The sequence below is a fragment of the Mesoplodon mirus genome (genome assembly GCF_964341445.2).
Source record: "Mesoplodon mirus genome assembly, chromosome: 3".
Taxonomy (NCBI): Eukaryota; Metazoa; Chordata; class Mammalia; order Artiodactyla; family Ziphiidae; genus Mesoplodon; species Mesoplodon mirus.
This window is the reverse complement of record NC_138978.1, coordinates 36,986,528-37,271,737: the sequence shown is the minus strand read 5'-3', so window position 1 is coordinate 37,271,737 and position 285,210 is coordinate 36,986,528. Positions and strand designations below refer to the sequence as shown.

Genomic DNA, 285,210 nt, shown 5'->3' with positions numbered 1-285,210 from the left:
TTGGATTTCTGCCCCCGGCCTGGAGTTCCCCAGACTCCCCTGTGCATCACAACCACTCAGGAAGTTTTGTAAAATGACAGATTCCTAGGCCTCATCCCCAGAGACTCAAGTTCAGCGGGCCGAGGTCAGGAACCTATATTTTATGAAGCTTCCTGGGAATTGTGATGCAGCCTGTCTTCAGTGGGTCTTTGGGAACCACTGACCTGGCCCACTGACGTGTAGAAAGCAATGCATGAGAATGACCCTGGTGGAGAGATGTGTTTGCAGGTTGCCATCCTGTGTTTACTCTCAGCCTGTCTCGAGAGCAGATTTGCTTTCCTACCCATTCCCAGTGGACCCCATATCTAGCACTGTTCCTGCTCTGAATGTCATCCCATCAACCCTCTGGCTCTTAGGGGTCCTCCCTGTTGTCCAAACATCTTATGAAGGTCTTCACTTTAAACATAGTCTCCCTCAGTCCTTGGGAATTGTTCTGGGGCCTCATAAAACCTGTGCATTCTGGTGCAGGCAGACATGGCTGGATGTGGCCCAGTTGTACTAACCCCAGATTTGTCCAGTTTGGACTGCAGGGTTCCACAGAACATTCTACACTTTGTTCGTGATTGTTTACTTTTAAAAAATGTATTTCTTGAACAATACAAAATTGTTATTAAAGAAAAGAAAATACAAATTAGTGAAAGGGGATGTAATTAATTATTTCAAATCCCTCTACTCTTAGATAACCATTATTAATATTTTGTTGATAACTTTCTAGACTTTTCCCATGCAAATGTGTGTGTGTGTGTGTTTTATGTGTTTATTCAACAAATATTTATGGAGTGCCTACTCAATGTCAGGCACTGTACTGGGAGCTAAGAATACTGGTATAAATGATACAGACAAAAATCCCTGCCTTTAAGGAGCTTGCAGTATATACATTTGTTTAAACTTAAAAAAAAAAAAAAGAACTGTAGGCAGCTTTTAAGCAATCTTTTTCCCTTAATAGTATATTGCGAATGTCTTTCCATGTCTATCCATGAATATAGATCTATATCATCATTGTAATGATCGTACACTATTCCATTGGCTATATTTATAATAATCTATTTAACCAATTATGCATAAAGTGGTTTGGTCTAGTTTTTCACTATTATAAACAACTTTGAGATGATCATGTTAATCTAGTGATCTTTGATGCCTTTAGACATTACTAATTTAGATATTACTATTTACTTAGGATAAATTCATAAAAGTGGAATTTTGAGGTCAAGGGGCATGTCCTTCTTTTCTGTTTTCAGGATAGCTCTTTTTTTAAAAGACTTTTTATTTTGAAATAAAAATACAGATTCACAGGAAGTTGCAAAGATAGTACAGAGAGGTCCCATTTCCCATTCACCCAGTTTTCAACCCTATGTTTGCATCTTACATACTATAGTACAATTATCAAAACCAGAAATTTACATTGTGACAATGTGTGCATATAGTTCTATATGATTTTATCACGTGTAGATTCATGTAACCATCACCAAATCAATATACAGAACTATTCCATCACCCAAAAGATCTCCCTCATGCTAACCCTTTATAGTCATTCTCACCCCTCTCCCTCCAACCTTCCCAAATGCCGGCAACCACTAATTCGTTCTCCATCTCTGTAATTCAGCCATTCTGAGAATGGTATGTAAATTGAACCATACATTATATGACCTTTTGAGCATTTTTTTACTCAGCATAGCGCCCTTGAGAGCCATACAGGTTGTTATGTGTATCAATAGTCTCTCCCTTTTTACTGCTGAGTAGTATTCCATGGTATGGATGTACCACTGTTGAACTCATCACCTATTGAAAGGCAGTTGTTGGCTTTTTAAAAATAAGGCTGCTATGCATGTTTGTGCGCAGGTTATGTGGGCAAAAGTTTGCATTTCTCCGAGATAAATGCCCAGGGATACTACTGTGGGATCCTATGCTAAGTGTATGTTTGGTGTTTAGAAACTTCCAAACTTTTTCAGAGTCGGTCTACCATTTTACATTCCTACCAGCAATGTACGAAAGACCAGTTTCTCCACGTCCTTGCCAGCGTTTGGTATTATCACTATTTTTAAAATTTTAGTTGTTTCAGTAGTTGTGTAGGGATATTTCACTGAGGTTTTAGTTTGTTACTGGCTAATGGCTAATGATATTGAGTATCTTTTCATGTGCTTATTTACCTTCTGTATATCCTCTTTGGTGAAATGTTTGTTCATATCTTTTGCCCATTTTCTAATTGGATGTTTATTTATTTTCACTGTTGGGTTTTGAGAGGTTTTTTTTTTTTATGTTCTAGATACTAGTCCTTTGTCAAATATGTGGCTTGCAAATATTTTCTTCCAGTCTGTAGCTTGTCTTTTCATCTTCCTAATAGAGTCTCTTGCAGTGGAAAAGTTTTTCATTTTGATGAGGTCCAATGTATTGATTTTTTTTTCTTTTAGGGATCATGGTTTTGATGTTATGTGTAAGAACTCTTCACTGACCTCTAGGTTTTGAAGATTTTTCTCCTATGTTATCTCTAAAACTTTTGTAGTTTTACATCTTATTTTTAAATCTGTGACCCATTTTGGGTTAAATTTTGTATAAAATGTAAGGTTTGTGTTGAGTTCCACTGTTTTTGCCTATGGCTAGCCAATTGTTCCAGCATCACTTGTTGAAAAGACTCTCCTTTCTTCACTGAATGGCATTTGCTCCTTTGTCAAAGATCTGTTCTCTTGGGACTTCCCTGGTGGTCCAGTGGTTAAGAGTCTGCCTTCCAATGCAGGGGATGCGGGTTCAATCCCTGGTCAGGGAACTAAGATCCCACATGCCACAGGGCAACTAAAGCCTGCACGCTCTAGAGCCTGTGCACCACAACTAGAGAGCCTGCGTGCCGCAACTACTGAGCTCATGTGCTCTGGAGCCCTCACGCCACAACTAGAGAGAAGCCCACACTCCATAACTAGAGAGAAGCCTGCCCGCGCGCCGCAACTAGAGAGCCTGTGCGCTCTGGAGACTGTGTGCCACAACTAGAGAGAAGCCTGCGTGCCGCAACCAGAGAAGCCCAAGCGCCAGAACGAAGGATCCCGCGTGCTGCAGCTAAGACCCGACACAGCCAAATAATAATAAAATGAGATTTGAAAAAGAAAAAAAAAAAGATCTGTTCTCTTGTGGAACTATTTCTGGGTTTGCTACTCTGTTCCAGTGATGTGTATATCTATCCTTCTGCCAATACCACAGTCTTAATTACTGTAATTATATAATAAGCCTTAAAATCAGGTAGAGAGATTTCTCGCACTTTAATTTTTCTTTTTCAAAATTGTTTTAGCTGTTCTAGTCCCTTTGGCGTGTACCTGCGAAAGGCCTTTGGTAACATATTGCCCAAGTGCCCCCAAAAGGTGGTACTAATTTAAACTTCCGCTAGCGGTGTGGGGAAGTGCTTTTTCCATACACCCACACCAGCCCTGGCTGTTACCGTTCTTTTTAAATCTTGGCCTATCTGATAACTGAAAAATTATATCACATCCTTATTTTCAATTGCATTTCTTTGGTTACCTTTGAATCTAGGAAGGCAGCCAGTGCCCCCAGATCTTAGGGTATAAAAGTTTGGTATCCTGGTGACAGGAAGCTTCACATTGAAGATTTCAGAAATGTCCAACAGAGAAAGCAGACAGGTTTGTGTGGCATCCATTGGTGACTCCTTTTCCTCCGATGAAGGCATTTCATACCCTCTTCCTAATGTGTTCTTCTCAGCTTCTAGAGATGAAATCATCTGTTCAGGCAACCGCACATGCCTATCTCCAGGTAGGCATCCCTCTACTGAAAAGCCCAAATGTACCTTCAAACCACATTCAAAAGTTGACCACGTCTCACCTCCTTTGTTACTACCCTGATTTGCATGCTGCCATCTCTAGCTTGGATGATTGCCAGTGGCCTCCTGTGTCCCGACTTCTATACTTGTCCCCTAGCATCTGTTCTCAATACAGAACCAGAGGGTTGTCTAAACACAAGTCACAGTCTCTCCTATGCTCAACCCTCCCTTCTCCCCGAGAGTAAAAGCCAAAGTTCCTGAATGGCCTGCCCAGTCATCATGCCCATGTCCTCACAGCCCCCGGTCAGTCACTCTGCTTTAACCACCACGGTGTCCCTGCTCTTCCTGAAACACCCCAAAATGCTCATACACATTCTTGATTATTTCCTTAGGATTCATTTCTAAAATCCAGTTGCTGGGTCGGGGGATGTACATTTTTAAAAGCTCTTGGCAGTTATTTCTGCAGGAAGGCAGTATCAATTTCCATGCTTACCAGAAATGTGTGCGTGTGCCTTTTCCCCGACACACTCACCAACTCAGGGTGTTGTCATTTTTAGAAAGCCTTTGCCAAGTTGTTCCTTGCCACTGTATTCTCCATGTGAGTTTTATAGAAAGAGCTTTGTATAGCTGGATCAAAAACAACCATTTTACAGCAACAGAGAGATGGTCTTCCTGTGGATGTGTCTTGTAACCATCCTTGATATCAGCCAAGGGCAAGAGCCCAGAGATGTAACCAGTGGAGGCGTGACAAGCTGTCCAGACACAGGGCTTTCCAGGAGTCTGATACATTGTAAAGGGGGCACTGAGGGGTCTAGGGGAGAGAATGGATTTTTCTTTTTTGAATTGTGGCTTTTCCCAGCCAGGCTCTGGAGAGGACCTAGAGAGCTGACAATTCAAGGTTTTGCTGTCTTCCTAAGGCCTGCCCTAGACAAGTGGTTCTCAAACTGAGACAGCCTCAGCATCACCTGTAGGGCTCATGAAAACACAGACTGCCGAGTCAGTAGGTCTGGGATGGGGCCCGAGAATTTGCATTTTTAACAAGTTCCCAGATGATGCTGATGCTGCAAGTCCAGGAACCATACTTTGAGAATTGCTAGCCTAGAGTACTGATGTTTGTTTTGTCTTTTTCCCGCTGGCTCTTTTCCCTTCAGGCAAGAGTAGGCACCAGCCTCTGTGCCCCGTGGAACCTCCATTAGGCATGGACCACATTGTAAGGCTGTGCAATCCTTCCTGGGTCTTTCTCCCCTATTTGGAGGTGGACCCTAGAATGGGGACCACATTTTAGTTCAGTTCCTCCAGTGCCTGTTGAACTTCTCAGCACACAGGACTTCATTGAAAGTTCCCCAGAAGAATGAGGAGGGATGGACTGATCTCCACTGGTGACTGCGTAAGAATCGTGTGTGCTGGCCAGCAGATAGGCAAAGGGTGGAGATCACCCTGTGGTTTGAAAGTTGGAGAATTAACCCAGGATTCAGTCTCACTTCCTCTGCCCATCAGATTCTGATGTCATCAAGAAGACACTCAGAAATGAAACAGAAAACTCAGACAGTGGGCTTGTTTTACAGGTGAGGCAATTCAGACCCCTAGAGGGGAGTGCCTAACTCAAGGTCACAACCCTGGGTGATGACACAGGTGAGACTTGAGCCCCTGGCTTCCTCGACAGCCCCCTGTAGAGGAAGGAGGTGGGGTGAGAAGGGGCGTGTGGTCTGGACACGGAGCACAAACTTGGAAACCGGCCTCGGCTCTTCACCCATCACAGGCTTTGGTCACCTCCCTTCATCCCTTTGGGCCTCTGCTTGGTCACCTGTAGCCTGAGTATGATACCAACCCAGTGATGCTTCTGTGTGAATTGAACTTGGCCAACTGTTGTGTTTGGGCCTAGCATCGTGCCTGGTACCCGGAGGGTGTTTGAGACGTTCCTGCCTCAGGTGACTTCTACTGGGCTTTCCAGCAGCCCCCTCACCCCCTACTCAGTGCCACTGTTCTAAAGGGCACTGTGGTCTCTGGCTGCACTTTGTGAGTCTTCCTCTCCAAGAAGGGGACAGGGGAGAAGCTGAAGAGCCTTTCCAGTTTCTTCCAGGAAGAACACACACCTGAAGGTACAGATGGGACCTCATGTGATGTCAGCCCCCGATCACACTTTGTGAACTTCCCTTCCCTCCTCACCACATCCTCCTGGGGTTTTCAGTGTCAGAGCTCAAGTGGAAGGTGCAGGCAGAAGTTAATTATAGAAAGGCACCTACTCACGGTGAAATGCGTGGGCTGAGCCTCGGGTGAGGGGGCGTAAGCACATGCTAAATTTAGCTGCCTGACTTCCTCTCCTGGCCCCCTACAAGCCATTATGCAAACACGGATGCTTGTCAGTTTCCCTCGGAGGAGGACTTCAAGGGCTGAAGATGAGAACTTGGAAATGAAGCCTGCCGCTTAATCATGGCCCTCCACCCCTCCACGGCCCCATCCGTTATCACTTTTCACCCTCCCAGCAGTTCTGAGACCTGGGCATGGAGGGTGTTGCTGATCTCACTTCACAAATGAAGAGGCCGGGGGACTTGCCCAGCATCCTCGTGGGGTAGAGCCCAGATGTAAGCTCAGGGTTTCACCCTGACTCCCCTCTCAGTTCCTGAGAACCCAGCACAAGAGTGCTCTGGGCTTGGTCGTCCAGCGGCCAATAAATAACACCCAGTCTGCAGATGTTCCCCAGAGTCCTGAGTGGTTTGCTAACTGCAGGTGGAAAGGCTACACACTAAAGAGTATGACCAGGGATGGACCAAAGCCTTGCTACTCAAAGTGTGGTCCGTGGCCCAGAGGCATTGGCCTCACCTAGGAACTCAGAAATGCCGAGGCCCAGCCCGACTCCAGACCTGCCTAACCAGAGTCTGTATTTTAATAAGGTTCCCATGTGACTCATGTACATATTTAAGCTTAGGAAGCTCTGGCCTAGTACTCTGAGTGGTGCCCACTTAGAGAATCAATTTGTGGGATTTTTAGACTCCGGAAATGTGTTCTTTCACTCACTCCCTCATTTATTCAGCTGCCATTTATTGATTAACTTCCACATTTGGGGGCTTGTGCTAGAATCTGAGACAGAAAATAGCTAACACTTATAATTATTTGCTGTGTGCTTAGAGAGCTGTTTTAGATTTATTTGTTTTTAATTGAGATATAATTGACATATAACATTGTATTAGGTTCAGATGTAGGACGTGATTCAATATTTGCATACGTTGCAAAATGATCACCACAGTAAGTCTAGTTAATGTCCATCATCACACACGGTTACACATTTTTTTCTTGTGATGAGAACTTTTTTTTTTTTTTTTGCGGTACGTGCGCCTCTCACTCTTGTGGCCTCTCCCGTTGCGGAGCACAGGCTCCAGACACGCAGGCTCAGCGGCCATAGCTCACGGGCCCAGCCGCTCTGCGGCATGTGGGATCCTCCCAGACCGGGGCACGAACCTGTGTCCCCTCCATCGGCAGGCGGACTCTCAACCACTGCGCCATCAGGGAAGCCCATGTGATGAGAACTTTTAAGAACTACTCTCTTCGCAACTTTCAAATATACAGTGTAGTATTATTAACTGTAGTCACCATGCTGTATATTACATCCCCAGGACTTATTTATTTTGTAACTGGGAGTTTGTACATTTTGACTACCTCCACCTGTTTTGCCTGTCCACATATCCCTTGCCTCTGATAACCACCAATCTTTTCTCTGTATCTATGAGGTCCATTTTGGGTTGCTTTCCAGTTTTTGTCTTTCTGATTCCACATATAAATAAGATCATATGGTATTTGACTTATTTCACTTTGCATAACGCTCTCAAGGTCCATCCATGTTGTCAAAAATGGCAAATTTTCCTTCTTTTTTATGACTGAATCATATTCTTTTGTATATAAATACCACATTTTCTTTATCTGTTCATTCATTGATGTACACTTAGGCTGCTTCCCTGTCTTGGCTATTTTGAATAATGCTGCAATGATCATGGGGGTGCATATATATTTTTGAGTTAGTATTTTTGTTTCCTTTGGATAAATACCCAGAAGTGGAATTACTGGATCACACAGCAGTTCTATTTTTAATTTTTTGAGGAACCTCCATACTGTTCTCCACAGTGGCTGCACCAATTTACATTCCCACCAACAGTGCGCGAGGGTTCCCTTTTCTCCACATCCTCACCAACACTGATTCTCTTGTATCAGTTTATTTAATCATCACAGTGGCCTATGAGGTTGGTATGTGCAGTTCATAGATGGGAAGCAGGAGACTTCAGGCAACATGCTTGAGGTCGTGGTGCTTAGCAAGTGGCAGAGCCAGTATTCGCTCGAGCATCTGGCTCTTAACCAGGAGGCTTGACCTCCTCTAAGGATTAAAGAAGAACCAGAGAAGAAGGACCTGAGCAATCAGCTGTGCGGGGGCGTTGTTTTAATTGTGGCTTTAAGCTACAGGGCCATTTATTCAAGTAGCATCTCATGCAGGTTCTGTGCCCTCTGGAGCTCCCTAGAGCACAGGCTGAAAGCTGCTCACAAGACCAACTTCTTCATTTTGTAGATGCGGGAACAGGGGCCAGAGAGATGAGATGCCTTGTCCAAGATCACGTAGCCAGTGAAGACAAAGTGAGTCAGAGCTGTGTGGGGCAAAGGTGAGCCTGTTCCACACAGGGGCCATTCCATTCCAGAGAGCCCGTTTCTGACTTCTGTTGTAGCATTTCTAAATTGCCTTAGAAATTAAGGAACCCTGATGAGATCACATTGACCGCTACAGGCCATCCCCCCAGAATTATTCTCATTCATCTGTCTGTCTGTCTGTCTGTCTCTCTCTCTCTCTCTCTCTCACACACACACACACGGTATGTCATAAGGTCAGAGAGCCCCTGAAGCCCAGAAGGAACCCGGAACCCGGGGGTCAGGAAGCTTTGTCTGGGTTTCCTGTCTTTGCTGAAAACCTGTGCAGGGGGAGGTGAGAGGAGCTCAGATAGGTGCTGGGTGAAGGGCCAGCTATGGATGCCAGAGGGTGACCCACCGGGACCAGCAGTGCCGAGTGGGAAGTCACACATTTCAAACAAACCTCTTTTTACACCCACACCTCCTAGATGGTGACATTCACTACTTAGAACTTGTTGGAAGTTTGGAAGGAGCCCCTGCTGGGACTGAAAATAGACCCCTCATTCAGTCTCTGGCCTGAGTGGAGGAGGGAAGGGTGGTGTGTGTTGACTGGAGCCTATCACCTTGGCGCCCAATATCAGGTTTTGCTAAAAGCAGGCAGCCCTCTTTATTGCTCCTGTCTGGGGTTCTCTGCCGGGAGAAGAACCACCCGCTCTGCATGGGTTAAGGGCTGAGCAGTACCCCCACCCCACCCCACGCTCCTGTGCGCATCAGTCCACAGAGAGTCCTCACCAGTCAGTGTCCCCAAGTTACAGATAAAGAAACTCAAGTTTCAAAGAGGCTGAATCAGCTACCCAGAGGACCCCACTGGTAGGTGGCAGAGGGCATTTTGCATTTGGATTAGTGACCCTGGCTCAGAATGCAGATACTGGGTTTAGACCCCAGCAATGTAGCAGGCCGGCTGGTGGGCCAGCTGAGTGACCCTTCGCTTAGCATCTCCAGCATCCACGCCACATAATAGCGTCAACGCCAGAGAGCTAGCATGAAGATTAACGTGACCAAAACACTTAGAACAGTACCTGGTGGATAAAAAATACTCAACAAATGTTAACTGCCTTTATTATGGTTGCTGTGATGATGATGATGATGATTGTGTTACTTTAGAGTCTATATAGACGATCCCCGACTTACGATGGTTCAACGTATGATCTTACAATGGTGCAAAAGCAATATTCAGTAGAAACTGTTTTTCTTATTTTGAATTTCAATCTTTTCCCGAGCTAGTGACACGGAGTACGAGATCTCTCCTGATGCCGGGCAGTGGAAGCTGCAGCTTCCAGTTAGCCATGCGATCACCAGAGTAAACAACTAATACGCTTACAGAAAGTGTTGTTCACTTTCAATACAGCATTCAGTAAATTACATGAGATATTCAACATTTTATAATAATGGGCTTTGTGTTAGGTGATTTTGTTCAACTGTAGGCTCATGGAAGTGTTCCGAGCACATTTAATGTAGGCTAGGCTAAGGGATGATGTGCAGTAGAATAGGCTTATTAAATGCATTTCAATTTATGGTACTTTCAATTTTTGATGGGTTTATCGGACATAACCCCATCATAAGTTGAGGAAGATCTGTATTCAAATGTTACCACCCCGATTGCTTTTTGTAGGTGGGTGACCACAGTTTCCCATTCAACAGTTGAAGGAAGTGGGGCAGGGAGAGGGGGAATGGGTTCTCTATGATCAGGGACAAAGCAAGGATACATCTGGTTTTGGTGTGTCATTTTTCCATAAAGCCAGGGCTTCTGGTCACCTGCCTGGCCCTTGGCCTCTTCACTGCTCTCCCTGAGACTGAAGGCCCCTTGGAACCTGAGGCCAGTATGCTGGGGTCCTAGTGTAAAGCCAATCTTTGCAAAGACTCAGACTTTTAACTAGGTTCCCACTTTGCACCTGAGACCAATCTCACGCTTCATTCCACATTTGTAAAGTGCCAACTCCATGCTAGGCACTCAGGACAAAATTACAAGTGATATTTACATAGAAGTCATGTTCCTATCCTGGCCCCAGCCTCAAGAATGTCCTTCCATTGCTGCCTTGGTCCCTGTGTTGATAACACACCTGCTTCTCCAGGCCCTCTGGGTTCTCCATGCCAGCAGCCTTCTCTCATCTGATTACTTTCTAAGGATGAGCAAACACTCCTGAGTGGAATCACTGGGTCAAATGAACTGATATCTTTTTAAGACTTTTGATCCATGTTCTTAATTGGCCCCCAGAAAGACACCATCTTAAAGATGTTCAGGGACTTCCCTGGTGGTGCAGTGGTTAAGAATCCGCCTGCCAATGCAGGAGACACGGGTTCGAGCCCTGGTCTGGGAAGATCCCACATGCCGCGAAGCAACTAAGCCCGTGTGTTCTAGAGCCTTCGAGCCACAACTACTGAAGCCTGCATGCCTAGAGCCTGTGCTCTGCAACAAGAGAAGGCACCGCAATGAGAAGCCCGAGCACCACAATGAAGAGTAGCCCCCACTCGCCGCAACTAGAGAAAGCCCATGCACAGCAACGAAGACCCAGTGCAGACAAAAAAAAAAAAAAAAAAAAAGATGTTCATTCCAGCACTGTTTACTGCACACCCAGCAATAGTCTATCAGTAAGGGATGCTTTGCATTAAATGTGATCAATCTACACAGTACAATACCACACAGCTATTGAAGGGGGTGACATAGGTGGGCATTCAATGACTTGAAAAGGCACTGATATGGATGAATGAAAAACATGGTACATCTAATAGACATAAGAAATAAACCCAAACTGCATCATGCATAGAAAAGGGTATATCAAGAAGGACACCAAGTGTAAACAGTGGTGATCTCTGGGGTGGGATTATAAATCATTTTAATTTTCTTTTTATACTTTCTGAAATACTCACAATATGTCCTATTTTTATAATCAAGAAAAAAATTGATTCCTTCCCCTTTCCTCATCCCCCTGCCAGAAATGTGGGTGGGAGTTGCCAGCGGCCTTGGTGGTGGGCAGCTGCCAGATGAGGTCCTGGGTAACTGGCACCAACATGGGTGCATGGTGGAAGCTGATGGGATCAGGCCCAGCGGGGGGGGGGGGGGTGTACCCTGCACAGCACCCTCTGGGTCCCAACTGGCCCCGTGTGTCCTCAGGATCAAACATCTTGCTGGTCCAGGGTTCCCTTCCCATCTTTGGCCTTGGTTCTCATGAGCGGGGCTGAAGCTTCCTCCTCACTTCATCTTCTCCCCGTCCCCTCCCCTCTCCTCCTCCTAACCCTGAGGTCTGCACATTACAGTTTACTGCTTACCTTACCCCCTTCCTTAACCTTACCTTCCCTTCTCCTGTGGCAAGCATTTGACCTTTAAATCAGGCAGACCTGAGTTCACATCCTATTGCAGTCCTCAGTTTCCTCATCTGCAAAATGGGAGTCATAGTGTCCTCTTTGTAGGGTCGAGGGCTGATTAGTGCTGAGTGCGCTCCCTGGCCCACAGTTCCCCTGGCCTGCGGTTACGCCATTGCACCAGGTTGCATGCTGGCCCTGCCTGACTTTCTCATTACCTGGTCTGAGTGTCTGAGAGGGAGCCAGGGTATTTATACCATGCATCCATCAGCCAATAGTTAGGAGCTGGCCCCTGGGTGGGAGCACACTGACTCCCAGGCCCTTCCAGCCCTCTGCGCAGGCAGGAAAGTGAGTTCCAGTGGCTGAGCGCAGTACTGGCTGCAGAAGTCAGGCTGGTGTACAAGGAAATGACAAGGGGGCCAGGGGGGATGGGCAGAACACTGACAGCATCTGCTCCAGACCTGGCTGGCTGGTGTAGCCCGTGCCATCACCGCCATGGGATGACCCCACACCAGGCCACCTGTGGGTTTCAGCAACCTAGGGAGAGGTGGGTGCCCTGAGTCAGGTGCCATCGCAGCCCAACTGAGACCTGCCACCTTCATGTAAAGCTTCCCTGGACAGAAGCTTTTGTGCCCCATGTTCAGGGGCTTAAAGAATACTGAGTCCCTTAGACCATTTTTATCAGGAGGAGCGTGACCGGGAGGTTGGAATGGGAAGGGGAGTCGGTCCCACTGCCCTTGCTTTCCACAGCCATGCAGAGGACAGACTGAGGACTTCAGAGCCAGTCCCAGGCCCTGTTTCCTCAGCAAATATGCCACCTTGTGAAGTCCCAGGTTTCTAATCTGAAAATGGGGTTGACGACAAGTTGGCGTGAGAAGTAAATGGATAATGGATGGGAGGTGATTAGTAGAAGCCCAGACATTTGGTACCCATTATTACTGCTGTCTTTATGGAAGATAATTTTTGTCTAAATATAATTAGTGGTTTATAATCTATGGCTCTTCTTACTGCATTAGCCACAGAGAGAAACCATGGGGCCAGCAGGCAGTACATCAAATAACTTATTTAGACTGGGGACAGGAGGGGTGGTGTAGCCACCTCAAATATTCTATTCAGGGCCAGAAGGGATTAGCATCATCTAGGCTGAACTAGTGAGCTAGTCACTAGTTCTTTGTGTCGCAGCCATTTATTTATTCATTCACCGTTCATTCATCTATCCATTCAACAGATGTTGATCGAGGATTATTATGTGCCAAGCACTATGCTAGGTCCCAGATCTCCTAGAGGTTACTGGCAGTTGTTGATTCCCAGCTAGGAGGCCTGGGACACAGGTGCCACATCCCCCTTCTTAGGGGGTTTGTTGTATTCCCTCCAGTGGAGAGGGGAGAGCCTCTGGCCAGAACATTCTTCCCATATCCCCACTCTCGCAACCCCAGTCTCATTCAGGCTTTTGGTCCTCCACGTCATGCTGCCGTCTACTGGGGTCCTCCAAGTCATGAGCTGCCTGGAAAGGTGGGACCAAGAGCCACAACAGCCCCTCCCTTTGTTCAAGGAAAGCCACAAGGTGTGTCCATAGCAAGTTATGATTAGAACCCCAGGCCAGGGTTCCTCTGCTTTGTGCTTCTCAATTGTGGGTGCCCATGTCCCTGGGGTCCACACAGGGTGCCAAAGTCCTAGGGAACCACGTGTAAACTTGGCTGATCTTTCAGTTGAAGAATTAAAGGCATGCATATTTCATCACATGGAGAGATACATGCATAGACTGTGGAGCAGAATTGTATATGTGCGTGGATTTTAGGGATAAAACAGGAGACTAAAGGCGTTTTGGCTTGTGGGGCCTGCTTTGGGTTGTATCCCTGGAACTCCCACGGGGAAACATTTCGGTGTCCTCCCCCCTTAGGCTTGCTTTGGTGGAAAGATTCGAGAACTTTACCAGGGTGATATTCAGGTGACGGTGACCTGTGTTCCACCTCCTTGGTGGGGTGAGTATGGAGGGAGGGTGCCAGACTTGTGAGAGGACGGAAGGGAATCACTGTCTAGGGGTCATTTGGGCTGAAAGTCCACAGAGAGGAGAAAATTAGGAAAAGAATCCACCTCCCTTCTTTGGTTGGTGCTGGAGCCCCCAGCTTTTGACCAGAACCCAGCACCTTCCAGAACTAGAATGCATAAGACCTTGGCTGATGTTGAAGCTCTTTTGAGATCTATGCTCCTGGCTCTTTCGCTCCCTTCAGGCCCTGCTCCCGATCAGAGAGAGCCTCTGCAGCCACCCTTCCCCCTTCACCTCGCCATCCACCCTGTTATCTTCAAAAAAGCTGGGCTGCTTCACGGCATTTGGCAAGTTAGATAGGTATGTGTTGGGATGTAAGCTCTGCAAGGGCATGGACTGTCTTCTTGTTCACTCCTTGAATGAACACACCTTATAAAACCAGGCTTAGCCAGGATCTTACTGAGCAATACCATCTACTGAACAGAATTTGCAGAAAACCAAAACCAAGGCAAACAGGAAAATGCAGCTCAACACAAGAACATAAGCTCCTATTAAACATTTAGCCCTAAAACATAGCTTCCGAGGAGTGTCAGGAACTCAGCCCCCTTTGACATAATCTCCTAAAGCTTCTTCATCCTGCCCGTCTGGCCAGCACATTCAGATCATGGCTTTACTTGGTACTTGGCTGTCTCCCCAAAGACTGGGAACCTCCAGTATCAGGGACCTGGTTTGATTCAGCTCTTTCCACTGCATCAATAGGCACTTAGCAAAGGTTCAGTGACATAAATTTCAAAAGGCTGTCTGGCCTCTGAGCTCCACACGATAGGGAAGGGCTCTATTGGTTACCAAGGAGGAGAGGAGACTAAGGATGGGAAAACGTCTGATGAGAGTTTTCTGGTTAATCCATTTCTGCTCAGAATATCCAGAAGGTCCCTCCCCTCTCCCCTTCCCCTTCCGTTTCCCAAGGACTCTGCTTGATCAGGTGCGTTCACATTAATGTGATGGTGCCTGATTGCATCCATGCAGGGAAGGGGAGAAAAATGCAACCGCTCAGATATCTGAGCCTTACTTAGGGTCGGGTCCCCTGTGCCCAGGAACAGAGAGGGAAGTGAGGAGGACCCTACCCTCCATTCTGGTGGGGGAGAAGAGAGAAACCTTTATGAGCAGACAGTATTCACCAGTGAAAGACAGCTACCAGCCCCCAGGGACCATCTCCAGCAGGCTCAGGCCTTGAAGGAAGGGTGGGACTAGTCATGCAGGGTGGGGTAGCTCTTCCTCCACCATCTCCCCTTATCCTGTGGTTTGGAGTTGCTCCTCAAACACTAATTGTGATTGGAATTGACGTGTTTCACCAAATGGCCACACACTGATTATTGATTGAACAGATACCATTCGTTTGTTTGTTTGTTCATCCAGTGCCTGCCATATGTTGGGCCCTGTCCTAAGTGCTGAAGATTTGGCAACACAGAACAAGACAGACAAGGTCCTTTCCTGCTCTTATGAGGCTTCCACAGCAGGGGACAGTAAACATGTCACAGCTCACATTGGGAAGATGTCTACCATGTCAAGGCATTTTTTGTACAGAGTTCCTCAGTGGGGTACAGCTGACGCTTTTAGGGGCAGCTCTTTGTTGTGCAGGCTGGCTAGAATGTTGCAAGATTTAGTCTCTCTAGTTCTGTGCTCCATTGTCAGTGACCCTCTTCCCCATGACCCACTCCAGTCATTGGAACACCCAAGCACCCACCCACAGTTAAATACGCCTTATCAGGATATGGTCCTGCCCCCCAGTAGAAACACGACACAATCTCATTTCATCCTCACAGCTACCTCATGAAATTGGTTCTGTTACTGATCCCCAGTTTTACAGATAGTGAAACTGAGGCACAGAGATGTTCAGCAACTCTTTCAAGGTCACGCAGTCGGAGTGATGGATTTGAACCCCAGGAGCTTGGCTTTGGGACCTGTACTCTTCACTGCTCTATCACATAGCCTCTCAAACAAGCACAGAAACGGGAGAGTCTAGGCTGCGAGGGATACAATGCTAAAAATAAATGAAGATGTTGTGATTATGAGATGAAGTGTATCCTATGTGAAGCATTGTTTTAACCCACCGGGGAGAAACGACAGAGTAATGAAAATCAACCTTGGGCTCCTCCCTATGCTTTGTACACAGGCATTCTGAACACACGACTAAAAGTGTGTGTGGGGGTGGTACGTGTGTGCACATAGTGATCTGTACTTTAGTGGAACCCTCTCCCTTGTAGGGAATATCCTGCTCATTGAGGAATAATTATTCATGTGAAAGTCACTCACCAGGAGACTTACACGTGGAACAGAGGAAAGGCAAGGTTGAGCAAGCCAGGCTCTGGGAAGGGAGGCAGCCCTCTTTCTCTCTCCATATCCAATCAGTGGAAAAGTAATTATTAACTGCCTGTGGTGTGGGTCTGAGCCATCAGTAGTGAGGGAAGCTTTGGAAGCTCATTTTTGTTTAGTGCCCACACTGTGGCTGGCATATAGTAGGTAATCAAACATTGGAAAGATGGATGGATGGATGGATATATGGATGGTTGGACAAACAGATAGAAGAACAGAAGGATGGATAAATGACGGATAGAAGAGTACCGGATGGATGGTTGGATAGATGGATGAATGGGTAGGTGGATGGATGTGTGGGTGGGTAGATAGATTGATGGATGGACAGATGGACAGATGAAATTTGGTGTCAGTACCACATGAAACTTCTGGTTTCAGAGGCCAGATGTGTTCAGGGACCAATTCAAGATGGTATAGAATTAAGGGCTGAATTACAAATCAAGATCAATTCTAAAAAGCATTTGTTTATCTTTCCTCAAATCAAATCAAGAATGAGGAGAACATTTTCTATCGCTTTTCTTGGCTGACCAATGTAAACGAACACCTAGGCCCTCAGTCCTCTTAGTACATCTTAGGCAGTTGAAGGGAACATCTAAGACTTGCTGAGGACCTACTTTATGTCTGTCATTTAACAGACATCATGACTTTTAGTTTTCAAAGTAGCCCTGCATTTGACAAATCAGTAGGTTTAGGCTACTCAGATAACCCAAGCAATGGGCACAAGGTCATATCATCAGTGGCTGAGCTGCAAATCAAACCAGGGTTGCCCGTTTCTACAGCCCCACCTCCTCCCCTGGCATGAACAGGAAAGCAGACAAATAGGGCAATGTTTCTTCAAGCAGCAGACCTGTGTGGTTGCAACCTTGTGTGACTCACCTGTTTTGTGGGTTATCTCCCAATGCAATGCAGCACCTTGCCAGAGACCCAAGGTCAAGGAATTGGGGGTGAGGATTAAAGAGGAAGGAGCTTGGGCTTCCCTGGTGGCACAGTGGTTGAGAGTCCGCCTGCCAATGCAGGGGACACGGGTTCATGCCCCGGTCCGGGAAGATCCCACATGCCGCGGAGCGGCTGGGCCCGTGAGCCATGGCCGCTGAGCCTGCGCGTCCGGAGCCTGTGCTCCGCAACGGGAGAGGCCACAACAGTGAGAGGCCCGCGTACCGCAAAAAAAAAAAAAAAAAAAAAAAAAAAAGAGGAAGGAGCTTGGGTTTATTTCCACTGTGGAGCCCAGAGAGGGCAGCTTCATGAACCCCCAGCGCTAGTTAGTCACTGAGGCGAGGGTGGATGGGGATGTGGGGATGGGTCAGCATTGTGGGAGTGAGCAAACTTCCAACACAGAAAGCCAGCTTGGGACCCAGACTCTGCTTGGAGAGTGCAGGGGTCGGAGAGAGAATAGGGTTGTCCCCTGTGGTTACTCCACTCCTCCTCCAGTTCTGTCTAACATGGTTTAGCTGTGGGGAGGGAAGAGGGGGAGGGCCGGGAGACAAGAAAGAAGGAAAGAGAAGGGGCGGCTTCCCTTCTTCCTTTGAAGGCAAACAGATCTGTGTTCCTACTGCAGCCTCTCCCTGTCCCCGCTGTGTGATCAGGGGCCACGTTCCCTCTCTGAGCCTCAGCTTGGGCCTCCCTGGGTTATCTTAGAAATTAGACAAGATGCCATACGGAAAATGCTTGGCCAGAAATTGGTTCCTCTTCCTCCCCTCCCTTCCCTGGCGAGTCTGATGAAGAGAGAAAAGCACCAGCCTCTGGCTGGGCACAGTGGGGACTGAGCAGTCCCTCCCTCCAGCTGCCCCCGCTCCTTCCTGCCTTCTTGTGGGCCTGGCTGCCCTCACCAAGGATGCTTCTGCCCACCCAAGGGCAGAGACCATGAGTCATGCCAGGTGGCATCTGAGAAGGGACTGCTTCATGGACTCTGCAAGCGGACCCTTCAAAATCCTCAGAGATGACACCATGGCCCCACGAGGGCATGAGGTTCCCGTGGGTCACACAGTGGGGAATGAATGGCAGCGCCAGGCTAGCCCCAGGACCACCAACTCCTCCTGTAATGCTCGCTTCCCGGTTTCTCCTGCCTCTCTGCCCTCTCGGCCTCTGTATGGTTGGAGGCTTCCTGGCTGCTGCTCGCAGGAGGAAATGTGCGCACTCCTAGCCCAGGCCTGTGCGACGAGGGTGTTTATTAATGTTTGTAGAATGAATGAATGAATATAAATGACCCCTCACCTAGAGCCAGTCTTGCTGTTCGTGTTAGTTTTCTCCTTTTTCCCCATTCTTGGCCCCGCAGAATGCTGTTGGGGGTTCACCCTGCCGGGACTGGAGAGAGAAGCAGGCAGTGTCATTCCAGAACCTTGTTGAGCATCCCAAGGTCTGTTCCCTCCTGCAAGTTCTCCAGGTGTAGCTGTGTGTGGGTGACGGCCGAGCTGCAGAGGCCGGGGAGCGACGTCAGTGGTCATGCCCCACCTGAGTGCCCTTGCCGGCTCCCTGGCTGCCCCGCCCCCAGCAGGTCTTGCAATAGCTGCTTTCTGGATGGCCTTGGAGGCAGCAGAAGCTCAGGGCCGTGGGGCCCGAGAGCAGAGGGGAGGTGGGTCACACCGTCACCAGGGCTCATGTCTTCATCCCACCTCCTGGCCAGCAGTACGGTTCGGTGGACAGAGTATAGGGGAACTGGACGATATAGGCTTGAGTCCTAGGTCTACCACTTTTAGCTGTGTGACCTTAGGCAAGTCATTGTTAACTCTCTGATCCCTTTTTGTCATCTTTAATGTGAGAACAGACAATTTCCCACTTACAACAGGGTTGTGGGTTGGAAAGGGCTGTCCGTGACTGGATGTTGGGGTGACTGTGAAGACGCTTTGGAAACACCTGAGTCATGGTCATGTGGGAATGTGGCTTCCCTGCCATTGTGCTGTTGCTGGTGGTCCCTCTTCTGAAGCAATCTGGGGAGCCGAACTAGAGTCTTGGCCATAAGCAACTCACATGGTCTCTGAGAGCCTCAGGTTTTCTCATCTGTAAAGTGGGCGTGATGACCCTGTCTGCCTCTCCAGGGTCATCTGTAAGCATGTGAGATAAGATTGTGAGTCTGTGGTTGAGAAGTACTTTTTAAACAGTAGGTGGATTTGGGTGCAGTTGGGGGAGGGTCTGAAGAAGCCCAGACTTCCTTCCGAGACACAGAGGCAGATGGGGGAGGGGGAACCCTGACTCTTTCTCTCACGAGCTAAGTAACTACTGAGGTTCCATTACTCACACAGCCCGAGCCTCTATGTTCACATCTGACAAGACTTACCGCATGCCCAGGGCTTCAGTGGGCAGTCTCTAGGACAGCCTGTCGTGCTCGCCTCTGCTTCTGGAAGGAGTGGCCCGCTGACCCTGGGCCTCCCTCTCTGGCCACCACCACCCTAGGTCAGCAGAGTCTCTCTGACCTCACTCAGCTCCCGCCAAAGTGCTCCCCCAGCCTGGCTTCCTGGAGTTCCCTGGTCACCACCGAAGCTCTGCTCATGTGATCTCCAGCTCGAGATGTCGAAATCCCACACCAGGCTGCCCGGAAACCCCTAGCCAGTGGGGCCGACGGGGCAGGGTCAGTGAAGGCTCCTCGGGTATTGCCACACGGGGAATCTATGCGGACACTGTTGTCAGAAGTTCCTGTTTCCTCTCCTAGGAGCAGTGGACGGCTGGGAGAATTTGGGCTTCTGGTGGCTCTGAGATTATTCTGAGCACAATATCATCCTAGGGATGCTGTATCTGGAGGCCCTCATGAAATGCTGTGGTGTAACGGTGCCACATTCCATTAGAAGCAGAAGGAAGATGCTGGAATCCACCTCCTTGGGGGTCTGAGTGCTGATACGGGCGTGTTTCTGCTCACAGGTTTCTTTACACTGTTCACAGGAACAACAGAGGGCAGGGAGGCTGGCTGTTTGTGGTGAGCCTATGAATCCTTACAGCGTTAGCTCACGAGCTTCTGAGACTGTTGCCCCATTTTACTGATGAGGAGACTGAGGCATGGGGAAGAGAACTGACCAGCCCCAGGCAGGACAGTTCATAAACAGCATCACCTTAACTGGAATCCAGGGTTGTCCAACCATGGATCCGTTGGGCTCAGCCTGGGTTTGCTAGTTTATGTCCTAGTCCAGGTGCTGGGAGCGAACTGGCTGTGTGACCTTGAGCCAGTCACCTGATATCTCTGAGCTCCAGTTTCTTTCTCTATTCCATGAGAGGGTTGGACTAGCTCAGTATTTCTCAAACCTTTTCACAAAGAAGGTTAAAGGAATTTCTTGTGAGTCTTGTGTTTTCCCTTAAACATTCTGATAACATTTTGTGTTCTCCATGATTTTATCAGGGTTTATTTTAATTTTTTAAAGTGTTGTGTTTGTCTCTCCCCTAAATCTTTAAGTAGACTTGTTGCTCTGAGATGTGTCGTGTGCTCCTGACACAATGCTGAGCTTCCCCCTTGGGTTGACCAGCTCTTCCTTCCTAGAGCGAAAGGCCTGGGGCAGGCCTGCTCCATTGGGCTTCCCTCCCATCAGCAGCACAGGACTCAGGCCTGGGCCAGAGCAGGATGGACGAGGACCCTGCCCTCTGGAGAGGTGGCCAGCACCAAACTTGAGTCTCAATGGTACCAGCTGTGGCCTTTGGCAAATCACATGCCTGAGCTTCCTGGTCCTCTACAGACACAGGCATGGATCCAGATCCTTCTTCACAGGATTACGGTGGCACAGAAGAGAGCAGGGGTGGGAGAGGTCCCAGTACGGGCCTGGCATGAGGGATGTGCCAGGACAGGTTAATGACACCTGCTATATTTTGGGACTGCAGAGCCTCACAAATCTGTAAGCCATTTCCCCATAAAAAGCCCCTTTTCCAAAAATATCTCCCTCCCCAGTTTCGTCACCAGCCTGAGGTCCTCAAATTCACCAAGGCCTTAGGTGAAGGCCTGGGCGGCCCTTGTTAAAATGCAGTTGTTCTGCAGAAATGCTGGCGCAGAGTTCCACACCCCACCTTCCGTGTAATTAGCCATGTGGCCTCGGCAAGTCATTTGCTCCTTTGAACTTCTGTTTCTTCATCTGTGAGCCGAGGGTGCTAGAGCAAACAAGTTGCTGTAAACTAGGCTCTTTTCATGGCGCCCAGAGGTTAGGGAACAACAGATGAGTCAAGGGGCTGATGCAGCCCAAGACAGTAAGTCCAATGACGGGGCACGTCACAGGCCCTTTGGGGACACAGAGACACACCAGCCAGGCTTGGAGAGTCAGAGGCCTTTCAAAGCAGAGGTAGGGGTCTCCTCTGAGATACAAAGGATGGCAGGAGGTAGCCAACCAAAATGGGGCTTTGGGACATCGCAGACAGTGGGAACAGAGGAAGGTAGGCCAAGGCACCACACTAAGCTCCGCCCTGAGCACTCATCGTCTTAATTAAGGTTCCAGACAACACACCAATAGTTGCTGTTCACCCCACTTTGCAGATGAGGAAATCGGGCTGAGATCCATTAAGCAGCTTGCCCGAGGCCACCTAGCTTGTCAGCGGCTCAGATGGGCTTCAGACCCAGACTACACAGATGCCAGAGTCTATGCTCCTAAGTGGGTAGCCCCTTCTAGCTGGAAACAAGGGGCCGTGTTTCTCAGCAGATAAAGGAAAAACTGAAGAAGGCCTCACTTTGTGCTTGGTGCCGGGAGGGTGGGTAGGGGTGGGCACGGGGGTCTGGGAAGTGGAGGGTGGCTGGAGCCTGGAGGGGTCAGCCCTGGCGGGGACAGAGGGCCTTGGGTAGCCACGTTGGCCTCTCTGTGTAGAGGAAGAGCCAGAACTCCTTCTGGTCCTTCAGTGTCTCCCTCAAGGCCTCACTGTCTGATGGGCTGTTATGTCCGAGCTGCTGAAGGACACACATGTGGTCCTCTCTGTGCCTTACCCCTGGGCATCCAGGACAGGGTCTCGGAGTCAATGAATGTTTGCTAAAGGAAGCCACAGATGTGTATGCTGCTTTTCCAGTACTGCCTTTGCCCGTGGTGAATGCTCACAAAATTTGGGGGGCGTGGAAGGTTCAGCCTTCTCATTTCACAGATGAGAAAGCTGGGATCCAGAAAGTGAATGTTTTTAAGACCACTGTTCAGATTACAGTGTTCCCGGGGTCCCCCTGTTTCCCTGGGGGAGAAGGAGCTAGGCGAGCAGTGAGCCCACCTCTCTCCTCTTGAAGCCAGGGTGCCTTGCCATCCCCGGGACCCCACCCCTTCCAGGGGGAGCTGAGCATTTGGCGTTTTGCCCAGGGAACTTGGCCTGATGTCATCCATGGGAGATGCACCTTCTAAGGTTCTGCGGGAAAGCCACCATGGGGTGCCCAGCCCAGAGCTGGACAGTTCTCAGGCATTAAGCCTGGGCTCTCCTTACTTCTAAGCAGGGTGGGATCCGAATTGCAGGCCCCTCAGTTTGCCCCTTATGTGGGAGCATGAAGCTTCCAGACACCCCAGGCGGGTACTGGCTGCGACGCTGCCTCATTAAATGGGGAAAGGAGGCTCCTCTGAGGCAGCATGTCCCCCACACAGCCTACAAATCATTTTTCTAATGAGTTGTCACTTGGACAATGGGGCCGGGTCTTGGCCCTGTTTCCGTGTTGTTGCCTTTTCTCCTGCCTCCCTTCTAGGTTTTTTTTTTTTTTTCCTTCTTCTTCTTCTTCCTTCTCCTGCTTGCTTTCTTCTCTCTCCAGCCTCCACTTACTGGAAATGAAATCTCTCAGTGTGTGAATGGCAGGGAGGGAGGGAGGCACCAGGACAAAGAGAAGGCTTTGTCTGGCGGTGAAGTTAGATAGCACGTGGGTGGCAGGGAGCACGCAGACGTCCTCCATCCGCCTGTCACGGAGCTTGCCTGGTGTTGGCAGAGAATGGGCAGATGGGTTCGATCCTCTGGCAATACCTGGGTCCCAAGGTACAGGGCTGGGAAGAGAGCCCCAGCCGGCAGCCCCTCATGGGAGCAGGGCACAGTAGTAGCAGGCTGCTGGTTGCGGGGAGTGATGCTCCTATTTTAGATCAGTGAGCAAGCCCTGGGGATGATGCTGGACTGTGTGTGTGACCTGGCCTCAGCTCCTCTGACCCACGACCTCTCGCGCCTCTGCTGCTGTTTCCTCATACTTAGGGGACCCTAACCTCCTCACAGGATTAAATCAAAAGAGAGAAGTGAATTCTCAGCCCGACCCCCATCAGCACTGTCATCTTCCTCACCGTCATCACCGCTGTCGTCATCACCATCATAGCAAGCATTTATACATCGCCTACTGTGTTCCATTGTTAAAAGTGCTTATAAAAAGAAAGGATTGCCTATACAGTAAGAGTTCAGTCGAAATCATTTGCAGCTGACTCCAGTTTTCTGCTTGGTCGGTAACTTGTTGGACAAGATGGGCCTCAAGTTTCTCAACCAGTCAAATGGAGACAATAATAGAGCTCTCTGCAAAGGATTGTTGGAGGATTAAATGTGTTGAAGCACACAGAATGCTTGAAAGAGGTCACGGTGCTGGTGAACTATTCACTAGTGTCAGAGCATGTTGGTAGGCAGTCACTTGACACTGGAGAAGGGATGCATCTGGTGTCACAAACTTCGTGCCTCACAGGCCGCAATTCGCCCTTAATGCCCTACAAGCATCCTCTTAACACTCCCAAAGCCAAACATACCATTTCATCATCTTTACTGCCCACAGCCCTGAATTTGCTTTTCTTCTACATTCTACATCTCACCCCGCAGCCTCAGCAGCCACCGTGTCAGAGGATATTTTCCTCTCTTCTCCCCCCCACCTCAACTCCATCCCAGTCCAGGGGGCCCAGGTACCATTGCTTTTGCCCCTAAGTGTCTCTAGTTAGGCTGCCGGCTGTCCACCCTGCCTGCCCAGCCTCCGTCAGGATGCCCTCCTCGCCCTTGGAGCAATGAAGCCACCTCCCCCCTGGTCTCTTGGCCTCTGCCTCCTCTTTCCCAGGCTACCCCCGACCCTGGTAGCCCGCGGGTCTTTCTAAGGCACAGATATGGCCCTTAACTCGCCTGCTGAATGCCCTTCAGTGAAAACAAGTGATCAGTCGTCGACCAGCTGAGTGGCCGTCAGCTGTGTCCCACACCAGCCTGGGCCCCAAGCACAGGAGGGGGTGACTGGAAACAGTTGCCAACAACCCACACTCGTTGAATGAATGTTTATCGTTTGCCTTCTCTGGGCCAAATGCTGTGCCGTGCGCATGCCCGCTGGCTCGCTCATCCTACCTGTCAGGGAGGTGCCATGGCTTCATTTTGCACATGAGAAACTGAAGCCCAGAGAGCTTCATGGGCTGGCCAAGGCCACACAGCTAGTCTGTGGGGTGGAACCTCGATTCCGGCACCCTGGTCTCTGAAGCCAAAGGCGCCACCCACTCATTACTGCAGACAACACAAGTGAGCCATAGAGAGAGCCAGGGGGCCTGGCAGGTGTCACCTCTGCCCCCGTCTGAAAAGGGAAGGAGGACTGCTGTGTGAGCAATAGTGGGATGAGGGCATGAGCTGCGGTCATAGGGGCAAAGCCGTGCCCTGACCAGCTGCAGGGCGGGGAGGAGCGTGGGTGAAGGGCATGAGCTGGGTGGGTGGGTGGGTTCTGCCCCCACTGAGAGCCAGGTGCCCTACCCCAGGCGACAGAGAGGGGGCCGGGGTCGGGACGGAAGGGCAGCCGGAGATGATGAGGGTAAGTTTGCATGCAGGCCACCTGCCTGTTGGCTGCGTAGCATGTTACAAGGACGATAAAGGGACAAAGAGAGTGAGGAGCGACGGAGGCCTGCCCACCCTCCTCCAATTCTGTGTCCTCCGTGAAGTATCCCTTCGCGGCCACTGTCCCGCTGCTCCTTTCATTGGCAGCGCGAGTTCACCTCTTGGGAAGCCTGCCTGAGCCCTCTCTGTGGGCACAACCATGCCATCCTGCGTCACTTACCCTGCAGCACCCAGACTCTTTAGGCACAGGCGTGCCCCCCACAGGGGCTGAGGCCGCGTCATGGGTCCCAGTCCCTGGCACAATCCATGTTTGCTGAGTGATGGACAGGAGACAGGAGCTCCAGCTCCCACGTCTGGCTCCACCACCAGCTCTCGCGTGACCTTTGAGAGGCTCTGCCCTGGCTGGGCCTGAGTTTCCTCTTAGGTACAGGGAGGGCTGGGTGGTAGCCCCCGAGGGCCCTTCCCACCAACGCCGAGGCCTGCAATGTCAAAACGGTGGAGGGGACACAAAGTAAGGCATTCCACTCCACTCTCACTGTCAAGCTCCTTGCTTTTTACAGTAATTACCACTTCGTACCTGGGTGTCGGGCAGCTGGCTGCCAGCACTGGGGTTTCAGAATCCAAGGACATCCCATCCCTTGGCTCTCCCTCGGCTGTGTTCTCATCCTCCATGCTCCCGCCCCCATCACTTGGTCTCAGCACAGCCCGTATGGCCTGCTGCCCGGTGCAGCCAGGAAGATACCAGCCGTCCCTGGGGGAGATGACAGAAGAGACTTGGATGGTCAGGGGCCAACATGAAAATTCATTGCCACGGCCTTTCCTCTGTGTGATTTCCCAGAATGCTCTGAACGCTTTGTGTTTGCAGGATGGAGATTTGCTGCTGCCAGTTCATTCATTCCATGAACACAAATTGGACACCTGCTCTGCACCAGGTCCAGGGCTGGGTCCTGGTAACCCTGGGAACTAGGCAGGCTGGGGTGCTCTCGCCTTCTGTGGGGCTGGAAACCTGGATGCCCTGTGCCCTCCTGCCCACCCCAGGCCCCATCTAACCCCAACAGGAGCTCTCTGGAGAAGACAGAGCTCTGGGCAATGTAACTTGTTGTGCTTGGGGTTCTGTTGAGGGGCAGGTCTGAGCCAAGTGGGCAGAGCCGTAGAAGAAAATTGTTCAGCCCAGGCCTAAAGTTCAGCAGGAACACATGGTGGGCATCCTGCAGAGAGGTAGAGCTCAGGTAGAGCTGAGGCTGCACCTGGGGACAAAGCCACCCAGCCCTCAATTTCCTCACCCATCCACTCAAGGCTGCGAAGCTCACAGGCTCACAGGGGCTCATGGGGCCCTGGGTGGGCTCAGGGCTTCTGGTAGGGGTTTTGCCACTGCGGCAGGCCAGAAAGCTGGCCAGGTTGGTTGCCTGGAATTGCTAGAGGACAAAGAGAACCCTCAGGAATAGGACTCAGGACCTCTGTCTCTCGTGTCAGCCCCTTTATCCAGCTTCCTCGCTCACTCGGCCAGCACTCAGTGGCGCGTGCTCTCTGGACTGATGTGTGCAGCCGCCTCTTTCCACAGTCAGACCTGCTCAGAGACGGGCTGTGTGTCATTCTAGGAGGTAGTGAGTGCCCTGGCCCTAGGGGTATGCAGGCACTGGCTTCAGAGCCGCTGTGCAGAGGGGCCACCGGGGGAGATTCTGACAGGGCTTCTCTCAGCCCTGAATTTCTAAGATTCCCCACTTTCCTTGTGACCCGTGTACAGGGGTTGGGCCCTTGCTTCTCTTCACAGACATGCCCAGCCCCCTGCAGGAAGCCTCAGCTCACCCCCCCTCTGACCTCCTGAACGGAGCTCTGGGCTATGAAAGTTGCTCTCTTATACCTCCACCCCCTCCCCAACCTCCCACCTGTAGGATCTAAGTGCCCGGAATCCTGGCTTCCCGCCCATGCCGCCCACATCCCACTTGGGAGCCTTCCCCACATAATCAGGACCATTAGAGGCCTCCTAATGCCACCTGACCTCAGGTCTCTGATGGGCCCCACGCCGCCTGTCCATGCATTATTAATGTGCAGAGAGCAGAGAGAACCACGCGGATGTATTACACCCTGGCGTCCCCCATGCATTAGTTTGCAGCATTGGTAGCATCCCTCTGGGGGCCCAGTGATGCCCCCTTCCCAGATCGGCCCCAGGAGTGAGTGCAGATGGGGGAGCTGGCTTTCTGGGTACCGGGCACCTGCAGCAGCTGGGAGCCGGCAGCATTGACGGCAGATGGTGACATCACACCAGTGATGCCAGACTGGGCAGGCCTGGCCCGTCCAGGTCGGGGAGGGGAGCAGGTTGAAGGGTCAGCTTGTCTACTTCTCACCTCTGCAGGGAAGGAGGGCAGAGGCTGCAGGAGGGAAGCAGCCTGTTCGAGGTCACATTGAGGTGGGGAAGAGGCCCAGGCTCCTGGTGCTCCCCCCACATTGAGCCCCCCTTGAGCAGAGCCATGTCAGCTTCTGAGCCTTAGACCAGGCCTCGCCAGGTGGACAGAGGGGAATTTCGCGCAGGCGGGGGCCTTCCTCATCTCTTCGTGAGGAGCTAAGATGAAAGCCCCCTACTCCGCCATTGCATTTTGTAAGGTTAAAACCGACTGGCTGTAGGACCTTGGCCTAATCACTCTCCCTCTCTTGGCCTTAGTGTCCTCATCTGGAAAATAGGCACAATAATCCCTGCCTCCCTGCCTCCCTCCTCAGGCTGGTGTGAGGCTCAGCAGTGGTGAGACTGGAGGCTCATGTAACATACGATTACACATCAGAAGCAAGAACACATCTGTTTCCTGGTTTCCAATGCCTTGTACCTTTCAATGAAAAATCAGATGTTGAGCTAGTTGACCTGTAGTTGAATCGAAATAGCAAGAGGAATTGGGACAGGGACTGTGAGTCCCCTAGGACCATAACATTTGGGAGGCCTTGGTCTCAAGTGTAGACCTGCTACTTACAAGGTACAGTCACAGCCTTTCTTCTCCCTTTCTTCTCAATTTCTCCTTCTGTAAAATGGGTATGGAGTCAGGAGGGGGAAGATTAGAATCCTTCTAAAAAGTTTACAACTTAAAAGGCATTGGGGGCTTCCCTGGTGGCGCAGTGGTTGAGAGTCTGCCTGCCAATGCAGGGGACACGGGTTTGTGCCCCGGTCCGGGAAGATCCCACATGCCGCGGAGCGGCTGGGCCCGTGAGCCATGGCCACTGAGCCTGCGCCTCTGGAGCCTGTGCTCCGCAGCGGGAGAGGCCACAACAGTGAGCGGCCCGTGTACCATAAAAAAAAAAAAAAAAAAAAAAAAAAAAAGGCATTGGGAGCTCATTTAGACTGAAAGGTAAATGGCTAACATCAGGTCCTTTTCTAACAGCAAGTTTGGGAAGGGGCTTCAGAGTCCTGGGAGGCACCTGGTTCCTGGAGGCAGAAGGAGGGGATGAGGGGATGAGCTTGTCACCTGCCTCTTTTTGCCTGAGAGCCAGTGCTGCTCAGTTTCTTCCCCACTTTGCAGATGAGTAAGCTGATGTATAGATGGTGGAGTGAGTTGCCTCAAGTCACAGAGCCAGGGTGAGGGAGAGAATAGGCCCAGGTCTGCCCAGTCCCTCCAGTGTGGTGGAAGAAGTAGATGGGTGAGGAAGGGAAGGGGTCCCCCCAGTGACTGATCCCCTCTGTGGGTTCTCTGCAAAGTGCGTTCCCTTCAGGACCTCCTGAGTGGTGGGTCTGGTTATTATCTCCGTCTCACGGATGGAGACCCTGATGCTTGGGCAACTGAGCAGAAGCGCTGAGGGTGATGGAGCCAGTGGACTGATTTCTGGTTGTTGCTGGATGGCTGTGGGGGTGGCCACGTGACCACAGCGGCCTGGGTAACCCCCAGTTGGTGTCGGGGGCTGTGACCAAGAGCGAGAACGCAGCCACACGGAGGCAGGTGCTGAGGCCCTGGAGCAGCAGCTGTCTTCTATGCAAACAAGGCCTTCAGCACCAAGCACGAGCCTGGCCGATAAACCCCCTCCTTCTCCCCACCATGACCCCGGCCTGTGCCTTGTGACACCTTCACCACAGCAGCTGCCCTCGTTCCCGGCCTTGAATCTCAGGCCAGACCAGTTCACAAGCGCCATGCGCGTGCCCTGGGGAATTCCCTGGGCCCATCTGGAGGCAGTCACAGCCCGAGCAAACGTCTGGCTAAAGGAGCCAGCCCTAGAATCCTCTCTGCAGTCAGGGGCTGATCAGAGCACCCCCAGCGGCATGTCTGTTTCAATTCTGGGGCCAGTCTGAGCACTGTTGGTGGAGCCTTGGATTAGAGAGCTTCTTCCCCTGGACATACCCAGCCTCACGCATCACCGCTGTATGCAGACACTTCACCCTCTGCCCTGCTTCCAGGCCTTTGCTCCTGCTGTTCCCTTTGCTGGACCCTTCCTGCCCCGTCCCCTCTCCATCTGTTCTGACACCTTCGCAGAGCCAGCCCCACATCCCTGCCCAGCCCTGAGTGCCCCGGCCCTTGGGGTTACCTGTCATTATGCTGCTGCCCGTGCCCTTATAGAACGCCCAGCTCCCCACCAGCCTGGGCGCTGCCTGGCTGAGGCTGATGGATTTGTTTCTGTCTCTGGACTGAGTGCTTTCTTCACAGTCTCAGTGAATCCTCACAACCAAGGAGGTAGGTATGCTTCTCGTCCTCGCTTTACAGACGAAGAAGGGTGGTCAGAGAGGTCAAGTCACTTGCCCGACAGGGCACAGCTACCAAGTGGAAGAGTCAGGATAAGGAGCTGGGAGTCCCTCCGCAGACCCTGTGTTGGGAATAGACTGGCCCTCGTCAGCCTTGTATTCCCAGGGCCAACAGAGCACAGGGTGATTAAGGACCAACAGACGCCCAATAGATAAATGCTCAAGAATGGGACAGCAGGTGCTCCCCCTCGTGCTCCCCACCAGGAGTGCCGAGTGCGCAACCTGAGCTCCCCTCGCCTCCCACGTGCTCCCCCAGGCCCGGGCAGGGCCCCCCAGGTGCCATTCTCCCTGCGCCGGGCTTTGGCTCAGGAAGTCCTCCTGGCAGTGTTGTGGGCTTGGGTGGTTATACCCATTTTATAGCGAGGAGACAGGCCCAGGGAGGTCTAATCGATGTCCCAGAGCGGCCGGCAGGACACGGTCGGTCCAGCCTCTGGCCTGGGGTTCTGGGCTCTGTGTCGGTGCCCCATCGCCGGACTGGCGGGAGGAGCCCTTCCTTACCAAAGCCGCCCAGCTGCCTCTGGCCCGAGTGATGACCTCATGGCACAGCTGGTCAGCTGGCCCCCACCCCCAGCCTCTGAGAAGAGAGGAAACACCAGGCAGTGGGGGATTCCTCCGGCGGCGACACGCCCCCTGGCCACTTCCTCTGGACACTCTCATTTACTTTGTCGCTTGTTTTAGTTTCTGCTTTTCTTCCCTCGTTCCTTTTTTTCTAGGCCACTTTCATTTCCGTCTGTCAGTGTCTCCCCACACCACTCCCACCCATCCTTTCTGCTCGGCTGGCCACCCCAAACCCTCCTACCACCTTGGGATCCCCAGTGGCCCAGCCTGCCTGCGCCTCTGTTCCCACAGTGGGAACGCTGAGGCAGGGGGACTGTGTCCCCCCAGGCTCTCTGCTTAGCCTCTCTGGGCCCCTCTTCTGTGTAATGAGGGTAAGAGTATCAACCTCAGCGGATGTGAGGAGAAAAGGAGGTGACACATGTAAAGCTCAAATAACTAGTATTTAGCACAACTCAGTAAATACCAGTTCTGTATCTCCAGGGTCTGCCTCTGAGTTCACTTTCCTGTGTCTGTGGTCATCTCTCCCACAGCACGTCTTCACGGGACCCCACATCTGGCCAGAAGCAGAAATTACCATCTGTGCCTTCTGTACAAGCCACCAAGGCCTGCACAGAGGAAGGTCTGGGAGAGGAAGAGAGTATTATCAGTTTTGCCCTCTAGTCAGTACAGCCCTGGATCCAGTGCAGGAATTCCCTCCACCCTGCCCAGCGCACAGGCCTCCTTCCTTGCCAACTGCCTATGGCAAGGAGCTTGGTATTGCCCAGGGCAGCCCATCCACTGCCAGACAGCTCTGCTCATTAGGAAGTTCTTCCATCTAGTGAGCAGAGACCCGCCTGCCTTTACTTCCATTTCCACCTTTGGTCATCCCCAAAGGGCCCACTCTTTGTTCCCCCATTGTTCCAGATGCTTGAATGTTGTCCTTGGGCCACTCCAGTCTAGCCCTCAAATCCCTCTGCCCAAGCCTGAGAGGCAGTGTGGCAGAGTGGTTAAGATCTTGGACTCTAGAGGCAAGCTCTCCCAGTTCAAATCCCAGCATGGCCCCTTGCTACCTATGTGCCATTGTATCTTCTACGCCCCAAAGAGGCAACTGTGGGACTTAGGTGAGAGGAAGTGTAATGTGCTAGCATATTATAAGCACCTGGTAAACATTACCTGCTACCGTTATTCTTGTTCAAGACCAAACATCCACAAATTCTTAACAGCTACACAAAGCTATATCAAAGGATATCATTCCCAGACCCCTTCTAAGCCGTATTGTCTGCTGGGTTCTACTTGGCAATTTCCCTCTTACAATTTGGATAAGGTGCCTTGATTCCCAGAGGGAGCGTTTCATCAAAAATAGATCCCTGGTTTGGAAATGAGACCTGTGTTCATATCCCAAACCCACCCTGGGCCTAAGCGCTAAGACATGAAAAGAAAAAGTTTGGATTACAAAATATAAAAACTGCTGATCAAAATGAATGTTTAGTTAATATATTCAAATGTAATTAATTGTTTGGTTTGGTTTTTTTTTTTTTTTTTAATAAACAGCCCTTCCTTTGGGGGTTCCAAGTGCTTTGCCTTGCCAAGGTTCCTGATTACAGACAGCGATTGCACAGACGTCAGAGCCAATTGTTAATTTTACAAGTTACTCATTGCAAATAATTTCAAAAGAAAAATTATTCCAAAAATTCAGGGGGGTTTTCAGCCAAAGAATACTTTCAGAATGGGGTGTGTTTTATATCATGTGGGAGAGGCCTCCAAAAGCATCAGCACTGAGTCTTAAAATGGCCCTGAGACAGGTCACTTTGCCTCTGAGTCACTAGCTCCTCACCTGCAAGATGGGGACAATACACCTGCCTCCCAGGGTTGTTGATTCTCACCTGGATCTCTGGAGGTAAGTTCCTGTCTTTTGGGAACTGCTGGGGAAGGGGGAAGAGGACTAGTGACCCTGGCTTCGCAGCAGTTTCCATACACACACTGGCTCCTTAGCTTTATTTGCAGTTCTGTGCATCTGGCCCTTTCATCCAGGCTGCCACACATCCTACTTGGAAAGTAGCAGCACCATCAGCAGCGGTTAATAACTTGGGCTTTGGATGGTTCTGGGAGATTCTCAGTTATCCCTGTGCTGCTGCATCAGCCAGTTCCACACAAGCCCTTGAAGGCCGGACATCCCTCCCCAGCCACAGTGGAATTCAGCCAGAAGACTTGTCTCTGCTCCCTCACCTCTCAACAGCCTTTCCTTGTAAGAAACCGTCATCCCTTTGTCTTTGTAACTGGGAGAGGCTCATGGTAGAGGCAGGGAGATGCCGGCTGGATAGGTGGTACCAGGTTAGAGACCCAGCTGCATTTCTGCCTCTCCTGAAACATCCTTGGCCCAGTGTGGCAATTCACTGCCTGAGAGGTGCTTTTATATGTGCCCAGTCTGCCTAGGGTGGGCTATTTCATACAAAGAGGGTAGAAAACGTTGAGTCCTGGGTTTCAGTTCTGCCTTTCTCACCACTTGCTGTGGGACTTTGGACAAGTCACTTGGTCACTCTGAACCTCAGTTTCCTCCTCTGTAAACAGCTGGCCCACCTCTTCCCTGGGTTGATGTGGGATTGTGAGTGGGAAAGGCTCGGTAGACCAGCTTTTTGAGGCTTCAGGGTGCGATGCCGGTCCTCTTCTTTGTCTTGATGTCAGGGCCCAGCTTCCCTGCTTTCTGCTGGCCCCAGCCTGACTCCCACCCAAGGCTGGCCCAGGCCTGGGGGTTGCCCCCACCAAGGAACATGTGTCCCTCCTGGAATGGAGCTTGTGGCCTCAGACAAGACCCAGCAGGTGACCTCAATGCAGACCAGGTGTCAGCACCTCTATTTACAACTCACAGATCCAGCTGCCTCCCCCTTGTCCCCGCAGAGACTGTGTCTTTAAAAGTAGAATATGAATAATCACCAGGAAAAAATACATCTCACAGATCAGATAAAAATAGTCATTTCTACTGTTCCCTTATCACCCCCTGGACATGCCCATAATCAAAGACAGGGATTTGTTAAACCAGAGAAGATCTTTGAAGTGATCCCGTGTAACCCAGCCTTTGTTGCCAGTCTATATATGCCAACTGAAACCAAAGAGGTTAAGTGACTTGCCCAGGTTTGTGCAGGGCGTGTGTGTGAGAGCTGGGGCTGGAGCTCTGACCTCTGATTCTTTACACAGCACCAGATGCCTCCCAGACTGTGACCTCCGCTCAGAGCGGGGTGCCTCCAGCCTCCTCCGTGTCTCAAAGGGCCAGGGAGGGTGGATGTGGCCAGATGTTCAGGAAACTCCTGAGTATGGTCGTCTGGTGCAAGTCTCTGTTCTCTGGTCCTCATTCTCCCATCTGCAGAATGGTGTTCTTCGATGAGCACTTTTTTTCACTTTAGTTGGCAGCAGTTGTACCTCATGAAGAAAAAGCCCAATCCTTTTGTTCATTCAGTCCTCGGCCTTACATGTGAAGGTAGCCCCCTTCTCCTGGGGAAACCAGCCTCCCCCTCCCCAGCAGCTGTTCTCTCTCAGAGGAAGATCATGCAGGCAGTGTTCCGGTGGAGGTGAGAGCATATTGATTTATCTTAAAGCTGCATTTGCAGAGTCAGCACACTTTTTACCTAGATTTTGTGTTTGTTCTTTGTGTGTGTGTGTGTGTGTGTGTGTGTGTTTGTTCTATAGATTGAATGTGTTCCCCCAAACTCATATGTTGAAACCTAATAAATGTAATGGTATTAGGAGGTGGGGCCTTTGGGAGGTGATTAGGTCATGAGAGTGGGGCCCTCATGAGCGGGATTAGTGTCCTTATGAAAGAGAACCAGAGAGCTCCCTTGTCCCTTTCACCATGTGAGGACATAGCGAGAAAACTGCCGTCTGTGGACCAGGAAGTAGGTCCTCACCAGGCACCGAATCTGCAAGCTCCTTGATCTTGGACTTCCCAGTCTCCAGAACTGTGAGAAATAAATTGCTGTTGTTTGTAAGCCACCTGGTCTATGGATTTCTATTACAGCAGTTCAGATGGACTGAGACAGTTTGTTTTCTTGGAGTGGCTTTGGAAGGTGACAGTGGTGGTGGAAGGGAAGCAAAGGTCCACCCCAAGACACTACCTGATGCAAACCTGGAGAGGAAGGTTCATGTTGGGGCTGCCCTGAGGCTGCTGTAATCCCAGGAGAAACTAAAAGCTGTGTTCTCTGGGTGGACAGGCAGATGATGGCCTTCAGAGAAGTGGGGAAAGCTACCTGCTCTCCGTCCCTAAACCAAAATGCTCATACCACCAGGAGGGGTCAGAGTACCCTGCTGGTCATTCATTCTTTAGCATGAACTATTTAATCAGATTGCTCTCCAACCCTGACCAAGAGAAATCTATTGGAGGGCTTCGGCTCATGTTCTGAAACCTGTGCTGAGATGTTCCACAGCTAAACTAAATTGATATCTGTCTCTTCCCAATTTGTATTAGAGAACAAAATTGCTACTTAGAATTATCTCAATTTCACGTTTTTCTCCCATTGAATTTCCTTAAGTTCCTGGCACCTGCTACTGCTTGACTGCTAATGAGTGCTCACAGGCAATAAAATGAAATGTACAAGTTGCCAACAAATGTTAATGAGAATTATCAGAATCAGCCATTCTGCTGAGTTTCGCAGCATGTTTTTTATGATGGATGTGCATGTGTGAGTTATGATTTTACAGTGTGGGTGCATTTTCTGCTAGTAAAACTGTTCCCAGTTCATGGGATGGAGCAGAAGTTTAGTGTTGCATGGAGTGCCCCCAAGAATTCCGTGACTTCCAGTTTTGGCAATGGAATGAGGATGGAGATGGTGGCAAAGAGAAGATGGGGCCCCCAGAAGGGATGGGATGCCCCAAACTCAGGCTTCATCTCTGATACACCCTTCACCCCATCCAAGGTAGTCAGGTCCTGGTGGCTCAAGATCTTTCAGGTGTGTCCCCTCCCTCCCTCCCCCACTGCTAAAAACCTTTTACTGGGATTTCTGTAGCTGCTTCTAACTGCCACCACCGCATCCCTCCATTCTGGTCTCCACAGTGCACCAGGGGGATCTTTCAAAAACACAAATCTGGTTGCATTGTCCCTCGCATAAAATCTTTTAGTAGCTCCCTGTGGCCTCCAGGGTTAAATGCCACATTACTTTAGAGTGAGTTGCAAGGGCCCTTGGGATCTTACCCTACTCTTTTCCATCTCCTTTTCCACCTTCGTGCTATACCCACCCCAGAGCGCAGTTCTGTGCCTCTGGGCTTTTGCAAATGTGGTTCCCTCTTCCTAGAAAGCTCCGGACTTCACCTCCCTCCCCCTACCTGGCAGGCACATGCATATGCACACATGCATGCATGCACACACACACACACACACGAACTCAGGCTGTAGATTCCTACAGATCTCAGTTTAGATGCCACTTCTAGGAAGTGACTTGACTGCCTCTCAACACCTAAGGTTGCCCATCCAATGTGCTCCCATGCCCCCTGGATTCACCCCATGCCAGGACTAGTCACACTGTAATTGTCTTTTTGCTAGTCTCTCCCCCACTGGACTGTGAGTCCCTGGAGGATAGGAACTGTCCTGCCATATCCCAGCTGCTTCATGTAGGGGGTACTCAACAAATACCTGTTGAAAGTGAAAGGAAGGAAGGAAAAAAGAGAGAGGAGGTCAAATTTGTTTTGCCAGTGTCACAGTCCAGTCAGCCCCAGCCTGGGCATCTGCAAGAAATTCATGTCAATTCAACAGATATTTCACAAGCACCAGCTACATCCCGGTCTGTGCTGGGAGCTGGAGAAGGCAGAAGTGGGTGGGACAAGGGCTCTGCTCCAGAGAGAGTTGAGACAAGCCTACAGCTGGGGCAAAGCAGACGGTGTCCACCCTGCAAAGGACACACACAGAGAGCCCTGGGAACTTGCAGCTGGAGGAAGGGGACCCGAATGGGTCAGGGCAGGGAAGGTAGGGATTGCGGGGACAGGGGCTCCTCCTGGGGCTCGTTCTCTACTGACTTCATTAGTCTTCAAGGGTGATGGGGCTTCTTCACCACTGAGAATCCAGGTCAGGCATCACTCCCTCGGATTGAGTCATTCACACCTGCCTCTGTACTGCCCGATGCACAGCTCTGTTTGGGAATATACTTCTGTTGATCAAGATGCTGCCCAGTGTAGGGCTAGGGGCACAGCCTTGGAGCTGACTGCCTGGGTTCTGATCCCAGCTCTGTGCCTGTGAGCAGAGTGGCTGTGATGGTGGGTAAGTTACTCAACCTGTTGGTGCCTCAGTTTCCTCATCTGTATAGTAGAGATGATAATAATCCATCCTTCATAGTATCATTGCCAGTGTTAAATGAGTTAATGCAGGTTAAAAACTCAGAACCATGCCTGACACAGGATACAGATTATATACATCTTTGCCACTAGCATTATTAATTAACCTGTGCACCTGTGAATCTATTGTTCTAGTTTATGAGCTTTTTCTTTTCATTGTCATAAGAACACTTAGCATGTTTAACAAAATTTTAAGTGTGCAATACAGTACCGTTCATTATAAGCATGATGTTATCCAATAGATCTCTAGGACATATTCACCTTGTTTAACTGAAACCTTATACAGCAGCTCCCCATTTCTGCCATCCCCCACCCCCTGGCAACCACCATTCTGCTCTCTGTTTCTGAGTTTGACTATTTTAGTACCGCATGTAAGTGGAATCGTACAGTATTTGTCCATCTGTGACTGGCTTCTTTCACTTAGCATAATGTCCTCCACATTTATCCATGTCGTTGCATATGGCAGGATTTCCTTTCTTTTTAGGGCTGAATAATATTTCATTGTATGTATATACCACATCTTCTTTATCCATTCACCTATCCATGGACATTTAGGTTGTTTCCACATCTTGGCTATTGTGAATAATGCTGCAGTGAACATGGGAGTGAGATCTTGATTTTAACTTCTTTTGGATAAATACCCTGAAGTGGGATCGCTGGATCATATGGTGGTTCTATTTTTATATTTTTTGATGCACTGCCACACTGATTCCATAGTAGCTGTGCCATTTTACACCCCACCACCAGTGCACGAGGGTTCCAATTTCTCTACTTACGAGCTTCTTGACATCAAAGCCTGGTTCTGGTTCCACCTGTGGCTCCTTCAACACCTGGCATAGAATATGTTTTGGAAAAAGTGGAATAATAATAATAGTAATTCAGCGCTTGAATTGGGTGAGCCAGGACTGAATGAACACATTTTTTTTCCTAGAGGGACTCAAAGCTATTCTGAGTGTGTCCAAATGGAATCAACCTATGAATGAACCATCTTATCTGTGGGATGTTTCTGGTGAAGAAAACTACAGCATCTACCTTCTTCTTAGCCTTCAAGAGTGCTGTCTGGAGCCTGGGAGCAGCCCTGAGGGCCTGCAGAGAGGTGGTGTTGCAAGCACATCAGGTTTAGCGAGCTGCTCTGGGAGTGGAATTCCCTGGCTGCTCTGGAGATTTTCCAGTATCTGGGCCATAGAGGAGGTTCTGGGAGGATGTCTGAGGGTGGACAGGGGCAACATAGGAAGGTCCAAGATGGCTTGGAAGGGACACTTGGCTGAAACCAGGGCCAGAGTCGAGGCTGGACCTCTGGCATGGTGGGTGTGGCTGGCCCCCAGCCAGCCTCTAAAGTCTGAGTCCTATGTGACTGGGAATAAATTGCTTCCACCCTTAGCTTCTACTCTAAGGGAGGCTTGGGAATAGATATGGAGGTACTCTGTATGTGGCGGGCGCCCCCAGCCTGGGCAACTTAAGGCAAGAAACAGCTTAGCCTGATGGAAAGGACTTGGGGGCTGGGAGTCACAGTATCCTGGCTTCAGATCCTGGCTCTGCCACTTAACCAGGTGGAAGACTCAAGCAAGACACGGCACTTCTCAAAGGTTCACTTCCCCAGTGTGGTGTGGACGTGAGTTGTCCCACCTGGGGCTGCCATGAGGTTGACGTGAAGCTCAGGAAGGATTCTGTGTGTTCCTCTTCAGAGCCTGGTCACTGCCTCATCCTTTTCTGATACTGTGGCTTTTGCCCCAGAAAGATGGATGTCTCGGGAAGCCCCAGGCTTTCAGATGAGCTAAGCCTTCCTCGTGGGGACTTGGCCACAGGCCTCCTGAGCAGTATGGGCCAGCAAAGCCTGTCCTTTGGTCAGGAACAACTGCTCTGGGGCAGTCTCCCTCCCATGACAGGGATACACCCATTTGGGAGATGGAAACATTGAGGCACAGGAAGGAAAAATGACTTGCTTAGGCTGCCTCAACTTTTTTTAGATAGGCGAGTTATTCCCATGAATGAAGGAATAACTGTTCGCTCAAGGTAAGGTGAAAAGTGGAGGTGAAAGGTCTTCTTGCTCCACCTTCCCCCTCACATCTTACTTCCAACTTAGAAAAAACCTAGGTCATCAATGGAGGCTCACTGTTGTTCTCCGCCTCTGTGCTTTTGTACTTTTGTCTTGTTTCATTTTGCTTTCTGCTTATAATGCTATTTCCCATATTAAACAATGAAGTCTGTTTAGCCAAATCCTCCCCATTCTTCAAAGCTCAAATGAAACCCTCCTCTTTTTCCTCCTCCTCCAGGAAGTCCGCTGGGGTGCCTGGTTGCCCTTGTGCAGGCTCCTCTCCACAGCTGCTGCAGCACACTCTGATCCCTCTGTTGCAGCTGTCTGGCTTTGGTCTCTCACCGTACCAAGGGTGTGTTTCTTATCAGTTCCACTTGGCTATGGGCTTTTCCCCCCGCCAAACTTCGGGTAGGCCCTAGTCCCATCAAGGTTAGTTTCAGCACAGCCAAGAGGGAGGGTTGGAACATGCACCTAGATCCCTGGCTAGAATCCACCGGAAACTTCTTTGCTTCCCTTTGGTCTCAGTTCCCACTGCCCTGAGGTGGGTCAATGTCTTATGGCTATAATTGCAGCACATGCCTCTGTGTGTGTGTATGTGTGTGTGTGTGAGAGAGAGAGAGACAGACAGAGAGACAGAGAGACGACAGAGACGGAGAGAGAGGAGGGAGTAGAAACAAAGGGAGGGGAGGGGCAAGAGCAGGGAGCAGGCTCGTGCCAGGCCACACGCACCATGTTTCTGTTTCGAGGTGACAGCAAAACAATCCTTCTTCTCCATCAGCTGTCATGCCAGGCAGACCCTCTGCAGGATACTAAGCCTGCAAGCTGGGGCAGGCCAGCTATTCTGATTCCAGCAGGGTCCAATCTCTGTCACCTACAAAGGCAGATACCAGTGTCCTTGAAGGTTCACTAATAATTATAACAACTGCAAGCATTTGGGGCATTTACCATGCTAAGCACTTTACATGTGTTATTTTAATTTGTGCAAGAATTACTTGAGGTAGATGCCCTGTTAGTCCCATTTGTCAGATGAGGAAACCAAGGTTCAGAAAGATTCCATGCCACAGCCAGCAAGGAGTGCAGATGCACAACCAGGCTGTCTGGCCCCCAAGCCCATATGCTCATCTCCATTGCCCACAAACATCACGTTGGCCCAGGAACCTGGACTCCTTGGTGTAAAGGTCCTGGCTCTCCCCCTGGTTGCCATCTGTGGGACATTCAATGCACCAGGCCTCAGTTCCTCCCTCCTTAAAATGGACCAAATGCTGCTGAAGGGCCCTGCCAATGTCATATGCTGAGAAGCTGATTCTGAATTCTCTGATGTTAAGATGCAATAATTTTCATTCTGCAATTCCCAGATTCTGACCATAAATTCTAGGATCCTGGAGTCCTGTGATCCCCATATCCTCCAATCTTCACTAGAATGTGGGCTCCATGAGGACATAAGCTTCTGTCCATATATGCCCTGCTAGATGCCAGGGCCCAGCCCAGCCAGCACTTGACGTGTAGGCCATCAGTCAACATTTGTTGGCTGAATGACTGACCCACTCCCCGTTCTGCTCCCCCCCTCACAGTCAGTAGTCCGTGCCCACACCCTGGCTGGAGCCCACATCCTGAAACGTGGCCATTTGCCTGTTCAGTGGAGGACAAGCCCTCAACCAGCAGGCAACAAACTTGCCCTCTGGCCCTGCTTGGCTACTAATCAGCAGCGTGACTCCCGGCAGGTCACTTAACCTCTCTAAGCCTCTCTTTTCCCCAAGACACTAAGATGAGGAGTCAGAGAAACATACCAAGCTCTTTCCTGCCTCATGACCTGTGCATGTACCATTCCCTCTGCCTGAAATACTCTTCCCCATTATCTGTTAATTGTTGTCTGTTTCTCCTATTCGAATTTAAGCTCCAAGAGGGGTTTTGTTTATCTGATTCAATGCCTAGAACACTGTCTGACACATAGTTGGTGCTCAATCATATTTGTTGAAGGAGGGAGAAAAGATAGACTAAGATTTATGGGGTTGCCCCGGCCCTGAGACCTCTGCCCAAGCTCTGGTTCCCAGAATGCTAAGCCACTTGGCATCAGCTCTCTGCCCATGGGCTAATTCAGTCTGAACTCCTAGGAGGCCCAGGTTGAAAACATGCCCATTTTCCATGACGTGCTGCTTGAAGTCTGGTGTCTGTTGCTGGCACTCACACAGCTGGGGAAGAAGGAGCATCCTGCATTTGAGGGTCGGGGAAAGGAGCAAGGAATTCGGTGTCTGACCCAGATTGGCTTCCTGAAACTGCTTTGTTCACATCTCCCCATCCTACCCCAGCCCTTCTCAGCTCCCCACAGGTCTTCACTGCCCATAGGAGAATGCAGACTCAGCCTGGGATTCATGGCTTTCCTTGATCTAACCCTGCCCGCATCTCCAATCTGCTTTCTCCCAACTCTCCTACAGGAGGCCTCAGCTGCAGTGGGTCCTGGAGCGAGCTACTTTCCCCAGTGCACTAGACCAGTCCCCTCGTCAAGCTTTAATTGTACCATACCGTCTGCCCAGAAGGCTCACCACTGCTCCTCCTCCAGGAAGCCCTCCCCAACCACGCCCACCCAAGAGACTTCTTCTTTGTCTGGGCCTCTCCAGCTCTCCTGGACTTGCCTGCTTCTAGAGGATGCTTGGCAATCAATATGTAGCTATTCTCTACATAGTGGGTGACCCCAGCCTATGGGAAGCCCTGTAGGCAGGGATGAGAGAGAGCTTGTCCCCTCTGTCCATCTGGCTTGATCAAATGAGGTAATGGGCATGGGTACACCCTGTAAACTATAAAGCCCTGTCCCACCTTAGCCCAGGGCCTTTTATCTCTGGCCTTAACTCTTGCATCAGCATCCCTGCCTCTGATTCACCTGACCCACCTAGCTTCCCTGCTGAGCTAGACACGGGGTCCTTCTGAAACACAGATCTGATCATTTCGCTTCTCTAACGAGCCCTCCCTGCCAGTAGTAGGTTCTAGCCCAGTGAGCTTGTCCCCTGCTCTCAGACCCTCCTTGTGCTTTCCCTTCTCCCTGCCTTTGTTCAAGGCATCCCTCTGCCTGGAACGTCTTTCCTTCTCCCTCTCCTTCTTATTCTGCTAGACCATCCCCTTCCTTCAGAATCCCCTGACCCCTCCAGGCACATCCGGCCACCTTGGGGGCCTCCTGGCCATCTCTCTGTGATGGCACCTCCCCAACTGTACCTCATTCCTCATTTATTCACACAGGTGCCTCCATGGTCTTCGGGGTTGGCTTGAATAGAGAAGTGCTAAAGTAAAGGTTTCTCCTGGTGGGAGGCGCGATCCACTGAAGATGTTCTGTGTGCTAGGCCCTGCGCTTTATAAACTCCAGTTTATTGAGGCCCAAACACTGTCCTAAAAAAAAAAAAAATCATTGTATTTTTACCTATGGTAGGATTGAGGCCCAGAGATGCTAAGGGCCTTGCTTGAGGTCACACAGCAGTATGTGGCACAGGAACCCTGGTCAGGCCGATTTCACAGCTTCCCTCCAAATTGCCTGACCATGACAAAGGTAAAATAACAGATCTCTTTCCAGATGTGACTGTTATTGAACTGCCCTGAGGATTTTGTTTGTTCGTCTTTTTTGCTGTCTAGTTCTTCCATGTCTCCCATGGGTGCTTCCATCTCAGCCCTGACAAGCAGCTGACTGATGTACAAGGCATCACAGTCCCCATCCACCTTCCTGTCCTTGATCAGGCCTGCTGTGGGTCCCCTGCAGGTCATCTGAGCCCAGGCTCCAGACCAAGGTTAGACCTCGTGCTTCTCTCCAGGGCTCCTGAGAGAGCAGGGGCCACCCCATGCCCATGTCTGCCCAAGCCTGACATCCAGCCCTGACATCCAGGCTTCAGATCAATAAATCTGTCTCCTGCTCTTCTCTCCCGACCATCTGTTTTCCCTGGTGGTCCCCAGGGAGTCTGCCAGGCTGGCTGCAAACTCCCAGGTTGGAGAGAAGAAGCTATTTTGGGGCCATCTGTTTGAGAGGTGCCTCCGGCTGGGGTTCCACAGCTGAGGGAAGCTGCCCAGGCAATGGGGAGCTGCCAGGAGGGGCCAGCAATTAGGGAGTGAGAACCACCTTTATCTTTAGGCTCGGAGCCGGGAAGTGCCAGCTCTCACCGGTAGACCTATGAGATCACAGGCTGGCTACATCTTGGACATGTCACTGGGGCAGCTGGTGCCAGAGGGAGCAGAGAAAACAGTCTGAACGTCGCCACCTCCCTCCTCCCCACACCCCCCTTTTAAAACACATGCACACACCCTTAAAACTGGGTTGCCAGTGACAACCTGGCATATCATCTTCTTTTTATATTATTCTTAGCCCCTCTGTTGCCATAACAACCGAACAATGCTTTTAAATATAGCAGTTAATTTTTTCATCTCCAGAAACAAAGTTCTGATGCTGTCCAGAAGGCCAACAACTAGTTTCTCTCCCTGGGGCAGAGTCCTCCAGACTCATCTCACCAGATGTCAGCCCCAGAGTGTGAGCTGGGGCTGGGTATCCTCAGGCTGGCAGGGATGCACCTTCTGTGTTCCCTCACCTGATTACACTCCAGAGTCAAGGTGTAGCAGACAGAACCTAGGTTCTTTCTATATCCCCTCAACCTTCACTTTTGTTCTCTGAGCCTCAGTTTCTTTATCTGGGTAATGGGGATGATGGTATCTGCTTCACAGATTTCAGTGGGACTTAAAAGGAGCTAAAGGAGGTGAAAGTGGCACCCGGGAGATAGTCAGTAAATACATCTGTGCTTTTTTTCCTTTCTCCTTCCCCTCCCCCATCCCTTTTCTTCCCTTTGCTTTTTCTGTCCTTACCTCCCTCTCTCTTTTGCATTTTTCTCAACCCCTCCTCCCCACTGCTTTGAATTATTGATGTTAAATTCCCAGCCAGTAACATCAGAGGGTTAAAATCCATAACCAGCCTTCCTCTGGCCTCCCCTCAGATCGACCCTCCCTCCATGGGCTGGTGAGCTCATCAGAGTCATTAATCATACATCATGGCTTGAGAACCCAGGGCCCTGTGGTCCAGCCGCTGAGCAACCCTGGGCAGGAGGCAGCCCGGACAGGATGTCTTCCGGAAGGGCTGGGCTGGCTCTAAAGCCTTGGGCAGAATAGACACCATTAGTGGGAGCTTATCTGGGAAGGAGGAGCTGACCACCTGTGGAGGGGCTTACATCAGAGAGCGCTCCCTAGCCCAGTGATTACAGGTGTTATTTCCAGGTCCGCAGCTCTCCCCAGACCCTCCCCCCAGGCTTGCTCACCACCCACTCATCTCTCTGCATTCCAGAGCTCAGCATGGCAGGTCTTCAAACAACAGGCAGCAACGTTTCTAATCCTCCGTAACAGTCAAAACATGGCAGGAAAAAAAAAAAAAAAAAAAGGTCATGAAGAACCTAGGGGTAAGACGGGAATAAAGACACAGAACTACTAGAGAATGAACTTGAGGACATGGGGAGGGGGAAGGGTAAGCTGGGACAAAGTGAGAGAGTGGCATGGACATATATACACTACCAAACGTAAAATAGATAGCTAGTGGGAAGCAGCCGCATAGCACAGGGAGATCAGCTCGGTGGTTTGTGACCACCTAGAGGGGTGGGATAGGGAGGGTGGGAGGGAGGGAGACGCAAGAGGGAAGAGATATGGGAATATATGTATATGTATAACTGATTCACTTTGTTATAAAGCAGAAACTAACACACCATTGTAAAGCAATTATACTCCAATAAAGATGTTAAAAAAAAAAAACATGGCAGGGACTGCCCATCAGGTAGTGAGTTCCCCATCATTGGAGACTTCAACTAGAGAAGAAAGCCTGGGGGCAGGATGTTGTGGAAAGGATTGTAGTACCAGGTTACAAGTGGAATAAACTCTGGTCTCAACCTATAATTCTATAATGCAAACAATAATATTAAAATCACCATATAATTTTGCAGAACCTTGGGCACTGATTATTATCCTCATTTACAAAAAAAAAAAAAAAATTGCCCAGGGTCATTAGGCTGGTAAGGAATCTGACTCTGAATCCACTGTTCTACCTTGCCCATGATTCTTCAAGTTCAGCTTTCCTGGCTGGAAGCTGCATGGTGGGGGGCGTTTATGGAGCAGTGCCTGGAGACATGCAGGAGCCAGCAGCTGCGCCGGGTGCTGGAGACCTTTTTCAGGGACCAACAGCAGACACAGGAAGAGAACATGAGTTCTCTGAGGGCTGTGGGAGCCTTGAGGAGGGAGGGATGCTCTGGGATGCGGGCCAGGCGCAGGGCGGGAGGGAGCCGATGCAGGAAGGGAAGGTGGGTGGCCTCTCCAGCCCACTGTGGGCCATGGACCCTTGTGGACACTTCACACCTTACTTTATTTAATCCCCGCAGGGCTCCATGCTCTGCTGAATTTGTCAAGGTCACACAACTCAGAAGTGGAGCGACCACGTGTGTCTGACACCAAGGCACCACTGACATTGGTGGGAGGTGGCAGGGGGAGGGACAAGCCTGCTGAGTCTGGATGGCCCAGGGTCTGGCTGTCAGTCTTCATTGCCTGAGGCTGGTGTGGGTGACCTGTGAGCCAGGAAGTGGTGGCTGAAGGAGCCAGGCCCGCACCCACCAGAGCCCCTTGGTGCTTTCCCCAACCCCCAGGGAGGACGGAGCAGGGACAGTGGCTGGAGGCACAGAGGGGCTGCCGTGCTGTACGGGGGACCACCTCTGGCCTGTGAGGCAAGAGACCTGGGGCAGTTCCTGAGTCTGTTGCTGGTTCTCTGTGACCCCTGAGGCAGGTCATCTCAGAGCCTTCGTTCCCCTCTTCACTCGGAAGGCAGAACATTCATTGCCCTGCCTATTTCACGTGCTGAAGTTAATTTTTCATTGTTGGCATCCACCTGCCCATCTCTACCTAAAACATCCACCAGCGGCAGGTGCCCACTGTCCCCTTATCATGCAGTAGTTTTCTCTGTAGTACATGCCCTGACATTCTATCACACCCCTCTTCTTTTATCTGTGACTCCCTTTCTCTGCCATGAGACTGTAAACCCCATGAGAGCTGGGATTGGACTTTATTCAGGGCTGTGCCTCCAACACCTAGGCAGTGCCTGGTACAGACGAGCCCTGAGCACATAGTGAATGAATGAATTAATGCATGCACAACCACATGACTAGGGTGGTGTGCCCCCTTCCTGCTTCCGTGGCCCGATCCGTGTCGCCTCCTGGCAGTTGTCACAAGGCACTGGGATTGCATGTGTGCCTTCTGTCTCCCGCACGCTGTCAGGTCCCTGAGGCTGAGCACAGAACCAAGCCTCAAAGAGGTATTTGATGAACCTTTGTGGAAGCAGTGAATCTAAGCCCTCTCCCCGCTGGACCTCAGCTTCCCCATTTGTCAACTGTGAGCGTGTTTACCCCAGAGGCTTTTTAAGTGCCCTCTCTCAGTGACATTCTGGGATTTGTCACCTGTTGGCTGGCGTTTCTGCACCTGCCCCTGGGTGTGTTTGCCACCCCAGTGCTTGTCCTGACCCTCCAGGGTTGGTCACTGGCCAGAGTCTGACTTCCCCTTGATGAGCAATTAAAACCCCAGAATAGCCCATTGTTCAGAAACAGGTGCCTGGACCCTGTATTTATCTCCAGCGTGCATGCCCAGTGTGCTCGGGGCCCTGCCAGCCACATGGTGGGCATCGTTGGGACTGCTCAGGCTTCTCAGCGCCGAGAGGCCATCCCTGGCATCAGGAGACAGCCAATGCCGAGGGGAGCAGGCGCCCCTGAGAGCCAGGCACTTGTTGAAAGCGTTTCACATTCCTCAGAAGGCCTCGCAAGATTGGTATCATTAACCCCATCTCACAGCAGGGGGTCGGATGCTGAAAGAGGCACCATTCCCAAGGGCGTGCCTCAAGCTCGCAGAACTTTAAGGGACAGGACTGGGGTCTGAACACAGGACCGGCAAGCTTTTTCACTGTGCCACTCAGCTTCCCCTGGGTGGTGGGTGCCATCAGCACCCTGAAGCTATAGCCCAGCGACTTCTGGTGAGTGGGTGAGAGGTGGGACCAGCTCATGGATGCGCTTATAGGGTCTATGTTTGCAAGTAACCGGACTTGATTTTTGGCCTCTTCTTGCCCCCCACCCATGCCCTCAGCATGTTCTTCCGGGTCCTGTCAAATCTCACATCCTCTCTGAGGACATGAGAGCAGCCTAAAGTGCTAGGGAGAGAGAGGCTGGGGACTTGAGATCAACCATGCCCACGGGCGTGGGGCAGGCACTCAAGGCTAGCCCAGAGGGTGGCAGTGGGAGAATCCAGTCCAGGCCCACAGCAGAGCAGAGTCCAGAGAAATGGCCAACGTGGGCTGGCAGGGGGACATCCGGGCACTGCCACTTACCAGCCAAGTGACCTTTGGTAAGCTGGCCTTCAGCTCCCTTATCTATAAAATGGGAGTAATGATAGCAACTGCCTGATGTAACCCTCTTTGGGGATTTGATAAAGTAATCCCTGTAAAATTATCAGATGAGCACCTGGCAGGGAGCACGTGCTTCGTAAGCCACCGTTGGCCACCATCATGTCACCACCCTCCTGCACAGTGCCAGCACTGGGCTTGTGGGGCTGCAGCTGGGCGCTGGGCCAAGGCTGAGGAATAAGGTGGGTGTCGGGCCTTGGGAACGAGACCGTGACAGTTTCTAGGAACAGGGCACAGTATTAGGGGAGGGAAGTCTGAGCTGGGGGTTCTTTAGATGATTATAATGATGGGTTTGAGAACCAGAGGTGGAACTAAACTTGCAGGGGACCCAGCTGTTGGAGGAAGAGAGATGGGGGGGAGGAGGGTCAGACCTTCACTCCAACTAAGGCTAATGGCTAAGGTTAAAGCCATCCCATGTGGTTCTGAAGAGTTAAATTACCATTTCACATGTGCTTGACCTTTTGAAGCAGAATCATGGAATGTCCAAGCTGGCAGTGATGTTGACCACCCAGGGTCACACAGCAGGTTAAGAGCACACCCCTGTTCTCTGTGCTTCTGTCTCCCCTTTGGTCACTTCAGATGACGGTTTAGGATCTTTCCAGCCCTGAAAACGGCCCCTAAAGACTGTTCCTGTGGTTTGTTCAGTGCTAGGAAGGGATCGTGGGGACTGTGAAGAGGCAAGGCATGCAGACCAGGATACATCGGGAGGCTGATCCCTTGGCTGACGCACAAAGAACAGGATGGGGGGAGGAGCGCCGTCCAGCTGCTTTCCGTTTGGACTTGAACAGGGCTGTCTCTCTGAGGCATGGGGGTTGCTTGCACCCTATCAGACACAGCTTGGCATAAGCTGGAAATCTCTCTGGGGCTCTCCAGGCTCCTGATGGAAGTTGCTTCCTGAACTAAGCCTCTGTTAGTCCCTGACTTCTCTGCTCCTCTTTAGGTACCATCCCTCAACGTGCCTGTCCAGCACCTGAGCCAAAGCAGGCAGGAGTGCCCAAGGGGTTGGCAAGGCCTAGAATTTGCCTGGTTGCCCTGAACTCTGCATCTGGCATTCCTGTGGGTGGGGGCAGTGGAGGGGGAGTATTTACTGAGCTGCAGCCTCCCCTAAACTCTGCTATGTTGGTGACTCTACATAACTGGGTTTGTTTCTTTCTGCCTCTGTTTCCCTGTCTTAAACTCCAATTCCCTACAAGGGTCAGAGCCCCACATGAACTCCAGACCCTGAGACCCTGACTAGCTATTACCATTTCATCCAAACCCCACTTTGGGCTGGATCTTATTCCCTATACCCTCAAGCTTCTGGCTGGGCTCTTGCCCCCAGCAAAGAAGATGGCCAGGAAATGGCACTGCCATTCGTCTAGCTTCAGAGATTGCCACTGCCAGAGACTACCTGTGTCCACCCATGAGTGGTCCTGCTTGGACCCATCCACCCTCTGGATACTCCCTTCTCCAGGCTTCTTCCTGCCACTGGCCCTTGATGCTACAATCCCAGCCTGCTGGTGGGTACACATTCCCAGGTCTGAAGCTCTAGCTGGGTACAGGGATGCTTTGGGCTGCAGGTAACAGAAACCCAACTACAAGTGGCCTAAACAGTAGGGGTTTATTAACTCCAGAAACCTGGAGGTGGGGGCAGCTTCAGAGCTGAATAACCCTGTGGCCCAATCATGTCAGGGATCCATCACTTTCCAGCTTTCCCTCCTCTGCCCACCTTCCCACCAAGTCAGCATTCTTTCACTCTAAGTCATAAGATGACCCTGGGGGGCCATTTGCAGACATGATGGTAGGCAGTGGAGAAGAGGACCATCTTTTCCAAAATCTCTTTCGTGTCCCAGAAACACTGAGAAAGACTTCTTTTAGCTATAAAATGGGAGTAATAGGTCCCATTAGCCAGAATTGAGTCACATGCCCATGCCTGAACCACTCACTAGAAAGTGAAATAAACTACCCTTACAGAATTGGACTAATCATGGTTTACCCCCGGGCCTGGGGAAGGGCTGGCCCCAATAAAGGCAGGCCTCTGTATTCCACTTGAACTTTCCCTGTTTGCATTTGGTGCCAGAGCACCTGGTCACAACCCTTTGTGGCCAAGGAAGCCATTTTGACTTCTTCCTCTCCTGTACCCAGTAGGTGTAGAATGTAAGTAACAGAAACTGACTTTAGACAACTAAAGTGAAAAAGGATCAAGTTGGAAGGATAATGAATGGAAGGAGAATCTCATAGAATTGTTAGGAAGGTTGGAGAACCAGGCTCAAATGAGGATCCAAGGCCCCTTTAGGGAGCAGAAAACAGGAACTTATTGCTGGCAGTCCTGTCATGGCTGCAGAGATGGAAGATTCAGGGGCATGGAAGGAGCATCAGATATACTTAGCTCAGTCTCATGCCATCCCTCTGGCTGCAGGAAAGCAGGGAGCCTTGCTTTACTGTCCACCAAGAGTGGGAGAACTAATTCCACCAAAATGAAATCAGGGTGCTATTGCAGAAGTAGGGAGTGAGGGGGTAGGCACTGAGTGGCCAAAACCCAGCCAATGCCCACGGTAGCCCATGATGCCTGACCTGAAGACAAAGCAGAGATGGCGTGCTACATGTCCCTCACACGGGGATAAAAGATGACCTTAACTTCACGGGGATGGCCACTCAGAGCAGGAGACACATGAGCACCCTGTCAGGCCCCCAGAAAGGCAGCCCCCCTCTGACATCACCCTGACAAGCAGAGGACTCCATCAAGTCCTTCTAAAGGCAACCTGAGCCACTCACCTGGGGGGTGGCTACTCCTGGCTCCTCCCAGCTGCTCTAGAAATTCTTCTGTTCACCAATTATAGGAAACTGGTGACAGACTCAGAACATTCCTGAGTCTTTCCTCAAGACTGCATGAATCCGAAGCCAATGCCCAGGCTTACCATCCTCCAGGTAGGGCAGGTTTCAGGCTTGCCCAGATCTATTGCAGCAGATAGCAAACCATTATGGAGCACCTTCTCTGGGGCAGGTAAGGGCTAAGCACTTGGTAGGCAGTACTTCATTTAATCCTCCCAACCATCCTATCGTACGGCTACCATTTTCCTTTTCTACAGATGAGGAAACTGAGGCTTGGAAAGAGTCATTGATTTTCCCATGGACAAATAAGAAGCAGAGCCCCCTCTTAATCACTTAATTTGATCAGATCAAATCTGATCCAGAGCCCCCTCTTAATCACTTCACCGTATTGTCCCACACCCCACTGCTATCAATATCTTGTTCTTCCTGCTTCAAAGAGAAATGGGACTGTGACCTTAGTTCACACATTTGTCCTCTAGGCTTATCCACTCACCAAAGACCCTCCTAACCTTGGGCATCAGCCCGCCACCTGTCAGAGCCTCGGATGGCTCCAGAACGCCATCCCAGAATACTACGCTCTTTCTTACCACACCCAAGGCCCTTCATGAAAGCACAGTCACAAGTTGAACTTTTTAATGTCCACAATGAAACTTTGTCTTTGCCCTCGTAGTTGTGTCTTCCAAGGACATGGCTCTGCCTTCTGTTGGCACAGAGCATCCTTTCTGCTGCCCTTGCCAGTGCCCTCAACCTGGCAAAGGACCAGGAGCTCTACAAGTCCCCAGAGGGCTGGTCTAATGGAGCCATTTGCCAGCTGGGCTCCAGGATCCCCCAGAGGTGCCACAGAACCCCTTCAGGAGCAGCCTTGGAGGGAGTTGTGGGGTAACATGAAACATAACCCACTCAGCTTCTACCAGGGCACCCCATCTTTATCTGTTTTCCACACTGGTCTTCAATGTAAGTTTTATTTTCTAAGAAAAAAACTCTCTGCAGAAAATTTATGGGTTCATTGGATGCATTGATGCTTTTCCCCACAAGATTCCACAAGGTTTTCCTTGAACTAAACTCCTGTATCACTCTGGTCACTAGAATTGTCCTATGGAATCATAGTTTATCATTTTGTCTTTGACCTCATTTGAAGGCCAGTACTTCAGGAATAGCCATATATGCAGGAAATACCTCAGCACACTAGTAAAATATAGAGAAAGTTGTCCACTGTGTTTCTTGGGACCCTTGAAATAAAGACCATGGTAACCAAGTTGTCTCAGAAATCTGGGACAGGGGCTTCCCTGATGGCACAGTGGTTAAGAATCCCCTTGCCAAAGCAGAGGACACGGGTTCAAGCCCTGGTCCGGGAAGATCCCACATGCCACAGAGCAACTAAGCCCGCGTGCCACAACTACTGAGCCTGTGCTCTAGAGCCTGCGAGCCACAACTACTGAGCCCACACACCACAACTACTGAAGCCCGCACGCCTAGAGCCCGTGCTCCGAAACAAAGAGAAGCCTCTGCAATGAGAAGCCTGCGCACCACAACGAAGAGTAGCCCCCAATTGCCGCAACTAGAGAAAGCCCGCACGCAGCAACGAAGACCCAACACAGTCAAAAATAAAATAAAATAAAATAAATAAGTTAAAAAAAAATCTGGGAAAGGAGGGTTTGATTTTCCTAGTTTCCTGGCTCCTTCCTACTACTGACAATAGAACCCATCTTGTTTTGCTCCTTACCTTGGCTACTAGAATGCCCAGAGCTGAGATATTCAACTATGCCATCTCTCTTTTTAAAATGTGATTTTTCCCTTATATAGTACTTGTGTATTTCCTAAGAATTAGAAAAAAAAGACAAGTAAAAGGAAGCCAAAACCAAAAATTACTTACTGTGTTTCTACTCCTCAAAAGACTGTTAATATTTTCATCTATTTCTCTGAGTTTTTTTATGTACAGTTTTCATGTGGTTATTTTTGTAGGGTTTTTTCTTTTAACATACGTGAAATCATCCTGTATATAAACTTCATAGCTTGCTTTTCTCAACCTGATATCTAAAGATTATCACATTCTTTCTCTTTAAATTGAAGTATAGTTAATTTACAAGGGTGTGTTAGTTTCAAGTGTATAGCAAAGTGATTCAGTTATGCATACATATATATGTTTATATATATATATATATATATTCTTTTTCAGATTCGTTTCCATTATAGGTTATTAAAAGATACAGAGTATAGTTCTCTGTGCTACACAGAAGGTCCTCGTTGTTTACCTATTTTATATATAGTAGTGTGTATATGTTAATCCCTAACTCCTAATTTATCTTTCCCCCCACCCCTCACTGTCCCCTTTGGTAACCATATATTTACTTTCTACGTCTGTGAGTCTATTTCTGTTTTGAAAATAAGTTCATTTGTATCATTGTTTCGGATTCCACATATAAGTGATATCATATGATATTTGTCTTTGCCTGACTTACTTCATTTAATATGATAATCTCTAGGTCCATCCATGTTGCTGCAAATGGCATTATTTCATTCTTTTTTTTTAAGATGTTGGGGGTAGGAGTTTATTAATTAATTTATTTATTTTTGCTGTGTTGGGTCTTCGTTTCTGTGTGAGGGCTTTCTCTAGTTGTGGCAAGCAGGGGCCACTCTTCATCGCGGTGCACAGGCATCTCACTATCATAGCCTCTCTTGTTGCGGAGCACAGGCTCCAGACGCACAGGCTCAGTAGTTGTGGCTCACGGGCCTAGTTGCTCCACAGCATGTAGGATGCTCCCAGACCAGGGCTCGAACCCATGTCCCCTGCATTAGCAGGCAGACTCTCAACCACTGCACCACCAGGGAAGCCCCATATTTCATTCTTTTTTCATGGCTGAGTAATATCACATTCTTAAAGGATGCAGAGTATTTCATCAGGTAGATCAGTGGCCAGCAAGACTGTTCTGTAAAGGGCCAGATAGTAAATAATTTAGGCTTTTCAGGCCATACTGTTTCTGTCCCTACTGCTCCACTCTGCCTCTGTAGTAGGAAAGCAGCCATAGACAATATGTAAATGAGTGGGTGAGGTTGTGTCTCAATAAAACTTTATTTACAAAAACAAGCTGCCAGTGAGATTTGGCCCGCAGGCTGTAGTTGCCAGCCCCGATATAGATGGAGTCTAGTTTTCATAGACCCGTTATCCATTTCCATATGTTAACATTTAGGTTTGCCTTCAGTTCTTAGAATTTTTGTCCCTCAGACTATATTCCTGGAAATTGAGATGACTGTGCCCCAAAGTATGGATATTAGTGAGGCTAAGCTCTTGGTTCGTGCTGTGGATTGTTTTCCAAAAGCATTCTCCCAAATTCCGCTACCAGCAGTGATGTGAGTGCTCCCATTTCCCCAAACCCTGTGTGCACTGGGCATTGTCCTTCAAGACATTTACCTCCAGCCTCCCGTGCTCCCTTATGTCTGGACTTTGCTTTTGTCTGATGTTTCACGCCTTGGTCTGCACTTTTATTCTTTAATCTTCCTCACTTTCTTTTTGGAAGTAGGTAAGATTTAAGCAAGCAGGGGTCAAGTTCAGGGGTTGGGGGAGCCAGGGAAGCACAGAGTCCTAAAGGTCCAGTGAGGGTGGCACTGGCCAGCAGGGCTGACAGCTGTCCTTCTCTGCTGGGTGAGGGACCCACTCCGGTGGGTGGACACTGACTAGAACTTCCAGGGCCTGCATCACTGTGGGTCAGGTGGGGGAGCGGAGATGAGACTGCCCTGGGGAGAAAGGAGCAACATGGCAGGAGGGGACAAAGTGGATTTGGGGCTCAGATGACGCAGGCTTCCATCAGGCTCTGTGTGTGAGCTTGAGCAAGTTATTTCACCTCTCGAATTTGCCGAGTTTATGTATGTAAAGGGGATAAAACAGTCAACTGCACAGGACTGTCCTGAGGATTCAACAAGAGCCTTAATACCAGACCCTTGCTCAGTGCCTGGCACAGAGAAAAGACCTAATGTGTCTTTGTTAAGTTGAATTGGCTTGAATGCTAGGGTCTTAGGAATGATGGGAAACGGATCATATGAATATTTTTTAAAAGAGAAAGAGTCTGGATCCAGTGCACAGTACAGGGTGGGCCTTCAAAAACAATTGATGATGAATGAATGGGTGGAACTGTGAAGTCAAACAGCACCCACTATGTCACCTGTTAGTTATACGATCTTGGACAGAGCCCCTCCCTCCCTACAGTGCTTCAGCATTCTTCTCTGAAAAATGGGTTTACTGAAGGATATTTACCTAGTGCTCCCAGATGAGAAAATAATCATGGGTGGCTGAGTAGTTGGTTCAGGGTCTCCCAGCTGGTCCACAGAGAGCTCAGGGTGCCCACCTGCCGGCTTGCTATGAGGATTACACGAAGCCAGGATTGTAAAGTTTCTGGCTCAATAAATGTTCATTCCTTCCTTTAAGCAAGCTGGTCTGCCAGCCTGGGGGTCTTGGCCAGGGAAACTGAGCACAGGGTGGGTCTGCAGCCACCGCAGGGACTGGGACTGCCCCAGAGGCTGCTGCACGGTGGCTGTGAGTTGCTGGCACTGGCGCTTGGGAGGAGCGCTCCAGGTGGATTCTCTGGAGGTCACCTCTCCCAGGGGACCACTTCCCGAGAGCTGTCTCGCCTCCACGGAGTCCAGCGTGTGCTGTGGCCAAATAGAGAATTTGCCTTTTCTCAGCAGCCTTTTGGCTGAGAGTGCAGCCTAGGCTTTTCTAACAAGCCATAGCTCTCATAGAGGGATGCAAAGCCCATGTGAGGGAGCATGTGGTAGGAGCAGCCCTTAGCACAGGACGAACTACACCATGGGACGAGCTCCATCACGGTCAGCTGCTGTTGACCTTGTTAGCCTTGTTATGACCACTGCTGTGGACGTGGGCTGGGTATAGGAGGCTTTACCTCCTCCAGATGACATCTGATCAACCCAACTTCCCTTCAAGGAAGGTGTGAGTGTCCCCATTTTACAGATAAGGAAACTGAGGCGGGTATGGGGAGGTAAGTACACAACTAGTAGTAACAGAGTGACACTCTATGGCCTTGAATTTAAGTATCTGACTCTAGAGCCCATATTCTTACCCATTAGTCACATTTACTGCTCTTCATTGGACATAAAAACTCTCGGTGAAGCACAAAGGACTTTTAGTCCTGAAATGACCAATGTCCTTCCTCTGGATTTGTCTGACCCAGGAACTAGGGGACCCTAGATTCTTTGAGGCCAGAACTCCAGCTACTCTTTTGACTGACTCATTCATACTGGAGGCACAGTTATTGACCTCTTTCCAGGGAGTATTTCATCAACCATCCAACAAATGTTTTTTAGGGATCTTCCCTGTGCCAGGCCTTGTTCACGGTGCAGGGAATGCATCACAAGTAATAATAATTACAACTAATCCTTACTATGTGCCAGGTACTGTTCTAGACACTGCACATAGATTAGCTCACTTAATCCTCATGATCCCACAGATAGCTGGTATTAGCCTTTCCTTATAGATGAAGAAATCCGGGCACAGAGAGGTTAAGTGATCTGCCCAATGTTCCACAGCTAATGAGTATCAGAGTCAGGATTTGAACCCAGGCAGTCTGGGGTCAGCATCCATACATTTAATTGCCCCTGCACTGTTGTGGCTCACATAGTCCCTGACTCACAGAACTTCTAGTCTTTCCTTTCCAACAAGCATGTTCAAATAGGACCAAACTAGCTTAATTCAGTTTTGTTTGCTAAGAAGCAGACTGGGCAGTGAGAATGAATCATCCTGGATTTGTAAAGTCCTTGACATCATGGGGACAGTGGGAAAGAGTCAAGGTCATGAATGGGACCCTGGTCTATTTTCCACCATGACCTTGACTGCCATGTGCCCTTTGGCAAGTCTCCTCACCTCTCAGCCTCCGTTTCTTTATTTGCAAAATGGATTGGCAGTACCTGTTCTAACTGCCTCCAGGCATTTTTGTGAAGACCAACTGGTGTGGCAGATGGAAAGAAGATTTCAAATAGAAAAAAACAGGCACTGGGCAAGGATTTGTTATTGAACCAAAGTGAAATTTTGGTCAGCTTGATGAATGAATGAATGAATGAATGGTCCTAGCAGGCCTGCAGATTGGCTCCCTGTGTAACAAATGGCTCTCCTCAGGAGGTCTGTTAGAAGTTTTCAGAGTCTCATCAGGGCTCTCTCCTTGGCCATGTCCCATGCTCCTGTAACTTGAGTTATTTTGAATCTGATTTTGTGTGAGGCTCCAAGACTCTTGTTTTGGCAAACATTCATTAATGTCTGTTGGGAGAAAGGCCTTGTGCTAGACTCTGTGGGGAGACTGAGATGAATTTTGAATGGTCTCTGCTCTCAGGGGCTCAGAGGCTAGGAGGAGAAGTAATAAGAATAAGAATAAGAATGATAATAACGATGACCAGCATTTACCACATCCCAGATATTGTGTTGAGTTTTTATATGCATTATTTCATTTAATCATTGCAACAATTCCATGAGTTACTAAAACTTTTGTCCCATTTTACATGAGGAACCAGATTTAGACAGGTTAAGTAACTTACCCAATTTCACACAACTCTGAAATTATAGAGCTGGGCATGAATTTGAGAAAGAATATGTGCATACAAATAACTCTATTATAAGGTGGAAACTACACCGTATCCTACTAGAGGGGCAAGGACAGCCCTCTTGGCATTCAGAAAGAGAAGGGAAGCAGGGTGATGGTGGTGATGCTGATGGTCTGTTGATGGTAATGATGAGGATATCCATGATGGTGGTGGTAGTGACGGTGGTGGTGATAATGGCAATGATGGTGATGAGGAGGATGGCGATGATGACGATAATCCTCTAGTGCCCATTTGTTGAGCTTTTCCTTCATGCTAGGCCCTGACCTGGGTGCTTCCTACTATCTCATTTCATCCTCATAATGACTTTCCAGTGTCAAGGTCATCATCTCCATTTTACCCATGAGGACTCTGAGCTAGAGACAGGCTGAGTGGCCTGCCAAGGGCACGCATCCAATCTGCGCTGGGCTGGAGCTTAAGCACGCCTCATGGCAGAGCCATGGCTCTTTCCCATACCAGGGTCCCTAACCTGTGGGCCACGGGGCCGGGCATCTTGGAGATACCTACTGAGCAAATATTGAATGAATTGATCCCCAAGGGGTCAAAGCCTTAAACCCAGAAGACAGAAATAACATGTCTCGAGTGAGTATGTGTAACCGTTATTTAAATACATGTAGCAGTGCTGTGATCACTAAAATACAAGTTAATTGTAAAGCATTATGTTCATGTAGCTTTTGTATTGTTCTTTTTTTTTTCAATGAAAAGATACTAAGTGTACAGATAGGAGGAGTTTTGAGAGATATTTTCACACAAAAAGGGGTCCTCGTGCTAAAAATGGTGGGAAGCGTCCTGCAGTTCTGCATGTCATGTGAAGTGCTTTGCCCAGTGTCTGGCACAGAGGTCGCTCAGAGGAGAGATGAAACCCACTAGGCTGGGGATTGGGAGCTGTGGCATTTGTCCTGGGTCTACAAGTGACTTACTAGACCTGAGCTGTCCCTTTCCATGGCTGTCTCTATAAGACCTAACACCAGCATCTAAGAGATTTCCCAAGTGGCTATGGAACGCTGGCATGAATGAATGGATAACGGAAGAAAAAAATGAGTGAATTATGACGAATGGTGCTCAGGGAGCCTGTGAGGGGATGTTTTCCCCAAGGAGTGCTTGATAGTGAGAGTTTTTCAGCCAGAGAGCAGAAATAGAACACAGGGGGTTCAGCGGGGGCTGTTGACTCCAGACTTCCAGCTCTGTGAGTGGGTGGTTAGGCTACGGTGGCATCCCCAGGGGTGTCTGATCTTGACCCTGTGATGACCCTGTTGGAGATGGGGTGGTGGCTGGAGCTTGGCTGTGAGGCTCCTCTCAGCAAGCGTGTGCTCCCTATTTGGGGATACATTTTTCAAACTCAAGTGCAAGTTGACAGATGGCAGTGGTATAATATTCTCACATTCTCTACTTCCCACAGGCCTCCTTCCAACACAGCCCTGCGAGCTCTTAAAAACCTCTGTCATATCTCGACCATGAGACCACGGCTGGCTTTTGGCAGGTAAGCCCCCCATTGCTCCCTCACACCACGGGGCATGGAGCAGTTTCAGCACAGCCCTAAGACCATGGGCATGTTTGTGGCCAAGAGATAGGTGGGGCTGACTCCAGTCTTGGCAGGAGAATGGAGCCTCACACTCTTCCAGGACTTCAGGACAAAGCTGCCAAATGTCCAGAGTCCTGCAGCTGCCATTTCTACCAATGGCGGTATATGGCGCTAGGAACGTGTCCTGGGACAGAAGCCAGGGAACTGGTTCTGACACCGTGTCAGCCTTTACTGCTTAGGAAACTCTCAGGCAAGAACCTGCCTTTCTGGGTTTCTGTTTCCCTATGTGAAAGTGAGGGAGTAGGATTCAGTGAACTGGACTCACAGCCAGCTCTTCTAGCCTCCGGCCAAGGCCATGGGCTGGGAGGAGGGACGGTGGGGACAGCAGCTGCCTGCCACTTCCCTAGGGCTCGTCTCCTGTTTGATTGCTCCATGGACCTCCATGGAGAGCCTGGGCTGGGCTTTGCGTGTGCCGTGCGTGTGCATGTATGCATTTGGGCCCAGGACCTGTGTCCCTTCCAGCAAACTGTGCTTGAAGTCGAACTCAAGCATGGACAGTCACCAGAGCCCTGCACCTGCCCTGTCATGGCTGGACAGCACACCACGGTCACTGTAGGCTGTGGTGCCCAGATGGGAAGGGCAAAGGCTGCCCACATGCTGAGAGCATGGGCAGTCCTGCAGCAGAGTGTGGGTGTGAAGATCAAGCTGGGTGACGGGCAACACAGGGTGGGAGGCTAGGTTACCGTAACAGTGAAGCCTTCATTCGTGTGGGACTGAGTGCAGGGCCAAAGCTCATGGGCAGATCTTCAGGGAAGGCTGGGAGAGCTGCCCAGGAGATGAAACCAGGAGGGCACTGAGGCCTGGAGAGGAATAAAGCACATCATTGCCCTGAAGAAGCTTCCCATCTGAAAGAGGAGATGATGTGCAAGTAGCCACAGTACAGGAAACCTGTGAAGGTAGGAGGGGTCCATTCTGTCTGGGTTTGGTTGTGGGGTGGTTCAGGGAAGACCATTTGAAGATGACACTTGAACTGGGCTTTGAAGGATGAATAGAAGTTCACCAGGTTAAAAAAAAAAAAAAAAGGAAGAAGGGCGTTCTAGGCTGAGGAGACAGGACGTACAAAGGGGGAGTGGCTGGGGTGTAGGCCCAGAGGAGGAGTAAGGAGAAGAGAGGCTGGGAGAAGTGGGTGGGCCTTTGAATGCCAGACCAAGGAGCTCAGGGTGGGCCCTTTATGATCAAGGAAGGAAAGGAGATGGTCAGCTCCGTGGTGCCAAGAGAGGCCTCTGGGACCCGGGGAGAGGCTGAGAGCAAAGAGGAGGAGCTCATGTCAGAATCTACTGAACATCGGCCACAGGACGCCCAGGGCAGGACGCCCCTCACTGAAGGGTCTGCGCCCCACCGGGGCCCTTCAGGTCTCCCGATGAAGAGCAGCCACAGGGGCGCTGGGGTCCCTATCCTGTGCCGGGGGCCTCTTCAGTGGAGGGCTGCTGGCCTGGCCGTTAGAACCCCTCTTCCCGCCCCACGCAGCTCCCCTCCTCCCTGGCCCCTGAAGAACGGTGGGCCGCCTCCCCCAGGGCAGCAGTCATGCAAGGATGCAGTGTTGTTACCGAGGCCCTTCTCAGCCTTCTCCTGTCCTCTCCACTACACAACGAGGAGGCTCCCCCGCTAGAGTCGTTTTCTGTGTGGTGGGTAACACTCCGCAGTCGCGTAGTTTTACAGTTTCCTCTCTTGGCAGAACTCAGAACGCCTTCACATCTGTTGTCTCTCCTGGGACAGAAGAAAGAGTAGGCTCTGGGACCCGAGAGCGCTGGACTCCGGCCCTGCCCTGTCACTCCCCTGGGGAGCAGTGTAGCCGCCTGTGCCTCAGGGTCTTCATCTCCTAAATACCCACCTCCTCGGGTGGTTCCAGAATCAGGTGCCAGAGCTCGTGTGAAAGGCCAGCTCGGTGCCCGTCACATGGGGAACTTATATTCTGTGCTGCTCTACCAGCTCATGTCCCAGTGATGGAGCAGGTGGCCTGGAAAGCCCTGTGGGTTTTTTGGTTCAAGGGTGGCATGAACAGAGCGTACCTGTGCCTTAACAGGCAGGCAGGCCCATGGACTTAATTTTCCCTTGAAAAGTTCATTCAGCAGAACTTTCCTGACACCTCCTCTGTTCCAGGCACTGGCAGACACTGGGGGCCCCGACAGGAATAAGATGGTCCCTTCTGCAGAAGGGATGTGTAAACAAATAGCAACACACTGTAAGAAAGGAACAGAGTTGTGGAAGAGGGAGAATGGAAGGATCAGTAGAGATTCGTCAGATCAGGAGAACCGTGGAAGGCAGCAAGGGCATTCCAGGCAAAGGGGCCAGCAGGTACGCAGGCATCACCGTGGGAAACCTCCTGCTTGGTGGGGCATCTGTGTTAGTGTTTATGATGACCTGCTCTGCAGAGCTCCCCACCACAGAGAAGCATCCAAGGAAGCCTGAACCTGCCCCCTTGTCAGTTCAGGAGGGTCAGATCCAGGCCAGGCTTCACAGTTTAAGAGGAACATCGGTGAGCTCTGAGATACGGCCAGATGTGCAACTTCTAGTGCCCAGGCAGCAAGGAGCTTCTGATGCTTTTCTTGCTTTGAGTTGAGGGCACGTGTTACCCACAAACTCAGAATTAGTCAGGGAAACGTTATTGCTGTGTTTGTGCTGGGGCCTGGGTTAGAGATGAATAAACATGGATCCTGCCCCAAGTACAGAGAAAGCGGTGGACAGACCTTAAAGGCCCATATCACATATCTACAGATGCTCTAACGGGGTGGGGAGGGCATTCAAAGTGCTAAGGGGCCGTAGAGGAGGGGCAGTCAGAAGGCAGGAGCAGGGCGCTGTCATAAGGAGGGAATCTGAGCCAGATGATAATAATAATAAGAATACTTATAATAACTAAAGATTATTGAGCACTTACTATGTGCCAGGCACTGCTCTAAGAGTTTTATATGGATTTATGTTTCTCCTACACAACAGTGCTATGAGGCAAGTGCTGTTATCATCCTCTTTTACAGATGAGGAAAACTGATGCACAGAGAGACTGAGTGACTGTCCAAGGCACACACAGCTGGGAAGTGGCCTAGCCAGGCCTAACCTGGGCAGTCTGGCCTTAGAGCCCACTCTTGAATGACCTGGCATAGCCTAAAACACTAAGCACTCTCTAAGAACTAGAGGCCCCAACAGGACTGGGACCATGTCTGTCTTGCTCTAGCACATAGTTGGCACTCAATAAAAATGCGTTCACTAACTAGAATGCACAGATGCATGGATACATTGATCCCTGAAAGAGCAGGGACAGAAAATGGGCACAGGGACAGGCACTGCAGACAGAGGTTACAGCTGAAGCAAAGGCCTCAGGTACCAGCACGTGGAGTTGCTTCGAGGCTCTGCCAGGTCTGGAGCACTGGAAGGCTGGAGGGGACCAGATAAGGAAGGCAGAGTTTGAAAGGGAGCTTCCTTGGCCAACCCTTCCTGTTCCAAAGACCTGGCACCTGCCCACCTTCCCCTGCAAGCCTTCCCCACCCAACCTGTCCCACATTGAGAAAGGGAGGATGCCTTGACCTTTGTGTCCCCACACCTCTCTGTCACCCATTCCTTCAAAGGCTCCCAGAGGCAGGGGAAGCCTGCACCACCCAAGAGGGGCTTAGGAAACACAGTTTAAAACGTGCTCCTGTACGGGATGGCTTTCTGGATATTTGAGGCTTCAGGGAGCCGGTATTTTTCAAAGATCCTTCCTTCCTTCCTTCCAGCTCTGTGGGCTATGCATGGGAAACTAAGGCTGGGGCTTAGCTCTGTGGCTTCCTAGCTGGGCGCCGTTGGGTAAATCAATTCTGTGCCTCAGTTTCCATCTCCATAAAGTGGGAATAAAAACAACAGAATTAAAATGAGCAAGGTTTGGGGAAACTCCCATTCAGATCGAGGCTCAGTGAAACGTAGTTTCTCGGCTTCCTGCTTTGCTTCTGGGGCCTCAGTTTCCTCCATAAAAGGAAGACTTAGAGAATGTTGATCTTTCCAGCTTGACATTCTAGGATTCAAAGCTGTCCACGCTGGTGGACTAGATATACAGACACATTTACACACACATATGTGCTATATGACTGTAAGTATATACAATTTAATCACTTTTATAAATTTAAAATGTATACTAAATTATATTTAATATAAACATATAATTGACAGCCTCTTTGTTGTGTTTTCTTCTGATTGAAAAAGTAATACATATTTACTGAGAACATTTCGGAAAGTACAGAAAAAGAAAAAAATTCAGCCACTATTCCGCATTTGACACTGCCTCTTAGATATTCAGGGAATTCCTCTCCCACCTTTCTTCCTATGCACATACACAGATTTTTCAAAAACATATTTGGGATTGTACTCTGCATCCTATTTTTTAACTCAAGCTGAGCTATGGAGCCAGGTCTCTGGGCAGGGCTGTCGTCCCCACGCCCGAGAGGAACCAGAGGCAGCTGCTACCACAGCTGTTCTGTGCCCGCTTCCCTGCTCTTGCCTGGGCGGCCGGCTGGCTGCAGGCATCTGACCTTCGGATGTTCTGTGTCTCTGGCGGGTGCACATTTTACACTAATTTTAGCCTAGCCTCTCAGGCCCGCTGGCCTTGGGGGCTGCACACAATGGACGGCTTATGTAGACAGCTGCCAACAGTGCAGGAAGAACCGTCCCACCTTAAAATGTTCCTCATCACCGGCCAGTCCTCTGCTCTCAGAGAACAAGCCGGCTCCCTGTTCCTTCTCTCACCAGGAAGGGGCCAATGTTGATGTTCCCAGCCCAGCAGGCTGGACCTGGCGGGCAGGTGGCCCACCAAACACATGGGCGATTGCTTCTCTGGATGGGGCCGTGTTTTTACAGGACAGGCTTGAATTTGAGCTGGAACAGCTGAGAGAGATTTCCCAAGAAATTGCTGGGTGGTGAGTTTGCAGCAGGGCAGCTGGGTGTCTGAAATGTCCCTGGGTGTGTATAGAGAGCCTTCCAGAGCCTCACCTTAATGCTTTACCTTTGTCAAGTGTGTACAAACGTACAATGTTCTTTGACATCCGGTTTTGTCCCGATGACAGCCCTGTGTATTGGGTGACAGAATTCCCATTTTACAGGCAAGGGAACTGAGGTCAAGATGGGGAAGTAATTTGTTCAAGGTCACCCAGCAAGTCAGTGGCAGGGACTTGAACATGAACGTGGGTCTCTCACCCCAAGTCCAGGGCTCTTTCCATTCACTGGCATCATACAGGTAAGGGGTTCAACCAGGTCCATATGCATCTGCTCTGTGTTTCCTTAGGTTTGGTATTGTTTTTGTGAAATGGAGATACTTTAATTTTCACCTTAAAAGTCATACGTGTTTATTGAAAATAAATATACCTAGTTGGTCTGCTTCTAAAGCACAAATCTGATCATGGGAGACTCTTGCTTCAAAATGTGTGATGGCTCCCTTTGTCCACAGAGTGAAGTCCACGTGCCTTAGCCTGACATCGAATCTTCACAGCTTGCTACCTGCTCAACCCCTTCCCCACTCTCTCCCAGTCTGGGCTCCCCCAGCACTTAGATAGCTCTACTATTGTACCAAGGTGGAACTGGAAACTTTCCTTACGATCTGCCTCCTGAGCAGAATAGAGCCATGAGGCAAGAAACCAGTGGGTTACTCATCTCCATGTCCCTGGGGCCCACCCGTGGCCAGACATGGAGCCAAGACCAGTAAATGTATTGGTCCCCAACCCACGGTCCTTCATGAGAAACTGGAGCTTTGATCTATGCTTAGAAGAAAGCTGAGGCCTGCCCGGCAGCTGCCAGCCCCATAAGGAAGTGGCTGCTTGGCCGGACTCCCAGGAGGAGCCTGCAGGGCCAAGTCAAGAAACACCAGCCCTGGGCAGGCTGGGAGGAGGAAAACGGAAGGGCGTCCCCAGATGTGTGCTGGAGACCAACCCCTTACCCCATGGCAAACCTTCCACCTCCACCCCCTCCCCTCCCCAGTCCCTTGGTGACAGTACAGCCTGTGTAATACATCCGCAGCCCAGACAGTGGCTCTTTGACCCAAGTCCGATGCTCTTCAGGAACAATCCATAGGCATCACAGCTGCTCTGGGGGGAGAAAAGTTCTCTAGGGACTATCTTGGCTCAGTGAGGGCAGGACCCTCTCTCTCCGACTCCGTGTGGGGCTCCTCTCTGGGCATGGCCCCTCAGCCTCCCAGATGCTGGGCTCTGGCCATTATTGTGAGAGAGGCAAGGCCTTTAGAGTCCCACAGCCTCAGCTCCTGCCAGTCCTGTCAGTTACTAGCTCAGGGCTCCATCTCTCTGAGCCTCAGTTTCCCCATCTGCAAAATGGGACTAGTGATACCAGCCTTTCAGGGTTTTTGTATCTTGCAGGAAAGTGCTTTTCAAAAAGCCTAGCAGAGCAGCAGACACACAGTGAATGCCTGTGCTCCTTCTTCTGGAGGGTTCTCAAGGCCTCGAGAGCCTCCCTGAGAAGTGCCAAGGCTGCTCAGTGAGGATGGAGGTCTCTGGGGAGAGGTGCTGGGGCAGGTTGTACATGGCCCAGCAATCTAGCAGCTACCACTTCTCTGATTCTGACATGGTCTCAGGGATTTAGCCAAAGACAAACCTTTTGTTTTCTAATGAAAACCCGTGGAAAAGTAGACTTTTACGACAGTCGTTTCACTTCACTTTCAGCTTTCTAGGAAGATGTCTTTCGTTCATTTATTCATTCGTTCTACAAATATCTCCATGGCCTTGACCACCTGCCAGATGTGGCAAGAGATGCACAAACAGGCCATGCAGGGCCCCTGCCTTCCAAGAGCCCACCATCTCACTAATAATTGGCATTCAGGGTAAAAACGCAGGAATGACATGGGAAAGGCACAGTGTTGGGGTAGGGAGTGATCGTTTCCTGAAGGGTTGTTTGGGAAAGGGTCCATGAAGAAGGTGGCACCAAAATGAGCCAGTTAGGAAGCACAGAGGGAAAAGAAATAGAAGCGTAAAATTCCAAGAATAAACTTAGGAAGACATTGTGGATTAGTCTATAAGTTAAATGAAATCCCAATTAAAATCTCAACAAAATTTTATAATAAAATGATGATAAAGTACATCTGGAAAAATAAACATGGATGAATAGCCTAGAAAAATTCAGTGTTGGTAAAGTGTAGCTCAGTGGACCTGAACAGAGCACCCAGAAGTAGATGTAAGTGAGCGTGGTGTTTAAATTAGAGACAAAAAAGCAGATGATTCCTAACATGCTATAAAGACAACCAGTTAGCTCTTTGTAGATGGAAAAAAAAGAATGAAACTAGGTCCACAATTCAGTCCTCACATCAAAATATTTCCTAGGTGAAGAAAAAGCATGAAACCAGAAAAGTACTAGAAGAAAAACAATGAGGGAACATTTATGTCATATTGGGATGGAGAATGCCTCCTTAAGTAGAAAACTAAATCCAGAAATCATGAAAGAAAATAATTAAAGACCCCATGGGCAAAAAACACAATACTCAAGGTTAAAAGATTATAACAAGCTAAGAAAAGTATTTCAATTTGCAAAAGACAAAATACAGGGCATATTAAGCATATGAAGGGTAGTCACCAGTAGTCAAAGAATGTACATTAAAGAATCAAGATGCACGTTTGGGTGCCTATTTCTTTTTTTATAATTTTTTAAAATTTATTTTTATTTTTTTAATTAATTTGTTTATTTTTGGCTAGGTTGGGTCTTCATTGCTGCGTGTGGGCTTTCTCTAGTTACAGTGAGCGGGGGCTACTCTTCGTTGTGATACGCGGGCTTCTCATTGCAGTGGCTTCTCTTGTTGCGGAGCACGGGCTCTAGGTGCACGGCTTCAGTAGCTGTGGCACACAGGCTCAGTAGTTGTAGCTCATGGGCTCTAGAGCACAGACTCAGTAGTTGTGGCGCACAGGCTTACTTGCTCCACGGCATGTGGAATCTTCCCGGACCAGGGCTCGAACCCGTGTCCCCTTTATTGACAGGCAGATTCTTAACCACTGCACCACCAGGGAAGTCCAGGTGCCTATTTCAAAGCATGAGAAAACCTGGGGAAATGAGGAATGGGACACAGGGACACTGGAGCACTGTTAGTGGATTGTGAATTGATACATTTTCTGGAGGGGAGGTTTAACAGTATGTACTAACATTTTCAAATGTGCGTACCCTTCAACTCAGCAGTCCACTTCTAAATAGGTATCCTAAGGAAACAATCAAAAAGTGCCTGGAATTGTATGTATAAGAAGGCAACAGAGCACAGTGGTTAAGAGTGAGGCATCAGAGGTCAGAGAGACCTGGTTTTATGCCATGTGACCCTGGAAGAGTTACTTAACATCTCTAAGCATCAGTGCCCTCAACTGTAAAGGGGGCATAATAATAACACCACTTTCATAGGCTTGTTGTGAGATAATATTCAATGAGATGATACTTATAACATTCATAAATATGATTTATATAAATGTAAACTTATCTGTATACTTGTTTATAAATAAAATTCAGTGAGATAATACTTACAAAACTCTTAGCAGAGGGCTGGGCCCATAGTAAGTACTGAATAAATGTGGCTATTTTATTATTACCAATAAGGCTTTTATCATAGCGTTGTTTATAATAGTGAATAATCGGAAACAACCAAATTGTCCATCAGTAGGTTAATAAGTAAAAGAATGCTCATGGAGATGCAGCCATCTAGAGACCTGTGTTTATGGGTCTGGAAAGGTGTTTTTCACAAAATAGTGTACGTATATTTTTTAAAAGGTGTCAAAAGAATGTGGAAGGTATGTTCTAAATGGTATACATCTGTGTATCTAGAAAAGTACTGTTCATTCTTGTTATTAACAGTAGTTAAGTTCTATAAAGTTCCACAAACACTGAATTTATTTTGTGAGCACTGAACCATTGTTCCTAGGAGAAATACAGCATTGGTGCCTGCGAGCCTCTGGTCACAACTTTCTTGTCAACCTGTCAGTACGTAACCTTGTTGTATGTGTGTTTCTATCAAAACACCTTATTTAATATATACTATTGATTCATTAACATTGCACTGATGGTCAACAGCCCTGTAAGTCTTGCCTGAATGAAGCGTATCTAACACATGCGTTGTCTCTGTAAGGCACATCACAGTGAAATCACTGCCAAAAAGCACAAAAATGCAAACATCATGACACTAAATAGAAAAAGGACACTTGTTGACATAGGGGAGCTGAAACAAGAAGGCAGTGTCGATGGACATTTAGGTGGCTTCCATGTCTTGGCTATTGTAAACAGCACTGCAATGAACATTGGGGTGCATGTATCCTTTCGGACCATGTTTTTCTCCACGTATATGCCCAGGAGTGGGATTGCAGGATCCTGTGGTAGCTCTATTTTTAGTTTCTTAAGGAACCTCCCTACTGTTCTCCATAGTGGCTGCACCAATTTACATTCCCACCAACGGCGTAGGAGGGCTCCCTTCTCTCCACACCCTCTCCAGCATTTGTTGTTCGTGGACTTTTTCATGATAGCCATTCTGACTGGTGTGAGGTGATATCTCATTGTAGTTTTGATTTGCATTTCTCTAATAATTAACAATGTTGAACATCTTTTCATGTGCCTCTTGGTCTTCTGTGTGACTTCTTTGGACAAATGTCTATTTAGGTCTCCACCCATTTTTTGATTGGGTTGTTTATTTTGATGATATTAAGCCACTTGTGGGGAGACTCAAATCTTTTGCTCTGCGTGTGTCTGCAAATGACCACAAAAGCACCATGAGCATTGATTTCAGGACTGCAAACCAACTTAGTGAGTAGGTGAATTTACAAATGCAGAAACCTTGAATAATGACAATCAACTTCATCTAAAAAAAGATGGTCGTGTTAATGATAGTTATCTGATGGTCAGCGTGAAAGGTAATTCCACCTCTTTCTTCCTTGTACTTATAATGCTTTAACTTTTTTATGGTGGACATGTGTAAGTAAAATCAGGCAAAGCAGTAAAGTTATTTTCATTTTGGGAAGAAAAACTTGTCACTGATGGCTTTCCATTGTCAAGATAAAAGCCAAACTCAGTAGAATAATAAAAACAGCTAATAATTTTAGGTAACGCTTACTATGCACCCCACAGATTTCTAAGCCCTTTATGTATATTAATTCATGTACTCCTCACCAAAAGAGATAGGTACTATTATTATATTATCCCATTTTAAGGTGAGAAAACTAAGGCAAAGAGAGGTCAGATAACTTGCCCAAGGTCAGAGCTAGTGAGAAGCAGAGTTCAGATCAGAACCCAGGCAGTCTGGCTCCAGAATCCATTCTTTCAACCAAAATTCTGTGAGCGCGTGCTCAGTGCCTAGCCTGGCTCTGGGTCGCAGAGATGCCCAGGAAAATCTGACCAAGAGACTTGCAGTCTGGATCGAGGGCAGCAACAAGGGTGCACCAGCACTGTAGGCTTGTGGCAGGGCGGTGGGGGGCTTCCCGGCCCAGCCTGAGGGCTCAGAGAAGCTGGCATGCTTTAGCCCAGCACTCCAGGCCCCCCCAGTCTGGCTCCCCTTCCTTTCTCACCTTCTTACAGGCACACCCTCTCTCCCACCAGGGCATCCCACCCCCAGCCACATGCCACCATCCCCCTCTCTGAAGGAGCTCAAAAGTCATCTTCTTGGGGCTTCCCTGGTGGCGCAGTGGTTGAGAGTCTGCCTGCCGATGCAGGGGACATGGGTTCGAGCCCTGGTCTGGGAGGATCCCACATGCCGCAGAGCAGCTAGGCCCGTGAGCCACAACTACTGAGCCTGCGCTCCGTAACAAGAGAGGCCGTGACAGTGAGAGGCCCGCGCACCGCGATGAAGAGTGGCCCCCGCTCGCCGCAACTGGAGAAAGCCCTCACGCAGAAACGAAGACCCAACACAGCCAAAAATAAATAAATAAATAAATAAATTTAAAAGTCATCTTCTTCCTCAACATCAGGAAGAAGCGAGGGCTCCTTCCCCCGATCACCGCTCTATTTTGGAGCCATTCTCTCTACTCACCTGTCCACCTACTCCCTCGAATGAACTTGTCTCATTTCATCTATCAGTAAAAGTGTGTTAAATGAATAAATAAACAAACAAGTGGAAATACCTAAGATTCTGAGCCCCCCCCAACATAGGCCAATAGGACTGTAGCACAGCTGCTGTTGAAGGCTGCCAAGGCTCTGGAGGACTCTGGAGGGCTGCGCTGTCCGCCCTGGAGCCTCTGCGACCACAGGATCGGGGGAGGTGGAGCTGACAGGGCTGCGAGACCAACGTTAGCCAGGGTGTTGTTTCTGTGGCTTCTGAAAAAACCCCCACCCCAGTGGGAGAGACTAAGAAAGGTCCCATTCAGCTTCTCTTGGCATTTCCAAGGGAAAGGATGGGGTTTGGATTGGCTGGGCTAGGGACATCTTTTCTAAAATAGCCTCATGCATATTCAGCTGCTCCCTGAAATAGTCGGGTGGCTATTTTAAGCGGCTTCTACTCAGATGCCCACACATAATGGCATCTACCTTGAGCGTGTAAACCGGCAAGAAGAAAAGAAAAGGGTATGAGAGGACAGTGTTAGGAGGCTTTTGATGGATTCCTACCACTCCTCCCCCACCCCTTGGTGTGTTTTCCTCTCGGGGACTCTCTTGCATTAAATTGAAAGTCATGGTTACTATGACAACTCACTGGAGGAGTTTTCCCATCCAGTGACCTCACCCACCCGGATCTCAGAAGGCACAACTACACCAGGACAGCCATCACTTAAAGCACAATGACGTTAAGTCCATGACAGAAGTTGGTTCGTTTACTCCTGAGAGAGTCCCTTAGTACCCATTTCCTCATGGTCTGTACACAGTCTAACAAGTTCCCAGCAGATTAGAAGTAGAGGCAGTGGGAGGGCAGAGAGACCCTAACAGCAGGAGGTTGAGGTTACAACAGACAACCCAGCTGTTAGAGTAAAGAGACAGCAACTCTATATAAAGGACACATTTATTAACAAATATGTACTGAAGCATCAATGTGTACCCTGTTTGCTGGGGAAATAAAGATAAATAAGACACAGGTCATGGGATGAACAGGTAAATAAACAATTGTAAGTGTATTTATCTAAACTCTAACTTTGTTTCCCCTGAAAAACATTCAAAAAAGAAGATGGAAATACAATGTTATAAGGGCTGAATTCAGAAATACAATGTCATAGGTGCCAGGGTTGAGGTGAGGACACTGGATTTGCAAAGGAAGGAAACAGATCTCTCTGAGGAGGTTGGGAAGGTGAGGCTTGGGCAGAGGGATAAGAGCTCCTGGAGGACAAGCAGGTGGTGGCCTCTGTTCAGGGTGGCAGGCACAGCACATACAAAGGAACAGAGGTGGGAAACAGCAGGTCTGTTTGGGGACTTCCAGCTTAGGGTGGCTAGAGTGTGATGCTGAGTGGGGAGGAAGGGGGGGGGGGAGGAGGGGGGAGGGGAGGAGGAAGAAAGGGAGATGATGAGAGAAGAGGTGGGAGAGGCCTCAGAGCCACGTCTCTGGGGCCTTGGAGGATCTGCTCTATTAGAAGAACTCTCTGGGGCTCTTGTGTGTTTGGGCAGAGATTCCTACCCACTCCAGTCACATCTGAAGGTCTCCCTGTGTCATAATATAGCACGGCGATCGGAAGAAAATGAGATTATGTTAAAAGCTTCACAGGGAGAGGTGTGACTATTAAGAATGAGATGAAAGTTCATTCCAGCTTCTCAGGACATGTATCAGAAAAATAAAATGAACAGGGAGGCTGGAAGCCTGGGCCCCAGCAGGAGGGTAGTGATGAGGAACAACTGACTTGGGGCCCTGGCCCTCAGCCAGCTGAACTGTATGTCAAGAAGAAGAGATGGCTTACCTTTATATGTCTGAATTTAGGTTTACACTGTTGCCCCATAGTTACCCAGAAAAGATTCTGCTTTGTTTAGGGCAGCCTGGGAATGGTGGGAAAGTGTGTGATACTTGTTAGAAAGATGGTCACTCAGAGGGGCTGGACAAGAGCAGTAGATGAAGCTTAAGGAGGGAAGGCATCCTCTCTGGAAGACACCTGTCCATCAAGGCCTGACCACGCGTTACATCTCAGTTGGCTTCTTTGAAGGCTTCAGGAACCATCAGCAAGAGTCCCGGTGCCCAGAGGTGCTGCCTGTCTGTCCTCTTCCTGCCTTGAGTTCCTCCACGTGCATGCAGCTTCTTTATTCTTCCCTTGTTTGTTCGTTGATTTATTCATTCATTCCCTTGGAGCTACCGACTGGGAAACTGCTGGCATAGATAATGGTTGCCTCACTGAATTTTCAAGGATCTGTGAAAGCCCTGAAGCTATAAGAGAATGAGTGCATATTCTGTGTTCATTTTCTGAAGAGATAGTGCATAGCTTTCAGCAGATTCTCAAAGGGGCAGGTGACCCAAAAAAAGGTTAAGAACCACTGATAGAGATGGCTATTGTTTCATTTTAAACAAATGATTTCACCTTTTGGTAGATGAGCATAGCAAGGAAGTGCCAAACGAAATTCCTAGTTCTGTGGCGAGCTGTCTCAGTTGATGAAGTGACACCGGGGACTCTGCCAGTGTCCCCGGCATCGCTGTGCACCCAGTGTGTGTGCTTGCTGCAGCTGATCCAGGCCCAGAGGCCTTCCAAGCACCAAGGGAGGGCAAGATCCCCAACCTAAGACTTCTCTCTGTTTCTCTCTCCACCCAACCACAGTCTCCCTGTAAGGCCCCTTTCCAGCCTGTGCTTGGTAGAAGGTGCAGAGGTCCTCCTGGTTTGGGTAGATTTAGAAAGCTGGAAGAAATCTGAGAAAGGAGAAAGCATATGAGCTGGAGTTGCAGAAGTCTGAGTATTGAATAAGGCTTTGAAGGGAAGGGGCAGCTGAAGGGTATTGATCAGTTATAAAAGTCAGGTTGTGTCAACCTGGAAAGCTTCCAGTGATTTCCTGTCTCTGAGTAAAAGCCAGAGGTTGCATAAATGCCTTCACAGGCTCAGGTGATGCGGCCACCAATAACTTCTCGTACCCCATATCCTCTGGCCTCCATACTGTTCCTCAAACTCTGGCCTTAGGGCTTTTGCACTTGCTGTTTCCTCTGCTGGGAAAAATATGTACAGGGTTCACTCCCTCACTGCCTTCAGGTCTTTACCGAAATGTGTCCTTCTCGGTGAAACCTTCTCTGGCCCCTATTTAAAATGGCCATGCCTCCTACGGCCACCACCCATTTCCCTGCTTTGCTTGTCTTGATAGCATTCACATGCCATTGTCTATATATTATTCCCAGTGCCTGGAACAGTACCTGGCCCATGGCAGATGCTAAATTAATATTTGTGGAATGAATGAATCGATGCTTACCGTGCTCTGAGCCAGTCGCTTTAACATACTATAATCTCATAGGGTCCTGTAGTAACTCAGCAGGGAGGCTTTGAGTCTCCCTCTTCACAGATGACAATGAGAGACTCATAGCAGCTTGGAACCGCTTCCTGGCTCTGGGGTCAAGAAGCTCCTGCTCTCTGTTTGTTCCCCGCCCCCACTCCTGGAAGCCTTTGATACTGCTTTCCCCAGGGCTCCTTGAGCCAGACAAGAGGCCGGATTTGTACATGGCACAGTCAGTTGTTGAAAGTCCACAGCAAACTCTCACGATCCAGCTGTATCCAGGTCAGACGGTGTTTGACATGTCCTGGAAGTGGCCAGTCACTCTTATCAGAAGCAAAGTAAAGGAGAAAAGAAAACAACTTTCTAGGGCTTTTAATGGATTCCTACTCCTTATTGCCATCCTGTAATGTGTCTTAAACATCAGCTCACTTTGCTACAAGAGATTACTTAAACGAGGACTTTGCTCTTTGAAAATATAGCCCAGAACCCAAAAGTAAGCCCAGAAATGTGTCAAGATAGACACAACACGAGGCCACTTCCATATACATAAGCCTGTTCTTTTGCTCGTAGTGGAATCCACTGGTGCCCATTTTCTTCATAATTCTAACACACTCCCAGCCTGTGGGAGTAGGGGGTATGGGAAGATGGTGAAACAGGACCCAGGCTGCATGGATGAAGGGAGAGCCACACCACAAACCCCCATAGGTGCCCTGTGCTGGTTATTGACGTTTACAAATACGACACAGAACATGCCTTTAAGGAACTTACAATCCAGCTAGAGAAACATATGGAAAACAATTAAGTGTATTTATTAATTCAAATCCTCCCCTTGCTCCAACAAGGCTTCTAGGTAGAAATAGGAAATATGATATAGTAATATACTGCTATTGAGGTGGGGATGGGGGCTCACAAAGGAGGGGATGCTCTCTTCTCCCTGAGGAGTCAGGGGGTCTCACAGACAGTGGTGCTCGTCCACTTGGTGACCCAGCACGTGGCCTGTGTCACTGGAGCTTGGGGCAGACAACCCTCCATCCAATGTATGTGCTGTGAGCCGGTCCTGCCCCTTGGGGAACTTCTAGTCCAGTGAAGCAAAGACCTCTGATGTATCTACAGTGCCTCCCTCCTGCTCTCAGAGGCCTGTTCTCAGCGTATGGAAAGCCCCCAGGCTAAAGAGGCTGTGGCATTTCCTGTCGGTGGCCGATGGGCTTGGTCCTCCTGGACCCTCAGCTTCAGGCTGCACTGATCACAGTCCCAGTAGTAGCTCTGGTTGCAGGGGTAACACCTCGCGTTCAGACCGCACAGCGCGGTTTGCAAAGCTCCAGGGCATCTCATTTGTTCCTGCGAGCAGAAGGCCAGGAGACAGCCAATTTCCAGGGAGTGGATGGGACCACAGAGGCTCAGAGATTCCAAGTCTCACTCCCAGGAGTGGCAGAGCCAGGACTGGAATCCTGGGGGAGGGGGAGAAGCCCTGCCCACACAGGCATGTAGCTGGTGGTGCGAACACCAGCAAAGGACCACCTAACAGCTAGGGAAGGTGCCGTAACTGGCGGGGAAACACTTGGGCTCTGGAATCAGATTGAACCAGGTTCAAATCCTGCCTCCACCAGCTGTGAGCTGGGTGCCCTCACCTCCCTGAGCTTTGGCCATCTCACCAGGTAACTGAGAACAATCTTACCTATTATACTTCGCAGGCTTGCCATGAGAGTTAAATGAGATGATGCATGGCCATCCACCTAGCAAAGGCAGCAATGATGAGGGCCACCCTGCATGGCTTAGTTTGTGGCAAGCTTTACATGTATTGTCTCAGCTAATCCTTCCAGCATCCGGCAAAATAGGTAGGATCATCGTTTTTTACAGATTTACAAAGACACTGAGTTAACTATAGCACCCAGAGACAGCAGCTGATGAACCCTGAATACTGGCTCCAGAGCCCCAGTTATTAAACATGAGGCTGTAATTCCTCCTCATCTCATTTCACTCATGAGCCTTTGACCCACACAGGCTCGGCCACTCGCCAAGTCTGTGAAAGTGACCCCCTGACCCAGCAGGAGGGAAGCACCATGGGAGACCCTGGAGAGGTCAAGTGAGCTTGACTGTGGAGGAAATGGTCAGCAGCTGTGGCCTTGGGAAGGAAGGGCTAAAAGGTCACGGGCACCAGGCAGAGCCGCACGGCCAAGGTGGTTGGTGGCTTTGGACTAACAAAGTGGTGACCTGGAATCCAGCGGGCTGGGCTTCCCTTTCCCACTTCCTTCCCGTGCCGACTGTCCCACTGAGTCACCTCCAGGAAGTCGGGACGCTGAGGTGGAGAGAGGGGAGCCCTGGGTCCACCCGCCCCCTCGCCACCACGTCACCGCGTGACCCTCAGGCGCCCACTTCCCCTTGCCTGGGCTCAGTGTCCACACCTGTCACACAGGGGGCCTGACTAGATCTCCCAACTCAGGCAGAGGGCTTTTTCAGAGGGCAGTGCCTCCTGGAAGACAGTTCAGGACCAAGGCCCTCTCTCAGCTGGTAATCAGTTAGGGATTTAACAGCCACTGTCTGAAAAAAATAAATATATATGCATGCATAACTGAATCACTTTGCTGTACACCTGAAACTAACACAACATTGTAAATCAACTATACTTCAATGAGAAAAAAAAAAAGAAGAAAGAAAAAAAAATAGTCATGGGGCCTCCTGAAAACAGCCCTGTGCTCCCATAAAACTTGCTGGGTTCTGCCATGGGTCCTGAGTGTCACCATCAGGTGCTGGGACCAGGAGGGTGGTAGAGGGCAGACCCTCCAAATGCTGGAATGGTGATGGCCGCAAGGGGTAGCAGCCACAAAGCTACTGAAGCCTCTTCTTCCTTAGGTCCATCCTTTGCCAGCCTTCTGTGATTCATGTTTCTGAGTTTTTACTGAGTCCTGGGCCCTGGCAAAGGTCCAAGTAGATCCTTCAGGATTTTAGTGCAGGTACAATCTTGTGGGAAAATGCACGACCAATGTGGGCCTTCTCTCAGCTCCAAGCAGTGTCCCCTTGGAGCCCTGGCCCATGCACTAACCCTTTCACTCACTCAGACCCAAGTGAAGCTGCTTTGGCTAAATAAATTTCCAAACCTGTTGATGAGACTTATCCCTAAAGACACTGTATTCTGAAGTCAACTCACTTCTGCAAGTAGCAATTCTTAGCACAACACACAGCTCCTCCAGCTCTAAGATGCAAGGGCCTTTGAGTTGAGAAGAGCTTGTTCCAGGGCCCTGAGGGACTGCCTGGGTAAATGACAGAGCGGGGTTATGGCAGCTATCTGGGCTTCCTGCTGCTCTGGAGACGGTGGGAAGACAAAGGAAGGAGGATTATGGGGCATTTGGAGTCCAAAGATAAGGTTCTTTACCTGCAAGCTGGTGTCAAGTTGGATTAGCGTGGCTTTTGAGCCCCTCCTGATGTGGCCTCGCCCCCCGCACCAGCCTCCAAGTACAGGTCCCCTCTGTACTGAGGGCTTCAGCCTTACCACTGGGCTTGTGCCATTCCCCATCTTGCTGTATCATTTCATGTTTCTGTGTCTTTGCATATTTCTCTTTTGCTGGACCACCACTTCCTCTCCTCTCCTCCCACATCTCTAACTTAGTCCTCCTTGTAAACTCTCATTTAAGACCCAGTTTGGATGTCACGTCTTCCAAGATGTCTCCCCTGACCTCTCCCATCCCCCTGGGTGGCACCTCTGTAAACATTTCTGTTACTTCCTTTTCACCCCATTTTACAGCTCTTTGGGTATATGTCTGCACAGCTCCTTGAGCACCAGACCGTGTCTTGTGTCCCAGGCTGAGCCCAGGGTAGTGGATTTGTTGCTGAGGAAATGAATACCCCAGAGCCTGTTACCAAGGTTCAGAGGCAGCATGATGGTGGGGAGAGGCCTGGGGAGCTGGGTCGAGTCCCCGGCTTTGCCACTAACAGGTGGCACCCTTAGCCACCACCTATCCTGCGCCGCATTTCAGTTTCCCCCCTTGAAAAGTGGATTAATTTCTCAGTCTTTCTAGAGATGACATTTTGTGATGTTTCTGGGAAATCTGTAAGGCTGCTTTTACAAAGCTCCCCAAGCCACTAACTGTAGGCCGTCCTTTCCTTAATTCACTGACCCCTTTCATCCACTTTCCCAGTGCCCACTCAGGGCCAGGCCGATTCAGGTGCTAGGGGCACAGGGAGGAATCTGACTTGGTCCCTTACCTGGAGAGGTCCTGGCCTAGTTAGGGAGACAGACGCATCCACGGTGAGCGCACGGTGCTATAGGAACGAGGAGAAGGTCAGCCCCAGGCTGGCCTGTGGCAGTGCTCAGAGAGGACTTCCTGTTACAGATGGGCCTGAATGACCCAGGGCTTTGTATTTCACAGCGAGCACAAAGCATGTAAGCCACTGGGCGTGGCTAATGTCATGGACAAGAAGATGTGGTCTCAGCTGCTCCAGGGTGCCTGGGTGTGTGTCTCTGTGTGAGAGAGAGAGAGAGAGACCACAGAGGGGGTTGAGAGGCAGGAAGGCCTGGGCTGGCACAAGTTATAACCCCAACGCCCTTGGGAAAGAGCTTTCCAATTAAAGGCTTGGCGGGTACGGGCTGGGTTCCCTTGATTATGTAATAGCCAGGGAAATATCATCTGGGAGAGCATGAGAGGGAGGACGATGTGTCTGAGCAGGGCTCCACTGTTCCCAGAGGTGAGCTGGGAGCAGATTTGTAAATGAACCGGATTCGCAGATAGTGAAACATCCAAACTGGGGCAACCAGTCCATGTCAAGAAGAGAGGACACATCAGCCACCAGGTTGTGACAATGGGATTTGCATGGAGCAGGGCACAAGGTGTCTCTCCCTGCTCCTCCCTCCCTCAGGTCCCCCCTAGCCAGCTGGAACATCTTCCCATCCCATCAGGGTGGTTTCTGGGAATGGTGGGTGGACAGGCCAGCTCTGCACCATGCTGGCCCGGAAGATGTGTGCTGGGCGAGCTTTGTCCGTGGCAGAATGCAGTGCAAGGGCTCCTCATCTCCTGTGGCTCCTAACCTGACCCAAGGGTCAGGTGGGCAGGAGGCCTGAAGCAGGTGAGTGCCAGCTGAGCACTTCTGCTTTGCTTGCTGGGGAGAGAGCACATCACATTTTAGCATCATCACTTTGAATCGCCCCTGGACTCCCAAGAAACATCCTGAAGCCCGTTGATAAAACACACAGGTCAGTTCTCAGCTTCTGGGGGATGAGAAGGGCTTTAGAGTTAGATGGACTCTGAGCTTCATTTTCCTCACCTGTAAAGTGGGAATAATATTAGTACTACTTCCTGGAATTATTACTGTGAGGGTTCAATACACGTGGAATGTTCAGCTTGGAGGCTGGCACATAGTAAGCGCTCAATAACTGGTGCAGTGATTATTTCCATAAAAGGCAAGCTTCCACGAGGGGTTTGTCCTTTTTGACTTATACTCTGCATACTGTTTTAAAAGATTTGGGGTGCCCTCCATAGGGTAAGTAACCAGCATAAGAATGAGGTGGCACAAAGCCATTTCTGGGCAGAAGGGCAAGTTGTATCTCCAGCACCAGCAGAAAAGACAACCCTTCACCCCAGGCTGGGACTGAGACAGCCCGGCAGTCAGTTCACAGAGAAATAAGATGGAACATGGCCTTGGCCTATAGGCTGGGCCAGGCCAGGTGGGCTCTGTGACTAGGCTGAGACCCTGTACATTACATGCCTGGGTATAGCTCAGTGCCCCAAACCTTCCCACTGTTTTGTCACTCTCAGTGACACCCTGCTGGAGTTGGAGTTTGGAACACAGGAATTAGAGTGAGGGGCCAGGGCCAAGGCCAAGGCCAGACATGGTCAACGCCGAGGAGACCAGGGGTGGGATAGGGGCTCTTAGCAGCTTGGCCTGAGAGGTGTGGCCCAGTCTCCGGCCTGCTCCCCAAGCTGGCCCGCAGAGAAATGCTGTTGTCACAGCTGTGGCTGTCCAGGCCTTCGTGTGTGCTTTGGCTGTGACAGTCAGTGTCTCTTAGAAGGGGGCTCAACAGTCCTGGCCCCTCTCCCTTCAGGGCAGGGCCCAGACCTGGTTGCCAGGAGTATGAAGCACAGGGGCCAGCCCACACAGGAAGGGGCAGTTGCCAGACTCTCAGTGAAGTGAGCTAGACTCAGATTGTGATGAGGGCAGTGGGACAAGCCTCAGGTCAGACCCCCAGAGAGATGCCCTCCCCCTCCTCCCAAAGCAGTAAAATAAGACCATGGCAGGTGTGCAGAGGCAAGCCCAGGACACCCACGGGGCATGTGGCTTATGGTGAGAAAATTAATTCTAGCCTTTGGTGGAACTGGGTTTCCCACATCCTCCTGGGCTCGGGTAGGATGAGCTCAGCAATGGGAGGGGCTGGACCTTCAGGTGCTGAGCCCAGAGCTGAGGGGAACTATGGGAAGGAGGGACACTCCTGGCCTGCACAGCGCCAGCAGAGCCCCAGCTGGACATGGATGCTATGCGGGCTGGTCAGCTGCCTTCCGTTCCAGGGGTGCGGACTCCTCCCCACCCTGCCGCCAGCCCCCTTCCCAAATGCATGCAGCTGGTCTCTGGACCACTAGGAGAGGGTGGGGAGAGACCAGAAACTTTCACTGCAAGCACAGGCACAAGAGTTCCGAGGCACCCAGTTGGGGCGACAGGCTCTGTCTTTTCTGTGTTTGACAGCAGCCATGGCGCCAGGGTGGGAGTCCTAGACTTGGGTTCTGACAAATGAATCCAAATCCAGGTTCTGCCTCTTCCTGCTCTGGGACCCCAGGCATGGCCCTTGGCCTCCGGAAGCTTCAGCTTCCTCACCCACAAAATGGGGTGGGGTTCCAGAAGGTCCACATGGTGGTAACTCTCAGACCCTCCAGAAATGGATGCATGTCAAAGGAATTGGGGAGTGGCTTTGGGGAGGTGAAAAAGCAATGGGAGAAAGAACAATATTTACCCAGCCTCAAGGGTGTGCCTTCTCGACAAGGGTCTTTAACGTTCCAAATGCCTAGTCATGACGTGAGCTCCCTTAACCAGGATCCTCGTGGTCCATCCCTGGTGGAGCATCTTCTCCCCGGGCCCTGGGTCCCGTACTGCAAACACCTAACTTTGTGCCCAGAAACATTACTTCCCCCCATTTTTTGTTGTTTCTCTGTCTTGATTGCCAGACCCAGATCCCACGGGTCCATCTCGCCCCAGAAATCTGGCCATGACGGGAGTAGGGAGCAGACGCTAGGCTGGGCTGGCTCAGAAGCAGGCCTGATGTTCCCACTTTTACCTGCGTCCTCTCTGCAATTAGGAATGACCTCTTGGCTGGAGGGCTCCAGGATCCAAGCGGGCACAAACACTGGGCAGGCAGGGCGGCGGCAGCCCTAGGAACCTGGCCTCTGGGGGGTAGGACAGTCGCCACAATCACTGTAACCAAGGGACATGGTATGCTCTGGCCCTGGGGGATGGGGCTTCTCTCAAGAGGGCTCGGATGGGTGGGGGATGGGTGGGAGAGAGTGGCCTTGCTCAGGCTGCACAGCGCCCGCTGTGTGGTGTGGCTCCAGGGAAGAGGTGAGGGGGTGGAGAGGAGCAGGAGGCCACCCTGGGAAGAGGAAATGGACAAGGCCACATCTCTAGGCCCGCAGGAATTCCAAGCCCCTGGCCTAGAGCAGCTCAGCTAATTACAGTTTCCCCATAGTTGTGGGAACAAGGCTCCTAGGAGAGCGCCAGGCTTGGCCTGCACTGGCGAAGGAGGGCAAGGTTGAGACAGGCAGTGGGGAAGGTCTGGTAGCCGGCTGCCTAGTACATCATCGCAGTCAGACCCCCCAGGAAGGGCCAGCCAGTTCAGCCTCTCTCTAGGGAGAGCGGTCCCAGCAGCCCAGGAGCGCAGCGGATGTTTGCCAGGAACCGGCCGTGGGGATCTCAGGGAGTAAACAACCCAGGAGAATCGACTTGCAAACCACACTCCGTGGAAGTCTCCCCCACGGCCACATCGCAAAAAGCAACCAAAATATTTATTCTGAGCAGCAGTTTTCAGAATTGCTCTTTGGAAGGCGACACAGACTTTCCAACTTCCCAGACAGCCCAGCCCAGAGGGACGCACCCCACCCTCACTCCAATAAAGCCAATGACCCATTAGATGGGGACTTGGGGTCAAGGTCAGCCTTTGCAGAGTCCTGGCCTGTCCTTCCACACTGTCCAGGGAAACTGGAAGCAGCTTAGACACATCTGGAAACCATAAACAGGCCCCTTGCCTTGGTGACCTGTCACCACTCAGCTGGAGCTGCCATCCCTGTGGATGCACCCTACCGCCCAGCATCTGAGGAAGTAGACCCATCAGCCAATCTTGCGTCACCGCACAGTCGGCAACCAGTGGCCAATGTCGGATATTAACTGGATGTTGAACTCTAGCTGGGAGGTTCTCACACATTCCTCTCCTCTTTTACCCATGGCCAACACTAATTCTTAGAAATGAGACATACAGAACTATCCTTCTAGAAAGGACTTCTAGACTTGACAGACTAAGCTAATGTTTATTAAGTCTCTCCTAGTCAGAAACACTGCTTGTTTGTCTTGTCTCACCATTCCCCATGGCAGCTTTTGATGTAGGCATCACTACCTACAGAGGAGGAAAGGTAAGCTCAGAGAAGTTAAGAAACCAGCTCAACATCACACAGCTAGTGCATGCCAGGGCCAAGATTAGAACGGAGGTCTTTAACACCCTATTCTAGAGTTCCTTATCGCCCATCACACCACTGTATTTCTCTATTATTACCTAGGCTAGTCATGAGGATTAGACAGGATGACACATGTGAGGCATGTTAGAGTAGATGAACCTGACACATGCCCCTCTTCACTACTACTGTCCTTCTCAGAGGTTGTTTGGTTAGTACTATGGGATGACTTTGGACCTGGGTGTATTTGGCAACATTCTTTCAAATGCAAGGAACAGAAACAGAATTCCATTTGACTTAAGAAAAGAGAGAGGAGGGGGAGAGGAGGAGAGAGATTGGGTGTTATCTCATGGTCTCATCTTACTGGATGGATGGACCTCAGGCATGGCTAGATCCAGGAAGTGATACAATGTCATCGGGTCATCAGACTCTTATTTTCCCCACGTTTCTCATCTTTATTTCTCATCTTTACTCTCTTTTTTTGTGCTGACCTGTCTCATCTGCTGCCTTTGAGCTTCTTCTTCCACACAGTGTGACACACTGGGAGGCCTGTGAGGGGGAGCCCTGCCAGAATCACGACTGAAGTTGGGGAAGACAGTTCCCTGAGGAACTGTTGCCAGAAGAAAGGGAAGAGGAGATACTGGACAGACACAAAGCAAAGGTGCCCATTACCCTGTGATTGGAAGAAAGAGCTGAGTCGATAATGTGATACAAAAATGGTAGTCATTCTGTACTGGCACACCCTTTCAACCTTGCAGATTAGCAAACTGAGGCTCAGAAGCATTATGTGACCTTGTCACACTCTGACAGTGAATTTCTGAGACACCCGAGGCTGGAATCTGGGTCCCCTGTTCTTCCACCTCACCCGGCTCAGGGAAGAGATTGAGGTCACAGTGACCCTCTCACCATCTTCTGCCTCACTCAGGGCCTCTCAGAGAGTTCTGGGAAAACTTGCGGGCCAGCAGCTACTGTGGCAGTTTCTGGGGATTCAGTGGTGAGCAGAGTACACATGATACCCTAACCATGGCACTTATATTTCAGTGAGGGAGTTGGTTATCAGACAAACAACTTACACGAATAAAAAGGAGTTACAAATGTTGATACTTGTTGGCCTCTAAAGACGAAGCTTTTGGTGCTGAGTGAGTGAGTCCAGGGTATGAGAGTACACAGGTATACAGAGAGTATGCAGAGAAGTTGTACACCAGTACTCAGGGGTCAAGGAGAACTTCCCTGGGGAGTTGATGTGCAAGTTGAAATTGGAAGTTTGGAGAGGAGTTAACTGGTGAGGAAGGGATATACAGGAAGAGCATTTCAGGCAGTGGACACAGCATGTGCAAAGGCCCTGAGGCAGCGGAGACTGAAAGAATACACCTGTGCCTCAAGTGGAGTGAGGAGGAGATGAGGCAGGAGAGGCAGGCAGGGCTGCTGAAGGAGGCCTTGGAGACCACACAAAGAAATTTAGTCTTTGTCTAAAGAGCAGAAGGAAGCCATTGAGAAGATTTAAGCAGGACAGGCCTGGGGCTCATGGTGGGGCGGTGGGGGGGGAGCTGTAGATTAAAGCCTGGAGTAGAGAATATTTGGGGTGTTGGTGGGAGAACAGGGATGCCTGTGGGAGGATGGGTTCTGTAAATAAGCCAGCAGAAGGCCTCAGGGGGGCCTTCTAGGCTACTCACGCCCAGAACTGTAAGAACTCTGTGTGCTTAAAAATTGGATACAGAGGATGGGACCTCTGGTGGAGGGAGGGGAGTCTTTGTTCTTTTCCAATAAGAGCAGATTAAAAATGAGCTGTTTTCTTTACCAGCTCCCTTCTGGGTTTTTCACCTGCCAGTGGGTGTACACTGGGAATCTCCAGGCGATCTGTGTAATAATCAGTGTTTTCCCAACATATTTGACCATAAGAAAGGCTGAGGGCAAAGGCAGTCCCCAAAGTACTTGAAAAGTGACTGATCTGATCCCAATACGAGGACACTGTCCTGGCAGCATGTGGCCAGGTCAGCTTGGGATGAAACCAGATATAAGAGGAGAGGTCCCGGGTACAGGAGAGTGAGGAAGCTCCAGAGCTGAAAGTCACGCCCTCTCTGCTCCATCCTTGTGCCCTTTCTCCTTTTCTCCCTGGTGCCTGCCCTGAGAATTTATTCCACGTCCTCACAATATCCCAAGCTTAAGATCAGCACCCCGAGAGGTCTGAACAGGCTGTTAAGCATGCGTCCCATTGACCAGGATAAAGTGTCACCAGGATAAATACATCAGTGTGAAGGCCTTCACTTGTGTCCACAAAACAATGGTGTGAGTGAGGGATGGAGGAAAGAGAAGGGGCGGGGATGGCTCCTTCCTCTCCGCCCATTGATTTGTTTAATGGTCATTTAACAAACATGAGGCTCGAGACTGGACACAGGGGCCTGGCCATGCATGAGACAGACTCGGTGCCAGCCCTCCTGTCTGGGCTGGGCTTGTGTCTGTGTGGCATTTCATTCTCCTGACAAACCTGCTTCTGGTGAAGCCCTGGCCACTGTTGGGGAGGCTTGACCCCAGCTGGCAGGGTTTAGGACAATAGCACTAGCCTGGTGTCAGAGAGGCCTGGGTTAGGAATGCAGCGGTGTTCTCTTGGGAGCGTTACCTAGGATCTCTGCACCTGTGTGTCCTTCTCTGCAGAAGAAAGGCAACTCTACCTCCTGCATAGGCTGGGTGAAGATCCAGGGAGGTGCCACGCTCTTGGCATCCAGCACGACACCCGGCATGCAGTGGCTTTCCTTCTCATCCTCTCTTCCTGCCCAGGACCAGACCAAGCAATTTCTGATGGTCTAATTTTTCCCCACCTGAGCATTACAGACCCTCTCCTCCCAGCTCAACACCACGTGCAATTTAGAGTCACAACCAAACCTGATTTATTTGTATTTGGGGAGTCCCCCCAAAACACTCTTCAACTTTGAGCAGCTGACACAATCCAGGGTTTGTTAAACTGGACACAGGCTCATGCTTTTGGTTTGCTTCAAGCAGTGAGGTACAGTGGGACCAGCACTGGGTATGTAACGAGGAAATCCAGGCTGCGGTCTGCTTTCCTGCCTGCCAGCTGTGCAGAGCAACCAGCCCTTCCGAGCCTCAGTTTCCCCTCCTGTGAAGTGGGGGTGATCAATCCTTCCTCGCCAGGTGGCTGGGAGAATTGAGGGAGGTACAGAAGCAATTACGAACGGAAAGTGGAGCTGCGTCTCAGAGCGTCTGCCTCCCCAGAGCTTCACAGTGTCTTCTCTGAAAGTACTTACAGTTTCCCTCTTGGGAAGCTGGCATCCCCAGTACCTCCTGCCACCTGTGACCACCCATCTGGTCTCTGGGAGACCCCAGCCGTTCCTGATCCAGCTGTTTGGCTCTAACTGTCCTGTGGTTAGAACATCAGGCTGGCTGTTCTGGGAAGCCTCTTTCTCAGGCTGGGTCTCTAGGGCGGGAGCTGAGCCCTGTTTGGTGGGGAGAAGACAGAGGCTGGGGAGGGGCAGGGCTGGGGGGGGGCCAGCTGGGGTAGAAGTTAGGTGAATGCTGTGTCTTGTTTTTCAAATCACTCCCGGTCCACAAAGCTAAAAATGTGGTTTGGCCTTACATAGTGTGTGTGCGTGTGTGTGTGTGTGTGTGTGTGTGTGTGTGTGTGTGTGTGTTCCCAGTACATTTCCTTCTAATTTTTAAAACCATACGTAACGTCAGGGACATTTAATCCATATGGTTCTGATTCCTTAACACTTAAATCATCCAAATGTTGTTTTGTAGGATATATTTGCAAATCTCTTTACATAAGCTCTTAACTCCTGCTTTCTCAAGGGCATCGAGGTAAGATCTCTGGGACAGCCTTCCTTTAATGCCAGTTTTCCACTCTCCACCCAAGTTGGCCAGAGGTCTTGTGACCTCCTGTGCTCCGGGCCCCAGCTGCCCAGGCCCTGCCCTCAGGGCTGGAGGGAGGCTGGTGGGAGAGGAAGCAGGACAGACTGGGGTCCGTCCACCCCGCTACCACCACTTCCTGGCTGTGTGATCAGCCTCTAGTCCACCACATCAAACCCTTTTTTTCCTCACCTGTAAAAAGGGATCATCACCATCTGAAAGGGTTGTTAAGAGGAATTAGACCAGGACACGTAGAGCGCCTGTAGCCTGGAGGGCAGGGTTTGCCGTCCCCTGTGCCACAGCGCAGGGCTGAGGTGAGAACAGGCCAGGTCGGACTGCAGGGTGCTTCTGGAGCAATCTTAGATGACAGCACCAGGTGGAGAAGCCGAGTCCAGAGAAGCAAAAGGGGATCCTGCCCATGGGAACTGGGGATTGAGGCAAGGATGGAGCAGTGACTGCAGTGGCCCGGGCGCGGGAGGTAAATGGCCTGGTGCGTGGAAATGCGCAGCCCAGCACTCAGGTGGGAGTCTGGGAAGCAAGTGGGCAACCCCAGCGCACCCTCCGTTTGGTGTGCCAAGGGGTAGGGGGGTAAGGCCACGCAGGACCAGGCAGGCCATGGATGGAGGGGACAAGGAAGGCAGCCCTCCCACTTCTAAGGGCCTGGGTTTCACACCTGGAAGCTACCCACACTCATCTGTCGGAGCACAGGCTCCAAAGACCCCCTTCACAGGCTCTATCACCTGCAGCCACCAGCCCAGTTCCTCAGCCTAGAGTTCAGCCCTGTGTCCCCAACACACCTAGAATCCCTACTTTCCCCTCCCTCCCTCCCTTAGGCCATTGCCAAACATTCAGTGCTCTTTCAAGCTTTTGTTTCTTCACCTGTGTCCCCTCTTTGGGTGGCCTTTCCCACTGATAAACACCCACCCCCTCTTCAAAGTCCAACTCAAAAGTCACCTCCTCTGAGAAGCCTTTCTGGGAAGATTTGCCAACAGCGGCACCTTCCTTAGTACTGTCCCTAGTCTTGGCCTTACTGGGCTGTACTTACTTGGGATGAACTCTTCAGGACCCGTGCTGGGAGCTGAGGGTAGAAGGATGGCTAAGAGTCCCCAGGAGGTCCTCCTGTTCAGGTGGAAGCAGAGCCATGCTTCACCCACCCACTGGGAAGAATGGAAATCAAAGATGGCACCTGCAGGAATCCGTGGCTCTGGGCACGAGATGGGAGACCAGGAAGGAGGGCCCAGGTGTCCTGGTGTAGCATAGTTCCTGGGGGGCCTCCCCATGGCAAGGGCCTGTCGGCCAGCTCTGATCTGGACGCCACCAGTGCCTGTACCCATAGAACAGAATTTGTTTCTCTGGCAATTCCAGACGGAGCAAATCCCAGACAGAGCTGAGTCTCTGGGACAGAAGAGCAGATGCTCAGTCTAAAATTAGGCTCCCGAGTGCCACTCCATCTAGGCTGAGGGAATGGATCTGCTTCTTACATCTGTCATTGTGTAGTGGAGGCAAAGCAGAGCCCCTGCCTCCCTGTTGAGGCCGAGTGGCAAAGTGACAGCCAGCCAGGGGGCCAGCACTCTACAGTCTACCTGGAGTGCTTTCCTGCCCCTTATCTGGCTGACTCCTCACAAATCCCCTGAGAGGGGCATGTCCCCAGAGAGCTACCCCCAGCTTCCCCAAACAGCCCTTAGGGGCGGGGTCTGACTTTGGCTTTGAACACATCCCCTAGGAGGTTAGATAACCTGTCCAGTATCCTCTCCACCAGTGGGGGTCCAAGCTGCTCTGGAACCTAACCTCAAATTCCAGCAGCAAGAAGACAGGCCCATAGGAATTATGCAGGTAAAAGCCAGGAGGTGTCTGGCTGAAGCTGAGGAAGATGGTAATCAAGAAACATCTCTTGGGCTTCCCTGGTGGCGCAGTGGTTGAGAGTCCGCCTGCCGATGCAGGGGACACGGGTTCGTGCCCCGGTCCGGGAAGATCCCACATGCTGCGGAGCGGCTGGGCCCGTGAGCCATGGCCACTGAGCCTGCGCGTCCGGAGCCTGTGCTCTGCAGTGGGAGAGGCCACGACAGTGAGAGGCCCGCGTACTGCAAAAAAAAAAAGAAACATCTCTTCCTGCCTCTTCTTTGTCTGTTGTTCCTTCCTCCTTACAGGCATCCTCAGACTCTTTCACTGCCTGCCCAAGCTGGATCTCTGGGAAGAGTGGTAACCATTGGAGGCCTGCTGTGGGGTCCCAGCCCCCAACCGTAGCCTTTATTTCTCCTAAAGCTACAGTTCTCACAATGGCCCACAAGGCCCCAAGTAATATGTCTGACACACTCTCACCTCAGGGCTTTTGCACTGGCTGTTCTCTTTTCCTATGTAGGTCTTCCCCCCAGTATCTACAGGACTCAGTCTTCACCTGCTTCAAGTCATTGCTCAAATGCCACCTTCTCAATGAGGCTTATTCTAACTCTCCTATTTAAATTTGTGACCCACCTCCCACCCCTGCATTCCTGATTTCCCTACTCTGTTCTACCTTGTACTTTACATTGTATATACTTCCTGCTAACATGTTATATAATTCACTTATTTATTCAGTTTCTTTATTGTCTGGCTCTTCCTTCTAGAATGTAAACTCTACAGGGGGATGGCTTTTTGTCCATTTTGCCCACTAAGGTACTTACTCTAGGTCCCCAAAATAAGGCCCAGCCAGTAGTAGGTGTTCACTGAGCATCTGTTAGAGGATGCATGTGTTCAGGGGAGGCGGCGGCACCTGGCCCCAGGGCTGCATCCTTCCTTGGCCCCTCTGCCATCGGGACTGCTTCTAGGTCCTCTTTGGGCCTCCATTTGCTCATCTGGCAACTGGGTCTGACAGTCCCTTTCCTGCCTCTTGCAGAGCCTTGGAGAGGACATGAAGGTACAGGTGTGATTGTGCCCAAATCTACCAAGGGCTACCCAAATAAGTGTGAGGTGTCTATTTTGTTCAGCTAGCACACTGAGCACCCACTGAGTGCTAGGCCCATACTCAGCGCCGGGGTTCCCCAGAGGAGTGACAGCTTCTGTCCATCTGCAAAGAGGCTCTCCCAGGTGAGTGGAGCCAACTCCGCATGTGAGGAGGTAGGAAATGCCCGTTTATTGGAGAGTTGTTGGACAAAAGAGAAGCCAAATAAGGAATGTGGGACCCTCCTGAGATCCAGGGAATTTATACCTTCACCTTCTGTATTAGTTGGGGTTCTAGAGAATCAGAACATAGGACACACACACACACACACACATATCAGAAATAGTATATATATATATATATATATATTGTGCATGCGTGCATGAGAGAGAGAGAGAGACTGAGACTTATTACAAAGCTTGGCTCGTGTAATTATGGATGCTGAGAAGTCCCAAGACCTACCGCTGGCAAGCAGGAGACCCAGGCTTGCCGCTGGTGTAAATTCCAGTCTGAAAGCTAGCAGTCTGGAGACTCAGAAAGGGCTGATGTTTCAGTCCGAGTCCAAAGCCTAGAAGAAGCCAGTGTCCCAGCTCAGTCGGGCTGAGGAGTTCCCGCTTCCTCAGCCTCATTGTTCTATTCAGGTCTTCAGTGGATTGGATGAGGCCCCCCACATTGGGGAGAGCAATCCGCTTCACCCAGTCTAATGATTTGAATGTTAATCTCATCCAGAAACACCCTCACAGACACACCCAGAACACTGTTTGGCCAAATTCTGGGCACCACACGGTGCTGTCAATCTGCCACATAAAATTACCTGTTATCCCCTCCCCCCCACTCCCAGGTTGCTCTTGACTCTTCACCTCCAAGCTCAGAACCAGCCACCAAATCCACGTGCCCACCTTTCCCTCCCCAGGTCTCCGGCTCTTCCAACCTGCCACCCTTGGAGACACTGCCTCTGCTCCCAACCTCCCCTGAGCCAGCCCCTTCTGAGTGGTACACTAGTTGCCCCAGGATGCTTTCTGGGTTTCTCATCCCGTCAGATTCAGGGTGGAGTTGAAGGGGCAGGTTGCACAAAACCAGCAGGAAGCCCTGGGGGAGACAGGCCTCAGAGGGCTGGTTTTCAGGCTGGAAGGAGCATGGCTGTGTTAAGAGCCTGGAGCTCCTGAGGGATCCATGGGGGTTCCGTCTGTATCCCCAGCCAGAGTGGCAGATGCTTCCATGTTCCCCAGCCCTGGGACGTATGGGAGGAAGCCGTCCAGGTGCTCTGTATGTCGAGCACCTACTAGGTGCCAGGCATAGACCCTCAGAGCTCTCCCAACCTAGTGGGGGCATCAGATACAAATATTTTACTATAATGGGATAGATGCTCTGATGATGTATGGAAAGCAAGTTACAGGAAAGTTGTGGGGAGGAGGCTTTTAATTCTACTGCGGCGGCGGGAGGGGGGCTGGTCAGGAAAAAATAACACCAGAGTGTTCGAAGGAGAGGGAAGGGAGGATGGGGGGGATAGGAGGAGAAGGAAGGGCATTCCTGGTAGAGGGAAGCACATGAGGAAAGACACAGAATGTGAACATTCCTGTTGCATTTAGGGAACTAGTGAGTGATACTGCCCAGGCCAGGCCCTCTTTGCAGGAGGACTCCAAGGCCAAAGATGGAGGATTGGGGTTCTTACCACCTGCTCTGAGAGGTCAGTAAATCTGCAGAGGGAGAGAGCCTGAGCAGGGGTGGAGTGAGACCATTTCTAGATTTCTTTGCTGTTGTTAGATGGAGGCTCCAAAAGTTAGCTTTCACACCAGGCTCCACCCCTTCCCATACACATGTCTCTTTGACATCCCTTCTGCATCATCTGTTGCTTTTATTCACTGTTATCGCAGTTATTTTCTGAATGTGCAAGTCCTCTCTGGAGCCAGAATGTCAGATGCACAGGTCCCGTCAGGCCCCATTGGTCTTGCCTGGGGACTCCTTCCTGACCACCCCCTGCCCATCCCCAGTCTCTCGCCCTGGGCTGGCCACATGGGTGGTAGCCATCACTGTTGGATAAAAGTCACGCAAGGGGAGACAGCTTTAAGGCCATCCCAGAACTTCCCTTTTCTTCTTGCTGCTCCCGAAACTTTTTCTTGTCAGACCTTTTACTGTTTTTCTTGTCTTAATGTCTATGGGGTCCGATTAAATTCTCATTTCCTCCCTCCCCTCACTTTATGAGCTACTGTCAAAGACTGAGTCTCGTGTATCAAAGTACTCTCCAAAGACCTTGAGTGGAGGTGGGGGGAGGGGATCCCTTTATTGAGCATCTACTACAGGCCAGCTGTTTGATACTCACAATGCACTGACTCCTTTAATTTTTTTTTTTTTTCGGTACGTGGGCCTCTCACTGTTGCGGCCTCTCCCGTTGCGGAGCACAGGCTCCAGACACGCAGGCTCAGCGGCCATGGCTCACGGGCCCAGCCGCTCCGCGGCATGTGGGATCTTCCCGGACCAGGGCACGAACCCGTGTCCCCTGCATCGGCAGGCGGACTCTCAACCACTGCACCACCAGGGAAGCCCCTGAGTCCTTTAATTTTATCAGCTCTTATTTGATCTTCATCATCCTTCCCTGAGATGTGTTATCCTCCCCATTTTACAGCCGTGAAAACTGAGACTCAGGAGAGTTAAGCAGCTAGTAAGGGTCAGAGCCAGGACCCGCACACAGACTGCCTTAATCCAAGACTTAGAAGCTGATGCTCTCCTGCTGCACCTCCCATTGAAAGGCACGAAGCCATACGCAGAGTAAGTAGTGCTTGTTATTGATGATCTTGCAAGTCGGCCCCTTGGCTTGGGGAAAACCTGTTCTCACAGCTGCCAGGGGGAGTGACTAATCTTCTGATTTCCTGGAACCAAAGGCCCCACCCTCCTCACCTGGGGTTCACTGGGTCCTGTGGGAGTCCCCAGAAACGCTGGTGAAAAGCCAGAATGAGGCAGACATGGTGTTCAGGCTGAGCCAAAGCCTCAGTCTAAAGTGTAGGAAAAAAGGATGCTTTTGTCATTTGGGGAAAACTAGTCAGTGGGCTGGAGGCCATGTGGCCTCTTGTAGTTGTTTACTGGCCAGAGGCACAGAAGTCTGTCCTTAGTATGCTCTGAATATCTGTGACGTTCCTGGCAATGAGGAAGACGTGGCTGTGCATGGAGTTGCAGAAACTAAAGGGGCAACAGATAGATGAATGAAGTGACTGCACATAGTGGGGCACAAGCCAGGACATCTGTACCAAACGCTGGAGGTTCACAGAGAAGGAAGCAGCCAATGCCACCCAGGGGACCAGGGAGGCTTTCACAGGGGAAGTGGCCTCTGAGCTCACCTGGAAGGCTGAATGGGAGCCGGCCAAGCAATATGAGTAAGGGGAACAGTACAGGGGACTAAATATGCAAAATGCACTGAGCAGGTTCGGAAACAGTGAGCACTTCTGCATGGTGGGAGAATGGGGTGGTGCAGAGAGAGGGAGGCTTGGGCAGGTGAACTGAGGCTGTTAAAAGAGGCACTAATAGGGTGATTTAGCTGGGCAGGCACCCACGTGAATTTGTCTTAGGGAGTTTTGCTTACATGGGGAATGGATGGGAGGGGGAGATGGGCAGGGGGATCAGGGAAGAAGGCTGTTGTAACTGGGTGATGATGGTGGCCTAGACTGGGGCAGCAGGAATGGAGAAGGGATTCTGGCTCAGGCTTGGGATGATGGGCGCCTGCATTAATGAAGATAAACAATAGGAGGAGCAGTATTCTGGATCACAATATGGCAACAAAGTAACAGTTGCTACCATTTATTGAGCACCTACTAGGTGCCGGGTGCTCCATCAAGGGCTCTATTTCAGTTTCTTGTCAAACTTCATAGCAGCCCTTTAAGATGAGGAAGTCAAGGTCACCAACATCATGTAAACATGCCCAAGGTCACACAGTAAGTGGGGCAGGGAACTGAAGTCAGGTCCCTGTGGCTCCGAGGCCCATGATGTTACCCACAGCATCAGATGAAGGATGAGTGAGTGCCTGACTGAGTCAGGAAGCTGGAAACACAGCCCTCAGGCTGGGGAGAGAGGTTGGGACTGAGTCCACCGGCAGCCCAGGAGGTGTTCTCCATAAACTGTAAGAGTCCCTAGTTCTCTGTCCCAGGAGAGGGATGACTACCTCTGTGAGAAGTGAGGACCGATGTAACAGATCTGTCAAGAGAGCACAAACCACACACACACACACACACACACACACACACACCGACAAACAGTAAAACACCACAAAGCATCTGAATCCAGGAAATCATAGCCACGGGGTCAGGAGGGTGGAGAGAGGGTGGCTGGTAAGTAAGTGCAAGACCCAAACATAAATTACCTGGAGAGCCTACTGGGTGAGTTGCTCAGCCCCACCTTGAAAGCTCTCCCAAGGCCACTATGGCAGTCCCCAGCCCTTAGAAACCATGATGTATTCCAAAGCTGTATCTGTAATTTGGTTGTTAGGAGTTGGAAACAAAATTTCACAGAGAGACAGCATCCTAGATGACAGATCAGATGCCAACCATTTCCCCTGCTCCAGTCTCTTTTAGTCTGTAAATTCTCTACAGCGTGATGTTGGCTTCACAGCAGAACCAAGCCCAGTGCGTGTGTGTGTGTGTGTGTGTGTGCGCGTGTGTGCAGTGTTTCCATGGAAACAAGCATTCAGCAATCTAGCCGGGACACCTGGACCACAATCTCCCTGAATTGTAGCCCCAGAAGTAGAATGAATCTTATCTCTCACCTCATGTGCCCCTGCCCTGCCCCAAGCTTGGCAAACAGCACTGTAGCATTCAGCAAGTTGCACTGGGATGATCTGTTTACCTGCCAGTCTCCATCCTTGGATAGAGCTCCTAGAACACAGGTTTGTGTGTTGCATGTTCCCAGAACAGGGAAAGAGCCTGATTCATGTTTGAAGAATGAAGGAATGTGGGAAAGCCCCCAGGGCCAAGCTCTGGGAATTTCTCAAGACCTGGCCCAGTTATATGCAGGGAAAGGGCTGATAGGAAGGAAATGGCACCTGGCACCACCTGCCTTCTCACCTGGGGCCCATCCAGCTGCAGGGTGGGAAAGGTGCCTGGGGCCCCAGGGTAGGGGTGGTGGCTCACGGAACAGAGTTGGGCTCAGGCTTCTAGCCTTGAAGCAGGGCTGCCTGCCTCCATACTGTGTCCCTGAGCTCTGAGGCTGGAGTCCTGAAGACCTTCTAGCCTTCAGTGAGAATTGGCACCAGAATTGGGATGGGGGCTGAGTCTCAAGACAGGGGACAAGGAGCTTTGGCTGTAGGAGGAGCTGAGTGAAGGCTTCTGGGCCGACACTCCTGGCCTGGAGGATGGCCACAGCTGGATGGGAAGTGCAGCTTGGGGGGTAAAGAGCAGGATCTTTGCAGGGTTCCGGAAAATCCAGAGTGACTATGTCTGGCACAATGAAGGTGCTTGATAAAACACACTTTCCTCATGCCCTCCCTGCTACTTTGCTATAGAAGGGAAGTATGGACTGTATGTTTGGGGGTTGGGATGGGAATGTCCCAGGCTGCCTAGATGGGGCTGCACAGGAGTTTGCTAAGAGAAAGGAGGGGGAAGACAAATCCCAAGCTGCAGAAAGTTGGAACAAAGGAGCGGTCCAAGGAAAGGGCCTTGGCAGGGCAGCCTCTGCAGGGCTGGCACATTGGCCCAGCTTCCTGAGCATCCAGTCCAGTCTCGCTGAGAACCCACCTTCCACCATAGCCCCTAGCCAGGGCCCCTGGAACCTCAGGTACAGCTCTGAATTGGATCACTCTGCCCCTCCTATGGTTAGCTTGTCTCCTGATTTGCCCCCCCCCAGGATCATTCATTCACTTAACAAACATTTGTAAACTTCTCAGTCTTGGCAGGAGAGAAGAACCAAGATGGAAATATCCTGGCAGCTTCCAATCTGGAAAGAGGGGAGACCTCTCCCAGCTGACTGCAACTTGGGGTGATGGGTACGTCTCTAGAGGCAGGAACCATTGAGTTGCCTGTGGCAACGTAGGAGGATGACTGAATCCATTAGGAGTTTCCAGTGGGGCAGGGCCACCCTTCAAAGCTAGGAGAGGGTCCTCATCCTGGGGCAGGAACAAGGCTGTCATCTAAGCCTTTGTGCAAATCACAAAATGTCACCCCTCTGGGCATATGAATTATAACAAGACACCCACTTGCTCCCACCTGGAGCTGCTCCCAGCCAGGAACAATAAGCAGGGCAGAGAGGGCAGGAGTGGAGTGAGGGGCAGGGTCCTATCCCACGGGGTACCCTGTCTCACTTGCCCTAATTAAGAGAAAGGCTTATGTCAAGGGCAGGCTTGATTCAGGGTGTGAAGGACGCAGGAAGGGTAGAGAGGGCATTTCAGACCGAGGAAAGTCTGTGCAGAGACCCCCAAAAAGTGAAAGCTGGTGGAAGGTTGCAGAGAGTGCTGGCAAAGGACGCAGAGGGTTGAGCTGCAGGAGATGCAGCTGGTCGATGGGGCCTTTGTCAGAAAGGGGATGACCCAATTAGAGCTGGGATTGAGCTCTGGGAGCTGATGGAAGATGGGGGGGACTGGGCTGGTGGTGATCAACAGAACAGCTGGGGGCCTTGGCAACCAGCCAGCGGGTGTGCAATTGTGTACGTGAGTGTGCAGGCCCAGTGAGTGTCCAGCTGCGATCACACCTCCCTCCACCCCCTGCAGGCCCTGGAAGTGTGGTTTCCTCCCCAGGGCACCTAGGAGTGCAGTGCCCCTTCGGAAGTCCGGGTTTCTCCGTTAAAGCTGGTGGTCTGGGAGGGGTTTGTTTGCTCTAACCTGGCTTTGGAGGGAAGGTGGAGGCTCTGCCGGAAGCTGTTGTATGGAGAAGTACAGAAATCCCCGGGGCCATTAGCCCCGGCCTAGATGGCCTCTGGCCAGAGGGAGTCTAGATGGCCTCTGGCCAGAGGGAGCCTATTCCTGTGACTGGCAGGGCCTTGAATTTGAGGCCATCACTTTGGAGCCAGAGGAAGCCTGGGGCCTCCGAGGCCTTTGTGGAAGCCCTGGTCAGCTTAGTAGTCAGTCACCCTGTGGGTACTTGAACTTCTGTGACCTGGAGAGGGAGTGCCTCCTTCAGCTGGCACCCTGGGCACTCAGCTTGCCTCACTCTTGTCCTGACTTTGGCCCCAGGCCCCAGAACCTCCTGAGGTTGTTCCCAGCCAGCAGAGGCCAGGCCTGGCGTCAGCCAGCGTCAGCCGCCGTCCAGCAGCGAGTTGACCTCGGGTGAATCATCTGACAAGTCCGAACCTCAGGGTGCCGCATCTGTAAAATACAGATCCTGGTGAGGTCTCCAGGCCCTGGCCGTTTTTGCTTCCTCGGGAAGCAGCCCCGTCGGGGGCCCGGCTGGGGGCTGGCCAAAGCGGGGACCAATGTGCTCAGGTCCCAAACCTGGGATCCCGTAGCTTCTGGCAAAGTGAGGCCGTTGGGGAGCCCCGGGGTGGCCCCACCCTCACCCTGAGGCTGGAGCCCAGGGAGCCCGGCCAGGCCTGCCCCGCCCAGCGCTCCTGAAGGTATATTCCCGCCTTGGGAGGCGCGGGCTTCCCGGAGCGGGGCTGGCACACGAGAGCAAGGCGGGGACCGCGCACTCTGGGGACGACGATGGACGCCCGCCGGGCGGGCTGCTGCAGAGTAGGGGCCCCGCGCGGCGGCGGCGGCAGCGACCGGGGCTTCCCTGACTGCCCTTCCCGGAGGGCCCGGGAGGAAATGACAGCGCGGGAGCCAGGGCGGGCGCGGAGGGAGGGGCGGCGCCCGGAGTGACACGGCCTGTCACCGCGGAGGCCGCCTCGCAGACCCTCCCTGCGGCCTCCGGGAGCCGGGGATTCCCCAGACGCAGACCCTCGCCGGCGGCCGCCCGCCCGCCCGCCGGGACACGGCCGCCCGGGGACCCCAAGCGGCGGGCAGCGAAGCCGGGTACGCCGGGGCCGAGACGGCCGGAGAGGCGCCCCGTGCGGGCGCCGGGGTCCCCCGGGCTCGGCGACAGGAAACTCTGGGGAGTGAATGGAAAGAAGTGGGTGGTCCTGCCCCTGCGACTTCCCCTGACATCACTGCCCAAATAAGGAGCTTCCAAGCGGCCGCGGGGCGGCCCAGAGCCGCGCCCGCCGCCGGCGCCCGCCCGCCAGCCCGCCCCGCGCCCACCCCGCGCCGCGTGGGCCGCCAGCGAGCGCCCCGGGCACCGCCGGGCGGAGCCGAGCCGGGCGGAGCCGAGCGAGCGGGCGCTGCTGAGCCGCGCGGAGGCAGGGCGCGCAGCCCAGACCAGCCCGCCGCAGCCCAGCCCGGAGCCGCGGAGCCGCGGCCGTCCGCAGGTAAGCAGGGAGCGCCCGCGCCCCGCGCCCCGCCGCGGCCTGGCAGCTGGGAGCCGGCACCGCCAAGCGCGCCAGCAGCCCTGCCGGCCGGCAGCGGGAGCACCCTTCGGAGCGCGGCGGGTGGGAGAGGGCTGGGCGCGGGCGCGCGTGCAGGAGCGCGTCGGGCCAACTCCCCGGACCTCCGGGACTCCTCCGCAGCCTGGGGTTGCCTGGTACATGCGCTCTCCGCCTGCGTTTCCCAGACGCTACTTCTGTCACCGCCCCGGGGTGACACCAGCGTTCCCGCGTTCACACTTCTCTCGCACACTCGTGCCTGGTACAGCCTCACTCGGCTCCTGTGCCCCGAGCAGACCCGCACCCCGCCGCGCCTCCTGGGCCTCGCACTGCCGGACAAGGCGGGACAAAGCACCCCGGTGGGAACTGCCAAATGACTTTGGCAGCCCTAGCCACGCTTCCCCCTGGAGGCGGTGGCAGTTTCAGACTGTCATAGCAGACCGGCCTTGGGCTCCTCCCCGGGCTTACTGGGAGTGAGTTAAAACTAGCAGTGATCTGGCTCCTCTTGCCCCCTTGCAGAGTGGCACCTGGCACCGGGGATATAGCCGAGGGGGATGTACCTGGCATGGTCAGGAGGGTGTGGCGACTGGCAGGGAGCTAGTCCCGGCCTCCCAGCCTGGGTGTTTCCAGAGCGGCTCTCACTCCATGGGCATTTCTCTGAGCACCCTCCCCTCCCCTCTCAACCAGTGCAGGCTGCTTGGGATCCCGGACAGCAGTGGTGGCTGCTGCAGAACAGGTGCAGGTGTGTCCACCTCGACATCTGGCAGGGGGTTCTGTGAAGTGGCTACAGTTGCTTCTCTGTAAAATATAGTATGTGGTTATTGACGACTTGATCAAGGTCATAGGGAAAAATGATAAAGGCAAGTAATGGGTCCATCATTTCGTGGCTCTGGGCAGATTCCTTAATATCTTTCGGGCTGCATTTTATCATCTGGAAAATGGGGATGAGGGTCCTCAGAGGAATGTTGTCAGGGAAAATTGAGATCATATAAGTGAAAATGTTCTGTAGATATAGAGCCCTGTGCACATGCCAGTTACTGTGGTTTGGATGGTTCTGGGCTGGTGTTTGCCATGGCTCTGCTCTGGGATTTAGGGAGACTGAACACCACTTCTGTTCTGTCATCTGCAAGAAAGGGGGCATTAATCAGTGTCCCGTGTGCCTGCTAGCAGATTCCCCAAAGTATGTTCTGTGAAACATTACTTCTGAAAGCTGTGCCACGAGTAAGATTTCCCTATCCTAGTAAGTCTGGCAAATTCTGCAAGCTCTCTATAACCCTTCTGGCCAATCATAATCCATATTGGCAAATTAAAGGCTTTGAGAGGTACTGCAATAAAAAAAAAAGTTTAACATTGTTAAACCCAGCATTTCCCTGGTTGACCCTGTATCCCTTTTCGGGTTACACATGCTTGTTCTCCCAGGAAACAGTGCTTCTGGAGCTACCAATAGACATGATGTGATGTCGTCCAGTTGCTAAGTTCTACTTGCCTTCTTGAATGAAGAGTAAGCAGAGGCCCAGAGGAGTTGAGTTCCTTATCTGAGATCACAGCTAAACAGTGGCCCAAGATCACCTGGTAGTTAGTGGTAAAGCAGGGACCAGAACCCAGACTCCTCATCCAGTGCTCTCATCCCATTCGGTTACATCCAGAAGTTGACAGGTCTCTTCTGCTGCTTTATGTGGACACTCTGCAGAATACAGTTGGCAAACATAAAGATTTAAATGGATTCAATGATGATCAGGTACCTACTATGTGTCATTTGTTGGGGGCGGAGGGAGACTTTAGTATGTAAAGTTCTACCAGATGTGGAGGTTGTGGTGAAGAGTAATGGCACCAGAGTCCACACACACACACACACACGCACGCACTCCTACACACTCACACATCCACTTCGAAACACAAATCCCTATCTCCCTACGCTCTCAACCATGCTCACACACTCGACCCCATATACTCATTCACACCTGTGCCCCTACACCCACACACACACTCCTACACATGCACACACCTGTCTCTGTACATGCACATAGCCACTCCTGTACACACTCATGCACATAGCCATCCTGTGTGCTCTAGGCTGCAACCAGGAGGCACTAGTGGCAATGGGCACGTCCCCTTTTTCTCATGTCCCTAGAGCTGGGGGCGTGTGCCTGGCACCAGCTCCCCAAGATGAGTATCGAGCACGTCGGAGGCCCTGGCAGGGCCAGTCTGATGTTTGCATTTCCCCAGTGTTTTCCCATTTCTCCCATTTTCTGCCATACTTATCCCCCCACCTTTTTTCCATCAGCTATTGTCTGGTCACACATGATATGACTGAAACAGCTCTGGCTTCTATTGTGTCGTTTGTTTTAATCAACTCTCAAAGCTCGGTTAGGGAAAGGGCTTGGTCTCATTAGTTGGATTGGAATCCCCAGCTCCTAGGAGTACGCCTGGCACAGAGGAGACGTTCAATAAGCATTTATTGAATGAGTGAGTGAGTGAGTGAGCGAGGGACTGCTGGCCACTAGGTTGCCCGTGACCCAGGCAGACATCCAGGTGGATTCGCTGAGCATGTTTGCTGAGGGCCTACTGGGACCTAGGCACCTTTTTAAGGCAATGCTTGCATTCTAGTGGGAAGAGAGAACGAATCGTAATGGACAAGGTAATGCTCACTGGTGTTACACACCATGAAGAAACTCCAACAAGGCAGTGAGATGGAGAGTGTCAGGGAGGAACGGGGGAAGCCGAAGACGGCCCTAGGGCATCCTCTTGGAGGAGCTGACATTTATCCTGAGACCTGAACCGTAAAAAAAGTGATAGCCCTGCCAAGATCTGGGAAAGGAGTATTCCAAGCAGAAGAACAGCAGGTACAAAGGCCCCACCGCATGAAGGAGCAGGGCTGAGGGTCCGTGGAGAGGCCACACGTGCGGCCACTGCTGATTCCCTTACCAGCACCTTTGAAGGGGGCATTGGCTGGTGTCTGGTCTGGGACCTGATTGTCTTCATGGTACAATCACAAAACCAAACTTGGTGCATCCTGGGCTTTGGGGTGTAGGGCTGCCTCGGCTATCTAAGAGGGCTGCCTTCCCATCTTGTCCACCCCCCACCCCTATAAATGAGGAAAGGGTTGGGCTCCTAAGACCCCTCCCAGCTCTGCCATAATAGAATCTGATGCTCTGTGTGCAGGAGGATCACAACAGTTCAGGTGGTCCATCTGGAGGGACTGTGAATTAGTTGTGCCGCTTCCATTAGTAATAACCATGATGTCATACATCTGTGTGGTTCCTGATGGGCTGCAGAGCAGTCTCTCCTGTGGACTCATCTGCCACGTGGGGGAGGGTTAAGAAGGGGGGATGGTGGCGGTGGGCAGAGAGACCTCAGATACCGCCACATGCTGCTGCAGGCTCACCCCAAGCCGCTTCACCCCCGAATCCCTGCTTCCTCAGCTGCAGAGCAGTACACAGGAGAGCCTACTTCCTGAAACCCTGGGGCTGTGAAGTGAGAATCAGCATGTCAGGGCCTGGCATGCCGTCGTCGTAGGCACTTGGTAGCTGTTGGTTCCCATTTTACAGATGAGGAACCCAGAGCTAAGAGCCCTGTGGCTTTTCTGGTCCACTCCTATATCTTCATTCTTCCCAGCCCAGAGCTTTGAAGAACTATGCTGTTGAATTGATTTGCCTAAGGTTGCACAGCTAGTAAAGGACTAACCCAGGACTTTGGGCTCCCAAGTCCTTTTCATAAACATCACGCTGTTTGGGAATAACTGTCATGGTTAATAAAGACAGACCTTCACACCTCATCTGTAGATGATCAGAATTATTGTTGTTTTGTGGAGAATCCTAAAATTGTAAGGTCTTGGGTTCTGAGGCATGATATCCTTTGTAAAGCATTCAACGAATATCTTAAACATGTTGGAACCTTCTGGAAGAGCGTGTAGATTGAAAGAATGACCTCCTGAGGAGAGTTGAGAGCAGTGGTTTAACCAAGAGTGTCCTTTCCTGTCACCTGAGGGCTTGTAACGGAAGAGTTCCTAGTTCTACCCCCACTGTCTGATTCAGAGCTTCTAGGGGTGGCATCTAGGCATGTGGAGAAGCCCCCTGGTGCTAGAAGTTCAGCCTGTGGATGAGAAGCCTGGCCAGCTGGATGCCTGGGAAGTCTGGCAGGCCCTCCATCTGCCTCCTTAGCTGTGGCTCTAACCCCTTTGTCCCCAGCTCACATCGGCCACGTGGGAGGAGCATGAGCTGTGGAGCCCCACAAACCTGAGTTTGCATCTCCTGCTTTCTAGCATGTACCTTGGCCCAGTTCCTTTACCTCTCCCAAGCCTCAGTTTCCTCATCTGTAATATGGAATGCTCACTCTTCCCTACAGGGTGGCTGGGTGGATTATAGGAGACCATCTATGTCAGATACCTTATGAGATATCTGTGCCTGGCACATAGTAGGTGAACAGGAAACAATAGTTTCAGTTATTATTATGAAAAATGAATTATAATAATAAAAACAACTGCAGTATTTGTGAACTGGTTGCTACTAAAGGGTTCAATAAAAACAGACCAATTTGCTCCAAACACCAGACTTCTGAGAAGAGAGTCCACTCCATATTGTAAACACCAGTCCTTGGGTCAAAGAATTACCAGCTCCGCCATCTTCCCACACCTCTTCGTTGCTCAGCTCCGGCTCTGGTGGGGAGCCGCGGGCTGAGTGGGAACCAGGGCCGGCCTCACTCTCCACACCTCCGGCAGATCCATGGGCTCAGAGTGGGGGACATGGAGTTTGAAGGTCAGTGTTGAGTTCGGGCTGTGCTCACCTATGTCAGCCTGTCTCCCGTTCCTGAGGTCACTGTGTGGAGGCAGCTGAGACGCAAGCACGTGGGCTTGTGGGAGTCACAGGACGTTGCACTTCTAACCTACGCTGTCATTCATTCACTTATTCTTCGGCTGTGGGTGGAGTCCTTCCGTGGGCTCAGCGTGGGGCTAAGCACTAGGAGTGCGCCTGCGTCCTCGCGAAACTCAGAATCTAGCTGATCCAACCGCTCACTAGCCATGTGGCGTAGACACGTTGCATTTCCTCTCCCGATGTCAGTTTCATCATCTCTAGAATGGGATCGTTCTGGCTACTTCACCAGAGGCAGATCTTGGTGTTTTGAGGCCCCACCCCTCTCTGGAGTGCTGTCGAGGTTTTAGAGTCTCTACTAGAGCAGGCGGGCAGAGGACAGGGCTTCGGAACCGGCAGGAACTCCACTCTGCTGCTGGCTCTGCCAGGTACTTGCTGTGTGAGTCGCTGCATTTTTCAACTTCTCTGCGTTTCCTTTTCCTCGCTTATCGAATGTGGTTATGGCACCTTTGTTGTAGGGCACTGTGAGTGTGAGGTGAGATGATGATAAAGGGTACCTGGCTGTCAGTAAATGAGACCCCCATTTCCTTTCTGTCTGGCTCTTTACTGTCCTGCGCTTGGCTGCTTTTGGAACGTGACCTCTACCCACTGCTGCCCAAGATCATCAGGTCCCCGGGAATGGGCAGGGGCAGGCAGACAGCCCGCCCGGAGCTCAAGGAAATAAGCACATGTCCCTTGGTGAAAAGTGGGCCTGGGGAGGTGGTTCCAGCCCAAGAGGAGTCAGGGCCAGGATGCAGAGCCAGGAGTCCTGGGTTCTGTCCAGGACCTGCCACCAGGTCACTGTGTGTCAGTTGCCAGTTCCCTCTCCTCTCTGAATCTCAGTGTCCTCACTGAGGCCAGTCTTCCAGATCCCCTGGCATCTTCCTGCCCTGAGAAGCCCATGGGCCTTTGATGTGCACACTGAGTAGCCTCAATAATGGAGTGGGCTGGTGGGGTATGGGGGTTTCACCAGTTTTTTCTAGCCTGGGCTCTACTGGAATTGATCGTGTGGAGAAGCCAGCAGACAGACTCTGGTTTCTAATTGGCAGAGCTGCTCATGGGAGGGGAGGCAGATGAAGGGACATTAATAGCATGAAATTAAATTAAAAGAAGGACATCACTCCATTTTTCTCCCTTAAAGAAGACCCAGAAGGCTCAAAGCCACCTGCTTGACAAATAGCTTTTCTCTCATTTGAATTCAATAGTGTGTTTGGATGGGAAGAGTTTGTTTTCAGATGATCAGGATGGAGGCAAGAGGTTGCAGAGTGACCCTGGGAATCCAGTCATTTACCGAACGTCTGTTGAATACTTCCCAAGTTCTAGGCGCAGGGATGCAGCAGTGAACAAAACAGACAACAGTCAGTGCTCTCCTGGAGCTTATAGACTAGCAGAGGGAGGCATACCGGGAACAAAGGAGCTCATAAATGTGTAATACGTCAAATGGGTTAAGTGCCATGGAGGAGAAGCAAGTAGGGTAAGAAGTTCAGAGAATGCCAGGGGAAGGATACGGGGGCTCTTGTATGTAGGATGGTCGGAGAAGTTATCACTAAGGTGACGTTTGAGCAGAGCCTTGAAGGAAGTATAGAAATGAATACACAAATTTAAGCAGAGTTGTCTTTCTCTACGGTGTACCTGAGAGCCTATGGAAAGATCTCATTTGAGGCTGAAATGGTCAGCTCAGTCAGGCAGCTCAGTCTCTGGGCCATCCTGCTTTAGATACAGGATGCCAAGTCTAATTCATGATCGTCGTTACACCTGCCTTAATGATAATAACAGTGAGCTGGATACGACTCTAAGTGAATGGGTCCTTAAACCTTCAAAACGCCTGTCCACATAGACTGGCTTATTCAGTCCTCTAACAAGGTAAAGGTATCATCTCCATGTTGTAGATGTGGAACCTGAGAACTCTATATATGGAGTGACAAGCCCAGGACCATATCCCAAGTGAGGGACAAAGTGAACATTCAAACCCAGACTCTGCCACCCATCAGATCTGTGTTTCTCCCTGCGGGGCAGCTGGGCACCCAGCCTACCACCTTGCATGAAGCAGAGGATGATACTTATTTTTTTTGAAAACAAAAGTAAAACCATAGACTAAGAGGATATGATGACTAAATGCAATATGGAATCCCGAATGGGATCCTGGAACAGAAAATGGACGTTAGTGGAAAAACTGGTGAAAATATGAATAAAGTCTGTAGTTGGGTTAATAGTAATGTATGAGTGTCAATTTCCACTTGACAGAAGTACCTTGGATATGGAAGGTGTTAACGTTAAAGGAAGTTGGGTGAAGGGTGTACGGGAGCTCTCTTCTATCTTTGCAATTTTTCTGTCAATATAGGATTGTTCCAAAGTGAAAAATTTATCCAAAAATAAGTGAATAAATCCACATACACTCCGACTTGCCGGCCTCCTCAGGTTAATGAGGAGAGCCATAATGGGTCATCAAGTAATTGAATCCTTGCTGCTATGAGTCATCCCTAGAGTTGCCTGTGTGAGAAGGAGCAAAATTATAAACCAATGCCTGTAACCACGCTGGAAGAGGAATGGAGGAGGTATCTCCCCCGGAGGCTGCCCCTAGGTGAACTTCTCGTATACCGTATAACCTATATTTTAGGCTATACCAAGTTTGCCCTTTATATGTGATGAAAGGTCACCAACTCATTCTCACTTGATGCTGTAGCAGACAGATGGAAACCTAGTTTTATTTGTAGGGCTGCCTCGTGTGACTCTGTGAATCGGGGTGACTAATGGCAGTGAAAGAGTGGCAGGAGGTGGTGAGAACAGAATCGTAGAGGGAAGGTGTAACGCCGGTTTTCTCTTATGGTAGAAAACATCAGGGCCAGGGAACGGTGTCTCCTGGAATGAAGGAAAGAGAGCAGGGTCAAGGGCTTCCTTGCCGTGATTTCCTACTCACAAAGCAAGCGGGCTGGGGATCAGTCCCTCCAGCTGAAAACCACTGAGTCCAGAGCAAGTGATTGGTCCAACCTCGCTGTGCAACTGCCCGGGAGACACAGCTTAGCCCGTCTGGGTGACCTGGCCTCCTAACGGTTTCCAGAGGGCTTGTTCCTTGGCATGTGGGCATTTGGTTGGTGTAGCCCTGAAATGTAGGACAGGCAGAAGTTGCTCAAATGGACAGGAAACCATCACCACGAGTCTGTTAGAAAGCATCTAATGTTTAAAAGAGTAGGGCAGCCTCTCCAAGATAGACTTTATTTTAAGCAGGCTCTGATCTTGTGAAATAAAGAAGTCCGGCATTTCCCATAGTGTGTTTTCTAGAACACAAGTGCCATGGATGGAAAGATGTGTTACAGGGAGAAAATAAAAGTGCTCTGTGTGCAGTTTTCCAAGCTTGATTGATCAGAGCACTCATATATATACACATACGGTTTTATATATATACTTATATATGTGCATATAAGGAATAGATTTTATATACGTGTGTGTGTGTCTGTATAAGGAAGATGTATACATATATAAGATCGCTGAACTAGAGTGCTATACAGAAACATTTTGGGAAACACTAAAGTTATCTGAGGTCAAAGCTGAAAAAAAACACCCCAAAATGAATGCTAAATTGTGACTCTAAAACTTGTTTCTGCATGTTCGTTTTAGCAAGTCAGTTTCCCACATTTTTTTTCCTGTTTTGTTAACTTGACTGCCCTTTTCTCAGAAGAAAAACGGCAAATGGCATGCAGATGATCCTTCCCCCTCCGTTGTGTACTGTGTCCAAGGGAGACTGAAGTACTGCGTGTGTTCCCTGAGATGAGGGTAGCCAAGCCATGTGACAGCTCGGTGGTGGGTCTCTAACCCAGAAACCCACGTGTGACATTGGTATTTGGGGAGCTAAAAAAGAACCTCATTAAAAATGCCACTGGAGCCCCAAATTCCGCCTCTGTCAGGTGTGGTTTTCACACAAGGGATCCCCGGCACTTCCACATACACAGGTGTGTTTGTCATCCTGTAAGACGAGCATCTTTACTGCTCCCAGTGCCAGGTCACTGGACATGCCAGGCTAGGTGAGATCACTCCTTGACTACATGACGATTTCTAGCTAAGCTAATCCTCACCCCACTCCCTGGTACCAGACTTTCTCACCCCATGTTGCCCCCAGGGGAGAGTCCTCAAAACTGCCGACCTGACCTTTGGAAACTGCCTGCCAGCCCCTTCCCAGCCGGGGTCCCACCTCAGCTTCCACGTCCCCTGACTCTTTACCCCCATGTGTAAATTCTGCCCCCACCCAAATCCTGCTTCTCACTCCTCCAGGCATGTTCCCAACACGTCCGTGTCCCGTCTAAGGTACAGGGTCCAGTTCCATTTTGTGATTGCCTCTGTTAGAAGCTGACCTTCAGTTTCCTACCTGGCATATTATATCAATATGTACTTAGACTCCACAAGTAAAGTAAAGGATAAGTAACAGAAAGAGGGACAATTTAAGGAAGGAATTTTCTTTCTCTGTAGGTTAGATGTCGGGGAGAGGGAGCCTTTCAGATATCTCATTTGAGGATGAAACGGTTGGTTCAGCGAGGCCCTCAGACTCTGGCCTGTCCCTCATCAGACATGTGTGACCTCAGACGTCATTTGAAGTCTCCGAGCCTCTCTTTCCTCGGCCATAAACATGGATTGACGCTCCCACTTCCCTCTTGGGGTTTTGATTCAATGCTGTGAAACTTGCGGGGAGCCTAGAGCAGTGCCTCCTGCATAGAAAGCTACGAGTTGTTATTCTTAGGATGAGAATTCCATCAACCAACTAAAAAAACAACCAAGTTGAAAAAAGTGTGCGAAGATGTAAACAGGTAGTTGAGAGAAGTGAAAAATGGCTCATAAGCATATGACTAATGCTCTAGGTACTAAAAAAACAAAGGATGATAAATAAAAATGCATATAGATGGCAAAAATGTGAAAAAATAGAGACAATCTAGTGCTGGCAAGGGTCAAGGGGACTTGTGAGCCTAAATTGGTATCAATGAAAATGATAAAGGCACATACCTGCCCTGATCCTGAAATTCACCAGCTATGGAAACACACATGTACACAAAGATACACACACACACACACACACACATATAAGGGTGTTCCCTTGCAGTGTTGTTTGCAGTTGAGAGAGCTTAAAAATGACCTCAATGTACAGCAGGGACGGCGCTTTAGAAAATTATGGTGAATTTGTACTGTGGAATACTTTACGGCCATTTAAAAAGGAAGAAGTGAATCTATAGGTCCTGACATGGGAGGACATTTACAACATGCTTTTAACTGGAAAAAGGTTTCTGTGCGATATGTTTACTCTGATCCCATTTTTATACAGAAACAAACAGTTATATATGTGTGTGCACATGTAGATGTGTTTCTGTGTTCATGGAAAGAGCATGGGAAAATACCAGGGAACTGTTAGTGGTAGCTTCATCTGGGGAGTAGAAATTGGGAGGGTGAAGGGGGACTGGTCCACATTTTCCTTTAAATACTTCTGTAGTTTTTAAAAAATATAGTTTTAAACAAAGAAAACAGAAAAGAAAGCCCAAGAAAATGAAGAGCAAAGACTAATCTTTATAGCGCAGGATTATTGAGAAGATGAAATGAGATCATGCTTGGCAAACATCTAACACAGTGCCTGATGCTTACTAAGTACCCAATAAATGCTTCTGTCCTCTTGGCCCTCCCTCCATAGACTCTGGGCCACCCTGCCCCTCTGAGTCCATCCGGTGTTTTCCCCAGACCGCGAGCTCAATAAACACGCAATGGTGATCACAAGCTGGACAGCACACCAGGCGCTGTGTGCACCACCCCAGTGCCTGCCCTCATGGAGCCCCTGGTCTGGGGAACCCACCCTGTTTCATTTCCCAGCCGTTCCCTGGGTTCTTTCTTCTTGGTCTCCTTGTAAAAGGCTGCCTTCCTTCACTGGTTGCTGCTGGCCACACCTCCTGTCTCCCAGAAGGAGCCTCTCACCACCTCCCAGCGTGGGGCTGGCTTTGTCACCAAGCACATTCCAAGGGTGAATCTTATCATTTGGGTCAGGTCTGCTCACTGCTTTGTTTCTTTTCTGTTTCCGCTCATGGCCAGGCTTTCCCACTCCCGGGCGGGTGTGTGGGCTTTCCTGGGTCCCTTCCCCCACTAGCTTCCACCTGGCTTTGATGAATTCCATCATGTCTGCTTAAAATCATTTCACTTCCAATTTGCTAATTTAATTCTAGTCTTACAGAATTTTGGCAACCCTGCCAAATTGGGTGCCAGATGCAGATTTAATGAGCATATTTTCAGTTCTTTTTTTTCTTGTCTGCATGGAGATGCCGAAGAGAACGGGTTCTGGAACTAGTCCCCAGGGGGCTCCCTGGAACACCCCACCCAACGTTTGACCTTGAGGCCCCAGGCATGACCTTCCAGCCAGGTCTCTCCCAGTCTGACAGGTAGAGTTCATGTCTGCACCGCTGGGAAGGGAGCTGTTATTGCATCATCCTCCCAGTCCTAGAAGCCTCAACCCAGTTCCCATCGTTTGGGCTTCACAGGAAGTGTATTTGGAGAAAATTACTTATTTCCTTCAGCCCATGTCTTCCAGCAGCCATGTGCAGCTCAACAGATGTTCACGGATTCATCTCTTTTACAAACACATACTGAGCGTTTTCTAGAGTGATTTCTCAAAGTGTGGTCTGTTGACAACCTGCAGTGGAATTCGGCGGTGGGGGGGGGGCGGATAATGCATATTCCTGGGCCCTGCCCACAGCTGTAGCATCAGCCTGGGTTCCACCCCTGAGGGGATGCTAATGCCTCCTGCAATTCCAAGTGTTACCTCATTTCAAACTCATATGGACCCATTACAGGGACATTTTAATCTCCAAGGGAAAGACTCAGAGAAGTCAAAGGGGTGGCTCAGGATCCACAGTGGCGAGTATCAAAGCTGGGACTTGGCGTGAGCCTTTCGGTTCTCAGTGTAGGGCTCTTGCCGTCTCTGGCCACAGTGGCTCAGGGCTGAGAGCTGTTGTTCTCGATCCCAGCGGATTCACAGCAGGCCTGTGCCTGCCCTTGTGCATCCACACACACCCTGCTTCACAGACGAGGACACGGAGACCACGTTCCCACCGCCAAGCCGGCAAGTCTGCAGCGCTGTCAAAGCAGGGGCCACGACTCATACCACATCTGGTTCTAAATTCTGTGCCAAGAGACGCAAAGGGCTGAATGGTGGAAAATGGTTGTTCCCTCGAGGACCAGAAGAAATGGGCAGAGCTCTCCAGTTCTGGCACGGAGGCCTGCCCTGCTGCTGGGCGAGTCACATCTATTCCTGAGCCTCGGGCTTGTTGTCAGTACAGGATAGGGTTGGCTACGGTCGGTGATTTCCAAACTTCTTTGGAAAGTTCTCACTTTGTGGCCCCAATAAAATCTTGTACAGTATGTACAGAGAGACAAAACTGGAGATGCCTGGAGTGGCTCAGAGCTTTCCAGGAGGCAATTTGGAACATCTCCTGTAGCATCAGCATGGGTCATCTGTGTGCGTCCTCCAGCCACCCCGCCCCCCAACATGACAGGTGGCTACAGCCTAGCCTTGGGGTCTGGCACCTCGGGCTCCCGTCCAGGCCCTACCACTTTCTGGCTGTGTGACCCTGGCAAGTTGTTTCCCTTCTTTGAGACTCAGTTTCTTCCCTGTGAAATGGAGACCATAGCAGTTGAGGTGAGGATGAAATGAACTAGTGCATGCAAAATACTTAGCACAGTGCCTTGCATGTATCAATAGAAGGTATGGTGACTCTTGTTTTCCTTTGATGAGATAGGATGTAAAACATGAGAAGTTAACAGTCATGGCAGAGATTTCCCAGGGCCCTAGAAACACCATGTCGTATGAGTGAGTGCTGTGGACGGTGAGGCCCGGATATTTGTGGGTCTATATATTTCAACACATATTTTAGCCCCTGCAGGGGGTGAGATCTTTTTTTTTTTTAATTTATGGCTGTGTTGGGTCTTCGTTTCTGTGCGAGGGCTTTCTCTAGTTGTGGCAAGTGGGGGCCACTCCTCATCGCGGTGCGCGGGCCTCTCACTATCGCGGCCTCTCTTGTTGCGGAGCACAGGCTCCAGACGCGCAGGCTCAGTAATTGTGGCTCACGGGGCCAGCTGCTCCGTGGCATGTGGGATCATCCCAGACCAGGGCTCGAACCCATGTGTCCGGCATTGGCAGGCGGACCCTCAAGCACTGCGCCACCAGGGAAGCCCCAGGGGGTGAGATCTTTTAAGAGAGAAACTCCCTGGTGGAGTGAGAGGATGGTTTCGACCGAGATTCCCAGGTGGGAGTCCCAGAATGGGAATGCGGAACAGGCTGGCAGGGCTCACCGGGAGCAGAGGCAGGGCGGGGAAGCGCTGAGCTGCTGTGAGTGGGCCTCTGGCGGCCTCCTTGTGTGGGACCTGCTGCCTCAGGGCAGGGCCCAGTCACATCCCAGAGGCCCAAGGACGGGGCAAGATCAGAGCATCATGGGCTTCAAGCCCACGGGGGTGCCCAGTGGATCCCAGGGCTGGTGGCGAGAGGTCAGAGAAGGAAAGGTTGGGACACTGTAGGGACCTGCTGGAACCTCCCGTGCCCACAGTGCCACAGGGTTGGGGACAGTGAGAGTGAGAGAGTGAGTGGCACCGAGGGGGGGATGTGTTCCATCTCAGTGGGACTATTTCTGGCTCTGCTCCTGCAGTCACTGTGGAAACTGCACGTGCCCAGTTCAGTGTGGAAACATGACGAGTTTTTCAAGAGTGATGTACACTAAGCAGCCAGCCAGGAAGCTGCCGCCCCTGCTGCTGGCAGGGTGAGAGTGTGTGTCTGCCCGCCCCACCTCCCCACCCCACCCACCCCCATCTCCTTCTCTCTCTGCCTGGGCTGCCTTTCTCCTGGAGCTGTATTTGGGAGAGATGTGTTCTGTGCAGCGTGGTAGGTAGGCAGAAAAACGGCCTTCAGCAGACGTCCCCATCCTCATTCCTAGAACCTGTGAATACATTACATAGCAAAGAGGAATTAAGATTGCAGACGGAATTATGGTTGCTAATTAGCTGAATTTTTTTTAATAAATTTATTTATTTAGTTAGTTTTGGCTGTGTTGAGTCTTCATTGCTGCACTCAGGCTTTCTCTAGTTGCGGTGAGCAGGGGCTACTCTTCATTGTGGTGCGCGGGCTTCTCATTGCGGTGGCTTCTCTTGTCGCAGGGCATGGGCTCCAGGCATGCGGGCTTCAGTAGTTGTGGCATGCGGGCTCAGTAGTTGTGGTTCGCGGGCTCTAGAGTGCAGGCTCAGTAGTTGTGGTGCACGGGCTTAGTTGCTCCGTGGCATGTGGGATCTTCCCGGACCAGGGCTCGAACCCATGTCCCCTGCATTGGCAGGCAGATTCTTAACCGCTGTGCCAGCAGGGAAGTCCCTAGCTGACTTTTAAATAGGGAGATTATCCTGGATTGTCCACTTGAACCCCGTGCAGTCACAAAGAGCTTTAGATGTGGGAGGGGAAGGAGACTCAGTGTCAGGGATGTGATGTGAGGGAGGCTCCACTGCCATGGCTGGCTTTGAGGATGGAGGAGGGGGCCGTGAGCCCAGGAATGCAGGCAGCTTCAAGACGCTGGAAATGGTGAGGAAATGGACTCTCCCTAGAACCTCCAGAAGAAACAGAGCCCTGCCAGCACCTTGATTATTGCCCAGTGACCCGTTTCAGACTTGTGACCTCCAGAACTGTAAGAGAACGCATTTGCGTTGTCTTAAGCCATTGCGTTTGATGGTTGTATGTTACAACAGCAACAGCAGGCAGTGACCGGGGAGGCTGAGGCTATCATGGGGAGAGGTCCGCAGAGAGGAAAGCTGCAGCCACCATCTTTTGTTTTCCTGAGGTCTGATCATAGCCTGTTGCCTCACTCTGGACATGGGTCCCCTCTGGCCAGCTTGCTCTCTGAGTGGGCAAGTGACTGTCCCCTCTTTTTCCTCCAGGCTCCCCGTCCTGTCCCTTCTAAGTGACTTCTCATTCCTCTGACACTTGGCGCCACTCCTGGGACTTGTCACTTGGGGACCTTGCATTGTCTGCTTTAGCCACCAGCACGCTGCTGCCCCTACTCCCACACCCCTCCCCCCCACCAGCCACTCGCTGGGCATTGCCAGAACTTAGGGGAAGAGTCAGTGACTTCTGCCTGTTGAAGCCGGTTGTGCTCCCAACTGGTCGGAGCCACGCTCTGTGCTGTGTGCTGAAAGGGCCAGGACTTGAACACAGGGTGCCTGGGGTTCAGTCCTGGCTGTGGCACCCAGTAACTCCAGCCCTTGGCTGATCACGTCCCTCCTTCCTCATGGAGAGGCTGGAGGGAAACAGGATTGGTGTGAAAGCCTTTGACAACACTGCTGTCCCGGTGAGCGTGGCTGTCAGTGTTACTTTTCTCTCCCAGAGCTGAGTCCAGAAGTAAGAGCTCCTCTTCCCACTGTGGCATATGTCACCACCCTGCCTGGAGCCCTTCTCCCCTTGCTTTAGACACTTCCCGCATGCCTAGACCTGGGGAAGCCTAGAGAAAATGTGGAGAACCAGGGCTGGGATGTGGGTGAGGCGAGTGAGGTGCCCAGGGTGCAAAATTTCAGGAGGTCCTCACCCTCAGCGTCATGCAAATGTGGTAGGGAAGTCTAACCCCACACTCCCTTAATAGACGAGGAAACTGAGACCTAGAGAGTGGAATGCCTTGCTCCAGGGCACATCGGGGGCTGGCGGTAGAGCTGGGACCAGAACCCAGGTCTCTCCCCTTCAGCTCCAGGGCAGGTCTGCTCTTCTTCCAATTAAATGCATGAGTGAGTGGCTGAATGACTTTATTACTCCAGCATGTATTTATGGAGTGCTTATTCTGTGTTAGTAGTGTGCTAGGGACTGGGCTTCAGTTTGGGAACAAGGCAAGCAGGGTGTGGTCCTCCCCTGAGAATTTATATTCTGTGAGGGAAGAATAAGTAATGAGGCAGTTAGTTCTTTAATTACAGCGATGATGAATGCTAGCCAGGGGTTGGAAGTCATGGGCTGTGAATGGTTGTGTAGGTTGTGCACTGCACAAGTGCATGTAGCGGTCCTACCGTGGGGCCTCCATTAAGGAGGTTACAGTGTAATTTGGAAGACAGGACTAGTATATCCTTAAAGTACCAGTACAAAATCATGAGTACTGGTTTTAAGCACCATCATTGTGTTTAAAACAACAGGCTGGAAGGAGGGCCCAGAATTGCAGCCCTCGTTCCTTCTTCTCCAGGGCTCTGGGCCCTCACCTTCTTTCCCTCCCTGTTTGATAGTCAGATCACATGCAGTCAGCCCTCACTGGGAGTCTCAGAGGAGGAGCCCTGCAGCCAGAAGGGCCTGGGAGACCAGGAGGAATGAGGCATTGCCCTCTCTTTGGGGGCAGAGCTCCTGTTGTCCTGGATAGGGTTCAAAGGCAAGGAGTCCTGTGATGGCAGAATAGGCTGGAATCTTCAGAAATAAAAGCTTCTCTGCCTGGACAAAGTCCAGCTCTCAGCATCACCTGTTTTCTAGAATGGTGGGCCTGGAAGGAGTCTGGCTTCTAGGAATTAGGTGTCTCCCTGCCACCAGCGCATTGCATGGTTTTGCACCCCGCGCATCTCCGGATGTTTCCACAGGCATGGAGAAAGCGCATGGAAAAGCATGGGGAGGTGGGTGTTGCTTTACTAAAGTATCTTGCCTGTCTGTCAGGCAAGGCCAGCTCCTGGGCAGCCGTGGTGTGATGTCCTGTGGGCCAGCAGCACCCCTCCCACACACTAGTTGGGGGACTTTAACAAGCCCCTCACCTCCCTGAGCCTCACTTTATCTGTAAGACAAGAGTGAGAAAGACCTGTCTCATCCAACTGTTAAATTTGAAAAGAAGGTCCAATGTGTTCAAGGGCGTTTTAAGTCTCTGGTTTATAAGGACACAGAAATTGCCACCAAATGAGGGCATTCCTTCAAGAATCAAAAGGCCATCTAACTGAATAGATAAAGAAGATGTGGCATTATATATACAATGGAATATTACTCAGCCATAAAAAGAAATGGAATTGAGTTATTTGTAGTGAGGTGGATGGATCTAGAGTCTGTCATACAGAGTGAAGTAAGTCAGAAAGAGAAGAACAAATACCATATGCTAAAGCATATATATGGAATCTAAAAAAAAAAAAAAAGGGTTCTGAAGAACCTAGGGTCAGGACAGGAATAAAGACGCAGACGTAGAGAATGGACTTGAGGACACGGGGAGCGGGAAGGGTAAGCTGGGACGAAGTGAGAGAGTGGCACTGACATATATACACTACCAAGTGTAAAATAGATAGATAGTGGGAAGCAGCCGCATAGCACAGGGAGATCAGGTCGGTGCTTTGTGACCACCTAGAGGGGTGGGATAGGGAGGGTGGGAGGGAGATGCAAGAGGGAGGAGATATGGGGATATATGTATACGTATAGCTGATTCACTTTGTTACAAAGCAGAAACTAACACAACATTGTAAAGCAATTATACCCCAATAAAGATGTTTTTAAAAAAAACAATGCATTGTAGAGTTGCAGTAAGTTGAAAACTTAATTATAAAGATTTAAATTTTTCTTGAAAAAAAAAAAAGAAAAAAGGCCATCTAACATATTTCCTGAGTGAGAGATCCATCCTGGGTTTCAGGAGGAGCAGAGAAAGACACGTGGTACTCTGTTTTTTTTTAAATAAGGAAGAATTATTCTGACTGGTAAATAAATCAACTCCTTGGCAGGGAGTTAAAAGAGAAGGGGTCCTTAGAGATGGGCTTGTTCTAGTCTCTGGTTTGACAGAAACTGAGGGCTAGAGGAGAACATGATTTGTCTTCGGTCACATGGCTGGTTAATGGCAGAGCTGGGGTCCTGCCCACCTCCTGTGCCACCCCACACCCTGCCCCATATTCTGGGAATTTAGCTATTTAAAGAACAGTAGGTAGAGACAACCTGTCAGGGAAACAGGAGGGTGACCCCGGTGAGAGTAGAAGGATAGGAAGGTGGGCACAGTCCGGACAGGGGGTGAGCAGGATGGGCAGGAGGGAGGCAAGAGCATGGAAGGTCTTGGTTCCAGAGGCGGAACGCCCTTCAGATTCCCCTCCTCCTGGAACCGCCCGAAGCCTCAGCCCATCTCCGGGTTCCCAGGATGTACAGCCGCCACAGAGGTAAGCCTCAGGCTGTTTGGGGTCCTAGGCTGCTGCACAAAGGGCGATGCTGGGGACCATGGACCTGCTGGTTTGGCAGAGTGACATGTTGCTTGTCCTGGAAAGTGAGTTCCTGAATGTGGTGATGTCAGGGACAACACCCTGGAAGGCAGGCCAGCGGGGGTGTGTTTACTGGCTGTTACTCATCACTCATTCGCTCCGCACGCCAAGCGCTGTGCTAACAAGCACCGGAGGTACACAGACGGTACACGTTGTTCTTGCCCCAAAGGCGCTCGCCGTCTGTGGGGAAGACGGACACACAGGAAGATCACTATCACAGTGTGGTGGGGCCGGTGTCGCAGCAGAGCTCTGGCTGGAGGGTCAGGAGCAAGAGAGAGGGGGGTTCCAGCCCGGTCCCTGGATGGTGGAGGGGCTGGGGGAGAAGGAGGAACTACCAGGGCCAAGCTTTCAAAGGGTGGGTGGGAGTTCGCCTGGCAGAGAGGGGAGGGAGGATCTTCCTGAAGAAGGGTTTGGAACCTGGGAAGAAGGTGGCGTGTCCAGGTATTAGGTAGCTGAAGAGCAAGGAGTAAGGAAGAGTGTCAGGTGATGGGTGAATCTGGAAGGTCACGGTGGCCGTATGGGGAAGAGGCTCTGTCACCCACTTAAGGAACCTGGATTTCTAAGGGCGGTCAGCAAGCTCTGGAAGTGGTTATGGCGCACCGTGATACTTGCTTACTCTGAGATGCAGAAACATCGCTCTGCGTGGCGGGTAGAGTGGGCCCAGTGGCAGTGGGTGGACAGGAGTCCAGGGGCTTGAGAGACTCTTACGGAGCCAATTCACTGAGAACCTGGGGACACGTGGAATGTAGGGGGTGCAGGAAAGGGAGCAGTCAGCCACAGCTCCTGGACTTCTCAGGATGCCTCGGATGCTTTGCAAGGCCCCTAGGCTGAGGTTCAGGGTTCCACCCTGGGCGGTGGGCTGCTTACCTGGGACAGCAGTAGAGCCAGGGCTGGTCTGGGGCTGTGAGCCCCTTGAGGTCCTGACTGACACCCCATCTGCTGGTTCCCTCAAGGTGAGCTGAGAACATGTGGATGCTCTGGGGCTGTTGACTCATCTTCACCAACACACCTACACTCAGGGGTGGTCAACTGAGAGAACTCGGAGTTTATCCCCTCGTTCATTGTCATGAATTATGCTCAAAGCTCTGTGAGTGATACAGAGATGTATCACACACATCCTAGTCCTGTCCTCAAAGGTCATGTGGTTTGACTGTGATGCTGACAAACATTTGTATAAGTCTTATGTTCCACATATACAGGGGAGAAAATGGAAAGGCCACAATAAAGAGACCACGTGCTGTAAATGAGAGATCATTTCTGGCCAGAGAGGGGAGGGCATGGAGGGCTTCATGGAGGGGGTGGCATATGAGCTGGGCTCACATGGGTGGATGTGGTTGGATGTGGCCACAGTGAAATGGAGAAGAGCATTCCAGACAGGCAAAACTGCACAGAAGCAGGCCAACTGTGAACATGGTAGTTTGACAGGGGCAGGGGTTCTATAGGGGAGCATTGATGTCAGGAGCAGCCTGGCTATTAATAGAGGAGATCTCAAGTGTAGATTTTACTCTCCAGGAAGAACCACTGAAGACTTTGGTACAGGGAGGGGCGTGGTGAGAGCTGAGTGTCAGTTTATCTGGCCTAGTGGAGAGGGTGACCTTTCAGACGCTGCTATTTACTGGTCCGGAGGAGGGGATGACTACTGAGGTCTTAGCCAGGGTGATGGAAAAAGAGGACTCTATCCATATTTATTGACGTTTATTGAGGCTTTAGGCCAGGCACTGTTCTAAGCACTTTATGTGGATGAACTGAGTCTCCCCAAGTCCAGCCATGCGGGTGCTACTGTTATTCCCATTTTACAAATTAGTTTACCGCAACCAGAGATGTTAGGTAAATAGCCTGCCTAGGCAGGTCACACAGCTAGGAAGTGGAAGAGGCAGAGATTCGAACCCAGGGGCCTGTCCTCTTAACTTCCACCCTAGAAATGGCTTCCCAAGGGGCCAGAGCAGATGAAAGGTGGCCGTGCCAAGGTTGGAATGGTTTCTTCCACCTGTCAGACCCCCCCCCCCGGAATGGTGGGGCTGTCTGGCTCTGAGGGCTGACCCTGGTGCTCTTCACCCCAATAAGCTGTGGGGGCCCCTCTGGGCCTGATTGGTTCACCGATTCAAAACAGCCTACATATAGGAGGTGACAATGTAAATAACTGATGCAATGGAAACTTTCTATGGAAAAAGGTACCCACTCAAACAGCTACAAAGTCCAAAAAAAGGAAGAACAGCAGAGCAGACCCAGAGGGCTCTGTAGCAAACAGTTTCCTTTGGCACAGCCTTTTCTGTCTGCCTGAGGCTCTGAGCTGGTGGGGGAGGAAGCCAGCAGTACTGGACAGGTGGCGATCTAGACCAGAAGCTTGGCTGGATCCCTGGAGGGCCCGGGGTCATCAGGCTTCCCCTCTTAGCTAAGGAGGTAGCCATGTGGGTGCAGAAAGCAATTCTTCCTCCAAACACACACCCTGGTTCTCAGTCTCCTCCGAAGGCCTTGATCGGGGCCCCTCCCCTCTGCGGACCAGTGGTTGAGGTTTTGCAGTCCCCAGTGTCTCCCAGGGCTTCAACCTACATTTTTTTACCCCCGTGCCCTCCCTGTCAATAAGTTGCATCAGTCTTGTTATGGGATCTGAAATCTTCTTATTTTAGCACACAAAATCATTGTAAATATAAGTAAAGCTAAAAGATCAGAAATAACCAAAAGAGGAAGAGGAGAAGGCCATTTTTTGGAAAGTTGACTCTGTATTATTTAATTCTTACACCTACCCAAGCTCTGCACTGTTGCTCCCATTTTAGAGATGAGAAGACTGAGGCTTGAAGTGTTAAGTGACTTGCCTGAAGCCACACGGCAACAGAAACCAGTGGTGCCTGGTTTTATCTAACACTGAAGCCTGGCGCTCTCCTTCTGCTGTGCAAGGCTGTCCACATCTCTGTTTCCTCAGCTGTCAGATGGTAGCATCAGTGTGACAATGAGATAATAGAAGGGCAACACTGGCACATGGTAGGCACTCAGCAAATGTGGGTTTCCTTCCCTACCCCTCCCTTCTGCCTCTACAAACTGGGGAGATGTGATGAGCCTTCTTGTGGGGAAATAGCCCGAGTTTGGGGATCCTTGGGAGGAAGGGAGGTAACCATTGATTTTCTGGCCCGTCTCCCCTACTTGATCGAGAGCACCCTGTGGCAGGGGCCAGCCCTTCTTCACCTTTGCACCCTGGGGTCTAGCCCAGTGACAGGGAGTGTCTTGTCCAAGGTGGCTGGATGCAGCTGGACCTCAAAGGTGGACCAGTCCAGTGGGCTGTTTATTGCACCCGGCTGCAGGAGATTTCCGGTGAGAGAGGGCCATCGCTAGGTGTGGCCTGGTATGGCAGGAAACAACTCCTCTACCCTTCTACCCCTGGCAGCTGTCAGCACCTCAACCTCACGTGCAGGCCCTGGGGTTTCATCTGTACTTTCTCTTCCTGCCACTCTTTATTCTCTTAGACTCCTGGGCTAGGTGCCCTCTATGTGCATTCAGGGCCTTCCTCCCCGCTTCCCTGCAGTGTCTTAAAACCGTGGATGTTTCTCCTGCTAATCCCCATATAGAGTTTGTGGGACCGGATATTCTTGCCTATCACTAAATGGAATCCATTACTCTGCACTTGAAGTTCCTCTTTTTCTCTCCTCAATACAAATGGAAATATATCACCATCCCCTATTTTTAAAAACTCTGCTTTTACTGGAAAACATTTCCCAGGTCTTCTCAAAGTATATCCTGTCCATATCAAAGGCTCTGAGCTCCACTGCCTCTCTTTCTGCTCATTTTCCTTGTTTGGGACACCTCACTCACTACTCCACGGGAGAGAGCAGCTTTCTTGTCTGGAGAATGGAGCGAGGAACCAGGAAGGATCCAGAAGCAGCCCGTGAGCTGTCCAGTGCTTGTGGCAGTGTTCTCAGACTGAAATGCAGAAGCGTGAAGCAAAGGAGAGCATCCCAGGAAAGGGAGAACCCGAAGCCTACCACAGGGAAGGAGGCAGGAAACCTTGCAGAGCCAACCCCAAAACAGGATCCAGAAAGAGGAGAAGTGAACAGAGAGAGGACGACTTGGATGGTCCCCCACTGTAACTGAAGAAGAGCACAGGCATTAATTGAGTGCCTTTTGTATGCTGGGTCCACGCTACATCTCTCACGCACTTTGTCTCATCCAGTCCTCACAACAAACCCAGGGAGGGGTGATGTTCTTCACTTTTTACTCATGAGGAAAGAGGCTCAGAGAGGTTAAGTCATTTAGCTGAGGTCACACAGCTATTAATGGGTGAAACCAGGGTCTGAAACCAAGTTCCTGTGGTATCAGGGCTGTCCCTCTGTGCTTTCCTGTGCTGCTTCCCTGGTGTTAGGTACATGAGGCAGTAATTCTCCCCATTTCCCCTCCCAGTTGCTAAGTAGCCCCACATGATCCCCTGAGATTATTCCATGTGATTCTGCCATGTGAGTCCCGGTGTCTTGGATTTTTGTGTTTTCTTATTGGTTTACAGACCACCGTAACAGAAATAAAAATAAAAAGTAGAAAAATCCGTCCCACAATTCCCTGCCCCAAGCAGATCAGACTCAGCTTATCTGTGTGCCAACCCCATCTGCCGATGTCCCATTCACAGTGGAGGGACAGTCTGTGTGTCAGGAGGGCAGCCGTGGCCTCAGAGCAGGCCTTGTCTACTTTCTCTGGGATCAGGGTGTGAGGCCCCTTGCTGGAAACCCAATCCCCCAGGCTCCCCTGCCAGCCCTTAGAAAGCCACTGTGTTGTGACCCAGTGAGGCTGGCCCCTGCAGGCATCCGGGGTTTTTCTTTAACCCTTCATCAGCTGAACTTCCCCTGCACTGATAACCAACCCCCAGTGCCCAGGCCGGATGTGAGGCGCCCTCCACCTGCCAGCGGAGGCCGTGCTGTGATGCTTTGGTTCCACAAGGAGGGTGGGGAGGGGAGAGGACGGGCCTCCCTCCTTGTGGTTTTGGGTGGGGCCTGCAGAGGAGCTGGCCCTGGTCCTTCCTGCCCTGGGTGGATGCCACCTTGCAGATGGGCCCCTCTTGCCCTAGTAGGCCTTCCATGTTCAGCTGCTTTCTAAAAAGAAGACAGTTTTATATCATTTTAAAATTGAAATTTTTAAATTCTAAAAGTGATACATGCTTATTGTTAAAAAAAAAAAAAGAAAAAGAAGAAGAACAGAATAGGAATGTACAAAGAAGAAAATGCATGCTCTGAACCCCACTCACTGCACAGTCCCACCCCTAGGATGTGCTGACTACTTAAACCTGCAGGTCCTTTGTGGCATTAAAAGCTACACAGATATGTGTGTGTCTGTGATGTTGCTTTTCCCCTTTTTTCACACCGTCCCATTGAGGGGAAGTGTGTGTAGCAGCTAAGTGTGTAGGCTCCGGATTCAGACAGGAACCAAGGTTCACCACGTGTCAGGTCTCTTCGCCTCACTAAGTCTCACGTGGAAAATGGGACCAGCAATAGTGCCTTCCATCGAGCAGGCTGTGAAAAGTAAAAGAGGTCACCGTGAGAAGTGTTGAACCCAATATTCAACACATAGATGAAGTCACAACAAATCTCTATTATTGGTAGGAGTATATATTTTTAATTAAGAAAAGCTATTGTCCCATTATTATACCATTGGGTGGATTTATCATCATTTACTTATTAGGCCAGTTCCCTACTGATGGGTATTAAGGGTGTTGCCATATTCACTGATAAAAATAATGCTGCAGCCATTGTGTGTGTGTGCATCTGTGCGTATGTTGTGTAAGATGTGTGTGTATTTGTGTGTGCGCACTTGTGAAGCTGCTGGGTCAACATAAATTTTGGTCAGCCCTTCTCTTCAACACTGGATGGTTAGCAGTCATTTTCTTCTTTGCCAGTCAAATCGGGGAAAAGGTGATATTGACTTTTAACATATGTCCTTTAATTATTAATGAGGTCAAGCATCTTTGCATCTTTATTACACATTTTAATTTCTTGAGTAATGATCTGTTTATTTCCCCTCTCCATTTCATTAGCTGTGCATCTTTTCTTATTGTTTTGTGGGTGCTTTCTACGTATTATAGATGTTGACCCTGTTTTATATACGTTGCAGATATTCCTATCTAGTCTGTCATTTGCTTTGTAACTGTAAATGGGGTCTTTTGTTGTATGTAGTGCTTAATTTTTTTATGTAGTCAGTTTTATTAATCTTCTCCTTTAAGAGCACTGAGATCTACTTCAGGCTTTGAACGTTATTTTCCAACACTAAATTATGTAAATATTCTAATAGTTTTGGTGTTTTCATGGATTTGCTTATATGTTTTGTTTATATCTTTAATTCAAATAAATTTTGTTGTAAGTGTGGTACATGTACTCTATTTAAAATAGAATTCTACACCCTCCCTCACTCCGTATCCCATTTTATTGTCATGCCACTTATTATACCTACATGTTTGTTTCCTGCTCATCTCCCCTGGCTAGACCCTCAGCTCTACAAAGGCAGAGACCCTTTCTGTTTTGTTCATTGCTGCATATCCAGTGCACAGAATAATGTCTAACATATAGTAGGCACTTAGTAAATATTTGTCAAATGAATATACAACCAGCCAGTTGTCACAGCTCTCTTTAAGTAATCCATTCTTTCTCACTAATTTGGAATTCTATCTTTGGTAGCCTTTTCTGTTTCTTCTTTTGTTATTGATCTGTTCAGATTTTCCCCCTCTTCTTTAGTTTTACACTTTATGATTTTCTAGAAAATCATCAATTTTCAAATTCACTGACATCAAGTTATGTATCACATTCTCTTAAATTTAAAACAGTGTCAATATACATGATTACATGCCTTTCTTAATGCTTATTTGTGATTTTGCTATTCACTGCTAGTCAGATTAGCCGGTGGTTTGTCCGTGTTGTTTGTCTCAGAGAACTAATTTCTTTTGTTGTGGTTGCTGTACTTTTCTCATTCATTCATTTTTGTTTTCAGCTTTATTCATTTCTTCCTTCTAGATTTTTCTGGTTTATTTTATTCTTTTTCAGCTTCTTAGGTTAGATGCTTAATTCATTTAGTTTCAATCTTTCTTCTTTTATCATAAAAGCATTTAAGGTTTGTATTTTCCTCTAAATGCAGCTTTGGTTATATTCCACAGGTTTTTAAAGTAGGATTCTCAATGTTGTACATTTATAAATATTCTACAGTTTCAGTTTTGCTGTCCTCTTTGACTCAAGTTTATTTAGAAAAGCATTTTTAAGTTGTCCTGTGCACAGTTTCTTTTTTTTGGGGGGGGGGGTTGGTTGGTTGGTTTCTTTGCTCCCTGTTAGTTTCCAATTCTATTGTATTGAGAACTGAGCCTGTGATATCCATGTTGGAATTTGAGATTTTCTTCTTGTCTACTACAAAGACATTTGACATGAATGTTTTGTTTCTTGAGTATAAATGAAGTTAAGCTTACTATCTTCAAATCCTCTATATTTTTCTTATATAAGGTTACATGTACCATCAAATTTTGAGTAATGAGCTCAAGATCTCAAGATGTTTCCTGGGTTTTTGGTTTGTTTTGCCTTCTTCTTGTGGTCCTAAGAATGTGTTATTTCATATACTTTATGGTTCTGTTGTCCAGGGTGACGGTAAAGGTTCATGATTTTTGTGTCTTCTTGGAGAAACAGACTCATTAGCAATATAAAATGCCCCATTTATTCTAACAGTTTTGCATTTTGACTGATATTAATATTGACTTTCCTGCATCCTTTTTGTTACCATTTTGCCTATTGATGTCTCTTTGCCATTTCTTTGATTTCAACCTTTATCAATTTGTGTGTTACTTCCAAACAGCATATGGCTGGATTTTTTTCCCCAATCTAATCTGTCCTAGAGTAATTTCATTTACTCACATTCTTGTATTTATGATATGTTTGGTCTTACTTTCATCATCTTACTTTATGTCTTTTGTTTGTTATACTTTTTCCTTTCTTGTTTTCTTTTCCCTTTCCTAACTCTTGCTGAATAATTGAATTTCTTTGCTCCCCCCAACAGTGTTTTAAAAGGTCCGTATCTTATTTTTCTTCAGAAATGGTTACCCTTAAATAAAAAATAAAACCCATACTTCTCTGTCAATGTCAAGAATCAAATGGTATCTGATTTCCAACAAGATGAGACCATTATTATCAACATCTGTTTAGATTTGACTGTGCGTTTTTCTACTCTTAGTGTTCATCATTGTTTCCTGTGTATCCTGTCTTGACCTTTCTTGAATTACTTATTCTGATACAGTTTTTATTTTGTTGGAGTAATTCCTGGAGTAATTTTTTTTTAAGAAAAGATAAGTGGGTGGCGTACTATTTTTAGTGCTTCTCTGTTTGGCTTTGAGACTTGGCTGAGTAAGGGATCTGAGGGCTTTAACCGTTTTTCCTCAGAGCTCTGTAGTCTTGGCTTTGTTGCCCTCTAGCAGTTAATGATGCAGATGTCAAGTGCAAAGTCAATTTGATTCTCAAAATTTGTATAGAGACTGTCAGAGAGGAAGCTGAGTTTATTGCTCACTGGGTAAGGGGGAACTTCACCTCCATGGAGCCTTGGCATATCTGGGGGAGCGAGGCAAGGTCAGGATTTGTTGAGGATTGGAAGTCTTTAAAATGGGTATGTCAGCATGGGGGTTGACTAGGACTGTGTAAGAAATACAATACAGCAGTCGCGGACAGGTAGAAACAGTGAGGAGGAATTTTGAGGCAAGACAAGGGATTCAAAAAGCTTATGGAGCCTTCAGCACATTTCAGTAATGAGCAGTCAAGCCATTTGCCAGGGCTAGAGTCTCATGGAAGCACTAAGTAATACTCATGAAGACAGTAAGGTGTGTGGGCAGGTGGTTTCTGTCCCCCCCCACCACCACGCTGGTCTCTCTGGCACCTGAAGGATTCACTCATTATCCTTGGATTTCAGGAATTCCATCCCTCCTGCCCTGCCCCAGCTCTGCTGCCTCTGTGTGAGTTTCCTGGGTGTTTGGCAGGTGGGCCTTTCCCTTGCCGATGTTGGGTGAGGCTGGCTGAGCTCTGATTAGACTCTCTGTCCCTCCCACTTGTCTGCTTTTCCTCAGACTTGCTGGCCAGCTGGTGCTACTATGGATCTGTTCTTACTTGTACATTTCTCTTTTCATTTCAGTGGTGTCTGGGGGAGAAGAGGTAGACAGATGGGCCCAGTTTGCCATATAGAACCTTAAGTGTGTGTAACATTCCTGGTGACCCCAATGCAGGTGTGTCCGCCGGGCTCTCCCACCTGCCACCAGAGGCCGGAGTGGCATTTAGCTTACGCTGAATGAAAGAGAGGAGAGCCGTGGCTCACTCCTCCCACCTCATCCCATCTTCTCCTCTGGCCACACCCCTGGGCCTGACCACATTACCTCACTGATTAAAACGGTTTGGTGACCTCACTCCCCTACGAGATCAAGTCCAGACTATCTCATATACCAAATTCTTTTTTTAATACTTTTTAAAATAGATTTATTTATTTTTATTTATTTATTTTTGGCTGCGTTGGGTCTTCATTGCTGCGCACAGGCTTCCTCTAGTTGCGGCGAGCGGGGGCTACTCTTCGTTGTGGTACGTGGGCTTCTCATTGCGGTGGCTTCTCTTGTTGCAGAGCACGGGCTCTAGGTGCACGGGCTTCAGTAGTTGTGGCACACAGGCTCAGTAGTTGTGGCTCGTGGGCTCTAGAGCTCAGGCTCAGTAGTCGTGGCGCATGAGCTTAGTTGCTCTGCGGCATGTGGGATCTTCCCAGACCAGGGCTCGAACCCGTGTCCCCTGCATTGGCAGGTGGACTCTTCACCACTGTGCCACCAGGGAAGCCCTATACCAAGTTCTTTCCCTGCCCAGCTCTTCCCTCATGAGCTATCACTGCCCGTTACCTCCAGCCATATGGACCGCGTGCAATTTCTCAAACCTTCGGTCAGTTTGGGATCTCCTGTCTATTTACACTGCTTCCTTTGTTTGAGATGCCCTCTCTCTTTCTCACACATTCAGACACCATCAGAATTGACTGCTCTTTTCTTTATGCCTTCACCATGTAGCAGCTTAAAACCAGCGATGCTGTAATGCATTCCTTTGATTTCTTGCCCCTCACCCATCCCCACCCCAACTGTGATCCCCGTGAAGGGAGGGAATAAACCTTTGTTGTCTTCTATCTCCAGGACCTACTACCCAGCCTGGCCCCAAGTAGGCACTGAATGCACATCTGTTAAATGAATGAACGGCCGAATTAGGTTCTAAAGAGAATTGTTCTGTGCTGTGTGTGACACACCATGCCTGGCTCTAGGGGTGGGGGGATGAGTCAGACCAACCTGCCCCAGGTGTAGGCTGTCTACCCAGGCTTTAAGACTCCTGGAGTCTCTGTGCACAGGGGGTACTGTTACTTACCCTAAGAGGCCAGCAGATGTGCTCTGGGCATTCTGGGGAAGCAGGACTTAAGTCCAGTTTGGCAGGAGCTGGGTGAGCCTTCTGAGGAAGGATGGGTAGGATTTGGCCAGGTAGACGTGGTTATGGGGGGGAGGGGAGTAGCATGTGAGCAAAGGCTCAGAGGTGGGAAATTGTAGACTATGTTTATAGAATAACATGTTCTGAGACATTGGTGTTTCTATACTCGGAGGGATAGAGCCAGCTGTTTTTATTAATAATTTGAGATCTGTTGGAGGGCATGAGGTCAGATCTGGAGATGATGGAAAAACATGGAGTGGTGAAAAGTTTGGGTGCCTTGGACGACAGAATTGGGAAATCATAGACAGGAGCCACAGAGCAAGTTCAACCATTCCGCTGTGTGGTGGTGCGATGCTGCCCTGGGGTGTGGGACAGGGCTGGCTGGATTTGAGAGCAGCAGGTATAGCAGGGAGGGGACAGCAGAGGGGCTTCGGTTAGCTGTGCATTTGTAGGAATCAGCCGTAGGATGTAGTTGCCAAAACATTAACTGTTCCAAGGCTGTGTCAATATAAAGCATGGTGCCCAAGAGAAGGAAGGTGACAGTGCCCCAGGCCTGCGTGCAGGTTACCCCAGACCTAGATCACTAGATGCACTGGAATAGTATCCATAGTATGACATGGGCTGAACCACGTGCCAGGCATGGGTCTAGGCCCTTTACATGTACTGAATCGTTAAAACCCTGGGAGGTACTTGCCATTCTTAGCCCCCCTCATCAGGCACAGCAAGGCTCAGCAACTTTCCAAAGCAGAGGTAATGAGGAGAAGGCCCAGGCTGGAACCCAGGTATCCCGGCCTTAGGTGCCCTGTTCTCAGCCACCACTCCACACCACCTCCAGCAGACATGCCAGAGTACAGCTCAAGGCAGCAGCGTGGATGTGACACGCCATGCTAGATTCAACTAGAACAGCTCAGGCTTTCTAGATCATGAAACATGTTCCTCTGTATTTTCTTGTTTGATTCTTACCACAGCCTGATAAGTTGATTATTAAAAACTGGTGCAGTAAACGTTGTTGCCTCCCTTGGCCCTGAATGCTCTGTTTTGTTTCATGGTTTGGGGAATACAATGCACACTTATGTCTATTATTGCATTAATTCTCACCCAGGCCCCAGTACGGGTCACTTTTGCAGGTTGTCTTGGTTTTTCTCTTGCCATGTAACAAATTACTCCCAACACCGCGGCTTGAAACAACCCTCCTTTGTTAGCTCACAGTCCTATAGGTCTGAAGTCGGGCACAGAGTGGCTGGGCTCTCTGCTCAGGGCTGAAATCAAGGTATCTGTAGGCTGAGTTCTCATCTGGAGGCTCGGGGGAAATGCCGCTTTTCCAGGCTCATTCAGTTGCTGGAATCCAGGGCCTAGGGGGTTGCAGGGAGTCAGCAGGGGGTTGCTCTCAGCTCCAAGAGGCTGCTCTCAGGTCCTTTCCACACGGCCCCCTCCACCTGCAAGTCAGCAAGTGCATGTCAAATCCTCCCCTTGATTCTAAGCCCTGTGACTTCCTCTTCTGTGACAAGCAGAGAGAAATCTGCTTTTAAAGGACTTTCTCAATTAGGTCAAGCCAGGGAATAATCTCCCTATTTTAAGGTCGAGTACGCCCTATAACAGAACCTAATTGTGAGAGTAAAATCATTATATTCACAGGCCTAAGGATCATGAGTGATGCATACACCAGGGGGGACAGGAAACCTAAGGGCCGTCTTAGAATTCTGCTTACTTACTGGTGAAAAAATAGCAGCTTATAGAAGTTAGGTGCCAGGTACAAGGTAGAATATGGTAGGTGCCAGGGCCACCACGCCACACCGTCTCCCCAGGGATCATGGGGCTCTGGCCTGGAACCAAGACAAGCAGCCTGGGAGGAGTTGGGGCCTGGGCTCCTGGGACCAGGCAGACACTGTTCTATGTCTGAAGAAGTTGACCAGACAAACTCTTTGACCATGTTTTTCGACCGTCCCCTGCAGGATTCGGGGTACGAACCCGGCAGCCTCAAACTAGTTCATGGAGGAGCCTCAAGCAACACTGGCCAGGAGAGCTCTCCCTTCCAGAGGGAAGAGCAGAGCGTGAGAGGAGGCAGCTGCTGCAGGAGTGGACATGAACGCTGGTTTTCAAAGAGAACAACGTTTTAGTTTTGGTCATCGAAAGTGGTGCCTTCAGCACAGGTAGGAAATGGGCGGTCAATGAATATGCTTGCTGGGGGTTCCATGGGGTCTTTCTTGCCTGAGCTTGCTAGAGTCCTTCCTCTTTAAAATGGATGATGATGGTGAGGATGATTGCCTTCCTTGAGCCTCTGTGAAAGTTGGACGTCCTCGGGACTTCCTTGGTGAGGAGTAGAAACCTTGAGGGCCAACACTCTTTCACTGCCCCACACTGTCTCCCCCAAAATGCAGTCCTGTCTCCCCAGTCCCTCAGTTTCCATTCTGTCCTTGGCAACAACACCGCTTAAGGAACCACGGCCTCCCTACATGCCACCCCCACCATGCCGTCCTGCTGGCCAGCTCCACCCACTGCTCTGTGCCCCACCTCTGCCTCCCAGGATGGCTCTTGCCTAAAGAGGCCCTGCCACCCCCTCCCTAGTTAGAACATCACAGTGGGTATTGAAGACAGAGCAACATCTTTCAGGGCCCTCCCGGCTATGAAGAAATGAAAGGATGTTGGGTTCTCAGCCCAGGCTGCATATTAGAATCACCTGGAGTTTTAAAACATTCCAATAGCAGGGCCCCATCTCCAGAGAGACTGCCTGAATGGCCCTGGGAGAGGGCCCCAGCATGGCTATATATATGCCCATTTAATTTGGTTTTAGCTCTTCAGGTATGAGTTGTGGTTTCAGGTTAGAAGTTCAGGCTGTGAGTCAGGTTAGGTGTGTGGTGGTAGAAGCTCTTTGGGTCAGGAATATGTCTTTGGATGTTTCGTCTGGCTGTGGAGTGCATCAGAATCACCCAGGGAGAAGGAGAGGGAGGAGGAGAGTGCCTCTTTTTAAAAAAAAAAAAATAGACTTCTTGGCCCACCCAGGCATGTTCTCTGAATCAGACTTTCAGGAGGTGGAGACACAGGCATCTGTGTTTTTATTCTGATGCAGCCAAGGTTTGGGTGCTCTGAGGCCTCTTTCTGGGGCCTCTGGAGATGCTTATCCTGTGTTTGGGTCTGTGGGCTCAGCTGTGAGTCCCAGCGGGTGCTTCCCAGCCTGGTGTGCTGTGAGCAGTGCTCATCCCCTTTCTCCAAGCAGAAGTGTTCTCCCTTACAGAGAGGAGGACGGGGACTCAGGCAGCCCTCAGAGACAGCACCTCTGTAGCTGTCTGAACTGTCCGGTGGCTGGGCCTGGGCCTCTGCCCACAGCTCTGCCGTACCACATGGACCCCCCTAGACCCAGGCCATGATCAGGGTTCTCCAGAGGAGGTGGAGGAATCATCCCCTGGACTCTGATGAAGAATGACTGGGCATTTAAGCCTCAGTTTGAGGGCATGTTTGATGTGGTACCTGATAGTGGAGGCTCTGGATCTTCCCAAGTTCAAATTCCAGTTCCAGCCTTTACTGCTTTGGGAGGGAGATTGCTTAGACTCTCTGCCTCATCTTTCTTCCTTGGAAAATGGGAGAGTCATGGCTCTTGCCTTACAGGGCTGCGGGCGAGATACAGGTGAGGCCCTGGGATGTTGCCAGACACCTAGCAAGGGCTCCCCAACATGAGCAGCCCTCTGACTCATGCAGGCAGGTCTACCACCACTCCGCCCTCCTCACTGCAGCCCTGTGACACGTCTGCCATACTGTGCCATCTGGTCCCGGTACATGAGTTCCTAAGAGAGAGGCAGGGTGAAGTTAAGGGCCGCTGCTGTGCGTGGGGCCTGGCGCTTTGCAGACAAGACTGAGTCCTGCAGAAACCACAGTGAGGCTGGTTCTGTTGCCTCTTTTGTACAGGAAACTGAGAACAGAGAGGTCCAGTAATTTAAAGACAGTCACACAGCTAGTAAGGAGCAGAACCTCTGGCTACAAAAGACCCAGTACTTTCTTCTCCACTAAGATGCTTCCGAAAGAAAGGCAGTAACAGCTTCAAGGAGGACTTCTCCCCCAAGAGTATCTACCTTTTAATAGAAATCAGTAGCACCATAATACAAACGAATGGGTCCCCCTTCTTCGGCATCCTGGGATACCTCATTGTACCTCGATTTAGCATTTGTCTCCTGTGCACGTATCACAGTTAGCTGTACATGGTCTCCTCCCCTATAGCAGTCTCAGGGCAGGGTCTGAATTTATTCAGCTAGGTGTGCAGTAGATACTTGAACTATGCTGAAAGTAGAAACTTCTGAGGGTTGCAAGCAGAGAAATTGGGACACTGTCATGGGGAATACAGATGGGGGAATCCTCCCCAGACCTGGCACTTGCCCTTCCCTACTTCACTCTCAAACTCTCTTTTTTATCCACGGGGGCCCTGGCAGCTGCATGGAAGCATCTGTAGGGGATGGGACCGGCCCAGAGGGAAATGAGCTGTCAGTTCCAGTGAGAAATCTGGTCCCCACCCCTTCCCGTGCTCCCTCTGGGGAATACAAGCATACCTGATTAATGGGGTGCTGACTCAGTGCTTCTGGAGTGTCCAGGCACTCAGGGCCCACTGCTGGCACAGCTTCCCCCAGCCACCAGTGGGGAGGCTGGAATATATGGCATCTGAATGAGGTGGAGGGCTCAGGCCCAGGCAGGCAGGGGTGCCAGGTAGGAGCTGGCCGCGTGCCGGTCTTCTGTGGCCTTGCAGAATCCCCCGTGCCAGGGGGGCCCATTAATACCATTTGAGGCTTGGGAACGGGTATATTGGAATTATTTGAGAGCAAGGAGTTGTGGAGTCATGGCCCCTTGCCTTTAGTACAGGCCTGGACTGGGGCTCTCTCCAGAATAAAGGTAATTTTTGAATAAGCGATTGGAGGATGAATCTAATTTGAAGATGGGTGTGAAAGCATTTTCTTAGCAGCAAAGCTTTCTGCTAGTAGTTTTCAAACGTTTATAGTTTTAGAAACCATTTTAAAAAGTCAAATCCTTCATAGAATGCGAAGTTAAAGTGGTAGTTTATTAACACAAATTTATTTTCTAAGTTTAAAATGTTAACATCTATTTATTATGAGAATCCATTAACAGAACAATGACTCAGCTTTGATGCATAAAACATTGAAAGCTCAGGGTCTAGATCAAGTGTCAGCAAACTACAGCCCGTGGGCCTAACCCAGGCTGCCACCTGATTTTTGTAAATGAAATTTTATTGGAACGCCGCTATGCCATTCGTTTAAACATTATTTATGGCCGCTTTCCCACTCTAATGGCAGAGTTGAGTAGTTGTGACAGAGACTGTCTGTCCCACAAAGCCAAAAATATTTACTATTTGGCCCTGTATAGAAAAAGTTTGCTGATCTCTGTTCTAGATGATCATTGTATCGGAATATCAGCTGTAACATCCAGGATTGCTTTGTCATTTTTGTTTTGTTTGGCTTGGTTGCACAATATTAAGAAAATTTTAAATAAGACAATGTGAATTGGTAACAGATTTCTCATAGCTGATCTTGCGGCCCAGGATGGTCTTCAGTTCAATGTTATGTAGACATTTAGGGAGGAGGAGAAGGGAATTCTGGTTTGCATCACTAACAGTGTCAATCATTTTCTTGGATTCCTTCTTATTACAGCACTCAGGAAGCACACAATCATTTATGATATCTTCATGATAATCCATGTAATCCGTTCTCATATCACTGAAAGCTTTAGCATGTACTTGTTTGTGTGGTTTTACAGAAGTGTGTATAGTCCTGAATTTTTAAAACAACAACATAAAGATGCCCAGTTAGAAGCTCCAGTCCTTCTAGTTGAAGACACATCTCAATACTGAAGTTCAAGATCCACCCAGGCCTTAGTCCAAGGTCTGTACAAACCAGGTTCCGCTGGCCGCCCCCGTTGGCTCGACTCCGTGTTACAGTGTGCCGTTGAACATGTTTGGAAGTTCAGGTCCGTTTTCCATAACAGTTTTATTAATAGGAGTCAAACTATATTTTTAGAATAAAATTCTCACATGACATTTGAAGAACCTCTGAAACACCTCTGCAGAACAGAGTTTGTAAACCGCCCCTTCAGCAAATATTAGTGGTTCTTGTTTCTGTGCTGAAGGATAACAGAGGAGCTAAGGATGCTGAGAGTTGGGGTTGGGAGGCAGAGGAGTAGGTAGTGAAAGACGGTGGAGGAGGGAAGTGAGGGGATGCTGTCCACGGTGGAGAGAGTCACGGGGCAGGGAGCGGCGGGTGGTCAGTAGTGGGAAAAGTACTTGGGAAACACAGAGAAGCCCCAGGAGCTCCTGCCAAAGCTGGAGGTGTCTCCTAACCGTTGTTGGTGACTTAAACACAGCCCTCCGGAGCTGCTCTAATAACTTCCAGCCATGGGCTTGGAAGAAGAGGTCCAGAAGATTAAAATATGCTCAAAGACATGGTGGGGGAGAGTGTGGAAGGCTCTTACAAATCGCTTCTAATCATCATGCCGAGGACCTCTGAGGACACTCAGATCCGGGCAGGGGAGGGGCGCAGGGGAGAGGGAGAGGGATGGCCGAGGGGTCCTCTGGGTCAGCATGCCATGCTGGTTTATGCAGGAGGAGGACACATGAGCATGTGCAGTGCTTGTGAGTGACCTGGATGGGGACAGATGTCAAGGCCCCAAGGAGATGGTGACTGGTGTTGGGCAGTGGCTTTGGGCATTCGAGGCAAAGCCCATACAGCCAGGAGTAAAACCCAGGAGTCCCGGCTCCCAGGCCCCCTGCCTTCCCCTCGGAGGGTGCAAGGAAGGGAGGGGCAGGCTGGTGCCTTCGGGAGGCTGTGGGCTGGAGAAGGTCTCTCGGGAATAAAAAAGCACAAGTTCTTTCTGAGGTTTTGCTGCTCACCCCATAGAAAAAGAACAGTGTTAGATTTTAAAAGGGTGACCTCATTTTTTTCTTATTTACATAGCCCTGTTTGTTTATATAGCCCTTTAGAAATAGCAAACGTGTGCTAAGCTTAGTGCTCCCCCCACCACCAGCGGCAGAGCCACTGTGTGGGGAGAAACACCTTTTCATCTAAGAGAGGGGCAGCCTTGTTTCCGAGGACAGATGGGAGCAAAACAGGACAGGTAGGAAGTTTCGCGGTTTTTCGTGTCGCTTTTCCAAAATAGCCACATGCCTGCCTCCCACTTCCTGCCTGGCTCGACTCAGGGTAGGTTTTCTCCTGCAGAGGACTTGTGTTCTGTGAATTCTCAGAGAAGCTTGAAGAGATCCATCAACAAGCAAACAGGCTCGACCCCGGAGACCTTGAGCTTGGCACTTTGTGTCCCGCCTCTGCTGCTTACCAGCTGTGTGACCTTGGGCAAGCTGCTTCACCTCTCTGTGCCTCATCTGTAAAATGGGGATAACAACACTACCTGCGGTGGCTGTGCAGATTAAATCAGGGAGTATGTGTGAAGGGCTTAGCCCAAGGCGGTCACACAGCAACTCTTAATAAATCTCTTAATCCACAACAGCGATTGTGATATGCATCCCCCACCTGGACAGTTAGTTATAGCAGCTTCCCAGCCACCTTCCCTTCCTGCCGGCGTGTCTGCTCCAGCCCATCCCTATGTTGGCCCAAAATAATAGATAAAGCACCAATCTGACCGTACTGTCTCTTCCTTAAAATCCACCCAGAGCTTTCAAAGCCTGTGGCCAGGATCCACGACACTTTCTTTCGAAATGGCCAGGTGTAAATCTTTTAAGCTTTGCCAGCCATACAGTCTCTTGCAGCTACTCACCTCCATCGTTGCTCCGTGAAAGCGACCATGGACAGTGTGTAGAAGAACTGGCATGCCTGTATTCCAGTAAAACTTCATGGACGAAAACAGGCAGCGGGCTGGACTTGCCAACCTCTGACCTAGAGACGAGTCCAACTCCTTAGCTCAGCATTCTTAGTCTAGCCGTTCCCATCATCTCCATCCCTCTTCCTCCTCCTCCCTGGCTCCTGGGGAACTCCTCACACTTTAATCCTTTGCACATTCTTTCTGGACTTTCCTCCCCTGCCTCCTGTGTGCCCCTCCCCCATGGCATTAGGAAGCTTTGCTCTGAGATTCTGTGGTCCCTTATCTTTACTCCTACTCTGTCTTTACAGTTAGAGCACCCCCAGGCAGGAACTCTGCCAACCTCCTATGACACTGCAGTGCATGTTTTGGTCTTTGTAGATGCTCAGTAAGTGTTTGTGATCAAACACAAAGATCTGCGAGAAGACGGTTGCCCTCAGGGAGCTTACCGGCTGGTTAGGAAGCTAGGATGTGAGCTGGTGAAAAGCCAGCCAGCAACCTAGGCAGGAAACGAGAGTGCATGGATGTGTCGGGATACCGATGACAAGTTGGAGGAAGGAGAAGGCATTTGAGTCGGACCTTACAGGATGGAAAAAAGACTCTCAGAGAGAGGGAGGTCAGGAAGGCTTTCTGTGCTGGGGAAATGGCAAGAGAAGAGCAGACTCAGTTCTGGGTTCAGCGTGATGAATGGACAGACCAGTAGGGTGAGGGTCTGATCAGGGGTTGGGTGGGTGGTGAGGGCGTTTGGACTTTATCCTGCAAGCCAGAATTTCTCTACGTGTGATCCACAGCTCCCTCCGCTCCAACAGAATTGCCTGGGGTGTTTCTTTAAAATGCAGTTTCTGGGGCTCTGTCTCAGACTGGAGGCTAGGAGCTGCAGGGGGTTACGGCCACGGTCTATAAGAAGCTGCAACATTGTTGGGGGTGATGATCATGAATATTCTTCAGATTGACGTCACCTGCAGGCATCACAGCCAGGCTGGGGAGAGTTGAGGTAGGGATGCTTGATCTTCTCCCAAAGCAGATGAGGACACCCAAGCTCAGACATGGCAAGTGACTTGCCCAAGGTCACACTGCAAATTACTTGCAGTTATGGGCCTGACTACTTCTGGAACAGGGCCTGGGGTGGTCCTGGAGATTCCACAGAGGGAGGAGGGACAGGCATGGTGTCTGTCCCAGTGCCCAGAACAGCCTGGTGCACACTGGTACTTGGTTAGCAAGTGCTGAACAAATGAGGGAATGGGTGGGGTGGGTGGATGGATGGATAGTATGAGGGCAGAGGAGAGTGGAGGTAGTTTTGAGATAGTTCTGATGTTGCAAGCCGGAAGGTTTAGAAGAATAGTGATACCAGAAGCATAGGAGAAGAAAAGATGAGTTTGGTGCTAAGCATATTGAATTTGAGAGGCCAGCAGGATGGCCAAGCCAAGAGGTTGGCAGCTGGAAAGGCAGAGTTGGGGAGTTCCGGGGACAAGGCGGGTGATGTGTGCAGCTGTGGAAGCTGCTAGTAAGACAAGGTGAGAAATGTAGAGAGAGACAAGTAGGGGATTAAGGACCAAAACCTGAGGAACGAGCGCAGGCATCCAGGAAAAAAAAGGTTCGGGTGAAAGAGTCAGAGAAGTGCTCAGAGGGCCGGGAGCGGAGTCGGGATGGGCCGGGGCAGACGGAGAAAAGAGAGATTTCACCAGCCAGTCACCTGGGTAACTCAGTTTGGGCCCCCTCTTTAGAACAGAACCAGCCAACCTCAAAGAAATTGTGCCATAGGTAAATAAAAATGTCAATCCAAATAAAACCAAAATCACGAGTTTCTGTTTGCTTGGGATTTGTGCTCCCTGCCGGCAGAACTGCAGGTGTGGGAGAGTGGGCGAATCCTGGACCCGCCTGTCCCACCTGTCAGGACAAGCCCTGCTGTTTTGTCTCTGCCCGGTTCTGGTTGGCATGCTTCCTGGGGATCACTCTGCCGCTTGGAGCCTTCGCCTTCCTCTCCTGTGCCTCACTTTCCCCCTTCCCTTCCACCTCTCTCGTTATTCGTCCAACAGATAGATATTTATTATTGGGAATAAAGCTCTGTGCAGAGGAACTCAGCTGAGGCCCCTAAACACAGTGGGGCCTATAAGTCACCCACTGGAGAGATTTTTTAAAAACAGAGAGAGATTCCTGAACTTGCAAATTCAAGTTGCCTAAAAGCAAGAAGGAGCCAGAGATTCCTGGGTCCTCACAGCCCCATCTGGGCCGCTTCTGTGCGGCTGCCTCTGTGAATGAGCCATTCTGGATCAACTCTGCCTGGGCTGGGTCGGGGAGACACTGAGGCCCAGGTGTCAGGGTGTTTCCCCCATAAGGCCCTAAAAATATAGCATCTGGGCCAGCTCTAGCTGGCCTCCCTGGAGCTTTCAGAGTCTCTCCTTTCATTGATTCTGCTTGTGCCACCAAACTTGTCCCCTCCCTCCACCCCTAACACACACACACACACACACACACACACACACACGCACGCTATGTCACAGTGACACCAGGACCTCCGTCACCATCATCCATCCTCAAAGGGGTAGATCACCTTTAAAATCAGCCCTGCCTGGACAGATGGTACCACGCACCGTTTTAAGTGACAAAACACACACATTCCTGCCTCCGAATATATTGTCACCTTATCACATATTGTTTTGTGAGATATTAAAGATATGAACATATTATCCATAAAATAAATATAAAGGTATCTTTTACTTATATAAAGTATGTAGTAGATGACAAGATGACATCAGGAAAGGAAAGGAATCAGGTGGTTAGGGTGGGCCCACCAGAGAAGTGGCATTTGAGCAAAGACCTGAGGGGTGAGAGAGTGAGCCCCGGGGCACCTGGGGAAGAGTGTCCGGGCAGAGGCGGGATCCTGCCAGGTGGGAACAGCAAGGAGGCCAGTGTGGCTGGAGGGGCAGGGGTGGGGGCGGAGGAGGAAGATGGTGGCAGAGGGTGAGTGTGTGCAGATAATTGAGAAGCCGCTGGAGGTCCAAGCCCTGGAGTGGCCTGATCTGCCGAATGTTCTGGAAAGCCCAGCCAGCTGTGTGTGGAGACCACACTGCAGGAAGCCAGGGCAGCATGGGAGGCTGGTGCCGGCATCAGGAAGCGATAATGTCGCAGACCAGGGTGGCAGCTGTGGCAAGTTGTTGGGTTCTGGGTATAGTCTGAAGGCAGAGCCGACATGATCCACGAGCAGACGGGATGTGTAGTGTAAGGGAAAGAGATTAGGGAGGAGAGCCCTGCCGGTACTCACATTTGCTCACTTTGCTCTCAGGCTAGTCAACCTCTCTAAGCCTCAGTTTCCTCATCTGGAAAATGGGGCAGTTGGATCGATAACTTCCCAGATCTCTTCTGGCTTGAAAACTCACCACTTCAGCTTAGGTCACTGGTGGCTGGCTTTAAGGATGTGGGGTGGAACTTGTGCTTTAAAAAGGGGGCTTAGGGCTTCCCTGGTGGCGCAGTGGTTGAGAGTCCGCCTGCCGATGCAGGGGACACGGGTTCGTGCCCCGGTCCGAGAAGATCCCACATGCCGCGGAGCGGCTGGGCCCGTGTGCCATGGCCGCTGAGCCTGCGTGTCCGGAGCCTGTGCTCCGCAACGGGAGAGGCCACAACAGTGAGGGGCCCGTGTACCGCAAAAAAATAAAAATAAAAATAATAAAAAAGGGGGCTTAGACTAGACACAACTGACAGAGAGAAAAGGGAGAGGAGCATTCCAAGCAGAGGGAACAGCAGGAGCACAGACTAGGGGGCAGGGTCAAGAGGCCCAAGAGCGATGCTGAGGAGCAGTGAGCAGACTCCATGGCTGGGGCCGAGGACCTCGGGAGGAGGATGCCGGGGGCTACAGGGATGGTCACACTACGCCCTTTGGAATAAACCAGCAGGTTCAGGGCCCGAGCATTTTTTGCAAATACTGAGGCCCTCAATTTTGAGCCTTTTCAGATGGATACACTCAGGCAGGAAGGAACAAGGCTTGGCTGCTGTCCGGGGAGAGTTAACCTCCTGGCCCGGCATTGCATAACCGCAAAGCCTGCTGAGTGCAAGGAGACTCTTCTGTGTGGCAGCCAGAGTGGCAAGCCTGGTGGCTCTGGGCTCTGGCACCGTCCCGCAGCGGAACAAACAGCCCTCCCTTCCTAGATAATGGCCCTCATTGAGCATTGTGTCCATGGCCAGCACCCAGCGCAGGGCAGCTTAGCCTGGGTAAGTTTCCTCTCTTGGCTGCTTAGCAAAATGTTTACACTAAGCCTTTCTAGTAAGACGGTTCCTACGAACCAGCAGGCGGAGAAGCTAGAGAAAAGTGCTCCCCAGCGACCCTGCTCCCGGCTCAGAGAAATGCTTTTGCACACCCCACGTGTGAACCTGGGTTGGTCATTGCCCTCCAGGACTCTTTTGTAAAATAAGGCATTGAGCTGGAAGATGCGTGAAGGTCTGTCCGGCTCCAAAATTATTGGCATTTTCTCTAAGTGAAGAATGAGTCCATTTTCTCATTGGGTGGGGATAGAATTAGTCTGTCCTTTAATATTTCACAAAGGGCCTTTTTCTCAGGAAGGCATGTGTGTGACTGGGGGGAGCTGAAGATAAGAACTCTGAACCCTACCGACTTGGATCTCTCCTACTACACCGTTGGCACCAGCAAAGACGCTGGCCCTCTGTGTGTGTGTCCTTCAATGGGGAGGAGGTCACCCCAGAGGATGCTGCACTTTAAGAGGTATCTGGACCAGCCGTAGGGGACACCAAACCATGTGGACAGAGGAACATTTGGGGAACCTGGAGTAGAGAGGACTGTCATCAACCATCCTAGGGGTCATCCTGGAGAAGAGGGGTCAGAGGTGCTCTGTGGGGTCCTCGGGACAGAATCAAAACCAGTGAGTGAAAATCGCATGGCTCATCCTTAGGAAGACGCCTGGAACAATAGGCCCCATAATACTCCAGCCCAAAACACACATACCCTTTGACCCATGGTCCCACTTCTGGGAATCCGGCCTATGGAACAATAGCACCAGTCCGTAAAGATATGTGTACAAAGGATGTTTATTGCAAAATTCCAGTGGCAAAAAAATTAGAAAAAAGTATGAAACTCAACAGTAGGGAAGGCTCAAAGGTATTATGTTCAACCCGTGGCCCATCATTCAGCTATTAAAAAAGAATGAGGGAATTCCCTGGCAGTCCAGTAGTTAGGACTCTGTGCTTTCACTGTTTCACTGCTGAGGGCCTGGGTTCAATCCCTGGTTGGGGAACTAAGATCCCGTAAGCCAAGGTGTGCGGCGTGGCCGAAAAAAAAAAAAAGAGAGAGAGAGAGAGACAACCCTGTGTCTGTTTAGAAAGGCAGTGGAGTGCAGTGGTTAGGAACACAGAGGCTGGAGGCAGACTGCCAGGGTTCAGATCCGGATCCCGCAAACTGTGTTACATGACTCTCTGACCATCAGTCTTCTCTTTGGTGAAGGAGGAATCATAACAGTGCCTGCCCTTTAGGCTTGATGCAGGTGCCTGGTATATAGGAACTGCTCAAAAAATGTTGGCCTTTGACCTAGAAAGATTGTCCGTGAGAAAAGCAAGGTATGGAGAAGTGTACACAGGGTGATTCCATTTTTACAAAAACAAAAAAATGCTTCCCCCACCCCACCTTGAAAAAAAAGAAGAGCAATTGCTGCCGCCCCAGGTCTTGAGTGGCCTCCTGAGAGCAGTCCCTAAGGGAGGCTTGCGTCGTGGAGAGGAGAGTGCACCAGTGCTCTGGAAGATCCCTTCCAACCCTGAGACTCTGAGACTTTGTAGGCCCATCTTGTCAATCTCAGTGTACATCCTAGCCTGGCATTTGACCCAACCAAATAGTCTGCTGTTCACAATATATATGCCAGGAAAGACTTGTCATTTTCACAGACAAGGAGCAAGGACTTGTTGGTGGCTTGGTTTTATACAAATGCTCATTGCCCCAGTGTGGTGCTCATTAGTGGGGCCCATGTGGATCCAGCTGGGACTCTCCAAGTGGGGCCCAGACCCCACTTGGCTTGTGTGAGCCACACCAAGGATGCCATGGCCTAGGCTTGAGATGGACTCTGCCTCGGTTGGCCTCAGACACACTCGGATTCAACCCCCCAAGTGCCACAGGCTTCGGGAGTAGAGGGAGAGATGGCAGGCTGAGAAGACCCCCAGCTGGGGTGTACCTGACATGGAAGTCAGAACCATTTCCTCTGCTCCAGTTAGAGCCGCTTGAGATGGGCGTTATATTAGCAGAGGGAAAGCACACTTGTTTAAAGGGCTAGTACTAGATTTATTCATGTATTTAACAAATACATTTAAATTTTTAAAAAATATTTCAACCAAACAACGACAGCAAAATACACAATAATAGAACAAACAGTGGTAAACCCACTAACCCACTTAAAAAAGACTTCAGCAAACACAGCAGAAGCTGCTGCATATCCTTCCATAATCGCACGTCCCTCCCCGCGCCCCCCCAGAGGTGACCATCCTCCAGAACTTGCTGTGAACATCTCAGGGTTGTTCTCTGAACACCTACTATGTGCCAGGCAGAGTGCTGGGTGCCGATTCACCCTGGGGAACAAAACAGACACGGTTCCCACCCTCATGGGACTTGTGGAGTTGGGTGAGACCCCGGTCCCTCTATTAGAGGCCTTCGGTGAGCGCCAGTCTTTGGTTACGTAAATGGTCACCTGTCCATCTGGGGTAATGACAAAGGCAAGCCTGGAAGAAGTCCTGACACCTGCCCTGTCACCGGCCTTGTGACTGGGGGCAAGTCTCCTGAGTGTCGGTCTGTCACACATGAGCTTTGAACTAGACGACATTCAAGGGCCTTCCAGCTCCATGATTATGGGGGGCATGGGGGAGCCTAAACCACATCTGCCCAGGGACCTGCTCCATCACTCTGGCAGGTGGAGGGGGTGAGGGAGAACTTGGCTGTTCATGAAAGGGGGGCGCACCCTTGTGCATCCGAAGTGAAATGGTGGGGGGAGGCTTTTGTGCAGGACACAAACCACTAGTAGAACATGAGGTGGTTTTAGGGGAACATGGGTGAAATCCATTTTTTAAAGAGTAATTTCTTACTATTAAAACAGTTAAATAAAAACCTAGAGTTGAGGGCTTCCCTGGTGGCGCAGGGGATGAGAGTCCACCTGCTGATGCAGGGGACACGGGTTCGTGCCCCGGTCCGGGAAGATCCCACATGCCACGGAGCGGCTGGGCCCGTGAACCATGGCCGCTGAGCCTGCGCGTCCGGAGCCTGTGCTCCCCAACGGGAGAGGCCACAGCAGTGAGAGGCCCGTGTACCACACACACACAAAAAACGCTAAAGTTGGCAGTTACACCCATGATCCCTACTGCTAAGATGAGGCTATGTTTTAACAAGTCGAATTCAAGTCAATGTAAATTAAAGTTTTATATAAATAACTGTACAGATGGTATGTGTTTCTGGCGAAACGTGGCATGGTGGTCACCAAATGGCACAGCATTTCCCAAACAAGAGCTAATGATGTAAAGGGTGGGGCCCACCTGGCATCTTTAGAGGCCGGCAGAGCCAGCCTGGAGCTGGCACGTCACAGCCCAAGAAGTATTGGAGGAATGACTTCATGAATGGCTCCCTCTTTGAAACAGCAGGAGAGAAATTCCCTTCAGATCTTAGTGCCAAGAAGAGCTGCGCTTTTTCTGAGAAACTGCTGTGTTTATCTTCAGGACACTGAGAAGGTACGACTAACTGTGTTGTCCTTCCTTCTTTTACTGCCAGGAAGCCCTACCCTGAACCTAGGGCCCAAACAGAGCCACCACGTGGGGCTCCTAAGCTACTTATCCATGGTCTTTTACCCCTTCTGCTGTAGACCTTATGTCTTCCATTTTTCCTGGGTTGATGCATCATTTTTAACTCAAGCTCCGATTTTGTTTGTGTAAACCACCTCAGGTCCTCTGTGGAATAAAGCAAATTAAAATTGAAAAAAAAGGGGGAATTAATTAATCAATTCCTGTACAAACTGCCTAAGACCAAAGCATTCTTGGAGCTACTTAGCCTGTTGGGATTTCCTGCTAGGAGGTGCTGCTTCCCTACTAATGTCTGGGTTAGACAGAGATGGTGGTCACTGACGGTTCTGCACCCCTAGATCTGAACCAGCCAAGCGCTGGGGACCCACTCCTCCAGGAGTTGAACTTTGAGGCCACCTCAGAAATGGGACTCTCTCTCCAGACTCAGGGCTGGGCATGGCTCTCTCCCTACCAGAGAATCGGGTTCGCAGGCAGCTGTTCCCTTGGGCATTCCTGAGTGCACTGCAAGGCTCTCAGTCCCCCTGTGTGATTGGTTCCTACCAGCTGGTTCTGCTGCTGGCCCTAGACTGCCCAGACTGTGACAACATCTTCTGTCTGACTCCCATACTCCCCAGTCCCGTACATCTGCTGCCAGACCCTATGCTGTCCTGAGGGCTCATAGCGCCCACTCCAAACTGTATGATCTCCCTGGCATTATGGCCTCAGAACCTCTGGGGGCCAGGGTGCTCTCAGAAGCACCATGAAATACTAATATTTTTAAAGCAAATGAGTAAAAACATTATGCTAAGTGAAAGAAGCCAGACACAAAAGACCATGTTCCATTATATGAAATGTCCAGAATAGGCAAATTCATAGAGACAGAAAGTAGATAAATTAACAGCTGCCAGGGGCTTGCGGGGAGGGGAATGTGGATTGACTGCTAAGGGGTATGGGGATTCTTTTTGGAATGATGAAAATGTTCTGGAATTACATAATGATGGTTGCACAATCTTGTGACTATACTAAAAACCACTTAATCATACATTTAAAAGAGTGAAATTTATGGAATGTGAATTATACTAGATACCATCTAATAGAGCAGGTTCCAAAAAGTTATGTTCATGAGAGAGACACTCAAAGTTTAGAAAATTCTATTTATTAATAGATTAATATTGTCACTAGTCTTGAAAATGAATACACCCCCTTTTCCAGAAAGGAATCAAGGTGACTTCTGTAAACTGTCCATTAGCTAAGGTTTTCCACAATTAAAACTTCATTCATTCATTTGTTCTTTCACTCACAGACACCCATGAGTGCCTACCATGGGGCAGGCACAGAGAACGTCAAGGGAGTTAAAAACACAGTTCTGGGGACTTCCCTGGTGGTCCAGTGGTTAAGACTTTGCCTTCCAATGCAGGGGGTGCAGGTTCGATCCCTCGTTGGGGAGCTGGGGTCCCTCATGCCTCGCGGCCAGAAGGCCAAAACACAAAACAGAAAGAATATTGTAACAAGTTCAATAAAGACTTTAAAAATGGTCCACATCAAAAAAAATCTTAAAAAAACAAACAAACAAACAGCTGTGCTCTATAAAATCTGTAGCTGGAGATACGATATGTGAAACCATCAGTACAGTGAGGGGTACGATAGAAACTGTCTTGAGCCCAGCATGTAATAGTAAGCATTCAAAAATTGGCAGCGGTCTTTGCCACAGGAGAGGGGAGCTATGAGTGACCTGGACAGGGAGATGGGTGTGATCCTGTTTGGGAAAGAGAAATCGCTCACTTGGGCCAAAACCCATTAGGAAACCCATTTGGAGAGGTTTGTGGCATGTTAGAAGGACTTGGAGTTCTTGGGAAGGGAGTGGGGAGTCCCTGCAGGCCAGTGAGCAGGGCTGTGCCTTGCCTGGCACCCAGGGAGGTGACTCAGCAGCCAGCAGTCCTGGCTGCCCTCCACCACTCCCTCCCCGGGGCATCCCTGTAGTTCCCCCTTCTAGGTGCCCCAGAGCCTCCAGGTCCGTGCCCTGGAAGGGGGGCACCGTATTAATCCTTCCAGACTCATGGGGACAACAACTAGCAGAGGCCACCCCCTTTCTGCATGACAAACAAGAAACACCATTGGGTCTCCTGAGTTTCTGGGTGAAGGAAAAAGAGACCAGGATTTCAGGGTCTCAAGGTCCCACCCCTGCCCATCTTCCAACCCCTGCCCATGTGTCTTTTTGAATTATGGTTTTCTCTGGGTATATGCCCAGTAGTGGGATTGCTGGGTCACATGGTAGTTCTATTTTTAGTTTTTTAAGGAACCTCCATACTGTTCTCCATAGTGGCTGTATCAATTTAATTCCCACCAACAGTGCAAGAGGTTTCCCTCTTCTCCACACCCTCTCCAGCATCTGTTGTTTGTAGATTTTGTGATGATGGCCATTCTGACAGGTGTGAGGTGATATCTCATTGTAGCTTTGATTTGCATTTCTCAAATAATTAGTGATGAGCATCTTTTCCCGGACAAAACCATAATTCAAAAAGATACATGCACCCCAATGTTCATTGCAGCACTATTTACAACAACCAGGACATGGAAACAGCCTAAATGTCCAGCAGCAGAGGAATGGATAAAGAAGATGTGGTACATATATACAATGGAATATTACTCAGCCATAAAAAGGAACAAAATTGGGTCATTTGTAGAGACGTGGGTAGACATAGAGACTGTCATACAGAGTGAAGTAAGTCAGAAAGAGAAAAACAAATACCGTATATTAATGCATATATGAAGAATCTGAAAAAATTGGTATGGACGATCTTATTTACAAAGCAAAACTAGAGACGCAGACATAGAGAACAAACGTATGGATACCAAGGGGGAAAGGGGTGGGTGGGATGAATTGGGTGATTGGAATGGACATATATACACTATTGATACTGTGTATAAAATAGGTAACTAATGAGAACCTACTGTATAGCACAGGGAACTCTACTCAATGCTCTGTGGTGAATGCTCTGTGGTGACCTAAATGGGAGGGAAATCCAAAAAAGAGGGGATATATGTATACTATATATGTATAGCTGTATATGTATAGCTATACAGCTATACATGTATAGCTGATTCACTTTGCTGTACGGTAGAAACTAACACAACATTGTAAAGCAACTATACTCCAATAAAATTTTTTTTTAAAAAAGGTGAAAGGTGGTGGTGGGGCTGGCCTCGTAGGGCTCTGGATGGGGGCACTTAGGAAGATGATTCTAGGCCCTGATGAATTAATTTTTCACATCAACATACTGCTCCTGGTTCCTGAGTTCAGGATACCATGTTTGTCAGGGCTAAGGATGGGCCAGGAGCACAGAGTCCGATCCTGGGTGCAGATCAGGGAGCAAGATACCCTCGAAGAACATTGGTCTGAGAATGAGAGGCCTGGGCTGTGGATCCCGCCTGGTTACGTTCCAGCCCTGTGTCTGGGGAGTCCTTCAGCCTCACTGATCCTCTGTCTCCTCATGTGCAAAATGAGATGATAAGGCCCTAACCAGAGGGCGGTCTTGAGGAACTTTTCAGTTGGGAAGTGATGTTCAGACCTTGTGATTACAATCTAAGGGGGGAGAGGGAGCATAAACAGTAGGTCATCTCTGCAGGGAAGAACCTGGTAAAATTAGATGAGAGGATGACTATGAAAGCCTTTACTGAGCTGTAATCATGGCACCCATACAAGGTAGCATTATTCATATTATTGTTATTATTTGAAATAGAGGTGTAAGCACAACCCAGAGGAAGGGGGAAATTGGTTCTGTCTGGGACACTGGAGGAGACCCCAGGGAGGGGGCTGGCAGCATTGACAAGTAGGATTTGGCCAGACAAAACAAAAGGGAAGAAGGGGGACCAGGCAGCAGGGCTGAGGGAGGGGTTTGAACCCTGGCCAGGAGGCAAAAGGGGTGGGAGGAGTGGGGCACAGGTGAAAGGGAGTGGAAGTAGGGGGTTGGGAAGCTGGAGAGGTGGAGGGGCCCAGGGTGGAGCATCACAACCAGCCGGAGGGTCAGGTACTGTACAAGAAGCCTGGAATGTCCTGGGCAAGGGGTGGTCTGTATCCACACAGGCCTCATCAGAAGGATTGTTTGAGGGCCAGACTCAGGCCTTCTGGGGGAGTGGGCCTCAGGGCAGCTGGGAAGACCCAGGCCAGGGAGCAGAAGCATCCAGGGCGGTCAAGTCCTTAGAGCCCAACTATGGTCAATACCCTCTTTTTCAAATACGGGAACAGGCAGCACAGATCGGGGACGACTTGCTCAGGGAGCCCAGTGAGGCGGGGCAAAGCCAAGTCTCTAGATCTCCAGGCCTGAGCAAAATTCACGCCTTAAACAAAACTCCATTTTTTCCTGTTTCCTCGATTAAATGTGCCAGTGCCATGCGTGGAGGTTATATGGGGAGGTGGCTGCAAGCACAGCACACTCGGGAGCCACCTGCTTGCCTGGACTCCCAGTCCAGCCTTTATTGAATGTGAGCCCCTGGGCAAGTCATGTGACCTTGTGTGCCTTATTTGCCTCATCTGTCAAATGGACTTAGAGACATTACCTACCTCGTGGGGCTGTGTGTTTCAAATGCGTAGCAGCGTGCCCGGCATGTAGTCAGCGCTCAGTAACATTAGCAGCCCTTGAAGTTATCCCAGTTGATTGCCAGTTTGTCTCTGTCACAAAATCTGATTCATCCTACTTAAACCACCAGTCCCTTTATCAGTCTCCAGCTTATCTTTGCTTCTGGTTCTTTTTCTTTTTCCTGAGTTAAATGCTCTTGGCCTGAGCTTGTTTTATAGAGAGGAACTTGGGGCATGTTATAATCCATTCAATTTAGCATCTGTCTGTTCTATTCAGTCACTCATTCGTTCGTGCCTGATTCCCTGGGCAGCCAGTGACCTGTGCTTAGAGCTTTGGGAAACACAGAGCCCTGATTCCCAAAGCGTTCACCTCCTGCCCTACACCCCCAGCCCATGGCCTTCTGCCAGGTGGAATTCTCAAAATCATCTGGTTTGGATGGAGAAGAGGATGTGTGGATTGCAAGAGCCTCTTTTTGTTTTTTCCCCTGTAATGCAGTCTTAGAAAATTATGCCTGACTATGTCTCCTTGCTTGGTGAGGACAGAGCATGAGAGATTTAGGGGGTGGGGGTTAGAGAAGGCTGAGAGTCGCTCCCCTCAAGGACACAACAGTGCCCCCCAAGTGCTTGCAGAGTTCAGCTGTCATCAAAAAAGGAAGACCCAGATCAGGACCCAAAGTGAGACTTCCTAACAAGAAATTGAGGTTAGAATTCAGTGAGTATTAAATTAAACCCAGCTCCCTGGGGCCCAAGAAGCTGGGCTGGTTGTACACTGGCATACGGGTTAACCTCCCCTAGGTTAAACTCACAGAGGGCCCCCCTCCCCCACTCAGTGACCTGTATTTAGGAGTGGGGCTGTGAGCCTGGTTTTCAGGAACTAGTTATCTTGTCCCTCTCTGGCCTATCTTACAGGGTCTCTTTCAAGAGCCTGACCTGATCCCTTTATACAGTAAGACTCCCCTAGCCCACTTGCCTTGACCCTCTCTTGTTCTCACTAATTTACCCACCCTTTGGCCAACATTAATTATTAAGCACCATTTATTTGTATGCCTGCTACTGTGCTAGGGATATAATGGTGAATGAGCGAAGACCTTGGCCTAGAAGAAGTCTGTCTCTTAGGGGGAGAAAAGCCCATAAAGAAATAAATTACAGCATGGTGTGAGATGTACAGAAGTGTTTGAAGGCAAGAGGGTTGCAGAAAGCTTGCTGGAGGATTTGATGTTTGGGGTGATGTATTAGTCGGGCGTCTCCAGAGAAACAGAACCAACAGGACTTAAATATATAGAGAAAGAGATTTATTTTAAGAAATCAGCTCACACGATTGTGGAGGCTTAGTAAGTCCCAAACCTGCAGGGTGGCTGGGAGGCTGCAGACTCAGGGGACTTGCAGTTGGAGTCCTAAGGCTGTCTGCTGGCAAAGTGCCTTCTCTCTGGGGGAGGTCAGTCTTTGTTCTGTTAGGCCTTCAACTGATTGGATGAGGCTCACCCACATTATAGAGGATAATCTGCTTGACTCAAAGTCTACAGCTTTAAATGTTAATCTCATCTAAAAAATAACTGCATCTAGAACAATGTTTGACCATACATCTGGGTACCATGGCCCAGCCAAGGTGCCATCACAGGTGGGTTTGGAGGACATTGAGACATTTGCCACATGTGTAGGAAGGACAGGGCATTTGGGGCAATGGGAATGGCATGTGTTCTGAGAACTCTTCAGCTCCCTGTGGCTAGAACACACAGATTGGAGGGAGAAGGGAGAGAAGAGGCTGGAGACACAGGCAGGAGCCCACTGAAAAGACCTTTAAAGCCACACCCTAGAGCCAAAACTATGTGGGGAGCCTAGAGGGTTTTGGGAAGGGGAGTAACTATGGACTAGAAATAGCCTCTGGAGCCCCTTCTCCCAGCACACTTAACTTAGACAGCTCCATGGCTCTCAGCTCCTGGGTGACAGTGGGTGACAGGGTACAAGGGTTGGCTAATTAGCTACCTCCAAAGGCTCTCCCCAGAATCTGAGAGAAAGCAAAAGAGCATGCCAGGTGCCCATGCAATGGCTTGCAGGCCTCTGAGACAGTCAGGTCATTGACTACCTGGTGGGCCACCAGGCTGCCCAGGTGAACAGGACCAGCTGTTCCTGCCCTTCATGGAACCTCAGTGGGGAGGCTGGAGTTGGGAGCATTGAATGTGCTCTCTGCAAGACTGGACACTGTGGGACCCTCAGCTGGAAGGGCCCATCTTCCCCTGGTGTGTCAGTCTCCTAGAAGGGCCATGGGCCTCTCTGCCAATGAGTCACAGCCCAAAGATTTCCTAACAGCTGGAGCACAAGTGTTCACCTCCACATGTACCCTGAGAATTATTAGATGGCAGAGAAAGCCACGTTTGAAAGGATGACATCATAATATTGGAAAACAAGATAGAATGCCTTCCATGAACCAAAAATGTTGATAAGTCCTAGGAAGTTAGGAAGCCCATGAGATGGGGTAGATGGAGAAATCAGAGCAGAAGACACTACAGCCAAGACTCTAGAAGCCTGAGTGATTTTTATCCCAGAGAAGCTAAGTATAGGTCAAGCCGAGAGCCAGCAAAACAAAGAACAGGAATGGGCTGCCAGGGTTGCAGAGTCCCTTGAAGAGCTTTTCAGAAGAGGAATTCCAGTGCAACCCCTCTCACTTTCTACATGCAGAGGCAGGCAGCCAACGACAGGCCGAATCCCAAGAAATGCTCTCTAAGGAAAGTAATGGGGCCAGGATCTAAGAGACAAGCCCAGCTGAGGGAGTTCCAGAACTCCCTAGCCAACTCAGTGTTGTGGTCAGGGACAAGCAGGGAAATATGGCAGCTCTGCCTTGGAGTGAAGGATATCACTGTGCCCAGTGTGGAGTAAAACCCTTCTTTTGGCAATTGCAGGAGTCCACTGGCCAGCTTCCCCTCCACAGTCCTTACAGGGAGACTTGCCATCATAATGCTTTACTCTTTTATAAAGAACCCTAAATAGGATGGGTTCATGATTCCATCATCACATTCAAGGGCAAACCTGTCAGAAAAATAGACCAAAGACCTCATAGGAAGCTCTATCCAGTTCATTGTTTCACCGCTATCCTTTTTTGCTTCTTCTGCAGTAATGAAAATTTTATCAGGGTACATGGCCACCCAGCTAAAGACTACATTTCCTAGGCTTCCTTGCAGCTAGGTGTGGCTCTGTGGTGGCTGTGAACCCAAATCACAAGTACAACTCCCAGGCTTGCCCTCTCCTGTCTCTTTCCCTCTGAATAGGGTGTGGACAAAGGAGATGGAAAACAAATGCTGTGGGTTACAGAAGAGATAGATCAAAGAAAGCCGCACTGTGAAGCCACCATATTAGCCCACAGCCACTTACACTCAGACTGTTACACAAGACACAAGTAAACTTCTCTTGTCTAAGCCACTCTTACAGTTGGGTCCTTGTTACAGGGGCTAGAACCTGTATCCTAACATGTATACTATCTTCACAACATAGTTCTTCATTTATAAATATGTATGGACAACCAGGGTCACCAAACATTAGAAGAAAACCAATAGCAGAAAAAGAAGGCCCAAAATGGAAAAAAAGAAGAGCTCACTCCAAAGGAAGGGAGTTCAAACATAAGTGAACCCTAAAATAAATTACCATTAGTATCCTTGGCAATAATTGAGAGATTATCTCATTTAATAGAAAGGAATCAGTAGCTATGAAGATGGAGCAATCAGAGAAAAGGAAATAATTATTGAAAATTTAAAATATGACTCCTAAAATAATGCAGTGGGTGAACTGAATAACACAGTGAATATAGAGGAATACGAAATTGGTAATCTAGAAGTTCAAACTAAGAAAATATCCCAGAATGTAGAGCAAAACATCAAGGAGAAAAAGTTGGTGGATAGATCCAGGAGGTTCAGTATCCATTAAATAGGAGATCTGGAAGCAGTGATGACAGACAGTGGCAGAGGGAGAGGGAGGCATGGAAATAGTCAAAGATGTAACAAAAGAAAATTTCCCTGGGTTGAAGAAACATGCACAGATTTTAAACTTGAAAAACCACACTGATTTCAGGACAGGAATCAGTGAAAAGGAACATTTAGACATTCAATCTTACTGAAACTTCAGAACATCAAGGATAAAAAAATGAAAAGCTTCCAGAGAGAATCAAAACTTAACATCAGAATCTCTCATCAGTAACACAAAATGCCCAAGGACAGTGGACCAGTGCTTTCAAAATTCTGGAGGACAATGATTTTGAACTAAGAATTCTATCTCCTCAAACTTTGAAAGCAAAATAAAGACTTTTTATGTGTAAGAATTTAGAAAGTTCAGAAATTCCCTGGTGGTCATGTGGTTAGGACTTGGCGCTTTCACTGCTGGGGCCCGGGTTCAGTCCCTGGCTGGGGAACTAAGATCCCGCAAGTTGTGTGGACAAAAAAAAGAAAGTTTATCATTCAGTCAGTCGTTCATATTTCTGGAAGAAAAAGAAAAACCCTGGAGTTATTTCTATCAATACAAAAAGGAATCCAAAAAGATGATGACAGAGAATTCAAGAAGTGAAGGAAGCCATATATACTGTGTAGGAGCATTGCTTGGTTCTTAACTTGTGGAAGACTTTTCTTCTTGCGACAAAGTCTTAGTCATGTGGAATTACATTTCTTTCTCTTGGGTCTATTCATACGAAGTGGTTCCCCAGGAAATGATCTCTTTACAATCATATTGTTTATTAGCTTCAATTTTTAGAATTAACCTATAGACTAGACTTAATTATAATATGGAAGAAAATGTAAATGTTATGAAACTTGACAATATATAAGAAGACTGTAATAAATGTGTAACTAACAGGAATTTAAAGGTGGACAGAAGAAGGGAGGTGGAAAGGTGGGAGGGTGCACGAATTTCTTCGTTGTTCATAGAAATGAATAGATCCTGTCTAAAGTTGACAGACCAGGAAATAGCAATTTAAGTATATTATTGGAAGATGTTAAAGGCAACTGCCAGAACAACCAAAAATATATAATGGTGAGATGGTGTGGAAGGAAGTTGGGAGAGAGGGTAAATACAAAAAAAAAAAAAAAAAAAAAAAAAAAACCCTCAGCGTTCATAGAGAGTCAGTACCGAAACTGAGTGAGGATTGTTTCTAATTCTGGGGCCTGGAAGACATAGAACCAAAATTCAAAGGGAAATTAACAATTTTAGAAGAAACGGGCTGCACAGCCACACCGGGGCTGTATCTCATCAGTACGTGTTGCCATGCAAACATGCTGTGCCTGTGACTCCAAACATCAGATACGTCGTGACTGTGGGAAGGCTCATTCATTCCCTCAGCCAGTGCTTATAGGGAGCTCATTTAAATAAACAGATCTGAAGACTGACTTGATTCATATCTTCAGCTTCATGTCCCACCACTAAGCTCTACACCCCCGACCCTCTAACCACACTGACCTACCTTCTCACACACTCAGGGTTTCCCCCAGCATCATCCTGCCTTTGCTCACACTGGTCCCCTTTTCTGGTTGGTGAAATCCCGAGCGTCCTTCGGAGCCCAGTGTACCTTCTCTAAAGCCTCCCCTTCCTCCCCACCCCCAGCCTGTACTCAGAGCAGCCTCTTTCTATCATGGCATCTGCCACACCTTATAATCTATTTTTGTTTGTGTCTCTCTTCTCATAGGCTTTGTATTTTTCAAGTGCAAAGTCCATGTCTTTTTTAAAATTGCGGCATAACATACATATAATTCTGAACACACATCATAAGGTTACAACTCAAATAGTTTTTACATATATACACTCATGTAATATATATGTAACCAAATCAAGATGTAGAACATTTCTATCACCCCAGAAACTCCTACATGCCCCTTCCTAGCCAATACCTACGTGCCCCACCAGAGCTAACCACCATTCTGATTTCTAATACAATAATTAGTTTTGCTAAACTTTAATTAAATGGAATCATACAGTATTTAGCCAATTGTGTCTGAACTCCTTTGCTTATTATTTTACCTGTGAGATCCATCTGTATTTTTGTCTGTAGCAGTACTTTGTTCTTTTTAATTACTGTGTGATAATCCTTGTATGAATATACCTCAACTTATTTATCTATTCTGTTGTTGGCATTTGGGTTGTTTCCAGTTTTTTGCTGTTTCATAACATAAAGCTACTATGAACATTCTTGTCTGCATTTTTTGGCAGACATTTACATGCATTTCTGTAGGAAACATTCTTAACAGTGGAATTCTTAGGTCACGGGATAGGTGTGGGTTTGACTTTGAAGATTTTGCCAATCAATTGTCCAGATGGTTGTGTCTATTTACTTTCCCACCAACAATGTACAAGAAGAGTTCCAGTTGCTCCACATTCTTGCGTTTGGTATCATTTTGTTTGTTTCACCTCAGCCATTCTGGTGAACGTGTGGTGGATTTAATTTGTATTTTCCTAATGAGTAATGGTGTCGAACACCTTCTCATATGCTTGTTGACCATTTAGATAACCTCTTTTTTTTTTTTTTTTTTGCAGTACGTGGGCCTCTCACTGTTGTGGCCTCTCCTGTTGCGGAGCACAGGCTCCGGACATGCAGGCTCAGTGGCCATGGCTCCCGGGCCTAGCCGCTCCACGGCATGTGGGATCTTCCCGGACCGGGGCACGAACCCATGTCCCCTGCATCGGCAGGTGGACTCTCAACCACTGCGCCACCAGGGAAGCCCTAGATAACCTCTTTTTTAAAGTACCAGTTCAAATCTTTTGCCATTTTAACAAAATCATGGTAAAATACACAAAACATAAAATTTACCATCTTAACCCTTTTTAAGTTCAGTAGTATTATTTTCACATGGTTGTGCAATATCTGTGACTCTCCAGAACTCTTTTCATCTCGCAAAACTGAAACTCTATAGTCATTAAACAACAAATCTCCATTCCCCTTTCCCTGCCAGCCCCTGGTAACCACCATTCTTTTCCGTCTCTATGAAGTCAACTCTTCTAGGTACTTTGTATAAGTGGAATCATATAGTATTTGTCTTTTTGTGCCTGGTTTATTTCACTTAGCATAATGTCCTTGGGGTTCAACCACATTGTAGCATGTGTCAAAATTTCCTTCCTTTTTAAGACTGGATAATATTCTATGCATGTATATACCACCTTTTGTTTACTCATTCATCCATCAGTGGACACTTGGATTATTTCTACCTTTGGGCTATTGTGAATAATGCTGCTTTGAACATGGGTGTACAAATAGCTCTTTGAGACTCTGCTTTCAATTCTTTGGAGTATATACCCAGAAGTGGAATTGCTGGATCATATGGTAATTCTATTTTAATTTTTTTTGAGGAACCACCATACTGTTCTCCAAAGAGGCTGAACCATTTTGGATCCCCACCAACAGTGCATAAGGTTTCTCTACATCCTTGCCAATTCATGTCATTTTCTGGGTTTTTTCTTTTTGTTTTTTTAGTAGCCCTTCTAATGTGTGTGAGGTGGTTTCTTGTAGTTTTGATTTGTATTTCCCTAATGATCAGTGACATTAAGCATCTTTACATGTGTTTTCTGGCCATTTGTATATCTTCTTCGGAGAAATTCAAGTCTTTTGCTCATTTTTTAATCTGGTTGTTTGGTTTTTGTTCTTGAGTTGTAGGAGTTCTTTATATATTCTTCATATGACCCCTTATCACATATATGACTTGAAAATATTTTCTCCCATTCTGTAGACTACCTTTTCACTCTGTGGATTGTGTCCTTTGATACACAAAGGTGTTAAATTTTGATGAAGTCCAGTTTATCTATTTTTTTTACATCTTTATTGGAGTATAATTGCTTTACAATGGTGTGTTAGTTTCTGCTCTATAACAAAGTGAATCAGCTGTACATATACATATGTTCCCACACCTCCTCCCTCTTGCGTCTCCCTGCCTCCCACCCTCCCTATCCCACCCCTCCAGGTGGTCACAAAGCACCGAGCTGATCTCCCTGTGCTATGCGGCTGCTTCCCACTAGCTATCCACTTCACGCTCGGTAGTGCATATATGTCCATGCCTCTCCCCTGCTTTGTCACAGCTTACCCTTCCCCCTCCCCATATCCTCAAGTCCATTCTCTAGTAGGTCTGTGTCTTTATTCCTGTCTTACCCCTAGGTCCTTCATGACATTTTTTTTTCTTAAATTCCATATATATGTATATGTTTATCTATTTTTACATTGGTTTCCTGGGCTTTAGTCTCATATCCAAGAAATCATCGCTAAGTCCAATGTCATGAAGCTTTTCCCCTATGTTTCCCTCTAAGAGTTGTATAGTTTAGCTCTTATGTTTAGATCTTTGATTCATTTTAACTTTGGCCATTTTTAATTGGGTTGTGTGCCTTCTTAAAATTTATTTTTAGGAATTTTTTATATTCTGGATGAGTCCTTTGTTGAATATGTATTGAAAATCTCTTCTCCCAGTCTGTGGTTTGTCTTTTTACTCTATTATTGGTATCTTCTGATGAGCAGAAGTTTTTCATTTTAATGAAGCCCCATTTATCAACCCTTTCCTTTATGATTATGTGATTTTTGCTTTTTGTGAATGGTGTAAGAAGTCTTTGCTGACCCCAAGTTTATGAAGATATGTCCTTTTGTTTTTTTCTACAAACTTTATTGTTTAATCTTTTGTATTCAGGCCAATCATCCTTGTCACATTAATTTTTGTGTATGCTGTAGACAAGGTTCATTCTTTTCCATATGGATATCCAATTGCATCAGTACCATTTGTTGAAAAGGCTAACATTTCCCCCACCAAATGCAATCACACCTTCGTTATAAATCGGGTGACTGTATATGTGGGGGTCTGTTTTCTTACTCTGTTGTTTCCACTGATTTTTGTTGTTGTTGTTGTTCTCTCCCTTGTGTTGATGCCACACTACCTTGATTACTGTAGCTTTTTATAGTAAGTTCTATAATTTATGTCTGTTTTCATATAACTGGCCTGGCATTGAGAAGGCCCACGTAATATTTGCAGACTGAGTGAATAAATGAAGAAATGAGTCGCAAAGCAATCATTGTAACTGCTGTATCATGACTAGTATAGTTTATAGCCATCTTGCCACATGGGCAAGAATGATGGAGACCATAGGTATTCCCTACTTTTGTCATTGTCCACTTTGGAATACACTTTGTATGTCACCCAGTCTCTCTGCTCATTTGTCCTTATAGAGTTTATGATGTGTGCATATGTGTGTTATAGTGTGTTCTATATATTACCCTTTAGAGTGGACCAAAACACCTTAACTACCTAGGAAGCTTGTAGGCAGGTGTGACTTTTGTACCATGGGCATTTGTATAGAAACAAAATGACATCAAAGGAACAGCTAGACCTGCTGGACACCCATGAGAGAGCAGGCCATTGGGACAAACGTGGAGTGCAGGTGTTTCTTAGGACTGGCAGAATGCGAATGGCTGGAAGACAAGTCTGCCTGACTGTGCCCAGCTTTCATTTCAGGCCTTGTTCTTCCTTAGGCTCTTTTACCCACAAGTACTTCCTGGCCCATTTAAGATAAGCAGGTCGAGTTAAGTTCAGATGCTCACCAAGTTCTTACAGGTGTCCAGAAGCCTCTTTTAATCCTTACCGGAACAAGGCGGTTATAAATAAATAATGAGATAGGTGGGTGGATAGATAACTAGATTTATAGCACTAGGTAACTTCATAAATTAATCAACTACAAGCATCTGGGTTTCACTGGGCCCTTGTTGAGTTCAGGCTACAGTTCCTGATCTTACTTCATTTTCAGTCTCAGTGGGAACAAGACTTAAACACAGTAGCTACCTTTTTTGGTGAAAGAGGGAAAAAAGTACTCTTCACAAGGCCAGTCCACAGGATGGGAAGGAATGCTGCTAGGAACAGTATTCGGTTACCTGAAGTGTTAGGACTGTGATTCATATCTGAGTCCTGTCTGCAAGGCTGGCATGGCTCCAGCTGCCTTGAGGGTCTCCACGGCAGAAGTTACCTGATGACCCAAGTTTAGGTTCCAGCTCTGCCATTACCAGCTTTGTGATTTTGTGTCTCAGTTTCCTCATCTGTAAAATGCAGATGATAATGGTCCCTGCCTGATAGAATTATTGTGTAAAACACTAAGAATAGCCCTGACACATACTAAGAGTTCAGTTGTTTGGTCTAGACACAAGGCATTGGTGAGGACCATCTTTGCCTTACTTATCACAACCACAAATAATCAGGCTAAGTCTGGGCTTCCGAAGGTCTGGCGGAGTGGAGTTCTGGCTGCATTGTTGTTTGGTCTTGACTATAAAACCTGTTCCTGCTCTCCTGGAGATGTCTCTGGAGATGGCCCCTCCCCTGTGATGTCAATTCCACCTTGATCCCTGGGCTTTCTAACAGGAAGACAAACACCAGCCAGTTATAACTCACCCGGGATTACCTAGATTTCTCTTTGCTATGAATAGAATTTGCTTCTCGACCAGTGTGTACAAATTCCAAGCCTTGTCTGGGTCTTGGGGTTGGAAGGGAGGAGGAGAAGGGAAAGTAGGAACACAGAGACAGTCATCTAAGGGAAATGATTGGGGAGCTGCCCAGACAGTGAATAATCTATCACTCATTGTTGATAGAAAGCATTTACCAGGAAACTCAGCCCTGAGTTGAACAGGGTCATGCAGAGTGATTGCACATAGGGAGGAGAGCGGTGTAAGCGGAGATGGCTGTGGTTAACTGGAAAGACTTCCTGGAGGATCTGGGTGCTGGGAAAACAGGCAGAATCCACTCAGGGCCCTTCTGACCAAGGTCAATGCTCTTGGGGGTTTTCTAGGCAGTGGCCTGAGCTCGGGGTTCACATCCTACCTCTGCCCTTTCTTGTATCATCGGAAGCAATTAGCTTCACCTCTTTGAGCCTCAGTGCTCTCAAAAGGGCATCTGTGTGAGGATCAATATGTTAATGTTTAGTATAGTTTGGGCACACAGTAGATGCTCATTTAAGTAATTTTAAAAAAAATTTTTTTTTCGGTATGCGGGCCTCTCACTGTTGTGGCCTCTCCCATTACGGAGCACAGGCTCTGGATGCACAGGCTCAGTGGCCATGGCTCACGGGCCCAGCCGCTCTGCGGCATGTGGGATCCTCCCGGACCGGGGCACGAACCCGTGTCCCCTGCATTGGCAGGCAAACTCTCAACCACTGCGCCACCAGGGAAGCCCTTAAAGTATTTTTAATATTTTACTCAGTGCTGGGTCCAGTGCCCGGCACTGAAATACAAAGATGAATAAGGCCCAGCCACTGCCCAGTTCAGGGAGAGACACATTTCCCAGGAAGATACTGATGAACTGGTTAAGCCACAGGTCTGACCCAAGGCAGACATCTCAGGCTTCTCAGGGAAGCAGCACTATTTGACCTGTTGGACTAGTGGAAAACTTCTTCTTCCCAGCATAGGCAATCCGTCAGACCCTAGATGCTGCCTGTTTCCAGGACAGAGGGTGTGAGGGTCTGGTCACCCTGGAAACCTGATCCAGCCCAGCAGCACACCCTGGGCCACCCCATAGGACCAGACTGTGCCTTCTACCTGCTTTCTGAGGGTCAGTACTGACCCCAGCTCAGTTGGAAGATCTGTTTGGCAGAACTGAGCCTTCACAGTTTGGGGCTTTTTCTTGTCATTCTAGGACCTAGGAGGGAACTTTTGAAATCTTCTGCCCACACCCTGAACGGCCTGCACACGGGGCTCGGGAGCCCCAAAGCCCTGGAGGGGAGAGAGGCAGCAAACTCACCGTTCCCTGTGACCACATTCCGGCCTCTCGCGCACTGCATGTGTTGAACCTCCCTGCTAGACTACAGCCCTTTTCTTTCAAGTCTAACCATCAGGATTTTTCCCATTTTTCAAGGCCTAGTTCAAGCACATGCGCTTTCAGGAAGCATTCCCTGACTCCTCTGTGAAATCAACCTCCAGACTCCTTTCTCTGTCTGTTCCCTGGGGAACAGCACTGTGTTCAAGCAGAGAGGTCAAGAGCCTATAGGTTAGAGTTAACGCAAAGTGAAAGCGCTGGGTGGAGAGAGGAGGCTGGACAGGCTGGGCGGGGCCTGATTGTGCGGAAGCTGAAACACCATTGGCTGCATCTCCCTGCAGTTGGGAGCTATTGAGAGTTCTTGACAGAGGGAGGGGCCTGGTGAAGTTGGCAATTGAAGAGATTTCACTTTCCACAGTAAATGGTGGGGTGGGGTGGAGGAACACTGGGGGCCTAGAGGTAAGGTGATTAGTTACAGGAGGCAACTAGAGGAGTTTCATCAGTGTCCCCAAATATGGGGCTGTAGAAAAGTTTATGTCAGATTTTTACAAAGAGAGTTTTGTAAAAATATAGATTCTGAGGCTGTTTTCCCAGAGATGCTGTTTCAATGGATCTGGATGGGGCTAGAACCTGTGCTTTTAGAAGATGCCCCAGGACATTTCAATGGAGTGAGGGTGGACTATTCAATAATGGTGTTAGGACAACTGACTAGCTATATTGAAAAGACACTAAGCTTTATCTCTACCTCACTCCTTACACAAAAATAAATGCCAGATGGACACAAGATAGAAATGGAAAGAAAGGGAGGGAGGGAAGGATGGAAGGAGGAACAGAGGGGTGGAGGGACAGAGAGAGGGAAGAAATAAGAAATCATAAAGGGGCTAGAAGAAAAGTGGGCAACATTCTAAAAAATAATCTTGGACACGAAACCTAAAAGTCATAAAAGGAAAGGTTGATGATGCATTTGACGACATAGAAACAAATTTTTTCTGTTCAGCAAAGTTAAAGACTAATAATAAATAGAGAAATATTTGCAGTTCATATAGAAAGGATTAATATCCCCAGTATCGAAAGAGTTTGTATAAACAAATAAATATATAATTCATTAGAAGCATATGCAAAGGATATGAAAAATAATTCCCTGAATGAAATAATTGTTTGGTAAGCTTATGCACAGTTCTAAGCCTTGTCCTAGAGAACGAGAAATACAGATTTAAAAAATATTAAGGTATCTCTGTGGTAAGCAGACTAATGATTACCAAAGATGTCCACATCCTAATCCCTGGAACCTGTGAATTTGTGGCCTTTCATGACAGAAGGAACTTTGTAGATGAGATTACATCAAGGATGTGGAGGTGGGGAGATTATTCTAGATTATCCAGGTGGGGACCAACATAATCACAAGAGCCCTTATAGGTGAAAGAGAGGCAGAACAGTCAGTGTTGGAGTGAGTCGACGTGAGAAAGATGTGGCCAGCCACTGCTGGCTTTGAAGGTGGCAGGGGCCAGGAGCCAAGGAGTGCAGGTGACCTCTAGCAGGTGGACAAAGCAAGAAAATGTTGAGGATCATACAACAGAGCTGTGTCCGGGGCTTCCTGCTACAGGTAACTGGGTCCCATGCAGGCAGAGTGACTCCAGGCCTCTCCCACTGCCCTTGCTGGAGACACACAGAGCCTGAGAAACAGGGTAGCCGACTATGGTGAGGAGTCCAGGTGCTCTGGCCCCTGGCTCTCTTCAGGTGCCCTACCTGCCATCCTACCTGCAGCCCAGATCTGTCTTCTCCTGAGGAGCTCCCAGGGAAGCTGAATCAGAGTCAGGCAGTCCCTGCCATTCAGGGGAAATGGCCCCAAACAGAGAATTGGAGGACTCAGGAATTTCCTTCCATTTGGCCTGAACACCTCCTAGCTGGCTCTCCATGGGCAGGTCATGCTTCTCCTCTGGGCCTCAGTATCCTCCAAGAAGCAAATTATGGTGATGGGTACAAAGTGCTGTGAGTCTGAGGACAGGATATTCTCATGCAGTTCATCCATTTGGCTGTAATGGAGGCCAGGATTCAGGCCCCTCTGAGAGCTGTCCTGCCCTGGGCCTCACTGACCAGTCACCATTTCACAGTAAGCCAGTGACCAAGAGGTACACTGGAGGCTCCAAAATCTCCAGCCTCTGTAGGAGAACCATCTAGTACAGCTTTCATCAAGGCAGTGGGATGGACCAGCCCATCTGGGAAAGCTGTGTGCCAAGATTGCAATGACTTAATCCATGAGTATCTTCAGTTCTAGCTTGAGCCCTGGGTTGGTATGAAACATTCAATCTGAAGAGTGTCCCAGAAAGTCAGGTCCATAAGACCTGTCACCACCTGATCACCTGCCTATGCTTTTGTCCCCACTGCTGTTACCACTTGGCCCCGCCCAGCTTGGGAACCAATACCTCTCTTGTCTGGGGGACTTAGAAAGGCTATACCACTAGCTGAGTGGTTCAGCATTGTGTTGGCTTCTTTGGAGGCCCTGCTTTGACCTACAGATTCAACATCTGCTCTCATTTTTCAAGCACCAGTTGTGTGCCAGACACAGGCAGACCTTGAAGATGTTGTGGGTTTGGTTCCAGACCACCGCAGTAAAGCAAGTCGCACAAATGTACTGGTTTCCTAGTGCATATAAAAGTTATGTTTACACTATACTGTAGTCTACTAAGTATGCAATAGCATTCTGTCTAAAAAAAGCAATGTACATATCTTAATTAAAAAATACTTTATTGCTAAAAAATGCTAACCCTCTTCTGAGCCTTCATTGAGTCATAATCTTTTTGCTGGTGGAGGGTCTTGCCTCAGTGCTGATGGCTGCTGACTGATCAGGGTGGTGATTGCTGAAGGCTGGGGCAGCTGTGGCAGTTTATTAAAATAAGACAACAGTGCAGTTTGCCGCATTAATTGACTGCTTCTTTTCACGAACAGTTTCTCTGTAGCATGCAATGCTGTTTGGTAGCAATTTACCCTCAGTAGAACTTATTTCAAAATTGGAGTCAATCCTCTCAGACCCTGCTGCTGCTTTATCAACTAAGTTTGTGTAATATTTTAAATCTTTTGTCACTGTTTCACAAAATCTTTTTGATTTTTTCTTCACAAAATCTTCACTAAGAGTAGACTCCATCTCAAGAAACCACTTTCTTTACTGATCCCTAGGAAGGGATCATGAGATCCCTTTATCATGAGATTGCAGCAATTCAGTCACATCTTCAGGCTTCACTTTTAATTCTCTGGCTATTTCCACCACATCTGCAGTTACTTCCTCCACTAAAGTCTTAAACCTCTCAAAGCCATCCATGAGGGTTGGAATCAACTTCTTCCAAACTCCTATTAACGTTGATACTTCGACCTCTTCCCATGAAATCACACATGTTCTTAATGGTATTTTAATGGTGAATCCTTTCCAGAAGGTTTTCAATTTACTTTGCCCAGATCCATCAGAGGAATCACTGTCTATGGCAGCTATAGCCTTATGAGATATATTTCTTAAATAATAAGACTTGAAAGTGGAAATTACTCCTTGACCTATGGACTGGAGAATGGATGCTGTGTTACCGGCATGAAAACGACATTAATCTTGAACATCTCCATCAGAGCTCTTGGGTGACCAGGTGCATTGTCAATGAGCAGTAATAGTTTGGAAGGAATCTTTTTTTCTGAGCAGTAGATCTCAACCCTGGGCTTAAAATATTCAGTAAACCATGTTGTAAACAGATGTGCTGTCATCTAGGCTTTGTTGTTCCATTTATAGAGCCCAGGCAGAGTAAGATTCAGCATAATCCTTAAGAACCCTGGGATTTTTCAGAATGGGTAAATGAGCATTGGCTTCAGCTTGAAGTCACCAGCTGCACTGACCCCTAACAAGAGAGTCAGCCTGTCCCTTTGAAGCTTTGCAGCCAGGCACTGACTTCTCCTCTTTACCTATGAAAGTCCTAGATGGCATCTTCTTCCAAATAAGGCTGTTTCATCTACATTGAAAATCTGTTGTTTAGTGTAGCCACCATAATGAATTATCTTAGCTAGATCTTCTGGATAACTTGCTGCAGCTTCTACATCAGCACTCGCTGCTTCACCTTGCACTTTGATGTTATGGAGACGGCTTCTTTCCTTAGACCTCTGCTAACTTCAAAATTTTCTTGTGTAGCTTCCTCACCTCTCTCAGCCTTCATAGAATTGAAGAGAGTTAGGGCCTTGCCTTGGATTAGGCTTCAGTTTAAGGGAACATTATGGCTGGTTTGATCTTCTCTCCAGACCACTCAAACTTTCTCCTTATCAGCAATAGGCTGTTTCGCTTTCTTATTCGTGTTTTCACTGCAGTAGCTCTTTTAATTTCCTTCAAGAACTTTTCCTTTGCAGTCACAGCTTGGCTAACTCTTTGGCACAAGAGGCCTAGCTTTTGACCTATCTCAGCTTTCAACATGCCTTCCTCACTAAGCTTAATCGTTTCTACCTTTTGATTTAAAGTGAGAGACGTGTGACTATTCCTGTCAGTTGAACACTTAAGAGGCCACTGTAGGGCTATTCATTGGCCTAATTTCAACATTGTTGTTGTCTCAGGGAATAAGGAGGCCCAAAAAGAGGGAGAGAGACGGTGAATGGCCTGTTGGGACAGTCAGAAAGAACACACAGAACTTTGATCCATTAAGTCTGCCATCTTATACGGGCATGGTTCATGGAGCCACAAAACAATTGCAGTAGTAACATCGAAGATCACTGATCACAGGGACTTCCCTGGTGGCACAGTGGTTGGGAGTCTGCCTGCTGATGCAGGGGACGTGGGTTCGTGCCCCGGTCCGGGAGGATCCCACGTGCCATGGAGCGGCTGGGCCTGTGAGCTGTGGCCACTGGGCCTGCGTGTCCAGAGCCTGTGCTCCGCAGCGGGAGAGGCCACAGCAGTGAGAGGCCCGCGTACCGCAAAAAAAATAAATAAATAAATAAAAAAGATCACTGATCACAGATCATCATAACAAGTGTAATAATAATAGTAAAAGTTTGAAATATTGTGAGAATTACCAAAATGTGACACAGACAGGAAGTGTTGGAAATGGTGTTGGAAAAATGGCGCTGATAGACTTGCTCGATGCAGGGTTGCCACAAACCTTCAATTTGTAAAAAATGCACTGTCTGCAAAGTGCAGTAAAGCGAAGCACAGTTAAATGAGTTATGCCTGTACTTTCTATACGTGATAATCACATTGAGTGCTCACAACGGTCTGCGGCCTAAAAGCAGCAGAGCCAGGATTGGCATCCAGGCCAGTGCTCTTTCCACAAGGCCAGGGCAGCCCCTCAAACAGAAAGACTTCCCCCGGTAACAGTGATGGCCATTATTTCTTGACTGTTTACTACATTCCAGGAGGTACTATACTAAGCGTTGCTTATGAAATAACTCAATTTAAACCACATGTGGTACTTTTATTGTCCCCATTTTATAGGTAGGGAGACTGAGGCTTAGAGAGGTTCCCAAAATTTCCAGTTAGGAGGTGGAGAAGCCAGGGTTCAAACACAAGCTGAGTTGCAAAGCTGCCTTTGGGGTCTCATGCTGTGTTGCCATGTGTGTGGGCTTGGTGACTGGACACCTGCCCCTTTCCAAGAGCCCATCATGTCCTTTAGGCCTGGACCCCGGTCTGTGTTGCTGCATTTCCCTGTATCCCAATGTTCCCAGGCCTGGGCTCTGTCAAGCTCTTATGAGACTCCCCAGGACTAATATTGCACTGCAACCGTCTGTGTGAGTTAGTGTGTTTGTTTGACTGCTCTAAAAGGGACCGAGTAGATGGGGCTTAAGACGAGCTAGACGGTGTCGTTCTCTCATGGGGGCAGGTGACTTTGCTTCATGCCGTCCCTTGAGGTCAGGTTCCCTTCCATGTGGTCAGAGTTGGCTCACCACCACCACTACTTCCATGTCCCTTCCTGAGAAAATGTGGATGTGGAGGGCAGACACCTTTCTTTCTGGCCATGATCTACAAGATACATCTGTTGGCCAGAACTAGTTGCAAGGGAAGCTGGTAGATACAGTCCAACTGGGTGACCACAGATCCAGCTGATACTCCGGGGCTTCAATTACAAAAAGAAAGGGGAGCGGCTAGTGGGAGACATTTTCAGTCTCTGCCACGTTCCCCATTCCCAGCCAGAGCCCCACCATTGGCCTTGGCCACTCTCTGTCCAGACTTCCTTCGGTGACTCTCTGACAGCCCCTTCCGTTAGTCTCCAGACCCACATCTTCACACTCACCCTCTCTTGCCACCAGCTGAGCCCCCAGCCACTTTTACTTTTCTTTGCAGCAAAAGAATTCTGCCCCGTCTTGTACACACACACACACACACACACATACACAGTGTCACACACAGAGATTCTCAGAAGGGGCACTGGTTTTGGTGTTGGGTCCTTAAATAAAAACACTTACTGTTTGCCTCCTGTCCAGCCTGTGGCCTTCTGTGCTGGGTTTCAGCTTCTGAAAATAAGGGGAAGACTTGCTTTCCTGGTGTTTTTAACATCAGTATGTTTTATTATTTATGGTCAATAAAATTTTGACCAGATTTTGGCATATTGGGGTACATGCATGCATGTATATGTGTAACTAAATTATAAGAACTTTATGCCCCAAGTCTGGGGCAGATTGACCTAATAGCCCCTGGACATCAGGCTCCTGTCCCTGTCTTACATCAGTCTTCTCTAACTTGGCTGGTGACCCAAGCTCCCTGGTCTAGAGCCCGTGCAGATTCAAGTTGGCCCCCTGCCAGGACTGGTGGAATTGACCACCTGACAGAGCCCACCTCCCATCTCCCCTTTGGTAGAGCCCCTGGGAGTCCACTCTGGGCCATGGCCACATTATCCCTGCACCTTGGATACGAAAGTGGTTTCCAGTTTGGTTTCAGAGCTTCAGGCCCCCTTGCCTCGGCCCTGTTGGCTCTTCCCTCACTTCCCACTTCCCTGAGGCCTTTGTGACTCCAGCCCCAGCACCCTGCTCTCTTCCTTGTTGGGCTGTCTTAATAGCTAGACCTATGGAAGCTTCCAGAAGTGGGAGCCAAGTTGTCTGATACGCTAGCCAACTGGATCTTGAAACTCAGGTTCTCTTCATGGTCCTAAGCTGGCTTCTAAGCCAGAGATCTGAAGGCTGTGGCCTCAGTAGCAGACAATGTGGACCCCATAGCCATTCTGCCACCATCAGCAGAGGACATCCATCCTCCCTCTGGCCTGAGGCTCAGGCCCCTGTTGGCCCAGCTTCTGGGCCCTGTCAAGAAAACCCTCTACCTCTGACCTCATGTCACTGGTGACTTTTACAGGTGTGCTCACCAGTTCTCTGCAGAGGCAGCTTTTTCTTCTGTTACTTCAAGTTTATATTAAAACTTGACACATACCTTCAGAAGCACAGAAGATAGAAAAGAGCCATTTTCTTAGTGTCACTTGGTCACAGTGATTGGAAACAGTCCTTCTAAAGGGATTAAAGAGTTAAGTAAGCAAGTGATGATGCCAGTGTGAGCTGGAATCCATTCCAAGGCTGAAGCCTTCTTAGCCCTCATAGGGTTGCCCCAGTCCTGCTGCCGCCTCCCATTGCCTCTCGTATTAAGGACCCCTGGCCTGTCATGAGGTGTGGAGCAGGGCAGCAGAGAGCACTGGCCCAGGAGCCCGAGGACCTGTGTGGCCTGAAATAGCCATTGCCCCCTGCAGCTCAGGTGCCCTCTATGCAGAATGAAGGGGTGGGCCTTTTGGCTCTCGGGCCTCACCGACCCACTCCTTCTGGGTCGCCGATGGTGCTGACATGTCCTGGCTGCTCCTGCCCCAGAGGGTGCTGGCAGGATGGCCCTCTTGGGAAGAGCACTGAGCCCGGCTCACAGGTGCAGCCTGGATGCTGACCCCAGGCAGGTGGTGCTGGCCCAGTGAGTCACCTGAGGACACAATAGTCACCTGTCTCCCTCATCCACCCCACCCCTCCTACCTGGCCTGGGAATCTCCAAACCCCAGCCTCTGGGCACTTCCCCACCTGCCCCTGGAGAGCCTGTGGCTCGGTGAAGGGAGAACCACAGGACTCGACGATGTAGAGTCCTCCTCCTTGGCCAACTGACCCTCACCCAGACTGATCACTCACCACCCAGTCATGTGGAGGGTCACTTCCATTCAATGGAAGAAGCAAAGCTTACCACTAGCTAGTATTTTGGGGGTGCTTTGAGATCCTTGCATGAAAGGGTCACTAGAAATAGTAGGTAGAGTCAACCTTTTATTATCTATACAGAGCACCCAGGGGCCTCCTCCTCCACCCCTCCTACAGGTACAGCCAAGCCCGGGAGTTGCAGACCAGTCCGGAGCACAGTTCTCCATCTACACTGCAGATGCTGGCTGCCTCATCTGACTTTTCTATGACTCAGCACTTCTGCCCACATTAGCTTGGATAAATGAGGCCTGGGGGTAATGCCACCAGGATGGACTCCCCAACCTCGGTCTGCTCCCCATTTCTCCTGTCCAGCAGCCACAGTGAGGTTAGGATGTGCGTTGAAAGGCCCCCTTGATTGTTAAGCCTCTGGACACCCACTGATGCTCATTGCCAGGGATACAGCCACATCCTGTGGGGCCAAGCTGGTGCCTCCATCGAACAGGGAGCCACAGACTGCAGTGCCCATTGTGCCACAGTGGTCCTAGGGGGCATTTATTCACTGAGGTGGAGATGAGCCCTGGCCAGAGGGTGGGAGGCAGACGGTGGTCTGCCTCAGCTACCATCACTGTGCAATTTTTAGGGGAAATCACATCATCCTTCTAGGCTTCAGTTTCCCCATATGTCAAGTGAGGGGATGAGACTAAGCAACCAGTCTCTAGGAATCCACAGGAGACCATGGTGTCATTTCAGTCCTCACAGCAAAGACCAAAAGTTTGTACCAGACCCCCAGAGATGGTACTTTTGCCTGGTTTGGGTCACAAGGTAAATATTGACTGTAAGGGTAACCATTTGTTCTGATTTGCCTGGGACAGCGCTGGTCTTTTGCTTTTGCCCCTCCATAATTATTAATTGTACCTCTTTCACTCTCAAAAGTGTCCTAGTTTGGGGCTTCCCTGGTGGCGCAGTGGTTGAGAGTCCGCTTGCCGATTCGGGGGACACAGGTTCGTGCCCCGGTCCGGGAAGGTCCCACATGCCGCAGAGTGGCTGGGCCTGTGAGCCATGGCCGCTGAGCCTGTGCGTCCGGAGCCTGTGCTGCGCAACGGGAGAGGCCACAACAGTGAGAGGCCCGCGTACCGCAAAAAGAAAAAAAAAAAAGAATAACAAATCAGAACAAAGGAAAATGTAAATAAGGCAGGAGGTCAGGATTGGTGGGATGGAAAGAATATTGGTATAACAATCATAACGGCTTACGGTGCTTCTATAGTTCAGCTATACACTTATATCTGAGCTTCCTGGCAGTCAAGGAGAAAAGAGAAATATGGTCCATTACAAAGTCTTTATATCCAGTCTTTATATTTAGTTTTGTCCACTGGAAAGTAAGGTGGCTGGCGAGACAAAGTTCACAGTGACTTCCATCTTTGAAATTCTCACCATGCTCCTGGGGAGAATGGCTCTGCAATGCCCTTGGAGCCCAGGAAGCCTAGGCTGCCCGACTTTTGGCTGGCCCTGGCAGGGCACACGCACTTGGGGCTCTGCTCTGATCAGCTTTGCCCCTCAGTTTGGCAAGGACCCCCATTCTGAACTACTTCCAGGGTATCCCTGGGGCACTGACTGGACAAGGAAAGCTTGAATACCTGGAGGAAACTTCCAGAATGACCCTCCAGGTATTGCTTGGCAGATCTGGTGGTCATGCTGTGTTAGACTGTGAGCTCCCACAGGCTGGGGCAGTGGTTTTAGCTTTTCTATGAAACGCTGGTTTGGGAGGTGGGTTAGCAAGGGTTAGCAAAGCCATGAATGATGCCCTTCCTGGACACCCTCAGAAGCCAGGGCCAGAGAGAAATACTAACCCGAGAACAGTCCCCCTCTTAGAAAGCTTATCTCCAAATAACCCACCGGCCCCAGCTCTTGCACCAGCCACGGGACTGGCCGGGGTTCATCCTACAGCATCCACATCCATTTTCATGTTGGACCCCACCACAGCCCGAGATGCAGTTGAGGCAGGAATTGCTGTTATCCCATTTCATAGATGAGGCAACTGAGGCTTAGGGAGCTGAAACCCACTTGGAGTCACTCTCTGAGCAGAGACCAGAGCCCAAGCCTCCCATCGCTAAGTGCCCTGAGGTTCCCAGAGCCCACCCTGCCTCCTGCTCCCAGCGCTCCACACAGCCACAGTCCTCAGAACCACAGTGGGCATCCCTGGGAATGCAGACAAGGGAGGTACCAGCAGTGCTTCAATGCACAGAGCCTGGAGCTCTGCATTCGGGTCGGGTCTCCCTGGTTAACCTGTAGGGATCTCACCAGGTCGGAGCTGCCCGAGCTGTGGATAAGTCGCAGTAACGCTCTCTCCTCTTCTCTTCTATTTCTGTGTGTGTGCTCTTGTCAAGTAGGAGAGCGTGAATTCCCCTCCGCGGCCGTTCGTCTCCAACACGGGACAAAAGGGGAGAAGAGGCAGGACGGAGCTGCCCGCGGCGTCCAGCGTGGCTTCTCTCGTGCGGGGACCAGGGATGCCTGGGCCATGCACACAGCCGTCTCCAGCCGTCAACGGTTCACATAGCACACAGGGGACTTGTGGGGGGCCACTTGCCACTGCCAACTGAAACAATACAATGGCAACACTGACATCCTTCATGACGTTTCCACGACAGACATTCAGGCAGAAAGTGCTGGCGCGTTTTCTGTCTGCAAAGTAGAGGGCCATGCCTCACTGACGTGAATAGTCTGGGCCCTGATGACCTGCTCTGAGTCCACTAGCACCCAGTGACACTTGCAAAAAAACTCCCAAAACCATCTTGGGTTTGGCTTCCATAGCTCTTGACCAATGTGGCCCAAGCCAGACGCCTCCTTGGGACGCTTGGATTATTCGTAAATGCGGCCTGCCCCGACCTTCCCTGAATAGCATCTGAAGTCCCGTGGAGGTCATGGATCCTGAACAAAGTGTCAAGGGCACCAAGAAGGCTGAGGGAAGTCCCCAGAAGCGGCTGACCAAAGGAGAGGCCATTCAGACCAGTGTCTCATCCAGCGCCCCGTACCCAGGCAGCATCACGGCTGCCACCCAAGAGGGCCCCTTCCAAGAGCTCCTAGCCCCACAGCCCTTCCCAGGCCCCTCATCGGTTCTTAGGGAAGGCTCTCAGGAGAAAACAGGCCAGCCGCAGAATCCCCCCAAGAGGTCCTCCATCGAAGCCTCGGTCCACATCTCGCAGATTCCGCAGCACCCTCTGACACCAGCATTCATGTCGCCCGGCAAACCCGAGCATCTCCTGGAGGGGTCCACGTGGCAGCTGGTTGACCCCATGAGACCCGGACCCTCAGGCTCTTTCGTGAGCCCTGGGCTCCATCCTCAGAGCCAGCTCCTCCCTTCCCATGCTTCCATCATTCCTCCCGAGGACCTGCCTGGCATCCCCAAAGTCTTTGTGCCCCGTCCCTCGCAGGTCTCCTTGAAGCCCACAGAAGAGTCACACAAGAAGGAGAGGAAACCACAGAAGCCGGGCAAGTACATATGCCAATACTGCAGCCGCCCCTGTGCCAAGCCCAGTGTGCTCCAGAAACACATCCGCTCGCACACAGGTGAGAGGCCCTACCCCTGTGGCCCCTGCGGCTTCTCCTTCAAGACCAAGAGTAACCTCTACAAGCACAGGAAGTCCCATGCCCACCGCATCAAAGCCGGCCTGGCCTCGGGAATGGGCGGAGAGATGTACCCCCCAGGGCTGGAGATGGAGAGGATCCCTGGGGAAGAGTTTGAGGAACCCACTGAGGGGGAAAGCACAGATTCGGAAGAGGAAACAGGCGGCACATCCACTCACCCCGCAGAGCTGTCGCCGAGGCCCAAGCACCCCCTCCTGTCCAGCAGTTTGTACAGCTCTGGGAGCCAGGGTTCCAGCCACGAACGCTGTTCCTTGTCCCAGTCCAGCTCAGCCCCGTCGCTCGAGGACCCTGCTCCCTTCGCAGAAGCCTCATCCGAACACCCCCTGAGCCATAAACCCGAAGACACCCACACGATAAAGCAGAAGCTGGCCCTCCGCTTGAGCGAGAGGAAGAAGGTGATCGACGAGCAGGCGTTCCTGAGCCCGGGCAGCAAAGGGAGCACTGAATCTGGGTATTTCTCACGCTCCGAGAGCGCCGAGCAGCAGGTCAGCCCCCCAAACACCAACGCCAGGTCCTATGCCGAGATCATCTTCGGTAAGTGCGGGCGGATCGGGCAGCGGACCGCCATGCTGACGGCCACCTCCACGCAGCCCCTCTTGCCCCTGCCCACCGAAGACAAGCCCAGCCTGGTGCCTCTGTCTGTGCCCCGGACGCAGGTGATCGAGCACATCACCAAGCTCATCACCATCAACGAGGCCGTGGTGGACACCAGCGAGATAGACAGCGTGAAGCCCAGGAGGAGCTCCCTGTCACGGCGGAGCAGCATGGAGTCGCCCAAATCCAGCCTCTACCGGGAGCCCCTGTCCTCCCACAGCGAGAAAACGAAGCCCGAACAATCACTGCTGAGCCTCCAGCACCCGCCCAGCACCACCCCCCCTGTGCCTCTGCTGAGAAGCCACTCAATGCCTTCTGCCACCTGCACCCTCAGTACCCCCCCACACACCTTCCGAGGCAGCTACTCCTTCGACGACCACGTCGCCGACTCGGAAGCCCTGAGCCGCAGCAGTCAACTGTTTACCTCCCACCCCCGGATGCTCAAGCGTCAGCCGGCCATCGAACTACCTTTGGGCGGGGAGTACAGTTCTGAGGAGGCGGGGCCGAGCAGCAGCAAAGAGGCGGCCTCCAAACCCGCAGATGAACCGGAACCCAGGGAAAGCGACCTCACCAAAAAGACCAAGAAGGGTTTGAAAACAAAAGGGGTGATCTATGAATGTAACATATGTGGTGCTCGGTACAAGAAAAGGGACAACTACGAAGCGCATAAAAAGTACTACTGCTCGGAGCTTCAGATGGCAAAGCCAGTCACCGCAGGTGCTCACGCGTCTCCGGAAGCCGAAAAGAGCCAGGCAGAGCACGAGCCCTGGTCCCAGATGATGCATTACAAACTGGGGACCACCTTGGAGCTCACTCCACTGAGGAAGAGGAGGAAAGAGAAGAGCCTCGGAGACGAGGAGGAGCCTCCCGCCTTTGAGTCCACAGAGAGTCAGTTCAGCAGCCCCGGGCCATCGGAGGCTGCTCGGAACCTTCCCTTGGAATCCACCAAGTCACCAGCAGAGCCAAGTAAGTCAGTGCCCTCCCTGGAGGGATCCGCCAGCTTCCAGCCAAGGACTCCCAAGCCAGGGTCCAGTTCAGAATCAGGGAAGGAGAGGAGAACCACGTCCAAAGAAATTTCTGTCATCCAGCACACCAGCTCCTTTGAGAAATCCGACTCTCTGGAGCAGCCCAGCGGCTTGGAAGGGGAAGACAGGTCTGCGGCCCCGTTCTCATCGCCCCCGCCCACCCCGCATGGACGCTCGGCTCACTCCCTGCAGCCCAGGTTGGTCCGTCAGCCCAACATTCAGGTTCCCGAGATCCTGGTGACCGAGGAGCCCAACCGTCCAGACACAGAGCCGGAGCCGCCCCCTAAGGAGCCCGAGAAGACGGAGGAGTTCCAGTGGCCCCAGCGCAGCCAGACACTTGCCCAGCTCCCAGCAGAGAAGCTGCCACCCAAGAAGAAGAGACTGCGCCTGGCAGAGATGGCCCAGTCATCTGGGGAGTCCAGCTTTGAGTCCTCCATGCCTCTGTCTCGCAGCCCGAGCCAGGAGAGCAGTGTCTCTCTGAGTGGGTCCAGCCGCTCCGCCTCCTTCGAGAGGGACGACCACGGAAAAGCTGAGGCTGCCGGGCCCTCGTCCGACACACGCTCCAAACCCTTGGGCACCCACATGCTAACTGTCCCCAGCCACCACCCGCACACCCGTGAGATGCGGAGGTCAGCCTCAGAGCAGAGCCCCAATGTTTCCCACTCCACCCATATGACCGAGACACGCAGCAAATCCTTCGACTACGGCAGCTTGTCCTTGACAGGCCCTTCTGCACCAGCCCCAACAGCTCCAGCGGCCCCAGCAGCCTCAGCAGCCCCAGCAGAGAGAAGAAAATGCTTTTTGGTGAGACAGGCCTCTCTGAGCAGGCCTCCCGAAACCGAGCCAGAGGCCACCCACAAGGGAAGACAGGAGAGTGAGGAACCAAAGCCCTCATCCAGTAAATCTTCAGCCAAAAGCCCATTGCCCCCGATTTCCTCTGCAGCCACCTCACACAGCGGGCACCCGGGAGGCAAGAGCCAGGTGCAGGACAGACCCGCGCTGGGAGCCGCTCCACCCTACACAGAAGCACTGCAGGTGTTCCCCCACCCCATTGCTCAGCTCCCCTTGCAGGAGAAGCCGTACCTGCCCCCGCCCGTCTCCCTTTTCTCCTTCCAGCACCTCCTACAGCATGAGCCAGGGCAGTCTTCAGAGTTCTTCTCCACCCAGGCCATGTCCAGCCTGCTCTCCATACCGTACTCCATGCCCCCGCTTCCTCCCTCCTTATTTCAAGCCCCCCCACTTCCTCTCCAACCGACTGTTCTGCACCCAGGCCAACTCCACCTCCCCCAGCTCATGCCTCACCCAGCCAACATCCCCTTCCGGCAGCCCCCTTCATTTCTCCCCATGCCTTACCCTGCCTCCTCAGCACTTTCTTCTGGGTTTTTCCTGCCTCTGCAATCCCAGTTCGCCCTTCAGCTCCCTGGTGATGTGGAAAGCCATGTACCCCAGATCAAAACTAGCCTGGCCACACTGGCAACAGGAACCCCTGGCCTCTCCCCCAGCACAGAGTACAGCAGTGACATCCAGCTGCCCCCCGTGGCTCTCCCATCCAGCTGCTCAGCACCCACGTCAGCCCCTCCGCTGGCCCTGCCTGCCTGTCCAGACACCATGGTGTCTCTGGTTGTGCCTGTCCGCATCCAGACCAACATGCCGTCCTATGGGAGCGCCATGTACACCACTCTTTCCCAGATCCTGGTCACCCAGTCCCAGGGCAGCTCAGCAACTGTGGCTCTTCCCAAGTTTGAGGAGCCCTCATGCAAGGGGACGACTGTGTGTGGGGCAGATGTGTACGAGGTTGGGCCCAGACCGGCTGGGGTAAGTGAAGAGCAAAGCAGAGGTTTCCCGACTCCATACCTGAGAGTGCCTGTGACATTACCTGAAAGAAAAGGCACTTCCCTGTCATCAGAGAGTGTCTTGAGCCTGGAGGGGAGTTCATCAACAGTTGGGGGAAGCAAACGTGTCCTTTCACCAGCTGGCAGCCTTGAACTTACCATGGAAACCCAGCAGCAAAAAAGAGTAAAGGAAGAGGAGGCTTCCAAGGCAGATGAAAAACTCGAGCTGGTGAAACCATGCAGTGTGGTGCTTAGCAGCACCGAGGATAGCAGGAGACTAGAGAAGTCCCACTTGGGCAGCCAGGGCCAGGGCAGGAGGGAAGTAGAAACACTGTCCAGCCTGTCCTCAGATCCATCCGACCCAAAGGAAATTCCTCCCCTTCCTCAGCCCTCATTGCCCCGTGTGACAACCCCGGGCTCAGAGGCTTTGAAGGAATATGCCCAGCCGTCTGGTAAACCTCACCGAAGAGGGTTGCTCCCACTGAGTGTGAAGAAAGAAGATTCCAAGGAACAACCTGACCTCCCTCCACTGGCACCTCTCAGCTCACAGCCTCTGTCAGAAACATCCCCCAGGCCAGCCAAGTTGCAAGAAGGTACGGACTCAAAGAAGGTACTGCAGTTCCCCAGCCTCCACACGACCACTAATGTCAGTTGGTGCTATTTAAACTACATTAAGCCAAATCACATCCAGCATGCAGATAGGAGGTCCTCTGTTTACGCTGGTTGGTGCATAAGTTTGTACAACCCCAACCTTCCGGGGGTTTCCACTAAAGCTGCTTTGTCCCTCCTGAGGTCTAAGCAGAAGGTGAGCAAAGAGACATACACCATGGCCACAGCTCCGCATCCTGAGACAGGAAGGCTTGTGCCATCCAGCTCCCGCAAGCCCCGCATGACAGAGGTGAGTTCAGCCTTGTTTTTCTTCTCCCCACTGATGTTAAAAGTCTTTGCTGAGCTTTTAAAGCCACGTTCTCCTCAAGTTCCATTTGCAAAGTGAGAGCCAACTGAGTGGGCAGATTTCCTTTCTATCAGCTGTGACTGATCACCTTATTTATTGGGTTTCTTTGTCAGTGTCCCTTATATCATTGGACTAGATACATTTCAATAAAGTGAGCTTTAAAGTGATCCACTTTCCCATTAGCTTCTGTTGAAAAATCAAAGACACAATCTCAGCCAAAAGACAGATGGAAAACTGCCACTCCAACATACATTTCTCCCTTGTCTGGTTAGTCTTTTCCTATTCTTCACATCTACTATTTCTGTTCTCTGGTGCCACTTGAAATCTTCCCATTGTCAGAGAGTCTAGAATTTGACACAAATGACTCCTGAAATATTCCTTCTTTCTTTTCTGTGAGTAGGAGAGCAAATAGAGCTTGGCTGCAGTATCCCTCTTTACCAGTAGGTGGCAATGTCACAGCTTGACTCATCTATGCTGGTGGTAGTGCACAGCCCCGACTAAGGGCTCATGTTTACTCCTCCATTGCCTCTGACTTGAGGCTGCATCAGGAGGCATAAAATGAACTGATCCCTGCAAGTTCAGGAAGATTGACATTTGATAATTCCAAGTGTGCTTAAGACCGTGACACCTCCATATCCTGACAAGGCCAGCATAAGGATTTAGGCCATGATGTGCTATGCTGACTTGATATTTGTGGAATAACAATTGGTCTTATTGGTTGAGTAGCCTCACTGTGCCAGGCATTGCTCTGTGCCCTTGAATCCTGTTGATACTCATCTCCACCTGTGAGGGAGCAGTATCATCTTCATTCTGTAGATGAGGGAACTGAGTGTCAGAAGGTGAGAGAGGTCCAGGTCACAGGACAAATATTTGGCACACCCAGAATTTGAACCCAAACCTGTCTGACTCCAGAGAGTCTATTTTTCTTCTTTCAATTATTTGAGGAAAGAAAACCTTAAAAGTGACGGCAAGTTTAGAGATGTTCATTAGTGTGTCTTCAGACCAGATTCTTTGACCAAATAAGTCCCCTAAATTCCTATTGTAGATAAATGAACAAAACTATGTTCGATGACTTCTCCTATATTTGTATCCTGCTCTTTTATTGAGTGACTTTTGTGCATTGAATTTATCCTTAGCTCTACTGGATATTCTTCACCAAACTGGTTCCCAAATTTATTCTCTAAATATCCTTGTCAGTCTACAGACATCCTTAAATGAGGTTTCCACTTTTGCCATAAACATCATGACAGATTTTCTCTCCAGTGTCTCTTACTGGCTATGGCTACTCCCAAGATGCTGTTGAAATTATATTCACACTTAGAACTTATAGTGCACTTACTATGTACCAGGTACTGTGCTCAGTGTTACTTTTATCCTCACAACCACCTTGACAGGGTTCTATATCACTATATGATTGATAAAGAGACCAAAGCATAAAGAAGTCAGGTAACTTGCACAAGGCCCCACACACAGTAAATATCCTGGATTCAAAACTAGATCTCACTCCAAATTTCTTTTGAATGCTCAGGACTCCTCCTCTGCTTTAATGATTGAACACTGAAAGGTGGTTTAAGAAAAACAAAGAGTTAATTTGGCTTAACTGGGTTTGACAATCATTTGTTCAAAATGCTGCTTTCCTAAAATGAGCTGAACCATGCACACTTTTTCCTGGAATATTCCATTTGATTCACTGGCATGTTTCCTACCAGAAGCTCACCAGTCTGGTCCATTAGTGTAACTGCATGGCCCACTGATTGATGCCTTTCTATAATTACACTTCTCTCTGGTCTCTACTTGCATATGTCCAGTGACTGGGCACTCACCACCTCTTAGTACAGCCCAGCCCATCTTGGGACAGTGCTTTAAGAAAGTTCCCTATTATACTGAGCTGACATTTGTCATCCCATAGCTTCCATTCCCTGTTAGTAGCTCTGAAAAGGCCCTTTGGGCTATATCAGCATTTCAAAGCTCTTCCTAACCATCTTTGTGCAGGTCTAGGCCACCCAATCAGGTTTGAGTTTGGTCACGTACATTTTTTTTCAATTTTAAGCCCTGGAGAAACCCAAGCTTATACAAGAGTTCACTTTGCAGCCACATTTCATCCCCCAGGTTTCTCCTTCCTTTTTTCTCTTTGGGGATCATTTTGACAACCACATGCACTATTGCAAAGAGATTAAGAGCAAGGGCTTCAGTGCCAAGTTGCCCGAATTTGAATCCCACTATCTCATTTACTAACTGACCTTGAGCCAATTACTTAACCTCTCTGCACCTTGGTTTCCTCATCTATAAAATAGAGACAATAATAATACTTGGCTCATAGGACTGTAGAGGTAGTTAAATGAGTTAAAATATGCAAAGTGTGTTTAAAACAGTGGTTGGCACATTGGCACTTGATCATCATTATCTGCAGTTATTCACATTATTATCATTAAAAGCTAAAGTGGATCCCTGGTCCCCTGCTCAATTCCAACAGTGTTTCCTGGTAGAGTGGCTCCTGCCACCAAAACCAGCCTCCTCTAGCTTGGCCCTGACATCACAGCTGGTTGTGAGACAGAAGTCATTCATCAGCCTGGGGGAAGCCTCTTGGTCCTTCCATGGATGGCCCAGATGGCAGGCTGAGATGGAAGTGAAAACAGCATGCTCTGGAAATCCCTGGGTATTGCATAAAATCACCTGCCTTCTGCCAAAGCAGCAGTCCATAGCTTCACTTGGTTTCCACTCCCCATCTCCAATTCCGAAGAGATTTTTTTTTGGTGGGGGGGTCACTGAGTCATAGAAATTGACCCTGGAATGAATCTCCAAGATGGTCTAATCCCCTCAGACTCTGAGGCCCAGAGAGGTGAAGTAATTCACCCAAGGGTGGCTCAGCATGCAGTGGCCTATGTGGTGCTAGAACTCAGATTCCCTGATTCCCAACCAGCTACCTTTCTGCTCAGCCCCAGCCCATCCTGGTAGGGGCAGGTGTGGTGACTGGCACAGGGACTTCTGTCCTTAGATTGTCCCAGCACCGGGAGACAGGGTTGCTCCTCCTGTCAGCTGTCAGCAGTGCAGTTCCTTGTGACCTTAATGACAGTGGCATGAAGTAGGATAAGAATCTCACTGCTGGCCCCAGCCCCCAGCCCAGCATCGCTGCTCCCTATTAAAGGGTGCACCCACCCCTGCCACCATCAGAGGATCTAGGGGACATGTTATCCAGCCAGCTCTCACCACCGAGGCCCTTATCTCTTGAAGAGAACAGGTTCCCTGAGATGCACGCCCGCCAGGCCCATGCCCATCAGTGGGCCGCACAGCTTCCCTGTGTCTGGCTCGGGAGCGAGGGACTGTGGGGGGTGCTATTGGTCAGGGCCTTCAGGAGACCTGCGTTCTGCTCCCAGCAATGCCCTTAACTTGCTGTGTGACCTTGACTTTCTCATCTATAAAAGAGAATTGGGCTGGTTAATCTCCAAAGGTGGAGCCTTCATTTATGTATTCAGCCTTCCTCAAATGCCTTCTCTGAGGCTGGTGTGACCGAGGACACCAAGATGAGGACCTGTCCCCAGAAGCCCCTAGACTAGTGTGAAAAAGAGAGCAAACGCAGCTCTCATGGGAAGGCCTGGTCTTCCCCTGAAAAAGACCTGGTCAGAGTCCCAGTTCTGACTTCACCTCTCTGAGGATCTGTTTCCCTCCTTCTGTAAAGTGGGGCTAATAGCACCTCTTCACTGGGTAGAGGGAAGATGAAGTGTAGGTGTGTGATGCCATCAAAGGCATCATTCCATGACCACCCGTTAACCAGCCATGATTTTGTCGTTCCTGCGGTGGGCCAGGTTCGCCTCCCTTCGCTGGTTTCCCCGGAAGGCCAGAAAGAGATAGCTAGAGTGGAGAAGGAAGAGGAGAAGCGAGGGAAGCCGGAGGAGGACGCTCCTGCCTCCAAGAGAGGGGAGCCGGCGAGGATCAAAATCTTCGAAGGAGGGTAAGAATCACCTTTGGTTTGCAATGTCTGCTTCCCATGCAGTAAGAGCTCGCACCCGCCCGAGAGCTGGGGGAGGTGTCATCTGTGTTCAGAGGTGGTGAGCATCTCAACGGGCAGGGCTGTGCCCACAGGAGCCCTGGGCTTCCAGCCTTCCAGGAGGTGCCATCTTTGTGGGACTCGCTGACCACCTCTGTTAAGGAGTGCGGGCTCCTTGGTTGGGGGTGGGGTATGCCAGGTATGTGCTGGGGACTGGAGCCGCCTGGGTCTTCCCCCAGCCCCTCTTTCCTCACATGCTGGCTGGGTTCCTAGACCCCGCATTGGGATTGATAGTGATTCTCCCAGGTCCTTTCCGGACTGCTGTTAACCTTGGTGTATGTTCCCCAAAAGTCACCTCTGTCCTGCCTAAGCAGCCACCATGGCAGGCCTGATGTCCCACAGGGAGACTCGGGCTCTGCTGACAAGGCTGTTTACAGGGCTGATAGCGCACTGCACATACCAGCTGTGTACACCGGTCTCTGTTCTGACTGGCCGGAGTCCAGGACTCGTCGGTTGGTAAATATTTAGAATAATACCCCTGGTTTTTCACCGTTGGTGCTTTGTCTTTGTAAACCTAATGATAGAAACATCTCAGAACTCTCAACTGTGGGGCTCCCCGGGCTCCAGCAGGCTGTCTGGTTTCAGACCTGCTTTGTGGAAGTGTTGTGCAAGCTGTGTTCTTTGTGACCACGTGTGTGCTTCTTGGGACGTGGGTGTCTGTACGCAGGTCCCGTGGTGTCTGTCTCAGGGTCCTGTGTCTGTGTCCCCAGTGTGATCAATGCAGCCCTCGTCCTGCCCAGTCCTGAGGGATAACAGCACGGAGGAAAACCTACCTCCCAAGGAGGATGGTCCCCATGAGCCCCAGCCAATGCGGAATGTTATGGGACCTACGATCCTCCAGCACCTGCAGGTGCCTCACTCACAAGGTCAAAGTGGGAGGTGCTGGATTCCTCTGTGGCGCTGGGAGAGCAGACACTACCCAGCTCCCCAAGGCCACCAGTGGGCATCCTCCGGTGGCACTCACCAGCAGGGGCTCTCAGGAGAGGGAGTGTTTGGAAACTGAACTTGGGGGTTTGGGTCGTCATAGTGACAGGGAGGGGGTCAGGGAGGGCAGACATCCTGCAGTGGCAGGGACACGTCCCCCGGGGGGAGAAATATCCTTTTCAGAGTTCCAGGAACTGATCCACTGAGAAACACTAGACCAGAGGTTTTTCGAAATATTTGACCTCTTTCCATCTGAGGACTGACGGGTATCCTCTTCTGCTACTTGGTTAGAGCGCCCCCGTGTGTCTCTGTGTTCTCACATCATTGGGGTCCTCCAAAGGCCACATAAGACTTCATCCTGGGATTGGTGCATGGGTCACAGCCTTCTCCCAGCAGTTTCAAGGACCATCTGTGTGGCCCCAGGGGGTGGCTGAGTGTTAGCGGCCATGAAGGAGGGGGTTTGCTTCTGCCCTGAGAGGCAACTGTCCCCCCCCCAGACTAGAGATCTGGTTCCAGGCGGCTCCCTGCTGCCCTCATTTCCCCCCAGGAAGCCTGAGCCCCCGAAAGGGCAGTTGGCAGGAGCCTCTCCCCACCGCAGTTAGTTTACAGCTTCAGCCACCGGAGTCTCTGCCACACGGTCTACCTTCAGCTGAAAGGTGAAGGCCACACCTGAGTCCCCTTGTCCTCTTCCTACAGCCTAGGCAGGGGTCCTCACTGTAACCTACCCCCACCGTCCCACCCAGGTCATCATTTAATCCTAGCTGCTCTGTTCAGAATCTCCCTCTCTTCCCAGGTCCAGCATCCCTGCCCCCGAGCAGCTCTCCCACTTACCTGTTCCACTCAGACAATCCCCTCACCTCTCCAGCTCTGCTTCCCATCTGTAAAAGAGGATAATTACATACTTCGTGGATTGTCAGGGGATCCTGTTGCTGCCCCGTGTAAAGGCTGCAGTTCATGGTGCTGACAAATGGGCATCGGAGCATTTTTTCACTATTGCGTCCATCGCTTTTATCCCCTCCAGGATAATCTCACTCTGTCTGTCAGCTGCGAAGAACATCATCCTCACTGTCTCTACTTGTCACATCTAATTTGAGCACTTTGGTGGGGGGGGGGGGTTATGTAATGCCGCCGGTCAGGTCATCTTCTCCTGCAGCCCCACTGTCCCATCTGGGCCCCCTCTGTACCTCCCACCTTCCCTTCTGGTGACCCCTCAACATTTACAGCTCCCTTGGGGCTGGTGTCACCCCCAGGAGCATTTGCAAATGTGGGCATGAGAGTTTGGGTTGTCACAGAACTGCGGGCACCTCTGGCATTTCATGGACAGGGCTGGGTATGTGACCATCCTATCACCAACCACAGAACCACTTGTCCCACCCAAAATGCCAAGGGTGCCCCCACCCAGAAACACTGAATAGACCCTTCAGGCAGACCCACCTGAGGTCACCAGGGCTTTGCCTTAGGCCCATTCCTTCCCTCCTTCCTTCCTTCCTTCCTTCTTTCCTCCCTCCCTCCCCTCCCCACTCCCTCCCTCCCCTCCCCACTCCCTCCCTCCCTCCCCTTCCCCTCCCTCCCTCCCTCCCCTCCCCCTCCCTCCCTTCCCTTTTTTTCTTTCTTTCTTTTGTGTTTTTTTTTTAACACAGCAAGTATTTGTACTTCACTCCAATACCTGTTTGACAAGGGTCTGCAATGGGGTTCTGTTCCTGGGAGTCACTCAGAGATCCAGGCCAGCCAAGGCCGAGAGGGTAAGATGGGACAGTGGTGCCTTGTGCACTGACTCTTCAGGCTTCCACCCAGAAGCTTCTGCTCCCATCTCATCTGCCAGAGCAAACCGCAGGCCTCACCCAGGTCCCTGAGAGGGGGGGAAGCACAGCCCTTCCATGCACAGGGGAGGACCAGGGCTCTTTGGTAGATAGCACTGACTACTCCAGAGGATTTACCATACATCTGCAACTTGTTGTTTCTACTCAGTAGTGTTCTGAGATGTAGTCAGGTTGATCCATATAGATCTAATTCATGACCATGAGTCAAGTGACCAGACAGCAAGAATAGATGCTGGATGAGTCCAAGAGGCAGGAGTCTTCTCATCACTAGTCTCCTTACTATTCTTCTTGACGTCCAACCCAGCAGTTGATCAATCACTCAATCCATCCAGGAGGAGCTATTTATTCAGTGCCTTATGGGTGCTCTGTGTCAGAAGATGCCCAGAGCCAAGGGGGTAAACTGTGGTTCTCCTCTCAAGGAGCTTGGTTCAGGTGCAGCACAAGGCCCAGTGCTGAGGTGTGGACCCCCAATATTGAGATGCTCACAGCAGGCAAGGACTCCCAAGGCTGGAGTAGCCAGAGATGGCTTCCTGGAGGGGGAGGGCTAGGCCTGGAGGGTGCATGAGACTGGGACAGGCAGAGAGGAAAGGTGGGTCGGTCGGCAGTCTGGGTATAATGGTGACTCATGCACCTGGTCAGTCGGACTGGTTTCTTCTGACCTTGAGTGGTCTCCCTGGTCGCTGTCATCCACCTCCTTGGCTTCAAACCTCACTGTGCCAAGGACACTAAATCTGAGTCTCCAGCTAGGACCTCACTCCTGAACTATAGACCATTGCTCTGATGCCTCCCAGGCACCTCTGCCTGGGAGACTAGGACGCCTCGAACTCAGCATGAGTTGGACCAAGCCCTCCAATTGCCACCAACGACATCTCCTTCCACATCCAGAGCCCAGATGATGTGCCCAGCCCTTCACACTCAAAACCTTAGTGTCATCTTGGACACCTTCTTCTCCCCCAACCCTCCCCCTTCCAATTAGTCCCCAAAATCTGGTGTCCACACCTAGTGGTCCATGACTCAGAGGTGGTCTCTCTGCACTCCCTGTACCATGGCTCTTACCCCCTCTCTCCAGGCCCCCATGTTGGTGCTATTGGGTGTCCTTGATCATGGTTCTGCCTTTGTCACACCTCTGCTCCAGAGCCTTCTGTGGCCGCCTTACCTGCCTGATCCGGTTGAAACTCAGGCTGGTCTTCCCGGCCCCACAGTCTCACTCACCCCTGTTGTGCTTCACCTTCTGTGCCTGCTGGGCTCTGCCCATTGCCAAATCCTAGCCACCTCCAAAGGGCAGTACTCAGCCCTCTCCTCTAACTAACCTCTCAGATCCCTCCATACTCCCTAGTTCTCTGCGTTACTTCTGGAATAACAGTGGTACTGAAATCCATTCCTGTCTCCCCTGCAAGTCCCCTCTTGGCTTGGGTCCTAGGGCCATGCTTTGTCCACGCTATGCATCCGTTCCTATTTACCGCATTGATTTCCGGCACACAGCCCCCGCCCTGCATTCCCCATCCCTTCCACACCCGAACAGTCTGCATCTTCCAGGCAGCCTCCGGAGGTGCCCATCAAGAGCATGTTGACTTTCTCACCCAGCATCCCTGCATTTGCCTCGGTTGTTTTAGAAGGGCTCCTTTGTTACGAGAACGTTGACTTTACACCTACAAAGTTATACGGTTCATTGAGGGTAATGCCTGTGTTGTCCTAACTCAAGTTCACTTGTTGCAAGGAAAGCTGAGAGCTCAGCCCAAAGGGCTGGTGTGGAAGAAGAGGCTAGAATTGATAGGAACTACCTGGATGCCAAAAGTGGTCATCCAGGCCCAGCTGGGGTGGTGGGGGTCGGTGCTTAGGCCTGAAGGGAATGATGAGATCAGAGGGTGAAACCATGGAGGTCAGGCCCAGCTGGGGTGGGGAGTCCTCAGAAAGGTGGCTGTTGTCAAGGGGTAAGGGGTAGGGTGGGTTTAGAGGGGCAGCCCAGCCTCAGCTTGGAATTGGAATACAGGGCGGGGGACAGAAGCCCAGCTGTGGGCTGAGCCAGTGAGTGTGGGTATGGTGACTCACAGGCATGGGGCTGTCCAGGGCTGCCTCCCAAGCCCTTCAGGCCTTCAGCAGAAGGCATCCACGCCAGACCCTGCCACGGCCAATGGCAGGACTCAGCCACTGAGGGAGGACCATCTGTGCTCCTGTCCAAGGGTACTGACTCCCATCTCTTCCCAGCTCCCCAGTACCGCCCAATATACATCCCTCCAGCCACTGCCTCTCTCCTAGCCCATTCAGTTCAGTACATCCAAACTTAAAGTTTCCCACCTTAAAAACATTCCTTTGACTAAAGGGCTTATTCGCCAGATTTTTCTGTTTTCCTCAAAAGGAAAACTCTAGAAAGTGATGACTGTACTTGCTCATGTCTCATCTCTCCTCCCATCCTCTCTCAGACTCATGCCAGCGGGGCGCTGGACTCATCACACCTCAAAAGCTGCACTTATCAAGGTCAACAGTGACCTCCAGCGCTGAAGAATTCCGTGGTCAGTTTTCATTTCTCTTCATTTCTGACATGCAGCATTTGACACAGGTGACCCCTCCACCCTCCTCGAAACACTTTGTCCCCTGGTTTCCAGGCAGCCATCTTTCTTGACCCTCCTCTTCTTTGCCAGCAGCACTTTCTCGTCATCTTTGGTGATTTCCCACCATCTCCTGATCTCTAAACATTAGGGCCCCCAGGGCTTAGCCCCTGGGCGTCCCCTTTTCTCTGTGTAAACTCACTCCCAAGGTGGCTCTGTGTACCATCTATAGGCTGATGACTCCCAGACTTGCACTTCCCGCCGGACTTCCTGGAGCTCCGTGTCAGGTCTCAGCCATCTGTGTGATGGTCACCTGGGCGTCCAATGAACTCATCCTTAGAACACAGCACAGCAGATGCTGAAGAACCACTGTGACTCCTGGGGCTCTTGGTATATTTGTTAAATAAATTATTTTGAAAGTTTGCTTAATTTGGTACAGTTCCACTTGAAGGAGTTATATTTTTAACAGGTGTGCTTTTCTATCTCACGTATTTTCATTTCTAGTAGCTGAATTTATTTTTATTGAGGTCTAAGAGTTTATGCAGTATATCCACATGTTGTTTATTGTGTACCTATATTTTTAAAAGCAAGCACGCATGCGCACGCATATGTGTGTGTGTATTTATGAAATAGTAGCTTGGAGAGAATCGTTTTAATTTTTAAAAATTTAAAGTTTGTTTGCTAATAATTTTTCACAAACCCATTTCTTCTTGGACTTTGAAACCTAAAAGTACAGCATATTTTCTATCCTAAATTTCTAAATTTCTACGCTGTGTAGCCCCATCTTACTGTGAACTCCAGGTTAAGGATGTTGTTGAATTATGCTTTGGGGAATATTTGTTACCTCTATATTTATTGGGGAACAAATTGATTAAACTATAAATTAAATACATAATAATAAGTTGGAGGTTTTTGGATAGGTGTAAAGAATAAACTCCGCAGGTAAACCACTCTAAAAATCCAAACTGGAACAAAAAAAGCTTGCTGCTGAGGTGTTCATAACGTAAAGGTTGTGAAATGTAAACATAGGCAGAGAAACTGTGTGCATTTGCTCATTTGCTGAATGTCTTTTTGAAAGTTTTTTGAGTGGCCAAAGAAAAAAAGCTTTACTTTGAAAGAAGGAAGCAAAATCACTTGTTCAGACTCTGCACAGGCAGCTTCATTTTTCCTGTCTTCAGGCCCCAAACGCCTCTGTCTCACCTCCATTAACAAATCCTGTCAACTCACCCTGTGAAACCATACCCAGAATCTGCCCATTTTTCCCACCTCCTGGGTCAAACCACTGCCAAGATTCATCTGGTTTGTCCCAGTGTCCTGCTGTAATCTCCTGCTTCCACCCTTACCCACTACGGTGTATTCTTAACCCGGCAACCAGAATGATCCTGTTTAACACCAGCAGACCCTGTCACTCCCACTCTGCACCCTCCACAGCCCACAAGTGGCCTGCGTGTGCTGGCCCCAGGTCCTCCCTGACCTCTGCCTACCCCTCTACCCCTTGCTTCCTGTGCTCCAGCCGAGGATCTCTTTGTCAGACATGCTTCTGCCTCAGGGCCTTTGCACTTGCTGTGCCCTCTGCCTTGAACACTTTTTTTTAATAAATTTATTTATTTTATTTATTTATTTTTGACTGCGTTGGGTCTTCGTTGCTGCACACGGGCTTTCTCTAGTTGGGGCTAGCGGGGGCTACTCTTCGCTGCAGTGTGCGGGCTTCTTATTGTGGTGGCTTCTCTTGTTGTGGAGCACGGGCTCTAGGCACGTGGGCTTCAGTAGTTGTGGCACGTGGGCTCAGTAGTTGTGGCTCGTGGGCTCTAGAGTGCAGGCTCAGTAGCTGTGGCGTACAGGCTTAGTTGCTCCGTGGCATGTGGGATCTACCTGGACCAGGGCTCGAACCTGTGTCCCCTGCATTGGCAGGCGGATTCTTAACCACTGCGCCACCAGGGAAGCCTCTACCTTGAACACTTTTTCCAGGGTCCCGCAGCTCCTTCACTTCCTTCACTCACACTTTGGTGAAGGCTTCCCAGGCCACTCTCCCACACATACCCTCCTCTAGCATTTCTTATCCCCCTTCCCTTCCCTGCTTTATTTTTCCCCGGAAAGCCACTAGTTTGTTTCTGTTTCCTCCACCAGAATGTACACCCTGTGAGAGGACAGGAATTATGCTTTATTCGTTGCTGTATCCCCAGTGCTGAAAATGGTGCCTGGCAGTGCTAGAGAATGTTTATTAAATGAAGGAATCTCCCTTTAACTGAGACCTCAGGTGAGGGGCCGGATCCCTGACCTCAGCAGCTCTCAGAATCCGTGACAGGGTGGACGCTCTGGGTCTCAGGAAGGAGCAAGGACACAGAATCAGGGCCGAACCAGGCCGGACAGGACCAACCCACCAACTTGGAGTCAGGCTTGGTCTGGGAAGGTGAAGTCAGGTGGCCTCGGCTATGGGGCAAGCACCTGGGGCTGGGAGCCAAGGTCGTTTGCTTGCTGACCTGCCTTCAAGTGTTACAGGTAAAAATGAAACATTCCAAAAAGGACCGGCTCATGGGCTGCCAGCTCCTAGGCCAGTGCCTGCTCTGAGCAGATCCCTTTTGTCTTGGGGGCCGGAGAGAAGTGGTCTTGGGCACCCAACTCTGGATAGAGGCTTCCTGGGTGAGTCCAGGCTGCCAGGGCCTTGCCTTCTTCCTGATCCAGTGCCTTGGTTTCTCTTTAATTCTCAGACTTCTCCCTGGAAGTGTAGACATGCAGCTCTGAGTGTGGCCCCAGGGGGCCGGGAGTGAATTGTCCAACCTCCATCACATGCGCCCACACTGTTTTTTTTCTCTTTCTGTTTCCCCCAAATCCTGTTGTTTCATCTCTCCTAGGGAGTGTGACCTGAGCTTTGAGAAGGGGGTGGGGGTAGGGGAGGGTGGGCTATTGCAGAGTCCAGGTGTGACATCCAGTGGCTCAGACCAGGGAGACCACATTGGAACTGGGGGTGGAGCTAGAGGACTTCTGGTGGATTGACTATGAAGGGTGAGGACGAGAAGCTTGGAATGAAGAATGTCTGCCATGTTCCTGGCTCGAGTAACAGCTGGATGGATGGTGCTGCCATTTACCGAGATGGGCAGGGATGGGGAAGACAGTAAGAAAGGGGCTCGGGGAAGGGGAGATCAAAGCTTGGTGGACACGTTCACTTTGAGATACCAGTCAGACACCCAAGTGTTCAGGGAGGCATGTGGCAATTGGATATGTGAGCCTGGGCTTCAGAGGACAGGAAATACACATTTGGGACATGCGTTTGTCAATGCGTAGATGCTGTTTAGGAGGATGGAACTGGATGGGGTCAGTTAGGGAGAGGGGAGGAGAAAAAAGAATAGGGCATCCAGGACTGAGCCGGAATATGCCAGCAGTCAGAGGGCAGGTAGAGATGAAGCTGCAAGAGTCTGAGAAGGAGAAGCCAGAGGAGTGGCGGAGACCTGGCAGAGGGAGAAGTCATGGAAGCCAAGGGCAGAGGGAGTTCAAGGTCATCTGTGCTGAGGGCCGCTTAGAGGCCCAGGACAGGGAAGCCAGGCAAGTGTCCACGGGATGTGGCCACATGTGGGTCACTGATGGGACCTTGATGGGAGCTGTTTTGGGAGATGGAGTCCTGAAGGCAGCACATGTAAGTCAACCTGTCCCAAGAGGCTGGCTATGGAGGGAAGGAGGAAGAAACGAGGGGGTGAGGGGTGGGACCTGGGTGAGTGTGTATGAGGCTGAGCAGGTGGGTGTTTACACAGAGAGATCCTCATTGTGCTTGTGCTGCTGGGGGTGTGGAGGTGGTAGGCGCAGATGGCAGTGCCGGGAGAGAAGGGGCCGAGCGCAGGGCGGAGTTCTGGAAGAGGTGCAAGGGGTGGGGCTGAGCTGATGAGAAGGGGGTGCTTCTCCTAGAGTAACAGGAGGAAAGACAGATGTGGGTGAGCTGCAGGCAGACTGATGGTTTGGGGGGGAGTGGGGAGGGTTCTCTCAGCCCCCATCCAGACCTCTCCTCACTGTTCCTGGACAGCTACATTCCCAGCAATAGATTTGTGAATGGCTGTTTTGAAAACAAAAGCAGGAAACGTCTGTTCCTAGGAAGCCACTTAGATTCTTGGAAAAGTTATTCCTTTGTAAAGATTATCCTCCAAATAAATATCTCAGATGTTAAATTGTCTAGTTAGGTTGATTGTCTATACTGGCGTAGCATCTTTCTCCTGAGCACTCAAAAGACTTCCCAGGGAACACTGGCTCCAGGCATTAGAGAAAGCTGATTATGTCACTATGAAACCCAAGTCACCGACAGTGAAAAAAAAAAAAAAGAAAAAGAAAAGACATATTGATCACAGGGCAGACTGAGTGTCTGAGTATGCTGGGGCCAGAGTCCCCAGAGCCCTGAGGATGGTCAGGGAAGACCTAAATGCATCCTATTAAAATTTAAAGGAGAATCCATTTCTCAAGCAGACACTGCCTCTGGTTGCTGTAAGGGGTCTAAGGCAGCAAGGGGCTCAGCCTGAGGGTTTGGGGGTGTGAGAAGTGGAGTCCCCATGCCAGCAGGTAGTGGCCCCTGGCGGCTACAGCGAGGACCAGGCATCCCCTGGGCCTGGACAGCATCTACCTGAGTCCCAGCCTCCTTCCTGTCCTGGGGAATCAGCCTGGGCGCCCAGGAGGAAGCTGGCTTCTCGCCTTCTCTTCGGTAGGCGAAGCAGCCTCTTAGCCAACAGTGGCACGTACTCTCTCTCTCTCTTTCAGTTTTTACTTTTATCAAAATTGCACAGAGTTGAAAAAGCCAAATACTTCTACAAATTTCGTTATGGAAAGCAGCAGCACCCTTCTTTCCCCCACATTTTCTGCCCGGCCCCCCACCCCCAGAAGCAATAACTTTCATCTCTTTTAGCTGACTATCTTGGTTGACCTCCATATAATAATGTGCCTGGGTTGCTACTACCAGGCGCTTCAGCTTAGGTATTAGCTAGTGACTCAAGAGCCTTTCCTGGTCCACATATGCCCCCTCATCCCCCATCCTCTCATTAGACTGTACCACTTATGCTTCACAGCTATGTCACGTAATGAACTGTAGTTACTTTGGCTTTCCTATACAGCTTTTATTTTCTCTAGGAATAAAAATTGTGTATGTGTTAACTTCATTAGTTTTCTATATATGTATTGCTAATTCAACCCCCCAATTCTCACCTCACCAACTCTCCCCTGCAGATGTTCAGATGCAGCGGGTCCTCTGTAAACTCATCTTGCTGACACAGTCCCTCCCTGAGGGGTCCAGCTGGCTCCTGGCCACACGGGCTGCTCCCTTTGCCTGGGGCACAGCTGCCGTCCCAGGGCTGCCTTCACTCTCGCCCTGGAGATTCTCTTACCTATGTTGGATCTCCTCATCGACTTACGTCTTCCTTTCCCCCAGTTTACTTCCTCATTGTCACAGAGACCATCCTTCAGCATGGTCTTCTTGAGAAATGGCCCATGAGAGGTGAGCCTTTTGATGCATCACATGACTGAGAATACTGGAATATTCAATTCCTCAGTTGATTGAAGTGTCAAATTCCGGGTTGAAAAAGTTTTGAGAGCATTGCTCCCTTGTCCTCAAGCTTCCAGGTTGCTCTCAAGAGTTCCAGATCCATTCTGATTTCTGCTCTGTCTTCTGCAACTGTCTAAGGCTCCTCTCTTCCTCCTTAGAGCAGTGACATTTCACAGGCGTGAATCTTGGTGTGGGGTTGTTTTCATCACTCAGCGACTCTTTTAATCTGGCAAGTCAGGGACTTCTGCTTTAAAAAATCTTCCTGAATGGTTTCCTTGATGATTTCCTCTTCTCCATTTTTCTCTCTCCTCTCTTTGGAACTCCTGTTATTCAGGTGTTGGACCTCCTGGCTTTTTTTTTTTTTTTTTTTTTGGCTGCGTTGGGTCATCGTTGCTGTGCACGGGCTTTCTCTAGTTGAGGCGAGCAGGGGCTACTCTTCATTGCGGTGGGACTTCCTGGCTTGTTCCTCTAATTTTCACACCTCTCCGTCAGAATCCCCATCTCTTCGTATTTCTGCTCTACTTTCTGGGTACTTCTCTCCATTTTGTCTTCCAGCCACTCATGTTTTCATTTTTCAACAGTGCTTTCTTTTCTCTGAACATTCCTTGTAATAATATCCTATTCGTATTGGTTGATTTCAGTAGCTTCTCTCTCAGAGGCTATTAACTTTAGTTAGTTTTGTTTTGTTTTTAGAGTTCTTTTCCATTTGGTTTCTGTTTCCCTCATGTTCCCTTCATCCTTGTGTTTGTTTAATCTCTTCTCTCAGGTGTCTGATAACCTCTGCTGTCTTCCTAAGTTAAGAGTGGGAGGCTCAGAGACGGCTGGGCGCCTGGGTGTGAGAGCGAGGCTTCACTGTGACTGCCCATCTGGGCTTTTCCACTGGGGAGGCTGCAGTGGCAGAGTCTTAGGTCGTTCTTCTTGGGCGAAGACTCCAGTCTCATGCCTAAAGATAGCAGGGTTCATTTCCCATAGCCTGGGAGCCACAGAAAGGAAAAAGGTGGGAGGGGAAAGGGAGAGGAGTCTCAGCCTCCAGTGATTCATTCACTCCATCCCTTCATTTCTTTGTGATTCCCCTGCCCTGCCCTTACCTGGCCTGATGTCCCCTCAGATGCCTTCCATCTCCCCCTTTGCAGAGAATAAACCTCCAGGCTTTCTTAGGGATGGTCTCCTGGCTGCTGGAGTTGAGGAAGGGATGGGGTCTGACTGCTTCTAACAAGAGTTTCCACTAGTCATCCTTATCTTGGTTCCCCCCATCCCCACCTGCAGAGTCCTTGAGGGGCCCTGTGGTGTAAATTCAGTTGGTTCTCATATTCCCTGCTGTCAACTTAGATTCCATTGTCTTGAGTCTGCAAAGTCTTTTTCACCCATCCATCTCTTTCCAGCTTCCACAATTTTATTGTCAGTCTCCTCTCCTGCTCTTTTCTTCTTTGTGGGTTTATTATGCCGAGAGAGAGAGAGAGAGAGAGAGAGAGAGAGGAAGAAAGAAAAGAAAGAAAGAAAGAAAGAAAGAAAGAAAGAAAGAAAGAAAGAAAGAAAGAAAAAGAAAGAAAGAAAGGAGAAGGGAAGAAAGAAAGAAAGAAAGAAAGGAAGGAAGGAAAGAAAGAAAAAGAAAGAAAAAGAAAGGAAAGGAAAGAAGGAAAGGGAAGGGAAGGGAAGGGAAAGGAAAGGTAAATAAAGAATGTTTCCCCACCAGCTTCAATAACAGACTCCTAGTAGGTTTTTTGTTTTTGTTTTTGTTTTTTGCGGTATGCAGGCCTCTCACTGTTGTGGCCTCTCCCGTTCCGTTGCGGAGCACAGGCTCCGGACATGCAGGCTCACTGGCCATGGCTCATGGGCCCAGCCGCTCCACAGCATGTGGGATCTTCCTGGACCGGGGCACGAACCCATGTCCCCTGCATCGGCAGGCGGATTCTCAACCACTGCGCCACCAGGGAAGCCCAGGTTGTTTTTAAATACGTTTTAGGCACAGAACTCATTCTTCCAAAGAAGTCTTCAGGGAAGGTCACCCTCTCAACCTCCCCCACAGGTTCCTGGGGCCCCTGTGGCACCTTCCTGAACTTCTAGGACTCAGAGGAACACAGGGGAAAGGGCCAGTGTTGTAGGAAGTCTGGAAAGTCCTTGGGCATTGGCCTGAGACAGAATCAGATTCTAGGCCCGCCTCCAACAATTACTGGCCAGTCCCTAAAGTAGGACAGTGGTATCTACTTTACAGGCTCCTTGTTAGAATTGAATGGTAAGATACTATGGGCTGTTTTCCCGGGCCTGGCGTAGAGGAAGTACTGAGCAAAGAGACCACTTCCTTCCTTGCTTCCTTTCTTCACTGTCTTTACTTCCTTCCATCTTCCTTTCCCCCCACCCCCTTCCCTCCACCAGCATGATTGTGATCTTCCCCAGGCTCAGGTGGTCTTTCTTCCCAGTCAGTAGAAAGCCACTGAAGGTATAAGCCAGGGTATGTCTCTGATGGCTGTGTGTGCACAGCACATCAGGAGGGCAAGAGTTGGAGTTTGATCTATGGACAATAAAAATGAAATCAGAAAAGAAAAATGACACATGGGTTGGGCAGATGGAGAGTCTGACACTAGGGTCCACCTGAATTTTATTAGCTGCAAATCACAGGAAACTTTACCTTTTCCATCTTTGGGTGTTGTTTGAAATGAGGCCTCACATGGAGGGAGGTAAGTGGGGTGAGTCCTGGAGCTGGAGACTTTGGGCGAATCATGTTTCCTCTCTGGATTGCAGTCTCTCCACTGGTAGTTCGAGGATGTGGGAAAGGGCTTGGATCTTGGAGTCCAGGGCTGGGGACTGTGTCTTGACTCTGCCTTTGCTAGAGCTGAGGCCTTGGGCAGGCCTTTGCTCCTGTGAACCCAGGTTTCTCATCTGTAGCATGAATGATGCCCATGTGGCTTGGGTGAACCATCTCTGGCTCTTGTGATGTGCTGTGTAGGATCTTTCCAGCTCTTGTCAGTCGATGAGCCATTTCAGCTCTGCACTCAATACTTGAGGAAGATGTTGCTCAGAGGCAGCTTACAGGGAAAGGGCTGGGCGAGGGGTCTGTGCAGGCTGGTTGCAAGCCCTTGTCTCTGCCTCAGAGAAGCTGCCTTTTCTAAAGGTCAGAGAATCTAAGCCAAGCTCATCTGCAGGTACCCCTTCCTGGGCAGGAGACCTTGACAGTGTGCCCCGGCCTGAGATAAGACATCTGTTGGGAAGAGTTTCCTTTTGGAGCCCAGAGTTGGGTGTTGGGTATTGCTTGCCTGGACACACACTGGTGAGGAGAGGAGGGGGGCAAGAGACATACCAAATCTCCAGAACCCACTAGAAAAATGAGGAGCTTAAAAAAATGAGGAGAGAGTTGGTCTGGAGTCTCTTGGTCTCTTGGAGGAGGGGTCCCTGCTGTGGTCTATCCCCCCAAGCATCAGCTGCACCTTGCTGCCCAAGGGGTGAAGGCCCAGTCCCAGGAGACACTGATACCCTCCAGTGGCCACATCCCACCTGCGCCTGCCCACCTGGGTGCCTTCAATCGTGCTCTTTGGTGACTCTCTGGAGGTGGAGATACCTCTCGGTGCTGTTGTGAATGTTAAATAGAATCAGACACATGAATCAGCTGTCCAGGGTCTGGCCCTCTCCATCCCACCGCCCTGCCTATTAGAGGGGATGAGTGGCATCCTTCACTCCCACCCTCTGAGCAGAGCTCGTATCTCAGTTCAGCAGCAGAACATGGTAACAAAAGCACGGCTTTGGCATCAGCCAGACCTGGGTTCAAATCCTGGCTGTGCTACTGATTAGAAAGTCACTTAATCTCTCTATGGCTCAGTTTTCTCATCTGAAAAATGGGAATAATAATAGTAACTTATTGATCAAAGTTGTTGAGAAGTAAAGGAAACGAAGATGTTGGTGTATAATGTACCCGACACAGTGTCTTATTCTGCCATGAATGATCAATATTTCCTTACATGATTGCCTCTTCAAGTAAGGGGTCAACTAATGTCTCCCCCTTCTGCAAGCACATTGTGGCAGAGTGTAAACACTGAAGCCAAACCACCCGCGTGGGAATCCTGGCTCTATCACAGTGACCAGCTGATCTTAAGTGAGTTATGTAATTGCTCTGTGCCTCAGTTTCCTCATCTGTAGGATGGAGACGATAATAGTAATTACATCTCAAAGAGTTCATATGAGGCTTAACTCATGTAAAGAATTTACAGTGCGTGATGAATAATAATAAGCACTTAATAAAAGTCCACTGTTATTATTATGAAAGCGTCCCTAGAAATCATTTAATCCAAATTCCTCACCTTGCCAATGAGGAAACCATGGCCCAGGGAGGCGTTAACACAGCATAGGAATGATAGAAGCCAGCCTCTTGGCGTTCACTCAAAACACACCAACAGGAGGAAGGGAGGAAGGCTGCGTGGTGAGTGTGTACGAGGGTACAGGACCTGTGCCATCTCGCCGTGACTGTGGTGATGGGAGGGAGGTGGCACTGTGGTGAATCAGGCTGCGATTCTGAAGCACTTTCAGCTCCCGTGAAAAGAGACGTTCAACTCCAGAGGATTCCTTGGGTTCAAGAGATAACAGGGTGGCCTGGTTGGAGAGCCAAAGCCAAGCAGGTTAAGGAGGGCCTCCCCTCAGGGGCGGACCCTGCACGGGGAGTTAGAGCCTGATCAGGCAGGGAAACCTGGCATGACCTTGGATGGAAGCAACATACCCTGGAGAATTCAGGGGTGATGGTTCATGGGGTTGGCAATTTACGCTTAAACAGTTCAGGAAAAAGAATTTTTTTTTAACTATACTTTCAACTTTTCTGTATGTTTGTGATTGTTTCAAAATAAAAACTTAAAATAAAAAAGAGAGAGAACCAGTTTGGCTCAGAAGAAAGGAGCCCAGGGGAGCCAGGAATTGAGGAGAGTTTAAAAGGGCAGAGGCTGCCAGGGGCCGCCGGGCAGATCTCTGAACAAGTGGAGTCAGCCAAGGCCAAGAGAGGAAGCTAAAGGCATCAGACCAAGGAAGGAGCAGGGCCTGAACTCCAAGCAGAATTTTGGATCTGTGCTGTGAACAGGCGTCATCTGTCACCATGGGTGGCTTGCAGACCAAAGAAGGACAGCCCAGCTGGCGGGAGAGTTTGGGTCCCCAGGAGAGTGTGTCCCAGGGCACAGCAGCCAGCAGAAGGCAGATTGGGCTGGAGCCCGGGCAGCAGGGGGCGGGCGTGCTGGGCAGGCAGGCTCCCGGGAACATAGTGGCAGCAGACAGGGCGGATACAGGAGCCAAAGTGAGCCTAAGGCAGCCAGGGAGAAGCCAGGCTGTGAGCAAGGTCTTATAACCCGCTGGCGAGTGTGGCTGGCAGACTGGGGCCAGGAGGCCGCCAGCCAGGGGCCAGGCTGGGCTTCTGGGGACTGAACCCAGCAGCAGGCAGGACACCTCCCCAGGGAAGACGGCAAGGACTGGAGGCGTCCGGTGGGCCCGAGGGCAGGGAGGCTTGTCCGGAGGCTGTGCTCTTCAGCGGGCGGCCGGACCTTTAGGGGCCAGGGAGGAAAGTGTGCTCGCCCAGGTTGGATGCAGTCTGATTCAGGAGGAAGGGGAGCCATCCCCTAGTAGAGAGGAGGAGACCAGTTCCCGTAGACTTTCAAAGCGTCAGCAGATCTAGCAACTGGGCTGCCTCAAATCCATCTCTCGGAAGTTTCTGGGACTGCTTAGCTCGGGAGCTCAGGTCCAGACTCTATAAACCATGATTTTCCTGAGCTTTGTAACCTCCTAGTGGCTGCCCTCTGGCGGCTCTGGTTTCACCATAAAGCGGTAAACCATTCCCGTAAGGAGGGCAGCTGGGGACTTGTGTCCCCCTCCTTCATGGTCGGGGTGAGGAGGGAGGAGCCTGTGGGGCAGAGTGGAGGTGGGGACTTGAATGGGTTTGGACCAGGGGAACAAAGTGTCCCCAGCCAGCCAGCTACCTCCCAGGGAGGCAGCCACTCCCCAGGGAGTCACTGCCCCTGAGCAGTGACCCAGGGGCTCCAGCTGGAGCTGAAGGAGGCAGCTGTGCCATGGATTCATACTGGGCAGGGGGCCGTCCCCCGCCCGGACTCCAGCGCAGTGCCCGTGGGGTCCGGTTGCTGCAGGAAAGGGCAGAGCAGTGACCACGGCTCTCCGCACGCTGGCCCAGGCTCTCTTCCTTCCTGCTTTGAGGGGCCAGAGTGCCTTTAGTCAGCCAGCCCTTACCTGAGGCGGGGGAGAGGCTACTGTGAACGCAGTGGGGCTTTGCCTGGGGTCTAACAGCACTGGGCATCCATTGTGCTTGCTCAGATCCTCACAAAGTGTCTTCACCTTTCACCCTCTTCCTTGGGTCTCCTCTGCTCAGTGTGCCTGGAAGGGCCCTCCCAGCAGGGCCAACACACTGAGAGTAGCCAGCTGGGCTCCCCCAGATGTCGGGCCAGCCCTGGCAGGAGCCCGGCCTCCTCACTTTTCTACCTAGTACAACCATGAGATGCCCAGATGAGGGTCAAGCACCAGGTCCCCGAAGGAAGGAGTGAGGAGGCGGTCTGGTTTTCAGCAGGCTCTGCACGCAGGCCTGACCGTCCACCGTGGGGCCGGGCACCCTCTCAGCACCCCACCTGCTGGCTGGGCCTGGGTGCTATCCCTCTGCTCGCGAGGAATCAAGGCGATCGCGCCCATATCACGCTGGGAAGGTTGCTTCCGTCCTTGCAGGAATCCCTCATGTGTCTTGTCCCCTCCCTGGACTCCTGGGCCTTTGGCTCCCATCCTCCCTGGCCCACTTCATACCAGGTGCATCGTGCACCTGCTTACCCAGATGAGAACCTCCTTCAGGCTCTGATGCAAACCGTCAGGTTGATTTCAGGCGGCACCTGGATAAATGCTGCTTATTACATTTGTCATGTTTTATTTTAATGTCTGTTAGGAATTTGTAACCTGCGCGTGAACCTGAGATTCTGTGACTGTGAGCCCTTGGGGTGAAGCTTCGCTGGGGCAGGAAGCTCAGGCTTCTGCTCAGGCAAGCCTGTCTCTGAGCTCAGACTCCTGGAAGGCCCGAGATGTGGGTCCCTGGTGTGGGTTTTGAAACATGACTCTGAGGACCATCGCCACAAGCCTTTATGCAGTTCACGGGAAGATCACTTCCTGTGGGTCAGGTGTGGTGATAATCGGGAAGGAGGCTGGGCACGCTGGCCTGGGCTGTCTTCTACGGTCTCAGGGAAGATCACTGCGTCTGGAGTCTGACAGACCTGGGAGCCACCCTGGCTCTGCCCTGATGGGCTGTGTGATGTGGGGCAGACTGTTAGCCCACCTGTGCAGCCGCTCCTCACCTGGAGGGTGACAGGAGCAGTGCCACCTCCAGGGGTTGAGGTGAGCACTAAATGACAATACGGCCTCGAACGCACCGCCCCAGCAGCTTGGAACCAGCATGTGTCTGGAGATGGAGCCTGGCATGCCTGCAAGGAAGCTGGCAGGGCAGGACAGAGGCAGGGATGGGTGGGGGTCAGAAGCGTGGCCTCTGGGGCCGGGCCACCTCAGTTGAGTCCTCGCGCCATCACTGCTGGGTGTGTGACCTGGAGCAGGTTGTTCAGCCCCTCTGTGCCTCCCTTTCTCATCTGCAAAGTGGGGAGAGTACTGATGACACAGCCAAGGGCTGTTCTGGGGACTGAACGCTCAAAAACGGCAGCTTGGCGAGTCCTGCAGCTGCGCTTCTGCACCTCCTGGCTGGCTTTGCACCTGTGTCCGTTGACCAGGAGGGCTGGGCAGTGCCCAGGAAGCACCTCTGAGGACATAGCGGTGAGCTGAGCCTGAGGACGAGGGGCAGTTAACAAAGGCAGAAGGCGGGGGAGGGAAGATTGTTCCAGATGGACGAACTGGCCCAAGGCTGGAGGACCAGGGTGCTGGTGAGGCTGAGGCTGGAGGGGGAAGGGAGTGGCAGTGAGTGGGGGGCGGCCTGAGAGGACGAGAGAGATGGGTAGGCTGGGGAGGGGCCTGGGATGGGGTCACAGGTGTCAGTGGGGGATGGGGAAGGACTACTGTCCCTTTTCCATCAAATAAAAGAAGCTATATCATTCATCTCATGTTTTTTGCTGGGAAAGTGGGAATGCACAAATGAAAATAATTATAAATTGTAAACACTCCACGCATTGGGGGCTATTTTTAAATCCCCAAAGCCTGGTATTCCTATAACTCCACCAGACATTTGGCCTTAAAGCCGGCTCAGAAAGAGCCCTTACTAGCTCCCCGGGTCCTTCCAAAGCACGCTGTGGTCGATTAGGCCCCAGACCGTCTCCCTGGGCTCCTCTCTCGGCCCAGCCTGACCCTCCATACATCCCAGGCTCCTCGGCTCTTGCTGTTCCCTCCACCTGGAGGGACCTCTCCTCCTCTCCAGCTCCAGATCCCCACGGTGGACTGTCCTTAGAGCCCAGGTCAAATGTCCCCATTCCACGGAGTCTCCCAGACCTTTCCCCACCCTGCCACTGCCTGCCAGACATCGCCTCTCCTTCCGAAGCCCCCGGACCTGTTATCTCACCTTATCTTGACATTTATTATTTTCTGTTTGGTTCAGACAAATGGATGTTTCCCCTGATGGCCAACGTTAGAGCCCACGGGCAGGGGAAATCCATTTCATACAATGCGTGTACCGTTTATAACGTGTAAATTTTTTCCATCTATGTATTTTTTTTTTTTTTTTTTTTTTTTTTTTGCGATACGCAGGCCTCTCACTGTTGTGGCCTCTCCCGTTGCCGAGCACAGGCTCCAGGCGCGCAGGCTCAGCGGCCATGGCTCACGGGCCCAGCCGCTCCGCGGCACGTGGGATCTTCCCGGACCGGGGCACGAACCCGTGTCCCCTGCATTGGCAGGCGGACTCTCAACCACTGCGCCACCAGGGAAGCCCCCAACGTGTAAATTTTAAAATGTAGATGGTGGGCCGATCAGAACGATCTGTGGCATGCTGTGGTGCCACTTATGAGCTGTGTGGCTGAGAGCGTCTCTGTGCATCTCTGGGCTCAGTTTCTCCATCTCTGGAGCAGAGGCAGCTGTCTCCGCCTCCCACGCTGTTGTGAGGCTGGAGGACACGTACAGCATCTGCCGCCACTCTCAGCAAACACCGAGGAGATCTGCAGGAAGCCTTAGCAGGCTCTGTTCTCATTCAGCTGCTCCGAGCTGATTCTGCATCTCATCTGAGCTTCATTCTAGCCACGGGGTTGCCTTCTTGCTGACAGTTGCTCTGAAAGGCCCTTCACATGCTGTAGATAGCAGTTGTTAAGTGATGCTCCAGCCAGGCAGGGCCAGCGTTGCTGGAGAGCTGCCCTCGGGCTTTCTGGAGACACGGTGTGCTGACTCAGTTCTCTACTGGCACCGGGCCTGGTGCAGGGAGGTGCGTGGGGATGGAGTGGTCCTTTGTGAGGAGGTCACACCCAGAACCATCAGGCCCGGACCCAGGTTGGGGACAGCAGACTCTGGCCATCGTAGTCCTGGCTCTACTGTCCATGCCTGTGTATATTTGAGGGGGGACCTCAGGCAACTTCCTGACCTCTGGTGACCACTGATTGAGATGCAGCACATGGCCTCCTAGATGGAGCCCTGTCCCACCTGGCAGTCCCCCTGCCCTGCTGCCCCTACCCTTCCACCAACCTCTCCTACCCTCCTTTGTAGTAACAGCAGCCGTTGTCTGTTGAGGGCCTGCTGTGCCCCAGGTACAGAACTCAGCACTAAGCACTTCACAGATATAATTTCTAATCCTCATCATCCCCTGCTGAATAGTACTTATATGTATACACACACACACACACACACACACATTCTCCAGATGAGGGTTGAGGCTCAGAGAAACGAAGGAACTTGACCATGGTCACTCAGGTAGTGAGAAACAGAGCAGGGATTCAAACCCAGACCTCTGTGGCTCCAAATCCTGTGTTCTTTCCTTCACAGCCCCCTGCCACTAACTGGGGACCCTGCTTTCTGCATCCTCTGACTCTCAGCCACCTGCAGGGCAAACCCCAGCTGAACCCTGTTCTTGCCCCTCCATGTGCCCATGGCCAGGCCCTGAGTGGACCCCAGTGAATGCTTATGGATACAGATGATGATGATGGTGGTGCTTCCCCAGGGCCCGTGGTGTAGGACGGAGTTGGCAGGGGGAAGCGTCCTCTCCCCTCCCCAACTATCTTTCCATGCGCTGGAGAACACTCCTCCCGTCAGCAGCATCTTCTACAGACAGAAGAGCCAGAAGGGTGCGTAATCCAAAAAGGAGCCTTGAGAGATTGGTGCTCACTGGCTGTGTGACCTTGGGCAAGTGACTTTACCTCTCTGAGCCTCCGTGTCCTCATTTGAAAAAGAAGAATGCCATTACCCACCTCACCAGTTTCTAGTAAGGGATAAATGAGGTCCTATAATTTGGAAGATGTCCAGTAAGTGCTGAAGGATCACAGATGTTTGGTTTGTATTATTATCACTGCTGCTCTGTCCAGTGCAGAAAAGGGCTGAGTAGTAGTGTCAAGTCCAGTAGCCAGAGGCAAAGGCATCATGGGCAACTCTGTCAGACTGGAGACCTGATCATAAAGGTGACATGGAGCTCTGACCAATGAGAGTGTTGCTTCATACTCAGGCAGACCATAAAGAAGACCCTTTTGAGACTGTGTCAGAAGCTGTAATCTTTTGAGACTTGCAGCCCCAGGGTGAGCACTGGAATTAACAGAAATGAGGAAACTGGCTCCCAGAGGTGAAGGCTGTAAGGGGACTGAGGAGAGCAGAGCGTGACAAAGGCCACACAGGAGACGGCCCACTGTGTGAGGTGTAGTTCCCAGTCCATGAAAAATGTCTTCAAGGAGGTTCAGAAGCTTCTACTTGCCCTGTACATCAGATGATTCCAAAAGGGTCATGTCCCTGATGACCAGCACCTCATTTTCGTACTCTGGGTTTGCTTTCTCATGTCCGGCGCCTGGTCATGTCAGGTTCACTGCTCTGGGGACAGATGAAGTGTTCTCTGCTAAGTGGTCAGCACATCTGCTAACCTCTGACAAGGCTTCATAGACATGGCATTTCTGAAGGCTAACCCAGCCAGCGGTGGCAACAGTCTGATCTCAACGTACGCGCTCTGGAAGCTTTCAACAGCCATGCCTCTCACTCTGTCTCCCGCTGTGCAAAGTATCCAGCCCTTCTGTCATGCTAAGAACTGTCCAAAGCATAGAAAGCTTTTAACTGAAGGGGAGATGAGATATGATCGGTTGGCAGGAGCTCACGTCGTCCATGGACCATTCCTGCTTGTGTCTGTGCCATGACCTCAACCCCACATTCCAGTGGTGAGGACGCTAATTTGGCTGCATTTTTGGTCAGTCATTTAAGGTGAGGGGTTGGTGAAAGGCTACCTGTAAACATAAAGCTCATATGGTCCAGTCTACCAGCCCTCCCTGGGAAGTCTTTTTTCCTGTTTTTCAAATGCAAATAACCAAATCCCTTTATTCTTAAACTTGGAATTTCTTCTAAGGCTGCTCCCCATCTTGCACCTCTATCATCCTGATATAAATCTGACAGTTTGGTTAACTTCACTGAGGCTTTCATGACCCCTGCATTTTCTTTATTGGGTCCTGATCCTTTATCGTACTGATTTCCAGTTCAGTGACTGTGCTGTGTCCACTTAGATTCCAACTAGACCTATTTACCTCAAGTCCAGCCTCCCTCCCAGCATAGGAATCTATTGATATTTTGCCCCAAATCTGAGAGGTCATTTAGTCTGTGCTTGCACACTGTCCATGGCCGGGAGCTCACTACCACTCAAGCTTGCTTTGTTCCAAGTTTGTTGCTCTGGGTTTGGAAAATTCTTTTTTAAAATGAGCCCACATCTTCCTCCCTGTCTTGGTTCTGCTTGTGGACTGAGCTACCTCCCAGGAGGCTGGCAGTGGTTGCACCTGTGACCTAAGGTATCTGTGGGCAGATTTTCCATGAGCCCAGTTTCTCTTCTGTGCCCAGCTGGTGGGGAGCAGATCTACTCAGAGCAAGGGCCAAGAAGGTGCCTGCCGTCATGGGACAATTAGAATGGCCTCTCTTTCCTCCTCCTGTAAGATTTGAGTCTGTAAGTCTGAGGCCTGAACACACAGCCCACTTGTGTGTTCTGCAGGTTGAAGCAGCCATTGATGCCAGCCAGCCCCTTCTTGAGAAGGAGTCTGATGTGCCTCACAGTAGCTACCCCAGTGCCTTCAGATGTTTGGGACAGCCTTGCCACGGTCATTACCTCACAAGTATTCCCCAGCACAGAAATGATACCTTGCATTTATTATGGGAATTTAATACAGTTCACAGCCTTTTCTCATCTTATTTGCTTCTCAAGGCACATGAATCTCTGAGCATTGAGGAAACACTGAGGTTTCCCGGGGTGTGGTGACACAGCAACTCATAGCCATTGGCCCACAGGCATTGATCAGGCACCCAGTGTCTACAAGTATTTCATCAGCTGCTACCACAGATGGCCTCAGTCAGGGTCCCCTCAAGCTGCTGTTGCACATAGCCCCAGAGGGCTGCTTCCAGAGCAGGGCTGTAACTGAACACCTTCCCCATCCCCCTCTGCCCACAAGACACAGGCCAGGCTTTTGCGCCAGCCCCTGAGGTTTTCTAAGCCAGCCTCCATTCTTGCTTCTTGCCATATAGAATCATGCCAAGGCTTCCACAGTATAATTCCTGTAACACACGCCTACCACAGAGTAAACACTCCACAAATGCTAGCTGTTTCTTTTTCCATGACAAAAGAAACACCTCTGACCCTGGCTGACTTTCTTTTTAGTGTTTTTTTAGTAAAGAATAAGACATGCATTCAATCTCCAGGATCTGGTCACTTCCCCATTCTGGGCCTGTTTCCTGTCTGGGGAACAAGGAAGTGAAGCTGGGAAACTAGCTGACCATAGTCCTGCATCAGGCCGGGCTGGCTCCAGCCACAGTGGGTGGGTGGGGGGAGCGGTCTCTGGGTGCTCGAGGCCTTCCCATCTCAAGAAGGACAACCTGGAGAGGTTGGGAAGGTCTGGGGAGGAATCTGGAATCCATCTTGAGCGCGCCTGTTTGAGGCCTCGAGCAGAGAAATCTTGGGTAGAACAGCATCCTTTGGGGACTGTCGTGTGCAAAGAGGGTTTGCACTAAACAGAGCTCAGACTACAGAAGGTCATCAACTTTAGCTTAATTGGGGGAGAGCTGCCCAGAGGTGGAAAGTGCTGCCTGGGACACCGAGGGACCCCAGGTGCCAGAGGTAGATGCGCCTGTGGTGGGGTGTGGATGGGCTGCCCTGAGAATGACCACATCAGAGGATGCACGAGGCCCCTCCCACCCAGGAAGTCAGAGGTTTTAAGGTCCTTCCGAGCATGGTTGTGCTTTAACAGTAATTTCAAATTGATTTTAAATTCACAGAACTCTTTTTTACAAAGTTCAGTTTACATAGATGCCTATTCTGAAAAGCAGCTCAGTGTGGTGGGGCAGGTGAGGGCCCAGAACCCTGCTGCTCGGTCTCCCCCGGCTGTGAATCCTGAGCACAGTGTGAAAGTCATTGTTCTAGACCCTGCAGGTCAGGGCCTGCTGGAGGCTGGGACACCCCTATGTAATGGGCACCTTTAAGAAGTCCACTCCTCCTCGGTAGTTTCATTTCTCTGAACACGACAGCCCCAGTTTCTGGCATCCTGTCTCCCTCCCTAATCTCGCCGTCTGGTCGGAAACGGGGCCTTGGCTGCATTCTTTGGACCTGAGCTGGCTTCAGCGCAGGTTGGCTGCCTGCTCGATGGTTCTTGGGCTTCTGCACTTGGTCATGCACTGCACAGCGTCTCAGCTTATCGTATCCATTTCTTTAGAATAAAAGTCACCTCCTCTCCTTAGACCGGTGCTGGGCATCAGACCCCTGAGCTACTGTCTTCGGGTAGCTGATGCCGATTGCTGATGTCCCCCTAGAATGAAAACTCACACCAGGAAAAGCGAGGAAAGGGCCCAGATGGCACAAATGCAAACCTTCAAAATGGACGAAGGCTGGCCTCCGTGGTGGGAGTCCTGGAAGCTGTAAAAGAAGGCTCCTGACCGGCTCTCCCCTCCTGCCTCTGTCAGACAGCCCCAACTTCTCAAATCTGTGTCCTCTTTCCTCCTGCCCTTGCCTCTGCCCCGGCTGGGGCTCCAGACAACTACACCACCACTCCCCAGCTTCCAGGCCTGTCAGCCCATACCATCCTCCACCCCGCACCAGACGGGGCCTCCCAAAGCAGGAGTCTCACCAGTCAGACCCGACTCACCCAGAAAGACCGGGATGAAAAGCATTTCTTCTGCAAAAGCCACCTAAGACCCACCCTGCTGGTCCTCCTCTGATCCTCCATGGCACTTTGTGCGTTGTCTGGGTTACGGATTCTACCTCTTTGTTTTACAGTCTTTTAAGTACCTGTTATTCACACTCAAGACTGAGGTCAGAGTCTTATTTAGCTTTGCGTTTCTGAGCCAGGCTCAGACCAGGTCTTAGTAAGTATTGTTGAGTAAATACAAAGAATACTGCTTAAAATAGACCCTCCGCTGGTGGGATCGGAGCCCGTGCTTGTGTTACATATGTGCCGTGGAATTCCGGGCACAGCAGGCCTGTCCCTGGACAGCACATTAAATGCCCTCCATCCCGGATGTAGTGATGTGATATGATTTCTGCAGAACCCTGACAAAACCAGAGTCTGGGATGTGCCCAGAACCCGGTGTGAACTTCCCCCATGACCCACAGCTCAGCCTCCCCAGTACATTTGTCACCAAGGGGTGTGTTCCCGACCTCTTGGCAACTGAATATTTTTAGCAAATACACAGCTCAGTGCCAACTGGCACTTGCTCCTCTTCCCACAGACATCCCTTCCTTTTTGAGTTTCACCCGGAGAGCAGTGCGTCACTGCAGACAAGCTGGTGGGCTCGCTGTGACCGGACCTCCTGGGGGCCAGTGACTGCCAGGAGCCGACCCTGAGCCTCACTTCATGGGACACAGGCTGCCCGCAAAAGTGGGCCTCCGAGCAACAGTGTGGACGTTTCTGGTCGCGTCTTCCTCTCGCTTTGCATGATTATATCCAAGCTGTATGCCCCTGGGGGAAAGCATATTTGGCCACAAGATCATAATAAAAACAGAAATTTGACAAGACTTAAAAATATCCAAATTTGGAGAAGAGGTGACAGTTTTATGATAAAATATTGATATATGAAAATGTCAATAATATACATGCAGAACAGCCTCCTAGGAGCTCAGATTAGGAAGGTCACTCGGAGGTCATTGAGTTTCTCCCCTCATTTAAGAGAAAAATGAAGCTTGGTGGAAAGAGAAGTCATGGGTTTGAAGGTCAGACCGGCATCTACTAGCCGCATGACCTTGGGGAAATCTCTTTGAGCCAGAAGTTTAGCTCTGGGCTATTTCTGCCTCTTCTATTTTATTTGCCTTAAACTGTGTTTTTAAAAGAGGAGATTTTTTAAAAATATTTATTTATTTATTTTTGGCTGCGTCAGATCTTAGTTGCGGCATGCGGGATTTTCGTTGCAGCTTGTGGACTCTTCGTTGCAGCGCGTGGGCTTAGTTGTCCCGTGGCATGCAGGATCTTAGTTCCCCAACCAGGGATCGAACCCACGTCCCCCTGCATTGGGAGGCGGATTCTTAACCACTGGACCACCAGAGAAATCCCAAAAGAGGAGATTTTAAGTCTTAGAATTTCATAGCAATTAAGCACCTGAACTTTGTAACACGTGACCTGGTTTCAAATTCTGACTCTGTTAACTTACCGGCTGTGTGACCTTTGGCAGGTTACTTAACCTCTCTGTGACTCCATTTTCTTATGTGTACATTGGGATGATTAGAGTCCCTGCATCATGGGGCTGCCTTGTGGTTTAAATGAGGAAAGGTATGCAAAGCATTTAAAATACTGGTTGGCACCCAGTAAGAGCTATATAAGTGTATGCTAATATTATTAGTTTTTTAAAAATCTGGATTTGTGGTTTTCTTGAAAACCTGGAAGATCTGACAGCCTCATACAACACTTGGCTGGAAAGGTGTATCCACTGTTCCTTTAGAGAGGGACTGTACTCTGCCTTCCAGCTCACTTCAATCCCGACCCCTCCCCCCTCCTTATACCTCCTCTGTTTTGCGCAGTCATGTAGCCAGCTCACACACACCCCCATCTAGTGCCCTGAGCCTCCATTTGGTCAGGAATGAATATATCTATTTATATTTTTTGGATAAATATGGAATATTTGAAGGATAAATATATGCATTTTACAGCATTGTTACAGGAGCAAACAGGCTAATCCACTGAAGGCTGCCTCTATCAGTGAGCTGCCATAACCACTCATTCCCTCCTGCTCTAGGGCCTCCCAGCCTGGCCTCTGGGTGAACAGCACTAGTGATGGGGAGCTCACTACCTCATAGAGCAGCTTCATCGCTGAGTCTTCGTCATATGCAGAGTCCAAGAACAACAACTCACCCATCATCTTGCCTGAAATGCCATTTAATTTCCACCGCATCCCCTCTTCTGGAATCTGGAGCAGAGGGATGTGTCACCTCCTTTGGGAGCTGTGCTCTGAGTTCCCAAGTGTTTGGTGGAAGTTTCAGGTTTCAGAAATGCCTGCCAAGAGTCTAGAGCCACAACCCAAGGGGTCACGTGCTGAATGATCAAGAGTCAGGCAGCTCAGCATCTCCAGTTGCAGCATTGGAAGAGGCGCGGCTGAAGGCAGGAGGGCAGACTGTGTCACGTATAAGAGCGCTGGGGTCAGACCTGGGTTCCAGTCCCTGCTTTGCCACTTTCTAGCTGCCTTGTGACTTTGGGCAAGACACACAACCTCTCTGTTTCTGTTTCCTTCTCCGTTAGATGAAAATAATAAGACCCTGCTGATTAAGGGGTTGTGCAAGATTCTTTTTTATTTTCCTTTGAGTCCGTGAGTCTTAGACCTGCAGCATAAGAATGAAAAGAGACCCAAGGGCTTCCCTGGTGGCGCAGTGGTTGAGAGTCTGCCTGCCGATGCAGGGGACACGGGTTCGTGCCCCGGTCCGGGAAGATCCCACATGCCGCGGAGCGGCTGGGCCCATGAGCCATGACGCTGAGCCTGCACGTCCGGAGCCTGTGCTCCGCAACGGGAGAGGCCACAACAGTGAGAGGCCCGCTTACCGCAAAAAAAAAAAAAAAAAAAAGAGAGACCCAGAAGATTCTGGCAGCTCCACACCCCTCCTGGCAGCCTCACTTACCTCCTGACCCAAGGCAGTGGAACAGAAAGCTGCTTCCATGGGAGGGTCCAGGACCCCTGGTGCTACGTGACCTCAGGCAGTCAAGCTCAAGGCCCCTTTAACTAAGACATTCTGGAATCCACAGAAACAGCTCTTTTTTTTTTTTTTTTTTAAGAACAAAACCAAGCATTTTCCAGACTGGCTGACATCCCTGGCTTGTCAGATCAGCAGAAGACAGGCAGGTGGTGGGGCTCAAAGAGCCATGAGTCAACTGTACCCAGGCGGTGAACTGTCTTGCAGGCTCAGAACAGGCAGGAGGCTGGGCGGGCGCTTCTTCACCGGGTGAAGGGCAACCTGTGGCACAGGCCTCCAAAGGGCAGCCTTGGGTGGAGGCTGGGGGGGCCAGCAGACCTAGGAGACAGGACCATGCCCCTGGGGGCCCCACCATGCTTTTCTGGCTTCCTTCCCTGGCTCTTTGCATGGCATTTTTCTGCAGCTGTCAACACCCTCGGTCCCACCCAGAGCTGGTGGCCTTTCAGGAAGGGCTGCAGGGAAAGTGATGCCGTTCTCATCTGTCTGCGGTGTTACAGGCCCCTGAGAATCTCCATGAAAGAAGGTGCTAAGGAAACTTGGTCAGCATCACCTAAAAGCATTCGTGCAGCATCTGTGTGGGGACAGGGATAAGTGGAAAGATCGCTGATGGTGTGATCTTGGCCATGTCACTTGAACTCTTTGGGCCTTGGTTCACATTTCTATAAAATGGGGACAATGGCAAAGGGCTGATGGGAGGACTGAATGACGTCAGGCATGTGGCGGTGGTTGGTGTATCTAAGGGCAAAGTTTGACTATTCCCAAGGGAGGGGAAGTGACTTACCCAAGGTCACCCAGCAAGTTCACACAGGAGCCAGAACTCAGACCCAGGTCTCATGCTGACTTCTACCTTCTGACTTCTAGCACAGTGGTTCCTACCAGAAAGTGGGGAGTGTTCAGCCAGCCAGTCCACCATGGTTACAGGGGGACTGGCTGTGTGCCGCGTCCATGGGGAGCCCACAGTGTCAGGCTGAACTTGTGCTCAGGGACTCTTGGAGTGGGAGCGTCTCAGCTGAGAGTCTCTAGCAGACACGAGGAAAGAAGGCCTTGGCTTGGCTTTCCTCTGTGCAGCGATGAGTACCGAGCACTTGCTGGGTATCAGGCACTGAGCTAGGCCCTGGGGATGCACTAGGGAATGAGGCAGATGTGCCCTCTGCATGGGGTTAATGGGGACGACATTGTGAGAGGCCACACAGTACACACAGCTTGACAGGCACCGTGAAGGAGGAGTGGCGGGACCCCCAGGCCCAGGGGAGTGGGAAAGGGCTCTGAAGGAAGGGGCCTTTTGGCAAAGCCCTGAAGGAAAGAGGAGCTGGTCAGACAGTAGTGGGAGGTGGGAGGGGTGGGCGGCGGGGAGGGAGAAGGCCAGAGGAAAGGGACTCAGGAGGCACTGGCTGATGTTCAGTGTTGTTGGTGGGGAAGTGCAGTTAAGAGAAGAGCTGGAGAGGTAACTGGGCCAGGCGGTGCCCGGGGCCTTCTGCATCCATTGAGTGAGGGGCAGGGCTTTATCCTGAGAGCAGTGGGAGGAGCATTGAAGGGGCCCCTGGGCTGGGAGGAGTGTATTTTGGGAGAGCCCCCTCTGGATGTTTTGTGAGGAAAGGATGCTGCGGGTTAGGAGAGGGGATGGTGGCCTGGGCTAGTGGTGGCAAGGAGGTGGGCCTCCCTGGAGCATACGAGGGATGCTGCCTTGATGGGCTGTGGTGATGGATTGACAATGAAGACTGAGGGAAGTAGAGGCACTGGGGACGCTGGCCTGGCCACCATGGGACGGGCACGCCGTTTACTGACGCGGGGACCCAGGAGGCGGTCGTACAGGTGGGGGGACATGGAAACATGGTTCAGGGCACGTGAGCTGTGAGGTGCCTAAAGACCACCAGGGAGGTGCCGAGGGGGCAGTTGGATGTAGAGCAGAGGGGTCAGAGCTGGAGAGAGGGACAGGGGAGCCACCAACATCCAGGTGGAAAGTCAGGCGTGTGCGGGGAAGCTCACGTGGGGGAAGGTGTGAGGGGAGAAGAGTGCAGGTTGGTGCCTGGGGAGCACCAGCATGGGAGGCGGGGGTCAAAGAAGGAGCTTGCGGAGGAGACCCGGTCACCAAGCCAACAGGTGTCTCCAGAGGGCGAGCAACAGGGCAATAACGCCTCTGCCACTTGGATTTAGCAGTCTGTGTTGTTGGCAGGAACAGTCAGCAGGGAAGCTGGGCCGGGGCGGTGAGGAGGTGTGACTCTGCCAGCGTGACAGCCCTTTCCAGACTCGGGCTGAGAAGGAAAGCAGACAGAGCGGTCGCTGGAGCGGGCTGAGGTCCAGGGGGAGTTTGGGGTTGGCCGGTACCGAGAGAATTGAGCTTGCGTCCGTGTTGGTGGGATGTGTCTGAAGGCGGAGGCCTGAAGCTGCTGGGGAAGGGGTGGGACCTTATAGAGAGGGGCCTTGCACAGGCTGCAGGGGCTGACCGTGCGCTGGGAAGGGAAAGAGGGTCCAGCTCACACTGGACAGCGGCCCCATACCTGTCCCTGGACTTGGCCCTTTGGGAGCCACACAGCTGTACAACCCCAGTGGCCTTCAAGGAGCAGAGAAGTCAACAGGCTCCAGGCTGGCCAACCAGGACTGCCCTCTTCAAGTCTCAGGATGCCCAGTGGCCACCCTCCTCCAGATATCCACAACCTGGACCCTCCTGGTCGCCTCCTCCTCTAACCTCTTTTCTCTGGCTCCCAAATCACATTCTCTCCTGGTTCTCTACCAGGAGATCTCTGCTTGGGGGTGGCTTTTAGTGCCATCTTTCTCCCCGCCCTTACATTTGGGTGCCTCCTGGGCCCTCTCACTGCCCTCTTCCTGTTTTCATACTCTCTTGATCTGAACCTGCCTGCCCCAAAGCCCGTCCATCCCCCACGAGGGGTGACACGCGCTAAAACAGTCTGCTAGGAGGCCACCCAGACACGCGTGTGAGGGGAGGGACGAGGGCTTCATCATTTCCCAGTCCTCAGAGGCTGGGAACCAGGGGCCCCACACTCTCTCCCCCGTCCCATCTCCAGCCGAGCCGGAAGCTATCAGGACCCAGATTCCAGCCACCTGGCCTCTCACACGGCCTCCAGGGATCACTTGGGGTCATAGCGGGAAGTGCCAATAGCTTTCAGGAGCCTCCTGGGGTGGCTGGACCACCCGCTGGGCCTCAGCACAAATCTACATGTCCCATCCTGAGTTCCATGGATTTCCAGCTGTGTACTGGACATTTCCTCAACTCACACTCAGCAGTTAAGGACAAGGGTCCTGTATCGCTTCTCTCTAAGCCCGCGGATGGTACCACTTGAGCTGGCCAAGTTGAAAACTTTCGATCTTTGTTACTCCTTCATGGTGGCCCCTGCATCATCCAGATGGCCACCAAGGCCTGTAGATTCTACGTCCAGAAGGACTTGAATCTCTGTCCTAGAACACGTGCCTTGTACCCAGATTCTAAGTCTCTCTTCTTCCAGACCATTCCCCATGGTGCCAAGGAAGGATCTTCTCTTTAGACTTTATCTTTAATAAAACTTTCATCAAGTCTCAGCTTCTTAGCATAAAACTTTGATCAAGTCTCAGCTTCTTAGCATGGCATTCAAGACCGATGGTGATCCAGCCTGTCCTGCCCACCAAACACTCCAGTCCTCTTAGCACCCGTGCCTTTGCTTCTGGGGTCCCTGCCTGGGGTCCTGCCTTCCTGCCTCCATCTCTCAGCATCCTCTCTGGCCCCTTCCAGCCCAGGCTCCTCCTTTGTGCTACCCAGCATGTTGTGCACCTTCCATGGAGTGTGACAAAGTGGTATCTGGGGTTACATACATGCCTCCCCACCCCACCCCCAAGTCAGGGCACCACCCATTGAGGGTCAAGCAGAGTCCTTTCTCTGTGTGTGTGTGTGTCTCCATTCAGGCGACCGCAGGTGGTTTAAGCTCGCTATGGAAGGAGAACGAAGGGGCTGAGAACAGCCAAGGTAGACGGCCTTCTTCTGAATTGGCTTAAGCACAGGGGGAATCCCACATGTGGTAGAAGTCAGGCGGCTGTGGGCCTGGGTAGGAGGGGGTGAAGGAAGGGGGACCCCGACGGCGCCATCATCGTTGGAAGTGGGGGGCTGTCATGGACCCGCCAAGCAGAGTCAAATGGAGGCTGGTGTCCAGTGCCAAGGGGAAACCAAGCCATTGTCGCTTCTTTCTTCTCCAGATGGGAAAAGGGCACCCCAGCTCAGACTGGGTCCCGGGGGGAAAAGGGGACCTAGGAATTAAAACCCAGGTAGCTAGGGCTTCCCTGGTGGCACAGTGGTTGAGAGTCCGCCTGCCGATGCAGGGGACACGGGTTCATGCCCCGGTCTGGGAAGATCCCACATGCCGCGGAGCGGCTGGGCCCGTGAGCCATGGCTGCTGAGCCTGCGCATCCGGAGCCTGTGCTCCGCAACGGGAGAGGCCACAACAGTGAGAGGCCTGCGTACCGCAAAAAAAACAAACAAACAAACAAAAAAAACAGGTAGCTGGTTGAGGTTTGGGGGGCGTGCTGCGTGAGGGTGAACTGCTGGCACGGGGAGGCAAGACACCCCCTGCTTGCCCCCAGGGTGCTCTCCCTAAAAGCAAAATGAGTCCCTCTCCCCTTAGCCCCCCATGGCCTTCCACGCCTCCCCTTGAAAGCAAGATGGTGCTTTGCCCTGGATCAGGGCAAGAGTTGGCCCCCTGTCTGAGGACTGGGCGCCTAAAACTGGCCCATCGGGACCCGTAATAGGAAGAAAGGGTGGTTTTAGACAACTTGAGAGGCACCGGTTGGCCAAAGCTGAGGCTTTGTACTTGTACTCTTGTAGACCAGTCTGTGCGTGAGTGCGTGGGCACGCGTGCGCGTGTGTGTGTGTGTGTGTGTGTGTGAGAGAGAGAGATTGTGTGTCACTGTGTGGGTAGGGATGAGTGTGCCAGTGTGTGTGTCAGTGTGTGAGTGTGAGTGCATGTGTTTGCGTGTGAGAGTGGGGAGGTGGTGTGAGTATATGTGTATGTGTGTTGGTGATCGCTGTGCCGCTGCCTGCCAGCTCCCTCCCTCAGAGTTCCCTCCTGCAAGCCCATCCTTGCGGCGTCCTCTCAGCTGTAAGCTGATGGCCCCAGCGGAGCAGGACTGAGTCCCAGCCGCTGTCACGTCCTCACCTCCCCCCGAGCCCCTTCCTGCCTCTCTGCACCACCCCACCCCCGAGTTTGGGTGCCAATTCCTGGCCAGGGGGTGACGTGCAGGGTGAGTGTGGGCACAGGCAGGCCTCCTGCAGGCCAAGAGACCACACCTCTCCCAAGGCACCCGCGCCTTCAGATCCTCAGGCCTCATGAGTCAGAAAGCTCTTCTCCTGGAATTACGCCAGGATCCCCTCCCTGGACCCCGTCGCAGCCTTCCACATCCCCATCGAGACACTCACACATCCACAGCATTAGACCAGCACGGCATTTTGACAAGGGAGGGTATCAAGTGAGCCTGTGAGACTCGTGGGTTCCTTCCAAGTGGAAATAAGAACATTCTGGTTCTGGGCCAAGAGCGCAGTGGCGCTGAGGCCCAGCGGGTGGGCCAGCCGCCCCAGGAGGCTCCTGAAAGCTATTGGCACTTCCCGCTATGACCCCGAGTGATCCCTGGAGGCCGTGTGAGAGGCCAGGTGGCTGGAATCTGGGTCCTGAGAGCTCTGGCTCGGCTGGAGATGAGACAGGGGAGAGAGTGCAGGGCCCCTGGTGTTCAGCCTCTGAGGACCGGGAAATGATGAAGCCCTCGTCCCTCCCCTCTCACACGCGTGTCTGGGTGGCCTCCTAGCAGACTGTTTCCGCACGTGTCGCCCCTCGTGGGGGATGCACAGGCTTTGGGGCAGGCAGGTTCAGCTCAGGTTCTGTCCCCTTCTGGCTGTGGGAGCCTCAGGCTCTTAAGGGCTCTTCGTGGAGACTGTGATTGAATTCGGGCAACGTGCCCAACACAGAGTGAGCACTCTGTCCATGGTGGCTTCCAGAGCTGTGGTCGTTATCTGTTTCACTCTCTTTGTTACACGGTGGCCCAGAGCGGCTGCTCTTTGGAAGCAGAAGCTGGCACCGAGGCCGGGTCTGGACCAGAGGCCTTCTGTGCCCCTGTGGCTTCCCTCCTGGCAGGGAGCACCAGGGTCTGCCGCCTCTGAGGGAGAGAAGGGGGCAGCCCCTCTGTGTGAGGGCCGGGCAGGTGCAGGGCTCCGTGGCGGATCCCCCCACCCGTGGTTCTCTCTGCTCCGCGTCCTCCTCTCCCGATGCCCCTAAGGGCATCCTGGATGCAGCCAGGAAGCGCGCGCATCTTCTGAGGTGGGAACCTGCCTCTTCTCCTACTTTTTTGTTCCTTTACCATGACGCCTGTTGCTCATAGGTACAAATCAAACGAAGAGTATGTATATGTGCGAGGCCGCGGCCGAGGGAAATATGTTTGTGAGGAGTGTGGAATTCGCTGCAAGAAGCCCAGCATGCTGAAGAAACACATCCGCACCCACACTGACGTCCGGCCCTATGTGTGCAAGCACTGTCACTTTGCTTTTAAAACCAAAGGTAAGAGACGGTCAGCGGGGCACTGGCCCTGCCCGCTGCAGGGAGCTCCCCTCTGGGAGCCCCAGCACAGAGCCCGGGGCCCGGACCTCTCTGCCTGGCGCCTGGGCACCCCCGATTCCTGGGCTCCCCAGTGACAGAGCAGCCGCCTTCCAGACTGGGCAGTGGCACCCCTCGGCTGCCCTGCCCGTGCTCTTGGATCCCACGCCGGCCCCTCCACCCTTCACGCGTGCGATTCCCACCACAGCCAGGCAGTGGCACTCTCGCACACAGTTCCTGGTTTCGTATTTGATCTCATCACCCCTTCCTTCTGCATGTCTCCTTAGCCCTTTATCCACCGACCTGATGAGCTCCAGCATCCACACTGGTCACTGCCGCTCTTGAGTTTGGAAATCCATTCCACCCCGAGCCACTTAACACACTCGCATGGTCACCTCTCATGCCAGACTTTGCCCCTGCCTCCACCCCGCCTCACCACTCAGACCACGTTCCTGCTCCGTCCAGCTTCTCTGCACCTCTTGACACAGGGCCGGGCTCTCCCCGACCCCCGAACGGCAGCCCTGTCATTCCTGCCCCCGACACTGCACAGCAGGGTCAGCTCAGGCTCTGGCAGTCACCTGTGAAAGGAAGGAAGACTGGCCGGTGAGGGTACGCAACCAGAGCGCTGTGATGGGTGATGGAGGTGGCCAGGGCCACTGCAGCCACCCAGGACCCGGGTGTGGACCAGTGAGGCTGTGTCCACGAGACTTGGACCGAGCTCTTCTCTGCTCCTTCTGTTGGCTGCTCCCACAGGGCAGGCAGGAAAGGCGTCGCAACCCGCTTCTTCCTTCCTGGTAGCTGAGCAGACTGAGGTGCCTCAGAGGGAAGCCTGGGGCTCTCGAACCCCTGGTGGCTTCAGCCTCTTGTGCTTCGCAGTTTCCTGGCTCAGGGTTGGGCACGAGGGTCCTGCCTTCTCCTCTGGGCAAGTTGGGGGCCTCCACACCATCCCCCACCAGAGCCACGTGGTTTTTCAGTAGATGGAACTGGAGAGCTTTGACGCCTGTTGACCTTCCTTTTGTTGGTAAAGCTGCTCCCAGAAAGAGCAGTGGGCAGTGGCTCTGAGGAGGGCCCCTCCGGGTCTTTGAGCCTCCCTTCCTTCCCCCTCCTCTTGCTGGCCCCTTCCGTTCTCTTGGTGCTAGGTCAGGGGGCAGTTTATCTCATCCCCTCGCTCATGGCCCCCTCTCTGACCGGGTGTCCATCTCTGGTCTCCTGACCCCGTTAGGCTGCCCTCGTCTGTCCTCTCACCATCATTCTCAACTGGAGTTCAAACTTTCCCACCAAGGTTTTGGTTTGAATAGAGGTGATCATCCTCCTTCCTCGCCCTGACCCTCTTCTTTCTTGGTGTCTCATCAGCAGCATTCCAAAAGACATTCAGAGAGAACTGATAGGCCTGGAGCCCTGCCATGTCCAGGACAGCTCACCTAGCATGTCTCGGTCCTGGTCATGGGCTCCGTCCCACACATGCCCCCTACAACCCTACTTTCTCTGGCCTTAGGCGGCCAGTTGGGACTTTATGGTGGAGAGAGATGGGAATAATCCACCAACAGTTCAAATAACGGCCTTTGACTCTGAACACCAAAAACCTTTTTGTCCAAGCCCTACTTGACGGTGCAGAAAATGGGTCCCTCAAAACAGAAATGACTGTTAAAGCCGGAGCTGTAACTATAAGCCAGGACCCCTGCCTCCTGGGCATCACCCCCACCACCTTCCTCTCTGTGAGCAGTTGCCCCCTTGTCTAGAAGGAGTGGCAAAATCAGGTGGCCAACCAGGTGGCCTCCAGAGTGGATCACAACTGCTGGCCCTATTCCCAGGGTGTGTCCAGGGGACCACACCATTCTGTTCTCAGCATGAAGCGCCCAGTCCTGAGAGCGCCTCCCAGCCCAGGGCCATGAAGAGCTGCCCACCACCGTGGAGAACCGTCATCCTGTCACGTGAGACTGGAGAGACCCATGGGGCTGAGTTCCCAGCCAGAGCAGTCTCCCAGAGCAATCCCTATTCAATTCCCTCTGGCTTTATTGAGAGGAAAGGCCTGGTCTTTTTCTGTCAGGTCTGAGAGAGGCCTGGGTCCCTGGCAGGAACACCCCTTTTCCAGGAGATTCCTGCATTGGAAGCTACATGCCAAGCTATCTGCCGTCCCTCCCCGGGTCCCTCTGAGCCGGCACACAGCCCTGGAGGGTCCAGAGCTCCTAACCTGAGGGGAGGGTCTGCAGGCCTTCTGAGTGCCCTGGGGGTGGAGCCTGGGGTGGAGCCCTGAAGGCCCCGCCCAGGAGGGTTTGCTCTCACCCTGTGATGAGGGAAGGGCTAAGCCCTCTGCAAATGCTCCTAGAGGCTTCTGGAAGATGACACCTTCCAGAGCCGGAGCAGTGAACGCACCCGAAATCATGGAATGTCAACCTCTGGGACTTAGAGGGGGGCCGGTAAGGGTGGTGGCAGGTGGAAGCAGAGCCAGCTCCCTCTTGAGGCTCTCTCTGAACAAGGCGGGGAGCGAGGGAAGCCGCAGGACACTGACACTCCTGTTTCTCCCTGGAGTCATGGACCCTTCAGCCACCAGCCCGGGTGCCAAAGGTCCCCTCCTCTCAGGGCTCCTGCCTCCATACAGCTGCTTCCATCTCCTCCCTCCCCTCATCCTCGGGCTCGGGCCCAGCCAGGCTGCACGAGAGATGAGGCTGGGTCAGGTGGTCCTCAGGGCCCTCCGTCACCACCACCTGGCTGCACCCAGCCCGGGAGCCCTTCCTGTCTGTCTCTGTCTGCCTGTCTGTGTCTCCGTCTCTGTGTTAGACATCGTGGCAGCAGCTCCGGCCCCTGGGCGCTAGCAAGGGGTTGTCTCGGTGGGTGCGGCCAGAAAAGACCCACTGGGATGTCCCTGTGGGGGCCTGGGGTCCCATGTCATCTTCTCAGAAGGTTCCCAGAGGCCAGCAGAGTGGCTGTGCTGGGTACAGGCCGTTGCACCGATCGCTTCGGGACAGAGCTGGCAGTTTGGGGCAGGCCTCAGGGACCGAGGGAGGGTGGTTGGTCAAAGCCCAAAGCTGAATGGGGCAGACAGGGTCACTGGCTGATGCCTTCAGTGGAGGGTCCACCTCTGTTCCAGACACCCATCCTTTTCCATCCAATTGCCTTTCCTCCTTCATTCCAGGATTGTCGGGGTTTTGGTGGGGGGCTCTGGGACGACGGTGAGAAGCTGTGAACTCTGCTTGGCAAGCCCAGGCTCTGACCCTTGACAAGGAAATGGTGTCCAGGCCAAAGAAAGACACCTGAGGTCATTTGGTACACCTCCCTCAATTCACAGAGGGGGAGGTAGGCCCACGGAGGGGAAACCAAAAGCGGGCGCCGGATAATGCTCAGGGCTGCACATCCGGTCCTGTAACCCCGTGGCCTATCTGGGCAGCCACTCAGACTCCCACCTCCTCCCTGGGCAGGGGCAGAGGAGAAGCTGGCGTCCAGGGCCTGCCCGGTGCCTTCTCCTGGGGGTTCCTGAGCCCAGACTGACTGGTAAAGCCAGCTACAACACGAGCATCATCTCAGCATCTCTCTCCTCCACACCCCCGTGACTGTGGCAGAGTCCCCTGGGTGCTCAAAAAAGAGTGATTACTTGGTGGGGGGGGGCACACAGTATGGGAAGGAAGGAGGCTCCACGTGGTGGGCATCTGCTGTCTGCCAGGCACACTCCACTGTCACTCTACATGTTTCCTCATCAGCTCCTCCCAGCGTCCCCGAGAGGTAGGTATTACTTTACAGTTGCAGAAACTGGGGCTCAGAAGGTTAAGAAACTTGCCCAAGAGCACGCAGCTAACAGGTGGAAGAGCCCAGACTCAAACCCAAGGCCATCAAGCTCCTACACGTGCTGGTTCTGTTCTGCCAGAGTGGAGCAAGCAAGGTCTCTGGAGTCCTGAGACCTGGTTCCACGCGGGGCTGTGCACTAGCTTGCAGTGTGGCTTTGACTGGTTGGTTTGCCGTGTTGGTGAATGGGAGCATCCCTCCCATGGCATCCCGTCACCTGATAATCTCGTCTAATGGCATCATCAGCACCAGGGCCGGGAGTTAGAACAGAAGCAGGAAGACCCTGGGCCTGGTGGGCGTGGATTACATGGTCTGTGAGGTCCCTTCCAATACTTTGCTTCTGTGATGAGAAGAGCATTTCCCACTCGTGGTTATTACGCGCCCGTTGTGTGCTCGGCATCTAACTTGGTTGAGTAGAGACCCGAACCTTCCAGGCAGAACAGGTACAACAATAATGTCATAGCCAGAATGAGCAGTGTGCATAGTCCCCTGGGGTCTTGGATAGTCAGGGGGTGGCGGGCTGGTCTCAGAACCTCAGAGGATATTCAGTTTCTCTGGCCCTTGGAAGACCCCAGCTGCCTTTCCCACCCCCTTGACGTCCTGCTCAGGCTTTGCCTGCTCACAACAGTGAGGGCAGAGGCCCACGATGTTGGACGGGGAATGTTGGGGACCCTCCGGCCCTGGAATGACTGGAAGTTATGGCTCTGCTCTCCATTTGGCCACAAGTAGAAGATCCAGGTTTCCGTCTAGTTAACGGAAGAAGATCTGACTTGGGAAGGATGGAGTCACAGCCTAGGACCAAGGGAAGGAAAGAAAGAGCTTCTCTCCATCCTTGCCGCCCTAGACCTGCACACCTCAGGCGATCTCAGCTTAAGGTTCTCTTTACCCTCTCAGCAAAACCCTAAGGTCCCTTAAAATTCTCAGAATGATTAAGAAGCACCCTTCGGTTCATCCATGGGCCCTCTCTCCCTATTCACCCATCTATCTACCCATCTATCCTCCTGTTTATCCGTTTCTCCCATCCTCTCATCCGAATAGTTTGTCTTCCTATCCATTTATCTTCCCATTTATTTTCTCATCTGTTCCTCCACCTCTCCCATTTGCCCTCTCACCAATCCATCCTTCCATTCACTTGCCCATTCTTTTATCTTCCTGTCTGTTTGTCCTCCCATGCATTTGTGTGTGCTGCATCCAGCCAGCTATTCTCCCGCTCACCCGTGTCTCCTCCTCTCCCATTCTCCATCCTCTCATATGTTTATTGATCTATTTTCCATCTATCCTTCCATTTATTTTTATCCTCCATCTGTCTATCCATCTGCTTATCTACTCATCCAGTATCCCATCCTTCTGGCCAGCTCCTTCCCGCTCATCCTGTTCATCACTCCATATTTCCTCTTACCCACTTATCCATCCATCCATCCATCCATCCATCCATCCATCTCTCTATGTGTCTCTTCTTGGAGTCCATTCTTCTCTCTTCCATCTATCTGCTCAAACTTGCTAACTGATAAGATTAGTGAGACAGAACACCTGACTCAAGGAATTTACAATTTATTGTATGAACTACCATATGGAAATGCAGCAATCTACAGAGCAACAGCGAGCACATCACAGTTTGGAGGTGATTGCTGAGCCCAAAGGAGCATCCTGAGGCATCTGGCCTGCATCCTTCTGGGGCAGGCTGGAGGCCCTCTGCTGCGCCTTCAAAGAGCAAGCCTGCCCACAGGGCTTCGTGGCCTGTGAAGTGCTGTGCGCACATGGGGGAGAATTGGTGTCGCTATCTTTCCCCTGATTTCCACAGAGCGGCCACCTCTGCTCTTCAGCCCACTGGGGACAGAGTCAGCCACACCCCGAGGGCTTCGTAGGCTTGGGGAGGGGCAGAGCCTTAGTTCGGCCTTCGCTGCACTCACCACCACCCCCGGCTGTGTCTGCACGGCAGTGACCTTGGAGGCCCGGGAAGGGGACATGACTCTCTAAGGAAGTCAGGACTTGGGCCCCAGCCTTGTGGCTCCCAGGTCCGGATCTAGCAGATTTCTCTACGCCCTCTGCCCTCTCTCCATTTCTAACAGTAACTTTGTCCTGGTTCTTCTTCCCAAACCCTAAGATGCTGCCCTGTGGGCTGCCCTAACGGTGTCCTCAGCTGGAAGGGCATCCTCAGTACCCATCCCCCATGCTGGGTTAATGGGAGCCCTGATCTCATCCCGGTATTTGAGATGGCCCGGAATCCTGTTTGATGAGTGTCACCAGCTCCTGGGCCCAGAGTTAAATCAAAGGCAGGAAAAACTTATTACACATGACTTGTCTTTTAATTTCTTTTTGGTTTGTCTTTTTAATCAGCATCTCACTTCTTCATTCTACCCTTTGTCCCCTCACACCCCTCCCCCACCCTCCCCCCAGCTCCTCAGTGCCATCCTGCACGGGGTCTGTGGCTGCACATCCCACCTGAGCACCTGGGCAGAGGGACGTCCCAGCACCTGCCAGCCAGGCGCCGCCCTGGGCCCCTGCCCTCCAGCCGACCCTGAGTCTGTTCTCATTCCTTTCCAGGGAATCTGACTAAGCATATGAAGTCGAAGGCCCACAGCAAAAAGTGCCAAGAGACGGGGGTGCTGGAGGAGCTGGAAGCCGAAGAAGGTAATGAATGGCCAGCTCCCGCCTCCCCCTTCTCCCTCCTCTCCATCCCCCCTTCTCCTCCTGCCCCCCTTGCCCTCCCCTTGCTTTCTGTCCTCCTCTCTGCTCCGCCTCCTCCTCTCCCCCTTCTGTGCCCTCTAGTTTTCCCAACTGCAGGGAGACAGAGGTTAAATTCACAGGAGGACCGCCCCCACCCCTTAGACTTTTACAGTGCGTGCTGGGAGTCGTAGCTGTGGTGCATTAAGGTCTGCCAGGCAGGTGGAGCGCCCGGCAGCCCGTGGGTGCTCAGTGAATGTATGGTGAATATATTAACACATGAGTAATTACAGTCAACATTGATTGAGCACCCACTCTGTGTCAGGCATGCTCTAGACACGTGCCATGATTATCTTGGCAAATTCTCACGATGACGCTGTGAGGTACACACCCACACTCACACTTAAACACACTCTGGGCATGAGCCTGACGCCCGGGCCTTTTAGAGCTAGAGGTTGTCAGACCTGACAGCCCCATGTCACCTCCCAATCCCATCCCCTATCCCAGCACCGCACCCTGACCTCAGTCCCCCGTTAGTAAGATGAGAGCCACATTAGAGCCAGTTTCTGAGAAGACAAGGCAGTGTGTGTGGCTGCGCCCTGTGCAGCCTCAGCATCCAGGGAGGAGGCCAGAGGGGCTTTTTCGGCAGGTAGATGAGCGGCCAGAGGTATTCCTCCTGCACTGGGCAAACCTTTGACCGGATTCCCTAAAATCAGAATCAAGAATTACAGTGTGACAAGGAGACGTGTGTGTGTCTGTGTCTCGTTTGTTTTTGTTTTCTGATTTGGGAATGTATCTACAACCTTACAAAAGAGTTAGGTCACATTTCCTTTTAGGTGAAATAAATCACCTTTATTGAACAGAACACAGTGAACTTGGGGCTGTACCCCCAAAAATGAGGATGTGGGGTTACCATTCTTATCAAAAAAGCACATCAGGCCATTTACAGATGTCTCACTGAGTCCCCGTAACTGTGGTAGAAACTTGTGTTGCCCCGTTTTCAGTTGAAGACATTTAGTAAAGCTCAAACAGGTAAAGGCAGTTGCCCGAAGTCAGACAGAAACGCTGGCTGCAGTGCCTGGTGGGCTGGATGGGGCAGCTGCACCCAAGCCCAGAGCCCTCCCTGGGTGGGAGGTGGGCGTTCCGACGAGCACTGCACCGGGGGTCCACTGAGGGACCCTGAGCTGTCCCTGCCCCTCTCCCAGCTTCATTTTCCCAATGAGGCCAAAAAGGATGACTTTATTTGAGGATGAAATCAATGCATTCATTCCAGAAATAATTACTGAACACCAGACCTGTTCTAAGACCTGTTCTAGGTGCTAGAGATTCTGCAATGAATAAAACATAGTTCCTGTACTCGGGAAGCCTGCATTCTAGAGGGGAGCTGGGCAATGAACAAATGTGGAATAGGGCAAGGGTGATGAGTATGAAGCAAAACATCCGTGAGGGGCTGGGAAGCTTGGGGAGCGGCCTCTCTGTTCGGTGGTGTGAACAGAGAACATGAGGCGAGGTGTCAGAAAGCCAAGTGGCGCCTGGAGAAGGGCTCTCCCTGCAAAGGGAACAGCAGGAGCAGAGCCCCTGAGGGCCAGAGTCGGGCGGGGGTGGGAGGGGGAGATTAAGTCTGAGAGAGCCGTGGCTGTGAAGGCCAAGGGATGGACTTGGCCGCCTGGTGGAGCCACGCCCTCTGCCGTTCCCTGACTCTGTATGCAGAGGATGGCCGGTAGGGGGCGCGGCTGGAGGCAGTGATCCAGGCTGAGCACGTGTTGGACTTGGGTGGGCCGCGGGAGGTGGGAAGACGTGGTCGGATTCTGGATACATTCCGCAAGTAGAGCCGAAGGGGTTTGCTGACGTAGTGGGGCGGGGAAGCATGAGGGAAAAAAACAGCCAAGGATGACTCCGAGGTTTATGGCCTAAGAAACTGGAAGGACGGAGTTGCCACTTCCTGCGATGAGGAAGGCTCGGGGAGGAGCTTGTCTGTTAGTCGCGAAGTGACGGTTGGGAGCACAGCTTAGGAAAGATTGCCTACGGGCGGCCGGGCGGACGCCGCAGCCCCGCCCCTGAGGTTGAGGAGGTTGAGCACCAGCGCCACCGTGTGGCCGGACCCCCTCGGCGCCCCAGCGAGCTTCATTCCTCCGGTCCCAGGCCACAGAAAGGCGGAGCTCTGTGGAGCCTTGACAGTGAGGGGCGTTGGGAATGGGCCGTCCGGCTGGGGCATCCCATAGAGCCCTGAGCGAGTCCAGATGTGGGGGGCTTTGCGAACCCTGTGCTGGGCAAGGGACCCTTGGCTTCCATCACTCCTGCTGGGTGCCTGGGGCAGGCCACCGGCCCTCTCTGCCCCTCAACTTCCTCATCTGTAAAAAGGGACATTAGGATCCTTCCTGGTGAATATCAGGAGCCGCTGGTCCTGACTCTGACTAGTAGCACCACCCCTCTGACCTTGAACTGCAAGATGAGATGCTCTCATTGCTTCCTGTCTGCTGAGGTTGTGAGGTACTTGGGATGAGAATAGCTAAGGTTTATTGGGTACTTACTAGGTGTCAGACCCTCACAATCCTCCCAACAGCTTCATGAGGTGGCTTTTATTAGTCTTACTCACATTTTACAGACAAGGAAACTGAATACAGAGAGAAAAACTAAATTATTCAACATTATACAGCAAGGAAGGGGTGGAACTAAGGTTCAAGCCCAGACCATTTCCTGCTTCTCAATGCATAAAAACATTTTTAAACTGGCAGTGTCATAATGCAAGGGTGGTAAACCTTAGTCCTGAACTCTCTGGGTGATCTTGGGGAAGCACTTGCCTGCTCTGGGCCTGTATTTCTCCGCATGTAAATGAGAGGTGAGGCGAGGTGAGCTCCGGGGCCCCCCCGCTAAAGTCTTAGGCGGGAAAGTAAATGCGTGGGGCAAAACTTAGTGATGTTTTGCACCCCCTCGCCATCTCTACTCCTTTACCAATCCCCAGTCCCTTCCCCACTCTCACTGTTCTGCTCCTGGCTGCCAGGAGGCCATGCCCTTGGCCCCGTGGGCCTCCCTTCACCTGCCAGCTCCAGCTCCACCCCATAGTTTTGGACCTACATCCTCTTGAATGCTGACTGTCATCCATTGCATGCATCTTACTGCTGTGTGTTGAGCTGTTTGAAAGCACAAGTGCTGGGCTTTCTACCCCGAGGGCAGCTCTGCATGGTGGGGTCCAGAAGCCTGGTTGCACCAGTGGCCTGAGTCAGCTGTGTGTCCAGCTCTCTTGGTCCTTAGTTGAGTGTGTACTGACATGAGCTTAGTGTTGGGCCAGCAGGACCCAAACCCTCAGGAGCCTTCCAGGTGGGCTAGATGTTAGCAGAGCTCCCCCTGGAGTCCTGATTGCTGCCGATTTCATAGATCCCCAAACTAGGCCTGTGTCCTGTTAGCGGTGACCCAGCTGGTCAAGCTGCCCCACCAAAAGCCAGACCAGGAGGCTGGTATTTCAGAGCTCCATTACCCCCCAGCTGGGAGCACCAGGGGTTCTGCAAAGACAGTACCTTCTCTGGATATGAGTGGCTGGGATGAGGCCCTGCTCTGCAGCCAGCCTGAGGCCAGCTTAGCCAAACCCCCAGAGAGGCCAGGGCCTGCCACCTGCCAGAGACCATTGTATCAGCCAGCAGCAGCCTAGCCACAGTGGCAGACGTGTATGTAAACAGACCATGCCCAGTGCTGCTGGACTGGCCAGCAAGGCTGCTGTGTCCCAGAGTAATAGATTTCTTCATGGTTGTATTAAGAGTGACTATAATTATATGAGTCCTTGCTGTGTGTCAGGAGTGTGTTTCCTCCGCCTAGCAAACCCTGTGAGGTGAGACTGTCAAGTTCATTTGACAGAAGGGGAGACTGAGGCACAACAGGGTGACTTAACTTGCTCATGGTGGAGCCAGCACTGAAATACTAATGAAAAAAAAAAAAACAAAGAAAAGACCTATCTTGTTTGCTATGGTTCAATCCCAGCCCTACTACTTACCTTACCTGGACAAGTGACTTCAACTCTCTCACCTTGGTTCCCCATCTGTAACGTGAAGATAAGAATAGTGCCAACCCGGCGGAATTATTTGAGGACTAAGTGAATTAACACATGCAGGCCCTAGAACTGAACCTGGCACATGGTAGATAGAAGGTAATTTTTGCTGTGGTTATTTACAAAGCGTTCCCATCCTCTCAACGATCTTGTGCCACTGCCGTGGCTGTCAGGCCCAGTTTGCAGACTGGGACTCTGGGGCTTAGAGCAGAGCAACCTGGGGCTGGCTCTGACCTCGGGTCTCCTGTGTCTGCCCCTCAGGAACAAGCGATGACCCGTTCCAGGACTCGGAAGGGCGAGAGGGCACAGAGGCCGTGGCGGAGCACCAGTTTTCAGACCTGGACGACTCGGACTCAGACTCGGACCTGGACGAAGATGAGGATGAGGACGAGGAAGAGAGCCAGGACGAGCCATCAGGACCGTCCTCGGAGGCACCCCCGCCCGGCCCGCCAGCCACGCTGCCGGCAGACTCCTCACCTGTTCAGGGCCCCCAGCCCCCACATGCCACCTCTGGCAACCAGGCCACCAGGAGCAGCTCAGTCTCAGAAGCCGAGCGCTTGGCAGCCGGCAGCTGCTCCATGTCCAGCCAAAGCATCCTGTGCCTCCCCCGGCTGGGACCGGCCCCACCGGGCCCCATGGAGAAGGACACAGGCTCGGTCCTGAGCTCCAAGGCCGTGTCCCCAAGAAGGCCATGGTCCCCGAGCAAAGAAGCAGGCAGCCGCCCACCACTCGCCCCAAAACACTCACTAACCAAAAGCGACTCGTCTCCCCAGCGACATTCACCGGCCCGAGAGCCACTGGCCTCGGCCCCGAGCCCACCTGGCCCCCAGATGGGCCCTCTCCCCCGTGGGTCTCCGAGACTCGAGCTGTCTCCTCTCACCCCCAACCCCCTGGGTAGGGAACTGCCCCCCGAATGCGAGGGCACCACAGACCCAGGCCCGCACAGACACTCGCCCACGAGGAGATGGTCTCCAGGCCAGGCTGAGTCACCGCCACGGTCAGCGCTGCCACGGAAGTGGGCCTTGGTGGGGCCAGGCAGCCCCTCGGTGGGCGAGCGCGGCCCAGGCTCAGGGCTGGCCCCAAGGGCTCTCTACCCACCTGCGCCTCTACCTCACAAGCTTCTCGGCAGAAGCCCAGCGGAGACCTGCACCTCCACGTGGGTGAGTTCCCGTCTCCGGGGTGGCTGGGCCGCTTCTCGCTGGCAGGTCGGGGGCTGTAAGCTCACACCTCCCTGAGGCCTCAGACCTGGAGCTACACCCCTGCCAGCTCAGCGGTTACCAAGAAGACGTGTACTGGGCACCTCCTATGCCAGGCACTGTGCTGGGTGCCTGAAACCAGTTAGTTTAGTGTCCGAAGCAGCAGAGCATGGACTCTGGAGCTGGACTACCCAGGATTAAAACCAGGTTCTGCCACTTATGAGCTGTGTGGCCTTGGATGTGAGTGTAAATACTTGTGCCTGCTCCCTCCGCACCCCCATCCCCATCCCCATTTCCACATATTCTTTGAGCAGATGGCAGAGCTCAACCCAAATCATCACATCTCCAGCATGACTGCCACCAGCACCCTCAGAGTCACTGCAGCCAACACCATCCCTGTCATGCCATCAGCACTGTCACTGTCACATCACCACTGCCATCTGCCATCATTACACTCCAGCCACCCCATCAGCTTGATCACGGTTGTCACAGTATCACCATCACCACCGCTGTCATGATCGCCAGAGCTGACATCGTTATCACTGTCCACTTACCTTTCCCCTCTCAACACCTTTTCTGTCACCAGATTGTCATAACCCAACACCGCTGCTCACCACCAGCAGAGATTCAAGCTACAGGGGGAACAAGATCTAGGAATCTTAACTTGATTTTTAATTTTGGGGTCGTGTGAAAATTCCTGGAGGTGGGAGAAGGCCAAGAGCCTGGAGTGGGAACTCATATTCTAGGGTTAAGTTGGGTCAGTACCATTTGAGGAACAAGAGAAACCACAGAACCAAGACAGAGGGCCAGGTGCATAGGGGCCAACCAGGCAGCCCCATCCTCAGAAGACAGACAAGCTGACTGGAGGCAGGGGACCATGTCCTGAGTGTACCCATGGTCACCATTCCAGCGAGGGCACCCCCACAGGGCAACACCGTAGACAGGGCTTGGGACTCGGTTCTGGGCCAGCTCAGCCAGGACTTGCTCTGTGATCTCAGCGAGTCCCCTCCTCACTCTAGGCCTTGGGGTCTCCATGTGCCCAGCACATCATCCTCGCCTTACTCTGTCTTATTTTCTGACCCCAGCAGAAGGCCGAGTCGCCAAGTCCCTCCTGTTCACCTGGCCCTGCTCATCCTCTCTTCTCCCGACCCTTCTCCACCCCCCATGACTTCCACGGCCACACCCCGGCCCGGACAGAGGAGAACATCTTCAGCCACCTGCCTCTGCACTCCCAGCACTTGACCCGCGCCCCGTGCCCCCTGATTCCCATCGGCGGGATCCAGATGGTACAGGCCCGGCCGGGGGCCCACCCCACCCTGCTCCCCGGGCCCAGCACGGCCTGGGTCAGCGGCTTCTCAGGGGGTGGCAGCGACCTGACGGGGGCCCGGGAGGCCCAGGAGAGAGCCCGCTGGAGTCCCACCGAGAGCTCATCGGCCTCCGTGTCCCCCGTGGCTAAGGTCTCCAAATTCACACTCTCCTCGGAGCTGGAGGCCAGGGACCACCCCAAGGAGAGGGGGAGGACGAGCAGGGGCCTGGGCAGACCTCCCGACTGGGAGCCCCGCGCAGCCGAGGTGCCCGCAGAGCCCGTGCCCACGCACAGTCCCCGCACCCCACCCGAGGCCTCGCCCCGGCCACCCCAGGGCCGCCGGGCAGGGTCCCGGAGCCCCCGCCTGGAGTCACCGCGTGCGCTGGCCAACCCCTCGGCCTCCGCCACCCCGCCGCTGGACCGCAGCAGTTCCGTGGGCTGCCTGGCCGAGGCCTCCGCTCGCTTCCCAGCCCGGAGGAGGAACCTCTCCGGGGAACCCAGGACCAGTCAGGGCTCCCCCGAGCCCTCGGGAAGTGGGGGGCCCGGGGCACCTCCACACCAGCCCGAGGACCGGGGGCCCCGGAGCACTTAGCCTCTCCCCGACCGCTTCAGCATCTGGCTTCCGGTGTTTGACAACAGACGTTTCCAGCCGACTTCCTCGAATCATCTTGCTGTCATGGGCTCCCTGTCCCATCTGTTGTTCTGTCCAAGAAGCTTCTGCTCAGCCCCCGTCTGTCTTATCGTCCCACCATGTATGCAGTTACCTGTGCCTTTTTCTGTGACCTTTTGTTGCTTGAAAAGATACAAACAACACACACACACACAAACATTTAAAAACCCCACGAGGTATTTGAGGCTGTGAATATTTAGGTGGGGCTTCACCTTGGGCCACTGTGGTCAGCAGCCACCCCCCAAGGCTGGCAAGAGGCGGTCAGTTGCTAAGGGGAATGCACTGAAGCAGAGAGAGAGGAAAAAAGAAACTTTAAAAATATATATAATTAAATGTAAAAGCAAGCACTCCTATGTACAGTTGTTTATGGTTCCTATTTATTGCTGCTTTATCCCACCCCAGCTAGTGGCCTCCCCCGGCTGCCAGCAGAAGGGCCAGCAGCCTGAGGCAGAGGGACAGGCAGGGAGACTCCACGGGCAGGCCCAGAAAACTCCGACTTTCTTTCTCCTAGGACTTCAACACAAAATATTTGGAACGGGTAGGAAGGTAGGAGCTGGTTGGTTCCCTAGGACTCCCAGACGTCCAGGTGGTCTGTGTCACGATCCCATCCTGGCACTTGACCGGTAGACAAATCCCCCTGCCCCCCGGCCCAGCAACTCTGCTCCTCACCGCACCCTCACCCTCTGGGCTGGGAAAGAAGTTCCTGACCATCCATCTCCTGGTTCCTGAGCACCTGACCTCGGCCTTGCTCTCAGGGTCCCAGCCACTGGCTGCCGTCCTTGTTCTAGAAACTACCCACAAGGCTGAAGTGACAGGGCCCAACCCCTGGGGGTCAAGATCCAAGGTGCGTTGCCTTGCCATTCCTGAGGCCAGGCTTGGGCTTCATTTTACATTTGGTCCCTGGGGTACAAAGGGCCCTATTTCCTCCATGGCTGGGCTTTTCCAGTGCTGAGCACTGGAAGTTTGCAAGGACTCATTTCTGGACCACTTTGCAGCAGGACTGGTCCCCCTGTCCCCCTCCCACATACCGTCAGGCCTCCACTGCCCCCAGGAAGTACCCAAAACCATGACTGGTGGGAACTGCCCAGGCCTCCTATTGGTTGGCTTAAATCTCTTTTAAAAAATAAAATTAAATATATATATATAAACCTGGAAAGACAATGGTGTTTGATATTTCGCCCAGCCTCCTATTGTCCAAGGTCATTTGAATTCTTCTCCAAAGCAATCAGTAATAGCTAGTGCCTCTTTCCTCATCCCCATCTCCGCCTTTACGAAGCTGCCCTGTGTTACCTGGTGCAAAAGCCTGCTTTGTTAAAAAAAAAAAAAAAAAAAAAAAAAGACTAGAAATTAAAATCCCAAGTTGAAATATGGAACTTGAACTCTAGCATGTTTACCCAGCCCTGGGATGGGTGGGGTTTTCCACAACATCCAGAAATCATTTTCTTTAGTTTCTACCAGGGGGAGAAAGCACAGGGACCACGGTCATGGCCCAGCCAGGCTAGGTGCTAATGCTGCAGAGCAGAGACCTCCTTGGCCAGTCCCCATTCCTCAGGCAGGCTGCATGAATCGTGTGGCCATAAGGGGCTCCTGAGCTGTTGTTTAGACAGGACACCATAAGGTGCATAGGGCTGGGGCACATCTGTGAGCTCCCCGCCCTCCGGCATAATTCCCTCTTCTGCCCGTTCAGGACCTTTCCCTGCTTGGCCTCTGCTGCCAGGACAAACCAGTCACAGGTCAGCCTCCAGCCAGACCACCTAGCTCATTTCCCTTTGGCTAAGACAAAAAGGGGACAATAGGGAAGGGCCTACCTGGGGGTCTGCTGGGCTCCAGGGTACAGGGGGTGGGGTTAGCCAGCACTTCCTGGCTGTCTGACCCAGAGTCTGGGGCTCCTGGCCCCCCTGGAAGAAGGCCAACAGCCTTGGCTGTACAGGCACTGGTCAGGTCTGGCAGGAGGTGGGAAGGAGCCTGAGCCACAGTCACAGCCTAGGCCAGAGGCCAGGGCTTTCCTCATCATTACCTTCCGGCCCCACCCCAGGGGGCTGCCCAAGGACTGGAGACTTCAAGCACTGAGGCCTGGGAGCTGGATAAAGGGCATTGCTTCAGCCGAGGCTTGAAGTATTCCTGGGCCAGATCTTCCAGCCCCAGACCTACAAAGTAGCAGACTGGGCTCTGCTAGACTAGCCTGTGACCTTGGGGGTGGCCGGGCCCCTCCCCCAAGCCCTGCGCCCCAGCTCTCCTGGGTGCCATTCCCCCCTGTATTCAGACAGCCCAGCTGCCAAGGTTTCCTTTCTGGAGGCCTAGTCATATGGCCGGTGTGGCCAGCAGGGGAGAGTCCTCACGGCCACTGGGGCTCACAGGCACAGGCAGAGGGGATGGGGGCCGGGAATCACTGGAGAGCCATTTCTCAATGACAGAGACACACTGTGCAAGCAATCTGGCCAAAGGGCTACTGCCCCACACAGGTGCCCAGAGAAATGGAATTGATGCCACCAGCCCTGGCCGTGTGTCACTGAGCATGGCTCTAAGCCCCTCTGCCAGCCTCTCTTCTGGCTCCCCCAAGCACAGAGCTCCCAGCCCACACGCCCACCCTCATAATGTAGAAAAGACTCTCACTCCGCACTCTCTCCCACCCCGCACCCCAGCACCCACTGCCCTGCTCCCAACCACTTGCACATTCACAGCTTGCCTGTGACCCTGTTGTCCCTGTTAAGGGACACGGTAGAGAAAGCAGTGCTGATTTGTTGGCATGGACACCTGTCATGTGCTCTGCTGAAATGTGCCGGATGGCCGTTCCTTGGTACAGGCCTGCTGTGGTCCTCGGGTGTCGGCAGGGTTGGGGGGTGTGGGCCAACTTGCCAAGGTTTCAGAGCCAGCCCTTGCCTTGGGGAGTCCAAGCCACCTGCCCCCCAGGGCTACCCTCCGGGATGCCCTTCACCCTCAGCAAGCTCAGGGCCATTTTGGGTACTAACCTTGCTCCTCTCCAAGGCGCCTTTTTACAAGCCTACTCCCCCTCCCCACGCCAAAGCCCCGACCACTGCAACCCTCCAGGAGGCTGACAGCAGTGAACTTCCCACTCTCCCTCCTCCATCAACTCCAACTTCCAGACCCAGCAGTCCCTCCTCGAAAAAGTCTGAAAGAATTAGTTTCCGGACCCCTCTAACTCATGCTCCATCCTCACCCAGCCCTTTTGAATAGGAGCAAGCAAGATAACAGAGCTGAATTGCTCTCTAGTCCTTTCTCCAGGCAAATCTTCTTTAAAGCAAAAGTCCTCCCTGGGCAGCCATCCATGGAGACAGATCCGCAGCACTGACCAAGGAGAGAAAGTTCCTAAAGACCTGTTCCACCAATTCTGCTTCTGCATCGCGAATCCCGTCCGCTTTCCATTGGAAAACCGCTTCGGCACTTATGATCACTTTACTAAACCTAGTGTTAAAAAAGGAAGAAAAAAGAAACCGAAAAAAGAAACGTATAGGCAAATGTAAGATACACGCTCTCTGTAAGATAAAAATTTGCCTTTTTTTTTCTAAAAGGTGTATGTATTCTGTATGTGAAATTGTCTGTAGAGAGTTTCTATGTTCTTATATGGCAATACATTCCAAAAATCGTACTGTAGATATGTACAGCAACCACACTGGGATGGGGTAGTTTTGCCTGTAATTTTATTTAAACTCCAGTTTCTCCACTTGCATCTTGCAATGTTGGTATGGTATATATCAGTGCAAAAGAAAAAAAAAATCTCAACAAAAAATCCTGCAGGTCTAAAGCACAGAGTCTGATGTACAAAAGCAAAAAACTGCTCAGTATTGATGTGTGTGACCTTTGTTGTAAATTACATCTGTACTGTGAATGAGAAGTTTTTACAAGTATAATAATTGCCTTTATTACAGCTCTGGCTGAGTGTTCAGCCTGAGGATATTTTTTAAAAAAAACAGCACGTTGGAATAAATTTGAAAATCCCAACAGAGGCTTGCTTGCCTGGCTCATGGTTTTTCTTAGGGTTGAAGAATGGAGGGACCCTTGGAGTCCCAAGTGCTTCTTTTGCTACAAAGAATCAGGCCCAGAGAAGGCAAGTGAGCAGGCCACAGTCACACAGCCTGGGATTCAAGGGGCCCCTCCCTTCCAGGCTTGGCAGGAGGCACAGGTACATTGCCACGTGGTTTGGGGTCTATATTCATTTCCTAGGGCTGCCGTAACAAATTAACAAACTAAGTGGCTTAAAACGGCAGAAAGTTATTCTCTCACATTTCTGGAAGCCAGAAGTCTGAAGTCAAGGTGTTAGTTCCTTCTGGAGGCTCTGGAGGAGAATCCATTTTATGCCTCCCTCCTAGCTTCTGGTGGCTGCAGGCGATCTTTGGCCTTTGGTTTGTAGCCGCATCACTCTCATCTCTGCCTCTGCCTTCGTCTTGCTGCCTTCTCTGTGTGTCTCTTCTAAGGATACTCGTCATTGGATTTGGGGCCCACCCTAATTCAGTATGATCGCATCTTGATCTAAATAAGGTCATACTCACAGGTTCCAGGGGTTAAGATATAGCTGTGAGCCAGGCTATATCAGTCACACTTAATTTTGAGGGGTCACCATTCAGCTCACTACAAGGTAAGACCTGGAAACTGATCATGACACAGCTATTTACTGCCTGTGTGACATTGGGCGAGTTACACAACCTCTCTGGGCTCTGTTTCCTAATCTGTAAAGTGGAGGGTTGTTGTGAGGATTAATTGAGACAGTGTATACAGCATGGCTAACAGAACCTTGAACATAGTATCCTTCAACAAATATCCTCTGAGCGGACCTTGCACAGGGTGCTGGGGTTACAGAGATGAAGAAGACAGGTATAGGTCCCCACCTTTTGTATTCAACAATGACTTGCTGAGAGCCAGTGAGGGACTAATCATCGGATAGAACAGTGGGCAAAACAGGTAGTCCTGCCCTCAAAGAGCTTACATTCTAACAGGAGAGGCCATCCTTAAGCAAATAATGACATCATGAATTACTCAATTGCAGTGGCCATAATTGCTGCTGTGGGAGAGAGCAAAGCTCTAGTCCAGAGTGAGTCTGAGTCATCTGAAGACCTTTCCTGGAAAACTCTTGAGGGTCCGGGAGTGGGGGGTGGGGGTGGGGGTGGGGGGATGGTGGGGGTGGGGGTGGGGGATGGTGGGGGTGGGGGATGGTGGGGGTGGGGGATGGTGGGGGTGGGGGCGGGGTGGGGGGATGGTGGGGGGCGTGGCAGCAGGTGTGGGGGATTGGCAGGGGTGGGGGGAGTCCAGGAGAAGGAGCAGAGGAAGAGGTAGATGGACTATCAAGAGAGGTCCTCAGGGTAAAATGCCGCCCACAAACTCAGCACTAAGAACCTAAGAGGGCCTGCTTGTTTCAGCAGCAGGGAGATCATTGCTGACTTAGGGAAAAGTTGGCCTAGCCCAGCGACTGGCCCACGGGAGGCCCTTGGTAGACACTGCCGAGTGTTGAATGAATGGTGGAGGCCGGGGGTGGTGGCTGGGGAGTGAGGAGAAGGGGGCAGTGGGGACAGCAGATCCAGACACCCTCCCAGGAGCCTGCGGTGGAGGGCAGGGGACAGCTGGGGCAGCAGCTGGAGGGGTGTATGGGGTCCAGGAAAGAAAGACATTGAGTGTGGAAAGGAGATGGTGAAACCCCAGCCTGCTTGATTAGGAGGAGATGCAGACACCTCTCCCAGTCTGACCCAAGGGAAGAGGCGCAAGCGATGTCAGTGACAGAAGTTGAGGACATTTTCTCTGTGCAATGGAGTAAGGTCACCTGCTGAGAGGGGAGGAGGAAGCTGCAGGTCGGGGAAGATTGGAGACTTGAGAAGGTGTGAATGGCCTTTGAGGGGAGTGGGAGAAAGCCGGCCAGGGAAACAGAAGGCCGGTGTGGCACCACTCCTGCTCAATGTGTGGTTTGTCCAGCAGTGCTCAGAGACCACGCTGTGAGTGTGGAGAAAGTGGCCAGGTAGATTCATTCCAGGGCGGGGGGGGGGGGGGGCGTTGCCTGGCCACGGGACAGAAGGAGTGGGGTATGGGAGGTAAGAGAATTGGCCAATGAAGAGGTGACGTTATGGAGCCCTGAAGTCACGGGCTCGGAAGGAAGCAAACAGGGGTGGCTTCCACAGAGCAAGTCCAGTGGTCAAGTGACTGGGGATTTGGATGAGAACAGAGAAGAAAAGGCTGGGAATTGTCTTAGCTCATTTTTCCAGAGGCAGGACAGTTGTGGATGAGGGTGGTGTGGACCACAGGTGTGGGTGCTGAGCTGGAAGGAAAGAGGACACGACTGGAGATGAAGAAGCTGGGAAGTGAGTGTCCAGGATGCCAAGTGGGTCGTGCAAGTGGCCTGTGCAGTCATCTCTGATGATTGCAGGGCTGGGCTGGAGACCTGAGCTGTGAGCCAGGCTACATCGATCAGCATGGGGGCGGTCACGCTGCAGAAACAAGCAACCTAGAAGCTCAGGAGCTGAAAACAATGAAAGTTGAGGTTTTCCCTTCTGCTATATGTCTGATGTGGGTCAGCCGCAGAATTGTACTCGTCCTCATCACTTGGGGACCTAGGCTGATGGAGGCTTTATCCCGTGCTCCCATGACCTCAGAGGCAGAAAAAAAGGAGACAGCTGTGAAACGTTGCATGGACAACTAAATGCTCTACCTGGGAACAAACATTCCTCCTTTCACATTTCATCAGCCAAAACGAGTCACATGGCTGTGCCTAGCGGAAGAGACGAGGAATATGTGAATACAACACTAATGACAATCACACGAGGCTAGGACGCAGTGTCAGAAGCGCCTAAGAGCTGAGCAGGTGTCAGCAGTGGGACAGGGGAGGGGCAGGGCCTGATGGCACGGGCCTCAAAGGTGCTGGCTGGGCTCCCCTGGTGGCACAGTGGTTGAGGGTCCGCCTGCCGATGCAGGGGACACGGGTTCGTGCCCCGGTCCGGGAGGATCCCACGTGCCGCGGAGCGGCTGGGCCCGTGAGCCATGGCCGCTGAGCCTGCGCGTCCGGAGCCTGTGCTCCGCAACGGGAGAGACCGCAAAAAAAACAAACAAACAAAAAAAACAAAACAAAAAGGTGCTGGGTTTTTACAGGGAGTGAAAAAAATAATGGCGTGGAAGGAGGCCTGGAAGCGAAGATCGCACCTGGCATTGGAATCATGGGATGTGGAAGGCGAGGAGCAGCTGCCTGGGAGCAAGTCCTTGGGGAGAGCCCAGGTCTCAGTCGAGACCAGTGGGAAAGTGGAATCCCAAGCAGGCCCAGAAGAAGAAGAGCATAGTATCAGCCAGGCCCTGTGTTCAGCATTTACAAGCCCTGTTTGCAGTCCTCACAACAACCCAGGGAGGTGAGAGTTACTGTCCCCATTTCTCCAGAAGAAAACAGAAGTTCCAAAAGGCCTCCACCAGCCAAAGGTGCAGGGCTAGTCAGAGGCAGTGTGAGGACTGACTCTAGTCCAGCTCCAATGCAGCGCCTCCGAGGACCCCAAGTTCCTCCCTCTGCTCTCCAGCCTGCGCTCTGACCCCAAGGGGAGCCCTGGATCTCAGACTCTCCACCTCCTTCTGCCCAGGCACCAGTGGGACCAGGCGGGCCCTGGCCAGAGCTTCTTCCCGGCAGCTGCCTGGCTGCTCAGCAGTGCCATCTGGTAGCCACGTGGATCCCCGTGTCTGAAGCTGCAGGTACAAGGATGACTAGCAGACCCCGGGGCTGGGAATCCAGTGCTTGAGAGCGTGGAAAGTGGATGTGAATTCTCTGAAGAACCAGACTCCCCAGCAAGCTGCAGGGCCCAAGGCCCACCAGTCACTCACACCAGGCCTCCCACGGCCGCTCTGGAGTTCACGAAGCAGTTTCCCTTTTGGAGCGAGGCAGGTTGGGGCACATATCCCCACTTCATAGAAGAAGAGAGCCCAAGATCATACCCTGGCAAGTGGCAGGGCCACCAACCCGGGTTACACCTGACCCAGAGCCTCAGGAAGGCTTGGACTGCTGCCTGTTGCTGCTGAAGCCTGAGCCAAGCCTTGCTGCTCCCCCTTGGACCCTCACTCAGGGGACCCTCACTCTAGGCCTGGACGCTCTCTGGGCTCAGGACCCGGAGGTCACATTCGGTCCTAGAGACTCCCAGGGACAGACCGTTGCCGGCAGGGTGGGCTCAGAAGGCAGGCCAGTCTGAGATGGGCTTGAGCAGAGAGAAACAGGAAGCAGGAAGAGTCAGGCGAGGACAGGGGACGGCTGAGGAGGGAGCAGAAGGGGCTACACTGCATGAGGCTCATCACGGCCAACTGCTCAGGAGCTCCTGGTCCACGGACAGACTTATCACCTCATCACCTTGCAAAGGAGGAAGACAGGGGCTCAGACGGGTGACACTGCTCTCAAGGTCACAGTGGTAAGGGGCAGGGCAGAGACTTAAAACCAGGCCCCCACATTCAGGAGTGGTTGGTTTCCTATGGAAAGAGAACCTGGGCCTCTTTTCTACCTAGTAGTCCTCAAACCTGGGTTGGGGAACCCCAGTGGACATATCCCCCAATCTTGTCATAGCATCAGCCACTTTAGGGAGACCCAGCTACTAACCTCCCCTTTTTTTTTTTTTTTTTTTGTGGTACGCGGGCCTCTCACTGTTGTGGCCTCTCCCGTTGCGGAGCACAGGCTCCAGACGCGCAGGCCCAGCAGCCATGGTTCATGGGCCCAGCCGCTCCGCGGCATGTGGGATCTTCCCGGACCGGGGCATGAACCCGCGTCCCCTGCATCAGCAGGCGGACTCCCAACCACTGCGCCACCAGGGAAGCCCTAACCTCCCCTTTTTAGAGATGAAAAAACTGATGTCCGGAGCCTGGAAGAGCTTAGCCCAAGGCCAAGGCCAGGATTCCTGAATCCTCAGCAGAGGCACCTACACCACTCCGCCCACCCCTCCTCTACCCCAGGCCCAAGTTCACCTGCCCGGCTCTGCCTTTTTAGGAAAGGAAAAGAGCAGCCCTGGTGGTGGGCAGGTGGGCAGGCAGGTGGCCGTGCTAATCTACCGGCTCCTGGCGGCTCTGGTTACCATAGTTTGGGGCCCGAGCAGCCCTGGCTGGGAGTGCCAGCCCAGCCAATGGATGTTGCCGCTGAGCTTCTCTGCCAAAGCCATACAAGGCTCTGCTGTAGCCCAGTCCCGAGCCGGCACAGGGCAGCCCCAGAGCTGGCACCCGCCCCGCCCGTGAGCCTGCCAAGCCGGCACGTCCTCAGACTCTGCCTAATCCAACCTGGGAGCAGGCAGGGCTGCGGTGCACGTGCACCAGGCCCAGGGTTTCCCCAAGGTCAGGAAGGTAGCACTGCCAGGGAAGAGGCCAGAATCAGGGCAAAGACCTAGCCAGCCATGGTGATCCCAGCTGGGTCCAGGGGTGGTGGAGCCCAGGTCTGGTCCAGGCTGAGCCATCTCTCAATAAAATGACCTTCTGTTCCCATCACCCCTTGGCCTGAATGGCCACTTGTCCTTCCCCATTCACCTCTGGGAAGGGTCTCAGCAAAGTGAGTATCTGGTCCCTTCTGGGGTCTTCTCAGGGTCCAAGCTTCAACTCCTCTCATCTATCCTGGGTCTAAGGCTGCATGCACCTCTCAGAATTGGGGTGTCCATTACTGAGTGCACACTGTGAGAGTCAGATATGCATAGGTCCCCTTGTGGGCCTTTTGTGGGTCCACTGTCCCTGCCATGGGTCTGGGCCTGGGATGGTGGAAGCAGGTGGGGACAGGCAGCCCCTGCCCACCAAAACCCATCCCGTCTGTCAACTCATAACACCTCTGACTTAATGCTCACAAGATACCTGGGGAGTGGGAACTATTGGCCCCATTTGACAAGCAAGGAAACCAAGTCACAGAGAGGTTATTTGCCCAAGGTCAGGGTGCCAGGATTCAATCCCAGAGTGGTCTGACTCTAGACCTCTGTAGCTTGCAGACTTCCTCCTCTAGGAATTTCAGATCCTGGAGGGACAGGGGACTGCCATTTATTTTTGTTTTTGTTTTTGTGTTTTTTTTGCCGTACGCAGGCCTCTCACCGCTGTGGCCTCTCCCGTTGCGGAGCACAGGCTCCGGACGCGCAGGTTCAGCGACCATGGCTCACGGGCCTAGCCGCTCCGCGGCATGTGGGATCTTCCCGGACCAGGGCACGAACCCATGTCCCCTGCATCGGCAGGCGGACTCTCAACCACTGCGCCACCAGGGAAGCCCGGGACTGCCATTTAGACCAAAGTGTGAATGGAGGAGCGAAAATCATTGTCCGAGATAAGAGGGTCCTTTGTTCCTGAGTGGGGTAGGGCTTTTCCCAGGCCCCCGGTGCACCGCCATTGCCCAGGCCATGGTCATGGCTGTGCACATGTGCAGCAGCCCCTGTGGAGCTAACCAAGCCACCACTGACAGTTAGGTTTGTCATGGAAGCCACTGGGTTCAAGCATCCTTTTGTGTCCTATGTGGGCCAAGCTGAGCTCAGGGCCATGACTGCGGTACTCCCCAGGGCCACCCAGCAGGTGAAAGAAACGTGCCAGCACTAGGGGGTGGCAGGCCAGGCTGGCATCGGGCTCTGTTTGCTCACCCAAGAAAGGAGGAGATAAATATAGACACAGGATTACTCAGACACAGCCAGGGAAAACCGGCTCTGAGCCTCAACTTCAGCCCTGGCCCAGTCTCACCTTCACCTGCCTGCCCACTTGATGCCTGCTGCCAGGCCTGCCCTGCCTGCTCCCAGGACTCCCTGTCTGCAAACTTTGGGACAGCCCTTCCTACCTGCTCTCTGGGGGCAGGGCAGAAACTGAAACCCAGAGAGAGTAGGGCCTTTGCCTTAAATCCCACAGTAAGTTAGGAGTGGATGAAGCTAGGGCTGCACCTGGCATCAGGAGCCAACTTTTCAGGCCCAGGCACTACAGCAGCCCAGACTCAGTTTCCCCATCTGTGAGATGGGGGCCTGGTACACCCAGCCTTCAACTTCCTTGAGCCTGCATGGAGGATCGAGTTGGAGACCACCCAGCAGAAAGGGAATGAGACTGGGGTCTCAAGCACTAGGAGATACTGAGCCGAGCGGCATGCATAGGGCTTGGGCACTGGGACTCTGGAGCCAGACAGCACGGGCTCAAATCCCCACTCTGCCATTTTCAGCTATGAGATTTTGGGGAAGTTACTTAACACATTGGTGCCACAGTTTCCTCATCTCTAATTTGAGAATAATAAGAATTATTATTCTATACTATGATATAAATATTATATATAGTATTATTTACATATAGTATAATAATAATAGCCTAACAATAGCACCAGCCTCCAGAGTGTTGGTGAGAATTAAATGAGATGAGATTAGTGCAAAGCACTTACCCAGGGCCTGGCACAGAGCAACTACTCCATGCATGTTTATTATGATATATCCAGCCAGAGTAGGTTGGGGGCCAGGTACAAGAGGCCTGGGTGGGTAGCTTGAAGTCTCCCACCCTCCAAGGGAACAGCCCAGCCCTGAGCTGTACGGTGCACTGGTCTCTTCTGTGCTGTGGCCCCTGCAGCAGCTCCCTGCCCTCCCTGCCTAGCCTGAAATCTTCAAGAGTCAGGCAGACATGGATTTGAACACTGGCTCCACCACTTACAGGCTGTGTGACCTTGGGCAAGTGACTGGCCCTCTCCAAGCCTCAAATCCCACTTTTATCCCTCTTGGGATTGGTGTGAGGGTTAAATAGGGGAACCTGTGGGAAACACGCAGCTGAGCCAGGCAAATGGACTCTCCACACTTGAGCTCATCCTGAGCCCCTTCTCTTATTTCCTCCAGCTTCTTTCAGTGGCTATGAGCTAGGCCTGAGAGAGGTCACCTCTAGGTGCATGACCCTCACACATGCAAGGCCCTCGGGTATGGGAAACATGCACTACTCCCCACATCATGAATGAGTGCAGGTCCCTCCCCATGGGTCCCTGGGACCCCCAGGGATCCATAAGTTCCCCCTGCATCCCTCATGCACTTATGCATGTCCACACAGGTGTCTGTACCCCTTCCCCACATACTTGCACACACACACATGCACGCATATAGGGACACACAGGGCGCAGCTCTGCACGAGCTCAGAGAAGCAGGTGTGTGCAGGTGTGTCCCTGCACACCTCGCCAGCACGCACACTCCCACAGTCAGGGGTATCCCAGCCAGGCCCGGTCCTGAAGTGGCTGTCTTCAAAACAGAGAAATGCAGATAGCTGGGGATGCTCTGCCAGCGGACGTGAGGGAGAGGCCCAGGGGAAACCACATGGGCAGGAATCCGGGCAGGTGTGCCAAGACAAGGCGGGGCCTTAGGGTGCCAGGAAGTGTGTCGGGGGGCGGGGCATGTGCAGACACTGGCTCACTCTAGTCTCCTCTCTCATCACCCCCTGTCCTCAGCCTCTGGGACTTGGAGGCCAAAGGGTCTCACAGACCACCATTCTCTACCCAAGGCAGGCAGCGAGCAGGTTCTACCTGCACAGCTTTGCTGCATGGCAGGGCACTGTGTCTCTGGGCTGCAGTGGCCTGGTCTAGGCTGTGAGGGGCCACACTGGGGAGTCTTACTCACTGGGAACCCAGAAGAATCTATGACCACAGAGATCGACAAGAGGAGGAGTGTTGTCATTGACTCAAGTCAGAGATGACAGAGACAATGTGGAAGTCACTAGAACACTTCAGGTAGGATTCATGCTGACCCAACAGCCACTGTGTGCTATGTAAGGGGAAGTCACTAGAACTTTTCAGGTAGGATTCAGGCTGACTCAACAGCCACTGTGTGCTATGTAAGGCACTTGCATCTATCAACTCCCTGAATGCTTACAAGGGGACCCTGCTCCCATTTACAGATGGGGAATCTTAGGAACAGACGTGTCATAACCTCCTCAGGTCCCAGAAGTGGCTGATTCCAGATACCAGTCTCTAACCACTGTGCTGTGTGCCCTCTGCTGCAGGGCACATCTCACACCCTGGTGGAGTGGTTTGCAAGTGAGGCCTAAACACTGCAGGCAGCATGAAAGTCACTGTCCCAAATGTAGGGATCTCTGGCCCAGGTGGCAGCGAGGTCTTCTCAGGCCCCTGCAGCATCAACCTTCTCCAGGTCGCAGCTACATGCAGGGGAGGGGGCCAGGCTGAGAGCCACCTGGGGGTTTTGGCCTCTTCTGCCAGCATCCATCCCTGGGGACCAGCTGAGGCTGGGTGGGGGCCTTGTCAGGGTTCCTAGAGAGGACAGGCACTAAGGTGGGGACATGGCCTCTGCAAGTTCAGCCCTGGGGTGGAGAGAGGTCATCCTCCATCTTCTTTGTATAGAAAACATGGCCTAAGAGGGACAGAAGCCAGAGAGTTCCCGGAGACTGAGCGGGGGAGGGGCTAGCGAGGGCCCCAACAAGGACCTGCCCAACTGCTGAGTCTCTGAGGTCAGGGCTGACGCTGGTGGCCTCCTGTGAAAGGCCCCCAGGCCAACTAGGAGCCCCACACTCCAGATCTGTCTATTTGCTGGGTGGGACTATGGGGGAAGGGCGGGTTATGCCCTGATCTCCAGGACCTCAGGATGAGGAAAGGAAGAAAGGAGTCAGTGCATGAAAAAAATCCATCTGGGGATCTTCCCTACACCCCAGCAGCCACTCTGCTTGCCCCCTGCAGATTCTATTCACAGACTTGGCCATTTACTTCCTAGGGGAGCTAAAATGGGGAAATGACAGTGCAGTCATGGGAGGACCAGGAGGCAAGTGACATGCCCAAGGCCACACAGGGCAGAAGGATTCTGACTCCAGTCACGACTGCTCCTTCTGGGGACAACCAGACAGACAGCCTCAAGGCTTCATGCTGCACTCACCAGGGCTGGCCACATCAGCAGCTCCTGGAAGCCTGGGGAGCCCCGCCTGGCCCTCCAGCCCAGGAAGAAAGTCCACACTCTCAGGAATAAGGGTGGCCGAGTCGCACTGCCTCGGGTTCCCACCCGCTCTGCAGTACCAGAGTGTGGCCTAGGGCAGATGACTTGGCTTCTCTGAGCCTCCAGTTCTTATAAACAGCAATGCCTACCACTCAAGTTTGCTCTGATCTTTAGATGGCATCGCACTTAGAACGGTCAAAGCATGGCCCAGCACGGCACACAAAAGGCCTCACTGTAGCCACCTGTAGTTTCCAAAGATTTCTCAAGGCAGCTGCACTCCTTTCCAAAGCACATCTAGGCATGAGACCTCATTACCCAGCACAGGACTTTGGGGAAAAGCAAGACAGACAGTGTCATCTCACTTGTCAGCTGGACAGACCCAGGCCCAGAGAAGGGGAGTGACTTGGGGGAGACACACAGCAAGAAGGAGTCAGGGCTTGGAGGCCTCCTGCCCTGCTTCCTTCTCCCACACCAGCCTCATGTAGAGAACGGGCCCCGGACCCCAAATAGTGTCCCCAGGGCACCCTGACGGTCTTGCTGTGGCTAAGCGACCTCTCGACCTCTCTGTTCCACCCACTGGCCCTTCCCCCCGGTGGCTGCTGCCCTATGACCCACACAGGGCGCTTGGGCTGCCAGGACATTTTAGAGGCAGAGCCGCTGAGATTTGGGGAGGGGACCGGGCTCCCCGAGGTCTCCTGGGGTCCCCAGCGGGGAAGCTGAAACCGGGTCCCGGGGCGGCACGTGGCAGCGCTGCCCGCGCGGTGAAGTCAAGCCCCGCCGCGCCCCGGCCCGGCACGTTTGTTGGCAGAGCCGGGAACAAAGCGTCCTGCGCATTCCTGCGCGCTGACTCATCGCCTGCACGTAGCGCCCGCTGCCGCCGCTGCTTTGCCCAAAATTGGTCGGGAGGCGAGGGCGGGCCGAGCGCAGCCGCTGCAGGTCCTCCGCTCGCTTGCCTGCTCCGCGCTGGCCGCAGGGGCCCCCAGTCCTAGGATTTCCTGAAACAGGCAGGAGAGCGAGAGATACCGGGGCCCCCGCTGGTCCCCGCGATGGCCGGGCAGGATCAGGCAGTGGGACCACCTCGTGGGAGTGAGGAGGGTGATAGGGCGCAGGCGGCGGGCTGGGGATGAATTCCGGCCCGAGGGCACTGCTTATCTTTGAGCCTCAGTTTCCCCATCTGCCAAATGGGGATGTGCCAGGCATGGTTGCAAGCACTTGGTATGTTATCTTCCGGAATTCTTACATCAACCCAATGAGGAGGTACTATTATTATCACCGTTTTACAGGTAGGGAACCTGAGGCATGGACACTGATTTACACGAGGTCAGGTGCCAGTGAGCTGCAAAGATAGGATTTGAACCCAGATTGTAAGGTTTCGGAATCTGCATGTATCCCCTTTATGCTAAAGTGCAGGTCACAGTGTCTGGCGCACAGCGGGTGTCCTCCCCGCCCCCTGTCCCTTGGCGGTTGAGACCAGGTCCCTCATTTCACCTCACTAAACCTCCATGCCCTCACCTGTAAAGTGGGTGCCTGTGGAAGGGCGCCCTCAAGGGGTTGTCAGGGAAATTACAAGTGAAGATCCAAGTGTGTTCTGCGAAAGAAAAGACAGATTTGGCTCCACAAGACTTCCAACCACCGGTTCCTGTGGTCATCTGAGCCAACACCAAAGTACAGAGAGGAGGCGAGCTATGCCTGGGGTCACCAGCCAGGCCAGGCTATACTGGGCTGGGCCTCCTTAGGGCGCCCAGGAGGCTGGGGAGCACGGAGTTGCCTGTACCCCTTGGGAAAATGAGGCAGTGGGAAGATCCCTGCCATGATCCCTCTGCCATTCTGGCCTCTTTCCCCATTGCAACCTGGTTTCAGAGAAAGTGGAGCTCTTTGGACTTGTGGGATGTCGGGGTCAGAGGCCTGCTCAGATTTTGCAGGAATGAGGTGGCCACCAGGTGGCTTTGTTCTCAGGTGCAGAAATAGACTGGGCAGCTCCTCCCCCGGCTGTGATGTCCCCCACCTGGGGCTTGTCTGATAGTCCAGGGAAGGCCCTAGAAGGAAGTCCCCCCCAAGCCAGGACTGGTTTGAATCCTAGTGGGCCTGGGCTACCACGGCGCAGATGTGAGCTGACTCCACTTTGAACTCAGAAAGAGGTCAGCTCCGGCGGGACGTGCAAAGCCTATAGGCAGGCCTCCAAGTTCCTCTCATCCCTGGGTCCCTTACAGTGTTTGCAGCAGCTCCTAGAACATGTCATGCTCTTTCAGACCTCCCAGCCTTTCCCCATGCCGTTCCCCTTGCCTGGAATGCTTTCTCTGCCTTCAAAGCCTCACTCGGATGTCTCTTCTGCTGGAAAGCCGTCCTGACCCTCCCGGCAGAGGCAGGCACTCACTCCTCTGGGGTCTGGTAGCTCCTTGTCTGTCCTTCCCTTTTGGCCAACACAAAGCCAGACACAGAGCACACACTGGCGCTTAGGGCCAGGGCCTTCATCACAGACGCTCCCAGGTCCCTATTCCAGGGAAATTACTTTGGGGCCCCTTCCCCCAAATCCCAGCTGGACCAGAAACCCACAGAACCAGCCCAGGTCTGACAGAGCAGGCTCAGCCTGTCTACTGCATGATGGCAGAGGGCACGGCCTTGGGACCTGAAGACCCTTCTCTTCTGCTCCTGGCTGTGTGACCTTGGGCAGCTCATGCAGCTTCTCTGAACCTTGCTCCCCGGCCCTGCCCTGCCTGCTTCCCAGGCCTGTTTGGAAGATCAAATGAATGAAGGCAGAGAGAATGCTTGGCATGTGGCACAGCTTCCCACACAGCTGTCATTATTACGGACCTGCCTTGTGCCTGGGGCCTGGGTTCCAAGGTTGGGTGGCAGGCGGGCAGGCAGGCAATGAACTCAGAAGCAGCAGCAGCCCCGGGCTGACTCAGGCTGAGGAGGCACTGGGAGAAGTGGTTGCTTTATGGTCAGCCTGAGCCAGCCCAGCTCTGGCCCTCCCCTCCCACCCCCAGGCGTCACACAAATCTGAGTCCGCAAGGCCTTCCAGGCCCATTCAGGGCCTCTTACCTGGGGCGATAAAGGCCCCCTCCCCTTGGATTGTGGATCCATTCAGCTGGCTTCTGTGTGACCCTGGCAACCCTCACCCTCTCTGGACCAGCCTTGGGGAGTTCAGGGCCAGGGGCAGGCAGTGTCCTCCCAAGGCTCTCAGGCATGTCTTCTAGGCAGGCGTGGTGGGGGGACTCCCCCACTGCTTCTGGGCCCCAGAGAAATGGCTCCTGCTCTTTCCCTCCTTGATACCTGCCCCAGGATGGTGATGGGAGCTCCCAGCATCCTTCTGAGAGTCTGCGGTGATAATTTTTATTTGACACATGAGGAAACTGAGTCCCAGAGATCAGAAGGCCCTCACCCAAGGCTGCACAGCCAATAGCCAGGACACTGGTGTGTGGCTCTGCAGCCAGAGTCATCAGGGACCACCTACTACAATCCTCCATTCTCTTGTGGGCTCCTGGCTGGGGATGGCTGCCTCCCTCCCCACCGCCCCTGCCCTGCCCCCCAACACCCCAGGACAACAGCTCTGTGCCAGGGTTTGGACAACAATCACCAGCTTATGAGATCCTCACATGAATATAAAACGAAGGAGGAGGTAAAACCTCAGAGAACTGGAATTGCTTGGCCCAGGTCACACAGCACAGCGGTGGAGTGAGACTCAGTTTCCCATACCTCTGCTCTGTGGCCTATACCAGCTGCTTTCCCAGTCTGGCAGGGGTTCAGGGTTCCAGCAACACCAGACCTCAGGGAGCCTGCAGGGAAGCCCTCTGGTCTCCAGATACCCCCTGGCTATGGAAGGCCAAAGAGAAGGTATGCCTGTCCTGCGAGGGTGAGCCCACCAGGCCCACCTGGGCCTGAGGCTCCTTGCCAGGCTCAGATGAAAGCATGAGGTCATTGGACCATCTCAGCTCCCTGTCGGATCTCACTGCTGTGAGTCGGCCCTGCCTTCCCCAAACCTCCTCCTCCAGGGAACTCCAGCAATGGTCTGGCCTGGTCTGGGCTGCTCCCACTGCCTGCCTGCCCACCCGCTCAGGGCCTCCCACCCTGAGCCACCACTCACCTCATCACCTAGCACAATGCTCACTGCGTAAACAGACTACTATCCTCCCCCCAGCTCCCAGGGTTCCGCTGCCTACAGCCCAGGAGCTAGGCTGAGGCATGGGGCACTTTTCCTGCTGCCCTCAGACTCAGGCCCTGAGGTCAACCCCCAGGACCTGCTTCTGGGGACTCTCTGGCCTTGACAGGAAAATCTAGAATTGAGATTGAGGCCTCAGGCCAAGGGCTCAGACTGACCTGAGTTCAAATCCCAGCTCCTTCCTTGCTAGATGGGTGACCTCCGACAAGACACCTCAGTTCACCCATCTGAAAAAGGAGGGCAAAGATAATCAGCTGCATCCCATGAATATTCCATATGGGATCCTGATGCCAGGATAGTGTTTAAATATGCAGGCAGACCTAGATAAACAGTAGCTGTAATTAATTCTTTTTTTTTTTTTTAGTTAATTCATTTATTTATCTACGGCTGCATTGAGTCTTTGTTGTGGTGCGCGGGCTTCTCATTGCAGTGGCTCCTCTTGTTGCAGAGCACAGGCTGTAGGCACACGGGCTTCAGTAAGGCTTAGTTGCTCTGCGGCACGTGGGATCTTCCTGGACCAGGGCTCGAACCCCTGTCCCCTGCGTTGGCAGGCGGACTCTCAACCGCTGCACCACCAGGGAAGTCCCTGTAATTAATTCTTAAAGTGCCAGGCACTAGTGATCCCAGGATGGTTTCAATGAATGATAGGGAGATGGAGAGAGAAGGTCTGGCTCTTCCTTTGATGATGGAGTAGCATCAGGGAAGGGCTTCCTGGGTTTGAAAGCTCCAGAGTCCCTTCTGCAGGCTGAGCACCCAACTTCCCTCAGTGGGTCCAGAAGGCTCTCCGAAGAGGTCTTTCTGGACTGTGTCTGGCCTCACACTTTACAGTGTCCAGGGCACCCAAGAAGCACCTCATTTCATGGAGGGCGGAGCTGATGCTCAGACAAGAGAAGGGGCTTGTCTGCAGCCACCCAGTTGGAAGCTGAGCCCCAGCCTGCAGCTCCACGTCCCCCTCTTCCCAGCCCAGGAGCCGCCTCCTGGACCAGGGACACCCACACCGCCCAGTCTCAGAGAGCACTCTGGGAGATTCACAGAGCTCATCTGCGCACTGGAGGCTCTTAGTGGCCCTGCTGGAAACCCAGTTTCCCAAACTCATTTGGTAATAGAGTCCCACCTGCTACCGGTGTTTTCCTTGGAACGCATGGCAGGAAACTGAGTTCTGCAGCCATCAGCCCAGGAAGCCTTTGTCTTTATCTTCTCCCATTATGCTTGAGAGGCAGCTGCCTGAGCCACGGGGAGCCGGCAAGCCTGGGCTGCGGACAGTGGAAGAAGAGTGGACCCAGGAAAAACTTCTCCACCCTCCTCATTTCCAATTCAATCTATTGAGCATGTGATCTGAAGGAGAGGACAGAGGCTAGGGAGGTCACATAAGTGAAGGGCAGGGGGAGTAGAAATAGCACTGACCCTGGGGTCAGACACACCTGGATTTGAACCCTGACCATTACAGGTCAAGCTCTCCAACTTCTCAGAGTCTGAAGTTGGGTCTGAAAGTGGACACACTGACATACCTGCAAAGGTTATAGGGTAAGGATGAAGTGAGACCAAGAGTGTGACCAGGTTCTGTAACAAGCTGTGGTCAGTAATAATTATGATGGCCACTGATGGAGCTCTTCCTCATTTAATCCTTACATAGCCATGGTACCCTGATTATACCCATTTTACAGATGAGAAAACTGGGGTTCAAAGAAGGAAGAAAGGCACATGCGATGAGAGGCAGGCCTGACACCAGAATCAGAGCCCTTAGCCATTAGCCTGCCCTCGGAGACACAAGATAAGGCCTAGCCAGAGGTGGCTATAGATGAGAATAATGTGGGTGTTCAAAGGTGGGTTAGGGCTCATGTCTTGGATGGAGTTGGGAAGGCTTCCTGGAGGAGGCAACATTTGTGATGGGCCTTGAGGATGGGCAGAATAAATCAAGACTGGAAGGAGGAGAGGAGGCCCCATCTTGCACAGAGGCAGAGAGGCAAGAAAGTGTGCAGCGTATCCAGGGAGTGACAAGCCCAGTGGGCTTATAGGCCAAAGCCGTGGATACCCAGGTCAGCACTGGTGGGAGAAGGAAGGCAAGATACCTCCAAGTCAGATCCCAAGCAGGCCTGATGCCAGGGTGGGCATTTGGGCTTAACAAGATGCTTCACTCTGATGCCAGGCCAGGTCCTGGCTGCAGAAGCCTGGTTTTCATAGGAAGGCAGCATTGATCCAAATCTCAACACACCTCATGTCTGGTGGCACCATGTGGTGTGCCAAAGCAAACATGGGTGAGTGGAGCAAGCCAGGCTGGCCTCAGGTGCTTGGAGGAACTGTGTGACCCATGGCAGAGTAAGGGCCACTCACGGTGCATCTGGCCCATGGCGTGAAGATGGCACAATTTCTACTAACATCCCGCCAACACAGTCACGTACACACCACTCCTTTCCAGGAGTGTGTCCGCACCAAGAGGGCCTCACACGCCCTGCAGCCCGGAGTGAGGAAGAGAGGGCAGATGCTGGCCAAGAGAACCCCCCGCGCCAGGCAACAGGCCCAACCTTCCATGGGCTCTGCCACAAAGCCTCCCAGCAGCTGGAAGATAGGATTTTTCTTCTTAGGTGCCTCTGATGGATGTGGCCTCTGACACTCAGGAAGATTAAACAGTGGTGTGCCCTCGGTCACACGGTTGGTGAGCAACAAAACCAGAGCCCAGACTGGCCGCCCCTGCCCTGCACTACTTCTGGCCTGACACAGTGCTGGGCACTTGTCCACGGGGGGAAGGGGGGAGATTGGAGCCTGAGTCACAGGGCTTTGAAGCTGGCAGCCAGATCCACCAAACCTCAGAGGTTCCAGGGTGGGCTGGCCCCTGACTCACCCCCATACCCTGAGCCGGCCCCAGGCAGCAGCTTCAGCTCCTGGCCTCCCTCCTGCCTGCCAGAGCCCAGCTGTGCCCCTCCTGGGTCGTTCATGGCTCAGGATTCCAAAGAGCTGGGCGGGCAGGCCGAGGCCTTTAGGCAAGGAGGTATCCCAGGCCCATCTCTGCTCTGGAATGTCGGCCTAGAATCACAGCAGGAACCCCGGGCCTTGCCAGCCTGATGACAGAGGCAATAAGCACTTATACTTAGCTAACATTTAAACGAAGAACAAAATACTGTATTTCTGCGTGGACCAGCCTCCTGGTGGCTCACCCCTTCCCAGAGGGAAGACAGCCTCCTGGTCGGGCACTGGGTGTGTCCTGGAAAATATGGGTTCCAGGCAACGGGGTGGGTGTGACTCTGAAAAACTATTAGCTGCATGTCTTGGCTGGTGGTGGTGGATAGAGGAGAAGACTGGGGTTCCAGCCCCTCCAAGTGCAGGGGCTAGGCCTCAAAGAGAAGAGTCCAGGCATTCTGAGTTCCCAGGATCCAGGGCTGGTAGGGTGACCTCTGGCAGGCTGTTCCTCCTCCCTGGACCTCAGTTTCCTCACCTAGGTATAAGCCAAGGGCCTTTCCCTCTCTGGCTGGCTGTCTTTTTCTCTTAAAGATTATGTCAAGTCTTCATCCATAGAGCATTTTGAAGATGGTATCAGGCAGAAAAAGGGACTTAAATCTTCTTCATCAGAAGGGGTGTCTCTGCAGGAGCAGGATTTGTCTGGTGAGATAAAGTCATCCTGTACATTCACTCCAGCACTGGGCACAGACCATGTGCCCAAGCCTGTGTGCTAGGCCCTGGGGTGGGGATTCCAGAGAAGACTATGTCTCAGTGAGCTCATCGGCTCCGCGAGGTGACACCTCTCCCCAGGAAATAACCAGATGTTTCCAGGACAAGTTTAACACACCATTCAAAGCTCTTGGACCTTTCTAATTTCTCTAACCACATCTGTCATGAAGGAAGATGGATGCATGGGAGATTGGTTGTGTAGATGTATGGATGGAAGGATAGCTGAAAGGTTAGATAATGGATAAACGGATGGATCAATACAAGAAAGGATGGGTGGGTGGGTGGATGGATGGATGGATGGATGGATGGGTGGGTAGGTGAATAGATGAGAGGATCATTGGATATGTGTGATACAGGCTGTTGGTCCCATAGCAGACAAGTATAAGGGAAAAAGGTCTAGCCCTGCCTCTTGTTCATTGTGTGACCCTAAGTCACTTCTTTATCTGTACAGTGAGAATCTTATCTGGAAAGACCTCATCTGTCAAGTGAAGAGTCATGAGCCCAGCCTGTCTCCCAGTTCTGTTTTGGGTATCCGGTGAAATAGGTGTGGACTTCCCACGCCGACCTAGCGGCTGTGACCAGGCCTAGGCCACTGGCCTCACAGGCATAGGCAACATGCTGTGTTTTAGCTGTGGGAGTGATGCACCCCTCACCCCCCATGGATGCAGGCCTGTTCCTGGGTTTCCCACTTCCCCAGACTGCACAGGGCGCTCTGCCGGGTTAGGAGAAAAGAGGTGACCTCTGGAGAAGAGTTGCTGCCAGAGGGCTCCGCGTGGGCTGTATTTTTAAAGGAATAATTGATGTGTCCTGTTTGTTATTAATCTAAGTGTAAACAAAACAGGGTCCATGAGGAGAGCACACAGGCCTGAGGGTTAGGGTTTTGGAGTTACACAGTGTTGGCTCTGCCATTTCCTAGCTGTCTGACATTGGGCAAGGCATGAGCCTCAGGTTCCTCATTTATAAAATAGGAACTAATTATAGTACCCACCCCTTAGGTATGTTATGACAATTAATGGAGATAAATGTATGTAAATCCCCTAACACAGAGCCTGGAATATATATATATATTTTACATCTTTATTGGAGTACAATTGCTTTACATTGTTGTGTTAGTTTCTGCTGTACAACAAAGTGAATCAGCTATACGTATACGTATATCCCCATATCTCCTCCCTCTTGCGTCCCCCTCCCACCCTCCTTATCCCACCCCTCTAGGTGGTAACAAAGCACCGAGCTGATCTCCCTGTGCTATGTGCAGAGCCTGGAATATATTAAACGCTCACGAAATGCACACCTACCCCAGTGGGGGACTGGGCCCTTAGCACTTTGGAGGTAACTCCAAAACTTCAAGTGCAAAGATTTCCATCCTGGATGCTGAGTCCCTGGGTTGGTTTTCTTATTTCAAAAAGTCCAGCGGGACTCACATGCCTCTTGACAAGGGAGCCTTTACTGAACAGTGTCTGTTTTTAGCTGAAATTCCAGCAGTTCCATGGGCCTCTCTGACCCTGTTCTGATTACCCTCAGATTAATAACAGAGAGGGCACATGAATTATTCCTTTAAAAGTAGTTTATGTGGGACCTATAAATCTTTCCAATGGGCTGAGCTGGAGGGAGGAGGAGAATTAGGAAGGGGGTGTCCTCTGAGGGAAGAGGCAGAGACCAGGGGAGCTGGCCCCACAGAGCCGAGGCCGCGCTTGCAGGGACCCAGCATGGGGATGATGCTGTGGGCGGTGGCAGGCCCTGCTGGCTCAGGGTGAGCTCTGGCCGATGGCAGGAGGCCCAGACCACCCACTGGAAAGACGCCCTGAGGCTGAGTGGCCCCAGGCTTAAGTGGGGGTAGTCCTGACCCGCAGCCATGGGGATATAGCTTGGGGGCAGGTCATGGTGGGAATGTCTTACTTCCCTCAGTCCCTAAATCCCCAATTCAGGTTGGCTCCAGAGCCAAACCCTCCCCAGCCCCCCATTCCCTGTAGGCTCCAGACATCTCCCTCTGGCCAGCCCCATCTGCCCCGCTGCTCGTTCTGCTAAGCTGCCTGCACGGTATGTGCCTGCAGCTGAGACTCTGTGTCCCTTCTGCTGGGGCTGCAAACAGAACTTCCTGAAACCTGGTGGGACCAGGTGGCAACAGGAGAGTGACTGGTTTTCCAGAAGGTGAGAGAACGAAGGGTTCCAAGCTGGGAGCAAGAGCGATAGTGATGCAGTTACAGCGTCTGCAGGGCTTGCATTTGGGGTGCTGGAAACTCAGGGCAGGTTGATTCTGCCTGTTGTAGGCTGTCAGAGCTGAGAACGCCCCCCCCCCCTTGGTCAATGGGAAGGGAGGAAAGCTGTCCAGGGAAGCCAGGGAAGGGACAAGACTTGCCCAAGCCCACACAGCATGAATAGCAAAGCTGGGGCCGCTCCTGCAACACCAGGCACCTGCTCCAGCCCTTTCCTGCCCTGTTGGGCATCACCACGAGGACGTCTAATCCTCACTCCTGTGCACCCTCCATCCCACTCAGCTGGACAGCTATTCGATGGGACCAAATTTACTAGTAGCACAGGGGTGATCGAGGGAACTTTGGGGTCCACAGGAAGGTAGCCTAGACCCGTCCCAGTGCCCCAGCCTTCCTGAGATCCCAGTGGGATCCTTCTTGACAGTCCTTTTCAAAGGGACCCAGGGTCTTGGGCTCAGCTTGGACCCCTGGGAGCTTCACTGCTGTGCAGGAAAGGGTGGGGCCGGATTAGTAGCCGAGAGAACATGTCCAGCCCATCACTGTCTTGAGCAAGTTGCTCCTCCTCTTGCACCTCAGTTATCTCATCTGCCAAATGGGAGTGAAGAGCAGAGATGATTTCTAGAGGGCAGTTCCTAGCACGGTGTCTCACCCAGAAATACACCTCTTGTGCCAGCCTGCCCTCTCCTTCTTGGACTAGGCTGGTGCCAAGCATAAGTGGAGCAAATTATTTTGTGTGCAAAACAATTCCCTCCAACTTCTGACAGGGTGACCTTCCATGAACCCCTGCCCCTCCACCTGTAGACTTTACCAGCCTTTACCAGTCAGGTAGCGGGGCCAGGTGAGGGTTGAGGCAGTGCTGCAGAGCAGCTGGCTGGGGCAGTTGGAAGGAGCCAGGGCAATGGGATTGGGGGGGTCTGTGCAGCCACATCAGCCAGGAGGCATAGAGGTGACTGTCAGGGCCCAGGCCAAGAGACATAGGGGGATGGGTCTGGCTTTTTTTTTTTTTTTTTTTTTTTTTTTTTGCGGTACGTGGGCCTCTCACTGTTGTGGCCTCTCCCATTGCGGAGCACAGGCTCCGGACGTGCAGGCTCAGTGGCCATGGCTCACGGGCCCAGCCGCTCTGCAGCATGTGGGATCTTCCCGGACCAGGGCACGAACCCGTGTCCCTTGCATCGGTAGGCGGACTCTCAACCACTGCGCCACCAGGGAAGCCCGGGTCTGGCTATTTTTAACTCAGCTTAATTTTCTCTACCTGGAAACCAACTCTTGCCAGTGGGGTAACGTTGTTCCCGGAATTCTTTCACGCCATAAGAACTGGGCTCACTCAGGTTCCCAGGTCCGGTCTCTTCATTTCACAGGAGCCCTGCTTTCCCGGCTCGAGCTGAGGGCAAGGAAAGAGGGAAACTGGAGTTGGGCACAGCTTCCTAAGCTGACCCTGTGTTGCCGGTGGTGACCCCTGCCCTGTCGTCAACCTCCTTTCACACCAGAGAAGGATCCTGTCTCCTGGTCCGTTTAATTCTTCTATTATGTTTCCCAGACTCGGAGCCTCTGGTTGCCTATTGTCCTGAGCAGGCTCTTTGCATTTGTGTAAAGATTAGACACGTTAGAACCTTCGCTCTCACTCCGATGGTCTTTTCTCTTTTACTTTCTCAAATCCGAGATCATTCTTTCTCGCTACACTCTGCTTCCTTGTCCTCTCTCTCTCCCTACCTGTCTTTATCAGCCTCCCTGTTTATTTTCTTCCACTCCCTGATCCCCTCCTTCTCCCCGCTGACCTGCTTTTCCTCTGTCTTCTCTTCATGCTTCAGTAGTTCGAATCCTCTTCCCCCCCTCCACCCCCCACTCCCGACCCCAAGCCTAACCTAGCTTAATTCTGTATTTATATTCCCTTGGAGACTCATAGAAATGACTGAGAGCATTGCTCACCTCATTCCAGAAATACTCTTCTAAATTCTTAGAGAGGCACCAGGCGGGGTAGGGCGTGAGCACTGGGTGGGGAGTCACTGTGCTTTACTGGAGAGACCAAGACCCAAGTTCCAATCCGGGCTCTGCGTCCACCAGCTGTGTGACCTTGGCCGGGCTGGGCTCTTGTCAGAGTCTCCATTTTCTCCCGGGCAGCAGTGGAGCTGGTACCCAGATGAGAACAGCTGTGTCCGGGGCTGTGAAGGAGAGGGGTCTGTAGTGCCCTGAGCACACAGTAGGTGCTCAGAAATGTTTGTTTCTGCTTCCACTGCAGCCTGAGCCAGCCTGGGGGAAGGAAGTATCTCCCTTCTTTGTTCCGTTCTGCCCTGCTCTACCAGGATCGCATACATACATGTGTACACACATGCACAAACCCTGGGAAGAAACAGAACTGCCTGTTTTTTCATGGTCATCTATTTCTCCCTTCCTAAATGTCTAATGGTAAAAGAGCAGCTGAACACAGGAACTAAAACTTGGGCAGCCTGGGTTCCTGGATTTCCACAGTTCAAATCCAGGCCTTTATTCATTCATTCCCTCCTCCATGGGAGAGCACCCACTCAGAGGCTCCTGCTGTGTGGCAGGCAGGCTCCAGGCCCAGCCGTCTCTGGAGTTCTGGACCTCGAGATCATTGAGAAGATAAGCCCAATGTCATGAGTCAGGCATAAGAACACGGGTTCTGGGAGTTCCGAGAAATGAGAGGGCCTTTCCTCTTGTGCCTGAAGACAGGGTCCCTGAGAAGGGTGGATTCTGAGCCAGCAGAGGGGCAGAAGCAGAACACTGGCCCCCTGGGAGCCCCTCCACCACTTGGCCTTTTTTTGCAGAAAGTCACAGAGGTGAGCCAAGACATCCTGTCATGTCCGAGATGGGAGGCCTTCTAAGGGGCACTTGATGTGTGTGCCCACAAGCCATCTGAAGGCCCCTTCTTAGTATTGAGGGAGTCTATGAGCCAAACAGGTTCAGTACCCACCATTTTGGCTTTGTTTTGCAAACAAGGTAACTGAGGCCCAGGAGAGATGTCCTTGGCGGTGGCTGCTCAACTGAAGAGGTTCTGGAGGGGACCAGAATTCCTGTTCCCAGGCCCCCGGGGGTGGGGTGGGGGGGCTGGGGAACAAGGGAAGAAGGGTTCTTCCTGGGGCGAGGGGGGAGGAAGCAACTCCAGGCTAGTCAGAGGTCAGGGTTGAGCTGTGTCCTTCACTGGGAAAAGCAGGCCCAGAGAGGGCTCTGACTCGCCCAAGGCCACACAGCCTTGAGCAGATCTTTTACCTCTCACACCCCGGAAGGGACACCCACCACCTGGTTGGCAGTAGGCAGGCAGAAAAGCAGGGTCTCCTCCAAGGAAAGGGAGGTTTTTGCTCATGGGACCTCTCACTCCAAACTCTGAGCTCTGGGCAAGACCTGTGGAGCAGCCTCGGAAAGTGAGGGAGGGGGCTCAGGACACTTGGGGGATAATCTGAGGAGGCCCAGTGGGACTGGGAGGGGTCCCTGGGGGCAGCAGGGGAGCCTCAGGACTCCGGGAGGTGCTCCAGGCTCAGAGGGAGGAGCAGGGGCCTTCCCTTCCCCCTCTTTCCTCCCCCCCTCCTGTTCCCCACACCGCGGGGGCTGGGGCGGGCCAGGCGCCCTGGGAGGAGGCGTTGTCCCTGGCTCCCGGCCCACCGGTGCAGCGGGGCAGGGCGGACGGGCAGGGGCGGGGCCGTGCCTGGTGTTATAAGTGGCAGCCAGGGCACCGAGGCAATGAGCTATCGGCTCAGCTTGGCAGCAGGACGCTGGCAACAGGCGCGCTCCCTGCTCCGGTCCAGCCTGCCCACTCCGCCACCACCATGGTCGCCATGCCCACCGCCTGGTGCTCCATCGCTCTAGCCCTGCTCGTGGCCCTGCACGAAGGTGAGCCCCCTGGCCTCGGCTGCTGCAGCAGCCTCTGGGTTTGTTTGTCTGTGTCTCCCCCTGGGGCTGCTGTGCCCTCCAAGCCAGCTGAGGGCATACAGGGGCAGGAGCCCCACAGCATGGTGGCTGCATGGGGCTGTGCAATTAGAAGTGATGCAGTCCCAGGGCAGCCACTAGCCTTTCCCCCCAAGAGCCGCTGGGGCTTCCCCGGGGTTGGCCTGGAGCTCCTGAGCAGTGAGAATGCCTACTTCCTCAATTATGCAAGAGGAGGAGCCCGGCGGGTCCCCAATCGCAGCTGTGCCAGGCGCCCTGACCCACCTCTCCACCTTTCTCTCCCTCCTGTGCATGCAGGCAAGAGCCAGGCCGCGGCCACCCACACCCCAGAGCAGCCAGCGCCCTTGCCCCGTGCCCGAGGCTCCCACCTGCGGCCTCGCCGTTGCTCCTGCAGCTCCTGGCTCGACAAGGAGTGCGTCTACTTTTGCCACCTGGACATCATCTGGGTGAACACTCCCGGGTGAGCTTCCGTGGGGATCCAAGTGGGGCTGCAGGGGGCAGGAGTAAGGGGTGCTGGCATGCCGGGGAACCTCTGGCACACTACAGAGCTCTCCCTGGGGGTATTGGGCTAATATCAGTAGCGATCCGCTATTGCTTCAACTCCTACGTGGGGGCTGCCTGAGCAGTATAGAGGGCTATCTCATGAGAATCCTCACAATAGCCTGGTAAGAAAGTATTGGCTCCATTTTCCAGATCAGGGTACTGAGGCTCAGAGAGGTTAGGTGCTTCTCGCAAGATCACACAGGAAGGAGTAAGTGGTAGGCGGAGGCTCCATCCTAGGTCTGCGGATGCCAGAGCTCACAGCGGCTCTGCCATGCAGCCTCTGCATAATGTTCCAAGAATAATACGATCAATGACAGCACCCACGTCTTGACTGCACCATTCCCTACGCCAAGCACTGCTTGCACGTTATCATCTCATGAGCCGCCCTCCACCCCCCATCCTCCCCATGAGGCAGGTACTGCTGTTGTCGCCAAATGACAGATGAGAAACCTGCTCTGTGTCACCTGGCAGAGCCAGGGTGCGGGCCCAGGGCTGTCTGTTCTGTCTGCACCCGCACTGCCTCCGGGCCACTGCATACTTCAAGTTGAAGTTTCTCTGTGTTTTTGTGTTTTTTTTTTCCTTCCCCAAATTACAGAAGACAAGAGAAGCCCGGCCCGTAAACGTGTGTGGAGCTAATCCGCATCCAAACACTGGCTCAGGGCGGGAACCCTGCCAGTCCCTGTGTGCTGGGTCTACCTGGAGTCTTTACAGCTCCAACCACATCGTCTAAAATTAGCACTGGCACCCAAGGTGCTGGTCCAACCGACCACAGGGCCCCTGCCCTGCCCCTGGCCTGCCTTGGCCAGACTGAATCTGAACTCTATCTCAACTGATCACACACACACACACACACACACACACACCATTTTTAAGTCAAAATTCTAAGAAACAACTTTGCTGAATAGTAGAAACTAACACAACATTGGGAAGCAACTATACTCCAATAAAACTTTTAAAAAAACAACAACAGAAAACAGACTCTAAGAAACATTTGTCACCCTTCCAGGCAAGTGGTGACGAGGTGGGGGCAGCTTAGCTGTGAGCCTGCATGTTTACTTCTGTGAGATGGCATTTCCCCCCCTCCTCCAGGACAAGCTGAAGGTGTTCTCTGAGGACAGGAGGACGAGCCTGGTTGCATCAGCTAATGCTCCTGTCCGGGCGGGCGGGGAGGGGCAGGAAGGACAGCTTCCACCCCCTCCTCCCCATGTTGAGAGTCCTACTGAGCAGGACCGGGGGAGTTGAGGGGGAGCAAAGGCCCAGAGAGGGGAAGGGTCTTGCCCTGGGCTACCTGACACCTAAGGAAGAGCCTGTGGTGGGACTTCTTGAGGTCAGGAGCTGGTTGCTTTTGCTGCCACCCTGGTGGCATGGGTGGCCATCTCAGTGTGCAGTGTGGACAGTCTCAGCTTGCCAGTCGTCCTGGTTTATCTAATCCCCTCTCTCAATTTCTCTCTCTCTCTCTCTCTCTACCCTACACCACTACCTTGCTGGCTGCCCGCCCACAGACAGACAGCTCCTTACGGCCTGGGAAACCCGCCAAGACGCCAACGCCGCTCTCTGCCAAGGCGCTGTGAATGCTACAGTGCCAGGGATCCCGCCTGTGCCACCTTCTGCCATCAAAGGCCCTGGTAAGTGGGCACCCAGCCTGCAGGGCCCAGGGGTGGCTGCTGGTCTGGATCTGCCCTGGAGGGCAGGGTGTCTGGGGGGCCAGCAGAGGAGCAGAGTCCTAGGGGCCCAGAGGCTGCCCTGGGTTGTTGGGCAGCATACCCTCCTGTGGGGAACCAGTCACCCCTGAGTGCCACCCCCCTCACTGCCCAGCTCTGGGGGCTTCTGAGAGCATTACGTCCCTACTCCCAGGCAGGGGGGATTCTCCCTAGGTGACAGCTGAGGCAGCTCAGGCCCAGAGAGGGGACAGGACTTGTCCTGTCAGGCCACACAGCTAGTCAGATGGAGAGCTGGGCCTTCAGCCTTGTCCACTGACAAGGGCTTCTGGGTTCGGACCTGAGGCTCAGGGAACTTCGGAGCCTTCTCGGTTGAGAAGTAACATTCGGAGTTGGGAGGCCATGGCACCATCCCAGAGGAGTCACAGAGCTGCTGGGAGAGCCTTTGCCAAGTCTCTGCACCCTCTGGGCCTCAGTTTTCCCATCTATAAAAGGGATGAGAGACTTTCTTCCTTCCCTCCTCCACTTGGAGCATGTGGGAAAGTAGAAACTGACTTCACCATCCCTAGCCTCCTGTTCCCATGACAGTTTATGAGAAACTCCTCCCCTGAGACTCCAGCTGTGGCTCCACCCCTGCCTCAGTTTCCCCTGCAAAGGGCCCGGCTCAGCTGCAGGTGGCTGGATTCTGGGAAGGCCGGCCACCCAGCTGCCTCTTTCTGAGGCTAAGAACACATTCCCCGTAACTCAGTTTTCCTCAGTCCCCACCCCACTGGGGAAAGGAAGGATGCCAGGTGCACAGGGTGGAAATGGATCTGCTCCTGAGGGCGGGGCGGGGGATGGCGGCTGGGCCAGGCTTGCAGCCAGGTGGCCTTGGGGCCCTGGACAGCCCCTCACTTGGGCCTTAATGCTGTTCGTTTAGGACTGAAGCTGTGGTAGTCCCAGGCAGTGAGTCCTCTGCAGCTGTGTTCCAGGCTGGCAAGACATGGGCCACAGCAGGAGAGCTCCTCCAGCAGCTGAGGTGAGGGGCACCTGCACTGATTGAGCATCTTCTGTATGCCTTGCACATTTCCCAATAGAAGCTCAGAGAGGTGAAGGTGTTTGCCCAAGGTCACATAGCAAGCTGTCCTCTGGCCAACTCCAGAGCCTGTGCTCTTAACTACTATGCTCTTTGTTACCACCAGACCTGGAAGTGGACTTTTATAGAGGGTTCGAGGGCTTGTGACTGTGGAAGGTCCACAGGTGTTCATTCAGTCTGTGTCTGAATCAAGCATCTCCCACATGCTGGGGTCCAGAGGGGCCAACTACCCGGCTTGCTCCCTCTCTGTGTCCCAGACTGGATTGCCTCCCTGGCGGCCTCAGCATGGCTCAGCTCAAGGCTTGGCACCCAGGAGGTGCCCATGAACGTTTGTCCAAACCAAACTGACTTGAGAACAGAAACCCCACAGCCAGGCTTCCCTGGTGGCACAGTGGTGGCACAGAATCCGCCTGCCAATGCAGGGGACACGGGCTCGAGCCCTGGTCAGGGAAGATCCCACATGCCGCGGAGCAACTAAGCCCGTGCGCCACAACTACTGAGCCTGCGCGCTAGAGCCCACGAGCCACAACTACTGAGCCCGCGTGCTGCAACTACTGAAGCCCGTGCGCCTATAGCCTGTGCTCCACAGCAAGAGAAGCCACTGCAATGAGAAGCCCGTGCACGGCAATGAAGAGTAGCCCCTGTTCACCGCAACTAGAGAAAGCGCGCGTGCAGCAATGAAGACACAACGCAGCCAAAAAGAAAAAAAGAAAGAAACCCCACAGCAACCATGCAGCACAGTGACTAAAGGGGCAGCTTCTGAGCCAGAACTTCCTGACTTGAACCCCAGCCCTACCACAAACAAGCTTTGTGACCTTGGTCTTATCACTTAACTTCTCTGTGCTTCCGATTCCTGTCTGTGAGGCGGGGACAGCAGTGCATCCACCTCATGGGCTTGTTGTAGGTTAGACAAGTTGACACACATGAAGACACTCAAACAGGGCCCAGCCTGAGGGAGCTCTGCAGGCCTTTGCCATCCCCACCTCTGTCCCTGAGGGCTCCTCCGGGCTGGCCAGTGCCGGGGTGCAGCCTGGCCCCTCGGGAGCTCCCATTTCTGTGGGGAGGCAGAAGCATAGGAGAAAAGGCAGGATGGTGGGATAGGTAGGACCCAGCATATACTTAGGAACTGTCTTAGGATGAAAAAATTCAAGATAGGACTTTTCAAGTGTTTGGCATTTCGTCATTAGCAAAGAGTTTGCTTTGCCAACCTGTACTCAGCCTCACACAAGTTGAGGCCTGATTTTATTTTGCAGACCAAGAAAGGGGCTCAGGAAGGTTGAGACCCTTGTCCAAGTTCCCATAGCTGGGAACCAAAGCCAGCCTCCTAGCTCCCAGTCTAGAATGCCTTGAGCCAGGATGAGGCCACTTGGATGACACCAGAGTCCCCACCAGTGTCTCAGCCAAGTTCAAAGGGCAGCTAGGACCCATACCTGTCTGGGTTGGACCACCTTGAGCTGGACCTTGAGGAATGGGAATTTTAGGAGGTGGAGTTTGGGTGAGCAGAAGATAAACAGCCTGGAAGGAGCAGCACGGACAGAGGTGTGGAAGTGGGAGGGCGGTCGGGGGAATCCACCGGGCTGCTCTTAGCTGTCCAGTCACTCTGGTGGCACTTGATGTTGAACGTCAGTTTTGCCAAAGCTCCCTGTGGGCAGAGCAGCTTCTGACTGGTCTGGCCTCTCCTTGATGTTCAGACCTTGTTTTCAGGGTCAGCTGTGGCCACCCGCTGACCCCATGGCTGTGAGTAAGGGATCCATCCCCTATGGCCGCTGCCTCTCACAGGGAACTCTCAAATGATCTATATTTCCTGAGATGCTTAATTGACCTCTCTCGATTCCAGGGACATTTCTGCAGCCCAGATCCGCTTTGCTAGGCAACAGCAGAAAGCAACAAGGGATCCCAGGCCTACACACTCCAGGTGGAGGAAGAGATAGCTCTGGAAGCTGGAGGAACTCTGGGAAGAAAGCCTGTGTGGAGCCGGGAGGAGAGGGGCATCCTAAGGCTGGGAGACCCTCCGCCTGTTTCCTGGGCCAGGAAACCCACCTGCTGGAGTTGGCACAAGCTCTGGCCTCCTTGCCCTGTGGAGGAGGCCTCCCTCAAGGCAGCTCTATGCCCTCACACTGCCCAGGAAAGCCATCAGCCTCCAGGCTGCAGCCCGGCCCCCCATGCTGGCTCTGGCCCGACAGCCCTGCTGAAAGGAACAGCGTGGGGAGTGCGCTAACCTGGAGGCCACATTCCAAGAGGTGTCCTGTCTAGTGGCTGCAAACCAGGAATGATGTGCAGTGGTGGACGTTCACACCTAAGCCAGCTGTAGAGGCTGGATGGGTCTATCCAGGACTTAAGTCCCAGTTGGGCCCCGTCTGTCCCCTCCAGCTCTCCCCCCACCCAGAGTCCTTGTACCCTCATACCCGGGGACACTCCTGATGAGAAGGGCCTGGTCTGCTTCACCTGTCTGTATATAACTTATTTGCTCTGAGAACTTTGAAAACTCCGATTATTTATTTTAATGTATTTTTTTAGACTCTCAATTATTTACCTGTGAACTTGTGTTTGTAATAAACAATGAAAGGGTACTCTAGTATTTTGTCTTGGCTGAGGAGGGGGTGGGAGGCATCTCTCAGCAAGGGGTTGCTTGGAAGTGAAGGGAACACAGGAAGGGGAAGAAAAGAGCCTGGGACAGGTGGCTGAAGCCCTGAGTTCCACGCCCCTGTGCCCTGGCTGGGCATCTCTGGTTGCTAACCCACCCTCTCTGGACTTTTGTCTATCATGTGCCCAGACAGCCATTTGCAGTTTTTTTTTTAAGTTTATTCTATATTGGGGTATAGTTGATTAACAATATTATGCTAGTTTCAGGTGTACAGCAAAGTGATTCAGTTATACATAAACATGTATCTAGTCTTTTCAAATTCTTTTCCCATTTAGGTTATTACAGAATATTGAGCAGAGTTCCCTGTGCTATACAGTAGGTCCTTGTTGGTTATCTATTTTAAATATAGTGGTGTGTATATGTCAATCCCAAACTCCCAATTTATCCCTTCCCCCCACCTTTCCCCTTTGGTAATCATAAGTTTATTTTCTAAGACTGTGAATCTACTTCTGTTTTGTAAATAAGTTCATTTGTATCATTACTTTTAGATTCCACATATAAGTGATATGATATGATATTTGTCTTTCTCTGACTTACTTCACTTAGTGTGATAATCTCCAGGTCCGTCCATGTTACTACAAGTGGTATTATTTCATTCTTTTTAATCAGCCATTTGCAACTTTGACATCCAGGGTTCCAAGACCTATGTTTCCATCAGGCCAGTAAGCGATGGCCAGACCTTTCCCAAAAGCATATTTGAAAGGAGTCAAGACTATGAGGGTGCCAGGACCCACTTCTGCTCTAGTTGCCCTGTCCCGCCAGGGGCCACCTCTGAGGTCTGGAGCAAATCTCTCCAGTGAGGGCTGGAGTCGGAGGGATTCCAAGGCTGTGTGCAGCCCTACTGGCCGGTGATGGGTGTTGTGATGAAGTCACAGCGTGGCCCTTGTCCCTCACCCTGGGCCTGGGACAGACTCTGCTGGGGTCATTCAACACTGCTCTGACTTAAGAAGCCCAGGGCTCTAGGACTGGGTTGGCCAATCATGCCAAGGCCCAAGAAGCTGCACACCTGAGTCCCAGGGATGGCCAGAAGCCAGGGCCACCCCTGCTGGCAGCTGCCTAGACCCATAGCCTCCATTACTGCCAAATCCCCCTGCAAGCAAGCTGTTCCCTTTTCCCCTGGCCGGCCTCTGCTGGGAATGGCAGGCTGTGGCCTGGGCCAGCTATTGAAAAATAATTCTTTACACACTACTGTAAGCCTGTCTTGTCCATGAAGCCAGCCCCGACCCCCTCATGGGAGAATAACATGTTGACACATATTAAACTCCTACTGTATCCTGGCACTTTACCCAGATGAACTCACTTCATCCTTGCCACAATCCTATGACATAGGTACCTTTATTATCCCCATTTTACAGATGAGGAAACTAATGCATAGAGAAGGCGATTGACTTGCCTAATGTCACACAGCAAGTAAGTGGCAGCGTCAGGATTTGAACCCAGAGTCTATAGTACACATGTACGTATGTACGTATTGAAAAAATATTTGTTGATTGAATTCATGGATCACCACTGTCATATGACATTGAACAAATCTTTCTCTCTCTGAGCCTCAGTTTTTTAATCTATAGAACGGAAAACAATAGTCTCCACCTTGTAGAGCTGGTGTGAACCCTAAATGGATAAGTTATGGTGCTGGGCTCAGCCGTGGGCCTGAGAAGAGGCAGGATCTGCTTGTCAGGCCATCAGTGGTGGTGATGTAACGCGTGGGACAGCCACAGAGCTGCAAGACCTGATGGGAAGGGAGATTGGGGCTGGTTGGGGTGCAGAGGCGTGGTCAGAGAAAGACTCAGGACTAAGATGCTACTGCCATGGCCTCAAAGAAGAGTGAGACTCAAATCAATAGAAAGAAAATGAAGAGGGAGCCCCAGACACAGGAGACAGGAAGGGTAAAAGTTTGGCAGTGGGAGTGACAATGGCATTCCCCATGGAGGACCCCATGTGGCCAGAACATGGTCGGGGGGAGATAGCAGCAGGACATGAAGCCAGAACACCCTGGAGGCCAAAGTAAGCAGGCTGGATCTTCTTTCATGGGCCCTGGGGACCCATGAAAGGTCTGCCAGTACCGGGGACCTGGTCAGAGCCCGGCTTTGGAAAAATGCCACCAGAGGGCTGCACAGGGCAAGAACAAATGAGGAGACAGAAGACAGAGAAGCAAGTTCACTGCTGGCCCTTAGGGGTCCATTCTGGGTGGTGAGGGTTGGTGTGATGGAGCTGGCCTAGTCACTTACTTCCTACTGCAGCCCAGGATCCCAGCACACCTCTCAAATCTCACTGAGCCTGACGCCAGGGGAATCTCACTCCCCAGAGGCGCAGCATCCCATTCAAAATGACCCTGCCCCCTTGGAAATCTCAAAGCAACAGCCAAAGGCCAGGCTAGGCAGCTGTGTGGGGCAACCCCAGGATGGCAGTTGCGACAGAGGCCAGGCAGAGCAACGTAGGTTGAGGGTGTGTCAGAGGCCCAGGGAATTAGGCATTCACTGCCCTGGCCAGAGTTCAGAGATCAGCGACCCAAGTGATTAAGTGACAGAAAAGATTAAAGGGAGGAGAGGAGGCCCAGGAAGCAGGTAAAGGCAAGAGGATAACACAATCCCCTGGATCCTGATTTTCAGGAAACGGGGGCCACTGGCTTGGGCCCTGCACTAAAGAGCGTCCTGCTCTAGCCCTCAGCCAGCCATACCTCTCTCCCGAGATGAGAAGTTTGCGGGGTTAAGGGTCGTGGGTACTCAAAGTCTGAGCCTGCTTCTAGACCACATCCCAGGTAGCCGGGGCCCCAGAAGTGTGGGGGAAGGTGGGATAGAGTTTGGAAGAAGCAGAGGAAAATTTACGAAGAGCAGCTGTCAAGTCAAATTGAACCCTGGGAAGAAAGGCGTCAACATTTTAGAAAGTTTGTCTGGATTTTGCGGGACAAAATCTCCCCCTTTTCCTGCCTTTTTCTGCCTTTTCCATCAACTCTCACAGGTTTTGTCAAGGCTTTCTGAGCCAAGTTTGTGTTCCTTTTGATTGGAACACCAGGCAGAGATAGGCCAGAAAGGGGCACAGGGTGACCCAGATTTATGCGGGTCACATGCACACGTGGAAGCAGAGGCAGAGGGGAGTCTGGTCCCATGTCCAGGGCTATGTGGCCTGATACATATCTCGGCTACAAACCAGCCCTTTCCTGCCCTGGGCTGCCTCTCCCTCCACCTCCTCCCCCAGCCAAGAACCCCAAGGAATTAGTTTCATTCTTGCTTTCTCACTCTCTGAATCTCAGGGTTTTAGGTTGAGAAAAGTCATCTGCCTATCAGAGCAATGAATCATTGGAATGTGGCTATCCATACATTCAACAATTATGAACAATCACCGTTCAGAGACTCGTGAACAAGACAGACACAGCCCCTGCCCTCACAGGCCAAGAGAAGAGCCCTTCAAGAAAGCCCTGTTAATATGAAGATAGAAGTGACAGCGAACATTTATTGAGTGCTCATTAAGTGCTCACTGCACATGAATCCCTTGGTTCCTCGCAGCAACCTTACGCAGCAGGTTCTATCATTATTATTCCCATTTTAGAGAAGAGATAACTGAAAGGTTAAGTAACTCACCCAAATCTCACAGCTAATACGTGGCTGAGCTGGGATTTAAATCTCAGGCTCTCAGCTTGTATGCTGTCCTGCTGCTCTAAGAGGGTAGATCCACAGTGTGATGGAGCCCCTGGTCAGGGAGCCCGGGAGGCTTCCTGAAGGAGGTGATGTCTAGGCCAAGATGGAGGGGATCAGTCAAGTGAAGGAGGAGGGTGGATAAGAGTGTTCCAGGTGGAAGGAACAGCAGAGGTGAAGGCTCTGAGGGGAAGGGAGCTATTCTCAGCCCCTCTCAGGGAGCAAAACAAGGAGGGGGCATGGGGAAGGCTGGAGATGGGCAGGCAGGAATGGGCAGTGCCTTCCTGAGCGCCTGGCAGGGGGAGGGGCTACAAGCAGGGAAATCCACAGCAGCTGTCACCACCACCTGCCCCCAACCTTGCCACAGCCTCAGACGATTTCTCCCTGGAGAATATTACCATGCCTGAAACATGCCTTTGGATCAAACCACACTTGCTGCCCTTGACGTCTCACAGGCTGGCAGGGAAGACAGACAAGGGCAAAGTGAAGGGACAGGAAGTAGGTAAGTTATGGGCTGCCCTTCCAGCTGGGGGGGGGGGAGGGGAGGGTTTGGAGAAGGAGTAGGGTTTGCACATGCTGGGATGAGGGAAAAGGCTGGAGCATGGAAGAATCCGAATGGAGGCAGCCAGCCTGATCAGCAAGGGCCAGGCTGGGAACAGCATCCAGTGCCAGGAATTCGAACTTGAGTGATGGGGAGCCAGCGAAGGTGGCTAATCAGGGGAGAGAGAGCCAGGACAGGAGCTGGCCTTGGGCGGCTGGCTTACCCTTGGTCCTTCCCACCTCCCCAGCCAGTGCTTCCAGCTCAAAGGGGCCCTCCCAGCCCCTCACAGGGGAGAGCAGAGTGTGGGCCTCTCCTCTGCCTGCCAGGGACCTGAGCCAAGAGCCCTCAGCAGCTCGGAAGGGGGCCATGTGTGGGCCCGCCAGGAACTCTGGAAGAGGAATGTGGCCTAATTAATTCTCCAAAGCTCAGAGGGCCTCGCCTTGTGGGAGCAGCTGCCAGGACAGGCCTGCCAGGACGCCACGGGCCCAGCCCGTCTATCACTGTGTGCGGGGACAGCAGGCTGGGAGGCCCAGAGACAGGGGCCCAGGGGGCCAGCCCCTTGCCTCCAGGCACACACGTGTCCTCCAGCCCCTTCACAGTAAATAATGCAATAATAGTAACAGTAATAGCAACAGGGCTTGAGGGCTTAAAGGGTGCCAGGCCCTGTGCGAAGCCAGTTGTACTCACTTCTCATCTAATCATTACAAGGACCAGTGAGGTGGGTACCGTTATGACCTGCATTTTGTAGATAAGGAAACTGAGGCTCAGACGGGTGAATTTCCCAGACCAGGATCCTGAAATCAGAAAGCACAAGCAGGGGCTTCCCTGGTGGCCCAGTGGTTGAGAGTCCGCCTGCCGATGCAGGGGACATGGGGTCGTGCCCCAGTCCGGGAGGATCCCACATGCCGCGGAGCGGCTGGGCCCGTGAGCCATGGCCACTGAGCCTGTGCTTCCAGAGCCTGTGCTCCACAGCGGGAGAGGCCACAACAGTGAGAGGTGTGCATACCGCAAAAAAAAAAAAAAAAAAAAAAAAAAAGAAGGAAAGAAAGAACAAGGAGGGAAGCTGGAATTTGGACCTAGGGAGTCTGGGCCCCAAGACCATGTTGTCATAACCATCATGCTGGGCTGGCTCAGCAGGGGAAATCAAGGCCCAGGGAGGTGGGATGCCTTTCCCAAGGACAGTGGATTAAAAAAAGGCCCTGGGATAGTGAATGGGGTAAGTACCTGCAGGGAGAAAGGCCACGCCCCTGTCCTCTGCTTGGATTGCCTTCTCCTGAGGTTTCTTATGGGGCTCTTCCTCTCCTGGCCCATAGGTCACCCTCAGGGACCTGTGATTCATTACTCCAGGCAGGCAGGGCTGGAGGAAGCGATCCTGTCTCCTGGAGTGTCCACCCATTTGGTCCCAGTGACATGGTAAGAGCACCGCCGGCTGGGCGGCATGTTCTCAAAGACTCCTCCTAGAGACCCTATCCCCCCTCCATGGGCTGGGGGTTGAGGGTACACCATGGCCATGAGAGACTCAGAGTGGTGCAGAGACAGGATGGACCAGGGCCTTTCAGCTAGAAAGTGGCAGACCCAGGACAAGACGGGCACCCAGACTGGACTGAAGCCAAGACTCTGCCCTTCCCCGACAGCAGACCAGAAGGAGAGCAGTGTAGCCACATCCCATCCCTTCTCTGAGCTTGTTTCTCATCCGCTGTATGGGGCTAAGAGGACCAACCTTATAGGCTTGTCCTGGAGTTCATTAATAACAGCTCACACACTATGGGTACTTCTTGTGTCAGGCACTGTCCGAAGTACTTTATTTAATTTAAAAAAATTTTCCAAAACAAGATTTTATTCATGGCTATATAACATGTCACCATAAGGCTGTACCATATGTATTTGTTACTCTGTAGGTGTATATTTAAGTTTGTCCCATTTCCCACCAATCCAATAAACACTGTGTGCTACATTTATACATAAATTTTATATTCATTCCTAATTCTTTTTTGCTGCATATTTTTTATTGGGACTTAATTCACACCCCATAAAATTCACTGTTTAAAGTGTACAATTCAGTGGGGTTTTTTAATATATTCACAGTTATACAACCATCACCACTATCTAATTCCAGAACATCTCCATCACCCCAAAAAGAATACCTCACCCTTTAGCAGTGACTCCCATATCCCACTTCCCTGGTCCCTATAAATTAGGAATCTACTTTCTATTGCTATGGATTTGCCTCTTCTGGATATTTTATATCAATGGAATCATACAATAAGTGGCCTTTTGTGTCTGGCTTCTTTCACTTAGCATAATGTTTTCAAGGTTCATCTATGTTGGAGCATGTGTCGGTATTTCATGCCTGTCCATGACTGAATAATATTCCCTTGTAGAGACAGACCACATTTTGTTAATCCATTTGTCTGCATTGTTTCCACTTTTTTGGTTCAAGCATGTTATTTTAGCCCTCAGCGACCTTCTGGGGAGATGCTGTGTTATCATAATATAGACAACAAGATTGAGGTCCAGAGAGGTTAAGTAACCCACACCAGGTCACTTAGCTAGTGAGCAGCAGTGGTGGGCTTTGCCCCAGAAGTCTGGCTACAGAGACCATGGCCTTAACCACTAAGCTTCACTGTCTCCTCAGTCAAAGTAAGAGAGTGTAGGTCAGCACCCACAGCAAGCAACTGCACCAGAGGTGGCACCCATAGGGCACTTAGCAAAGGGTGGCTTTTCTCAGCAGCATTTCTGAAGGTGGCAGAGCCCCAAGCTAGAACAGGGGTGTCAGGACACCCGGTGATAAAGGATTGCTATCTCGGCACACAGGTAGTTCTCCCAGGGGACATCTCTCCACAGCTAGGGGGAGCTTCTCCCTCTGCAGCACATCTTTGGCCTGTACCCCAGAGCCCATCTCTCCACCCATCCCCACCTACGCAGCCATGGCTCCTCTCCTGGCCCCAAGGCCCTGCCACTGGGCAGCTGAAGTAGGATCCTTGGGTGAGGTCAAGGTCAGAGCTGCAGTTGAGGTCATGTGGATGGGTCGCTGCCTCCTCTGGCCTCCATCTACTAAATAATGAGATAAGAAATCTTAATACTTTCTCTTTTTTTAAATTACAAAGTTAGGACAATACATACACAAGAACTTGTGGCTTTAAAAAAATGAAAAGAGGGCTTCCCTGGTGGCGCAGTGGTTGAGAGTCCGCCTGCCGATGCAGGGGACACGGGTTCGTGCCCCGGTCCAGGAAGATCCCACATGCCGAGGAGAGGCTGGGACCGTGAGCCATGGCCGCTGGGCCTGTGCATCCGGAGCCTGTGCTCCGCAACGGGAGAAGCCACAACAGTGAGAGGCCCGCGTACCGCAAAAAAAAAAAAAAAAAAAGAAGAAAAGAATATGGGAGCTTCTAAAATAAGAAGTTTCCTCCTGACCTCCCTCTCCAAGGCAGCTACTCTGAGAGTGGGGTAAGTAGCCTCTTCCTATGGATTCAGGTATATGTTTTCTAATGTTTTAGAGGTGTTTAAAATAATAAATGGTGGGCTTCCCTGGTGGCGCAGTGGTTGAGAGTCCCCCTGCCGATGCAGGGGACACGGGTTCGTACCCCAGTCCGGGAAGATCCCACATGCCGCGGAGTGGCTGGGCCGGTGAGCCATGGCTGCTGAGCCTGCGCATCTGGAGCCTGTGCTCCGCAATGAGAGAGACCACAGCAGTGAGAGGCCCGCGTACCACAATTAATTAATTAATTAATTAATTAATTAATTAAATAATAAATGGTGACATGAGTCTCCCTATTCTGAGACCTTCTTTCCTCACTCCAAAGGCCTCTCACTTTCTAGACCAGTACACAGAGATCCACCCCCATCTTAGTTTTAACAGCTCTACATGGTCCCTGGCATGGACAGGCTGTTGTTACTTGACCATCACCGGCTGATGGCTTTTAGAAGGCCTCCATTTATCATTTTCATAAACACGCTGCTGTAAACACCTTGTTTATACATCTTTGTCCTCAAAGAACCGATTTTTAGACATGAAATTGCTGGGCCAAAGACATGCACATTTTAAATATTCTGCCAAGAATGAGGTTCTAATTTGCAATCTTGTCCCCACTAGGTGCAAGTGCCCTTTCCTCACGAGCCTTCCAGCACAGGGTTTTATCCATCTCTTATTGTTTGCTGCTCTGATAGCGAAACCACTTCTTCACAAGGAATCTGATATGCAAAAGAGATACGCCTGATGCCACCCAGACTGGGGAGGGTGAGGGGCCTGGAGGCGCTCCATGTCCCACCCTAACCCCTGGTGCAGAGGACCCCTCTAGGGTCTTCCAGCGCTGCTCTCCAGGATCCTGTTTGCCTGCAGGCCTGTCCCTCTGAGGCTGGCGTGAGCCCCCAGCCTCTCAGTCCTGCCCAGTGGTTTGGCCCTGCAGGGGGCTAAGGATGGAGGAGGGGCTGGCCAGTCTTCTTCCTCAGCTGACTCCACCCTTCCCAAATAGATGCGCCTTTGAGTAGGGCGCTCCTGGGGACAGCATTGTCATGGCAAAGCACGTGTGGTGGGGGACTGTGGGCACCTGAACCTGCAGATGTTTTGAAGAGGGGAATCCTGGGGAGTCCTGCTTCCCCCTCAGCCTGCAATCCAAACTAGCCTTTTAGAAAACACTGGATCCTGGTCTTGCCTCTGCCCAGGCCTTGCTGTGTAGACCCAGGCAGGTTACTGTCCTTTCTGGGCTCCAAGCTCCCAGCTGCCAGGCCGGGGAAATCCCTCTCACAGGGTAGATGCTGAATCTGCTCCCTCTGGAGACTCCACACTTGCCACGTGCATGAGTCACTGCCCAGGGGGAAGGATGGCTCCTGCTGGGAGTTGGCAGACTCAGGGCAGGGAAGGGGAGGCTCCCTCCCTACAACTTTGATGCTGCGTGGTGAGCTTGGCACACTGGAGTCCCACCTGGCTAACGTGAGGCCAAGTGTGAGCACACGCACACAGGGCACACCAACGTGTGAAATGTATTCTTGTGTGCCGACTGGGGATCCTTCTGCTGGTGTCCAGGCATTCAGGTTTGTGTCTCGTGTGATGGGTGTCCATACACAATCCACCTGTGTGCACGTCGACACATACAAGTAGGTGTGCCTGAGTGTCCCTCAGAGTGTAAGTCTTCGCCTGGTTGTGGCTGCCTAGATGTGTGTGCATACATGTGCCTACATCCGTGTGCATGCGTGAGAGTGCAGGCGTACCTGCAGGATGTGCATGCAAGTCCATGATTAGGGATTACAGGTGTGTGGGCGCACCATTGACACAAGCATACAAGCTAGTGTGTGTATTTGTGTCTGAGCATGTGTCAGAACACATGCATAGAGTGTCCGTAAGTGTCGATGGAGTGCATCCACGTGTGTGGATCTAGAGGTGCTTCAGTGTGCGTGTGGGCACAGCTGTGTATGGCACTATTGCAGTGTGTCTCTCTGCTGAGGCAGATACACACAAGTGTGCATTTGCACCCCAGGAGGTGCCACCTCAGGGTCTGCAAACCATGACATCTCCTCCAGGGCCCATCCCACATGGCCTGGACCTCTCTCCTCTGCGCACACTGAGGAACCAACAGAGGGACAGTGTCACTGCTTTCATTACGGGCAGATTGATTATTTTAGTAATTAGTAAGTCGTTAGAAACCTTACTGAGTTTAAGTACAAACATGGATATATCATAGATGCAAAATGCATATGGAATCTGAACAAGAAGCATGAAAGTGAAGGATATCCCACCCCAGTCTGGGATGGCAGTGGTGGATAAGTACACGCAGGGCTCAGAAAGGCAGGAGAGGGAGGGGGAGCAGAGAACCCCTGCCTCCGTTTCCAAGGCTGCCCAGCCCTGACCTCCATCCCCACCCCCACCAAGGGCGATACTGTCCTGGGCCCAGATGCCCCCAACTCTGGCTTGAGTGGGAGTGGGGTAGTGAGGGTGTCAGACCATCCCCTGCTCTGACTGCAACCAGGCAAGGCAGGTCCCTTCTCAGCCTCCGTGTAACTCAGGGATAATCATACCTACTTGGGGTTTCTCAAGGAACCTCAAAATATGAGCTCCAATATCTGCCCACCTCCTTCCTCCCCTCAGAACAATTTCTATCCCCCCACCCCAGCTCCTCCGCTTCTCTCTCAGCCTGAACTGCCTCCTTGCCCCAGGCCTGACCCACGAACTGCTACCCGCCTGTCCAAACCCACGCCCATGCCACCACCCAGCCACACATTTGTCATCTCAGCTGGACTGTGAACTCCCAGGGTAAGGAAGGCTCAGGCATTCCTGGGTCCCTAGAGCCCACCCCAGCCTGGCACGGCTTAGATATCAGGCACGATTTGATTTTAGAAACTGAAGATAAGGGTAGGGGAGGGAGGAGGGCTCTGGGAGGAGCAATGTTTGGTAAACACGGCAGGTGGTTGGGTGCCCTAAGACTGGATGAGTCAGCCTGACCCTTGGCCTGGAGGACTGAAGGAAAAGCATCATTTATCAATCTCCACCAGGTGCCGTCATCACCCATGCACTTGATCCCCACCGCACACCTGGGAGGTAAGCAGTATTTTCATTCCCATTTTATAGATGCAGAAACTGACCCTCAGAGAAGATGAATCAGCAGCAGAGCTGGGACTCGAGCCCTCCTAACTCAGCACCTTCACCAGGCTCTCCCCTCATGTTCCATCTCCCCTTCTCAAGCCCCGCCCACATTCCCAGCACTTAGCAGGAGTCTGTGGCTCTATCCCAGGGGCTTTGGAAAATGCCCTCAGGAGCAGCCCTTGATCATAAAGGATAGGGGTGGTGGATAGATACCCCAGCTTCCTCATGCCATGGGTGGGGCGACCCTGAGGCTGGTTCCACACCGTCTCCTGGAGGTCCCCAGTGGGGCTAAGCCCTGCTTTCCGCCTGCTGCTCATTAACTGGCCTGTGTTGGCTGCCCTTCCGGTCTTCCACGTCCTTTATAGCTTCCTGGAATCACCTTGAAAATAAACCCATGCCCTCGAATCCTAGTTCTGGTCTTCTCCGAGGGCCCCAACCCAAGACAGAGGGGCAGCAGCCATGGGGCCTATGAGGCCCTGGGAAGCCAAGAGGACCTCACTGCAAAGGGGTCTCTGCCTCAGAGGCCCTGAGACACATGCAGGGCCAGAAGCACCTCAGCACAAGTCTGGGGCCATGGGAGGAGCCCCAGCAGGCGGGAGGCCAGCCCGGCTGCAGCTGGTAGCGCTGTGCACAGTGTCAGGTCGGGGTGCAGGGCTGCAGGTGCACCAGGGTAAAGAGGGCAGCAGGGTGTGAGTGCAGCAGCTGATGGGAGCAGGGCTTATCTTAGTCACCAAGACCACACCCGTACCTCCCTCCCTTCTGCAGAACTGGGCCTGGGACACATATGTCCTTGCAGGCCCCAGGGCAGATCCCGGCTAGAAACCCCCAGGGCCCCCGGCTGACCCTCTCCTGCTCAGCCCCTCTGGTCTGGGTCCTGGCAGAGCAGGGAGGCTGCCTGGGGAAAGTCCTAGACAGGGATCTGAGCAACTCAGTGCCTCTCTGGGCCTCAGTTTCCCATTCATGAAATGGCACAGGGCCCTGGTGGGGCTGAGGAAGTGAATGAAGGCACCCCAGCACACCTCAGAGGGTTCCTGTTCTCTGATTCTGCCAGGAAATCATTTGCACACAAAACATTAGATGTGGCATATCTTACACCCCTAAGCCTTTCAGAAGAGGGTATTACTTAATGCAGAGGAGTTAAATTCTAATGGTGGAAATTCAAGCATTGGAGAAGACATAGCTTGACTTTGGGGATTGGCCTTCCTTACACCCCTCAAACCACACCATGTCAACTCCCAGGCAGGCAGTGGAAAGAGCACAGGCTTTAGTGCCAGACAGACTTGGGCTCAAATCTTTGGTGACTCAGAAAAGCCCCTCAGCCTCTCTGAGCTTCAGCTTCGTTGGCTGTGAAATGGGTTGACAATGCCCACTGACCCAGGTAAGCATCTTCAATCTCCTTTAGTCCTCCGTCTAGTGAGGAAGTAACTCTGATCCCCAGATGATGCAGTAGAGACCCAGAGAAGAGGAAGCAGGTGCTAAGGAGGCCAGCACCTGCTCACGTGGGTCCACAGTGGTCCAGGACCTGCCTGCCCCCTGCCCAGGGACCCCTGAAGCCTGGGCTGTGCCCTGTCCATTCCAGCCTTCCCCTGCTTGGCCCAGCCCTGACCCGAGGCTCACCCACTGCCCGGTTCCTGCACCTGGCCCATGGGGCAGCCAGGGCTGGGTCTTCAGTATCGGCATTCCTCTGAGATGAATACCTTTGGCCTCAGGAATGCTGGGAACTGAGCCAGGAGGTCAAGGGTCCATGACCTTATCCTACTCCCCTGAGACGCTCTTAAAGCCTCACAGCACCTGGGCGAGGCAGGCATGACCCAGCCACAGAGGGAAACTGAGGGCCACTGACTTCATCCAGAAAAGGAAACCAGAGGCCTCCTTGGTTATCCTCAGTAAGGTTCAGGACAGCAGAAGATGAAAAATGAAATCAAAGCAAGCAATGGACTGGGAATTCCACTTCTGGGTATACACCCCCAAAGAAATGCCTAGATATGTTCATCAGAAAATGTATACTAGAATGTTCAGCTTTTCCTATGGGAGCCACCGGGTTGCGAGGCGCATGGTCTTCTCCTCTCCCCGCCATGGCGTGTGCTTGTCCACTGATATCAGTGTACTCCAAAAAGGGGGAGCCATCTGACAAAAATGTCACTTTGCCTGCTGTGTTCAAGACTCCCATTCAACCAGATATTGTAAACTTTGTTCACGCCAACTTGTGCAAAAACAACAGACAACTCTATGCTACCAGTGAATTAGCAGGTCATCAAACCAGTGCCGAGTCTTGGGGAACTGGCAGAGCTGTGGCTCAAATTCCCAGGGTTCGAGGTGGCAGGACTCACCGTTCTGGCCAGGATGGTTTTGGAAACATGTGTCTTGGAGGCTGCCAAGACCAACCAAGACCTGGCGACGTTGGCACCACAGAGTGAATACAATGCAGAAGCGATATGCCATCCCCTCTGCACTGGCTGCCTCGGCCTTACCAGCGCTGGTCATGTCTAGAGGTCATCATATAGAGGAAGTTCTGAACTTCCTTTGGTAGCTGAAGATAAAATTGAAGGCTATGAGAAGACCAAGGAGGCTGTTTTGCTTCTGAAGAAACTTAAGGCCTGGAATGATGTGAAAAAGGTCTATGCCTCTCAGCCAATGAGAGCTGGCAAAAGCAAAATGAGAAACCGTTGCTGTATCCAGAGCAGGAGACACTGCATCATCTGTAATGAGGACAGTGGTATCATCAAGGCCTTCAGAAACATCCCTGGAATTACTCTACTTAATATAAGCAAACTGAACGTTTTGAAACTTGCCCCTGGTGCGTATGTGGGACGTTCCTGAATTTGGACTGAAAGTGCTTTCCGCAAGTTAGATGAGCTGTATGGCACCTGGCGTAAAGCTGCCTCCCTCCAGACTAACTATTGATATAACCTCCCCATGCACAAGATGCTCAGTACAGACCTTAGCAGAATTTTGAAAAGCCCAGAGATTCAAAGAGCCCTCTGAGCACCATGCAAGAAGATTCATCTCAGAGTCCTGAGGAAGAATCCACTGAAAAACCTGAGAATCATGTTGAAGCTAAACCCATATGCAAAGACCATGAGCCGGAGCACCGTTCTTCTCCAGGCCAAGAACCACAAAATCCAGATGGATAGGGCTGCAGCAGCACTAGAAGACAAATCGGATGAGAAGGATGTTCCAGGCAAGAAGCCTGTGGAGGGAAAGAAGGCTGTTGGCATTAAGAAGCAGAAGAAGCGTTTGGTGGAAAAAAGGCGGCAGTGACCAAGAAACCAACAGCTGAAAAGAAGCCTGCAGAAAAGAAACCCCACCACAGAAGAAAAGAGGGCTGCTGCATAAACTTAAATGTGTTTATTTCGTAAAGGTCAAATCACTTTGGACAGCTAATTTTGAATAAAGACCTGATGAAAGAGACAGTGGAAAAAAAAAAATGTTCGGATTGCCCTGGTGGCGCAGTGGTTAAGAATCTGCCTGCCAATGCAGGGGACATGGGTTCAATCCCTGGTCCGGGATGATCCCACATGCCACGGAGCAACTAAGCCCGTGCGCCACAACTACTGAGCCTGAGCTCTAGAGCCCACTGAGCCACAACTACTGAAGCCCTCACGCCTAAAGCCCATGCTCTGCAACAAGAGAAGTCACCACAATGAGAAGTTCGCACATCGCAACTAGAGAAAGCCCAGGTGCAGCAAGGAAGACCCAATGCAGGCAAAAATAAATAAGATAATAATTTTTAAAATGTTCATAGCACTATTTATAATAGTCTCATACTAAATGAAGTAAGTCACAAAGAGAAAGACAAATATATGATATCACTTATATGCGGAATCTAAAACAATGATACAGATGAACTTATTTACAAAACGGAAACAGACTCACAGCCTTAGAGCAGGGATCCCCAACCCCCGGGCCATGGACTGGTACCAGTCCGTGGCCTGTTAGGAACCAGGCCTCACAGCAGGAGGTGAGCGGCAGGTGAGCAAGCGAAGCTTCATCTGTATTTACAGCCGCTCCCCATCGCTCACATTACTGCCTGAGCTCTGCCTCCTGGCAGATCAGCGGCGGCATTAGATTCTCAAAGGAGCGCGAACCTTACTGTGAACTGTGCATGTGAGGGATCTAGGCTGCGAGCTCCTTATGAGAATCTAATGCCTCATGATCTGAGGTGGAGCTGAGGCGCTGATGCTAGCGCTGGGGAGTGGCTGCAAATACAGAGTAACATTAGCAGAGAGGTTTGACTGCACAGAGTCCATAATAAATCAATTGCTTGCAGACTCATATCAAAACCCTATCAGTGAGTGGCAAGTGACAATTAAGCTGCATCTGGTGGCAGGCATTATAGTGGCAAGTGAGTTGATGTACTTCAATTGTACAGCTGCATCTGGTGGCAGGCTTTAAGTCAGAATCTGACACGTTTTAGTCTGCGCGTGGTCCACCCATTATTTTATCTACTTCCATCCATGCCTCTTTCCCACACTGCACACTTGTCTCAGCCACAGTTTTGGTAAGCCCACAAGCTAACCCTAGCCAGGATGAGTAAAAAAACAAACGTCACCAGAGAGCTTCTTTGAAAAGGGGGAAAGACCCAGTGATGAGACAGCAGAAGACTCTAAGACTGCCCACAAAAAGAAAGCTGCATTTAAAAGAAAATACCAAGAGTCCTACTTAAATTACGGGTTCATTGCAACAGGGGATTCACATTCTCCAAGCCCGCTTTATATAATATGTGGCCACCGGCTATCCAACGAAGCCATGAAACCTTCAAAGCTGCTTCACCACATGGAGACAAAGCACCTGCATTGAAAGACAAGCCTTTGGAGTTTTTCAAAGGGAAAAAAAACATGAACACGAAGAACAGAAGCAATTACTGAAGGCCACCACTTCATCAAATGTGTCTGCACTGAGAGCACCGTTTTTAGTGGCTAACCGCATGGCTAAAGCTAAGAAGCCCTTTACTACTGGTGAAGAGTTGATCCTGCCTGCTGCTGAGGACATTTGTCGTGAACTTTTAGGAGAGGGTGCAGTTCAAAAGGCGGCACGTGTTCCTCTTTCGGCTAGCACCACAACTAGACGAATTGATGAAATAGCAGAGGATATTGAGGCACAACTGTTAGAGAGGATTAATGAGTCGCCATGGTATGCAATCCAGGTTGACGAGTCTACCGATGTTGACAACCAGGCAACAATGCCTGCCTTGCGATATATTTCTGTGCGATATATTTTTCAGGAGGATGTGCATGAGGATATGTTATGTGCACTTTTGTTGCCAACCAGCACCACAGCTGCAGAACCATTCAAGTCTTTGAACGATTACATATCAGGAAAACTGAATTGGTCGTTTTGTGTCGGTATATGCGTGGACAGAGCGGCTGCCACGGCTGGATGGCTTTCTGGTTTCACCACTCGGGTCGCTTCTGAGGTCGCTTCTGAATGTGAGTCTACGCACTGTGTCATCCATAGGGAAATGCTGGCTAGCCGAAAAATGTCACCTGAACTTAACAACGTTTTGCAGGATGTGATTAAAATGATCAACCACGTTAAAGTACATGCCCTTAACTCATGTCTGTTCGTGCAGCTCTGTGAGGAGATGGACATAGAGCACACACATCTTCTCATACACAGAAGTGAGATGGCTTTCTAAAGGTAAATCACCGGCCAGAGTTTTTGAGCTACGAGAGCCACTCCAGAGGTTTCTTTTAGAAAAACAGTCACCACTGGCAGCACATTTCAGTGACACAGAATGGGTTGCAAAACTTGCTTACTTGTGTGACATATTCAACCTGCTCAGTGAACTCAATCTGTCACTTCAGGGGAGAATAACAACTGTGTTCAAATCGGCAGATAAAGTGGCTGCATTCAAAGCCAAACTGGAATTATGGGGATGACGAGCGAACATTGGGATTTTTGACATGTTTCAAACATTAGCAGAGATTTTGAAAGAGACTGATCCAGGGCCTTCTTTCTCCCAGCTGGTACATGATCACCTATCTCAGCTTTCAAAAGAGTTTGAGCGGGCTTCCCTGGTGGCGCAGTGGTTGAGAGTCTGCCTGCTGATGCAGGGGATGCGGGTTCGTGCCCCGGTCCGGGAAGATCCCACATGCCGCGGAGTGGCTAGGCCCGTGAGCCATGGCCCTGAGCCTGCGCATCTGGAGCCTGTGCTCCACAATGGGAGAGGCCACAACAGTGAGAGGCCCACTTACCGCAAAAAAAAGAAAAAAAAGAGTTTGAGCATTACTTCCCAACCACAAAAGACCCCCGAACTGGGAAGGAATGGATCTGCGACCCATTTGTGAATAAGCCAGGTGAATTGATTTTGTGCTGGAAGAGGATCAACTGCTTGATATCGTAAATGACGGTGGCCTTAAAAGTATACTTGAGACAACTTCAAATCTCCATACGTTCTGGATGAAAGTCAAGGTGGAATATCCTGAGATTGCCACAAAAGCACTGAAAAGCCTGCTTCCACTTGCAACATTCTGTCTTTGTGAAGCTGGGTTTTCTGCGGTGACAGCAACCAAAACGAGATCACAGAGTAGATGGACATAAGCAACACACTTCGGGTGTCACTGTCTCCCGTCACCCCCAGATGGGGCCATCTAGTTGCACGAAAACACGCTCAGGGCTCCCACTGTTTCTGCATTATGGTGAGTTGTGTAATTATTTCATTATATATTACAATGTAATAACAATAGAAATAAAGTGCACAATAAATGTAATGCGCTGAAACATCCCAAAACCATCCCCTCCCCCTGATTTGTGGAAAAATTGTCTTCCACGAAACTGGTCCCTGGTGCCAAAAAGGTTGGGGACTGCTGACTTAGAGAACACACTTATGGTTACCAAAGGGGAAAGTTCAGGGGGGGAAGGATAAATTGGGAGTTTGGGATTGACATGTACACGCTCCTATATTTAAAATAGAGAACCAACAAGGACCTACTGTATAGCACAGGGAACTCTGCTCAGTGCTCTGTAGTAACCTATATGGGAAAAGAATTTGAGAAAGAATAGGTACATGAATATGTATAACTGAATCACTTTGCTGTACACCTCAAACTAACACAACATGGTTAATTAACTTACTCCGATATAAAATAAAAATTTTTTAAAAAGCTGTATATTAGAATGTTCATAGCAGCACTATTTATAATAGTCTCAAACTAGAAACTATGCAAAAGGCCAGCAACAGTAGAATAAATAAGTACATTGAACTACAGCTAACAAAATAATATGGATGATCTCACAAATGAAATGTATAAAACAAGACTCCATCCCATAAGATTCCATAGATATAAACCTACAGTTTTAGTGGTGTTAGAAGTCAGCAAGGTGGTTTCCCTTGGGGGGATGGGGTCAGGCAGTGACCAAAAGGGGACAGAAAGGGGGCTTCTGGGGTAGCAGTCATGTACCACTTCTTGATCAAGCTACAGTCTGCATGGGTGTTCTCAGTTTGTGAAAATTCTTCAAGTTGGGCGTTTATCATCTGCACACTTGTCTGTACAAATATTATGCTCTTGAACTTTATGTTGGAATCTTATGGTATGCCTTCTTCTGTGTCTGGCCTCTTTTGTGCAACATTTTGTTTTTGACATTCGTCCATGCTGTGACATGTAACAAGATTTCTTCTTTTTCATTGCTGTGTAGTATTCTATTACCTGAATGGCCCGCAATGTGTTCATCCATTCCACTGTTGATGGAAGTTGAGCTGTTTCCAGTCTGGAAGCTATTACAAATAGTGCTGCTTTGAACATTTTTTTTGCACCTGAGTTTTGATGGACGTATGTATGTATTTCTACTGGGGATATACCTAGGGGTGAGACTGCTAGGTCATAGGATATACACATCTTCAGCTTTGTTAGACCCTGACAGTTTTCCAAAATGGTTCACAATTGCACACTTCCATCAGCTGTATATGACAGCTTCACACCATCATCAGCACCAGCATGGTTGCGCTTTGTCTTTTAGCCATTACGGCAGGTGTGAAATAATTTGCATTTCCCTGTTGCCTAGTGAAACTGAGCACCTGTCTTAGTTTGGGTTCCCTAGGAGCTGACCCTGAGACAAGGATTTGAGAGCAAGTAGTTTCATTGGCAGGTTGTTCACCTCCTAGGGCTGCCGTAACGAAATACCATAGACTGGGTGTCAAAACAACAGATATTTATTCTCTCACAGTTCTGGAGTCTGGAAGTCCAAGACCAAGGTGCCAGCAGGGTTTGTTTCTGGCAAGGTCTCTCTTCCTGCCTTGCAGATGGTTATCTTCTCACCGCATCCTCACATGGCCTCGTGTGGAGAGGGGGAGAGATCTCTGGTGTTTCTTCCTCTTCCTATAAGGACACCAAGTCTATCACATTAGGGTCTCAAGCTTATGATCTCATTTAACCTTAATCCTCTCCCTAAAGGCCTGATCTCCAAATATAGTCACATGGGAGGTTAGGGGGACACAATTCAGTCCATCACAGCAGGCAATCCTAGAAAAACTCGTAAGGGAGTGAAGAAGCAACAGAGGGGCAGGGAGGAGGCTCCTGAAGTGTGTGTCCACAAGCAGGTTACCACCTCGGGCATCTGGAGTTTAATCCCACAGGGAGACTCTGGAAAATCGCATAAACCACACCCCCGAGAATTATCCCACTTAGGGGACCAGAGAGCTGGGTTTTTATACACCGACGCCTGTCAGTCATTGGTTGAGGGCTATGTCAAGGCATGAGAGGGTGTCAGCTCCCTGGCATCTCCCAGGCTCCCAGAAGCCCCGAGGCTCAGAGCTGTGGGCGCACACACTACAGCACGTCTATGCATGCTAGTCACGGTCGAATTCTCACTTGTGTGAAGTGGTTACTCTTTTGAAGCTGGATTTTGAAGGATGTGTATTGATTGACCAGGGAGGAGAGGGCATTCCAGCAGAAGGGACAGCGTAGACAAAAGCCTAGAGAGAGGGATCGTATTGTCCAGCTTGAGCTATATAGGGAAGGGGAGGGGGATGAGACTGCGGCGGGGTCAGCAGAGACTCTACCATGAAGGTCGAATGAGAAGATGCGCCATCCATATGTGTATCTGCTCGGACACTGAAGCTAGGCTGCGTCCCTAAGATCATCTCAAAATGCTGTTTTCCAGGCCCCCCCAGTCCTCTGACGATGCACCACAAGCACCCCCAAACCCCAGGATGCCTCTCATAGCCAGAGACACAGATGCAGCTCCCAGCAGAGAGGCTGCAAGGCAGGGCCAGAGCAAAGACGAAGGGGCCAGCAGAGACCTAGACCACAGAGTGGGAATCAGGAGAGTCAAGAGCTGACCCCAAGGTTGACCTTAACAAAGGACCTTGAGCTAAGGTACAGGGTCCTGAAACACTGAGAAGGACCCACTTAATACCTAACGTTATGCTACCTGAATTCAGACTGTGCTGCTCCTCTAAGGTCTTCTCACGGGTCAGAAAAGCTGTGTGTGTTTGCACTGTCTGTAGAGCCTGCATAAGGAAGGCAGAGGGTCAGGGAGAGGCTGGGCCCAGAGGTGTGGGCTTGGATGAGCACCCCCCAACCACTGTTTTGGCCTGAGGGGGACTGGGAAGTGGGAATCTAAGACAGGTCTGGGCAGGGTTTGACTGCTCTGCAGTCAAAGTCTGCTTTGCTCTGCAAAGCTATCAGTTTGGAGTTCAGCCATATCCAATTCTGTATCCAAATAACAAGCATCTTCTCTACAAAGGTGTAACCCTGACAGGGATCAGGCCTCGTGAACATCTGTTTGTCAGTCCAGCCTTTCTTTGGCAAGTTGAATCTCCCCCACTAATTCTGTTCTGTCTGTGTGGCTCAAGTTGGGCAACCTTCCCACACTCAGGCAGGGGGACTCGTGAACCATGCCTGGCCAGCCAGAGCCCCCGCCCCCAGACACCATGACTGGATAAACACATGACCCAAGCCAGGCCAATAGGAGTCTTCCTTGAGACTTTTGTTAGAGCTTTCTGGCAACTCTCTCATCGTCTGAGATCCTGAGCTGTAAAGAAGAGATTATAGCAGCTGGTGGACAACTTGCACCATGGAGAAAATCTGCCCAGGAAAAAAAAAAAAAAAAAAAAGGCAGGCAGGCCTAGCTGGGAGATGGAGAGAGAGACAGTCTTCATGGTGTCAGTTAAACACCTGGATGCAGCATGTCTGAAGTTCCTAGACTCCTCATTTGCATGAGCCAACACATTTCCTGCTGTGCTTATGTTTCATCAGGATTTCTGCTGCTTGCAGTCTAAAATGTTCTGATTAAAATACTAGGTGAGAACACAACCAAGCCCTTTCTGCACCTTCATACCTCAGAGATATACAGAGATGTGCAGGGAGTTTCTTTAAAGGGCCTTTGCAGGCTTCCCTGGTGGCACAGTGGTTGAGAGTCCACCTGCCGATGCAGGGGACGCGGGTTCGTGCTCCGGTCTGGGAAGATCCCACATGCCGCGGAGCGGCTGGGCCCGTGAGCCATGGCCGCTGAGCCTGTGCGTCCGGAGCCATGGCCGCTGAGCCTGCGCGTCCGGAGCCTGTGCTCCGCAACGGGAGAGGCCACAACGGTGAGAGGCCTGCGTACCGCAAAAAAAAAAAAAAAAAAAAAAAAAAAAGGGCCTTTGCAATTGGAATGTTGCAATGAGGCAAAGATCCCTGTCCTGCTGCTGCTCTTCTTTCCCAAGTGACAACTGACTAACTCATAGCGGAGTAAACACTGCCAGCAGTTTACGTTCAAGAGTTCAGAATGCTACTCCCACTGGAAGGGCCGAGTCCTGGCAAGCTGCCCTCCACCTGACTTCCTACAGTGTTCTGGAAGGTGCATCTTTCTGACCAACAGTCAGAATTAATTACTTTTTCATTTGCTGAAATGTGGGGGTCAGAGCTATATAGATTTAGGAGAAAGGAAAGAAAATATTGCATTTTTGCAACTCCAGCTTGAATGGGCAATATTGCACATTGCTGGACTTGATTTGTTTGTTAATTCAATGAAGCTCAATAATCCACCCAAATTTATTTAATCATAGGGGTTTAGCTAAATAAATTATAATGCATGGATTTAAAAAGAAGTAAGGCAATTCTAAAATATACCATCATAAAAATATGTCTAATGTATGAAGTGTTGAATGCACTTTGCACAATCACACCTCAGTAAAGTGGTTTTTTTAAAAAGCAATTTGCAGAGTAATATGTATAGCATATACCCATTAATAGAAAAATACCTGGCACTCCTATCTCTTGCAGAAGGCTTGTCATTTATACAATTAGATGAGGGGTGGGAAGGGAAGGAAAAAATAAGCTATTTGCAATTAAAGGTAACTCAGTTTCTTTGGAGGATTCAGTCCATGTAAACTTCAGTTCCCTATCAGAGCTATTTCCCCTTCACAAGGGGTCCCCCTCCCAAGATGGGGGTCTAAGAACTAGAAACTTGGGTGTCCTCAAGGCATCAGGGAAGGGCCCCTGCTTGGCCTCATGTTTCTCTTGTCAGAATGTCTTCTCCTGTTGGTTATGAGCCTTGGTTTCCATCCCAGCTGCCATAACCTGTGCAGCAGGCAGAGCCCAGGGCTGGTTTTGACTTGGTAAAGACTGTGGAAACTCCAGAAGAGGGTGGCTGATCAGAATCCCTGCAGTCTGGCTGGGACTGTCCAGGGTCCTGACTGGAAAGTGACCCACCAGAACCCTCAGTGACCTTCTGTGGGCTTCTGTGTCCTCCTATTGTTGGGGTACTGGGAAACTGAGATATCCCTTCCTCATCACACAGAAGACAAGCGTGACTAGGGGCACTATCCCTGGTCTTCTCTCTACCTGCACTCTTAGTAATGGGTTGAATGCTGACCCCCCAAAAGACATGTCCACATCCTAACCCCCAGAACTTGCAAATGTGATATATATATATATATATATATATATATATATATATATATATATATCTGCAAAAGGGGCTTTGCAGGTATAATTAAGTTGAGGGTCTCAAGATGAAATCATCCTGAATTATCTAGGTGGGCCCTAAACCCAATGACAAGTGCCCTTTAAAGAGAAAGTCAGAGCGAGGTCTGACTCAGAAGAGATGATTCAGAAACGGAGGAGAAGGACATGTGAAGACAGAGGCAAAGACTGGTGGAGTGATGGGGTCACAAGAAATGCCAACAACCACCAGAAGTCAGAAGAAGCAAGGGACAGACTGTCCCCTAGAGCCTTCAGAGGGAGCACAGCCCTGCCAATACCATGATTTCAGACTTTTGGCCTCCCGAACTGTGAAAGAATAAATTTCCGTTGTTTTAAACCACTTGTTATGGCAGCCCAAGAAACCAATACACATTTCCTGCTGCCCTTTCTATTCTACTGTGGGCGTGGACCAAACTTCCCTCCAGATAGCATCTACAGAGTTCTAGAGTTCTAGAAGTGGGCAGAAGTCCCCCTCTGGGGTTCTACCTCTTTTTTTTTTTTTTTTTTTTTTTGTGGTACGCGGGCCTCTCACTGTTGTGGCCTCTCCCGTTGCGGAGCACAGGCTTCGGACGCACAGGCTCAGCAGCCATGGCTCACGGGCCCAGCCACTCTGTGGCATGTGGGATCTTCCCGGACCGGGGCACGAACCCGTGTCCCCTGCATCGGCAGGCGGACTCCCAACCACTGCGCCACCAGGGAAGCCCTGGGGTTCTATCTTTTCCACAGCCTCTCCCAGGCTGGGGCTCAGAGGGAAGGGTGGGGCACAGGATCCCTCAGGCAGCCTCTTCGCGGCACTCTTTCCTCCTCCAAATCTGTTTTTCCAACTCTCTAGTGGCTCCTCTGAGAAATGGAAGCGCTGCCCACATCCTCCCAAGGTGGGCAGGCGTTTCCCCTGCATTGTACCCTAATTCTTTCTACCTGTGCCTTAGAGTATAAAACTCCATGTTCAGTCCTCTAAGTTTGCTCTTGACAAAGTTCTGGGAGCAGGGAACTCTGCTTTCTCTCTCTTATAGTAGGTGGTGCTGATTCTCTACCTATCTTCTGTTTCCCTGCTCCTCCTCTTAAAAACACCCTGGTTTTCATTTCTGGAGTCTGTCTTACCCTCACGCCACCCACATGCTTCTGGGGAAACTGACCTCAACCTCAGTTCCAGGGGCAGCTCTAACTGGTGTCATGGAATCCCATCCCACTTGGTCCAGAAACTCAGGCCTAAATGCCAGTGCAGGGTGCACTTCTGGCCACAGGAACAGGCATGTGACCTTAGCCGAGATGAAAGTGCTGGGAGCTTCTGTAAAAGGTGTTTCCTTGCTCTTAAGAAGGAACCACCAGAAGGGATGTGCTCTCCTTTCCCTTAAGTGTCCTGGTGGTGAATGTGTGGGCCAGACATCTGGCAACTCTGAGGGAAGCTAACCCATGGATGAAGCCATCAGACAGAGGAGGGCATAGTCAAGGGACTGCAGAAAGGTGGGCCAGAGTTGCTGGATTAAGCCAGCCCTGAAGCCCACCCTATCTCTGGAATCTGGTTACCTGAGCCAGTACATCTCATTGTTGAAGCCAGTGTATGTTAAACTTACTATTACCTGCAGCCCAAAGCATCTTAACCAATATGTCACTTACCAAAGCCAGTTTTTAAGACTATTGTCTTATTATGGACTTTGAGATCTTCTTTTGGGAGTCAAAAGCTAACTAAGCATTCTTCTTTATTCCTCTTATACTACTGTTCTAACAATTTGAATCCTCCCTGAGGCAAATGGATGCCTCTGGCACAAGGAAGCATGAGAAAAAATACACATTACTATATTGCAAAGAAATTATCCATGTTACCCTAACATTCGCACGAAAATCTGGGGGAAGAACTTCTAAACTATTAGTGGTAGTCACCTCTGGTGAAGAGAACTTGGGGGAAATGGATCTCCCTTTCTAGTTTGGTATTACTGTAATATTTGAATGTTTAGAGTAAGCATAAATTATATTTGTAATTTAAAATCCTGAGGATTAAAAATTCATTCAAGGTATCCAGAATTCCCCAGGTGCCTGTTATGGCTCAGCTGTCAATTTTGCAGGAAATTTATTTGCAGGACAAAGCAATGACTCAAGAAGAGTAGTAACAATATTTCTTTAAAATTTAGCTTTTTGTTTTCGACAACTTACACTGGCCTGATCTAGCTGCGTAAATATTCCTCGCCACAGGAAACCCTCACTAAATCTTGGCCAAATGGTAGCTGGCAGGACTTCAGTGTCTTCTGGGGTCAGGAGAGGGGCTGCAGCTCTGAGTCGTCCAAGGCCTGGCCCCTCTCTCCCTTCCATCCCGGAGTCTCAGGGCAGGAAGCGCATGCACCTTTCTGAACTCAGAAGATCCTCCTTGCAAACTCCCAGCACGGGCCCATGCTCCTCCTGCAGGAAGGATGCCACATCCTCCTTGGACAGAGCTGAGCACCTTCAGCATCTCCGGAGAGGTCTCCAGGCTCTGGGGACCAGAGGCCACAGCCTAGACCCCAGTGCCCCTGGAGCACCCTGATCTGCCTCAGGGTCCCCGTCATTCCCTAAGGGTCCTCTTCTAAGCTTAGTCCTAATGCAGCGTTCAAGCCCAACGCGCCTGCCTCTGGCATTCCTCCCAGGCTGGTGGAGCCAGGAGCCCCAGGGTGAATGGAAGGAGCCTCTGCCCCCCAGGAGAAACCCCAGGGATGACCCCATACCCACCAGTGAGGGCCGGAGAGGCTGGGCTCTGGTCTCAAAGCTTAGGGAGAGGAGGAAGAAAGATGAAAAAGCTGGAGAAGAGACAGTTTTCCAGCACCTGCTCACCCCTGCCCACCACCCTCTCTTCCCTGGACCTCGTCCCAGGACTCTGTCCCTCTCTAGAGCCTCTGGCTCCAGGATCAGAAAAAGCCTCAGTGTGGGCCCCAATTCTAGCATCTCAATTCTCAGAAAGACTAATATAGTGAACCTCAACACTCCCCTGCCACCCCTGCCTGGGAGTGAGGTGGGTCTGGATTTCCCCCATGCTCAACTCCTCCGTGAAGGGCTGGGCACCTGCTGGAAGACATCCTGTTCCCCATGGGTACCCAGAACCCTCCAGAGGCCCTGAACTTCCTCATCCACCTCTGACCCCTGCCTGGATGAGCAGCAGCTACCCCAGAGTCTCTTGCCCAGTCTGACCCCTTGTGGTCCCCAGGGAGCCACATGTACCAGGCCCTGTGCTGGGCATCACATTCAGAGATGAAGGTGGGTCCCTGCTGCAGGGCAGCAAGGGGGCAGCGGGTGGACGGATGCCCACATGAAAGCATCCACTGTGGCTGCCATAGTTTGCACAGCTGCTCAGCCCGATGCCGGCTGCGGACGCGATGCTGAATGGACGCCAGCCCCTTCCTAGACAAGCAGGTCAAGTTCCCAGCAGCGATCTGTGCGGACACCCTCGCCAGACGCAGCACCTCTCGCAAGTGTTGCCTCCTCAGGAAGGTCCGCCCTGAGCACACGAGTTAACAAGTATCCCCTGCTCCACTGTTCTTTAAAGCACGTATCGTATCGCCATCTAGCATTACACGCTCGGTTTGCTTTTTCCCACACTGGAACGTAAGCTCTTTGAGGGCGGGTGTCTGTGTCGTTCTTCCATCCCCAGTCCCTGGGATGCTGCCTGTGCACTGACTATGTATTTGTGGATTCAGTATATCTGCATGAAGGGTGGGGTTGAGCACAATGCTTGTCCCTCCCTCTGCCTCACCAGTCACCTAGCCAAGTAGTCCCCAAGTCCTGTAGAAAGTGTCTCTTCCCCTGTTCTGTCGTCTCTCCTCTTCCCCCTCCCCAAACTCTAAGCCCAGCCTCGACAGCCCTTACTCGGTATTTCTTAATCTCCAAGGCCCGGTTCAAATGTCACCTCCTCTGTGAAGCCAGCTCAGATGCATCTGCGGGCACGTTGCATATTAGGTGATCATGGCCCCTTTTACTCCACACCGCAGTCATTTGTTTATAAGTCTGTGCCTCCTGCCCCCTCGCCCTCCCTCCCCCCCACTGCCGAATAGAAGATCTTCAGAGCTGGGCTGGGGCCCAAGTCTCTGTGTGCGTCTAGGGCTTCTGCAGAGGGCAGGACTGGGTATAATATCAGAGCTCAGGAACTGTCTGTTGCATGAATAAA

The 285,210-nt window shown here is 51.3% G+C and overlaps 2 protein-coding genes and 1 pseudogene across 5 annotated transcripts; all 3 read left to right on the top strand.

Moving 5' to 3' along the window:
* Window positions 1-95,515: 95,515 nt before the first annotated feature.
* On the top strand, window positions 95,516-225,803 carry HIVEP3 (HIVEP zinc finger 3). 2 transcript variants are annotated; one of them, XM_082614036.1, is made up of 8 exons: window positions 95,516-95,844; window positions 126,349-126,546; window positions 166,747-172,350; window positions 176,211-176,356; window positions 210,860-211,035; window positions 217,393-217,479; window positions 221,813-222,711; window positions 223,836-225,803. In XM_082614036.1, the coding sequence occupies exons 3-8, from the start codon at window positions 167,278-167,280 to the stop codon at window positions 224,643-224,645; spliced, it is 7,191 nt and encodes a 2,396-aa protein (XP_082470162.1). In that variant the 5' UTR covers window positions 95,516-95,844; window positions 126,349-126,546; window positions 166,747-167,277; the 3' UTR covers window positions 224,646-225,803. The 2 variants fall into 2 exon arrangements, with proteins under 2 accessions (XP_082470162.1, XP_082470161.1); XM_082614035.1 differs by having other exon boundaries at window positions 223,833-225,803.
* Window positions 225,804-240,014: 14,211 nt separating this feature from the next.
* EDN2 (endothelin 2) lies at window positions 240,015-258,306 on the top strand. 2 transcript variants are annotated; one of them, XM_082614042.1, is made up of 4 exons: window positions 252,274-252,448; window positions 252,800-252,962; window positions 254,548-254,670; window positions 257,616-258,306. In XM_082614042.1, exons 1-4 carry the CDS (start codon window positions 252,385-252,387, stop codon window positions 257,707-257,709), a joined length of 444 nt encoding a protein of 147 aa, XP_082470168.1. In that variant the 5' UTR covers window positions 252,274-252,384; the 3' UTR covers window positions 257,710-258,306. The 2 variants fall into 2 exon arrangements, with proteins under 2 accessions (XP_082470167.1, XP_082470168.1); XM_082614041.1 differs by lacking the exons at window positions 252,274-252,448; window positions 257,616-258,306 and adding an exon at window positions 240,015-240,235 and having other exon boundaries at window positions 254,548-254,798.
* Window positions 258,307-271,232: 12,926 nt separating this feature from the next.
* On the top strand, window positions 271,233-272,508 carry LOC309800148 (large ribosomal subunit protein uL4-like; annotated as a pseudogene). Its single transcript has one exon. The product of its transcript is annotated as a large ribosomal subunit protein uL4-like (transcript).
* The last annotated feature ends 12,702 nt before the right edge of the window (window positions 272,509-285,210 follow it).

Bases quoted from the DNA above. Each gene is read 5' to 3' on its own strand.
- HIVEP3 (XM_082614035.1), top strand. From the start codon at position 167,278: ATGGATCCTGAACAAAGTGTCAAGGGCACCAAGAAGGCTGAGGGAAGT. The intron at 172,351-176,210 runs GTGAGTTCAGCC...GCGGTGGGCCAG, and splicing joins GCAAGCCCCGCATGACAGAG to GTTCGCCTCCCTTCGCTGGT. The intron at 211,036-217,392 runs GTAAGAGACGGT...ATTCCTTTCCAG, and splicing joins CTTTGCTTTTAAAACCAAAG to GGAATCTGACTAAGCATATG.
- EDN2 (XM_082614041.1), top strand. From the start codon at position 240,073: ATGCCCTCACCTGTAAAGTGGGTGCCTGTGGAAGGGCGCCCTCAAGGG. The intron at 240,236-252,799 runs GTACAGAGAGGA...CTGTGCATGCAG, and splicing joins TCATCTGAGCCAACACCAAA to GCAAGAGCCAGGCCGCGGCC. The intron at 252,963-254,547 runs GTGAGCTTCCGT...GCCCGCCCACAG, and splicing joins ATCTGGGTGAACACTCCCGG to ACAGACAGCTCCTTACGGCC.